Source organism: Eschrichtius robustus, chromosome 4, assembly GCF_028021215.1.
Source record: "Eschrichtius robustus isolate mEscRob2 chromosome 4, mEscRob2.pri, whole genome shotgun sequence".
NCBI lineage: Eukaryota > Metazoa > Chordata > Mammalia > Artiodactyla > Eschrichtiidae > Eschrichtius > Eschrichtius robustus.
In genome coordinates, this window is record NC_090827.1 from 124,456,571 (window position 1) to 124,700,363 (window position 243,793).

General features: G+C 38.3%; 3 protein-coding genes and 1 long non-coding RNA gene across 17 annotated transcripts; 2 read left to right on the forward strand and 2 right to left on the reverse strand.

Annotated features, from left to right (window-relative positions):
* Positions 1-47,819: 47,819 nt before the first annotated feature.
* Positions 47,820-59,161, reverse strand: LOC137764302 (uncharacterized). 2 transcript variants are annotated; one of them, XR_011073946.1, is made up of 3 exons: positions 59,086-59,161; positions 58,375-58,517; positions 47,820-48,044 (listed from the first exon to the last, which is right to left on the reverse strand). It is a non-coding gene; the product is annotated as an uncharacterized lncRNA (long non-coding RNA). The 2 variants fall into 2 exon arrangements; XR_011073945.1 differs by having other exon boundaries at positions 47,820-48,187.
* On the forward strand, positions 58,714-93,757 carry AP1AR (adaptor related protein complex 1 associated regulatory protein). Of its 3 annotated transcripts, XM_068543314.1 has the most exons (11): positions 58,714-59,188; positions 63,980-64,066; positions 77,766-77,814; positions 78,308-78,334; positions 81,263-81,288; positions 83,637-83,733; positions 84,921-85,019; positions 86,984-87,042; positions 87,869-87,942; positions 89,019-89,147; positions 91,960-93,757. In XM_068543314.1, the coding sequence occupies exons 1-11, from the start codon at positions 59,100-59,102 to the stop codon at positions 92,223-92,225; spliced, it is 1,002 nt and encodes a 333-aa protein (XP_068399415.1). In that variant the 5' UTR covers positions 58,714-59,099; the 3' UTR covers positions 92,226-93,757. The 3 variants fall into 3 exon arrangements, with proteins under 3 accessions (XP_068399415.1, XP_068399416.1, XP_068399417.1); XM_068543315.1 differs by lacking the exon at positions 63,980-64,066 and having other exon boundaries at positions 58,716-59,188; positions 91,960-93,756; XM_068543316.1 differs by lacking the exon at positions 63,980-64,066 and having other exon boundaries at positions 58,716-59,181; positions 77,765-77,814; positions 91,960-93,756.
* Positions 93,758-98,482: 4,725 nt separating this feature from the next.
* On the reverse strand, positions 98,483-104,967 carry TIFA (TRAF interacting protein with forkhead associated domain). Its single transcript, XM_068542318.1, has 3 exons — positions 104,645-104,967; positions 103,983-104,216; positions 98,483-99,937 (listed from the first exon to the last, which is right to left on the reverse strand). Exon 3 carries the CDS (start codon positions 99,911-99,913, stop codon positions 99,356-99,358), a length of 558 nt encoding a protein of 185 aa, XP_068398419.1. The 5' UTR covers positions 99,914-99,937; positions 103,983-104,216; positions 104,645-104,967; the 3' UTR covers positions 98,483-99,355.
* A 9,229-nt stretch (positions 104,968-114,196) lies between these two features.
* ALPK1 (alpha kinase 1) lies at positions 114,197-235,244 on the forward strand. 11 transcript variants are annotated; one of them, XM_068543319.1, is made up of 16 exons: positions 114,197-114,353; positions 126,651-126,702; positions 134,424-134,599; positions 174,874-175,053; positions 179,361-179,515; positions 213,195-213,393; positions 217,111-217,170; positions 219,272-219,358; positions 220,105-220,181; positions 221,045-221,140; positions 223,069-223,173; positions 223,863-225,996; positions 228,398-228,551; positions 231,785-231,947; positions 233,222-233,408; positions 234,578-235,244. In XM_068543319.1, the coding sequence occupies exons 4-16, from the start codon at positions 174,933-174,935 to the stop codon at positions 234,784-234,786; spliced, it is 3,747 nt and encodes a 1,248-aa protein (XP_068399420.1). In that variant the 5' UTR covers positions 114,197-114,353; positions 126,651-126,702; positions 134,424-134,599; positions 174,874-174,932; the 3' UTR covers positions 234,787-235,244. The 11 variants fall into 11 exon arrangements, 6 of the variants coding, with proteins under 6 accessions (XP_068399420.1, XP_068399419.1, XP_068399418.1 ...); XR_011073948.1 differs by lacking the exons at positions 134,424-134,599; positions 233,222-233,408; positions 234,578-235,244 and adding exons at positions 230,078-230,206; positions 231,190-231,387 and having other exon boundaries at positions 231,785-231,802; XM_068543318.1 differs by lacking the exon at positions 134,424-134,599 and having other exon boundaries at positions 174,822-175,053.
* Positions 235,245-243,793: the final 8,549 nt, after the last annotated feature.

Below are 243,793 nucleotides of genomic sequence, written 5' to 3' on the forward strand. Positions count from 1 at the left end.
ATATACTCCTATACTTGTAGATATTCCTTCTGGGTGTGGGGTGTGCCTCCAGAATGCCCTGGAAGTGGACACACTGTGAATGCAACAGAGAGTCTGCTGGCTCAGAGGTCCTGAAGAGCCTCACCACTGTTGAATGTTCTGACCTGCTCAGGACACACCAAACTGGAACGCCGTCTCCTTCCCCCCACCAACCCCCAAAGGAAAGTCTTAATCTCAGAGCCTACCCAGAAGAGAGTTCCTAGGCTGGAAATATCTTAAAAAGTCTTTCCAGGGCAGCCTCCAAGGTTCATATCGATATGCCCCTGTGGCCTTAAGGACCCTGGAGAGGAAGCATGCAAGGATGGGTCCTGCAGCCTGGCAACTTCGTTTTGCACTCATATCTGCATGTCACTAAGAGGCCTTCTCAGGGGAGAATAACAGGTGCTGGGTACTCTCTAATGGGTAAGGCTTTACAAGGTTTGATAACTGCTTCTGACAGCAACACCTGTTTTCTTCTCATTAAGCAATCTTGTGCTTTCTCAGCGTTTGAAACTATTTCTGCCTGAGTATCTTCAGTATATTCCCTATCATTTTTTGAAGGTCAGCGATTCTAACTACCCAATGGTGATTATGGAGACTATCTGTACATTGAACAGGTGACATAACAGAGAAAAAGGAATTTCACTTGCAATCTATTCTTCACTTCTGCCCTCGAAGAAGCAGGCTGTGCTCTGGTTTTCCTGTTTGTAAATGTCAATTTAATCTAACTCTCAAAGGGGTAAAACATTATCAGATAAGGTTTAAAAAACATCTTGACTTTGGTTAAATATTAAATTTAAATTATCGGGTTACAGTTATATATATATTTATTATGAATATTTATTATACTTATTTAATTTTTATATACATTTTCCAGAAGACATAGTAAGGTGTTAACAGTGGTGGACATGTTTTTATTTAATCATTTTTGCTTAATTTATTTTCTACAATGCAGTCCATGTACACTAGTAGCAAAAGGCTATTGTTTTTAGTCTATGCTAATTTATGCATTCAGTACATTAAATTTCTCTACCTTCTATCTGCTCCCTGCCTGGCAGAAAAGTGACTTTTTTAAGGATAATCTATTTAATGAAATGGAAAAGCTGCAAAAATACATACTAAGAACGTTAATAAACTGAGTTTTTATTCATAAATAAAATGTTTCTCGAAGTTTTCCATGAGGTATTGGCCTTCAAGATGGAAATTTCCAAACTGTTTTCACTTGCTACTATAAAAATTGCATGAGTGGTCAGGCCTGAACACAGATGGGGAAACTTGGTGATGCCTAGATGACAAAAAGGATAATAAGGCCCATATCCTGAGCTGTTTTCTTTACACTGCACCTGGTCTATGGGAGCCCAAAGTGCTCCACAGCTGATGTCATAATTGGTTGTTGGGAAAATGAGCTTAATGTCACAGAAAGGTCAATCGTAACACTGAAAACCATTTGAACTAACTTCTCATCACTGTACTTTGAACGTAATTTTTATACAGTTACTTTGTTCAACTGTTTGCATACCCAGGACAAATAATGAAAGTTTAAATTCTGGAATCCCTGAAAACATTTTTCAGGAAGTTCCTTACCTCTGCTGCTCTTCCACTCCCATCATAACAGAATGCTAGGAAGAGGGGAATAATTCCAAACAAGGCCAAGACAAGTTCCTTTTGAAGCTCACTTGGACCATCTGCTGGAGCAGTCCTGTTCTCTCCCTCAAGTTGGCAAAAATGTCTATTTTAATCTAACTAATCAAATAAACAGCAAGTCCAAAATTCTTATTTCTTAAATCTTAATTCTTCCCTTATACATAATCAAAGTGCCTTGCAGACCTGCTCAACCAGGCTTTGCCACATTCTGGATAGTCTGGGAGTTAGGTAGTAGCTGAAACTAAATAATACGGTCCAGCTCTCAAGTGATTTGCTCAAGTCTAAGGATAAGTGTCTATCTCCCAAACATTATGACTGCTTTCCTCATTTCCTTTCATGTAAAATTGTACAGAACTTATTTAAATATTGCAAAAGTAAAAAAAAAAAAAGTTCAGTGACAGATTTTTAGAAGATTTTCTTACTTTCTTCAATATTTTCTCAAAACAATGGGCAAAGTAAAAATTTCTCACCTATATGTTATCCAGACATTTGCAGGGAAGAGAACCCTTTGGAAAAGCAGTCTGAGCCTTCACTTGACATTTGCTTTCTGTACTGAGATTTTGGGGGTTTGTTTCATTTTGGTCTTTTGGAAAAATTTTGGAGGTCTGCTTTTTCTGTTGAATCACTCAATCTGCAAACACTTATTAAACACCTACAATCTGCAAAGCAATGCAGGCATTACATGCTATAAGAAATTCAAATTATATAGCCTGGTATTAACTGTTACAGAGTTTATAATCTAGCTGGAAGAAATCAGAAATAAATGTGAAAATTTTAATAGCAACAAGAGATTAAAATAGGTTATAGATCCAATTCTGTGGTTGAATATGATAAAGTTAGAATACTATTATATGGGAGAGTGACATCAGCAAAATCATGGCATAGGAATTTCTAGTGCTTGCCCCTGCCAAAAAAAAAAAAATACACATCAAATTGAACAATTATCCATGCATGAAAATATTTACCTTCACAGAGCCAAGGATTCCAGGCGAGGGATTACAGCACCTGGGTAAAGCATAGAAATAAGAAAAGATGCAGTGAGGAAGATAGGAAAGATAGATTCACATTATCCCCATCACTCCTCCCCCAAGCCCAGGCCCCCAAACATGGAGAGAGGACCCTCCCCGTGGAAGGAGAGTGAAGGGAGCAGCCGCCTTCACCTCAGACCCTAGCACCAGGATGACTCCCACGGCCCTAGGTGGCTCCCTGTGGGCTTCTGCGAAACCAGGCCCCGGGCTCACCCCAATGCCTACTGGCTCCAGCAGCCCCAGGTGACTCCTGAGGCCCCAGGCAGCTCTTGCAGCACCGGGATCCCAGCTCAAACCTGTGCAGGACAGCTCCCAAGCCCCAGGCTCCAAGTCAGCCCCCCCTCCTCCCCTGCAAACCCAGGTTCCCAACCAGGCCCAGGGCCAGGCCAATTACCACAGATGCAGGCTTTCAACCTACCCCAGCACCAGGCTGGCTCTCTCGGCCCCAGGCCCCCAGCCCTCTCCAGCACCAAGCTAGACTCTGCAGACCTAGACTCCAGATTATCTCCCTCCACTAGGAATTGCTCCTTTCCCTCCTTGGAGACACTAACCTTAGTTCCTTCCCCTAATGTTAGAAATTATAGTTTTAGCTGCTCTCCTATGCACTTCGGGAAACAAGAACCACTGCTTTCCTTGCTTGGACTGGAGATGCAGAACTCCTACATGTGGGTTTAGGTGAGCCCGGAATCACTCATATACAGAGAGCTGCATAAGTCAGGATAGAGCATGGACTCTAGAACAAAACAGACCTGGCTCTAAATCTCAGCTTCCCTACCTCCTAATTTCTGATCTCTCAATTTTCTCATCTGTACCTTGTTGAGATGTTCTGACAGCTAGGGGTAATGAGTCTGGCTTCTTATAAATACCCAACAGCACAGTTATTATTTTCTCAGTCCTTGACTTACCTGCTTAGGTCTCTATTAACAGAATTCGACTAGATGTGATGTTTGCTAGGTCCTTACAGCTCAGTAGGACCCAGTCTTGATTCCCTATCTACCAGTCCTGAACTGAGTCTGTCAGGGAGACAGATTAAGGGCAAATCCTTCCACTTCAGAGTCACAGGTAGACAGAAACCCAATGGGCAGTATTATTGAGCTACATGCTACTGAGGTAACAAAGGTAGGCAAAGAAATTATGATGAACTGGAATTTGTCTTCAGTGTTTGTCTGCCAGCCCCCTTCTTTAATTTCGTCTTTTGTTTCGCTTTGCCAGTAGTCATCCTGTCTCTCCCCTGGGATCTTTCTTTTTCACTCTACCAATTTTTTTGAACTAAAATCATGGCCTTACAAGTTGAGAGGGACACTGAATACTAAGTCCATCTGTGTTATTTTAGAAGTGAGAGAACTATGGCTCAGATTAGTAATTTGCCCAAGTGAACCCAGCTTCTTTGTTCCAGACCTAGGATAACCACCCAGGTCTCAAGGCTTCTGGTCACATGCTCATTCCATGCCTCCCTGCTGTCTTCATATTACAACTGAAGTAAAATCACCCAAGAAAAAAGTCTACAATTCAATGGTATGCTTTGGGAGTTCATTTAATTTTTTTTATTTCTTAATATACATAATAAAGATCAAGGATTCATTAAGTATGAGTGTCTTTATGCATTTTAATTAAGAGGATATTTTGTTAATAAGACAAGACAACCAATATGAAAGTTTTTAAATTGCAGTGAGTATGTAAATAATGTGGGAGTTTCTTAAGTCCAGAAAGTGAATATCTAGTAATTTACTCAAAAAATTACATTTTCTCCGACACCATCACAGATGATCAGATATTACAGAACTAAACTACAGGTAAGGGAAATGGTACCGTGAGAAAATTAATTTTATGTGTAAAATCCCTCCTCTTATGAAAGGAAGGATGAAATAGTCAATGGTGGAAGGAAGGAAGAATAAAAGAAAGAGTAGTAGAAAATGCTTATTTCAGAAAAGGTTTAACTCTGCTTCAGGAAGATTTCACAGCAAAGTATCAGCAACAAATTCCAGAAAGCCAAATTTATTATCAATTCAAAACCAGAAACATTCCCAGCTTCTCTGTATATTTGTAAGATACATGATACTGAGAGTGAAATAGTTAAACCTTATGCCCCTAGGAAGTATTAATAGTATTTCATAGTCAGGATAAAGATGCCCACGCTTCTGCCCAATGGAGAAATCCATTATTGGCTAAGGCTCAACCAAGAAATTACTTTTTCTGCCAAAAGGAGCAGAATTTAAAATGCCTTCTCCAATCCCTATAGAGGTATAAATTAGACCACTCAGAGCAAGTTTAAGGGAACTATGAAAGGTAAAACTTTTCTTTGTGTAACTACTAGAGATATTTTACAGAGCATATTGTAGAAGTATACTTTCTTAGGAATACCATTTATAAAAACTCAATACTTCAGGTGAATATGGAACATACACAAAGAGACTGGTAATTCTGCAAAATAATAGGCAAAGAATAGGATCAACAGAAGTGGAACAAACAAAAAGAAAAAGAAACCACATTAGACCAGAAAAGGGACCCATTGTCTTAAACCATCCATGATTTACAATTTTCACCGATAAATACTATAAAGAGGACTTTAAAACACGTGTGTGTGTGTGTGTGTGTGTTTGTGTGTGTCTGTATGTGTAACATCTCTGGAAGATTATACCAGACACTGGTAATAGACGTTGCTTCTGAGTAGGGAAACTGGGGCACAGGGGAGAGAGAGACTTAACATTTCACTGTGTTCCATGTGAATGTATTAACTAGTTTTTTAAAAAGTAAATAATCCTAAATGCATATATATAATATCCAAAAGGATTCATACCAGCATGTTAATAGTGGTTATCTCTGAAAAATAGAGACTGATTGTTTTTCTTTTCTCTTTTGTATTTTATAGTTGTCAAATTTTCTACAATGAGTGTGTATTAATCTTATAATCACAAAAATATGTACCATTAAATATCTTTAAAAACATAGACTAGTGAGTAACCAATGAATCAAAATAAATAAAATTAATAATATCAACATTCTTACTGTATAGTATTAGTAGTTGTTGCATATAATTTCACTTAAATCAACAGTATAGAAAACTAAATACAGTTGTCATTAAACAGTATTCACTTTCAACGAACTTCTTTTTTCTTCATTAATTTCACATCTTAAGGAACTCATCAGGTACAGATACCTGAACTAAGTGGTGCATACCCTGGTCCATTTGGGTACCTACCCTGGACACTTGGGTACCTAGGAAGTACAAAACTGGATAAGCAGCACTCCTAACATGCTCTACCATGGCTAACTTCCACATATCACGTGCTCAAGGCTGGACCTAGAGAAGCAGATGCAGCTGATATAAGAGTAATGTAAAAATTATAATTTCATACATAAAATATCTTTAAAACTTTTATACCTATATCTGTTAATGTCTTGGATAAATAGGTGACATGAGAAAGTTTTTTAAATTTTTCATTATATTTCACCAAAGAAAATATACAAATGGCCAATAAGTACCTGAAATGATACTCAACATCATTAGTCATTAGGAAATAAAAATGAAAATCACAAGATACTAATACACATTCACAAGGATGGCTATAATCAGTAACAGATAATAACACACGTGCAAGGATGTGGAGAAATTTGAACACTCATAGATTGCTGATGGGAATTTTAAATTGTGTAGCTGCTTTGGAAAACAGTTTGGTAGTTCCTCAAAAATTTAAACATAGAATTTCCATATGACCCAGAAGTTCCACTTCTACATATATGCCCAAGAGAAATAAAAACACACATCCACAAAAAAACCTGTACACAAATGTTCAAAGCAGTATTATTCATAATAACCAAGAAGTGGAAACAACATAAATGCCCATCAGCTGATGAATAACTAAACAAAATGTTGTATATCCACCCATACAATGGAATGTCATTCAGCCATAAAAAAGAATGAAGTACTAACACATGTTACAACATGGATGAACCTTGAAAACATTATGCTTAAGTTAGAGAAGCCAAAAACAGAAGACCATATGTTGTATGATAACATAGATATGAGATGTTCAAAGATAGAAAATAGATCAGTGGTTGCCAGGGGCTGAGAGGAAGCGAAAATGAGGAGTGACTGCTAATGGACACAGAGTTTCTTTTGGGGTGATGAAAGTGCTCTGGAATTAGATAGCGGTGATGATTGCACTGTCTTGTGAATATGCTAGAAACTACTGAATTGTACATTTTAAAGTGGTGAATTTTATGGTATGTGAATTATATCTCAATGATTTTTAAAAATTTCATTATGAGCTGTATGCCCAAGGTCAGGGTATCAACCTGGTCAAGTTGATTGACCCACGGGCATAAGGATCATGTGGACTGATTCTTTGGGAGACAATGGTGTTATTGTTACTTATTAAATAGAATATTAAAACTAATGCAATATAGACCATATTTAAAATCTCTTCAGGGATATGCTAGTTCTTAAATTTTACTTTGGAACTTATTACCAAAAGAAAAGTAATATGACACACAAACAAGAGCAAATATGCTTTTTCACAGACTTTCATTATAATAGCATAGGGGTTCTGGTTATTTTTAGAGTTCTTATCACCAATGACAGTGAAAATTGATAACAATGTGGCCTCAAATATTAATTTGACTCATTACAGCAAGTGTTTGGCAGTATACACGAATATGGCCATAGCCTGACTTCTAATATTCATCAATACATCTTGTATATTTTACACACAGATTATGCAGAATCTGCATTTTAATTACTGTAAACTAAACATTATTATGATTTTTTAATTAGAATCCTTTTTAATGTTGAGAGTATACTGCAGTTATTAAATTTCTATGTATTACTGACATATTTAAATGAAAACATCTAAATTCTCTTGTTTTTTCTCCTGAATTATTTGGTTAATATTTTGTTAATATAATATTGTAAGAGGACAATAAAATTAATGAATAACAGTTCTCCACCCCTCATTTCCCTCTTCCTTCCCTACACACATGAAGTACTCACAGTTTTATTTAAAAGTGTTAGTGCCAATTAAAATGTTTTTACTTAGCATTTCATTAGGGAATTCTTTATGCCAATAAAGTTGATTTTACCTTATAATATTGAATTAGTTATCTACTGCTACATAACAAATTACCCCAAATCATAGTGATTAAAAACAAAAACATTGGGCTTCCCTTGTGGCACAGTGGTTAAGAATCCGCCTGCCAATGCAGGTGACATGGGTTCGAGCCCTGGTCCAGGAAGATCCCACATGCCGCGGAGCAACTAAGCCCATGTGCCACAACTACACTGAGCCCGCGCACCTAGAGCCCGTGCTCTGCAACAAGAGAAGCCACCGCAATGAGAAGCCCGCGCACCGCAATGAAGAGTAGCCCCCGCTCGCCACAACTAGAGAAAGCCCTCATGCAGCAACGAAGACCCAACACAGCCAAAAATAAAATAAAATTAAAAAATTTTTTAATTAAAAAAAAAATTTATTATCTCACTGTTTTCATGGGTCTGGAGTTTCAGAGCTGGGTGGTCTGGCTCAGGAGTTCTCATGAGGTTGCTGGAGCTTCAGCTGAAGGCTTGACTGGGACTACAGAATCCATTTCTACACCAGTTCTGCTACATGGCTGTTGGCAGGAGGCCTCAGTTCCTCACTGTACATAGAGCTGTTTGGTATATTCCCCCAAAGCCAGTGACCCAAGAGAGAAAGCATGGAGGGAGCCATGATGCTTCTTATGATATAGTTTTAGAAGTCACACCCATCATAATATCCACCATATTTTATCATTAGAAGTGCATCTCTAAGTCCAGCCCACTCTTAGAAATTAGGTTCCACTTTTAGAAGAGAAGAATGGCAAAGAATTTGTAGACATATTTTTAAATCTCCACAAATCCCTTTGAAATCAATCAATCAGCATGAGTATATAGTTAATGCATTATATATAAATCTCATGTTGTACTAATTTGGCTCCAAATTTCACTTGACTAATTTTGGAAGTTCTTTTTTTTTTTTAATTAATTAATTTATTTTTTCAGTAGATTTGAAAGATTTCTTTATTTCAAATCAAGAGATCTAATAAGAGAATCACTTGTCAACAGGCATTCTGTGCATCTTATCACATGCAAATTTTATAGACTAATATTGCTGACCATAATCACTTTATGGAAATGTTTTGCTAATAGAAATAAAGACTAAATATATTTAACTATGTCATAGAATATATTTCAGAGTAGGCTTAGAGTCTGTTTTTTGTTTTTTTTTACACACACACACTGTATTTTATTTTCACAAGAGATAAATAAACTGACACCAAGCATTGTAAATGGATGACCACAACAAAAGCAACAATGATTGCAATTACCAAACACGAAACACACTCATACTATGTCACAATATTGACATTCAGTCCAGTAATCCTCCACTGTAACAGCTCCTTTACTTTGCAGTGAAAATTGATTTGTATATTTTTTGCCTCTGAGTCCTTATGGGATTTTTTTTTTTATTCAAACAGAAAGTCACAAAAATTATAATCATCCTCATCAGTTCACTCAGTCCCATGTAATTAATTTTTTTTCATCTTGATCTTTTGTAAGCACTTTTATGAATTCATCAGTTTTCCATTAGACTTCTGAAAATGTTTATTCATTCAGTTCAGCAGTATAGTCAGTTACCAGAAACCTGTACTTGTCAGAGTCTTTTCCATGAATTCCTTGAAGATGAAACCCTTTTATAGGAACATTTTTGCAAAAGCATCAGAGTACACCCAGAACTGTCTGTAAATGACAAAAGACTTAAAAATGACCACGGTTAAAGATTTGATGAAAGTACATAATAATGCAATTGACAAGGAAATTTAGTTATTTCTGAGATATACATTTCAAAGTAAAGGAAGTTCTATATTAGGATTCTAATTCTTTTGTTTGAAATTTTTTTTCTCTATTTCATATATCACTTTTCTGTAAAAAAAAAAAAAGTCAAGATTTAACAATAAAAGCAATGTGACAGAGACTATTAATTCTCATAAAATATACATGTGCTTCTGTATATGTCACAGCCTTCCCTACGGTTAGATTGGGGCCATACATCAAGTTCTAGCCAATAAATTGTAAACAGAAGTGATGAATGTCATATTCAAGCCGAGACAGTTAAAAGCTGAGTCGCCTTTTCAAGCCCTCTTTTCTCTCCCAAAGCAACTTTGAATAGTGCATGTTCCAGTTCTATAAGAAGACATCCCAATCATTATTGAACTATGTTGTGAATGAAAAGTAAACATTTATTTTGTTAGGCCACTAAAGTGTGAGGATTAATTTGTTAGCTAGCATAGCATAACAGAGCATAAAGTGACTAATTCATACTGCTAATACTTCAGTTAAATATTTAAAAGTACAATTTTTTATGTCCTAAACAAATGTTTTTATCCTTATTAGAAATTAAGATATTTCCTTTCAAGAACAAATAAAAGCAACTGACACTAGAATATTTAAATCCAGTCAATGGAGCATCATACTGTATCCCAGTTAATTATTACCTAATGGGTAGAATCAAAGAAAAATAGCCTCGAGAACAAAGAAGCTATGAGGAAAAATTAATGGCGGCAATTTAATCTCAGAAAAACCCAGACATTAAGAGAAATAGTAAAAGACGTTCATGACTGTATGTGAAATTCACTCTAAACTGATATTTCTTAAAGTTAAATCCAAGGCTTAAAAAATAATTCATGGAAGAAACAAGACAAAGAAACAGTTAAATTTGCACATTCCTAATCTTTGGAGGCTAAAATCTGAGATAAATAATGTTTTACACATGGCAAGACTTAGGGTTATGTACATACTAACTAATCGAAAATTAACTTCCTAAATCCAATCATTATTGTTTAGAAATCTTATCACATGTGTCTTTTGGTGTGGAAGATACTTGAATAGGGAGGTGAAGAGGATGATGTTGACAAAAGAACAAGTGAAAAAATGGGAATTAAAAAAACTAACAACAAAGGAAAATCAGGAAAGACTGGTAAATCATTGGAAGGGAGAGGGAGCAAGATTATTTTACTTTATTTTATTTACAGTAGGTCCTTGTTGATTATCTATTTTAAATATTGCAGTGTGTACATGTCAATCCCAAACTCCCACCCTATTATTTTAAATAAAGAAAAAATGAGTACTGATGATGAATTCAATCCCATTCAAAAAGAAAAAAGGCCCAGTGAATTGTTATTTTATTTTTTGCCTGCAGGTGGCAGCTCTAGTTAAATATTAACAGAGATATTCCCGAGTATTTCTGTACTATCCACACGTAGGTAATCCTGAGAATTAAACCTAGGCTTTCACTTTAAAAGGAAAAAAAAAAAGAAGAAGCCAAAATTGTATTTCTGTCACTTCTTAATACAGTACTAAAATGGGAATTTTTCAAAATTTTTCATGGTTTTTGTCACTTTGCTAAATAGCATATTTTTATTACAATTTCAATTGCTTGCTGTATTACATACAGAAATATGGCTGATTTTTGTATTTTGACCTTATGTCCTGAAATTCTGCTAAATTCACTTATTGACATTAGTATTTTTCTGTAGATTCATTGGGATTTTTTATCTACAGGTTCATGTCATCTTTGAATAAAGACAAGGAATGCCTATGGCCAATATGCATATATATTATTTCTCTCTCTCTCTCTCTCTCTCTCTCCATCTTTGTCTATTTCACTGTCTAGGACTTCCAGTTTAATAGAAATGGTGAAAGCCAACATGAAAGCCAACATCCTTGCCTGGTTCTTGATCTTAGCAAAAAAGTATTCATTCACTCTTTCACCATTAAGTGTGATTATAGCTGTAGGTATTTTATAGAGTTCCTTTATCAAGTTGAGAAAGTTCCCTTCTTTTCCTAGTTTGCTGAAAATTTTTATAATGCATGGATGTTAAATTTGGTGAAATACTTTTTTTGTTGTTGTTGGAGTAATGGCTTAAGTATTGATTTTCTGCTTTTAACTTTATTTTTAATTTTTTTTCACAAACACACACTGTATTTTATTTCTACAAGAGATAAATAGACTGACCCCAAGCATTGTAAATGGATGACCACAACAAAAGCAACAATGATTGCAATTACCAAACACGAAACACACTCATACTATGTCATAATATTGACATTCAGTCCAGTAATCCTCCACTGTAACAGCTCCTTTACTTAGCAGTGAAAATTGATTTGTATATTTTTTGCCTCTGAGTCCTTGTGGGATTTTTTTTTTTTATTCAAACAGAAAGTCACAAAAATTATAATCATCCTCATCAGTTCACTCAGTCCCATGTAATTAATTCTTTTTTTCATCTTGATCCTTTGTTAGCACTTTTATGAATTCATCAGTTTTCCATTAGAGTTCTGAAAATGTTTATTCATTCAGTTCAGCAGTATAGTCAGTTACCAGAAACCTGTACTTGTCAGAGTCTTTTCCATGTATTCCTTGAAGATGAAACCCTTTTATAGGAACATTTTTGCAAAAGCATCAGAGTACACCCAGAACTGTCTGTAAATGACAAAAGACTTAAAAATGACCACGGTTAAAGATTTGATGAAAGTACATAATAATGAAATTGACAAGGAAATTTAGTTATTTCTGAGACATACATTTTAAAGTAATAACTAGAATTATGCCTTATAACATTCTACCAGAACATATAAGATTTTTAGAAATTTCACGTAATGTCTGAAACATTTATATTAACATATTTCCATACAAATAACCCAAAGAAAGTTTAGTATTAGTTGTTTTTTTGTTTGTTTTTTTATACTGTAGGTTCTTATTAGTCATCAATATTATACACATCAGTGTATACATGCCAATCCCAATTGCCCAGTTGAGCACACCACCATCCCCACCCCACTGCGGTTTTCCCCCCTTGGCATCCATACGTTTGTTCTCTACATCTGTGTCTCAACTTCTGCCCTGCAAACCGGCTCATCTGTACCGTTTTTCTAGGTTCCACATACATGCATTAATATACGATATTTGTTTTTCTCTTTCTGACTTACTTCACTCTGTAGGACAGTCTCTAGATCCATCCACGTCTCAACAAATGACTCAATTTCGTTCCTTTTTATGGCTGAGAAATATTCCATTGTATATATGTACCACGTCTTTATCCATTCGTCTGTCGATGGGCATTTAGGTTGCTTCCATGACCTGGCTATTGTAAATAGTGCTGCAATGAACATTGGGGTGCGTGTGTCTTTTTGAATTATGGTTTTCTCTGGGCATATGCCCAGTAGTGGGATTGCTGGGTCATATGGTAATACTATTTTTAGTTTTTTAAGGAACCTCCATACTGTTTTCCATAGTGGCTGTATCAATTTACATTCCCACCAAAAGTGCAAGAGGGTTCCCTTTTCTCCAGCATTTGTTGTTTGTAGATTTTCTGATGATGCCCATTCTAACTGGTCTGAGGTGATACCTCATTGTAGTTTTGATTTGCATTTCTCTAATAATTAGTGATGTTGAGCAGCTTTTCATGTGCTTCTTGGCCATCTGTATGTCTTCTTTGGAGAAATGTCTATTTAGGTCTTCTGCCCATTTTTTGATTGGGTTGTTTGTTTCTTTAATATTGAGCTGAATGAGCTGTTTATATATTTTGGAGATTAATCCTTTGTCTGTTGATTCCTTTGCAAATATTTTCTCCCATTCTGAGGGTTGTCTTTTCGTCTTGTTTATGGTTTCCTTTGCTGTACAAAAGCTTTGAACTTCCATTAGGTGCCATTTGTTTATTTTTGTTTTTATTTCCATTACTCTAGGAGGTGGATCAAAAAAGATCTTGCTGTGATTTATGTCAAAGAGTGTTCTTCCTATGTTTGCCTCTAAGAGTTTTATAGTGTCCGGTCTTACATTTAGGTCTCAATGCATTTGGAGCTAATTTTTGTGCATGGTGTTAGGGAGTGTTCTAATTTCATTCTTTTACATGTAGCTGTCCAGTTTTCTCAGCACCACTTATTGAAGAGACTGTCTTTTCTCCATTGTATATCCTTGCCTCCTTTGTCATAGATTAGTTGATGATAGGTGCGTGGTTTTATCTCTGGGCTTTCTATCTTGTTCCATTGATCTATGTTTCTGTTTTTGTGCCAGTACCATATTGTCTTAATTACTGTAGCTTTGTAGTATAGTCTGAAGTCAGGGAGTCTGATTCCTCCAGCTCTATTTTTTTCCCTCAAGACTGCTTTGGCTATTCGGGGTCTTTTGTGTCTCCATACAAATTTTAAGATGATTCGTTCTAGTTCTGTAAAAAATGCCATTGGTAATCTGACAGGGATTGCATTGAATCTGTAGATTGCTTTGGGTAGTATAGTCATTTTCACAATATTGATTCTTCCAATCCAAGAACATGGTATATCTCTCCATCTGTTGGTATCATCTTTAATTTCTTTCATCGGTGCCTTACACTTTTCTGCATACAGGTCTTTTGTCTCCCTAGGTAGGATTATTCCTAGGTATTTTATTCTTTTTGTTGCAATGGTAAACGGGAGTGTTTCCATAATTTCTCTTCCACATTTTTCATCATTAGTGTATCAGAATGCAAGAGATTTCTGTGCATTAATTTTGTATCCTGCTACTTTACCAAATTCATTGATTAGCTCTAGTAGCTTTCTGGCAGCATTTTTAGGATTCTTTATGTATAGTATCATGTCATCTGCAAACAGTGACAGTTTTACTTCTTCTTTTCCAATTTGTATTCCTTTTATTTCTTTTTCTTCTCTAATTGCCATGGCTAGGACTTCCAAAACTATGTTGACTAATACTGGTGAGAGTGGACATCCTTGTCTTGTTCCTGATCTTAGAGGAAATGCTTTCAGTTTTTCACCATTGAGAATGATGTTTGCTGTGGGTTTTTCATATATGGCCTTTATTACTTTGAGGTAGGTTCCCTCTATGCCCACTTTCTGGAGAGTTTTTATCATAAATGGTGCTGAATTTTGTCAAAAGCTCTTTCTGCATCTATTGAGATGATCATATGGTTTTTCTTCTTCCATTTGTTAATATGGTGTATCACATTGATTGATTTGCATATATTGAAGAATCCTTGCATCCCTGGGATAAATCCCACTTGATCATGGTGTATGATCCTTTTATTGTGTTGTTGGATTATGTTTGCTAGTATTTTGTTGAGGGTATTTGCATCTATATTCATCAGTGATGTTGGTCTGTCATTTTCTTTTTTTGTAGTATCTTTGCCTGATTTTGGTATCAGGGTGATGGTGGCCTCATAGAACGAGTTTGGGAGTGTTCCTTCCTCTGCAATTTTTTGGAAGAGTTTGAGAAGGATAGGTGTTAGCTCTTCTCTAAATGTTTGATAGAATTCACCTGTGAAGCCATGTGGTCCTGGACTTTTGTTTGTTGGAAGATTTTTTTATCACAGTTTCAATTTCATTACTTCTGATTGGTCTGTTCATATTTTCTGTTTCTTCCTGGTTCAGTCTTGGAAGCTTTTACCTTTCTAAGAATTTGTCCATTTCTTCCAGGTTGTCCATTTTATTGGCATAGAGTTGCTTGTAGTAGTCTCTTAGGATGCTTTGTATTTCTGTGGTGTCTGTTGTAACTTCTCCTTTTTCATTTCTAATTTTACTGATTTGAGTCCTCTCCCTCTTTTTCTTGATGAGTCTGGCTAATGGCTTATCAATTCTGTTTATCTTTTCAAAGAACCAGCTTTTAGTTTTATTGATTTTTGCTATTGTTTTCTTTGTTTCTGTTTCATTTATTTCCGCTCTGATCTTTATGATTTCTTTCCTTCTGCTAATTTTGGGTTTTCTTTGTTCTTTTTCCTCTAGTTCCTTTAGGTGTAATATTAGATTGTTTACTTGAGATGTTTCTTGTTTCTTGAGGTAGGCTTGTATAACTATAAACTTCCCTCTTAGAACTGCTTTTGCTGCATCCCATAGGTTTTGGATCGTCGTGCTTTCATTGTCATTTGTCTCTAGGTATTCTTTTATTTCCTCTTTGATTTCTTCAGTGACCTCTTGGTTATTTAGTAACGTATTGTTTAGCCTCCATGTGTTTCTGTTTTTTACGCTTTTTTCCCTGTAATTCATTTCTAATCTCATAGCTTTGTGGTCAGAAAAGATGCTTGATATGATTTCAATTTTCTTAAATTTACTGAGGCTTGATTTGTGACCCAACATGTGATCTATCCTGGAGAATGTTCCGTGCACACTTGAGAAGAAAGTGTAATCTGCTGGTTTTGGATGGAATGTCCTACAAATATCAATTCAATCTATCTGGTCTTTGTGTCATTTAAAGCTTCTGTTTCCTTATTTATTTTCATTTTGGATGATCTGTCCATTGGTGTAAGTGAGGTGTTAAAGTCCCCCACTATTATTGTGTTACTGTTGATTTCTTTTATAGCTGTTAGCAGTTGCCTTATGTATTGAGGTGCTCCTATGCTGGGTGCATATATTTTTATAATTGTTATATCTTCTTCTTGGATTGATCCCGTGATCACTATGTAGTGTCCTTCCTTGTCTCTTGTAACATTCTTTATTTTTAAGTCTATTTTATCTGATATGAGTATTGCTACTCCAGCTTCCTTCTGATTTCTATTTGCATGGAATATCTTTTCCCATCCCATCACTTTCAGTCTGTATGTGTCCCTAGGTCTGAAGTGGGTCTCTTGTAGACAGCATATAGATGGGTCTTGTTTTTGTATCCATTCAGCAAGCCTGTGTCTTTTGGTTGGAGCATTTAATCCATTCACGTTTAAGGTAATTATCGATATGTATGTTCCTATGACCATTTTCTTAATTGTTTTGGGTTTGTTTTTGTAGGTCCTTTTCTTCTCTTGTGTTTCCCACTTAGAGAAGTTCCTTTAGCACTTGTTGTAGAGCTGCTTTGGTGGTGCTGAATTCTCTTAGCTTTTGCTTGTCTGTAAAGCTTTTGATTTCTCCATCGAATCTGAATGAGATCCTTGCCGAGTAGAGTAATCTTGGTTGTAGGTTCTTCCCTTTAATCACTTTAAGTATATCATGCCACTCCCTTCTGGCTTGTAGAGTTTCTGCTGAGAAATCAGCTGTTAACCTTATGGGAGTTCCCTTGTATATTACTTGTCGTTTTTCCCTTGCTGCTTTCAAGAATTTTTCTTTGTCTTTAATTTTTGCCAATTTGATGACTATGTGTCTCAGTGTGTTTCTCCTTGGGTTTATCCTGTATTGGACTCGCTGCGCTTCCTGGACTTGGGTGGCTATTTCCTTTCCCGTGTTAGGGAAGTTTTCGACTATAATCTCTTCAAATATTTTCTCTGGTCCTTTCTCTCTCTCTTCTCCTTCCGGGACCCCTATAATGCTAATGTTTTTGCATTTAATGTTGTCCCAGAGGTCTCTTAGGCTGTCTTCGTTTCTTTTCATTCTTTTTTTTTTTAGTCTGTTCTGCAGCAGTGAATTCCACCATTCTGTCTTCCAGGTCACTTAACCGATTTTCTGCCTCAGTTATTCTGCTATTGATTCCTTCTAGTGTAGTTTTCATTTCAGTTATTGTATTGTTCATCTCTGTTTGTTTGTTCTTTAATTCTTCTAGGTCTTTGTTAAACATTTCTTGCATCTTCTCGATCTTTGCCTCCATTCTTTTTCCGAGGTCCTGGATCATCTTCACTATCATTATTCTGAATTCCTTTTCTGGAAGGTTGCCTATCTCCACTTCATTTAGTTGTTTTTCTGGGGGTTTATCTTGTTCCTTCATCTGGTACATAGCCCTCTGCCTTTTCATCTTGTCTATCTTTCTGTGAATGTGGTGTGAAATACTTTTTTTTTTCTGCATCTATTGAGAAGATCATATGGTTTTTCCTTTTTAGTCTATTGATATGGTGAATTACACTGATTAGTGAACATGAACCATGCCTACAGTCCTGGGATAATCCAACTTAGTTATGATGTTTTATCCTTTTTATATATTTCTGGATTTTATTAGCTAATATTTTGCTGAAGATAGTTGCATCCATGTTTATGTGATATATTAGTCTTAAATTGTCTTTTCTTGAAATGTCTTTGATCTGGAATCAGAGTGAATGCTAGTCTCATAAAATGAGTTGGGAAGTATTCCTTTCTCTTCTATTTTCCAAAAACATTTGAGTAAAATCGGTATATTTCTTCCTTAAATGTTTGGTAGAATTTACCAGTGAAGCCATCTGAGCGTGGAGTTTTCTTTGTAGGGAGGGTTTTAATTACAAATTCAATTCAATCTAACAATGTCTGCCATCCAGTTGGGGTGTTTGAAGCATTTGTAGTTAATGTACTTATTTATATGATTGAATTTAAACCTACCACCTTGTTATTTTTTCCTTTTTCTCCAGCAGTGGACTGTCATTGTTTGTTACTTGATGGGTAGTTTATGGTGGGATGTAGAGGGTTCTTATTTCTCCTGCCCATCCTCAGCCTTAGGCAGGCCATGTGTACCCAGGTGCTTAGGTGTAGGCTTTCCCAGTTCTTCTGTCCCTCCCAGCTCTAGGAATCAAACTCTTGGGAGTCTTGGGCTGGAGAAGGTTTTCTGCCTCTCCTCCAGCAGCATACAGCTCTTCTTCCCAGTGCAAGACTCATGGTTGGGCAGAGGAGTTTCCTGTCCTTCTCACTGTGGCATATGGATTTTGCTTCTGTCCGTTCCTCAGCAGCACTGTACCTATGCCTGGGCCCTGGGAGTAAATGGTTTCCTGTCCATCCCCCAGAGGTTTACAGCTTTTACTTTGCATGTGAGAAAAGTCTAGAAAGTGGACAGATTTTCACCAAGGAGCATGCTCTCGGATCTCCTGGCCTGTACCCGAGACTGTACTCACAGTCTTTTTTGTGAACACCAGGTAGAGACCAATGGACAAGAATTGACAAATGAATGACTCCAAAGTTCCCAAATACCCTGTCAGGGTAGCCCCTACTCAGCTTTAAGGTTTTGTTAAAACTTTAACTGTTTTCTTTTTCCTGCTTTTATGACAACAACCACTTCTGTCTATGCTCTGCAAAAGGTGAAACAGGCTGTCTGTGCCATTTCTCCTTGGAGAGACTTGTCACCTTTTAGAATTTATCTGTTTGTCTTGCAACCTCAGTTCTCTGATGGGTTTGATAAGTTATTACCTGGCTTTTTTCTCATTGTTAGGATGCAAGTGACACTTTTTTTTTTTTTTTGGCCGTGGGAGATGTGCAAGGAGATAGATGAAACAAGACTGGCAAAATGAGTGATGGCAGATGGAGATTAATATTTTTTTTTCTAATTCTGTGTATGTTTGAAATTTTCCAGAATAAAAAGTTTTTGAATAATTGCCTGAAGATTGAAACACTTTAGAGATTAGGCTTCATATTCTAGAAACTGCTTTATAATTAATATTTACTCTAAAATAGAAGAGTCTTTGATAAACTGTATTTATACAGTAAAGGATTTCACCTCTGAAAGCAGAAGGATGTTAGAAAGAGTGGTGAGGAATTTGCCCTAATAATTAACTCAGAAGCTCTGATTATTGCATTTCCATCCCATGACCTCTGCAATCTTCTTGTTTGCCAATGTTGCTAACTTCACTCAGTGTAAAGAAGTTAATTTTCTTGTCAACTGAACTTTGAGTCTTTTTATTACCAGCTATTACAGATACTTGTGTAGATTTCAATCCTGGGAGAAAGGACCCCAATGATGAAGAAATTGTATTAAATACCCAGCCCTTAATAAAAAGATTCTATTTCTAATCTTATTTTTTTATTGAAGTATAGTTGATTTACGATGTTGTGTTAATTTCTGCTGTACAGCAAAGTGACTCAGTTATACACATATATACATTCTTTTTTGTGTGTTCTTTTCCATTATGGTTTATCCCAGGAGATTGGATATAGTTCCCTGTGCTATACAGTAGGACCTTGTTGTTTATCCAGTCTAAATGTAATAGTTTGAATCTACTAACCCCAAACTCCCAGTCCATCCTTCTCCCTCCCCCCTCCCCCTTGGCAACCACAAGGTTGTTCTCTATGCCTGTGAATCTGTTTCTGTTTTGTAGATAGGTTCATTTGTGCCATATTTTAGGTTCCACATATAAGTGATATCATGTTATTTGTCTTTCTCTTTCTGACTTACTTCACTTAGTATGATAACCTCTAGTTGCATCCATGTTGCTGCAAATGGCATTATTTCATTCTTTTTTATGACTGAGTAGTATTCCATTGTATATTTGTACCACATCTTCTTTACCCATTCATCTGTTGATTCATTTAGGTTGTTTCCATGTTTTTGCTATTGTAAATAGTGCTGCTATGAACATACGGGTGCATGTATCTTTTTGAATTATAGTTTTGGGAGGTATATGCCCAGGAGTGGGATTGCTGGATCATATGGTAAATCTATTTTTAGTTTTCGGAGGAACCTCCATACTGTTTTCCATTGTTGTCTGTACCAACTTACATTCCTACCAACAGTGTAGGAGGGTTCCCTTTTCTCCATACCCTCTCCAGCATTTGTTATTTGCAGACTTTTTAATGATGGCCATTCTGACCAGTGTGAGGTGGTACCTCACTGTGGTTTTGATTTGCATTTTTCTAATAATTAGCGATGTTGAGCATCTTTTCATGTTCCTACTGGCCATCTGTATGTCTCCTTTGGAGAAATGTCTATTAAGGTCTTCTGCCCATTTTTCAATTGGGTTGTTTGTTTTTTTCTTGTTGACTTGTATAAGCTGTTTGTATATTTTGGAGATTAAGCCCTTGTCAGTTGCATCATCTGCAAATATTTTCTCCCATTCCATAGGTTGCCTTTTTGTTTTTTAGTTTTAGTTTTAGTTTTTTATGGTTTCCTTTGCTGTGCAAAAGCTTGTAAGTTTGATTAGGTCCCATTTGTTTATTTTTGTTTTTATTTCTATTGCCTTGGGAGACTGACCTAAGAAAACACTGATACAACCTACGTCAGAGAATGTTTTGCCTATGCTATGCTTTCTTCTAGGAGTTTTATGGTATCATGTCTTATGTTCGTCTTTAAGCCATTTTGAGTTTATTTTTGCGCATGGTGTGAGGGTGTGTTCTAACTTCATTGATTTACATGCAGCTGTCCAACTTTCCCAGTACCATTTGCTGAAGAGACTGCCTTTTTCCCATTGTATAGTCTTGCCTCCTTTGTTGAAGATTAATTGACTGTAGGTGTATGGGTTTATTTCTGGACTCTTTATTCTGTTCCATTGATCTGTATGTCTGTTTTTGTACCAATACCACACTGTTTTAATTACTGTAGCTTTGTAGTATTGTCTGAAATCTGGGAGAGTTATGCCTCCTGCTTTTTTTTCCTCACGATTGCTTCGGCAATTCTGGGTCTTTTATGGTTCCATATAAATTTTTGGATTATTTGTTCTAGTTCTGTGAAAAATGTCATGGGTAATTTGATAGGGATCACACTAAGTCTGTAGATTGCTTTGGGTAGTATTGTCATTTTAACAATATTAATTCTCCCACTCCAAGAGCATGGGATATCTTTCCATTTCTCTGAATCCCCTTTAATTTCCTTTATTAATGTTTTATAGTTCTCAGTGTATAAGTCTTCCACCTCCTTGGCCAGGTTTATTCCTAGGTTTTTTTTTTTTTTGGTGCAATTTTAAAAGGTTTTTTTTTTTTACATTCCCTTTCTGATATTTCATTATTAGTGTAAAGAAATGCGACTGATTTCTGAATGTTAATCTTGTATCCTGCTACTTTGCTGAAGATTCTCCTATTTCTTAAACCACTCTCTCTGGCTTCTTTCTCTTTGCACAACCCCAATGCTCATTGACTGCCAGTCCACTCTATAGCACTGACCATATATAAGGTGCATAGTATGTGCCAGGCGCTGTGGCAGATACTTTTATACATATTACCTTCACATCACAGAGCCTCTCCTCCATTTCCACAGGTTCTCTTGTTGACCTCATCTGTTGCTCTGCCTCAAATCTCAATTCTAGCATCTCTAGGTCTGCCCTTTGTCCACAGGTCTAGGGCCACATTCCCAACCGATGGACTTCTTCATATTGTCCTCTCTTGCCCCTCAAACTTGATATGTCTGACATAGAAATACTTATGCCATTCCAGCTGCCATTTTATATCATGCCAGAAAATATGTGCTAAAAAATTACCACAGAAAATATTAACACATATTTCAAGTCACATTAAATATTGAAAAAATTCTATATACCTCAAACCCTATGAAGTTGTATTTTTTAATGATGTGACATTCCTTATCTATGTTATTGACCATGCTAAAAGGGGAATAACTCTTACCTTTTGGCAAAATAGCTGAAGAATTATCACAAAATATATTAAATACTCACTATAAGCTGAAAATATGAAAATGTAATTCCTAAAAAGGATGAACTCCCAAGAATTTGCGGGAAGAGCTTAATAAAAATCACTCTCTGAATTAACCTTCACAATGTTAGAGTGTTCCCCCATAAACTGCTCCTTAATTTTATCAAAGGGAATAAATATAAAGATAACTTTGGATATTTTTTATTGTTGTCTATAATGGTGTCATGCTATGTAACTGAAGAGTAATAATCATTATAGGGTCTAAAATAAGAGAGCCAAAGAGCAATGTTTGTCAATATTTATCAACTTTATTCATAGCAGAAGGTAACTTGATTGATTGACCAATTCAAGCATTTGAGTCAGATTCACTTTGTCTTTATATAATAGTAAGAAGCTCTTCTGGTTTGATGACAACTCTCCACAGGCCCACCCAGCTACTTTTCCTTTTTGCTGTACCAGATGGTCCTTCTTATTGGGAAGAAATGCAATCAAAAACCAACTCCAAGATAACTGAAAAATTGAATTCCTGTGTCTTAAAGCTAAGACCTGGGCCTTCAACCACAGGTGACTGATCCATTTATAACACAGCCCCTCCCTAGGGCTGAACAAGCAGAATCTAGTTTCCCCTTTCCCTGTCACATCTTACAGTCACCTTCATTTGTGTAAAATTCTGCTTGGTATGACCTAATGAAGTGTTCCAAGTTTTATTACAGGCCTAGAATTCTGCTCTTCATTCAAACAGTAAATACATTTGCATTTGCCTGAAATACTTGAATGGATTTTTTATAAAATTTATTTTAAGAAAAATTATCAATGTCTTGTTAAAATACTTGAATTTGTAAAAGGAGAGAAAAGTCCATAACTTTGTTATTTTAATACAGCTGTTATCATTTTTTTGTGTTCTGTTCTGGTCAAACTGCTTTGCAAAAGAGTGACAACAGTTGACAACTCAGGAATGTATGTATACAGTGGCAATTTTTTTCAGTAAAAGGCCAGACAGTAAATATTTCAGGCTTTGCAGGCCATACAGTCTGATGGAACTATTTGACTCTGCTTTTGTAGTACAAAAGCAACCATAGACAATACAGAAACAAGTGTGGCTCTGTTCTAATAAAACTATGAACAGTAAAATCTGAATTTCATATAATTTTCATGTGTCACAAAATATTACTCTTTCTTAATTTTCTCTCAGCATTTAAAAATGTAAAATACAGTCTTGACTTGTGGGCCATACAAAAGTGAGTAGCAGGTTGGCTATCCATGGGTCATAGATGGCCAGCCCTGTTTAAGACCTTATCTCTAGTTGTGAACCATGTCCTGAGCTCCACAGCCACAATTTCAGCTTTTTCCTGAACATCCCATCAGCACCTCAAACCAAAACCATTTCAAACCTAACTCAGAACATATGTCTCATGTAAACTGTTCACTTGTCTCAAATCTCCTATTTCTGTTCATGGAACACTGTCTCCCAGTCATCCAGATCTGAAGTTTAAAAATCATTCACTACCCTTGTCAAGTCCTGTCCTGTCTCAAATATGTCTCCAGTTTGCAATTCCCACACCCAGCATCCGAGTTCAGGCTTTCATTGTTTAGCCTGCATTGTTATTGTAGTACCATAATTGGTTTCCATGCTTCTAGCACTCCAATGTATCTAATATATTGTTGTCAGAGTAAGCTTCCTAAAGGGCTGCTCTAATCATGTCACTACGGAACACTATCTTAAAACTCTGTGTAACTCTATTGTTTGCCAAATTAAATACAAACTTTTCAACTAGCCTTCAAGACCATCCAAAACATCCCAAATATCTTTCTAGTCTTGCTTCACCCTAAATCTTTGTCCATTCATTCAACAAAAGTGAAGGAGCACCTATTAAGTACCAAGGCACTATGCTGGATACACAAGGGGATACAATGATGAGCAAAAACCACATGACCTCTGCCTTCATAGAGTTTACAGCATAGTTGTGGAAAAAGACATGAGTCAAATAATCACTTAAAAGATATAAGAAGCACATGAAGCAATATTTTCAAAGTACTAAAAGAAAAGAACTTCAAATCTAGGGCTTTACATAAAACTAAACTATTATCTAAGTGTGTGGCTGAAATAATGATTCTTTCATGCACATAAGTATCAGAACATTCATCACATAAAGACCACCTTTGAAAACATTTCTAGAAGTGCTCCAGCAATAAAAAAACAAAAACAAAAACCTCTGGAGGCTTTGAGATCTATGGGAAGTAGGTCTACTTTAAACTCTGATAGGCCTGATTGTGGTGATATTTTACAGCTGTATACATATGTCAAAGCTTATAAAATTGTACTTTAAATATGTGCAGTGTATGTATGTCAATTATACCTCAATAAAACTGGCAAATATTTGGTAGGAAAAAAATTTTAATGTTAATGTACAGTTTAAAGTAAAAGAATAAAAGGAAAAAGAGAATAAAAGAAACACCTAAGTTATTTTTTAAATCCATAAATAAATGTAAAATTATGACTGTGACTATAGAGAGAGCATAGATGCTCCACCCCTTTTCCCATATCTTGCCCTATTCATCTCTTCCATCTTAGGATGGCTGTTCCTAAGTTATAGCCGTTCATAATGAACCAGTGATCTAGTAAACAAAATGTTTCTCTGAGTTCTATGGGCCGCTTTGCAAATTAATCAACCGAAGGAAGAGTTCATGGGAACCTTCAATATACAGCCGGTTGGTCACAAGCACAGGTAACAACCTGGGCTTGCAGTTGGCATCTGGAGTAGGGAGGGATTAGGGAGTACTGTAGAACAGCACCCTCGACTTGTGGAATCTGATGCTGTCTCTGGGTAGATACGGTAGAATTGTATAATACTCAGCTGGTGTCAGAGCATTGCTTGTTAGAGGTGTGGGGACAAAATCTCCACCCCCATAACTTAGAATTGGGTGCTAAGAACTAAAAAGACCCCCCATTTTACAAATTAGGAAACTGAGGCACAGAAAAGCTAAGTGTCTTGCCTGAGGTCATAACGCCAGTGAGTAGTAGAACTGGGATTACAAACCAAAGTAATCTGGTTCAAGAGTCCACACTCTCAACTATGAAATTAATAGATGAAGAGGGAAGAGAAAGAATTTCAAGCTGATGAAACAATACATGAAAATACCCCATGTGCTTGGGGAGTATGGGGATTCAACGTAGGCCAGTGTGGCTAGGGCAGAGAGGCGAAAGAAACATGAAGACCTCTCTGAGAGGAAGTAGAGGCCTATTACGCAAAACCTTCTAAACCAGGTTGCAGAATGTTGTCTTTATTCTTAGAACAATGGATACCATTTAAGTCTTGTAAGTAGGGACTAATAGGAATTTTGAAGATATTATTTTGGTTTCAATGTGGAAAAGAGATTAGAGAGGGCTAGAGTGGATGTGAATAAACTCATTATTGCAGTTGTACACATGAGATATGTCGGTAGTTGAACTGTGATAAAAGTCAGCTTGAAGAAAGAAAGGCAAGCTGGAAATAAACATCTTACTGCATAACTCAGAAGTCTTTTCCTTCGTAGTAATTAGAGGCAGATTGATATTGGGAGGGAATGGATCTGCTCCGAAACTCTCAAGGTGATGGCAGACATAAAACTCAAGTTCTGGTACAGTGAAGCCTGGAGGAGACTGCTAGTGTCCTGCCCACTCTAAGCAGAATTTTTAAAAATAGGCTATCTTTGGAGAAGAGCAGATAGCCTTCTCCCACAGAGAGAGTATTAGAAGAACACAGAATATAGCCCCTAGTGAATAACTGTTGTGCAATGTGTGCCAAGTGAAATTTTATTATGTACCTGGTTTAAATACTATCCATAAGAACTCATCTCTAATCTTATAATGGAAGTCAAAGGGAAAATAAATTCCTACAACATTTAACTTGGAAGAGATATTTGATATTATATAGCCACATTCTTTTTACAAATGAGGAGCCTCATCCAAGCTGTGATGTTAATAATTTAATAAACAGTAAATTAACTTGAAAAGTACCTGGCAGAACATGACACATATTAGCCACTTAATAAGTAATATTTATTAGTATTATGCTTAACATCACTATTTTTGATAAATATTATGTTAACAATAAGAATTCAATAGATGTTTATTCAGTGAGTTCTATGTGTCAGATGTTGGTCAAGGCTTAGAATATAAAAATAACTAAAACACAATCCTTATTTTGAACTTGAGGTGTTCACATCCTACTGATGATTAAATAAAATACATAAAAGGCTAGATTACAACGTGGGGGATAACTGCAACATAGTAAGTATTAAAGCATTATTTTTAAAGCTTTGTGGGAATTCAAGCCTTATTACTCACAGACCCCGTGTTCTTCCCACTCAACCATTCTGTCTATTCATATAACCCAATACACACACAGATGTATACATACAAACTCAGAGTCAGGTTAAAAATAATGCACTCATGTTCCAAGTAGAGAAACACCGAATTGAAAGTGAAATTGGTTTTATCATAGGGATTTTCACAGCATGGACACTGTGAAAATCAGTATTCGAAGCTTGAAGCTTTTGTGGTTCAAAATTCAACAAAATGGCATATACCTCACAGGTTTTCCCTTTTATTTTAAGAACAATTTGTATCCCAAAGAGAAAATGTAACCAGATAATAGGCTATCAACCTAAACTTTATTTGGATTTTTATGTTTGACTGGGAGAATCCATGCTTATAAGGATTATTTTTGTTTAGATTAAGATCCTAGCATCCTCACACTTAGCATAGTGTTAAATATATTAAACTTGAGAAGGTTTTCTGATACATGTGGTAGAGGACATTTCTTTTCTGCTCAGCATCCTTTCCTTTGGATTAACATGGAATCTCATCCATTCCACATTAATAGTTTCAGTCCATGCAAATCAGGTAAGACTGTCATGACTCAAACAAAACCTATTAAAATATCTCCAGATCATCAGAGATTTCATATCTGGTAACTAGGAGGGAGTGTAATGTTCTATTTTTCTGGACAAATGACTTGTAAAATGAAGTAGATTTGGAGCAACACTAGGCATCTTTCCATTATGATATTCTCTGTCTGAGAATGAGGTCAGGCAAAGATGGATAATCTGAGTGATGGAAAGAAATAAAGAGTCCTAAGGATATCATTTCAACCATTGTATCTAGCTGTGCCCTAAAGCTCTAGCTCCTCCCACTGAAATTTCCACATATGTGAACCAAAAGAATATGTTTTCCACTTAAGCTTGTATGAGTTGAGTTTCTGTTGTCTGCAACCAAATGGTCCTGATGCCTACATGCTGGTAGTACATAACATTTATTGCTATTATTATTTCACAATTATTCAGCACCAGCAATACCTCATACAAAGTACTGTACAATATAATAGGTTTAGCATCACAATTCCTATCATCTAGGAACTTATTTAAATTCGGTCATGACACATATATACAATGGAATATTACACAGCCATAAAAAGAAACGAAACTGAGTCATTTGTAGTGAGGTGGATGGACCTAGAGTCTGTCATACAGAGTGAAGTAAGTCAGAAAGAGAAAAACAGATATCGTATATTAATGCATGTATGTGGAACCTAAAAAAATGGTACAGATGAACCGGTTTGCAGGGCAGAAGTTGAGACACAGATGTAGAGAACAAACATATGGACACCAAGGGGGGGAAGCCGTGGGGGGGGGGTGGGGATGGTGGTGTATTGAATTGGGCGATTGGGATTGACATGTATACACTGATGTGTATAAAATTGATGACTAATAAGAACCTGCTGTATAAAAAAATAAATAAAATTAAATTAAAAAATTAAAAAAAAACACTTATACTAAACTTTCTTTGGGTTATTTGTATGGAAATATGTTAATGTAAATGTTTCAGACATTACATGAAATTTCTAAAAATCTTATATGTTCTGGTATAATGTTATAAGGCATAATTCTAGTTATTACTTTAAAATGTATATCCCAGAAATAACTAAATTTCCTTGTCAATTGCATTACTATGAACTTACATCAAATCTTTAACCGTGGTCATTTTTAAGTCTTTTGTCATTTACAGACAGTCCTGGGTGTACTCTGATGCTTTTGCAAAAATGTTCCCATAAACGGGTTTCATCTTCAAGGAATTCATGGTAAAGACTCTGACAAGTACAGGTTTCTGGTAACTGACTATACTGCTGAAATGAATGAATAAGCATTTTCAGAACTCTAATGGAAAACTGATGAATTCATAAAAGTGCTAACAAAAGATCAAGATGAAAAAGAAATTAATTACATGGGGCTGAGTGAACTGATGAGGATGATTATAATTTTTGTGACTTTCTGTTTGAATAAAAAAAAAATGTGATGTAAATTTATGTAAAAAGAACTTAATATAAAACAATGCCACTCTTCTCACATATTTTCTCTGGTTTTGGAAAATATAGATATTTTCTGTTAAAAACGTGATTTATGCTGACACGTAATAGGTTGATTATTGTTACTATAAATGAATTAATAAATATTTTTAAGTTAAAAAAAAAAGACACAGACGTAGAGAATGGACTTGAGGACACGGGGAGGGGGGAGGGGAAGCTGGGACGAAGTGAGAGAGTAACATTGACATATATACGCTACCAAATGTAAAATAGATAGCTAGTGGGAAGCAGCCACATAGCACAAGGAGATCAGCTCAGTGCTTTGTGACCACCTAGAGGGGTGGAATAGGGAGGATGGGAGGGAGGCTGAAGAGGGAGGGGATATGGGGATATATGTATACATATAGCTGATTCACTTTGTTATACAGCAGAAACTAACACACCATTGTAAAGCAATTATACTCCAATAAAGATGTAAAAACGATTTAAATAAATAAATAAGGCCATGAAAATGAGAAGGATATTCATTTGTCAGGAAAGAAGGTGAGGTAAATAGAAAGAAAGATTGTGATACTACACTGATCTCTCTGATGTGCTTTTCCTTAGACGTTGCCCTTACCCATTCAGAGGACAATCTGCAGTAATTTTACTAGATTAAAGCAAGTATGAGAAGGTAGAATAACAACCAACAAGAGGATAACTCAATTGCCATATACTCATAAAACTAGAATACAACAGCAGTAAAATAAATGCACCACAGCTCCACACATCACATTGATGAATCTCAAACACAATGTAGAGTGACAAAGCAACTTCAGAATACTATGAAAACATAAACACTTAATGTACCACTAGAAATATATAAACATAGAGTAAAACTATAATGAAAATTGAGGAAATGATCAAATTAATATTCGGAATAGTAGCTACCCTTGGTAGGAAAGGAGAGGGATGTGACTGGAGAGGGGTAGACAGAGGCTCTCAAAGGCACGTTTAGCGTTCTATTGCTTACTCTGGGGTGAGAGCACAGAGGTGTACTGGTTCCTATTGCTGCTGTAACAAATTATTGCAAACTTAGTAGCTTTAAAACATTAAAATTTATTATCTTTCAGTTTTCAAGTTTAGAAGTCTGGAATGGGTCTTATGGGGCATAAATCAAAGTGTTGGCAGAGCTGAGAGCTTTCTGGAGGATCCAGAAGAGAATACATTTTTGGGCTCTTCCAGTATTTAGAGGCTGCTGCATTTCTTGATTTCTGGCCATACTGCTCCAACCTCTGCTTCTGTCATCACATGTCCTTCTCTGATTCTGACCTTCCTACCTCCCTATAATAAGGATCCTTGTGATTACACTGGCCCACACAGATAATCCAGGATAATCTCCCCATCTCAAGATCTTTAACGTAATCACATCTGCCAAGTCCCTTTTGCCATGTAAGGTATAATATTCATATGCTCCAAGGATTAGTACATGGACATCTTGGTGTGTATGGTGGGGAGGAGGGCAGGGATTACTCTTTCCAACACAGTGAGTGTTTGTTTTATTTCTTATGTCTTATTCATATGTTATATATATTCATAGTGGATGCTGTAGTGTACCACTCAAAATTCTGGTCAGGCCTAAAGCACTCATGCCTTCTGGGGAAACTGGCAGCTGACAGTGCCCTCTCTAGGAATTGCCCTTAACCAAAGAAAGGCACTTCACCCGATGTTTTCCCCTTCTCCAGAAGCAGCAGATATAGGCAGATATAGGAGTATAAAGGCCTGGCCTCCAGAGCTGCCCAACAACTCCCTCTGCCCAATCTTACTTCTTTTCCTCCCCTTATAGGCACTGATCTCAAGAACATGTCACAGTAGACTTCCTGAGCATAAATCTCCCTCTCAGAGTGTGTTTCCTGATCTACAATAATATCATTTTGTAAAGATAAAATATTTCATGATCATTTAAAAAAATTTAAGGACTACTTAGGGCACTAGTAGGGAGTAAATAAATTCAGAAACAAAAACAAGATGAATTGGAGTAAAAAGAAACTGGAAGCACTAAGTCCAATTTAAAATCCTATGGAAAAGGACACATGTACCCCAATGTTCATTGCAGCACTATTTACAACAGCCAGGACATGGCAACAACCTAAATGTCCAACGACAGATGAATGGATAAAGAAAATGTGGTACATATATACAATGGAATATTACTCAACCATAAAAAGGAACGAAATTGGGTCATTTGTAGAGATGTGGATGGACATAGAGTCTGTCATACAGAGTGAAGTAAGGCAGAAAGAGAAAAACAAATATCGCATATTAATGCATATATGTGGACTCTAGAAAAATGGTACAGATGAACCTATTTGTAGGGCAGGAATAGAGATGTAGACATAGAGAATGGACATGTGGACACAGTGGGGGAAGGGGAGGGTGGGACGAATTGGGAGATCAGGATTGATGTAAATACACTACCATGTGTAAAATAGATAACTAGTGGGAACCTGCTGTATAGCACAGGGAGCTCAGCTGGGTGCTCTGTGATGACCTAGATGGGGGTGAAGGGGGGGGAGAGAAGTCCAAGAGGGAGGGAATATAGGTATATGTATAGCTAATTCACTTCATTGTACAACAGTAACTAACACAACATTGTAAAGCAATTTTACTCCAATAAAAAATAAAATAAAATAAAAATAAATTTAAAAAATAAAATAAAATCCTATAGATATCTAGATACTTAGTACATGCTTTGATTGAGGAATTAGCAGTAGATTTCAAAAGAATTAGATAAATTCAACATTTCAAAATAACTTTCAATATGAATTAGCAACTGAACTGTTCAGGGAGGTCAGGGTTAACACTCTTAATTTGGACTTTTGGATTTAGTCCCAACTCTGTTTCTTAACTTCTGTGAGCTGTGGTTTTCTTACTATGAAATGAGATAATTGGCTGCTAATCTCTAGTCTAAATAGTTCTAAAAATCTTTTAATCCAACCACAAACATAGTATTTACACCAATTAAAAGATCTGAAAAATGAGAATAGACATAAACCAAATAATTTGCCTTTGAAAAAAATGCTGAATCTTTTGTTCTGCTAGCTATTAGGTACTCAACATGGTTCCTGTACTCTAAAAGAAAAAGCATGGAAAAGTCCAACCTCTCACAGAGGGTTAGTGATAATTCAAAATCTACATTTGAAAATATTTTCCTCCCTAGTGACAAAAGTCTGAATAGGTCCTGACTTTCTTTTTTTTTTTTTTTTAGTTGTTTTCTTTGTTTATACTGCAGTTTCTTATTAGTCATCACTTTTATACATATCAGTGTATACATGTCAATCCCAATCGCCCAATTCAGCACACCACCATCCCCACCCCACCACAGTTTTCCCCACTTGGTGTCCATATGTCAGTTCTCTACATCTGTGTCTCAACTTCTGCCCTGCAAACCGGCTCATCCGTAACATTTTTCTAGGTTCCACATACATGCGTTAATATACGATATTTATTTTTCTCTTTCTGACTTACTTCACTCTGTAGGACAGTCTCTAGATCCATCCACGTCTCAACAAATGACTCAATTACGTTCCTTTTTATGGCTGAGTAATATTCCGTTGTATATATGTACCACACTTCTTTATCCATTCATCTGTCGATGGGCATTTAGGTTGCTTCCATGACCTGGCTATTGTAAATAGTGCTGCAATGAACATTGGGGTGCATGTGTCTCTTTGAAATATGGTTTTCGCTGGGTATACGCCCAGTAGTGGGATTGCTGGATCATATGGCAGTTCTAGTTTTAGTTTTTTAAGGAACCTCCATACTGTTCTCCATAGTGGCTGTATCAATTTACATTCCTACCAACAGTGCAAGAGGGTTCCCTTTTCTCCACACCCTCTCCAGCATTTGTTGTTTGTAGACTTTCTGATGATGCCCATTCTAACTGGTCTGAGGTGATACCTCATTGTAGTTTTGATTTGCATTTCTCTAATAATTAGTGATGTTGAGCAGCTTTTCATGTGCTTCTTGGCCATCTGTATGTCTTCTTTGGAGAAATGTCTATTTAGGTCTTCTGCCCATTTTTGGATTGGGGTGTTTGTTTCTTTAATATTGAGCTGAATGAGCTGTTTATATATTTTGGAGATTAATCCTTTGTCCGTTGATTCCTTTGCAAATATTTTCTCCCATTCTGAGGGTTGTCTTTCGTCTTGTTAATGGTTTCCTTTGCTGTGCAAAAGCTTTGAAGTTTCATTAGGTCCCATTTGTTTATTTTTGTTTTTATTTCCATTACTCTAGGAGGTGGATCAAAAAAGATCTTGCTGTGATTTATGTCAAAGAGTGTTCTTCCTATGTTTGCCTCTAAGAGTTTTATAGTGTCCGGTCTTACATTTAGGTCTCAATGCATTTGGAGCTAATTTTTGTGCATGGTGTTAGGGAGTGTTCTAATTTCATTCTTTTACATGTAGCTGTCCAGTTTTCTCAGCACCACTTATTGAAGAGACTGTCTTTTCTCCATTGTATATCCTTGCCTCCTTTGTCATAGATTAGTTGATGATAGGTGCGTGGTTTTATCTCTGGGCTTTCTATCTTGTTCCATTGATCTATGTTTCTGTTTTTGTGCGAGTACCATATTGTCTTAATTACTGTAGCTTTGTAGTATAGTCTGAAGTCAGGGAGTCTGATTCCTCCAGCTCTATTTTTTTCCCTCAAGACTGCTTTGGCTATTCGGGGTCTTTTGTGTCTCCATACAAATTTTAAGATGATTCGTTCTAGTTCTGTAAAAAATGCCATTGGTAATCTGACAGGGATTGCATTGAATCTGTAGATTGCTTTGGGTAGTATAGTCATTTTCACAATATTGATTCTTCCAATCCAAGAACATGGTATATCTCTCCATCTGTTGGTGTCATCTTTAATTTCTTTCATCAGTGTCTTACAGTTTTCTGCATACAGATCTTTTGTCTCCCTAGATAGGTTTATTCCTAGGTGTTTTATTCTTTTTGTTGCAATGGTAAATGGGAGTGTTTCCTTAATTTCTCTTTCAGATTTTTCATCATTAGTGTATAGGAATGCAAGAGACTTCTGTGCATTCATTTTGTATCCTGCAACTTTACCAAATTCATTGATTAGCTCTAGTAGTTTTCTGGTGGCATTTTTAGGATTCTGTACATATAGTATCATGTCATCTGCAAACAGTGACAGTTTTACTTCTTCTATTCCAATTTGTATTCCTTTTATTTCTTTTTCTTCTCTGATTGCCGTGGCTAGGACTTCCAAAACGATGTTGAATAATAGGGGTGAGAGTGGACATCCTTGTCTCGTTCCTGATCTTAGAGGAAATGCTTTCAGTTTTTCACCATTGAGGATGATGTTTGCTATGGGCTTGTCGTATATGGCCTTTATTATGTTGAGGTAGGTTCCCTCTATGCCCACTTTCTGGAGAGTTTTTATCATAAATGGGTGTTGAATTTTGTCAAAAGCTTTTTCTGCATCAATTGAGATGATCATATGGTTTTTATTCTTCAATTTGTTAATATGGTGTATCACATTGATTGATTTGCGTATATTGAAGAATCCTTGCATCCCTGGGATAAATCCCACTTGATCATGGTGTATGATCCTTTTAATGTGTTGTTGGATTCTGTTTGCTAGTATTTTGTTGAGGATTTTTGCATCTATATTCATCAGTGATATTGGTCTGTCATTTTCTTTTTTTGTAGTATCTTTGTCTGGTTTTGGTATCAGGGTGATGGTGGCCTCATAGAATGAGTTTGGGAGTGTTCTTTCCTCTGCCATTTTTTGGAAGAGTTTGAGAATGGTGGGTGTTAGCTCTTCTCTAAATGTTTGATAGAATTCCCCTGTGAAGCCATCTGGTCCTGGACTTTTGTTTGTTGGAAGATTTTAAATCACAGTTTCAATTTCATTACTTGTGATTGGTCTGTTCATATTTTCTGTTTCTTCCTGGTTCAGTCTTGGAAGGTTATACCTTTCTAAGAATTTGTCCATTTCTTCCAGGTTGTCCATTTTATTGCCATAGCGTTGCCTGTAGTAGTCTCTTAGGATGCTTTGTATTTCTACGGTGTCTGTTGTAACTTCTCCTTTTTCATTTCTAATTTTACTGATTTGAGTCCTCTCCCTCTTTTTCTTGATGAGTCTGGCTAATGGCTTATCAATTTTGTTTATCTTCTCAAAGAACCAGCTTTTAGTTTTATTGATCTTTGCTATTGTTTTCTTTCTTTCTATTTCATTTATTTCCGCTCTGATCTTTATGATTTCTTTCCTTCTGCTAACTTTGGGTTTTGTTTGTTCTTCTTTCTTTAGTTTCTTTAGGTGTAACATTAGATTGTTTACTTGAGATTTTTCTTGTTTCTTGAGGTAGGCTTGTATAGCTATAAACTTCCCTCTTAGAACTGCTTTCACTGCATCCCATTGGTTTTGGAACGTCGTGTTTTCATTGTCATTTGTCTCTAGGTATTTTTTTATTTCCTCTTTGATTTCTTCAGTGATCTCTTGGTTATTTAGTAACGTATTGTTTAGCCTCCATGTTTGTCTTTTTTACGTTTTTTTCCCTGTAATTCATTTCTAATCTCATAGCGTTGTGGTCAGAAAAGATGCTTGATATGATTTCAATTTTCTTAAATTTACTGAGGCTTGATATGTGACCCAACATGTGATCTATCCTGGAGAATGTTCCATGCACACTTGAGAAGAATGTGTAATCTGCTGTTTTTGGATGGAATGTCCTATAAATATCAATTCAATCTATCTGGTCTATTGTGTCATTTAAAGCTTCTGTTTCCTTATTTATTTTCATTTTGGATGATCTGTCCATTGGTGTAAGTGAGGTGTTAAAGTCCCCCACTATTATTGTGTTACTTTCGATTTCCTCTTTTATAGCTGTTAGCAGTTGCCTTATGTACTGAGGTGCTCCTGTGTTGGGTGCATATATATTTATAATTGTTATATCTTCTTCTTGGACTGATCCCTTGATCATTATGTAATGTCCTTCCTTGTCTCTTGTAACATTCTTTATTTTAAAGTCTATTTTATCTGATATGAGTATAGCTACTCCAGCTTTCTTTGGATTTCCATTTGCATGGAATATCTTTTCCCATCCCCTCACTTTCAGTCTGTATGTGTCCCTAGGTCTGAAGCGGGTCTCTTGTAGACAGCATATATATGGGTCTTGTTTTTCTATCCATTCAGCAAGCCTGTGTCTTTTGGTTGGAGCATTTAATCCATTCACGTTTAAGGTAATTATCGATATGTATGTTCCTATGACCATTTTCTTAATTGTTTTGGGTTTGTTTTTGTAGGTCCTTTTCTTCTCTTGTGTTTCCCACTTAGAGAAGTTCCTTTAGCATTTGTTGTAGAGCTGGTTTGGTGGTGCTGAATTCTCTTAGCTTTTGCTTGTCTGTAAAGCTTTTGATTTCTCCATCGAATCTGAATGAGATCCTTGCCGGGTAGAGTAATCTTTGTTGTAGGTTCTTCCGTTTCATCACTTTAAGTATATCATGCCACTCCCTTCTGGCTTGTGGAGTTTCTACTGAGAAATCAGCTGTTAACCTTATGGGAGTTCCCTTCAGTGTTATTTGTCGTTTTTCCCTTGCTGCTTTCAGTAATTTTTCTTTGTCTTTAGTTTTTGCCAATTTGATTACTATGTGTCTCGGCGTGTTTCTCCTTGGGTTTATCCTGTATGGGACTCACTGCACTTCCTGGACTTGGGTGGCTATTTCCTTTCCCATGTTAGGGAAGTTTTCGACTATAATCTCTTCAAATATTTTCTCTGGTCCTTTCTCTCTCTATTCTCCTTCTGGGACCCCTATAATGTGAATGTTGTTGCATTTAATGTTGTCCCAGAGGTCTCTTAGGCTGTCTTCATTTCTTTTCATTCTCTTTTCTTTAGTCTGTTCTGCAGCAGTGAATTCCACCATTCTGTCTTCCAGGTCACTTACCCGTTCTTCTGCCTCAGTTATTCTGCTATTGATTCCTTCTAGTGTAGTTTTCATTTCGGTTATTGTACTGTTCATCTCTGTTTGTTTGTTCTTTAATTCTTCTAGGTCTTTGTTAAACATTTCTTGCATCTTCTCGATCTTTGCCTCCATTCTTATTCCGAGGTCCTGGATCACCTTCACTATCATTATTCTGAATTCTTTTTCTGGAAGGTTGCCTATCTCCACTTCATTTAGTTGTTGTTCTGGGGTTTTATCTTGTTCCTTCATCTGGTATATAGCCCTCTGCCTTTTCATCTTGTCTATCTTTCTGTGAATGTGGTTTTTGTTCCTGACTTTCATATTTTACATTGTGTACATTTCAAATACAACATAACTAAAGAAGATTAACTCAGTATATCTCCTTATCTACTACTTCACTTGGAATATTAATATTGAATGTGTATATTCACGCCATGACCTGTTTTAGAATAATACCTTTCATGCCTATTATGTCATTAGGAATAGTATATAAAATATTCTATATTGTATATAGCTATAGACTATCCACACAAGTGAGGATTTATATGGCTAGGGAAGATACATTATATGAACTGGTAAGCATAGACAGATGTTCCCTGCAATCACTGAGCCATGTGGTTTGGAGCAAGCCCTAGTAGCATAGATCTAAACCACCATGGGCTCACAGATTGGAGAAAAGTCCATTGTGGAGTAAACACTCATTTATCAGCAAGTTTGTGTAGTGCAGGATATGTGACAGACATTTTATCTGGAAATCTAGCCTTGGCCTAAAGCCCCAACACAATTTTAGAACTCACTAGGTACTCTGAACGGAAAATAACAAATCCAAAGCCTAAGAACCAATTAAAATACAAACCAAACAACCTACCTCCTAAGATTAGGAAAAGTACTGCTTTAGACTTGCTCTTTAGTTTCCCATGTCCAACTTGATATTAGCCTCCTAGAACCATAAAGAAAAAATGGTTTTGAAATTATATTTGGGCCTAAATCATAACTTTGCCACATTTTGGTTTTATGAATTTGGATGATACCTAATTATTTTAGGTTCAGCTTTCTCATTTGTAAATCTAACTTCCTCATTGAGAAAGAAAAATGAAATAACTAATTTAAACTACTTTAGGATTCTAAAAGGCTATGCAACTGTGTTTCTGTTCTTTTTTTTTTTTTTTTGAGGAAATGCTTTCAGTTTTTCACCATTGAGAATGATGTTTGCTGTGGGTTTGTCATATATGGCCTTTATTATGTTGAGGTAGGTTCCCTCTATGCCCACTTTCTGGAGAGTTTTTATCATAAATGGGTGTTGAATTTTGTCAATAGCTTTTTCTGCATCTATTGAGATGATCATATGGTTTTTATTCTTCAATTTGTTAATATGGTGTATCACATTGATTGATTTGCGTATATTGAAGAATCCTTGCATCCCTGGGATAAATCCCACTTGATCATGGTGTATGATCCTTTTAATGTGTTGTTGGATTCTGTTTGCTAGTATTTTGTTGAGGATTTTTGCATCTATATTCATCAGTGATATTGGTCTGTCATTTTCTTTTTTTGTAGTGTCTTTGTCTGGTTTTGGTATCAGGGTGATGGTGGCCTCATAGAACGAGTTTGGGAGTGTTCCTTCCTCTGCAATTTTTTGGAAGAGTTTGAGAAGGATAGGTGTTAGCTCTTCTCTAAATGTTTGATAGAATTCACCTGTGAAGCCATCTGGTCCTGGACTTTTGTTTGTTGGAAGATTTTTAATCACAGTTTCAATTTCATTACTTGTGATTGGTCTGTTCATATTTTCTGTTTCTTCCTGGTTCAGTCTTGGAAAGTTATACCTTTCTAAAAATTTGTCCATTTCTTCCAGGTTGTCCCTTTTATTGGCATAAAGTTGCTTGTAGTAGTCTCTTAGGATGCTTTGTATTTCTGCGGTGTCTGTTGTAACTTCTCCTTTTTCATTTCTGATTTTATTGATTTGAGTCCTCTCCCTATTTTTCTTGATGAGTCTGGCTAATGGCTTATCAATTAGGTTTATCTTCTCAAAAAACCAGCTTTTAGTTTTATTGATCTTTGCTATTGTTTTCTTTGTTTCTATTTCATTTATTTCTGCTCTGATCTTTATGATTTCTTTCCTTCTGCTAACTTTGGGTTTTGTTTGTTCTTCTTTCTCTAGTTTCTTTAGGTGTAAGGTTAGATTGTTTACTTGAGATTTTTCTTGTTTCTTGAGGTAGGCTTGTATAGCTATAAACTTCCCTCTTAGAACTGCTTTCACTGCATCCCATAGGCTTTGGGTCGTCGCGTTTTCATTGTCATTTGGCTCTAGGTATTTTTTTATTTCCTCTTTGATTTCTTCAGTGATCTCTTGGTTATTTAGTAACGTATTGTTTAGCCTCCATGTGTTTGTCTTTTTTACATTTTTTCCCCTGTAATTCATTTCTAATCTCCTAGCGTTGTGGTCAGAAAAGATGCTTGATATGATTTCAATTTTCTTAAATTTACTGAGGCTTGATTTGTGACCCAAGATGTGACCTATCCTGGAGAATGTTCCGTGCGCACTTGAGAAGAATGTGTAATCTGCTGTTTTTGGATGGAATGTCCTATATATATCAATTAAATCTATCTGGTCTATTGTGTCATTTAAAGCTTCTGTTTCCTTATTTATTTTCATTTTGGATGATCTGTCCATTGGTGTAAGTGAGGTGTTAAAGTCCCCCACTATTATTGTGTTACTGTCGATTTCCTCTTTTATAGCTGTTAGCAGTTGCCTTATGTACTGAGGTGCTCCTGTGTTGGGTGCATATATATTTATAATTGTTATATCTTCTTCTTGGAGTGATCCCTTGATCATTATGTAGTGTCCTTCCTTGTCTCTTGTAACATTCTTTATTTTAAAGTCTATTTTATCTGATATGAGTATAGCTACTCCAGCTTTCTTTGGATTTCCATTTGCATGGAATATCTTTTCCCATCCCCTCACTTTCAGTCTGTATGTGTCCCTAGGTCTGAAGCGGGTCTCTTGTAGACAGCATATATATGGGTCTTGTTTTTCTATCCATTCAGCAAGCCTGTGTCTTTTGGTTGGAGCATTTAATCCATTCACGTTTAAGGTAATTATCGATATGTATGTTCCTATGACCATTTTCTTAATTGTTTTGGGTTTGTTTTTGTAGGTCCTTTTCTTCTCTTGTGTTTCCCACTTAGAGAAGTTCCTTTAGCATTTGTTGTAGAGCTGGTTTGGTGGTGCTGAATTCTCTTAGCTTTTGCTTGTCTGTAAAGCTTTTGATTTCTCCATCGAATCTGAATGAGATCCTTGCCGGGTAGAGTAATCTTTGTTGTAGGTTCTTCCGTTTCATCACTTTAAGTATATCATGCCACTCCCTTCTGGCTTGTGGAGTTTCTACTGAGAAATCAGCTGTTAACCTTATGGGAGTTCCCTTGTATGTTATTTGTCGTTTTTCCCTTGCTGCTTTCAATAATTTTTCTTTGTCTTTAATTTTTGCCACTTTGATTACTATGTGTCTCGGCGTGTTTCTCCTTGGGTTTATCCTGTATGGGACTCTCTGTGCTTCCTGGACTTGCATAGCTATTTCCTTTCCCACGTTAGGGAAGTTTTCAACTATAATCTCTTCAAATATTTTCTCTGGTCCTTTCTCTCTCTCTTCTCCTTCTGGGACCCCTATAATTCGAATGTTGTTGCGTTTAATGTTGTCCCAGAGGTCTCTTAGGCTGTCTTCATTTCTTTTCATTCTTTTTTCTTTAGTCTGTTCCGCAGCAGTGAATTCCACCATTCTGTCTTCCAGGTCACTTATCCGTTCTTCTGCCTCAGTTATTCTGCTATTGATTCCTTCTAGTGTAGTTTTCATTTCAGTTATTGTATTGTTCATCTCTGTTTGTTTGTTCTTTAATTCTTCTAGGTCTTTGTTAATCATTTCTTGCGTCTTCTCAATCTTTGCCTCCATTCTTATTCCGAGGTCCTGGATCATCTTCACTATCATTATTCTGAATTCTTTCTCTGGAAGGTTGCCTATCTCCACTTCATTTAGTTGTTTTTCTGGGGTTTTTTCTTGTTCCTTCATCTGGTACATAGCCCTCTGCCTTTTCATCTTGTCTATCTTTCTGTAACTGTGGTTTTTGGTCCACAGGCTGCAGGATTGTAGTTTTTCTTGCTTCTGCTGTCTGCCCTCTGGTGGTTGAGGCTATCTAAGAGGCTTGATGGGAGGCTCTGGTGGTGGGTAGAGCTGACTGTTCTGTGTTTCTGTTCTTGATGAAGTTGGTTTTGATGGTGAGGGGTTGACAGGGTTACCACCTTATTCATAATCAATAGAATCAAGAGATTAGAAGAAAAAGAAAATGCTACAACAGCAGCATGAAAGAGGAGGCTGGTGGGGCAGGCTTTTTTTTCCATTCAATAAATGACTAACAAAGGCAATTACATTAGAAATAATATTAATATGGGATTTGTATACTAAATCAATCCACCTTCTAGGCAGCCATCCTAGTTAACAAGTGAACCTAGCCCTTCTTCCCAGATGTGTAATTCATAAAACATGTCAATCCCATAGGAAACAGTTAACCAAGCCATGTGCCCATTCTTGTATATGTCAAACAACAACAAAAAACACAAAATCACTAAATTGATGGTCTGAAGATTATGTTTCTAATAACTACAGAAAAATGCTAGCACAAGTTCAGCTCTTGTCAAGCCATTGGTTCAAAGGCATAACAGATTATATAAAAGGAGGAGAAAAGAGGCTAACTTAGAATATTATAAATGACACTAGACTAGCTGTCAGTAACCAGAATTCAAAGGCTAGCTCTTCCATGAATGAACTGTTTTACTTCGTATAAGCCACTTTGCTTGGCTGGGCTTCTGCAGTTACAAATGCATCCTCTGGTTTATTTATTCAACAAATGTTTCTTGATCACATACTAAGTACCAAGCACTGCTTTAGTTGCTAGTGATTCAATAGTGAGCAAATACAGATATAGTTCCTACCCTCATGGAGTTACTAAAACTTGTTTCACTTTGTAAATCAACTATACCTCAAGTAAAACAAAAACAAAAACCTGTTTCATTGGATTATTGTGAGAATGAAACAAGTTAATATACTTAAAATATTTTGTTGTAATGTACTACAGGTAAAATCCAAATGCCTCAGTGCCCACCACTCTCTAATTTATTTAGGTTTTGAAGCATTTAGAAAAGTATAGAGATAACATAAACCTTTATGTACCATCCTCCAGCTCTAGTCAATCTTGCCATTTTTGCCTCGTTTTGTTTCTTTGTTTGGTTTAGCTCTCCTCTCCGTCTACTGTTTCCCAATCTTATTTCCCTTCCTTCTTCCCTACACGTAGCTACTATCCTGAATGTTGTGTTTAACATTTCTATGTAGTTTTTAAAAAATAGTTACTACATAAATTAGTGCCTTATGGTAGCATTGTGTATTTTGGAATTCCATTTAAATTGTATTACACTGTACATATCATTCACCAGTTTATTTTTCATTAAAAATTTTATTGGAGATTTAAAAAAATATTATCATAGTATTAGTTCATTCATTTTCAGTGCTATAGACAAAGGACTGGCAAACTTTTTCCATAAAGGGCCAGATAGAAAATATTTTAGGCTTTTTGGGCCTTATTGGCTTTGCAGCAACTACTCTGTGTTTTGACACAAAAGTAGACATACACGACACATAACAAATGAGGATGGCCATGTTCCAATAAAACTTTATCTACCAAAATAGGCAGCTGTGGATGGTAGTTTGCCAACCTCAGCTGCTGAGCAGTAGTTCTCAACCTTGACAGTACATTAGTGTTACCTGGAGAGCCTTTTAAAAATACCCATGCTAGGTACTGAGACTAGATTGGTTAAATCAAATCTCTGAAGGTGGCCCCTGGCACTGCTGGCTCCCCCCCTCCCTTTTTCTCAAGAACTTCCAAGGTGCTATTAAAAATTTTTACAACTGATACGATAATCTAAATTACTATAGAAATCAATATATAGATTCAAATATTAAAAATGTATTTCACTTTTGTCCTCTATACTATAGAATTATGTAAAACTGCTTGTTAGTAATATAAATTATAATGTGTATCATTCATCAAATCATTCTAGTTATTTCCAAATCATTTACTGAATTTTACAAATTGCCATTACAATCTTTTATTTTACATAGGTGTCCCTTGCTGAATGATACCCCTCTCTTAGCCATGACTTGACACAGGAAACTATATCAAACTGTTTCAATAAACTCTGCACTAAATTGAGAGTAATTAGGCAAATTACAGTCTCAGAACATAAAGAAGTTCTCTTAATATTGCTACCAAGCAAGGGCTCGCTGCCAGACATGCATAGAAGTCAATACTATTGCACCGGCCTTTGAGAAAAGAAAGAGCTTTACTGCAAGGTCGACCGGCAAGACAGGAGGCAGGGCTCAACTTTTTTGAATTATGGAGGACAGACTGGTATGTACAACTGCTGGCAGGGCAGGTTTCCACTGGAGAGCTTTACACTTGGCCATAGATGGTAAGGTATGTAATGGTGGGTTTCAGCATCCGATCTCCCTGGACAACAGACCCCTTGTTTCTGAAAGGGTTCCAGTGTTCAGGTTCCAAGGGGAGGAGATGTAGGTTCTGAGTGTTATTTGAGGGGGGGCTTTCCTTCTCTGCACATGCCCAGGTTACATGACTTGCAGTTTTGGCTCTGCTGTATCTGCAGGACAACTAAACATCCTTTTTATCAACAGAGAAGGACCAGTTTGAGCTGGTCCTGCGGTTATAATATTAATAATTTTAATTGTCAAAATATTGACCTATATTAATTTTTTTTCCAATTCTCACATTACTGTCTAAGATTTTTACGTAGTTATTAACTCTATTATCTCTTACAGGATTATCATACTTAATTCGGTTAAACCTAATCCTACAATCCAGAAGAAAAGAAGCACAACATTGCAATGATTATGTCTGGCTCTGTGTCTAGGCTTCCTGGGTTCAAATACCAACCCTTCAACTTAAGTTTTGAATATCTTGTTTATGTTTTAGTATTACCATTTGTAAAATGAGAGTGATAGTGATAATTCTATGACCCAAGTGTGATTCTATGACCCAAATGTGTTAATATATGTTTATAGTGACGCCTGACACAGAGCAAGCAGTATATAATTTAGTTCTCATTTTTACTATAAAAACAAATGTTGTGTGCCTGTGATGGAGGGTGTAAAAATAGTTTTAACAAAGTCATCCTATTAAATAGAACTGAAAATAAATAGGGTAATAAAAAGGGCATCCTCTGGCTCCAAACCACCCATGTAGGTCTGCTTATCCTCTGTGGCCTTGTGTCTGTCATGGAATGTCTCCTATGCTGGAAGAACTTGCAGCACCTGAGCAGGGACAAAAGTGGCCTCCATTACTGCTATTAACTGATTTCTCTGTTTCTTCATAGCTTTCTCAAAGTCCTAAGGAGATTACAATTCCCACAAGTGACCATTCAAAGGTGAATCCAAAGGCGAGTCAGCCTGCAGCAGGTGGCCACAGCATTGGGGAGGGAGTCAGACCGGTGCTGAGCATTTGTCCCCAAGAATACAAGGGCTGCTCCAGTGGGACAGAAGTCCATTTTGGCCTGGAGAACATTGTATATTGGGTGTTAGCACATGGGAGCCATAGCAACCTGGCTTATAAACCTGTACGCTGGCAGGTACCTGCACATACTTCCAGTGGTACCCACGTTGACCTCCACCACAACAAGGACCAGGTGATAGGCTCAGGCAAAGAACAGGCCAGTCCTTTGGGGGTTCTCTGGGACATCCAATGGCAGTGCCTGGGAAGCAGGATTTGGCAGATGGGCAGGACCCAACTAATCAAAATAGACACCATTCACAGGGCTAGAAAAAGGTCCTGGAAGCCTCTCTCTGTGCCAGGAATTAACCTTTTAGTTGTTAGATTCTATAGAGATGGGAGGGAGGGTCCTAAGGGACACTCCAAGGGCTTGGAACAACAAGTATGTTGTTTACCAATCAGTATGAAAGTATCCCAGTATCTGAACAACAGTAAATGCCATAGTTGTGTAACTTTTTATATATTAGATACAACAGATACCTTTATTTGCTCTCACTGCTGAACAATGTTTGAGCTCAGTATTGGTTTATTTTCTCTCAGCACTTTGAGTATATTACTCCATGGTCTTCTGGTTTTTCTTGTTGCATTGAGAAGTCTTTTGAGGATCATCACTCCTATAAATGCAATATGTTTCTTTTTGGGGGTTCTTTTTAAGATCTTTATGACTTGGGTGTTTTTCAGTTTTCATATGATGTGTCTAGATATGGATTTATTTTCCTCAGGAATTGTATCTTCTGAATCTGAGGATTCATTTCTCATCAAGTATTGATGATACTTCAGATATTATCTCTTTGAGTATTTCCAAACCCTATTCTTTCTTGCTTCTCCTTCTGGAACTCCTATTATACCTGTCTATTCTATATACTACTCTATTAACCTCTTTTTCATATTTCCATCTTTATGTACTAGACCCTGGGCAACTCCCTCAGAATTTTTTACTAGTTCATAAGTTCTCTTTTTAAAAAATATTTATTTGTACCAAGGTAATAAAGTATCAAAGAGGCAACCACTTTAAATTTTTTTTACTGATTCCTTTAGTTATGACTTTCGTATCCCTAAATAACATGCTTTTATTGCTAGTTCTTGATTTTTCAGATTTAAGTATTGTATCTGTTATCTATTGCTGCATAACAAACCACCCCAAAATGCAGTGACTTAAAACAATTTATTATCTCTCACAATTCTGTAAGGTGACAGGGTGGTTCTTCTTCATATGATATCAACTAAGATACTGGACAACTAGAAGGCTTAGATGACCTTACTCAAGTAGCTGGCAATTTGTTCTGGCTGTCAGATGGAAGCTTAGCTGGAGCTGTGGGCAGAGCACTTCAGCTCTCCTTCACATGGTCTAACATGGCAGCTGAATTCTCAGACTCAATTATTAGGTACATGCACAAGTTAGGATTGTTATGTCTTCTTGATAATTCAACTTTATCATAATAAAACATCCCTCTTTACCACTGGTAATGTTCCTTGTATTGATGTCCAATTTGTCTCACATTAACATAATCATACCAACTCTATGATTTAGTGTTTGTATAGTTAACTTACTTTATCCTTATTTTTAATCTATTTATGTTTTCATATTAAAAGTGCATCTCTTGTGAACAACATATAGTGGGATCTTTTTTTTTAATCCAGTCTGCAAAAAAAATTCTTACCTTTGAATTGATGTGTTTAGCCCATTTACAGTAATTATTAATATGGTTGGTTCTACCATCTTGTCATTTGTCTTTCATTTGTCCCATCAATTCTTCCTTGTTTTTTTTCTTATTTACTGCACTCTTTTGGATTGAGTCCTTTGTCTGTTTATTTCCTTTCTTTTAATATTCCCTTTTACCTCTTTCATTGGCTTTACAGCTATAACTATTTGGGGGTGTGTGTGTATGTGTGTGTTTGTGTGTATTTCCTTCATTGTGTGTCTTCTAGTGATTGCCTTAGGGCAGCAGTTCTCAATAAGGGGCAATATTGTTTCCCAGGAGACACTGGCAATAACTGAAGAAATTTTGGTTGTCACACTGGGAAACATGGATACAACACATCTGGTGGCTAGAGGCCAATGATACTGCTAAGCATCCTGTACAGGTGGTACAGGACAGACCCCATGACAAAGAATTATCTGGTCCAATATGCCAATAATGCTGAGATTAAGAAATCCTGCTTTAGGAATTATTATATGAGTCTTTAATTTACCATAGAAATTGAAATTATATTAAACCACTTCTCTGCTAATAGAAGAATCTTACAACTGAGTATTTCCATTTAACCTCTCCATTCCTTTGTGCTACTGTTATATATTTTACTTGTACATGCTACGACTCCCACAATACATTGTTGTTCTTTTTGCTTTGTAAGGTCAATTTTCCTTTTAAAATTTTAAAGAAAAAAAAAAACCAGTGGCTTATATTTATCCACATTTCTAGCACTCTTCATTCTTTCTTATAAATCTGCATGTCCATCTGGTATCATTCTCATGCAGCCTGATGAACTTTCTTTAGCATTTTTTGTAATAAAAATCTGTTGCATTAAAAATTCTGTTTGTGTTTATCAGAAGATGTCTTTATTTTGCCTTCATTGTTGAAGGATATTTTCCCTAAATATAGACTTCTAAGTTGACAGTTGTTTTTTTCTTTCTTTCAGTCCTTTAAAGATATTCCGTTGTGGCTTGCATTTGTTCTGATAAGTCAGATGGAGTTCTTACTGTTACTCTCCTATAATGAGTCTTTTTTTCCCCAATGCTTTTTTTTTTTTTTTTGAGATTTTCTTTTTACCTTTAATTTTCAGCAATTTGACCAGGATATGCGTAGATGTGGATTCTTTGTATTTATCCTGTGTAGGGTTTGTTAAGTTCTTCTGGCTATGTGGTTTGATGTTTTTGATCAAGTGTAAATAATTTTTGCTATTATTTCTTCTTCATATACTTTTTGCTACCCAATTCTCCTTCCCCCGCTTTTGGAACTCAAGCACAAATAGGTTGAACCACCTGATATTATCTCATAGGCTGTTGACAATCTGACTTTTTTTCCAAATCTGTTTTTCTCTCTGGATTAATTTCTTTTTCACTATTTTCAAGTTCACTAATCCTTTCTCCTGCACTATCAAATCTGCTGTTAAGAGTAACTGATACTTTTAAAAATTTTTTCTGGTATTGTATTTTTCAATATAATTTTTAGTTCTAAAATTTATTTTCCTTTTGATGTTTTTCTTTCCTGAAATACTACATATCTTCACGTATTATATCCATGCTTTCTTGTATATGCTTTCATATATTTATAACAGTTGTGTTAAAGTTCCTGTCTGTAGAGTTGAATAGGTGGGTCATCTCTAAGTCTACTTTTATTGACTATTTTTCTTGATTATAGTCCCATTTTCCTGCTTATTTTCACGCCCATTAAAAAAATTTACAGATATTTATGTAAAACAGCAATGAAAACAAAAATGTAATTTGTTTCATTTTGATTATTCCCAGAGAGTGTAAGCCCTTTCCTCAGTTAGGGTGAGGGTGATTATTCAGATTATTCCAAAAGTTATGTTGAACAGAGTCAAGCCACACTTTTTTTTTTTCAGCTTTAATTCACCCATAATTAGCCCAACTCCGAACACATTAACTCTATGTCTTTTTTTTTTTTTTTTTAAGTATTTGAGTTGGGAGGAGGTTGGGTACTTTCAGATAATTTTGGCTCATTTTTAGATTCAACTCTGATAAGGCCCAGAACTCCAAACATTGTGAGGATGTAGAGGAGTATATTTTTTATATCTGTTTTCCAGGCTTTATTCCTTATTGCTGATTTCTTGGCAATATTTGGGTGTAAGTGGTATGTGGAGAGGGGAGAATTGTCAAGGTGGGTAATTTATTTTCAAATTTGGAGCTTATTCCAGTTATCTATTGCTCCATCACACATTACCCCAAATTTAGCAGTTTAAACATTTGAAACAAAGACATTTGAACTGAAATAAAACAATAAAATTTGAAATAAGATCATTTTATTATGTTCAGGGATCATGTGAATCAGGCTGGGAGTAACCTGCCTCCAGGGAGTAGGAATCTTCTAGAGGTGGCTCCAATCACATGCTTGTGGGTTGATCCCGACTGTTGGCTGCAAACTCAGCTTGGGATGATCCAGAACACCTCCACATGACCTTTCCTCACACCACAGCAGCTTTAGACTTCTTACATTGCAGTTGGGGTTGCAAAGTCATGCATCCCGAGAGGTCCAGCTAGAAGCTATAACACCTTTTATGACTTAGCCTCAGAATTCACATATCATTATTTTCATCATTGTCACAAACTTGACCAGATTCAAGGGAGGGACCATGAACACTACGACTCCGTGGAAGTAATGTCATTGTCACATTGTAGGAAAGATTCTGTAGGATGGAAGATACTGTTGAGGACATTTTTGGAAAACTCAATCTACTATAGTCTTCTTCCAAATTCCTGTGCATCCCACAAGCCCACATTACTGTCAAAATCTTGGTTGGTTTCTTCTCATCTCCATCTTTGACAAGCTAATTCTCCATCTGCCTGTATTTAGACCAGGTGCCTACTCCCAAGTGGGGAATTGCTGAGGCTTTCTGTTCATTTATGAATGCCTCATTTCCCTTTGAAAAGCAGTTCCTCAGGGTTTTCTTTCATTCTTCATTCCTCACTGACCTCACTGAAAAATATGATTTTAACTTTGTTGAGGTTTTTCTTGTTGTTACCATTTGTCTTTCAAGTACTTCTACATCTTAACTGAAAGCAGAAATCTCTCCTTAGTGTTTGATTTTAATATCTTCATTTTTCATTTCTATTAGTTGTTTTAATTAACTATTCTCTTGTATTTCCATGCTTTCTTTTTTATGACATTAACTATTTTAAACATACTTATTTTAGAGTATCTATCTGCTTGCTTTATTACATTTATTCTATAAAATGCATGGGATTTTTTTTCCTCTGCTATCCCTGTGTCATGCCTACGTCATGGTAGTTTGTAATATGTGATCGCAGGTTCATTTTCAGTGTGGTTTTATATCCACGGGAGTCCTGTGCAACCTAGATGGAAGTTATATCCCTCCCTCAGACCAAATATGTTTTTGCTTTGCAAAAAATCTCAAGGGCATCACTGCATCAAAAGCACTTTTATGTTAATTTCTTGGCCTGGCATTTCAAAACTCTGAGGTTACTGTAAATTCCAACTCCTTAAGTAGAAAGAAGACAGACCTTGGTTTTTTTTTTCCTAACCCAGATCACATCAATATTAAAAAGCTTCCTTTATATCTCCCACCTTTCTTTGCCCTGTTTTTTGATGCTACAACTCAATTGTGCAGACTACCTTTCTCCTTTGCTGGCAGGCTCTATGCTGGGATCTTCCAATAAGGGTGCTAGAGGGACACTGCAAGGCTGGAAGAAGCAATTCACGCTTTTTCTGCTGTTCTGTTCTCCATATGGTGGCAAGCAGATCAGCAGGAAGGAATTCTGGCAGTGATTACCACAGTGGCCACAGCCCTCTACTTCAGTGGTGAATGCCCCCTAGCCTACAGAACTGGGTTCACCAGCAGACAGCTTTCCATCTAGCTTCTCAGTTACCACCGTGATAGGCAGCATGTTTCTATGGCATCCACACTGTCTTCTCAGAGGTGTGAATGTCTAGTATGTAGGGCCTTCCTCTAAATGTCTAAATTTCTTCTCTCTTTACTTTTCCTCAGTCCCGGGCTGGTGGCAGCTCCCTGCAGTAGCTACATCTGTTAGACCTTCAAGTTTCTTCTAGCATTAACCACTACTTACCTACTTAATGATTCCTTGTGTTAAATTTTCCCTGCTCAAATTACTAGTACACAGTTTCTGAACAGGCAAGAGAGATCTGGGACAAACTCTACCCAGTGGAAGCACTTCACATTAATCACATAACTGTTATTAATCCCTCTCTTTGTGAAATGTAAATGTTGAATGAGCAAAGAAGGAAGGAAATCACTCAGTGTGCACTGTACTCAGTGGTACTGACCAACTAATGAAGCTCTTCACACACCCAAAAGTCAGAATAAACGGATCACTGGTGATTCAGCCAAGAGTTAAGTAATTTCCCCTTCTACTTTCCCTTTTATCTTTAAGCCCATCTTTGCATCCCTTTGTTCTTGGAAAATCACTTAAATGGTCCATTTAGCTATTTAGTTATGCAAATGTAAAGTAAAAGACCACTGCAGAAATAAAGTCATTTGAGAAGAGTGATTTTAAGGAGCTAAACCCCTCTGTAAGATAATGCAAAGGCTGTCTGCATTGTAGGCAGAGTTGCTTCACTTGGACTTTTTTTTGGAGAAATGTTTGTTTTTTAAGTATGAACTTAAGCTGTGACATGCCTGCAAAATGTTAGGACTCATTTTTATGGAAATATGCTCTTTTCAAGCCACTGTCGAGCATTCAGAAGCTGAAACTAGGTTCAGTGCACCTAAATTTTCACTTCATAATGAAGGTAAATATGTACAAAAGAACTAGGCAATGCTGGATTAAGTTAAACCTGGATTGGACTATTGGTCTTTTTACACAGTTAAGAATTAATAACAAGACTTTAGGAAACATAATGATACTGGATTATTGTGTTATGGTGAGATTGTGAGCTCCCAAGACAAACACTCCTAGCTGGTAGGGGATGAGGTCTCCCTGTAAGTCACTGGATATTCTGACTTTCAATCATGCTGGAAAGAGGCAGATCATGGGACAGATAAGGCCTGAGAGTTTGAGAACTCATTCCCACGTAGGCCACACTTGCTTAGAGCCTGATTTCAAGTAGTAATGTGGGGGTATGTCTGAATGCATGCCTAAGAAGTGCAATTTTGAAAAAGCTAAGTTTTGGCCTCCCATCAAGCCTCTTAGATAGCCTCAACCACCAGAGGGCAGACAGCAGAAGCAAGAAAAACTACAATCCTGCAGCCTGTGGACCAAAAACCACAGTTACAGAAAGATAGACAAGATGAAAAGGCAGAGGGCTATGTACCAGATGAAGGAACAAGAAAAAACCCCAGAAAAACAACTAAATGAAGTGGAGATAGGCAACCTTCCAGAGAAAGAATTCAGAATAATGATAGTGAAGATGATCCAGGACCTCGGAATAAGAATGGAGGCAAAGATTGAGAAGACACAAGAAATGATTAACAAAGACCTAGAAGAATTAAAGAACAAACAAACAGAGATGAACAATACAATAACTGAAATGAAAACTACACTAGAAGGAATCAATAGCAGAATAACTGAGGCAGAAGAACGGATAAGTGACCTGGAAGACAGAATGGTGGAATTCACTGCTGCGGAACAGACTAAAGAAAAAAGAATGAAAAGAAATGAAGACAGCCTAAGAGACCTCTGGGACAACATTAAACGCAACAACATTCGCATTATAGGGGTCCCAGAAGGAGAATAGAGAGAGAAAGGACCAGAGAAAATATTTGAAGAGATTATAGTCGAAAACTTCCCTAACATGGGAAAGGAAATAGCCACCCAGGTCCAGGAAGCGCAGAGAGTTCCATACAGAATAAACCCAAGGAGAAACACGCCGAGACACATAGTAATCAAAGTGGCAAAAATTAAAGACAAAGAAAAATTATTGAAAGCAGCAAGGGAAAAACGACAAATAACATACAAGGGAACTCCCATAAGGTTAACAGCTGATTTCTCAGCAGAAACTCTGCAAGCCAGAAGGGAGTGGCATGATATACTTAAAGTGATGAAAGGGAAGAACCTACAACCAAGATTACTCTACCCGGCAAGGATCTCATTTAGATTTGATGGAGAAATCAAAAGCTTTACAGACAAGCAAAAGCTAAGAGAATTCAGCACCACCAAACCAGCTCTACAACAAATGCTAAAGGAACTTCTCTAAGTGGGAAACACAAGAGAAGAAAAGGACCTACAAAAACAAACCCAAAACAATTAAGAAAATGGTCATAGGAACATACATATCGATAATTACCTTAAACGTGAATGGATTAAATGCCCCAACCAAAAGACATAGACTGGCTGAATGGATACAAAAACAAGACCCATATATATGCTGTCTACAAGAGACCCACTTCAGACCTAGGGACACATACAGACTGAAAGTGAGGGGATGGAAAAAGATATTCCACGCAAATGGAAATCCAAAGAAAGCTGGAGTAGCTATACTCATATCAGATAAAATAGACTTTAAAATAAAGAATGTTACAAGAGACAAGGAAGGACACTACATAATGATCCAGGGATCAATCCAAGAAGAAGATATAACAATTATAAATATATATGCACCCAACATAGGAGCACCTCAATACATAAGGCAACTGCTAACAGCTATAAAAGAGGAAATCGACAGTAACACAATAATAGTGGGGGACTTTAACACCTCACTTACACCAATGGACAGATCATCCAAAATGAAAATAAATAAGGAAACAGAAGCTTTAAATGACACAATAGACCAGATAGATTTAATTGATATATATAGGACATTCCATCCAAAAACAGCAGATTACACGTTCTTCTCAAGTGCGCACGGAACATTCTCCAGGATAGATCACATGTTGGGTCACAAATCAAGCCTCAGTAAATTTAAGAAAATTGAAATCATATCAAGCATCTTTTCTGACCACAACGCTATGAGATTAGAAATGAATTACAGGGAAAAAAACGTAAAAAAGACAAACACATGGAGGCTAAACAATACGTTACTAAATAACCAAGAGATCACTGAAGAAATCAAAGAGGAAATAAAAAAATACCTAGAGACAAATGACAATGAAAACACGACGACCCAAAACCTATGGGATGCAGCAAAAGCAGTTCTAAGAGGGAAGTTTATAGCTATACAAGCCTACCTAAAGAAACAAGAAAAATCTCAAGTAAACAATCTAACCTTACACCTAAAGAAACTAAAGAAAGAAGAACAAACAAAACCCAAAGTTAGCAGAAGGAAAGAAATCATAAAGATCAGAGCGGAAATAAATGAAATAGAAACAAAGAAAACAATAGCAAAGATCAATAAAACTAAAAGTTGGTTTTCTGAGAAGATAAACAAAATTGATAAGCCATTAGCCAGACTCATCAAGAAAAAGAGGGAGAGGACTCAAATCAATAAAATCAGAAATGAAAAAGGAGAAGTTACAACAGACACCGCAGAAATACAAAGCATCCTAAGAGACTACTACAAGCAACTTTATGCCAATAAAATGGACAACCTGGAAGAAATGGACAAATTCTTAGAAAGGTATAACCTTCCAAGACTGAACCAGGAAGAAACAGAAAATATGAACAGACCAATCACAAGTAATGAAATTGAAACTGTGATTAAAAATCTTCTGACAAACAAAAGTCCAGGACCAGATGGCTTCACAGGTGAATTCTATCAAACATTTAGAGAAGAGCTAACACCCATCCTTCTCAAACTCTTCCAAAAAATTGCAGAGGAAGGAACACTCCCAAACTCGTTCTATGAGGCCACCATCACCCTGATACCAAAACCAGACAAAGACACTACAAAAAAAGAAAATGACAGACCAATATCACTGATGAATATAGATGCAAAAATCCTCAACAAAATACTAGCAAACAGAATCCAACAACACATTAAAAGGATTATACACCATGATCAAGTGGGATTTATCCCAGGGATGCAAGGATTCTTCAATATACGCAAATCAATCAATGTGATACACCATATTAACAAATTGAAGAATAAAAACCATATGATCATCTCAATAGATGCAGAAAAAGCTTTTGACAAAATTCAACACCCATTTCTGATAAAAACTCTCCAGAAAGTGGGCATAGAGGGAACCTACCTCAACATAATAAAGGCCATATATGACAAACCCACAGCAAACATCTTTCTCAATGGTGAAAAATTGAAAGCATTTCCTCTAAGATCAGGAACGAGACAAGGATGTCCACTCTCACCACTATTATTCAACATAGTTCTGGAAGTCCTAGCCACAGCAATCAGAGAAGAAAAAGAAATAAAAGGAATACAAATTGGAAAAGAAGAAGTAAAACTGTCACTGTTTGCAGATGACATGATACTATACATAGAGAATCCTAAAACTGCCACCAGAAAACTGCTAGAGCTAATTAATGAATATGGTAAAGTTGCAGGATACAAAATTAATGCACAGAAATCTCTTGCATTCCTATACACTAATGATGAAAAATCTGAAAGAGAAATTATGGAAACACTCCCATTTACCATTGCAACAAAAAGAATAAAATACCTAGGAATAATCCTACCTAGGGAGACAAAAGACCTGTATGCAGAAAACTATAAGACACTGATGAAAGAAATTAAAGATGATACCAACAGATGGAGAGATATACCATGTTCTTGGATTGGAAGAATCAACATTGTGAAAATGAGTATACTACCCAAAGCAATCTACAGATTCAATGCAATCCCTATCAAATTACCAATGGCATTTTTTACGGAGCTAGAACAAATCATCTTAAAATTTTTATGGAGACACAAAAGACCCCGAATAGCCAAAGCAGTCTTGAGGCAAAAAAATGGAGCTGGAGGAATCAGACTCCCTGACTTCAGACTCTACTACAAAGCTACAGTAATCAAGACAATATGGTACTGGCACAAAAACAGAAACATAGATCAATGGAACAAGATAGAAAGCCCAGAGATTAACCCACGCACCTATGGTCAACTAATCTATGACAAAGGAGGCAAAGATATACAATGGAGAAAAGACAGTCTCTTCAATAAGTGGTGCTGGGAAAACTGGACAGCTACATGTAAAAGAATGAAATTAGAATACTCCCTAGCACCATACAGAAAAATAAACTCAAAATGGATTAGAGACCTAAATATAAGACTGGACACTATAAAACTCTTAGAGGAAAACATAGGAAGAACACTCTTTGACATAAATCACAGCAAGATCTTTTTTGATCCACCTCCTAGAGTAATGGAAATAAAAACAAAAATAAACAAATGGGACCTAATGAAACTTCAAAGCTTTTGCACAGCAAAGGAAACCATAAACAAGACGAAAAGACAACCCTCAGAATGGGAGAAAATATTTGCAAATGAATCAACGGACAAAGGATTAATCTCCAAAATATATAAACAGCTCATTCAGCTCAATATTAAAGAAACAAACACCCCAATCCAAAAATGGGCAGAAGACCTAAATAGACATTTCTCCAAAGAAGACATACAGACGGCCACGAAGCACATGAAAAGATGCTCAACATCACTAATTATTAGAGAAATGCAAATCAAAACTACAATGAGGTATCACCTCACTCCTGTTAGAATGGGCATCATCAGAAAATCTACAAACAACAAATGCTGGAGAGGGTGTGGAGAAAAGGGAACCCTCTTGCACTGTTGGTGGGAATGTAAATTGATACAGCCAGTATGGAGAACAGTATGGAGGTTCCTTAAAAAACTAAAAATAGAATTACCATATGACCCAGCAATCCCACTACTGGGCATATACCCAGAGAAAACCGTAATTCAAAAAGACACATGCACCCGAATGCTCATTGCAGCACTATTTACAATAGCCAGGTCATGGAAGCAACCTAAATGCCCATCAACAGACGAATGGATAAAGAAGTTGTGGTACATATATACAATGGAATATTACTCAGCCATAAAAAGGAATGAAATTGAGTCATTTGTTGAGACGTGGATGGATCTAGAGACTGTCATACAGAGTGAAGTAAGTCAGAAAGAGAAAAAGAAATATCGTGTATTAATGCATGTATGTGGAACCTAGAAAAATGGTACAGATGAGCCAGTTTGCAGGGCAGAAGTTGAGACACAGACGTAGAGAATGGACATATGGACACCAAGGGGGGAAAACTGCGGTGGGGTGGGGATGGTGGTGTGCTGAATTGGGCGATTGGGATTGACATGTATACACTGATGTGTATAAAATTGATGCCTAATAAGAACCTGCAGTATAAAAAAACAAACAAAACAACTAATACTAAACTTTCATTGGGTTATTTGTATGGAAATATGTTAATATAAATGTTTCAGACATTACATGAAATTTCTAAAAATCTTATATGTTCTGGTATAATGTTATAAGTAATAATCCTAGTTATTACTTTAAAATGTATATCTCAGAAATAACTAATTTTCTTGTCAACTGCATTATTATGAACTTTCATCAAATCTTTAACCGTGGACATTTTTAAGTCTTTTGACATTTACAGACAGTTCTGGGTGTACTCTGATGATTTTGCAAATATGTGCCTATAAAAGGGTTTCATCTTCAAGAAATTCATGGAAAAGACTCTGACAAGTACAGGTTTCTGGTAACTGACTGTACTGCTGAACTGAATGAATAAGCATTTTCAGAACTCTAATGAAAAACTGATGAACTCATAAAAGTGCTAACAAAAGATCAAGATGAAAAAAAAAATTAATTACATGGGACTGAGTGAACTGATGAGGATGAGTATAATTTTTGTGACTTTCTGTCTGAATTTTAAAAAAAAAAAATCCCACAAGGACTCAGAGGCAAAGAATATACAAATCAATTTTCACTGCAAAGTAAAGGAGCTGTTACAGTGGAGGATTACTGGACTGAATGTCAATATTATGACATAGTATGAGTGTGTTTCATGTTTGGTAATTGCAATCATTGTTGCTTTTGTTGTGGTCATCCATGTACAATGCTTGGTGTCAGTCTATTTATCTCTTGTAAAAATAAAATACAGTGTGTGTGTGTGAAAAAAAAAAAAAAAGAAAAAGCTAAGTTTTTTCATGGGATGCCAAGGATGTAGCTACAAAGGAAAGAATAACTTGTTGATGAAAATCTCCTTTGGTCTGTGGATAATAATAACAGCTAATATTTATATTACATTTATGGTATTACAGATAATTACAGCATAATATACAGAGTACACGATTGGAATTATATGTGTAATTATATTATTCTAAGCACTTACTTTTATATTACTAAGCATTTGATTAAATGCTTAATCATTTATAATGACAACAATCCCATAAGGTAAATTTCATTATTATCTCCATGTTGTAGTGGTCATATCTAGTATCCTGTGTAAATTTGGTAATTCAAACAATGCTCCAATGAATTAAAAGGATGCATTTACATCGATAAACTCAGTGGACCAGTGTGGCAATGGGGAGCACAGAATTCTTCCCCAGCAGGGAACCCCTAACCCCCAAAACTGCACGATGGTGGCAACCAATCTCAAAAGAACAAAAAGTGATTAATAGTCAATACAGAGGGAGTTCTGAGCAAAGAGAGATTCCAATTTGGAACCACTAATCCAAAAGACAGTTCAAGGTACAGACTGCATCCTGATTGACTCCAGAGCATCTATAAGAAAAACTCTTGCTTTGACTTCAGGATAAACTACGAGAGAGAAAGGAACTTTGAAAGGGATGGGGAAGACGGAGAAAGGTCCTATTACCTGGAAGGTGGGCACATGGGGTCTCTCTAGAAGGCTGACATTAAGTGCCCATCATTGTAAATAATCTATTTGTGTCTCTTACTGGTTAACTGAATATTCTGCCTGGGCAACTGCCATATAAATGAATTCTTTAGCTGTGATACACTTGTCTATTGTCTTTACTGATTTCATACCCATGCCCAAATGTAGGGTTGGGAAAGTGATACTGTATCCATTCAGTATAATTTCCTGCAGATTCATTTAAGGTGTGTGTATCACTAATATGTTCCCTTTTGTTGCTGACTAGTATTCCATAGAATAGAAATTCCAACTGGAATAGAAATTCCAGTTGCTTTAAACATGTAGAGTTAAAATTTAAAGACTATTTCACAAATATATTTGCTTGATTTCAGGGGCTGAAATGGGAAAAGAAAATACAGTCACTATTCAGGAAGTCATTCAGTCATTCCGTCAACATTCACTGATGGCAGACTATTGGGCCAAATATATCCCTATACACTTGATTACGAAAAAAGACTAAGACCAAAATAAAATCAAAATTAGTGAAGTAGCAGGGCTAAGGTTGAAACCCAGGTCGGAATAGAATTCAGGAAGCAAGAAAATGAGTAGGTCAAAGAATATGTTATCATTAATAACAATTTTCTAAAATGTAAAAATATTCCTAAAAATTGGCATGTCTGGTTAGTTAGTAATTAAAGTATCCTATCCACTAGACCAGGCGTTTACTAAACCATGACTTACACCCGATTTTAAGGCCAACCACAGAAAAAAACCTAGTTTTAAAGGAGCACTTGAGGAGGGTGCCACAAACCAAGTCGCATCAGAGTAGCTGTCTCTTCCCACCTACTACTGTTCTGGGAAGCACGCTTGGACTAGCAAGGCTGGTGTCCCTGAAAAACCTTAGCCCTCTAACATATTTCCTCTGGACCCCAACTGCTCCTCCGAAATTATTTGACAGTTTGATTCTAAACAGAACAAATAAGGCCAGTAGGGCACTGTTTATAAACTTCCCTACAATGTTGACAGTATGGAGACTGAAACGCAAACTAGAGACCAGAGAGAAAAAATTCTTAGTGCTTCAAAACAACCACAGTCAGTTCCCTGACTCTATTTGCCACTTATGGTGTAATACAAACAAAACCTAAGCACACACCTCACAGAGAAGTGCCCCCTTCACACCTGATGACTCCTGGCCCGGGGCTCTAGGTAAGCCGCTCACAAGGCTTTGGTACAAAGTTCGAAAACTGAGCCTTGATAGTGTGACACCGGAGACGCTCGGGACCCAGAGGCGGGAAACTGCAAGGAAAAAAGATTTCCTAGTCAGGTCAAGGTCCAACAAAACAAACACCCACACCCACGAACTGAGATGCGTACCCCGGAGCTGGCGGAAGTGACGTAAGGCCAGTCGCCGGAGGAGGCGGGGCAGCCGAAGTAACGGCCTATTGGGGCCCGGGAAAGCCCGGGGGTGTGGCGGCGACTGTGGCCAGGCGCCGGTCTGGGTGCGCCGGAGGGCGGGGCCTGGGCGCGCGACTCGCGGGGACTGGCCTCTTTCGGCGCCAGGAGGCGGTTACTGGATCTGAGCTTGGGGGTCTGAGGCGAGCGAGGGGCCATGAGGACAACGAGGGAGTCTAGAGCCCGCTGCCCGGCACTCCTCCCTCGCACAGCGGCGACTCGGCGGCCGCTGGAGTAACCGCTGCCTTTGTTCCGAGCGCCTGTCCCTCCCGTCGCCCTAGCCTCTCACTCCGCCGCGCTCCGGCCGGCCCGCCCTCGGTCCCCGAACCCCCATTCGGCTCGTGCCGCGCGGATGCGGCTGACGGGCCTGGGTTTGGGCTTTGAGCTGGAGGAGGAGGAGGAGCGGCGGCACCTGGGCGGCATGCAATGGGGAACTGCTGCTGGACGCAGTGCTTCGGGCTCCTCCGCAAGGAAGCTGGGCGGCTGCAGCGAGGAGGCGGAGGCGGAGGCGGAGGGTAAGCCCCCGGGGGGAGGGGCCCGGCGCCCGCTGGCTCCTCCTATTCGGCCCCTGGCGGGGAACCCCTTTCACTCCCCCAATGGCTTAGAGGAGGCTGGGAGCCCCGGTACCCTCACGGCTGAACAGGTGTCGAGCGGGTTGTCGTAGTGGAGGCCCTGGGAAAGAGGTAGAGAAGGGGGCGGGGTGTCGCTCTTGCCGCCTCCGAGCGAGATTCTCGCCGGGCGCGCTATCACGCGGGGAAAGAGTGACGGGAGGCATCATCTCTAGGAAGCACGGGGCACCCTCACACGAATGGTCAGTAGAACAGGATCCACGGCGACCCGAGCACTCCCTACGTTGAGCTTGGTTTATTGCTAAAGCTGGTAGTAGCTATGTGTTTGACTCTCTCTTTGGCTCTGACAGAGCAGGTGGAGAATCTCTTCCAAAAAGTTGATGTCTCTGAGAGATTTTTTAGTAGAAGTCATTTGGATGCTGGAGTAAAATAGGGTTTCAGACATTGAGCCGTTCTTTGATACTTGCGAATTGATGGGTTTCCACTGGGCATTCGGATTCTTAATGTTAATAACAAGAGGAGCAGTGTGTAGCTTTTTCATATTAATTTTTTTGAATTTCGAGGGGAATGCCATACCCTGATTGCTACCTACAAGCCCTGTAACACTAGGGAAATCACAGTCCTTCTGAAGTTCTCTTGTTTAAATCTGGGATATGCCTAGGTTTTTCTGCTCATCTACCATCCATAGAATAATAGAATTTTGTAATTATTCCATTTTTGTGTTTTTTATTTCATAAGGTAGTGAAAAACTTAAATTCCTTGGAAATTGCCTTTGTTGTTGTTGTTAAATATTTCCCAGGAATTCAAACTTAGAATTGAAAATCTGAACCACACCACTTTATGTAAGGAATAAGACATTAATTTTGCACTTTCTGGAACAGATTGCTAAGTTTTCACGATCTGTCCCATTTAACCAACATCATTAGGTAATAAGATGTTCAACATAGACACATACTGAAGCCAAGTGATTTATCATTTGGATCTTTTGGCGGTGTAGATCTTATATGAGTCACTCATTCGTTCATCAGGCATTGTGTCACCTCTCTGATGCAGAGTAGTTAGGGTTTTACACTGTGTCCCTTGAATGGAAAAGTAAGGACTTGAAGACTTTGTGCCTAGTTTTAGTATTTTGGTTTTCCTGACTTAAGGGTTATTACTGTTACAGGGGAACATGGCAGCTCTTTTATCTTGTCAGCAAAAGTCATCTAAGTTACTTCTAATTTTTATTCGTGGATACTCATAATAGTCAAGCTGCTTAAATAGGCTTGCCTAAGGACTAGGTGCCACAGAATCTTTGGCTTTGTTAATATTTTTATTTGTTCATTTGTAGTTGTGTTGTAGGATAACTAAAAATAGGATCTTATACTCAAATTAGGTAAGCAAAAATCATTTATATTTCACTTTGGAGTACATTGTTTGGTGTCTGTGGGATTTCGAGGTTTTGTTCTTTGATGGTGATTTTACAAACTGAAAATGTTTTCCTTAGAGTATAGCATTAAAATTACAGGTTTTACTCCCTGAGCACATGAACTTGACAGCATAGGGAAGGGTAAGGGGAAAATCAGTGAATCATTGTGAGTGTTAATTGTCTGTAGATGTGTCATAAAATCATAATAGTTGGATCTGTACTCTTCCGGCTGTGGGCAAAACTTGAACAAACAAGTTCTATTGCGGCAGTGAGAGTCTGTGGGTTGTGGACACTGTCATCTAAAACAATATAATAATGATATCCATCCTTTTGTTTTAATGCATAAATGTAGGTTTGGACAGTCCGTTACTTGAATCTTCTGATTAACTTATTGTTTTATATTCATTTTAACATTTTAGGAGCTTCTAATAAACATGCAGAGGAAGGTGGTTATAGTTAATTGTTGTTTACAGAATAAGGTTAAACTTTACCTCTCATGTTAGTAGTTGCTTTTTTTTTAATCACCTGGTAGTTCTGATTTTCTTTCAGTTATAGGTCTAGGTACTTAACTAGTAGTTCATCTAAGGGCAAAAAAGTTGAGGAGCAATCTCAAAAACTTGATTTATATTTTGTCAATGTAGTGACCATAGGTGGAAGAATCCTGGGCTTTCTTAGGCTGCTTTAAGCTGGGCCTCACAAGGGTGCGTTATAATCCAGGGCCTGATTTCTTAGCCTTGTAGATTTCCCAGGGGTAGCTCAGAGTCAGATCACTCACTTTTCACTATCCAATTTCAAAACCAGAATTACCTATTTTTAAATTTATAACATATTAGAGAATTCTAGTGTTTTATATTCTAGAATATGTCGACTAGTCAGAATATCAATATCAGTGTTAAGGTATGTCAGAAACCTTGCTACTAATAAAGTTATTTGATGGTTAAAGCAGAGGGAGTTAAATATCTTCAAGGAATAACATTTAGACATCCTAATGAGTCATCCTTTTTCACTCCAGGGAGTTTTGCCCACCACACATTCTAGAGGGCTCCATCTGCTGGTCAGCTCTCCTTTTTTTTTGGGTAGTACGAGAAATCTTTTGTATAGACACTTACCGTGTTCTTAATTTTGTCTTTCTCAAACTGAAGATCCAATTAAGTATTGTTGTGTTGTATTTTAATTCCTATTTTTATCTTACCATATAATTGCACATAGTGGTTCCGGTTAAGATGTACTGTGGTTTTATATGAAAGTATGTGCATGTTTTATATCTCTCTTGATATTTAACATTTGTTGGCCTTTTTGGCTCCAGCAACAAAGTTGCCTTCAGACGATAATTTACAGTGATTTGCTGTTTTCTTTCCTGGTAGAAATGATTTTAATAATAGCTGCCAACATATGATTACTTACTGTGTTCCAGGCACTGTTCTTAAGTATTTTACATTATCTCATTTATTCCTCACGACAATTCTGTGAGGAAGGTGAGTACTATTATATACACTGTAGGTTGAAAATTGAAGCTTAGAAAGTTTAACTTGCCCAAGATAGCAGAGCTGGGATTGCAGCCCAGGTCCCTCTGAATTGAGAGCCTTTACCCTTAACCACTAATATCTCATGGTTTTGTATTAAACATTATAAACATTTTATTAAACATAAATATTATAAACATTTAGTTGCTCTATCTCTCAGTGCATTATCTTGTACTTTGTCACTGGGAGATCTTATGCATATATCTCCACAACTTGGCTCTTTATTCTGTGTGATAAGCTGTCTTCCTTTTCTTGAAACTATGCACTTGACCTCTGCAACATTGCTTTTATCTTTTTATTTTCCTGTTCCTGTCCTGGCTATATTTACTCTATCTGCCCATTAAATATGGAATTTTTCTCTGTCTTTTCTCTTCTTTATTTAGTTCCCTTAATTTCATCCACTCCTATGGTTTCAACCACCACCACTTCCAAATCTCATGTCTTCTGAACAGACTTCTTTTCAGAGGTTCAGCACTGTATTTTCAGTTGCCTATTGAAGAGATATACTTAGATGTACCAAAGCTCCTCAAATCAACTTATCTAAAGTATCTAATATTTAATATTTGTGTCCCATTAAATATCTGAAATAGTGCATTTCCTTTCCCCCTAGATTTTTTCTTCCTCTGCTTCATGTATTCCCTAATCAGGGATTAGGGACTCCCTTAACAGCTCTGTTCACAGTCTCTATACCACGAACATTATAGTCCTCACTAATCAGCTATTCAATCTTTCCTTAATACATACTGAACCTGTTCCTTCCTCTGTGCTTCTTCCTTAAACTTTGTCTTTCAAATTGCTCTCCCTGTTGTATCTCTACACTTCATGCCATCTCCCCTTCCTATCAGTAGAGTTAAGCTTTCTAAAAACCACACTGGATCATGCCATTCCCTTGCTTAACAATTTCCATCTGCCAACTATTTCCTACAGCTAAGTTGCTCAACCTTTTTTTCCTTCTGTGACAGATGATGAGTTGCATGGCATTCAAACATGCAACATAATGTCCATCTGAATACTCAGGATTATATGCAGTTCTGCATTTGGGTAAAGAGTATGATCTCACTCTTTGTTCTCTCATTCAGAAAATCATGTCAGAATACACATCAGAATAACATTAAAAGGAAAACAATGACTTATTCTAATTTCAAAAACTTTAACTCATTCATAAACCTTAGTATTTTAACTTTTTTGATAAATGATAACCTTCCAATTCAGAGTAGTATGAAGTTCAGACTCCTGACAAGATAACTTAACCTTAATCTATTTTACTAGACTAACTGCATTAATTATATTTTCCTTAGAGCATAGCATTAAAATTGTAGATTTTACTCCTTGTGTACATAGCGTGGCAGCACAGGCGGGGGGAATTAGTGAAAGGATTCTCTGCCATTCTTTCACTTGGTACATCCCCAATGGCCTGTATACCAGTTGGACTATACCTGTTTCTGTTTTCCTAACATACAGTGTTCTCTCATCTTGTGCCTTTGTATGTGATAGTTTTCTTCTTTTCCTGTTCTTGGTGAGCTTTTACTTATCCTTAAATATTACCTTCCCTGTGAAACCTGCTCTAACCCCCTGAAACAATATTATCTCCCTGAGGCAGTAATATTTTCTACAGGCCTAAATCTGCTGTGTATTAGGGATTGAAAACTTTTTCTGTAAAGGGCCAAGTAATGCATATTTTAGGCTTTGCAGGCCATAAGGTCTCTGTTGCAGCTATTCACCGTTGCCCGTTTTAGCACAAAAGCAGCCATAGATAATATGTAAATAAGTGAATGTGACTGTGTTCCAATAAAACTTTCTTTACAGAAACAGGCATTGGGCCAGATTTGGCCTGTGGACCATAGTCTGCTGCCTCCTGGTATATACCATGGTATGGATTGAGAGCTTCTCAAGGTCGGGGACTATGTTTTATCTTTATCTTTCTTCATTTTTAGTATCTCATGTTTACTGAATGAATGAGTATTATTTATGAACTTGTAAAATCTAGGGAACAGTATTTTCTCCTTTTTTTTCCTCAAGATAATTCCCTAACTTTGGCATCACTCACATAGTTAAATATATATCCTACCAGTTTTATGTTGACTTACTTTTTAAAGAGACCGTATAGAGAATGAGAATGTTAAATATTTTATCATAATGTATATTGCTAAAATATACTAATCAGTAGTCATTATTGAACGATTCAGTTTGGTTTTCTGCATGTTTGTCAGCTTTGAGAAATATACAAGCATAAGATATTTCTCTTGAAATTTCAGAAGGTAGTAAGGCAAATAGTAGCAGACTTAAATGGATATGAATTTCCTGAACATTCTGTGTTGTACCTTGAAGACTCCCCAGGGCTGTGTTCTGAATCTCACTCTGTTCTTCCTTAATATATTTTCCTTCCTTAATGTACTTTCCCTGGGTGATGGCAGGAAAACACATGACCTTACCTACTACCTGCGTACTAATGAGCTCAATCATCTCAGTCTGAGCCCTGAATATCTTAATTGCCTACTATTTCCTCTTGGGTATCAACATAACCTCAAATTCGGTTTGTAAAGTTGAGCTCATCTTTCTTTCCTGCTCACAGTTCTTTACTCCTTTTCTTCATTTTTTTAAAGCCTCGACCATTTTTACTACTTTGTGTCCTACTTTGTGAGTAGTAAAATAATATACAGTTACCAAAGCCATGAACCTGCGAATCATAATAAACTCCTCCCTTTCACTCATCCTCCAAATCCACGTTGTCAAGTTCTGAATGTCCCCTACCATTTTCTTCAGTGGTTTACCATACTTCTAGGATAAAGACTGAAATATTTAATGTAGCTTTCAAGACCTCACATTATCTATTCCTTGCCTTTTTTTTTTTTTTTTTTTTTGCCTCATTTATGCCACACTCTTCCTTGAATCAGTTTCTTCCCTTTTTAGTTAGATAAATCCTACTCACTCATCTTCTAGATGTCAGCTCAAGGATTATTTCCCACAGAATTCTTCCTAATCTCTTTCCTACCCTTAGTGGATGAGTTCTCACACCATGATGGAACCATCTTCCTTATCCTCTCAGCACTTCCTCGGGTTATAATAATTATACCTGAAATAGTGTGATTATTTGGTTAATGTGTGTCTTCCACTCTCAGTGTAAAGGAACAAGTTCATGCCTGTTTTGCTTACCATTGAATACACAGCTCCAAGTTATGTGCATAGTATGTAGTAGATGTTTAGTAAATACTTGTTGGCAGAATTAATGTATGCAGTCTTGATCTTTTCATTCCCCTTTGCCTTTGGTAGCTGCTGCTCCCTGAAACATTCCTTTCCACTACTTGGGGGCCTGGCTAATTCCTTCTCCTTCAGCTGATTTTTGATGCTCTTCATCTGAACATATCCCTTTCAGAGCATGGTAGTTGTTAATTTACCTGTGTGGCTACCCCATTAGACTGTAAACCTCCTGGGTACGTGGGTCAATTTTTACTGACTTCTGTATTTTAAATATAAATACATAGCTATGTCTGTCATTCAGTTATCCAGGGAAGTAAGAAAAATTAGAACGTTCAAAATCATAGACACGTAAGTGGCAACAGTTTCTGAAAGAAGAAGGTGGTCAACAATTTCAGATGCTGCTCACAGACTGCAGAGGATGACCGAGAAAGAACTAAAAGACCTCTAAGATCCCTTCTAGTTGTTGGTCTCCTCTAAATCAGGCTCCTCTTAAAGGACAGTGACTTTTTTTTTAAACCCATGGTTTCCATCTTCAGCATGTTCAACAGGAAGATTTGTCTCTTCCAAGGAACACGATAAATTTTTTGAACATCCAGTCTTCCTAAATTTGCCTTCATTAGGGAGGGGCTTATTTAACAGTAAATATTATTACTTTATTATTACCACCTATGTTGATGCTGTTCTACCTGGAAAATCTGTTGATAGATCATCCCTTGAGATTTGAATGGTTAAATCTTCACTGATGTATCTGATACTAATTGAAAAACAATGTGTCCATCATCTTCAATGTAATAGTTTTTGCCAGGCTTCCATTTGTAACCTTTCCAATCTTTTGTCCAGGAAAGAGTAGACTTGGGAAGCTTTTAATTTTTAATAGACTGTGGAACAGTTTACCATAGTTCTTCATTATTTTTTAATAATGTCAAACAGAAAATATAAGGAAAGACTATTATTTTAACAGATACTATACAAGAGAATATGAAAAGAAGGAACAATAACAATGTAGGATTTATGAGAATTTTTTAGTTATCTTTTACTTAAGTCACTTTGATATGAGTATTTGCCTGCTTTCCATAATAACATGTAGAAGCATAAAAAACTGCATTTTCATTCTATTCTTGATGAGACTGATTTTATCCTTAATAAAAGATTGTCTTGATATCTGCCTTCACAACACTGACAAATAAATATATATGCAAGAATTGCCACTTTTGTACCTCTTTACTTTCAAGCTTTTCCAAATTCCTTTACATGCCACGATCATTCGGAGTATGATAGTCTATCTTTTCTACCCTTTTAATATCCTTTACATATTTGAGTCTACTTTCACATCATCAGCAATAGTAGAATGGTTATATAGAAACTTACATTACTTAGAGACAGCTCAGGGGCATAAGGATTGTGTATAAAGGAATGTCCATGGATGGCTTTGGAGTGCTCTAGACTGCTTTTAAAAAGAGGGAAAATAGATTTCTGTTTTCTTTAAATTATTGTTTTTGGAACCTTTTTCAGCAGCTCAACTTTCACCATAATTAATACACCTGAGTATACACACTCTTGAATACGATGGTGGATTGTTGCCCATCTTATTTCTCACCTCACCCTTCCCTCCAGGGCATATGACTGAATTCATGAAAGTTAAATGCACACATGATGGGACTTTAACCAGTTATTTCACAGCTCAGCTTTATTTTATGTGTATTCCTAGAGGGCCTTTCCAGCATCTTACATCACTTTGTCCTTTATCGTTTTCACTCCTGACATTTAGTTGCTGTGCGCTGGCTTTCTCTAGTTGCGGCAAGTAGGGGCTACTCTTCATTGCATGGGCTCTAGGCACGCGACTTCAGTAGTTGTGGCATGCGGGCTCAGTAGTTGTGGCTCGTGGGCTCTGGAGCACAGGCTCAGTAGTTGTGGCGCACGGGCTTAGCTGATCCGCAGCATGTGGGATCTTCCCAGACCAGGGATTGAACCCGTGTCCCCTGCATTGGCAGGCAGATTCTTAACCACTGCACCACCAGGGAAGTCCCTGTACCTCCATTCTTGACTGCTGCTTTTCTGTTACATCCCCATTGAGATTCTGATACTTCTCATCTCTGATTTTCCAGTCCATCTCCCATACCAGATGTTTTTTATCTTCTAAATATTTCTTTAAACTATTCATTTCTCTTACACCACTCTAGTCCAAGCTATCATCATTTCTTGCCTAGACTCAAATTTTAATTGCATAATTATTCATGCATTCCCTCACTCTCTGTACATTTATCCCCACTCATTTCTCTAGGATTCACATGGTTCCTAGCACTTGCAGCTTTTTATGAGGACCACGTTTTCTCTTCTTAATTTGAAGGAAGTAATGGTGTTTTCATTCCCCGATATAGTCACTTTAAATACAATAAACATTGATTGATTAAGTCTTTGATTTAGGGTAGTGATTCTTAACTGAAATATTCATTCAAAATTTCCATCTTAATACATGCAGCTCAGGTTCATTCATTTTTACTACTTTGTAGTGTTTCATTGAGTGAATAAGCCAATGCTTAAGTTGATAAGCATTTAGATTATTTCAAGACTCTTTTTTTTACTATTACAAACTACTTCAGTTAACATTCTTGTAAATGTTTCTTTGTACACATGTACAGGAGACTCTTTAGGCATACCCAGGAATTGAATTGCTGGGTCATAGCTCATGCACATCTTCAAATTTACTAGAACATATCAGACTTTTCAAAGCAATTATCTCAGTTTATACTTCTGCCAACAGTGGGTTTTCATTGTACCACTTCCTAACACTTGGTATTATCAGATATTGTTCCTGATCTATTAATGTGAAATGCTATCTATTAGTTGTATTAAAACTTTATTCCTGTATACCAGCAACAAACAGATAATGCATATTTTAAAAATTACTTTCTGTGTTAGCAATGAAAAATATAAAGAACTAGGGATAAATCAATAATAGATCTGTAAGACCAAAACAACATTTAAAACCAAAATAAATGGAGGACAATACCATGTTCATGAATAGAAAGATCTGAATTCAGTGCAATTCCAGCAGTTGCACTGAACTTGACAAGCTGATTCCAGCAATTTTTATGGCATAAGGAAGGCATGTCAAAAGCCAAGATAGGCTGAAAGCTAGGCCTCTTGTGCCAGTTAGCCAAGTTGTGAATGCGAAGGAAAAGTCCTTGAAGGAAATTAAAAGTGCTACTCCACTGAACACACAAATGATAAGTGAAACAGCCTCATTGCTGATATGCAGAAAGTTTTAGTGGTCTGGGTAGAAGTCAAACCAACCACAACATTCACTTAAGCCAAAGCCTAATCCAGAGCAAGGCTCTAACTCTGTTCAATTCTGTGAAGGCTGAGAGAGGTGAACTACAGCAGAGAAGTTTGAAGCTGGCAGAGGTTGGTTTATGAAGTTTAAGGAAAGAAGCCATCTTTATAAATGCAAGGGAAAGCAGCAAGTGCTGATATAGAAACTACAGCAAGTTATCCAGAAGATCTAGCTAAGATAATGAAGGTGGTTATACTAAACAGCAGGTTTTCAATGTAGATGAAGCAGCCTTCTATTGGAAGTAGATGCCATCTAGGACTTGCATAGCTAGAGAGGAGAATGCCTGGCTCCAAAGGACAGGCTGATTCTCTTGTTTGGGGCTAATGCAGCTGGTGACTGTAAGTTGAAGCCAGTGCTTATTTACCATTCAAAAAATCCTAGGGCCCTTAAGAATTATGCTAAATCTACTCTGTGCTCTATAAATGGAACAACAAAGCCTAATTGACTGCATATCTGTTTACAACATGGTTTACAGAATATTTTAAGCCCACTGTTGAAATCTACTGCTCAGAAAAAAAGTTTCCTTTCAAAATACAGCTGTTCATTGACAATGCACCTGGTCAGTCAAGAGCTCTGATGGAGATGTACAATGAGATTAATGTTGTTTTCATGCCTGCTAACACAGCCTCCATTCTGCAGCCCATGGATCAAGGAGTAATTTCAACTTTTAAGGCTTATATTTAAGAAATACATTTTGTAAGGCAATATCTGCCAAAGATAGTGATTCCTCAGATGGATCTGGGCAAGGTAAATTTAAAACCTTCTGGAAAGGATTCACCATTCTAGATGCCATTAAGAACATTCGTGATTCATTGGAAGAGGTCAAAATTTAAACATTAACAGGAGTTTTGAAGTTGATTCCAACCCTCATGGATGACCTTGAGGGGTTCAAGACTTCAGTGGAGGAAGTAACTGCAGATGTAGTGGAAATAACAAGAGAAGCAGAATTAGAAGTGGAGTTTGAAGATGTGACTGATTTGCTGCAATCTCATGATAGAACTTTAATGGATGAGGAGTTGCTTCTGATGGGTCAGCAAACAAAGTGGTTTCTCGAGATGGAATCTACTCCTGGTGAAAATGCTGTAAAGATGTTGAAATGACAACAAAGGATTTAGAATATTACATAAACTTAGTTGATAAAGCAGTGGCAGGGTTTGAAAGGATTGACTCCAATTTTGAAAGAAGCTCTACTGAGTAAAATGCTATCAAACAGTATTGCATGCTACAGAGAAACTATTTGTGAAAGGAAGAGCCAATCAAGCAGCAAACTTCTTTGTTGTCTTATTTTAAGAAATTGCCACAGACACCCGCCCCTCAGCCACCGCCACCCTCATCAGTCAGCAGCTCTCAACACCAAGGCAAGACCCTCACCAGCAAAAAGATTATGATCTCTCTGAAAGCTCAGTCAATGGTTAGCTTTTTTTAGCAAAAAAGTATTTTTTAATTAAGGTATGTACATTTTTTTTTTAGACATAATGCTATTGCGCACTTAATAGACTACAGTATAAAAAAAATAGACTACAGTATAGTGTAAACATAACTTTTTTTAAATTGAAGTATAGTTGATTTACAATATTATGTTTAAGGTGTACAGCATAGTGATTCAGTATTTTTGCAGATTATACTCCATTATAGGTTATTACAAGATAATAGGTATAATAAACATACCTTTTATATGCACTGGGAAACCAAAAAAATTCGTGTGACTTGCTTTATTACAGTAGTATTCACTTTATTGTAATGGTCTCGAATCAAACCCACACTATCTCTGAAGTATGCCTGTAAATGAAATTAATTTGATATTCAATAGCTTTAGTCAAATGTTACACATATGAAAGCAGAGAATATGGTTTTTAGCTTTGTATTTTTATTTTCAAGCAATCATGTTTGCATAATAGAAAAATCTTAAATTGTTGTATACTGTTTGATTTTATAATTTTTCTTAGTAAATTTAGGGAGCTTTGTCCAATATGACCCACTTAAATGCTAACAGTAGAGTCTGCAAAAGTAGGATGGCCATTCTCCTTTATTTTTTAGATTCTTAAGAAGTTAATGATGAAGATATTAGACCAGATTTTCTTTTAAATGTCACCAGATTTATCTACCCCCAATATTTAATGAAAAACTTTTTATGTATAATACAAACTTATTTTTTGTTCTAAGAGTGTACTAAAAGCACCTATTGTGAGCAGCATTACATGTAAAATCAGCATACTTTTTAGTTTACAAGTTGCACAAGTAGTATTCGAACATGAACATCAGTGTTTTTAACTGCAGAACTATGATCAGTTAAACTTGGAGGAGGATTAAGGAAACAACATAAAAGATATGTGTTTGATCATGGATATATGTTATAAAGAGCTTAGTTATTGGAGCTAGATATTTTATATTCTTTTTTTTTTTGTACTAAGTCTCCAAATTCCAGTTTGTATTTCAAATAACCTTCTCAATTCAGACTAGCCGCATGTCAAAGTGCTTGATAGCCACATGTGTGGCTGTCATATTAGACAGTGAAGATCCACTCAATAAGATTACAGTACCTTAGGATTATTGTGGGAAGGAATGTATGTAAAATACATATAAAAACTAAGCTCATACATACTTAACCAAACCTACCCATTGTAGGTACTCAGTAAATATAAGTCTCTCTTTGCTGTCCATTATAGAAATAGCCTGTTTGTTACACTTTAGTTTTGTAGCGTCATATATAGTCAGAAACTTCAAGTCAATAAAGTACTAATTTTTTTTCAAATTGAAGGAAGCAAAATGTTATTTCTCTAAATTAAATAACAGTAATCAAGAGTCAGGCCTTTGCAGTAAACATTGCTTTTACTCTGTTTTTTATCTTTCCTTCTAAGATTTAACTTTCGCTGAATGTTGTTGGAAATGTTCTTTAATTGGTTAGTACCAAATTTCTGGTTTTAGACTATGGTCCTATTTCTTTTTATCTCATTTTCTTTTGCTCTTTTTTTAAACAGTGCCTCCTTATACACAACTAAAACTTCATTGTTGAAGAAAATATTCCCAACCAGGAGCTATGTATTGTACTATAATGAAATATAAGTGCACAGTACTTGGGAGACCTGATTAAGCCCTGTGATTTTTCCTGTGGCTAGTTTTGTTGTCTCATTGATACATAGTAATTTTGTTTGAACAACCACATTGGTGATTTCACCTTGTCTCAGGCTCTTGCTCTCAGCCTTATTGGGTCAGATATTAAAAAAACAAAGGCAAATTTAGGAATTAAAAATGAAAAATATAACTGTCCAGGAACTATATAGTACTTGTATCTTGAGATAAGGACATTCTTTCATTATGAGTAAAGAATAATGAGGTGGAGGTGCTTAGTGAGAATAGATTCAGAAAAAGTTAATTATACAATTCAAATAACTCATTACCTTGGAGCATTACCTACCACCGGGGCCAGACAGCTCAGTTCCTTGAACCAGGGACCCTAGTACAGGTAGACTTTGGATGAACTCTGCTAACATTTGCTTCTCTTTGTTCTGGTCTTCCATTTTCTCTACTTATCATGTTCTTCTTTTAGATGTCATCTTATTACCTCTCCTTTAAGTCTTAAAACCCAGGAGCCATTCTGTTTCGTAAAGGTGAGCCAGCTTGTCAAGGTAACGGATCCATTCTGTATTGTTTTTGTAGTTTTAATTTTTGGTTCCTATATTTCTAACTTGTTCAGAGATAACTCATTCTTCCTCTCTGTCCCAGGAAAAAGCTATACTTATATTTTTCCATAGTGATTAGAAGTAAAATCCTTAAAAACCATAGACGTGTGTCTGTATTGGTGATAACATGAAGCATATGTATAGGAGGGGAAAGATTGCTGACATTGCATCTTTGTCTACAGCCAACATTCCTTAGGATAGGAAAAGAAAACAAGATTAATTTCCTAGGTTTGAAGCAAGAAAGAAAAGTATAGTGTTCTTACTGATCTGAGATTGAGAAGTAGCCCCAGGGTTAGTTATAGAAAGTACTCTCAAGGGGTGTTTGGACTGATGTTAATGTTCTAGGCTTGGAATTTGAATAGAGGACTCTCATCTAGACTCTTAACTGTGCGGACGTCAAGCTCAAGGCATCTAAAAACACAAACCTGCTCCTTTCCAAGACTTCTTTATCTCAGTAAATGGCAACTCCATTCTAGTTGTTCAGGCCAAAAACTTAGGAGCATCCTTGATTCTTCCTTTTAATATATACTCTTACAGCTAATATATTAGGAAATTCTATCAGCCTTTTCTTCAGAACTACTTCTCATTACTTCAATTTGGTGATCCAAGCTACCATCATTTCTCTGCTGTACTATTATGATAGCTTCCTAATTGGGCCTCTTAAAACTTATGGCAGATCATCTATTCTGGATTTTCCACTGAAGTTTTTATACCGCTAATAAATTCTTAAGGAATGTTAGTAATAAAAAATCATGATTTTTGTACCTTCTAATGAAATAATAGAGCTGAAATGATTTTATCAATGGATGCTAAAACCATTTGGTAAAAGGATGATGTGAAGCTTTGTAAGGGATGGATTAGACGGATAATACCTGAACCTACAGGTCATTCTTAGTGTCAGTAAAAGTGAAGCAGACAAAAATAAAGTTCCTCATAATTTGATTCAGTAGCAAGTACCACATATGAAGGGTTCTTGCCTAAAAAAATTGCACTCAATATAATCAAGGTTTTAAATAAAATTACCAGGAAATACAGAGGATAGAGGAAAAACTTTAATAATACCAAGAGGAAAAATATCAGCCAGATCTAGGAAGTGAGAAATTCTGTGGGGCAAATGACATGAAAAAAGGTGATGGTGCAGGAGGGAGGGCTGTTAAAGAGGCTTAAGAGGCCTAACAAGCAAATGCAGTGTGTGCACCTTGTTTAAAATCTGATTTGAACAAATCATGTATAAAAAGATAATTGGGGGAAAAGTAAATGCCAAAGACAAAAAAAACAAATTCTCTTTTGTGAATTCTCATCTAATTAAGAATAAAATCCAAAACCCTTCCCATGGCCTACAAAGGCCTATGGTGTGACCCTGGCTACTTCTCAGGCTTTATCTCCCTTTCTCCTCCACTCTAGCCATTCAGGCCCCCATTTTCTTAGAATATGCCAAGCACTATTTACAATAGCCAGGACATGGAAGCAACCTAAGTGTCCATCGACAGATAAATGGATAAAGAAGATGTGGCACATATATAGAATGGAATATTAGCCATAAAAAGAAATGAAATTGAGTTATTTGTAGTGAGGTGGATGGACCTAGAGTCTGTCATATAGAGTGAAGTAAATCAGAAAGAGAAAAACAAATACCATATGCGAACACATATATATGGAATCTAAAAAAAAAAAAAACAAGGTTCTGAAGAACCTAGGGGCAGGACAGGAATAAAGATGCAGATGTAGAGAATGGACTTGAGGACACGGGGAAGGGGAAGGATAAACTGGGAAGAAGTGAGAGAGTGGCATGGACTTATATACACTACCAAATGTAAAATCGATAGCTAGTCGGAAGCAGCCGCATAGCACAGGGAGATCAGCTCAGTGCTTTGTGACCACCTAGAGGGGTGGGATAGGGAGGGTGGGAGGGAGACACAAGAGGGAGGGGATATGGGGATATATGTATATGTATAGCTGATTCATTTTGTTGTAAAGCAGAAACTAACACACCGTTGTAAAGCAATTATACTCCAATAAAGATGTTAAAAAAATATTTTAAAAAGAGAACACAAAATATCAGGACAGTTTTTTTTTTTTTTACAATATATATCCCCATATCCCCTCCCTCTTGTGTCTCCCTCCCACCCTCCCTATCCCACCCCTCTAGGTGGTCACAAAGCACTGAGCTGATCTCCCTGTGCTATGCGGCTGCTTCCCACTAGCTATCGATTTTACATTTGGTAGTATATATAAGTCCATGCCACTCTCTCACTTCTTCCCAGCTTCCCCTTCCCCTTCCCCTTCCCCGTGTCCTCAAGTCCATTCTCTACGTCTGCATCTTTATTCCTGTCAGGACAGTTTATAATGGGAAATACTGAAAAAGTCACATTCAAAATGTGTTAGGCTTTTAAGCATCCAGTAATACAGAAAGATTTTAGTTTCAGTTTCTTTGATTTACTACTTAAGTAATGGAGAGCACTCTGAAATCTGAAAGGATACTTTCAAAAACTGCCTTTCTAATTACTTTTAAAATATGTATCACAAAGTTTCTCATCTTCTTTTCAGATAAATTCCAGGATAAAGCTCTTCTAATAAAAATGTTACCCCTGAGTTTGCCAAATTGCATATTACTTTAATCTATCAATATAATCTTAGCATTTATGGTAGTAGGAGTCAGTATGTGCCCTTTGTGAGTAATAAGGTCTCAATCTAATCTGTCCTAAAAGGAAAGCTTGAATTTTCTTCCAAACTTATTTTGCTTTTTTGTTTTCCTTCCATTAAAATTTTTTTTGCTATTTTTTTAATTTGCTCTTTTGCCATTCTGTCCCTTAGACTCTTGTTTACTTATTAGACAGGACTTTGGTTATGGAGACAGAAACCCAAATCAAACTATCATAGGCAAAAGGTAGAATTTCTTATAAGGATACTAGGTTTGTCAGGTACTAAGGAAACTATGGGCAGGGCAGGGCAGGGATGCAACTGGTCCTTAGGGATGACTTCAACACTGTCAGAACACTCTTTCAATTGATTTCATTCCTCTTTGCAGATTGTCAGAAGTATAACCCCTAGCAACTCCCTAGAGCTCTCAGGAGGGTATATCTCTGTCTGGTCAGTTTCTCTATAACCCTGAACCAATCAAATGAGGACTGGGGGATGGCTATGATCTAGGTTGGTCAGATAATCAGGGAGTCAGAGTCATGCAAGAGCATGATTGTCCTCATCATAGTTAGATGTGGAGAGAGGGAACAGAAAAGGTAGACATTTACAACAGCCAACACCTTGGGCTTCTACTGAAGTTAGCTATATATCTGTATAAAATTGGGACAGAACACAGTACTGTGCCATCTAATGTAAGTGTAGTGCAACAGTTACTTCCCCTGGTTTGTATTGAGACAGTCTTAGCTTCAGGCTTTGTTTCAGCAGTGAAGTCACACTGATGGCTTATACTGGGATACTTGGTATTACTAAACTTTATTTTACTATTCAGTTATATCATTCAGTAAGCCTGGAAGAGGAAATAGATTAATCAGAGGCAAACTCTTCATTCAGGGAAGAGAGTGATGGTTGCTGAGGGAGAGCGTATAGCACTTTATGCATGAATCCTAATGCCAGAACACAGTGCTACTGGAAGGCTCAACTCATGTCTGTTTTTATTTGAGAAATAGGGAAAATAAAAGAATGGGAGCACTAGATGCCTAGAGAATTGGGGTATTTTATTTATATTGGATATGTTCCATGAATTATTAGATCTATGGGATGACAATACCAAATGTTCCATTTTTACCAATGATCTCTTAATGGGCAATAAAACTACCTTGCATCTGTTAGCAAATAAAGATTGTACAGGAAAAATTGCTTTTTTTCTTCTTTATGGTAATAAAAACTTAGTCATGATAATATACCATTCTCTTTTACTAAACCCATCCACCACCTCTGCACACATAACACTCATAACACAAAGCATTCTGACCTGTCATAACCCCAGGATTCTTCCCATCTCTCAAAGGGGTGCTTTTTGTTCAAGAGTCCTGACACATTAGGAACCCATAGTGTGATTTTGGATCCCCATGGGAGGATGGGGGGTCTTCTGTGCCATCAATTTAGGCAGCAATAACAGGATCCACATTATAAGTGAAAGTCTTAAAATTTCCTGGTACTTCCAGTAGTAAAGGAGCTTGAGGGGCTCTGTCCTGTACCAGGTTTCATACTATAATAGTTAGAGGACATATAGTTAACAGAATGTGGTGATATCTTTGGAGCAGATATAACAAAGGAGATGCTTATTTGACTACATGTAAGTTTCACTAGTAGGAGCAGAAGATAATAACCAGAATTTTTAAATTTCAGCTTTACTGAGGTATAACTGACAAAATTGCAAGACATTTAAAGTATACATTGTGGTGATTTGATATATGTATACATTGTGAGGAGAAATTAAAATTAAAGTCAATATTTCATCCTAGTTGGAAAAATTAATGTAATGGATTATTTGGTTGATGTATATGTGATGTATATTGTTTTTCATTTTCTTTCTTTTATTTGTGCAGGCATGGGATGAGAATAAAAAGCACCTAAGCTTTTTTTTTTTTTTAATACAGAGTAGTATGTATATCTTTTTTTTTTTTTTAATTTATTTATTTTTGGCTGTGTTGGATCTTCGCTTCTGTGCGAGGGCTTTCTCTAGTTGTGGCGAGTGCGGGCCACTCTTCATCGCGGTGCGCGGGCCTCTCACTGTCGCGGCCTGTCTTGTTGCGGAGCACAGGCTCCAAACGTACAGGCTCAGTAGTTGTGGCTCACAGACCTAGTTGCTCTGTGGCATGTGGGATCTTCCCAGACCAGGGCTCGAACCCGTGTCCCCTGCATTGGCAGGCAGATTCTCAACCACTGCGCCACCAGGGAAACCCCAGCACCTAAGCTTTATATAAACATATATGATCCCACCATCTAGAGATAACTACTCTTCGCATATTGGCGTATATCTTTTTTAGATTTTTGTTGTTTTGCAAATGTTTAACAAAATTGGGAACATGCTCTTATACATTATTTAACACAGCAGTACTTTAACAAGATATTTTTCTTGATACAGTAAAAATAATGAGATAAAGTTTTAAATTTAATTGTATTCTGTTCTATGTAGTAAATATAGTAAATTAACTTATTATTACAGGTGTAGAAAATATTAGGACCAATAGAAAAATATTGGTTGACTAAACACTTCTAAACCCACAACTAAGTTTAAAAATCTGGAGTGTTTATATTCTTATGTAAGTTTAGTGGTTTCTTTTTGTAAATATAAGATACTATATATTGGAGAATTTAAAGTTGCTTTTGAGGAAATGTTTTTATGCCACAGGATTGATTGTAGTTTTTAAAGTTGTTTTCCTGTTTTTCTTCCCAGATCCAAGTATTTTAGAACATGCTCAAGAGGTGAGCACTTAACTATAGAGGTAAGTAGAGTCGTAAATCTGATTGAATAAAACTACCTTCGGAAGGGCAGGAGAGACACTTTTTTTTAAGTAAGGGGAAGGCTCTGTACCTAAATTTAGTATGGACTATTTATATTTCAATATTATTGATACTAGTGAATAGGGAGAGAATTGGAGTGGTGGGGGAAGCATGAATAGGGAGAACAAGTTTGCAAAAGATTAAGATCCCATTCTTCTAGTAGAATTGTTATTTCTACTTAAGAAATGGTGGGTTTTTTTGTTTATTTTTGTCTTTTTTCTGCCCTACACAACTGAGGGAGAGGGTACACTTCTATCAATTATAGTGGCTTATAGAAGCCAGTGATTCTAGAGACAGATCATTGGTCTGCCCTAGTAGAGGTGTGGCAGGATCAAAACAGCAAGTTGATTTTGAGCAACTCCGCCATATAATTTTTTGTGAGATATGTACCTTAGACAAATATTCATCCTAACACTCACTTTCTTGTTGTTTCAGTTTGAGAATCTAGTAGAAAGTGATGAAGTAAGTATTTTCACAGCAGTATAAAATCCAAATTTGTTCTCATTAGTCATAAGTTCTGACAATTATTTTTTTTAATTTTTATTATATTTTATTTTAGAATTTTTACTTCTTAGTTGTTATTTTTACTTTTTAGTCCCTTATCGTTTCCTTCTTTTCCTAATTTATATTAGCAAATTATTCAGAATTTTCTATTATTTAACATATGTGATACTATATATACTACATATATATTATATATAGTTTCATATATCAGTTATATATTATATGTGTGTGTGTGTATATGTATACATATATATAAAACAGGTTTTTAAAGTATTCTGTAGAACTTGAGGAACTTTAAAAAAAGATATTTCTAACATCTTGCCATCTCACCTAAGGTAAAATTCCTCAGCAATCCAGAGTAGACCCATTGTTTGACCATAGTTTTTATAGATTTCTGAGGGTAGAATTTATACATGTTTGTTCTACAATCACTTTCTGACTTTAGCCATTATCTTTTTTATAAGTTATTCTTTTTGTTGATTTTTGTATTTCACCTCATCTAAAAATCAATTTTAAGATGCATCCCAAGTACAGAAATGTTAAAATGGAAAAAAAAAAAAGTACATTTTAGAATTAGTGAAATATGGTATATATTTCTTATGCACTGGTATAGTTAGAAGAGTTTTAGTTTGTGTGTTAATTTCCAACTTTGCTAAACTAATTATATGAGTTTGTGTAAATTATTTAACCTGCCTTGGGCCTACTTTCCACATCTCTAAAGTGAATTTGACTAGAAGAACATTGCAAGTTATTTTTTTTCTTCATCATTTTTGTTTTCTAAGGAAAGAGAAAAATGTATTAAACCAAATTTAAATTATTCTTTAGCCCAGTATTTCCCAGAGTGTGTACAGAATACTAGTCTCAGAGTGTAAATTGGCATATTAAAGGTTCTGGGAAGAGCTATTAGAGAAATTGTTAAAGAACTGTTAAAGAAAATTATTTAAACTTGTCCAATTTAGCATTTCCCAAATTAATTTGGGTATAAATCCATTTTTAAAATAGTAATAATATTTATTATTATCTGGTAGAATATATTTGAGGACCTGTCTTAGCCTTTTGTTTCCCAGTAAAATTTCTCCCAAATATTTTAGTGTTTCATAGAATCTCATTTCTTTCCCTCTTCAGAAGTAGCATTAATTTTGTGTATTTTTTTTTTAATAAATTTTTATTTATTTATTTATTTATTTTTTGCTGCATTGGGTCTTCGTTGCTGCGTGCGGGCTTTCTCTAGTTGCGGCGAGGGCTACCCTTGGTTGTAGCGTGCAGGCTTCTCATTGCAGTGGCTTCTCTTGTTGTGGAGCACAGGCTCTAGGCTTGCGGGCTCTAGAGCACAGGCTCAGTAGTTGTGGCACATGGGCTTAGTTGCTCTGCGGCATGTGGGATCTTCCCGGACCAGGGCTCGAACCCGTGGCCCCTGCATTGGCAGGCGGATTCTTAACCACTGCGTCACCAGGGAAGCCCTGTGTATTTTTTTAAACAAACACTTAACATGATATTTTTAAAGTTTCTGACAAGTACTAAATGTAAGATTTCTGTTAACCTTCAATATAGTTCATCCCCCCATCATACAGCTTTTTAAAAGAATGTGTGATTCCAAGTGTTTTCCTAAGGTGCGTTTTGTTTGGTCTGAGTTTGTTTGTTTGTTTGTTTTGCTAACCAGTCTTTTCCTCTCTCACGTCATAGTTAGTGTTTGGTTTAGTTGAATGTCACATCCTGCTTTGTAGTGCTTTTTCCTAAGTTAATTTGGACCATTTGAAATTTTATTTCTGCTGTTACTTAGTCATATATTTTAATTGTGAGATGTGAATAGCACAAATGTGTAAGAAATGCATAAATCCAAATCAGTCTTGAAAGTAGTTACAGTTTGCTTTGGAGGAAAAAACTATAGGTAATTTCAGAATCCCACAAAAGAGAACAAAAGCAGTCTCGTTATTTGTGGTAGTTAGATTCTATGAAGTTGCCGTGAATACTGAATTAGTGGATACTGGAACATTACTCCTAGGGGAAATACAGAATTAGCTTCCTACAAGCTTCTGATCACAACATTTTCATCAACTGATCAATATACAACCTTGTTTTATGTTTCTGTTTGACGCCTTATTTTAATGTATATTATTGATTCATTAACTTTGAACTCACTACCAACAGCACTAATAATTCATGCCTGAATGAAGCTTATCTAACACATGTATGTGTAGGCACATGTAGGCATGTCACACCTTCTTATGATTAGGAACAATAGACAGCACTTCAGCACTACACATGGGGATCATTTTAAACAGCAAAATCAGGAACAAAAAAGCACAAAAATGCAAAAAGTGACACTGCATAGGCTGCAAAGAGGGCACAGTAAGAGTGCCGAAACAGGAAGGCAGAGCATCACCTTCTACTTCAACTGGGAATGTGTATGTCAGGCAACCAGATTTTTTGCTGCTCTGTGCATGCCCATGAATGACCATAAGAGTGAGGGGAGCATTGGTTTTGATGTTGGAAATAAATTTTAACTCATTGGTGAATTTGCAAATCCAGAATCTGCGAATAAAGAAGATCAATTGTAAATGATGAGAACATAGAGAATATGTTCTCTAGTACCATCTTGAACCCAGAAGGTCATTTGGTGTAGAGTAAATATTTGTTATAAAAAATTAGGAAATGTCCAACAATTGGTTGCTATATAATTAAGATAGTTATTAAACTAAATTTTGCCTTTGAGAAATAGTAAAATGTTAAAGCTTTTTGTTTAAAATACTTTTAATAATGAAATTTGTTACCAAGGTAAAATAGATAAGCAGAAAATATTTTGATTAAATAAAAATTTTATTGGCTTGCCTTAAATAGAATTCAGCTAGTGAAATTTGTATAATTGTTTAATTAATTCTTGCACAGGGGGAAAGCCCAGGAAGCAATCATAGGTAAGGCTTTTTTTTTTTTGTAAATAAAACAAACGACTTCTATGTGAACTATAAGAAGCTCTCTGAAAATCCAAGCTCTGTCATTTGCTTGCTTTGAGGCATTGAACAGTTTACATTTCAGGACCTTGGTTTTCTCTTTCTATAAGATTGAGGCAAATAATAACATATCTCAAAAGGTTGTTTTGAACATTAAAGAATTTAATCTACATAAGTGCCTAAGTGCTTTCCTACTGAACCTAAGTTGTTATGTGTATTTTAGTTTAAAAAACCTATTTAATATATTAATATTGATAAGTACATTTCTTTGAATTTGTAAAACTTTATCCCCCCCTTTTGCTTCCTTATGACATTCTAAAACTTGTTTTACTAATCATGTTTTTTACTTTATATAAGTAATACCTCAAAAAACAAACAAACAAAAAGCCCTAGGCACAAGTTAGGGCTAAAGGAACAAAAGTAGGAGGAGACATTACCTTATACATGGCTGGTTATAACCATGATAATTATCAAGACCTGAAGTTGGGGAAGGGGGAGGAAGTGGGGTGATTGGAGCAGGGAGAGAGAGCAGTTGGTCTGAAGACTGAATAGGCAGACACTAGAAGAGGATTCAGAAGATAGCCAAGAAGCAGTGGGCAAAAAGAACCAGGAGAGCATAGAAAGCCAAGGGAGGAGCTAGAGACAGACTGACAGATGGAACGGAGGGAATGGTCAGCATTGCCACATGGAACTGAAGAAATAATATAAGGACTTAAAGTGTCTCCTATTTGGCAACATAGAAGCCATTGATTACCTTTGTTAGAGTTAGTAGAGCGATGAAAGCAGAGGCAGACTGTTGTGAGCTGATGAGAGAATGGGAAGTAAGGACATAGAAGGGAAGAGAAACACAGTTGTTAGGAGCAAGGAGCTAGACTACCTGGGTTCAAATTCTAGCTTTGCCACATACTATATGACTTACTTGGACATAATCTGTCTTCATCTCATTTCCCTCATACGTATGATCTCCGTATCTACCTTACAGGGTTGTGTGGAGAATTAAAATTAGTCAATATATGTAAAGCGCATAGAAAAGAACCTGACACATAGTAAGTGCTAGATGTGCTATCAATAAACTTTTAATTTCAGACATTTTGGCTGACATGGGAAGGAGAGAGGGAGCGGTAGTTAGAGATAGGTATAGGTCAAATGAAAGTTTTTCCTTCTTCCTTTCTTCTTTCCTTCCTTTCTTCCAATCTTCACAAGGAAGAGAGGTGAAAACAGACAAAACGAGTAGACTCAAGAGAAGAGGTACTAATTGATGGGGCAACGTCCCACAGAATTCTCTGGAGTGAAGGTTGTGTGGGGTAGCATCAGTGATGAGTGAATCAAGTATAAGTGTGACAGGTGACCTGGAATATTTATTCAGGAATACCACCTCTTTAGAGGAAGGAGGGAAGAGTGGGGAGGATAGACTCAGGTAAGAGGAGGACTGGCAAGAAGTTGAGGGATTTGATGGTTGGAGACAGGCTCGTCATGTCTCAGAGTGGGGTGAAATTGACTTCTAAGAGAAAAGAGTTTGAATGAAGAACTTAAGGAGTGTGTTTGTGAAGATTTTGAAGTAGTTAGCATAGGATGTGAGAGGGAGTTGGCCATGTATAAGTAAAGGGTTATTGCTAGGGTCAGAGGGCCAAACAGATGTTGGATTTTCTCTCGCAGCCCTCAGCAGAAAGAGCTAATCATGGAAATGATCCAAGGTCAGAGAATGAGTAATCTGGGTGAATAAGGCATAATGACAGGTGTGCAGGAAGGCGAGTATGTGGGTGAGAAAGTACTTCAGATTTGCCGCAGAGTCCACACTGGTTATAAGTGAAGTAAAGCCAGGAGAGGATCAGGATCGATAAACCGAGAGAAAAGGGAGGATCAAGGGCCTGGGGTGGTTAGAGGGATTGAGCAGGATAAATAGAAGGGCGGTGGGTATGAGAGTTAAGAGTTCCAAAATGATATGAGGGCTGAGATCAGAGTATAGTATACTGAGGTTTATATTTTATGATGAACATTTTGGGATATAGTCAGATGGCTGAAGAGCCAAAGTAAAGGGAGTCCACATTTCTTTAAAGTTGATCATAGGGCTTAAAAAAGGTACTCTGATAGTATATCATCTTATTCAACTTATATGCCAAATTATAACAAGTATTAGAATGTATCATTTTTTACTCTGACAATTGAAATCATAGCATCAAATTGCTTTAATACATTTTTGACAGTAAAATTTCAGAATTTCACTGATTTTATGAGTATTTTATTTAACTTGGACTCGTCAGCACTTTTTTTTTTTCCTTTTCTTTCTTTTTCTGCCTTATTTTTCTCTGTAGGCCTCTTACTGAGGAAGAAATTGTTGACCTAAGAGAGAAGCATTATGATTCTATTGTTGAAAAACAGAAAGATCTTGATATGAAAATCCAAAAAGAGGTAAATAGTCTTACGTTGCTTAAGTATATATTATAATAAAGTCTCTGTTTATATGGGAAAAGTATCATTAAATAATATATTGCATGTGAACACTCATTGGACCTAAATTTAGATATATAGAGGTGAAAATGATTTAAAAGTTAAAAAATTATTCCAGCCTATAATAATTTGGTTTAGTTTGGTTCACTTTATCAGAAATCATATGCTGCCAATAAGTGAAGAGAATACATTCTTCTGAAAATAATTTCTGAATTCACAAGTAGGGACTCTGGCAAGATACATGCACCTTTGTGTTTAAAACTAACTTTAAAAATTACTCTGTTTCACAATAAGTGGTTTATTTTTTTAAATCTTTTTTTTGGTCTTGGATTTATTTATTCTTAGTAAGTGAACCAAGTACTTCTAACAGTCATAAACGTTATATTTACTTTAATATATTTACAGAGGTGGCCTGTAATTATAGTTTTGCATTCACTAAACTAAATGGAATTAGTCATATCCCATTATACATTTAAAAATAGTCTGTTTAATCACCAATTAGTGATTTCAACAGCATTAACTTAAGCTACACAATAGATGCTAATATTAGGCTAAAGAAAAATATTGTGTTGAAATTTGATTTTTAAATTTGATTTGACTTGCAGTAGATTATCATTAAAGCAATTCGTATGCTATTATGAATGGCAGGAACTTAAATTTGGAAGTAATTTTTTAATAACTTGATGGTAATAAAATACAGGACATGTGTATCCATGCACCATGAACTTTGTGAAAGCTTACTTCGCTTTGGTAGGCAGTGATATGATTGACCTTAGTTTTAAAGACCTTGGACTAAGGAGGGCCCAAACCATGAAACTAATCAGGGTGATCGGCATTGGAACGATTGTTGAGAATGAACATCACTGCATATTCTAAAGAAAGCAACAGTTTTGTATTTATGCAAACTAGATGCTCTACTTTATAATTCAACTTCTAAAGAATTCTGTAACATGTTTGATATCATTTGAATTATTTTGTAAATAGAGAAATTGAGAAATCACAGAAATTTTAATTCTATTATGCTTTGTAGAGCTCAGTTATTTTTTTTAATAATTTATTTTTTATTTTATAAATAGAAACATTTTATTTTTAGAGCAGTTAGACAGGTTCTGATTTTTGTTAATCCTTATTGTTTTGTTCATGTACAGTTAGCCTTACAAGAAGAGAAGTTAAGACTAGAAGAAGAAGCTTTATACGCTGCACAGCGTGAAGCAGCCAGGGCAGCAAAGCAGCGAAAGCTCTTGGAGGTGAGGGGAAAAGACCCCGACATATATTAGGGCTGCTTTTCTCCTGATTTTCTGTGACAAATCTTAGTTGGGACTTTTTTCCCCTAGAATCAAGGGCTTCTTGTTTAACAACAAATGTATTTATTCCTATACTCTTAGGAATTTTAAAGGCAAATTAGTTGGTCTTTAACAGCTAGAAATAACATCAAATTATATGCTTGATACTGAATGCTGTTTAACTTGAAATTACCAGAAGCTAATTCTTGTTTATCCCAAAAATGAACTTTATACTTTTCCAAAATTCAGCATTCTTTTGGAAAAATAAATATACTCTTAGATGAAACATTGCAAAACTAACCTTTAAATATCATTTCTGCAGCATTTTTTAGTTTATTTTTGTGAGTTTTTTTTTTTCAACAATTTCTTGAACTGCTAGACTTTCTTATACTTCCTAAAATTGGGTAAGCTGAGCAATTTTGCCCCATAGGAATACTCTGTATTTCTCATCTTTATACTTGTGTCTTTGGGAGATTGGGAGTTTGGGTCTTGGGAAATCTTTGATGTATTATCAGAAAAAACAACAGATTTATCATATCTTACCATGCTGCATTCAAACATGACATTGTCATAATGCCAGACAGCTATTAATAATAGACATTTATGGAGCCATGGCTAAGTGTCAGGAACTGTTCTGATTTGTTTACATGTTTTACCTTCTTAAATCGTCACAACAATCCTAGGAGAAAGGTAGTGTTCTTAATCCCCATTTTATAGGTGATGAAACCAAGGGACAGAGATGTTAAGTAACTTAAGATCCTACAGCTAATAAATGGCAGAGCCAGAATTCAAGCACTGCTTAGCCACTTTTCTATTTAGTATCTTCCTCCATCTTTTGCCTGTGTGAACTCTACTGCAGTGTTAACTGAAGTGTAGTACAAGGATTATGTCACATAATAATTACTGTAACTTAGATGAACTAAATAATCATGTATCATGTTTCTGTGATTTCTATGGGATCCGTGCTCTTCATCTCTCTCTCTCTCTCTTTTTTTTTTCCTTTTTTTTTTGGTGTTTCAGCAGATTAATTAGATTATGTGAGGGAGTATCTTTTTTATTTTTATTTTTTAGTAAGTTCTAAGTAATGGGAAAGTTTAAAAATTAACTCACCTTCTACTAAGAAAGGAAAGTATTTTTCTGGTTATAATTTAGACATCTCTTTTTGCTATAATAAATTCTCTGCTGCTCACCTTTTAAAGACTAAAATGATTCCATATGCAAAATCTGAGTTCTTGAGTTTTTTCTTCCTTGAATAAATATTGATATGGGAACACATAGCAGTCTGTACAACATATGTGACACACAAAGATATACAGATACATGCAAATTCATTTGATTTTAACAGTAGCCCTGTGAATTTGCTAGGACAGTATTATAGCCATCTGTAATTTACAGATGAAGAAACAGAAAATAAAGAACATGCCAGGGACATACAGTAATAACTGTCAGAGCCATAACTCTGACAGGTTTTCTAAATCCTTTGTTTTTATTATTTCTGAGTCAAGCCAGCCAGGTCTTTTAGATCTTTTTTTTAATTGCTACTTATTTCACCCAAAATAGAACTTCATATACCATTTTAACTATTACTTTCTTACCCCTCATCTTTCAAGTTATTAGAAGTTCTTAGGTGTAATAAGGAAGTCAGATACACCAATATATATTTTTAAAGTTATTTTTTAATAACAGTATGAATATTCTGACCACTTAAGGATTATACACTGAAAAATTGAGAGAAATTCTACCCATGAATAAGAGGACATAGAAGTGGGCAGTGATTAATTTAAGGGAAAAAAAACTTCAATAGAATAACTTTTAAAGTTTTTTTTTTCCCTGAAACTAGAATATAACACTTTTTGGCATTGCATGAATAGTGTTAAAAAACATAATTTTACAACAGAGTGATTTTGTGTTGCATTATGTTTCCAAAGCAAGAAAGACAGAGAGTTGTGCAGCAATACCATCCTTCAAACAATGGAGAATATCAAAGGTAAATAGTGAAATACACTTCTTCCCTTTGTGGTAGAAAATATTATTTCCAAAGAGAACACAGTTCACCTCTGGATGCTTATATACATATTCATGTGTATATGTTGCATAAAAAATGATTGCTTCTTGAAGACACTTGTAAGCATACTGAGAACATTTGCTTTCTTTATGTTGGAAAATGATCATCATTTATTTTAAATTGACTTTATTGCATTCTTAAGAGTGGTCACATCTTTCATACAGAATATGATGCAATAGCACACTGAATGCCTTTGGATAAATTGTTTATGCCTTGGTTGTTTGTGTTTTCCTTAGCTCCTCTCTTTTCTTATAATAAAGTTTATGTGTGATCTTTTTTTGTTGTTTTTGGCTGTGCCATGGGGCATGCGGGACCTTAGTTCCCTGATCAGGGATCAAACCTGTGCCCCCCTGCATTGGGAACAAGGAGTCTTAATCACTGAACCGCCAGGGAAGTCCCTGTGTGATCATTTTTTAGAAGATACATTTCAATGTCACATTTCCAGGAGTATTTCCTACTCGCTCAAATAAAATTGTTCATGTTTCATTATTGTAAATTACAAGTTAGACTTATGGCTAAGCTTTGGATTTTGACTTCAAGACTAACCAAAATCTTATTATTTTTCAATTTATTGCTAGCATTAGGAAAAGTAAGACCTGTTTTGACTAGGTTATTCTAATTGTACAGCAATTATGAATTTGTGTGGGATAGACCTTTTCAAACCAAAATGCCATCATTTAACTTAAGCATGAATTATGTTGTATCTACTATGAATATATTAAAAAAAATTATTTCACTTTTATTACAGTTCAGGACCAGAAGATGACTTTGAATCTTGTTTGAGAAATATAAAGTCACAGTATGAAGTTTTTCGAAGTAGTAGTAAGTCTTTTAAAATATCTGCGTTCATTTTAAGGTTACTTTATGCCACGTTAAACAGATAATTGAAGATCCTGGCTCTGTTTTTCGAGAAGAACTTCCTGCCCTTCAATTTGTGTTGCCCAAATAAGTCAATTAACTAGTCCTTAATGATACAATTTTATTTTTCCTCTTTAAAAAGGAGTTGGAGAAACAGGAACAGACTCACAGATACAGAGAACAGACTTATGGTTGCCGGTGGAGGGGGGAAGGGGGAGGGATTGATTGGGAGTTTGGGGTTAGCAGATGCAAACTATTATATATAGAATGGATAAACAACAAGGGCCTACTGTATAGCACAGGGAACTATATTCGATATAATAAACCATAATGGAAAAGAATATGAAAAAATATATACATATTAACTAAATCACTTTGCTGTACAGCAGAAATTAACACAACATTGTAAATCAACTATACTTCAATAATATAAATTTTAAAAATAAAAAAATAATAGGAGTTGGAGCAAAGAAAAACCTCAGGCTATTTCTGTAGATATGCATAGGGAATCAGGAATTCCTTTTTCCATTTCCACTCTGATCTCACCTCTCCTCCTCCCAGAAAAGGGAAGTAGGTACACAAAAGTGTATTTATTTTACTTACTACAAATTAATTTAGAAGATTAAACTTTTCTCCAAGTTTCAAAAGTCAAAACTCCTATGCTCCCCAGATACGGAAGCATAGTAGTGGTTCCTTTTGAAAATATAGGCTGCTTTTCATTTATCATTTTTATTTTTTCTTTTTTTTTTGCCCCCTTTTGTAATTGACTATTAAAAATACTGCGTAGAGTTCATCATATTTGAAAAATTTATAATTCATTTAAATTTGCATGTGTACTGTGCTATATGGCAAAAAAAAAAGTAAAAAGAAAGCGGGAAAAGCCCTTTATACTATTTCTAACAGAAACTTACCAATGTAATGATTTCAATAATTGTTTTTTATGATGTTATGATTTGAAGAGAGATAATTATTGCAAAATAAATGGTTGTAGTAAAAGAGTATAGCTCACCACATCTAATTGTATTTGGTGTATATTCTAGGACTCTCATCAGATGCCACAGTTTTGACACCAAATACAGAAAGCAGTTGTGATTTAATGACCAAAACTAAGTCAACTAGTGGAAATGATGACAGCACATCTTTAGATCTAGAATGGGAAGATGAAGAAGGTATTTTATATTTACAATTTTACCTGAATATTTTTATTTGTGTTAATTTATAGAAATCTACTTTATATTTTACTTTATTTAAACTGAAATGAATGCAAGGCCTTGAAAAATCAGTGTAAAAATTTCTTAGACTCTTATTAGTGATTATCATTTGTTGTAAATTGTTTAGAAAGTTTCTTAATTCTTTTTTTTTTTTTATTGTTTTTATTTTTGGCTGCATTGGTCGTTGTCGCTGCGCATGGGTTTTTCTCTAGTTGCGGCGAGCGGGGGCTACTCTTTGTTGCGGTACGTGGGCTTCTTATTGCAACGGCTTTTCTTGTTGCCGAGCATGGGCTCTAGGTGTGTGGGCTTCAATAGCTGTGGCACACGGGCTCTAGGGCACAGTCTCAGTAGTTGTGGCGCACGGGCTTAGTTGCTCGGCGGCATGTGGGATCTTCCCGGACCAGGGATCAAACCCGTGTCCCCTGCATTGACAGGTGGATTCTTAACCACTGTGCCACCAGGGAAGTCTGAAAGTTGCTTAGTTCTTAGTGTTTCTTGAGATTTAGAAAATAAATGTTGTTTCTCATTTTAAGGTTTTTGTAATCCAGCCCATTTTACTCTGTAGGAAGGAATTGCTGCCCGCTTGTGAGCAACCTAAAGCCAAAATTTAATTAACTTTTGGTTCATAATAAATAAGCAATTTGTTAGTTCTGTTGGTAGTACAAAAGCCATAACACAGACGTGAGTTTGAATTTTACCTGGTATGTCTTCCCAGCTGTGGTACTTTAGATAGGTTTCTTAATCTTTCTAAACTGCAGTTAGTTCATCATAAAAAGGGAATTATAAACCTACTTTCAAGAATGATAATTCACTATTATATACTGATGGTCTAAAAAAGCTTGGCTCATAATAGACAGTCAATAAATATTTGAACAAATTAAATCATGAATGTTAGGAGGATTAAATAAAATTTATATAAAACACCCAGAACATAGTGTGGCACATAGCAGGTACTCAAAATTATAGCTAAATGTGGACTTTTTTTTTTTTTAATTTTTTAAAAAATATTCAGCTATTTCACTGAATAAGGCCCAAGTCTTTATTTTCATTTTAAGAAATAGGTAATCCCAAAAGGAAGAATCAGTTACAGAATATGGAACTTTAACTTTAATTTTTTTTAATATTAAATATTAAATATTTCATAGAATTTTGAGATGGAATAGACCTTAGATATCCTCTAGTTGAGCCATTTGTTTTATCAATAAAGAAACTGAATAACTTTAGCAAAGATTGCATTAATTTACTTAAGCCTTCTCAGCTAAACACTGTTTCCCCAACCCTATACTTTTGTTATTGTGTATTTAGATCCCAATCTAGATTTTAAATTTATTTTTATTTTAGCATCTTGTTCAATTTGATCTAAAGCCTTTCAGGTCTTTTAATTCCTGATTTGTCATCCTCACTGTATGCTAATCAAATTTTTAGATAACATGACTTTCAAGTTTGTTATTCAAGTTATTATAACAGAATTATTCAACTAGACTAGGTAGAGGACAGAACCCCTGTAGAAACCTGATGATGTCTAATCCAGCTTCCTTTAGACATATTATTCAATTAAATACAAATCCACAAACTTATATTAGTCTCCAGCTCATATTTTTATTGTGTCTATAAGGATGATTTAGTTTGCTAGGTTGAGTGTGCGATTTTGGGGGAGTGACAGACAATAGTGATAGATTTTTTTTTTTTTTAATGTATTTATTTGGCTGCACTGGGTCTTAGTTGCGGTATGTGGGATCTTTAGTTGCAACATGCGAGATCTAGTTCCCTGACCAGGGATCGAACCCCAGCCCCCTACATTGAGAGCGTGGAGTCTTAACCACTGGACCACCAGGGAAGTCCCTAGATTTAAATGTTGTTTTATTATTGTAGGATCTGATTCTTTAAGCTCAGAAAACAAAATTATTGGGTGTGTCTAGAGATATTCTCTTATAATCTCTTTTCCTAGATTTTAATTCTATTAGCAGTGTTGATTCTGCACTCGCAAATTCAAATTTCTTTTCTGTCCTCCCTCTCTTCCTTCTGCCAAAATGATGTTTTTTTCTTCCACGATTTTTGACACTCACTTTACTGATCAATTTCTTTCTGTTCAGAATTAGATCTAGAACAGTTTCCCCTAGAAATGTCTCTACTTTGTTATACTAGAGTCAGACTAGCAAAAGAGCACAGACTTTGAAGCCAAACTGCATGAAATCTGTTTCTTGCCCCACCACTTCTATTGCTGTGTGACCTTGGGCAAATCACTTTCCTCTTTCTGCCCTAGTTTCCTCAGCTGCAGAATGGGGGATAATGATAGTACTGTACGTAACTTCATAGAGTTGTTGAGGATCAAATCAGTTAATATATGTCAAGTGCAAACAACGCTACCTGGAACCTAGTAAGTGCTGGAAATGTGTATATTGTTATCATTATCATTAGAGTTATTATTATCTCTGAGAAATGAAATTGTCATCTAGGTAGGAAAGAAGTTTTGCAGACACACTAATTTGGCCATATAAGACTAACAGCAATTGAAATCCTCCATGCATTCTGCTTAACTTATGGCTCTTCAGAAATTTCATCTTACTAGATTACCAGTGTTGCATCAAAACTGTCCTTTGTTGAGTATTAATGTTCACTGTAGGATTATACCCTAACATTTCCCTTAAGAAAAGCTTCCGTATGACTGGCTTTTTAAGTTAATGCACAAATCAAGTCTGATAGTTTAAGTCTTTTAATATAGCTCTTTAAATCGTTACTGAGATTTCTAATAACCCTGCCCATATAATAGGAATGAATCGAATGCTTCCAATGAGAGAACGTTCCAAAACAGAGGAAGACATTCTCCAGGCAGCACTTAAGTATAGCAGCAAGAAGACTGGAAGTAATCCTACATCAGCCTCTGATGATTCCAACGGGCTGGAGTGGGAGAATGATTTTGTTAGTGCCGAAATGGATGATAATGGCAATTCCGAGTATTCTGGATTTGTAAATCCTGTATTAGAACTGTCTGATTCTGGCCTAAAGCAATATGATGTGGATCAACAAAAACGATAGGGAAAGATTATGTGATCTTGTTTATCAGTTATGACCAAATGTTTAAAACCAACTAGAATGTATAAATGGTTGTGCTGAGCCTTTTGTAAGAGGGGAAGTAAGAAACATGTCATAAATGCTTATTAGAAAGGAATAGGAATGATAGGTTATATCTGAATTGCTTCAGAATTAAGTGCAATTTCATCATCTGCCTTCTGCTTTTCAAAAACAATTTAATGGTTCTGTCATGTTATTAATTAAATTTCTTTAACTCTTTTCTTCATAGCAATCCTGTTTACTGTTTGTAGATTTTCAGCTTTTAAAATAGTTTTATTAATTTCACCTTGAATGCTTTCTTAACTGTTTCAGTAGCTAACTACGAAAATATTAAGGCATTTTGTGTTAATTCTCAGCAGATGTGAAAGGAGCGTGGGGAGGGACTGCCAGATTCAGATTCAGAATAGTGTTCCCTTTTCCAGCATTATTTATTCCTATGACTTACTTAAATTTTATTATGTGATAGTAAGCACAATTAATTTGAGTAGATGACCCGAAAGAAAGGCCGAAGTATCAGTTTCTTTCTACACTTGTTGCATATCCTACTATAATAATGTTGACTCAATCTGAACAAAGTATATGATATGTTAAAATAATCTTTCAGAGTTTGGACACTTAAAGTGAGTAATCAAAAGATATTTAAGAAAATATATATACTTAGGTTTTTCACGTCCTTTTCTGTGCCACTATAAATGAACATTGACTTCAATTGATATAGTAAATTTCTAACTGTCATTTTTTTAAATTCTGTATTTCCAATGAATGGTCTTGAAAGATTTTACACAGAACATATTCTCTGTGCGTGATTTATTAAGAAAGGAAAACCTGAAAAAGGTAATATGGGTATTTCAAAGTAAATAAAATCCTTTCTGGTATGAAAGAATCCATTGATTTTATTAAGCTTTCCTTTGCCTTGTAATACAAGGTGCTTTAATGGGATGGAACTAAGTAAATCAATATATATAACTGAATTTTACGATATACAGTTAACTTTTCTTTTCTCTAAAGTTTACGTATCAATTTAAAAGGCCAAGGACATAAGACACTCCCTGATTGCTTGTCTTGATTTTGCTGAGGATTGAATATGACTTTAGTAAGCAAACTGTTTTTCAATTTTTCCTTAGTGTTTTTTTTTTCTTTTTCTTGCAACAATGACAGTGCATGTTCTCGAAAATATAGGAAGGTCCAGATATAAATAGTAACTTAAAGTTCTTGCTATACTTTAAAAATATCATGTGGCCCTTTCAATATTTGAACTGCTGGGCAATGACATCTATAGTTTTGTCACCTTTTTTTATCTCATAGAAATAAATATGACACTTTAAATATGTAAATATATTAGGTAATGCTGTTATTTATGTCTCAACATAATTTAAGTTGTAGCTATGTCATTGGAACTATTTTAAAGATAATCTATATTCACGTTGCCTGTGTTATGCTTTTTAAAGTTTGTATACATCAGATGTATATTTTTGGTTTGGCATAAGCTACTATTGTAATTTTTCTTGGCTTTTTGTTCATAAAGAATTTTTTGAAGGAATGGTAACTTCTCAAAGATTGTGAATAAACACATTTTTACATTTAAAAATAATAAATTATTTGATTATTACTAGTTTTACTCCATAAACATGGACAGTTTTGACTCCTGACTTGTAATTATTTTATTAAATCTGCTATGAAGACAAAAAGGAATGAATTGGTAAAGCAGGATGGAACTAAACTTGAAAATGTGTTTGAACTGCTAAGAAAAGGATATCAACTTTCTTGCTTTATATGTTTATAAAAAACACTAGAAATAACATTTATTCAGCAAATATTGGAGAATCTACTGTATCTGGTAGGATGTTAGGGAGAGTGAATTTTATTTGATGTAGAATAGGAAGCCAGTAACTTTTTGTAAGCCAGAGTGTACAGTGATCAGATTTGCATTTTCGGAAAATTCCTCTAGCTGCTATGTAGAGAATATGCTGTAGGAGGGCACAAGTGGATATATGTATGGTACTCCCAGTGGGACATGGTGTGGCTTGGATTGATAATTGCTATAGGAATGCAGAACAGATTACCTTTAGAGGTAGACCAGCAAGATTTTTTTTCAGTTTTATTGAGATATAATTGACACAGCACTGTATAAATTTAAGGTATACAGCATAATGATTTGACTTAACATACATCATGAAATGATTATCACAATAAATTTAGTAAACATCTATCATCTCATAGATACAAAATTAAAGAAACAGGAAAAAATTTGTTTTTCTTGTGATGAGAACTCTTGGGATTTACTCTCTTAACTTTCATATATAACCTACAGCAGTATTAATTATATTTATCATGTTGTACATTACATCCCTAGTACTTATTTATCTTATAACTGAAAGTTTGTACCTTTTGACTGCCTTCCTCCAAATTCCCTCTCCCCCTACCCTCCACCTCTGGTAACTACACATCTGATCTCTTTTTCTATTTGTCTATTTGTCTGTTTTTGAAGTATAATTGACCTACAACACTATGTTAGTTCCTGTTACACAACATAGTGATTTGGTATTTCTATACATTTCAAAATGATCACCACGATAAATCTAGTTACCATCTGTCACCATACAAAGATATTATTACATAGTTATTGACTATATTCCCCACACTGTACATTTCATACCCATTACTCATTTATTTTGCAACTGGAAGTTTTTACCACTTAATCTCTCACCTATTTCTTTCCTCTCCTTACCCACCTCCCCTTTGGGAACCACTTGTTCTCTGTCTTTAACTCTGTTTCTTTTTTGTTATGTTTGATCATTTGTTTTTTAGATTCCACATATAAGTGAAATCATACAGTATTTGTCTTTCTCTAACTTATTTCACTTAGCATTATACCCTGTAGGTCCACCCGTGTTGTCGCAAATGGCAGGATTTCATTTTTTTTTTATGGCTGAGTAATAGTCACACACACACACACACACACACACACCGTGTCTTCTTTATCCACTTATCTATTGATGGGCACTTTGGGTGCTTTCATATCTCTGCTATTGTAAGTAATGCTGCAATGAGCATTGGGGTGTATATATCTTTTCTAATTAGTGTTTTTGTTTTCTTCAGATAAATATCCAGGAGTGGAACTGCTGAATCATATGGTAGTTCTATTTTTAATTTTTTGAGGAATCTCCATACTGTTTTCCATAGTGGCTGCACCAATTTACATTTCTACCAACAGTGCACAAGGGTTCACTTTTCTATACATCCTTGCCAACACTTGTTATTTGCTGTCTTTTCAATAATAGCCATCCTGACAGATGTGAGGTGATACCTCATTGTGGTTTTGATTTGCATTTCCCTAATGATTAATGTTGAGCATCCTTTTATGGCCTGTTAGCCATCTGTATGTCTTCCTTGGAAAAACGTCTTCAGATCCTCTGCCCATAACTGTAGGGTAATGCATTCAGCATGGCGACCTTGCTCACTTTGCATATCTGCATAGCCAACACTCAACTATAGTCTGGCCCAAGTCTTGACAGAAACCCCTACGATCCGTCCTGGAACACGGTAAGACAGGCAGTCTTAGAGGAGCCATCGCAAGGCCATTTATCATCTGCCTCCCCAGCTTGCAGAAGGCTGCCATGAGGCAATTTCTCATCCCACTCCCTGGTTCCAGTGAGGCATGGGATTTCCACCTCACCCACATTCAGGTACAGATGTAGGCTAATAAGACTGCTTGGTTGGAGTTTAGAGTTGGCTCCTCAATAACAGAGCTACCCTCCACTTAAGGCATCTGTCATCTGGCCCCCCCACTTCAGTGTTAGCTCCGGATATCCCTAGCGACCAGGGATGTGGGACACTGACTCCTCACTGGTCCTGCTTTTGCTGTCTGTGTAAGTAATAAACTTTCTAAATCTATTCAGGTGCATTGCCTTTCTATTGGCCAAATCTATGGAAGTATGACAGCCAAACTAGCAGCTACGGCTACTCTTGATGATAACTTCTTGGTTTCTGACTTAATAAATGTAGTGGGAGGAACAGGTTTGGGAAATCGGAGGAAATTAAGAGCTCTGTTTTGGAAAGTTAAATTTGAGGTATTTATTAAAAAAAAAAAACCTGAATGAAGATGTCTGCCAAGTAGGTGATGGGATATATGTCTACAGCTCAGAGAAGAATAGGTACAAGTTTAGGAGTCAGTAGAAGGTAAATAGTAATTTAGGTAATTATTCCAGCTGAGATCCCCCTGAGGAAGCAGACAGGCAGAGAAGCCCAATTAAGTGTTGCCCTTCAGAAGTCGGGGGTAGAGAACAGGCCAAAAGAAGCAGATAGGGGAGGAGTTCGAGGAACCAAAGAAATGTGGTGTCACCAGAGCCAGAAAGAGAGGAGTCAATGATATCAAATGCTACTTGGGCACTGAGAGAAAGGGCAGGTGCATCAGCTGGGCTTGGGAACATGAATATTGCATGTTCCATTTTTTCAAATGAAGGGATGGAAACTGAGAAGTATCTTGTAAGGGGTGAAGAATAAAGAATGGCCAGTGTAGATAATTTATTTGAAAAGTTGCGGTCAGAGCAGAGAAATGGGGTAACTGGAGGGTATATGGAGTTGTGTGAGGGTTTTAAGATGCTAGAACTTTTTAAATGGTATAACCAGGAATTATGCCTGCTTTTATTTTATTTTTTTTCCAGTAATTGGAGTGCTGTGCAACTTGTGGGGATCTTAGTTCCCAGACCAGGGATTGAACCTGCGCCCTCGGCAGTGAAAGCGCGGAGTCCTAACCACAGGACCGCCAGGGAATTCCCATGTCACATCTTATTTTGACTGTCTATCCTCAGAAGTTTCCTGTTTTAAAATATTACTACCTTGATTTGGGTTTTTGAGAAATGATTCCACTAACAGTATTAAGAAAGCCGTTGTGTTCCCCTGCATCTCACGATGATCTCTTCTATGAAGATGCTAGTAAGCAATGCCAACCTGGCTCGTCTCTAGTCCTTCAGTGGCCTTCCACCAGCAACAAAATGTTGAAACCAGCATCAGCGCTAAAACCACTGCTTTCCTATTTTTTTCACCAGTGTCCCTGCCCTAAATGCATCGCTTAGAGAGATACCTGGCCAAATAAATATTTTCATGTGGGTTGAATAGTAGAATGATGAGTGATTGGACTTGGGTACAACTCATACCAACTAGAAGCCCAGTAAATTCCAATCACAATTTTCCAAGTGCTCATCCTCCGTCATCACCTGAAATGGAAGATCTAATTGTTTCAATCAGGCTCCAGAAAGTAAAATAGTAACCCTGTTAACAGATAACGATTACTGTAAGGAATTAAATAAGTGTTTCTTAGAGAACTGAAAATGTTAAAAGGGCCATGAGATAACATGGAATCAGCTACCAAATATATACACACGAAATGTGTGAACAACAGTTATCTCCTGGTAGTAAAGATTATAGCTAATTTTTCCACAAGGCATATTAAAACTAATACTACACTCATGTTAGAGCCTAAAAGTAATGCTTCTTCAAGTCAGTCAATGCAGTAGATAGTAGAGACAGAATCTTCTAGAATATGGTTATATAATCACATAGCGTATGAGATTTCACCATTGGAAAGCACCCCCTTGTCATCAAGTTGCAGGTTCAAGAAGAGACTGCCTATGACTGTAACACTGGCACCAATTAATACACCCCTTTACTGAAAGAGCCCAAGAAAAATCAGTTTCCTGGGACAAGTGAGTCCTTAAGAGGTGAACTGCGAGTCTCACAACTTACCTGCAGTGCCTAGTATCAAACACCAACATTTCTGTTTGCCCTCACCCACACCCCACTGTGGCCACTTTCTAAGAAAATGCTTTTCTCATCCACATGGTCACTGACAGGAGCAGCCATCATTTAACGTGACCTGAGGCAAGTTCATTGGTAGATGGGTGGGCACCTGACCCAAGCTGACCCTTCTCTTGGACTGGAATTGGGAGATAAGTTTCTCTTTGGGTGGGTGATCAGTAACATATAGCACTTGGGAGCTACTGGTGGCCATGTGCCTCCATGTGGGGTGAGGAACAAATAATGGAGCCAATATGCATTGAGGGGCACACCTGGATGTGTCTGAGTCCCCAGCCACAGCCTCTGCCTGCGGCCTACTGCAGTCCTCCCTTACAGCAGTCTAAAAACAGTTCCTCCCTTTCTTCAGAAAGAGTTTCAAAGAAAATGGTTAGAGAATTAAACTTTGACTTTATTATGTACACGGATGCTGTTAAAATTTTGAATTCATGGAATTTAAAACTCTGTAGTACATAAAAAACTATTTAAAATTTGGTAAGACAAATGAAAAATTGGGAATCCCTGGCAGTCCAGTGGTTAGGAGTCGGCGCTTCCACTGCCAGGGGCCGGGGTTCAATCCCTGGTCGGGGAACTAAGATCTCACAAGCCATGTGGTGCAGCCAAAAAAAAGGGAAAAGAAAAAGAATTCTAAACTTAACACAGTGGTTCGTTAAAATGTTTAAAACATTGGTTTTAGATACTGAATACAGACAAGGAAAACGGTATTCTTGGGAATAAACAGTATAAGTAAATCTATAGAGAAAAAAACAGAAAATCAAGGTATTATTGCTCAAATAAGTCTTCCCATATTAAAACCACAATGACACACTAAAAAACATCATGCTCTGTTCCAATACTCTGGTACTACAAGTACCAACAGGCTACAACACCCATAATAACTTGTTTGTAGCCCTGACCTTGAAAACAAATGACTACTGTGAAATAACATGACCAAACCAAAACGAAACAATATAAAACATAGGACCAAAATCAGGCATAAAAAAAAAGTAACATAACCATATTTTGAGAACACTATTCCTTCATCACAAAGGATACTATTTGTACATTAATGCTCACAGATATACACTTACAGTAATTCTTCACACATCCAGCAATGCAACAGGTGACTAAATCAATGACTAACACAAGTTACAGACTTCAAATGGTTAACACCAGATCTCAAGTTTGACAAAGTAATAGATGACAGTAATATACTACACTAAGAAACTCTTACTAAGTGGAATGTCTATAAAGTGTCTACAGAGTTCTTCATCCTTCATGATTCTCTTAGCCCTCTGCGTTTACCATTCATTCTCACCCATTTCTATAGGAGAATTGTTTTGGGTGGAACAGGATGAATATCTGCCACACTCAGGTATGGGCTTCTGTGGTAGCCAGTTGTTTTCTTGCAAGAGTGGTCCTGTAGACAAAGAAAATTGAATCTCAAAAAATTCTAATGACTCTCCATCTTCCTTCTCCATCAGGAACTGATAGTCCCCAAACCTAACCAGGCATTTGTGTGGCAGGTCCATTTTATTTAGGTAGCCCAGCTCCTTGTTGTCCACAATCAGATTGGTCTTCTTACTCATATTTTTAATTTCAAAAGAGAGAACTGAGCTATCAAACTTTTTAAATAGCTGCAAAGAAAACTGAACTCGGGACGCCTGTTTGTCCTGAAAGGTATAATGACAGGTGTTGGAATTTCGGCCAAATTTCACCACTTCGCTGGAGGGGAGTTTTTGTCGGTTAAAAAACCTTATTGATTGGAATATTCCATTTTGCTGGTGGCCAGGATGGTAAACAGTCATCTGGAGACAAGTTACTGTCTCTTCTGTGTCAGCATCTTCGAAATTGGACATGATGAACACCAGAATCTGACCCGCCTGCAACAATCAAGTCAGCACGTTAGTTCACTCCCATACATCAGGCATTGAGATCTTTGATTCTAATATTTTGATGAAAATCTTCTGATTTATTTAGACTTTAAGAAAACAATACATAGGCAGGATACTTTCAGTTAATGAGTAGATATGTGAAATCTTGTACCAAACCCCATATGAACTGGTGCATTACTTTTTCCTCTCTATTTTTCATTTCTAGTTTGACAGTAAGACCATACATATAATCTGGACATTAACAAGGAATGACTATTGATAAAGTAATTTGGGGGGAGCATAAAGAAACTTCCGTTCCTTTTTCATTTAAATAGAGTGACTTGATCCCAGACCAAACATGACAGCTGTACTTTAAACAGAAAATCAGGAATAAAGAAACGAGGATATACACATGAAGAAAACCTACAGTTTATTAACTGAATTAAAACTTAATGTATTATGAATTTTGTATTGTTTTGGGTGGAACAGGATGAATAACTACCACACTCAGGTATGGGCTTCTGTGACTTTTGAGGTATTATGTATTATCCTGATTAAAGACATGTAAAAGTTATATACAAATAACTGCAACATTTGTCCTTTATATCCTGACTTAGATTTCTAGTAGGTAAAGGGTTAAAAATAGTAAATGCTTTAAAAGTTTACTTTTTTCTATAATTTTTTAATTTAGACATTACACACTTTTTATTTAAAAAAAAAAATCTCCATGAGGTAGTTCTAAATATCATAGTCTGTACTTCTACTGGAATTATTTATTTTTGTCAATGGTTCCTAATGACTGGACAAACTGTCATTAGCCACAAGCAGCTCCATCTAACTGCTGTTAACCCATCCCTCTAGAGTGCATGGCCCCGTGGTGCCCTCCACCTCCAACTCACTATATGTACCTTCAATAACCAGTGGAGTAGTTTAAGCAGTAAAACAGAAGAATTAGTTATTAAAATCTATGAGAGGTTATTTTGACCCAAAACTGCCATTTTAAAACCAATTTATTTAAAAAGAATTACATGCACATGATTTAAAAATTCAAACACTTAAAAAGGATTTTTTTTAAGTATCTTCCCTCCACCCTAATCCTTTTTTTTATTCTTCTAGAGTCAACCACTATAAACGTTGCTTTTATCCTTACAGAAGTCTTCTTTACACCCCAAGCAAAACTCTGTGTGCACTCAAAGACACATAACACATTTCTACACAGAGAGAAAAAAATTTCTTACACAAATAGGAACATACTGTATTTAGTTCTAGACCTTGCATTTTTCAATTAACACAAATGGGTGATTTTTTTCCATATCTATTCATATAAATATACCTCAATCTTAAACAGCTGCATAGAATTCCTTTAATCTAGTGTGATAGTAAATTATACCAGTAGATAGAGTGATGCAGAATGCTCCCTGCATTCCTTAAATACTATACAGTATTTACAGTGGGGTTTGGGGAGCAATAGCCTTAAGCAAAGTTGATTTGTAGTTTTATTGGCTTTTGTTTGCCATCTATATTAGATATTGGTATCAAAATTATGCTGGTTAAAAAGAAAAAAACAATGTTTTCCTTTTCTTTCCATGCTGCTATTTACTTTTAAAATACAATCTTCTGTTTTGCAAAGCTGTGTTGCAAAAAATCAAACTCAATTTATTCAATTACTTAACAAATAACTAAGCAAAATTTCTTTATTGATTTAGAAACGTATTTTTAGTTTTAAATTTACTTTCATAATAGGTTCTTTTTGGACATTATTTTACCATATTGCCTTACCCAAGCAACAAATGTCCAGCTATAAGCAGAAAAAGAGAAAGGAATGCTCAGAATCTTGGGGCAAGGGTGGTAAAAATTACTATGAAACCAAAGGCAGCAAGAATTAACACACAGTGGGTAGAACTGGTTAATCACCATGATGTGAAAATACTTTAATTACAATAATAAAGTCGTTATTCAAGAAGCAGACAGCTTAAAAGAGAATAAATATAATAAATCATGAGATGATGCAATTAGTGGTTGACAAGAAAACCATTAGCTGATAACAAGTAAAAAGCCTAAAAAGAAAGAGCAAGAATCTGTCATGATTTCCGCCTTGTCTAGGATACACTGCCATCACTCTAATTCACTCTTGGACTTTGGACAATAACAGTTCCAAAAGGAGACCTGGATTTTAAAACATGGTATATTCTGGATACAGTCTTTTGGTAACACCCAAATTTGTGTTTTTGTGTTTTTATATAACCTAGTAGCTTAGAATTAATTCAGTCTTTTGAGAAAATCCACCATCAAGAAAATTTTGCCCAGTACAGGCTCTTATGCCGAGTACCCAGGGCAGATATATTAAAGGAAAAATTTGGCATTCTGGCTTGTAAATCAGTGGCCATAAGTGTCTTGGGGTGACTCAATTCTCAGCTTTGGATGAACTTCTGGGTTCACAATTGTAACCCGTGTTACTATCAAGTATTTGCTGCCCCTCACTATCAGGCCTATCTCTACTGGTTCTGCCCCTTTAGAAAGATGATACTTCCCACTCCAGTGACAACCATATCAATGAAATGTGAGTGGAAGTAACATGAAGCTTATTTCCAAGCACAGGTTTTAAAAACCACTGTGTAGATAGACCTGCCTCTCCTCTTTCCATATGCCACATCGGTGGTCCACAAAAGTTGCAGCTCAGCGTGGGGTCCCAGAGGGAAGGGCCAAAGACAGAGCCATAGAGACTCATAATATAAGCAAAAATTAACCCTTCTTGTAAGGTGTTACTGAGCCATAAGGTACCCTGACACATGCACTCACCTATCTTATGAATATATGAAACGATGACAAAGCCTGACAGTAACAAGGGCTGCTACTTACTGTATGCCTTTCATGTGCCAGGCACAGGGCTAGCCCTTTATACGTATTGTCTTACTTAATTTTCAAACTAACCCTATGAATCACCGCTTCACAGATGAGGGAGCTAAGTCTCAGAGGGTTTATCTAAGTAGCCCAGGTCACAAAGACAGTGTCAAAGGCAGGATTCACACAACGGAAATGCACCCTCTCTCTTGCCCACTACAAACATTACTCCCAAATACCAGTTACTTCACAAACTGTAGCAGCTAACGAGTAGAGAAGAGGGCCACGGAGGTGTCTGTCAGAACTAGCAGGACACCAACCTAGAAGCTAGTGTTGGGGAGGCAAACACACCGTTACTGGCTCCTCATAAGAGGAAGAGGCTGTGAAGCACCAGGTTACTTGAGTATCGGTTATCCTTAAGCCTGGGTGTATGGATGTTGGCAGGTCACTAGTAATTACGGCAGGTTGTTAGGGAGCTCCAAAGTTGAGTAAACCATGGTATCTGACCTCAAGGAACTCAGAAACTAACCTATTCATTAGTTTGCAGAGCTGCAAGTTCCCTCTACAAAGTGACCTGAATCTCTGACATTTCAGAGTGGTCAGTAGAAAAACAGAAAAGACAGAAACTAACAAAAAAAACTAAAATAATAAAATTGTTGAATTTTTTTATTTAAAAAGTCACTAGTGTGCAGGTGCTCAAAAGCAGCTTTTTCAAATCTGTTTGGCCTAAGTTATCAAAGAAACAGTAACAATGAGCTTATATAGTGGTATCAGTGGCTACCTCTGGAGAGGGAAACTGGGATTGATGGTGGAAAGGAGACTTGTCACTGCACACTCTGTACTTACGGAATTTTATACCATGTGCATCTAATATCTATTCAGACATATAAGAAATATTTTCTTTAGAAAGTCACAAACCATCTGATTTTTATGCAACTAAATGGAGTCGGAGATTATCATCAAAGCGGGTTTAAACCATGATCTCTGACATCAAAAAGCTGTAAAACACTGCAGTGATGCCTGACATACAGTAATATTTGTGTTAACAAATGAACTACAATAACTTTGCTGGCACTGAGCTAATAGGAAGGGAAGAGAAACTTGCAAGCACAACAAAAGACAACTATCCTGACCCCCCTCACCAGGTCATCACCCTGTAGTGTGGCTTTGAAGACATCCGTGAACGCTATTGTTCAGCAGAATCAATACTTACTTAAGCAACAGGTCTTGCTAAAGGAGTCGTGAAAACCAAAATCAACAGGAGGAAAACCTTAGTAAAGCTCAGTTTTTTCCAGAGACGATATCTTCTTTCTCCCACTGCCTGACTGGCCGGTAGCCAGCCAACATTGCAGAGTCCGGTTCTCCGTGGCTGCGGACTTCCGCTGCGAGGCTCAGGGTGTATTCTCGCTCCAGAAAATCTGGGAAATTCCTCCTTTCAATCTGAAAGCTGGGGAAAGTCCCAAGAAACAACGGATTACGTTATTTTCCTAACCAAACAGGATGAAACAAGGCAGGTCTACATGCAACCGCTCGGTGAGCTACGCTTCATAAATGGAATTCCTTTTTGTTTACTGATTAGGGGGGGAAAAAAACTTTGCAAGGCACAGGAAAGTACAAGGAAAACCCATCTCCAATATTTCCTTTCAGTGCTCCCTCGCTCCATTTATAAATACTCCTATAGTTTGTAAAGCTGGGATCACGCCGTAAATAATCGCTCGAGCGTCTGCCCGATGCCGAGTCCGCGGAAGGAGCAGGAGATGACTTTCTACGTACGCAACGCCCCAGAAGACCCCTCGACAAAGCTTCCCTCCCCAGGCGATAAACAGAAAAGACGCAGTCCCCACTTTACACCCCAGACCGCCCCTAGGCAGGTACCTTGGGGTCCCAGAGACCGTGAACTTCCCTTTGCTTTCCGGGCTCGGCACGAGGTTAATGGACGCGACCTGGCGGAGGCCCTGGATCGGGGGGTGGTCACCGCCCCCCGGCCACGCCGCCGCCACTGCGGTCTGGGGTGCGAGCAGGGGGAGCAGGTGTGAGCCGAAGCGGAGGGACAGGGCCGAGCTGGGAGAGAGGGACGCAGACGCACCCCAGCCGGGGCCGCGGGGGGCTGCGGCTTTCAAACGCGGCGGCGCGTACCGCGACTCCTTCCACCGGCCGGCCGAATGCGGACCCTCCGCTGAGCCCTTAAGACCGAAAGCGCGGAGGTTCCCAGACTCCGCCCGGCCCTCTGCCAGCCCCACCCCGCCCCCCGCCTTCTCCGTGTCAGACGCTGCCCTGTCAGACCAGAAAGCCCAGCCTCCAGGTCGGGTGGGGTGCGAGGTAAGCCGGCGAGGACGCCACCTCCCAAACGAGGGCCCCTCCGAAGAGGGTGTGGCTTGCGAGCCGGATTTTGAAAAGGGGACGGAATCACTTCAACATTAAAGGCGACTTCCCCACACACACTGCGAGTGTTGGCCTGGGACCGGCGTGGGGAGAGGCGAGGAGTTGAATTAACCATCAAGCAAGCCAGGTGCGGGGCGCACGTTATTCTTATGTAATTCTCACAGTCGGGAGAGTAGGTCCACTTTACAGATGAGTCAACTGAGGCCCAGAGAGTGATTAAGTTTCTGAGCGAGAAAGAGGCAGAACTTGCTCCAGAGCTCCTGATCAGCCTCCTGGTACCCATGGTGCCCTCACCTTACACCCGAGCGTCCAGGCGCTCCCTCTCTCCCCATCTACCTAAAGGCAGTCCTCACTCAACACAGAGGGTCTCGGGTTCCAAAAGTAAGGGCTAGTACTTGGTGCAACAGGAAACACTCAACCTCCCAGGAGTCCTTTATAGCTTAGAGTAAATAAGATGATACGATTTTCCTGCCTCAGGGAGAAGATCTGGGATGAACTAACGGTGGAGAGAGCCTAAAGACAATAGGTGTCTAGAGGGAGACAGGAGACTGTATGAAGAGAAATAGGGCTGAGAACAGCAGTGGGGGGACAAAGCTTCTGGTGACCGAGGTCATACTGGCTTACTTACTTCAAGGCTTGGGAAACCGCCCACCAACTCTGGTAAATGTCTGATGGAAGCCGCTCATTTGTCTGGGTTCTGTCCTTGACTTCAGGAGAGCGCTTGTTTAGGGGTCCGTTTCACTGGCAATAAAATAACAGTGATGCTTGCTGCTTCACCACTTGATAAAGAGGTTCTGAGGAGGGGTTAAGTGTTGAACTCTCAAAGTTACATGTAATCAAGAACCATAAGCATGAGGAAGGACCGGTGCATCTATAAGTGAGGTAGATTCCTGTAAGGCTGCAATTTTGTTCGTTAATCATCAACACTTACTGTTTCTCCCCTGAAAGAGTCACAGTATCTTTTTCCAGTCAAAGAACATTAGAGTAGGTGGAAGATAAGACATGCAATTTGACTACACCAATAAACTCACACAATGAAATAGTATTACTGGAATTGGAGTTTCTGATCTCTAACCTTTAAAATTAAATGAGATGTGAAAATGCTTTATAAACTGCAAAGGACTATTTAAGTAGGTGTTATCGATAACACTAATAGAGAAAATGCAACAACTGTTAAAATTCATGATGCTGAATATTATTCCATTTTTCTCTTTCCTTTAAGATGACTTATTTGATTTACTAAATGACCCAAAATAAAATTTGAATAAGCCTTCAATTCCAGATCAGTATCTAATCTCAGTAGTGGTTTTCACCCTCTGACAACTGGTTAAAAACAATGGGCCTTGAACCGAAAATGGCTTGTGCAAGTTGAGAAACAGCCAAGAGTGCACATATGAAAAGTTTCTGTTCCTTAAAGGTTTGAAGGGACAGTTGGTGGTGGCTACCTGCTCCTGGTTTCAAACTATACTACAAAGCTTTATAATCAAAACAGTATGGTACTGGCACAAAAACAGACACAGATCAATGGAACAGAATAGAGTCCAGAAATAAACCCACACACCTATGGTCAATTAATCTAGACAAAGGAGGCAAGAATATACAATGGGGGAAAGACAGTTTCTTCAATAAATTGTGTTGGGAAAACTGGATTGCTACATGCAAAAGAATAGAACTAGACCACTTTCTTACACCATATACAAAAATAAACTCAGGATGGATTAAAGACTTAAATGTAAGACCTGAAACCTAGAAGAAAACATAGGCAGTGCACTCTTTGACATTGGTCTTAGCAATATTTTGGGGGTGTCTGTCTCCTCAGGCAAGGGCAACAATAGCAAAAATAAACAAATGAAGGTACATCAAACTAAAAAGCTTTCGCTCAGTGATGGAAACCATCACAAAACAAAAAGGCAGCATACTCAATGGCAGAAGATATTTGCAAATGATATATCCGATAAGGAGTTTGTATTCAAAATATACAAAGAACTCATACAACATCAAAAAAACTAACATTAAAGAAAGGGTAGAAGACATGAATAGACATTCTTCCAAAGAAGACAATACAGATGGCCAACAGGCACATGAAAAGATGCTCAGCATCACTAATCATCAGGGAAATGCAAATCAAAACTACAATGAGATACCACCTCACGTCTGTCAGGATGGCTATTATCACAAATAAGTAAGTATTGGCAAGAATTTGGAGAAAAGGAAACCCTCCTGCACTGTTGGTAGGAATGTAAATTGGTGCAGCCACTATGGAAAACAGTATGGAGAGTCCACAAAAAATTAAAAATAAAACTACCATATGATTCAACAATTCCATTCTGGGGTATTGATCCAAAGGAAATGAAAACACGAATTTGAAATGGTATATGCACCCCAATGTTCATTGCAGCATTATTACAATAACCAAGATATAGAAACAACCTAAGTGTCCACCGATAGATGAATGGATAAAGAAGATATGGTAAATATATACAATGTTATATTAGCCATAAAAAGAATGAAATCTTGCCGTTTACGACACCATGAATGGACCTAGAGGGCATTATGCTACGTGGAATAAGTCAGACAGAGAAAGATCAATACTGTATGATTTCATTTATATGTGGAATCTAAAAAAAAAAGTGAACAAACAAAACAAAACAGAAACAGACTCATAGATACAGAAACCATACTGGTAGTTGTCAGGGGGGAGAGGTATGGGAAGGTGGACAAAATAGGGAAAGGGGATAAAGAGGTACAAACTTGCAGTTGTAAAATAAAGAAGTCACAGAGATGTAACATACAAGATAGGGAATACCGTCAACAATATTGTAATAACTTCGGTGAGAAATGGTAACTGGACTTATCATGGTGATCATTTCATAAAATATAACAATATCGAATCACTGTTGTACACCTGAAACTCATATACTAAGTCAACTGTACTTCAATTTAAAAAAAAAAGATTTTAAATCACTAATATGTAAATTAGGCAAAATACTCTGTAATAATTGCTTTATTTTGTTACTGTTTCTGTTTGTGTAAAACCACTAGAAACATTTTTAGTAGAAGAGATTATTTTACAGTTCTACTACAGATTTTACTTTTTTACTGTTATTCAAGATCGAAGTTTAAATAGAGTAACAGTAACATTTACAGAGAAACATGAACATCGTTCTTTGATAATGAAAATGTCTTTGCTGTTAAAGGAACACAATAGGACTTGATGTGATGAAAGTTTACTAGATATTACAGGAAGAGGTTTATAAAATATCTTCATCTCAGCCTATGATTTCTCTGAAAGCAAGAGAATTACTAAAAGCCTGTGTGAAAATACTTCAGCCAAAGTAACATCAGTCTGAAGAAATGTAAGGATTCCAGCATGTGCTACCATCACGCATGTGCTGATGAGAACATACCTACTGAAAAGCACTTTTCAGGGCCTCTTATTTGCAGATTTCCTTTTCGGAAAGGAGCAAAACAATTTTTGTTTTGGTTTCGATGCGGTTGTGTCATTTTGACAAACCCGTTCTTTGATTTTGAAGTTTCAAGAACTTTCTCTTGCACTCAGAACTGCTCATGAGCTTTCAACATCTTTTAAATTACACAGAATGTGGTTAAACTCCTTTCCTGTGAGTTTAATGAAGGAAGGCTTTGGATGGCTTTAAAGCTTGGTTAGCTTCACTTGACAACAGCCAAATGCTGTGAGTGTTGCCGGGGTTATATGGAGTAAGCTAAATGCTTTCCGGAGGGTTTAAGTATTCCTAGGCTACTAATTAGAGAGATTAAAAGGAACCCTTCAGAGAAATGGTACCTCAAAAGTCAGACCAGAATTGTTTATCAAAGCAAAACAGAAGAAACACTAGGCATCTATATTGTTGATACAAAAAAAAAAGAGGGATTTACTATATGAATTATTGATGAATCATTTAATCTGGAAATAACATAAAATGCCTACAATCCAATAAATTTCTATCTAGCTTTGAACAATTTGAAATTTCCAAATTGTATTAATGTTAAACAATAAAGTAAAATTTTGTCTCAGCTCTCATATTCAATTGATGATGTCCCCTTCAGTAACTGTTTCCCCTTCTATCACTACCACTCACCTCCATGATATGGGTTGCAACATAATTTCTAATTCAGTTACTTCCATGTTTGGAATTACAAAAATATTTGTCCATGGAAACAATCTAAAAAACTGTTTTTAGATACTTTCACTAGCCCATAATTAAGCTGATATACCTGAAAGCCTACTGTATTTCACTTAAAAATCAAAAATAGAAGAAGCTAATTTGTGGTAATACAATTGCACACTATAGAAAAAAATTAGAAAGTGTTGCTTTTTTGTGTTGCCTGGTGGCAACTGGGTTATATGATACTCGTCTTCTGCTCAGTGCACTCTAAGCACCTTGGATACAGACGCATCTAACTCTCCCTGGCCCAGCTAAGGTGTTCAGATTCAGAGTGACTCAGTTCAGGAGTGCCCCATCTCAGGGCTGATGCTCTCTGCCAACCTGTGAAAACATTCAGAATCAACTGAGATAACTCACTTAGCTCTTTTCCCATTATCCCCTAATGGGAGACAGGAGTACGCCCAAAGTATTGAGAATGAAGAGAAACTAGTCTGGACTTCACTTTCTCCCTATTTTGGGGTCAAGCATCTGCAGTTAAAACAACTTAGATCTATGTGGAAAGATCTGATGGATGCATCACTAAAGCAAAAAACCAAAGTGCAGAACAAAAATGCTGTATTTGTGGGGGGAAAAAATTTTCTGTAAATGCATGAACTATCTACAAAGAGATCCAAGAAATGGAACTGTAATACCTGTTAGTCTGAGGAAAAGAATTTGGGAGCCAGAGGGCAGAATGTGGAGGTGGGAGAGATTTTTCATTGTGCACTTTTTCAAACTGTCTGGATTTTAGTCTTATTTGCAAGCAATATGGTTCCATGCACACACAAAAAAGCTTTCTTAAGAAGAACCAAATGAAAGAAGTCTCCTGAGAGAAAGTTCTCACTTAATGCTTTGATGCCTCAATATCTTTCACATGAGGAGAACTGCAATAAAATTCAGGCTCTCAAGAGAGTGATCAGATGGTGAGGAGAAAATTGGAGCCCCCAGAGGTAGGACACCTGGAGGGTGGAGGGGGAGGAGGAGTCATGCTGTCTCTGGCCGTTTGTCCGGCCCCTCCTTGGGCAGTTATGGGGAACTTGTGTGGGAGGCAGAATTCTAAGACGGCCCCCAAGATTCCCACCCCTTGGTATACACACTTTGTAAAATCTCCTCGCCTTGAGTGTGGGCAGAATCCGTGAATATGATAGGATATCTTCCTGTGACCAGGTTTCTTATCAGTTGTCTTGGAATCCAAAGGGAGATTATCCGGTTGGGCCGGACCTAAACATGTGAATCCTTAAAAGGGCTCAGCCCTTCAGGAAATCAGAGATACATGCCCCTGCTGGCCTGGACGCAAACATCCATGTCAGGAACTGTCTACAGAGACCACACGGCAAGGAACTGTGGTTGACATCTAGGAGCTGAGAGTGGTCCCCAGCCAACAGCTACCAAGAAAATTGGCAACCTTGGTCCTATATATGGAATTCTGCCAACAACCTGAATGGGCCTTGAAGGAGTCCCCCTAGGCCTCACACGAGAACTGCAGTGTTCTCAGCTGTAACGTGCCCAGATTTCTGACTGACGAGACCTTGAAATAATAAATGGGTGCTGTTTTTTTTTGTTTTTGTATACCAAAGGACCTTTATTACTTTTCCTCTAAATTCCTAAATACTTATAAAATGCCCATGCTCTAGTTATAATATCATTTTATAGACATTTAAAGTGCATCTTCATTTATAAATATTTTACATTTAGTTCATAGAACAGATCATTTAATGGGTGCGGTTTTAAGCTGCTAAATTTGTAGTAATTTTTAGACAACAATAGAACAGTAATAAGGTTTTTTGGTTAGAGGAGCCCAGTGGATTATGAGAGTCTCCAGTGGATCCTGATCCTGGAATCCCCAGTCACTTATTATGAGAGCTATGTAAGCAGGAAAAGAAGGGCCAGTTTTGGGGGAGGGATGCATTATTTCTACCTGTCACATATCCTCCAAACCAAGTAACTTAATTTTGCCTTGTTAAATCTAAACTTTGTCATATAGTACTCCTTATTAGTGTAATTTTTAGTAAAAAAGAAAATAAAAACCCAAAACCTCCTCCTCTTTAATATTATATTTAAATATTTACATTTCATTTGTTAGTGCTTTTCCATTAATTTTTTTTTTTTTTTGGTTGCACTGGGTGTTAGTTGTGGCAGGCGGGCTCCTTAGTTGCGGCATGCAAACTCTTAGTTACGGAATGCATGTGGGATCTAGTTCCCTGACCAGGGATCAAACCCACGCCCCCTGCATTGAGAGCACAGAGTCTTATCCACTGCGCTACCAGGGAAGTTCCAGTGCTTTTCCATTAATTTTTAAAATCTAATGAATTACTAGCATCCTAACAAATAACAACTTTAGACTACTAATGAGGGATTAGACAATATGCATAATTTAATTTATAATACAATAATTTCATTTTCTTATAAAATAAAACAGAAAGTATTTCCCCAGAAAAATGCCATACCTAGAATAAGTTCTCTTTTTATCCTCCATCTCTGGTTCTTTCTTTATGCTTTTCATCATTGTGCTGACAACTAATTCTGAGAAGAAAGTTCCAGAATGACATATTATGAGCTAACTCCTATCTTTCCAGGTAATTTCTAGCCATATATCCACCTGTCCAGCCATATATCTATCTGTCGCTGTGATTGCATTAAGGGTATTTCTTACGTGGTCAGTCTGAATCCATGGCACCAATGTAACACTTGGCACAATATAAATGCTCTAAACATGTTATTTGAACAAATGAATGATATGTTATTAGTTTTCCATCTCAAAGAATTTTTATCTTTGAAATCTTTCTAAAGCTCAACATTGTGATCATAAATGAGACATTCTATCTTTGTGTTTCCATGGCTCTGGGAATTCTACTAGAAATCTCTATTGGAGACAGATTCAACTGTTGTCCAGATAGTAGGGAAGATAAATGCCTCATTGCATCCCTCAAATAAGGATGATAAAAGTATCAGTACCCTTTTCTCCCTTTCCATTCCCAAGTATCCAATGCCCTCTTTTAGGCTCTAGAATACTGAATTTCTAACATTTTTGCTCATTTACTCTCAAACAGAATTTTACAAAAACAACCCTCTCACACATTTTTAAGTTGATATTCATCTTTTATCATCACTTTAAATAGCTGCAAAGGATCTAAGTCAGATGTTTAATAACTCTTTTAGATGTACCCAATGGAAATTATATATGCTAGTAATTTGATGACCCCATCATCCATTTAAAAACACATGTACAAGTTCTTCTATGTGTACAAGTTTAACAACTGGAAAGTTTATATTATTCATCTCCTTTAACTTTTATTTCCATTCCACTTTCTCCATAGAATTTTCTCCTAATATTAGTAGTTTATGTGTTTGAAAGTTATTTTAATGATATTTCTTGGGAATTCCCTGGCGGTTCAGTGGTTAGGACTCCGCACTTTCACTGCTGAGGGCCTGGGTGGGGGAACTAAGATCCTGCAAGCCGAGCAGCCAAAAAAAAAAAAATCATATTTCTTTACAATAAAAACATGTGGATATTAAAATTAAACATTTTTAAATTTCATTTTTATTTCCTCTGGCTGTAGACTTTGTGTTAATTTTTTAAATACTGAGTTATACATTACAAGGATTATGAATTCATAATAGATTAGAAAGACAAAAATAAATGATATATTCTGATGAATAACTATTAAACAGAATAAGATTTTATGGAAAATGCATTTCTCAGTGAGATTTATAAGGTTTTTAAAAATTAGTTCATGGATGAATGTTACTGAAAGCTAGAATAAACCAGCATTCTACAAAAAAATGCATACAAAGAAAAGAGAAACTCTTTACATAAATAAAAGGAGATAGAAAGAGTTTTAATATACAATTCATTTGGTTATTTGAACTTCTTCTAAGGTCATATATTAAGAATTACATAGTGATCTATCATAAAAAATTTTTTTAAGTTGTCTAAATACTATTTAGTACTTAAAATACTTAGTAGCTGAATACTTAAGTAGTTTCTTTTTCTATTTTGTTGAGAAGCAGAGTTGGAAACCATCCAACTTGCCGAAGGATTTGTCACCCACTTATTCGTCATTCAGTTTCTCAATTTTGGGGAACTATATCAAAAAGGCTTTACTAAGACTTATCAAATTACTACTAATCTCTTACTCCTTCACTGGAGAGGACACTTCTTTAACCCAGCAGGCTCAGAAAGGACTGAGGAAATTAAAATATTGTTGACGTCAACAACTTTTCCAATAAAATGTTGTTAAACATTTAAAAATCTTTTCATGTACTTTTGATATTTTTTGTCAAAATTTGGAGCCGCAGATTTAGATTGAAGGACGATATCCCCTATATAACACGAGTTGACAGTCCTCACTGTTAAACCAATCAGCCCAATGAGATTTCCTATGAGATAAATTCCAACTTCATTTTTTTTTAAATTTTTTAATTTAACTTTATTTATTTTTTTATACAACAGGTTCTTATTAGTTATCAATTTTATACACATCAGTGTATACATGTCAATCCCAACTTCAATTTGCAATTCAAAAACCTTGGTAATATAGGTGTCCTTGTGACAATAAGCTCAATTCTGCACACTAATTCTAAAATAGATGGAGCACCGAATGGAGCTTTAACATGAATTTCTTTTGATAATAGATCAAAAACAATGTCATGTTCATTGTTTCTTACTAACCGTCTCTTTCCTCGGCTCTCAAGGGGACTGGCTCTCCATTCTGACTTAGTCCAAATAAGGAGTTTTCTTGTACTTTCTTTAGAAGGAGGAACTTTTCTGTAGTAATACAACTCCCAGAATACCTTTCACTAAAGCAATTCCTAAAGGGGCGTGTCTTATGGTGCAGAACTGCTGAAAGTCCCGGAGTTGAATTACACAATCAAACTCTGAGACAATAACAGGCTATGTTTTCTTTCAAATTCTTACTTCCTGAAACGGAGGCCGTTTATGAGAAACAGTATATTTCAGGGAGGTTGTGCTATAATAAACTTTTTTCAGAGTTAGATTTGCTAGTTTTATAGTGTATTTCCTCTTCTTCGAGATAAAGGTGAGTATCAGCCTTTTAATGACAAAAACTCAGTAGATGTGGGTATAAAAGATGACATAGTTTTTAAGGAAGTATTTTCTTAAATTGTGACCCTGTTTGCACCTGGTGGTCTTTTCTACATTGAAATAACTTTGGAGCTCCAAGAACATTTGCACTTCTGAAAACTCCCCAGAAAGGGAGGGGGAGGGGAGAAAGGACCACCTACAGCAGTAAAGTTAGGTTATCAGGAAGAGGAGAAAAGAAACCAGTTTCTTTTTTTTTTTTTTAATTTTTTATTTAGTTTTTTGGATGCGTTGAGTCATATTTGCTGCGCACGGGCTTCTCATTGCGGTGGCTTCTCTTGTTGTGGAGCACGGGCTCTAGGTGCATGGGCTTCAGGAAACAGGCTCAGTAGTTGTGGCGCACGGGCTTAGTTGCCCCACGGCACGTGGGATCTTCGCGGACTGGGGCTCGAACCCGTGTCCCCTGCATTGGCAGGTAGATTCTTAACCACTGTGCCACCAGGAAAGTCCTGAAACCAGTTTCTTTTAAAGGTTTAAATAATGGGGACTTCCCTGGCAGTCCAGTGGTTAAGACCGGGCTTCCACTGCAGGGGGCGCAGGTTCCATCTCTGGTCAGGGAACTAAGATCCCCCACGCAGCGCTGGGAGGCCAAAAAAGAAAAAAAAAAAAGGTTTAAATAATAAAGTCCTCAAGTCATGAGACTTGCTAGAGCTGCTGCTAGTGAACATCTGGCTTTATTTATCACTGAATTATGATGTTTGATTACAGGAATTGGGATTACTTATTTGAAAAATTAACCTTGGGACGTTTGCCTGGAGTACATAGGTAGTGGTAACAGAAACTGTCACTTTTTTGATGGCCTCAATAGTTTTGCCAGGAAACAGATAAGGCTGAAGAATTGCTCTTCTCATTTGGGATGAACCCCGAGGGGAATTCTGGATGTGGAGAAGCATTATGTAGAGAGAAAGTATGAAAAATTAAAGTCCTTCGTATTTCTATTCAAGAGTCCTTTCATTAACCAATTTTAGCATTTAAAATTAGGGGTCCAGATGACTTTGGAAAGCCACAGATTAAAACCTTTAGAATTGTTGGAATTTGCAGGTGGGTGGGGGCGCAAAGAGAGGCAGGATCAGAAGGGAGGGGACTTTATGGCACAACATAATGGCATCTCTGTTTGCTTCTATCTCCCTCTGCCTCTTCTTTTTACTTAGTGCAGCTAGTACTCTTATGAGAAACAATAATCGCTTTTGGTTGGCTGATACTTCATTGTTAAGAACATTTTTAATTCCTCACATGTAATCACTGTTGCTGTACAAGTTTATACATGATGCTTCATCATAGTCTCAAATTTCTGTTGTTTCTCCTCTTTCCTCCTTGACCTCAAATTCAAGTGAACCAAAAAGAGTATTAGTAATTGTACCACAGAAGCTGTGCACCCCTACGTCTGAGTGGTGTGTCAGCAGGTTACATGACTGTACGGTGTGCATTATTTTGGGTAAGGGTGGGTATAGGTTAATTTACCATTTGGATAACACAACAGATGTAAACAAAAGCCAAGTCAAGTCTTTATATCCACTGACCAAAATCACTTACTTCTCTCTTCCCACCTCCTTTGTCCAAATCCTGTCAACCTGCAGCCTCAAAAGAAACGAAACACTTTAAATTATTCTAGGAATAATTTACTCTCCACTTCAAATGTCTTTTTGAGTCTGAGATGAATTCTTCAAGTTCTTCCCCCAACAAGACTCCAGAATTTTACAGCATCCACTTGCATGAGTAGGGAGACAATAACTACTTTAAACTCTAAAAAATTATTTTTTGAAGTTAAAAAAAGCTGTATGTAAATTGTAATGGATATTATAAAATCTCACATAAAATAATACTGTGTAATGAGCATGCCTGATTTGTTAAGCTGTAACAATCCCCCCTTAAGTGTTATGTGATCTAAGTTTGGGTTTAGAACCTGGAATTTTCCTTAAGAATAAGTGTGTGCATTTCAAAATATTTCTGAAATTCCATGGCTTCTCCCATTCCAAAAGAATTTCGCTGACCCCTTTCCCAGAACACAGCACATGTACTACTTTTCCTGTCCCTTAATCTTTTGCAGAGAATGACAGCTTTTCAAAATAAAATGTTCATTGTAAATGCTTTTATTTCCTGATATTTTAAGTTCTATGGGTTGAAGAACTTTAACAGGAATGGACATTCAAACTTTTGTTGTAAACTCATTCCATATTTATGTTTATTGTATTTGTTGCCTCTCTATATCGGGGACTCTGTTTCTTGTTATTGACAGTGACATCTATTTTTTCAGGATGTTGTGATTTGCTCTGTTTACAGAGTTCAGTGAAATAGATGAATTTAAAAGTAAGAATATTATCTGATGCTATCATTCTTCTATGTCTGAAGAACAGAAAGAGATGATCATAGCTTAAATATCAGTTACATATTAATATCATTTGCCCAAAGTATGGTATACAAACTACTGATTTTAGGTGTCACATATCCAAACTTTGAAAATTTGAGTTGTGCTTAGTTTAATGTGCATTAAAAATATAATTAGCTTTTAAAATGTATGATTTCATGGATATTATTGCCCAGAAAGATGTTAAGTAAAAAGAAAGTGAGCCACTTTACTATTGATTTTAAGGAAATGATTAAATAGCTACTATTACAGATAATATGCAGATATGGTCAAGATTGTTAAGGTGGCATGTAAATGGCTAAAATTTTGGAAATACTGCTGTAATGTGTTTGAGAAGTGGGTATTTTCCGAACCAGTGCAATATCTTTGAACTTCACTGGTCCTTGGTGACAGAGCTCAACTGATAATACAATCTGTTGAAATTCCTAATTATAGATGTACAAAATATAGATAGAAAAAGAAATACTTTATCAAACTTTTATCAGACTTGCGGTCCTCATGAATTGCCATAGAATTGAAGAGATGCAGCATGTAGCTAATATTTTTTGAAATAAGAATCATAGAGAGGGTGAATTATCCCAGAGTAAGCATTATAACTCCATTTTGCTGGTTTCACTGAGACACCATTATCTCTGAAGTGGGGGTCAGTTTGGGGCTGAAGGGTGGGAGTTGGGGAGAGTATCATCTAAGTCCAGGGCCGTTAACATAACATGGTATGTGCCAGTGACCATTAAAATGGTCATATTGGCAATTTCTTTTTGGGAATTCATTCTAGGGAGGAAATAATTTTAAGTCCTGTGGAGACCATGTAGCTCCTATGCTAGCAGACCAGGCCGACACTGATCTTCAGTTACTTGCTGCTGAATTTTGAGAGGTAGAAATAGCATTACAGAATCATAGAGTTGGAAAGGACTTTAGAGACCTTAGCAACGCCCCCTAATTTTATTAAAAAAAATTTTTTTTCTTTTCTTAACATTAAAAAAATATTATTTTGTATTGGAGTGTAGTTGATTTACAGTATTTTGTTAGTTTCAGGTGTACAGCAAAGTGATTTAGTTATACATATACATATATCTATTCTTTTTCAGATACTTTTCCCATATAGGATATTACAGAGTATTGAGTAGAGTTCCCTGTGCTATACAGTAGGTCCTTGTTGATTATCTATTTTTTTTTTTTTAATTTTTGGCTGCATTGGGTGTTCATTGCTGCACACGGGCTTTCTCTAATTGTGGTGAGCAGGGGTCTACTCTTCATTGTGGTGCGTGGGCTTCTCATTGTGGTGGCTTCTCTTGTTGCAGAGCACAGGCTCTAGGCGCACAGGCTTCAGTAGTTGTGGCTCATGGGCTCTAGTGCACAGGCTCAGTAGTTGTGGCGCATGGGCTTAGTTGCTCCACGGCATGTGGGATCTTCCCGGACCAGGGCTCGAACCCGTGTCCCCTGCATTGGCAGGCAGATTCTTAACCACTGCGCCACCAGGGAAGTCCCCGATTATCTATTTTATATATAGTAGTGTATATATGTTAATCCCAACCTCCTAATTTATCCCTCCCCTCCACCTTTCCCCTTTGGTAACCATAAGTTTGTTTTCTAAGTCTGTGAGTCTGTTTCTGTTTTGTAAATAAGTTCATTTGTATAATTTTTTAGATTCCACATATAAGTGATATCATATGATATTTATCTTTCTCTGTCTGACTTACTTCATTTAGTATGATAATCTCCAAAACCCCCCTAATTTTAGAGGTGAGTAAATTGAGGTCTAGCAGGGAAAGGTGACTTGCCTAAATTCATACAACTGGTTTGTGACAGAGCCAGAATTAGAACCCAGGTATCCTAATGTGTGATGAATAGAAAGAGCCTGGGAGCAAGAGACTTACTGTGTGGTTGGGATCCAACATGAAGTGAACAGATCACAGAGTTCAGGGAATTCATGAACAGGCAGGATCTAAAAGTCTAAGAAGCCATGGAAGCAGGTCTCTCTCCTACTCACCATGAATGACAATCTGTTCACCAATGCTAACTAAAGATAGTTAATAATAAGTATCCATTATTCGTTAATGCATAGTTATTGAGCATATTCTGTACAGTAGTCCACCTTTATCTATGATTTTGCTTTCCGTGGTTTTAGTTACTCTCCATCCGGAAATATTAAATGAAAATGTTCAGAAGTAAACAATTCCTAAATTTTAAATTGCCCGCCCTTCTGAGTAGCGTGATGAAATCTCGCGCTGTCTGGCTGGGGCGTGAATAGCGTGGATCGTCTGTTTGCGGAGTGTAGCCGCCCATTAGTCACCTAGCGGCCATCTTGGTTATCGGGCCGCCTGTGGCGGTGTCTGATACGCAGGCCCTGCGTACAAGTCACCCTGACTTTACCGAACAGTGGCCCTAAAGAGCCCGAGTAGTGATACTGGCAATTCGGCCAAAGAGTAGCCGTAAAGTGCTTCCTCTAAGTGAAAAGGTGAAAGTTCTCGACTTAATAAGGAAAGGGAAAAAAATCGCATGCTGAACTTGCTAAGATCTACGGTAAGGACGAATCTTCTGTTCGTGAAATTGTAAAGAAAGAAAATGAAATTTGTACTAGTTTTGCTGTCACACCTCAAACTGCAACAGTTTTGGCCCTAGTGCATGATTCGTGCGTAGTTAAAAGAGAAAGGCGTTAAATTTGTACAGTAAGATATTTTGAGAAAGAAAGAGACAGAGGGAGACCACATTCACGTAACTTCTTTTACAGTATATTATTACAGTTCTATTTTATTATTAGTTATTGTTAATCTTTTACTGTGCCTAATTTATAAGTTAAACTTTGTCATAGATAATGTATGTAGGGTATATATAAGGTTCGGTACTGTCAACGAAAATTCACTTACCAAGTTAAGAAGAAAATGTTAGTGTCGAAGAAAGGGAAAAAAAAATTGACGTTTGCGGTTGAGCAGGCATTCCCACCTTTGGGGAGGTCTGGTTAATGTATAATGCAGATGAACACGGCACGCTAAAGGGGGAGGGAGGAGGCCCAAACGGACAGAGAGAATTTTGTGCTTAAATTTTCTTGTCCTGCTTTAAAATACAAATTTTATTTCATCAGTACTATTCACGGTTTCAGGCATCCATTGGGGTGTCTTAGAACCGATCCCCTGTGGATAAGGGGGGACTACTGTTATGTCAGTCTTACTGCTACAAGGTTTATATACATTATCTTATTTAATATGTACTACAGTTTCGTGAGTCAGGTACTATTATTTGTCGTATTTGTTTAATAAATGGTAATAATTATTATTTCCACCTCTTTGCTGTGCTGTTAGTGTGAGTCCATTACTCTACCTCATGCAATACACTTCCTCCACCTCTAATTGCAACCATTTGCCAGAACTCTGCCAGTCGTCTCTTCACATCCCTCCCAAGTGAGATGACATACCTGCCAGACCAGACTTTCCCCAGTACCTGCAGCTGTGTTTGTCCTTCAGGTGCCTTCCTGACTTGAACAGATAACTCCAAAGGAGGTTCTGGCCTTACTCCAGGCTCCTGCATCTTGCTATTAAGTGCACTGTGCCTGCCCTATACACGCTAGGAGAGACCTTTCCTTAGGAAAACTTTGATAAAGGTTAACACTCACTGATGAGGGTTGGGATTAGTCATCTGTGATAGGTGGGATGTAGGGGGCAGGCAGAGTGGTAAGGATGTCTAGTTGCAAAGTAAAGCTGAAAGAAGAACAGAAGATAACACATGCAGTAACCATCCCTAAGTTAACCATAGGACACAGTAAAAGGAAGTGCCACCAAAATATGTACAGTGTCACCATGTTTTGTTAAATCACTTCTGAATATATGTAGGCATCGTAATTGAGAGGCAAAAATCAGACTGCTTAATTATAGTCAAAGAATACTCAAATTTTGAAAACTTACACTTTTTAAAACTTCATTATAAGTATTATAACCATGCACAGAAACAATGATATCAAAATATTTATAGCGCTTATTTACTGGTGAGACCATAGGTAATTCTTATTTTCTTTTTTACCATATTTGTTCTCCAGATTTTCTACAATAACACTTTTTGCTCTCCTAATAATAAACTGTTTCAAAAATCTAAATTCTTAAATAATATATCAGAGATTACTGTGGCACAACCTTCAAGACTTTTGTAATTTAAATACTTCTTGATCAAGGCTACTGGGAAGCATCCAGTAGGCTGGTAATACCTCTCACTTGCAAGCTAGTAGCCACTGTGTGTGAAAAAGGAAGTCGGAGTGGAAGAAAAGAAAAGCATTACTTATTATGCAGCAGATTTCAGAAGTTCCACAGCATCTCAATGCCGTAATTCCCCCAAGTCATGGTTGTCAGAGGAAAAGCTTTTTAGACTGAAAGCTGCACACATACAAAGTGAAAGGCTGAGTGAACATGAGGGAACCAAGGAGTTCCCCTGGCCAAATTTTTCCGAAAATATGTATCCCTTCCAGTCACCCCATCTGCTCCTGCTCAGCCTCTTCTGAATGCACAGCTCTTCTAAGAGCTGGTCTTTCATTTCACTCTCCTGGAAGGGTGTAGGCATTAGCTGAGGCAGATCAGGAGTTCAATGTGGACATCTTGAAAGTGTGATGCTTATTGGATATCCAAGTGCACATATCAAATAAACAGTTGAAAGTATGTTTCTGAAAATTTCAAGAGAGAAGTTTCAACTGGAGATAGAAATTAGATGACTGTCAACCAATACGTGGTATTTAAAACCATGAACTGAATGAAATCACCAAGGAGTGGATTTAGATTGAGAAAGGAGGAGGGCCAGAGACTGAGCCTTTGCACATTCCAACATGGTGGGGTCTAGGAGAGGAGGGGCAACCAACCGAAAAGTCTGAGAAGGAGTCATCAGTGAGGTAGTAGGAAAACCAAGAGAGTGTGGTATCCCAGAGGGCAGTAGAGGAGGAAGGGACTGTGTCACATGCTGTTGGTAGGTCAACTAACATGAGGAGTGGGAACTGACCATTGGATTTAGGTATGTGGAGTTTATCAGTGACTTTGACCAGGGCAGCTTCAGTGGAGTGATGGAACAATAGTCTGACTGGAGTACATTTAAAAGAGAATGGGAAAAGTCAGGTTGAAAGCTCAAGTAGGAACAATTCTTTCAAGGAATGTTTGCTGCAAAGAGCAATAGGTACTGACGAAAGTGAAGTCAGGAGACTTTTCTCCTAAGGTGAAAGAAATAATGGCTTGTTTGTAAATTGATAAGAATGAGCCAGTGGAGAGCAAAAACTTGGTGATGTAAGAGGCAGAGAGAGGAGAGAGAAAACGTGCATCAATGTGCTTGAGTAGAGAGAGGAGTAGAATTATTGTGTGAATGGAATGATTGGTTTTAGATAAGAGAATGGATTATGGTTTTCTCTGGGTACATGCCCAGTAGTGGGATTGCTGGGTCGTATGGTAGTTCTATTTTTAGTTTTTTAAGGAGCCTCCATACTGTTCTCCATAGTGGCTGTATCAATTTACATTCCTACCAACAGTGCAAGAGGGTTCCGTTTTCTCCACACCCTCTGCAGCATTTGTTGTTTGTAGATTTTCTGATGATGCCCATTCTAACCGGTGTGAGGTGATACCTCATTGTAGTTTTGATGTGCATTTCTCTGATAATTAGTGATGTTGAACAGCTTTTTATGTGCCTCTTGGCCATCTGTATGTCTTCTTTGGAGAGATGTCTATTTAGGTCTTCTGCCCATTTTTGGATTGGGTTGTTTGTTTTTTTAATATTGAGCTGCATGAGCTGTTTATATATTTTGGAGATTAATCCTTTGTCCGTTGATTCGTTTGCAAATATTTTCTCCCATTCTGAGGGTTGTCTTTTCATCTTGTTTATAGTTTCCTTTGCTGTGCAAAAGCTTTTAAGTTTCATTAGGTCCCATTTGTTTTTGTTTTTTGTTTATTTCCATTACTCTAGGAGGTGGGTCAAAACAGATCTTGCTGTGATTTATGTCAAAGAGTGTTCTTCCTATGTTTTCCTCTAGGAGTTTTATAGTGTCCAGTCTCACATTTAGGTCTTTAATTCATTTTGAGTTTATTTTTGTGTATGATGTTAGGGAGTGTTCTAATTTCATTCTTTTACATGTAGCTGTCAGCGTTTCCCAGCACCACTTACTGAAGAGACTGTCTTCTCCACTGTATATCCTTGCCTCCTTTGTCATAGATTAGTTGACCATAGATGTGTGGCTTTATCTCTGGGTTTTCTATCCTGTTCCATTGATCTATGTTTCTGTTTTTGTGCCAGTACCATATTGTCTTGATTACTGTAGCTTTGTAGTATAGCCTGAAGTCAGGGAGTCTGATTCCTTCAGCTCCCTCAAGATTGCTTTGGCTATTCGGGGTCTTTGGTATCTCCATACAAATTTTAAGATTTTTTTGTTCTAGTTCTGTAAAAAATGCCATTGGTAATTTGATAGGGATTGCATTGAATCTGTGTGGCTTTGGGTAGTGTAGTCATTTTCACAGTATTGATTCTTCCCCAGTGTTCATTGCAGCACTGTTTACAATAGCCAGGTCATGGAAGCAACCTAAATGCCCATCGACAGGCAAATAGATAAAGAAGATGTGGTACATATATACAATGGAATATTACTCAGCCCTAAAAAGGAACAAAACTGGGTCATTTGTAGAGACGTGGATGGACCTAGAGACTGTCATATAGAGTGAAGTAAGTCAGAAAGAGAAAAACAAGTATCGTATATTAATGCATATATGTGGAATCTAGAAAAATGGTACAGATGAACCAGTTTGCAAGGCAGAAATAGAGACACAGATGTAGAGAACAAACATATGGACACCAAGGGGGGAAAGTGGCTGCGGGGGTGGTGGTGGTGGGATGAACTGGGAGATTGGAACTGACATATATACACTAATATGTATAAAATAGATAACTAATAAGAACCTGCTGTATAAAAAATAAAATAAAGTTTAAAAAATAAAATAGATAACAATGACCTACTGTTAAAAAAAATTAATTAATTAAAAAGAGTTGTTACAATGTACACTCTCACAAAGCAGTATAAGCGAGTGATTTTAGCCCTGTTTCATCCAGTGTGCTTTGTAATTTTGCAATTATCTGTTTTTATTAGTTTCACATTTCTCAGATTTATCTACCTCCGTGTGAATCAGATGGTCCAAACATGTTAGTGAGACCAACACTATCCATTTAATTGCTTCAGGAGGTAAGAGTTTTTTAATCACTAGTTAAGTAAACAAATCAAAGGGAATGTCCTACTGATAGTAAATCAAGACCGTCATTTCCATACACAAAAGACAGCATATTAAAGTTAATTTTTTTACTGACATAAACAGTTCCTTGATGTTTATCTCAAGCATTTAAAAATCTATTTTGTACTCTATGACATCTCAATAAACATTTGTTGATTTTCTTTTAAACATACACACAAAGAAAAAAAAAAGAGAATGGGTGATGCATCTCTGACAGCAGATGGGAAGGCAGGGTGTGGGTTGCAGCTGCTGTTAGATTGGTAGAGGGGGGTGGGAGTCTGTGGAAATCATCTTCTGATTGCTGAGAATGAGGGTAGAGGAGGGAGAGAAAGTGTGAAATAGGCAACTAAGAGATTGGAAGGTGAATGGACCCAAGAAGTGCAGTGTGATTGCAGCATTAGTTGCTGAAGTTCTGTTTTGCTGAAAGCCTGCTTTCGGTTTTAAGGTTCATTGGATTCACTGGCAAAATAGCCACTCGTTTCACATAAATAGCTTTAATCAATTCTTTAATGAAAGGTGATTCAACTCAATTTCAATATACAGTCATTAGAAGGAAAGAAACAAGAATATTAGGGAAACATAACAGGGTATACGTCACCGAATTGGGCTGACACCTACTTCCAGATCCAAATAGCAGCTTCGAAGTCTCGAGTGACAGCAATCTGGAGCCCCAATTGGGAAAGGTCCCAGGCCGTGCATCCACCCCACAGGTGAGACTTCCGATTGGAGTTCTGGGGGCTTCCGTTTATAATTCCAGGCTGCAAATTGATATCATCAGTTTGCGTGCAAAAATGCAGCTCTGGATTCGCTTTAAAAAATGCTGTTGATTTCACCATGTGAGTCACAAGATTTTCCAGACCCTGGGGGACTGGCCAGGTCCCCAGGGCTCAAGAAATTCCAAGACCCACTCCCTTTCTTATCATAAGTGCCGCTTGACTTGCTAGCAGCAGTTATTAGGTGTGCATGCAGGGGCGGCGCAGTCCGGGCAGGGTCACAGGTCTGGCAGAGGCCTGCTTCTGCCTCTGAAGCCTGAATAAGACTACTTTATTAATTTTCCCAACAGGTTCAGAGTCAGAAATTTAAAGTGAACAGGTGGCACAGTTATGTTTTTTGTCCCATCATTGCTCAGCTGTGTAAAAGTTGGATTTAACTAGAGTTGTGATTTTGACATGCAAATATTAAAAACGAGTCAAAGGTGTATGTGGATGGTGATTATCATGATTGACCATGGAAATTAAGCTGGTTAAAAAAGAGACAGGACCTCAAAGGGGGTGAGGGTCCATGGAAAGGTGATAGGATCAGTGGATTAGAAGTCCCAGTGGAACGTTAGGATTGTTGGATTTGGGAGACTCAAAAGGGACAAGATGTGTGGTAGTGGACAGAGAGTGGAATACATGAATTTGAAAGTATGGAAGAATAAATTTGGTCATAACAAAGTGTAGGCTGTATGACCTTGGGAACGAATACCTAAAGGTGGGTTAAGGACAAGATCTTTGAAGAAACAATTTCAAGGAACTGAGAACCCCTCATCACTATATAGTTGAATTCTCCAAGAGTAGGGGTGGTTTGGAGAGAATAGTAATGATCCAGGAATTAAATGCCCTGGGAGTTGGCAGTTGACAGCAACAATGAGGGGCAGTGGGTGATGACATGAAATTCAAAGCTGTTGGGGGAGGGGTGTGCAGCTTAAACAAGGAAGGAAAAAGCAAGGTCCAAAGTGGCAATAAAGCACAGGAGGCTGCTTATCCAGAACTGGTGGTTCCGGGGCGCTAGGAACCTAAGCTGCCCCTTGAGAGATTTTTCAAGGTGATTGAAAAATGTAAAGCGTTATGAAATGTAATGTATTGCCTTTTTTTTTTTTTTTCCCGGTCACTCTGCCCAGCAGGCATGTGGGATCTTAGTTCCCCGACCAGGGGTCAAACCCTTGCCCCCTTCAGTGGAAGTGCAGAGTCCTAACCACTAGACCACCAGGGAAGTCCTGTATTGCTGTTGTTAACATATGAAAAAGTAGTGATTATTATTGCAAACTCTTTTAGCAAAATGTTTGTATAAATAACCAGGGGAATTCCCTCTCTCTGGCAAGCCCCAAAAGTAATAAATAGATCTTTTAAAAAGTCGGTGAATGAAAGTTCAGAACTGCAAGAGACAAGATATCCAGTAGGGTTTTTTCTGCAAAGGCTCTCTATTTCCTGCCTAACAAAATTATCAGGTAGTACCACCCCTGATAGTTTAGACCTGCAATAGTGAGGTTTCTCTCCTTTATGGTTGAACTGCTTCAGAAGTCTAAGGAGAGATTTGAAACCTCCTCCTCTATTTAAGGGGATGGGGTAAGGGGGAGACCAAAAGAGATTTGTACCCCGTCAGGCACTCTGGACAGGATCTGGTCTTCCTTGATGTGATATTCCTCCTCCTCGTGTATCTAAAGTGAGGAACAGCGATGACCAACTGTAACTTCTCCACTCTCGCTGGGGACACAGGAACATGAGTTTCCTTTGTACTCTTACCCGGATGTTTCAGATAGCAAGCATGCAACAATGCCTATGACATAATGCAGGAAGTAAAGAGGAGATTATTTCCTACTGTGTTTATACTTTTATTATAAGAGAGGCCTCTGAGTTTAACTTTTTTTTTTAACTAGGAAGTTCTCCTAAATCAGAAGTGGATTGAAATCTAATAAACACGGATTTTGGGTAAGTTTTCATGTGAAACTTTTGAATTAAATTCTTTTTTCCTAATGATATAGCTATATATAGTCATTGTAGAAAATGTGAAAAGAAGAGGAAAATAATCAACAAATATTACGTAGAGGCAAAGACTAAATATTTTGGTGTATTTCCTTCTGATTATTTTTAAATTATTTTCTTAAATTGTGGTAAAATGCACATAAAGTTTACTTTTGTAACTATTTTTACGTGTACACATTTAGTGGTATTAACTTACATTCACGTTGTTGTGCTACCATCACTCCCATCCATCCACAGAATTCTGTTCATCTTGCAAAACTGAAACGCTGTACAATTAAACAAACACTTTTCATTCTCCCCTCTACCCGCCCGCTGGCCACCGCCATTCTACTTTCTGTCTCTCTGAATTTGACAACTCTAGGGACCTCATGTGAGTAGAATCATGCAATATTTGTCCTTTTGTGACTGGCTTATTTCACTTAGTACAATGTCCTCAAAGTTCATCCATGTTGTAGCAGTTGTCAGAATTTCCCTTTTAAGGCTGAATAACATTCCATTGTACGTATATACCACATTTTGCTTATCCATTTATCTGTTAATGGACACGTAGGTTGCTTCCATCTTTTTTTGGCTATTGTGAATAGTGCTGTTATGAATATGGTGTACAGATACCTCTTCAAGCCCCTGCTTTCAATTATTTTGAGTATGTACTCAGAAGTGGAATTCCTGGATCATATGATTATTCTATTTTTAATTTTTTGAGGAACCACCATACTGTTTTCCATAGCAGCTACACCATTTTATATTCCCACCAACAGCGTGCTAGGGTTCCACCTTCTCCACATCATGGCCAAAACTTTTTCTGTTCCTTTTTTTTTTTTTTCATAGTAGCCATCCTAGTGGGTGTAAGGTGGTATCTCATTGTGATTTTAATTGTCATTTCTTTAATGGTTAGTAATGTTGAGCTTCTTTTCATATGCTTATTGGCCATTTGTATATCTTCTTTGGAGAAACGTTCAAGTCCTTTGTTTTTTAGTTGGGTTTCTTGTGTTTTTTTTGTTTGGTGGTAGGAATTCTTTATATATTCTGGATATTAACTCCTTATCAGCTATATGATTTGCAAATATTTTCCCCATTCCATGGGTTTCCTTTTCACTCTCTTCATTATGTCCTTTGATGCACAGAAGTTTTTTAATTTTGATGTAGTCCAATTTATCTAAAAGTGGGATACCTCCAACTTTATTCTTCTTTTTAAAGATTGTTTTGATTATTTAGGGTCCCTTGAGATTTTATATGAATTTTAGGGTGGATTTTTGCTATTTCTGGAAAAAACATCATTGGTCTTCAGTGACTTTTTAAAATATAATTGCTATCATACTGTATGAACTATTTTATATTCTGCTTTTTCTTAACATTATAATATAGTTATCCCATTAAAAAATAAACATTAGTTCTTTTTTTTTTTTTTAATTTTATTTATTTATTTTTACTTATGGCTGTGTTGGGTCCCGGTCTCTGTGCGAGGGCCCTCTCTAGTTGCGGCAAGTGGGGGCCACTCTTCATCGCCGTGCGTGGGCCTTTCACTATCGCGGCCTCTCTTGTTGCGGAGCACAGGCTCCAGACGCGCAGGCTCAGCAACTGTGGCTCACGGGCCTAGTCGCTCCGCGGCATGTGGGATCCTCCCAGACCAGGGCTCGAACCCGTGTCCCCCACACCGGCAGGCAGACTCTCAACCACTGCGCCACCAGGGAAGCCCATTAGTTCTTTTTATTGAAACACTTCATAAACATACTTTACAGTGACTACATAAAGGAAAATATAAAATGGAAGTATAACTGAAAGATTAGAAAACATTTATGCCTCAGATTATGTGACATCTGTATACTTTTCAATACTATAATCATAAAAATGAGAAAAATTTGATTTGAGACATGTCAGAGTATTAGGATGCAATATTTATACTGTGAGTAGGAAGGAATGACAACCAATTGTATTAGTTTAAAAGACTGTTAAAATATATGCTTATATTACTTTTGATCAAATACAACTCTGGAATTCATTTATTTACTCAGCAAATATTACTGAGTCTCTGTAGTTTTTGAAGCCCTGGAAACCTAGATATACATTAGATATGGTCTTCACCCTCAGGGAAAGGGAATAAATACTAAAATTTCATGAAAGTCTAGTATGAGTCATGAGCCATGTGAGATCTTAGTTCCCGGCCCAGGGATGGAACCCGCGCCCCCTGCAGTGGAAGCGTGGAGCCTTAACCACTGGACTGCCACTGAATTCCCTCACTTTCTTTTTTAATCTTTGCATTAAACCTATGGGGAAGCAGTGTTAGCCCCATTTAGAGATGAGGAAAATAATGTTCATTTCATAAAAGCTGACCAAAAAAATAAAATAAAATAATTTGGGAATTGCCTGACGGTCCAGTGGTTAGGACTCTGCGCTTTCACTGCCGAGGGCGTGGGTTTGATCCCTGGTCAGGAGATAAGATCCCCCACAAGCTGCACGGTGCGGCCAAAAAAAATAAAATAATTTAACAGCAAGGTCCTGCTGTATAGCACAGGGAACTATATTCAATATCCTGTGATAAACCATAATGAAAAGAATATTAAAAAAACAATGTCTATATGTGTATAACTGAGTCACTTTGCTGTACAGCAGAGATTGGTACAACATTGTAAATCAACTGTACTACTTCAATAAAAAAAAATTAAACATCAAAAGAAAAGCTGAGCTACCTGTTGAAGGTGACACAGAGAATGAGTGGCAGAACTAGAATACAAGCTCAGGGCTGTCTGTTCCACAGCTCATGCCCTTTTCACTCTCCCAGGTTGCCTTTCAGCCATTATGACCTAGCACAGGAGACAGGAGTATATACAACTAACTGTAACATGAACAAAAAACCGTGATAGCAGTTAATTCTGCTAGATAAGAGTCAAGAAAGGCTTTAGAGGAATGGCATTATAATCTAAGACTCAAAAAGGGAGGATTTCATTAAAGATGGGGAGAGCAGCATTCATTCATTCGTTCACTCATTCATTCACTTATCTGTTCACAAACCTGCACTGAGCTTCTCCTGTGTGTTAGTTACACAGCTAGCTCCAGTTGTGTGCTGGAGATTCAAAAGAGAACCAGTGAGACACTGGCCACTCTCAGGAGTCACAGTCTCTTGGGAGACAGTTAAGTAACTGATGTATGACAGAGCCTCGGACCAAGCTCTGCTACAGAGTCAAAAACAAAGTGCTGGGGGATGCTATTCCAGGATACTAAGGGCAGGTGCTCAGTGGCAGAAACTATGCTGCACTGTGTGTAGTGCTGAGCATGGCAGGTTGGACTCTCCATGCCAAGATCAGAGGCTTGGACTTCATCCTATAGGCAACAACAAGCCAACAGACATTTTTAAGTAGAGAAGTGACACAGTTCTGTTGTTAAGAAGCTTTCTGGCAGTCCGTGAAGAGTAGAACGTGGAAATGGGGGAAGAGACAGGTAGCAGGAAAACCAGTATAGGGGCTAACAGTCTGAACTGGAGAGGACCCAGTTCAGGCAGCAACAGGAGAGACAGAGAGCGTGGAGACCACATTTATGAGAAGCTGGCAGACCTCATCGACTGTAGGATGTGTAGTGAGAATAAGGTAGGAGTCAAGAGAATAGTGTGAACAGAGGATTCAGGTGATAATGTATGTTCAGAACCACTGCATTATTTGAAAGTGAAGGACCTATGGAGCATTTCATAAATAGATAATACTCTTCTGAATTATCAGTATTTCTTTCATATATTTAGTCATTCTAAAATACTCTAATAGTTTAATAGATTTTTTTTCTCTCAAGCAGTTTAAACATGCCCTGCAGTGCTATTTACACTATTAATTTGGTTAGCAAACTCTTTCTCCATAGTACAAGTGTAATTTTTATTGTTGTTATATTAAAACATCATAGAGATAAAACAATGGATTAATTTTTTTTCTACAATGAAATTCAAAAATTAATGGATTTTTACTGAAATGGAGTTAAAAGAAGATTATTGGTTAGGTAAATATGTCACTATTTTAATGTTTCAAAAAAGTTTTCCATTTTCTTACATCATTACTCAGTCTTGTAATTTATTGGTATCTTTTTTGTTCTGTGGAGTACCGTATTTGTTTTCATTAATAAGTAAAAGTATACATCTAGTTAAAAGTTATCTCATGTGCCTGTGCTGTTATGTGCCACCAGAAGAGGGCGGCAGTGAGGCGTTAGAAAGAATAAATTAACAGGCTCTTCAATTGCAGAAAGGCAGTTAAGATCATGATGTGAATGACGAAAACATTTGTCCGGGCAGACATCCTAATTAACTGACTCATTTTCTGAGCCAGAGACTATGACATAAACATTGTCACAGAATTTTCAGAAAATCTGATGATGGTCTTATAGTGCAATACAGTAATAAATTTGTGGAAATTTCTGTTAATATTGGTGAGGACCGACACCAAGAGATACTCTGAAAATTTTACATCAGTTTGAAAGGAGATTGGAGGGTGAATTAAAAGTAAGCATGTTGTTTCTTGTCATTTCAACAGTGTAGACAGAGAATGTAATAGTTTGTAGAGACAATAAAAGGTATTATCTTCTTTGAACATTATAGATATTCCTGAAATAAAAAGAAATATTTTGAACTTATCAAACATGCAGTAAGCAATGCATAGGACAAATTGACTAAGAGAGGTTGCCCAGACTTATCCGGTATCGTCTTTTATAAATATTTAACAACCACAAATTTTTTTTATTGAAGTATAGTTGATTTACAATGTGTAAATGTTGTGTTCTGATGTACAGCAAAGTGATTCAGTTATACATATATATATACCTTCTTTTTTTAATACGTTCTTTTCCATTATGGTTTATCACAGGATATTGAATATAGTTCCCTGTGCTATACAGTAGGACCTTGTTTTCTTTTTTTTGATTGCTCATCTTTTATTATTATATAGCTTAGTAGTGGAAGAAATGATTGTGGTCAGTACATGTATGAAAATTATGAAGGTCATGTTTAGATAGTAGGACCTTGTTTTCTATCCATTCTATACATAATAGGTTGCATCTGCTAACCCCCAAACTCCCACTCCATCCCTCCCCCTTGGCAACCACATGTCAACAACAAATATTTCTGAATACCTCTTATGTGCTAGGAATTATTCCAGGTGCTGAATATTCCAGGATATAGAACAGAACAAAACAGGCACATTCCCTGCCCAGTTGGAATGTATATTATAGTGGGGAGGATAGACTTTACACAAAGCCTCACAATTAATTCATTAGTTACAGTTGAGAGAAAAAATGGAAAACAGTCTACCACAGAGCCCTAAATAAATTAGTTTGGGCTCAACCCCCAAATTGGAAATTAAGTGAAGTTTTAAAAAGGACTCAAGAACAACTTGTCTGAAGTTCTTAATACCCATTTATATTACTTATGTCTTTCACAATACATAAAATGGATCAGGTAAAATTTATAGAGTTGTGAAAATAACATTGTAAAAGAGTATTTGGGTAGTTGATATGCAGCAATAAAACACTTTGCCAATTTGAAGTGTTGTAAAATGCCCCGTGCCTCCTTAGACTTCTGTTTTGTTTCTTTGACCTCCATTTTATGCACTTCCCAGTCCTGGGTTGGCTCAGCTCTCTAAGCCAGAGCTGAGACGGTTCCCCAGCTGACTCTGAATGAGATCCATTAAGGTGAACCGTAGCTGGGTTCTCAAAGATGCTTATCGATTCTTTTATTCATCCTTAATTGATTGTCTTTCCAATTCTCCACAGCACCTGTTTCAATCCAGGATCTCTCTTTTCAAGCTGAACTCCCTCCTGCCAAATTTCCATCTATTTGACTTAGGTTACCGGGTTATCCACGGTGAACTCCCAGATTTTCTCGAAATCATTAGCCATTCATTTCTCCTTCCATTCTGCCTCAGAAAAGCAATGTTCTACCTTGTACCCAAGCCTACTCCTTCTATCTTCTTAAACCAACATTTTTTTACCTATTTTGTGATTTTTCTCATTATTCATAGTCCCTTTCTTTCATCTCTCTTTTTAAAAAATTTTGCCTTCTGACATCTTCTCCTTAGCCTACGCACATGTTCAAATCTAATGATTCTTATGAAATAGTCATTCCCCTTGAGACTATATTCTTTTTCCTTCCCTTAACAGCAGTGCTTCTCAGAATAGTTCTGTTAAACTTCCTTGTTTAACACTCATCCATCAACTTCTTCTGGTCTGTCCTCTTCTGAAATGTCTATTTACAAGATCAGTGAGAACATTCCAGGCACCCAATCTAGTTGCCTCTTCCTAGTTGTTATCCTGGGGCTTCCTGTAGAACTTGTTGCACAGTATCATGTCTCTACACTCTCCTGGTTCTCACATTTCCAGCTGCTTCTTCTGCAGGCCACTGTTTCACTATTTGGCTCCTGGTTAGAGGCATTCTCTAGAAGTCCATGTCTTCTTCATACCCAACCTTTGCCTCCTTTAATTTCATGTAATGGCTTCAATTATTGCCCCCGTGTGGATGATTCCCAGATTCGTCTCCTGTTCTAATCTCTCTCCTCAGTTTAACTAACATTTCCCACCTCTTGTAGAGAGCGCCATTTCTCTACAAGGTTTCATGGGCACTTCAAGCAGAAATGGCCTGAACTCATCATCTCTCAGTGGTGTCCGGGCACCCTGGACTACCTGCTGGTTCCTGTTATGATCTGCAAGATCCTTCTGCATCTTTGCTCTTGCTGTGTCCCCATCTCATGCCATCTGTCTGCAATGCATCTCTTCACACCATTTCCCTTGTTTCCTATACCCTGCCTCTCGCCCATTTTTCCTACTTGTTGGTGTCTCCATCCTTCAGTGTTTGGCTCATGTTTGGACTTCTGAATAAACAATAACTGAACTAAATCTCCTCTCCCCCATCCTTTACCCATTCTTTGCTTAGAATTCAACTATATCTGATCACACTCAGTCTTGTATTTGAGATACACATTTGTGTTTGCTGTCTCTATTAAACCCTGAGTCCTAAAAGTACTGGGACTATGTCTCATTCATCCTTATATCCCCTGCAGACCCTGGCACATAGCAGAAACCATGGAAATTTTGCTTAGTTTGCATTGTTGGAAGAAAAGTACCACAGATCTTAATTTTTAAGAATTGTTACTTTTGGGCTTCCCTGGTGGCGCAGTGGTTGAGAATCCGCCTGCCAATGCAGGGGACACGGGTTCAAGCCCTGGTCTGGGAAGATCCCACATGCCGCGGAGCAGCTGGGCCCGTGAGCCACAATTACTGAGCCTGCGCGTCTGGAGCCTGTGCTCCGCAATAAGAGAAGCCGCGATAGTGAGAGGCCCGCGCACCGCGATGAAGAGTGGCCCCCGCTTGCCACAACTAGAGAAAGCCCTCGCACAGAAACGAAGACCCAACACAGCCATAAATAAATAAATAAATAAAGGAAGAAACAACCCCTCTCAAAAAAAAAAAAAGAGAATTGTTACTTTTGCAGAGCGTGGAATTTGTAATATGCAGGCTGCAAATTTGGGAGAATGTAGAAAGTATAAAAACAAATTTATAATGAATAAAGTTGACATTTTTACCTTTGTCCTATTTTAGACAGACTTTCAGGGAATTTTACTCTGCAAGAGGCTTGTTTAAGGGTGATGAAATTCTTGGAAATTAAGATTGTTTCAGGGTTTGGGATTTTATTTTACTCTCCTTAGAGTTAGTAAGTTAGCCTGCTACTGTTCCATGGATGCTGGCAGAAGACATGAGACTCTTGGGTCAAAGGCAAAGGACTTCGCTACTCAGAGCACGGCAAGCAGCATGAGCATCACGTTGCCATCAGTCCTCATGTCCTCCTAGTCCAAAGGGGTGATACTGCGCGATCCAGCCGGAGGTTAGTGGGTTTCTGTTGCAGCCAAGGAACATTGAGCTTGGGGAATCCACTGCTTTTATAGCAAGGCTACTCTTTGGCCCAGAGTAAGACATTACCTCATCCCTCAAGGCTGAGGCAAATACAAACCTGATAGATAGCCCAGGCAAGGAGAGATTGGTCTGGCATTCTTAACATCCAGCAAGAACTTGCAGACATGCCCACAGCCCAGGGTGGATTGCCCCTCCCCAAATCGTGTGGTGAGAATAAGGATTGTGGTTATCCTGGCACATCAGAGGGGCTCAATAAATACTTGTTGAGTCAAATTAATTAATGAGAAGAAGGGGAACTGCTAAGGAACTGAAAAAAGGCAGAGTCCCCTGTTTAGGATGACCATCCCCTGAGAAAACAGTTCTAGATTTCAGATCTGATTAGGAGAAAAAAATCAGAGGGCTAATGAGAATAAGATATTGTAGGCCGCCTGGTTTCATAACAAATAAAATTTCTAAACACCTTACCTCATGGCAAGTGAGTCTATGACTCATATACAAGATAACTGCTAAGTCCAAACAACCTAAGGCAATGTCTGTAGCTTGCTAAGTTAGTATTACAGTAACTATATATAGTTCTTTACATCTGCAGCCTTTTGCCATATACTGAATTTCATTGCAAGTTTTAAAGAACTTTAGACACTATACTCATTTGGGAACTTTTACCAGACATGATTTTTACTTTCTCAAAATGGTAAATTGAACTACAAATCAAAGTAGAGTCTGCTAGTAAATCTGATCAGAGTTAAACACTTCCTTAGAAATTTGCAGTTGAACAAATGACATATCTTACCCTCTCAAGATTCTCTTGAAAGAAAGGAGTTAACCTGAAATATCTCGTCAGTGTATAGAAGTGAGGTACCTGAGACATTCAAGTTGGCAGTCCAGACTTCAGAGGGGAGTTTATTTTTACATTCATAATTATAATTCCTATTTCCAGGGACCACATTAGCCCTAATGACTGAAAAACTTAGGCAACTGTCACAAAAATTTTGTTATTGCATATTTCAGCTTTTAGCCACTCCACTCCCCATTTTTTGGGATGCTTTTCAGTCTTCGTAAGCTACTGCTGCATGTCACTGTTCTCCATCTGCTGCTCTTAAAATTGGAGATTGACTGCCTCCAGGGTTTACAAATGTTTCATCTTACCTTAGATAATTTGAACTTCTAAGCATCCACAAGTTTTTTTCAGACTTTTCAAGGAAGGCCTTGTTTTTAAGATCTGTAATTCCCCTGCTCTCTCCTCTCCGCTCGCAAGGAAAGTCACCCAGGTTCCCCTTATGCAGGGTTAGAGGGCTTTTGAGTAACCCGTTCTTCATTCAGAGCCTTCCACTCAGACTCAAACTTGTGTCCCCACATAGGCCATATGTCTGGGAACCCTTCCATACCTCATGGTGAATTTTCAGCCCTTCTGAGGCGCTTTCCTTTTCTTTTCTCAAGTTATGGAAACTTTCATCATTCTTTTTTTATCTTTGAAAATCTTTGCAGTAGAGATGAGATGATCATCATTTCCTTCACCGGTCATATCCTCCTTACCAACAACCCGTTTTCACACAATTTGCTCTCTTCTTCCCTGACTGCTGAGACTGTCCCATGCAACTCCCCCTCCGTCCCTACCAGAGTCATTGTTGCTATACCTGATTGCACCAGGGGTGGATAGCTGATGCCAGAGGTAACGAGCTGTGTGTTGTGCTAAGATTTTGTCTTTGAACTGAGGATGCTGAGACTGAGTCCGTTTCTGTTGAGGGCTTGAATCAGGAGGGCGTGTAAAACCAGGGTAAGTGGATCAGATAAGGATGGTCTACAGAGAGGAATGAAGCCGACCTTGTCTGTTCTGTTCACCTCTGCACTCTTACCACCTAGCATGGTGCCTGGCATAGTAGGCTTTGAGTACGTCTTGGTGGAATGAATGAAGCAGACTGTGGAGTGAGAGAGACAGAGAGAGATTATTTTTGCCTCCAACAGATTTCCATGTCCTGATTGTAATCCCTCATGAAGACTATCTTCATTTTCTGTCCTTACATCCATGAGATATCCCTGTGTCCACCCAAAAATTTCCCCTTTATGTTAAAGCTAGTTTGGGTATGTTCTGTTCCTTGCAGCTAAATTAAACCGAAGAATCTCCTAATTCAGTCTTTAAAGTCTTCTTGTCCCCAGGGTACTATGGTTTCTCACGCAAACTAGTTATTTCGGTGGCCTATCCAAAAATTACTGGATTCCAGAAGTGGGCATGCCTCCACTTTGCCCAAGTGAACCTCACCTTTGGGGACAGAAAAGAATAGAAACTCAAATTCAACTGAAAATAAAGAAAATACCTCCCAAAATAAATCTTCTTGATCTTCTAAAAAGGCAAACTCTGAAGAAAAATATGACAGAAACTGCAAATTGAGGATCCTTTAGGAGAGAGGGTTGGACCTTAGGCATTGTTGATTGAACACGACTTTATTTAAAGTCAGTGGAGAGGGTCAGATATGATCAGGACACACTTGCCAACCTAAGCTCCAGGAAGAGGAAGAAGAAGAGTGGGTCACAGCTTTACCCCGGACTTCTGGAATGCTACTGGACTAACTTGGTGATGCAAGAGACTGCTTCGCAGTTTCTGGTTGTACTCTTGGCTGTTGTACAGCACGTTGAGGAAAAAGGTTATTCTTTCCTGCTCCCTGCCTGGGAGGACACATATTTATATTTATATATTTACCTCAAAGGCAGGGGAGTAGTTGAAAAATATATAGGCAGTCATCATAGGCTTGAAACACAGAAAAATGAAATACTTGGGGGCAGTATGGTGGGTTTTTCAAGAGCATTGATTTGAAGTGAGACAGATCTCCAAAACCAACTCACTAACTAGCTCTATGTCCTTGGCTAAGCTGCTTAACCTCTTAGAACCTCAGATTTCTCATCTACAAAATGAGAATAAAAGTACTTCATAAATGTGCTGTTAAGTATTAAATTAGATAATGTTTATAAGTTCTTAGGCCAATGGTACCAAGCTAAGGGCTCAGTAGATGGTAGGGATAATTAGGATTATTAGTGCTTTGTAATACAGGCATTAATGAAAGTGTGTTATTTTTATGTTAACCAGAAGGAAGGCTGCATTTTTTTAAGTTAAGAAACATGACACTAAAACATGTATTTCATAGCTCCTCTTCACTGTTTCCTTTTTAACGTAAATCCCTGCGTGTAGACAAATGTAAAAGATGAGTCCAGGAAATATCTAACAAGACAGTAGTTATGCAGTAAGTAGCCATCAGTTGTGGTATCAATCAACAGCAGTATAAACTCCCCCAAAAGTAGGCACATGTGAATCCTCCCATGCAATCTTCTCAAAAGCATTTGTAAATTGTGTGACCTGCAGATGGCGAACTTGGATAGGGTGACTATTAAGCAATGACTACCTAGAAAAGAAAGCAGTGGTTTTTGTTTTGTTGAATGGAGGGCTAAGTAAAGTGGATACATTAATAAAGGCTGTACAAGCCAAAAGCATCCTTTGCTGACACACTGGGTTCCTTCTTCCAAGGGGACCATTAATCTGTCTGTCGAAGTGAGTCCACCCACAATCATATGTGCTGTGAGAGACAAGCCTGCATTTGCTTCTGGTAGAAATGTTTTGGTTGAGTATTCATGCTGGTTGCTAGTCACTGATACAAAGAAAAGGAGTATCAAGTAGGGAACATCAATAGATTTCTTGTAAGTCTCTTGAGGGGTACAGAAATGTTACCTTCTCAGAATATCCATATGTAACACTTTAATTATCTGAACCCATTGTACATGTCCGAAGAGTCCACATGTTTTGATGTGTATAAGTAATTATATCCTCCCTTGCTTGATTACGACGCCACTGTTGAGTATTTGTTCTGTACCCTCCCCAAGGCAATCCTTTAGGGACCAATTACCATCCTTTAGTGACATCATTTCACTGGCTGAAGGAAATTTCTAGAGTACCACACTGGGCATTCAGGACTCCTAAGGGAGCTCTGTAGTACTTTGTATAATCTATGTGCCCTACCCTCTGGAGAAACACATTTTTTTCCCTCAAAATTCTACTTTGGAGTACAGGTGTTACTATCGCAGATCACAACTACATGAGTTTGTGGGAAAATTAGTGTGACTTTCCAAAACTGCCTGCTCTTGCAGGGGCCTGAGATGTTTTGTTGGTTCTTTCAGTTGTGAAAAAGCTCAGCAACTCACCCAACATGATGGATTGATGACTTTTTGCTGCATTATAAAGCAGGGTCACTGTCCCCAAAGAGCCTCTCAGCTTGTGGGTCAGGTGAAGGGACATCTCTAGGCCTCTGTAGTGCCTCTGCCTTGTCATTTATCATGAGGCTGTAATTATTGTCTGCATATCGGCCTCCCCACAACTATGTACTTCCAGAGTCCAGAAACAGTACCATATTCATCTCTTTATCCTTAAACATTTTGTGTCTGGCACATAGTAGGTACTTACAAAAATGTTGGATGAATTAAAGAATAAATATATGTGCTTGGGTAGAACAAGCAGCCAGGAAGGAGGAAAGGTCACTTTAGGGGAAAAAAAGAGGAAGGTAGTCCACCTACCCATGAGGGATTGTACCTATATTGGACAAGTATTATTCCTAGAGAACAGAGAGAGAGGAAAGAGCAGTGGATTGTGTGCAGCCTAATCCTTTTATTTTTACTAACCAGACTCTCAAGAGACTGACTTATACACCACCATCCTGGTTGACTATTGCCAGTGGAGAACACATCTCTCCAGAGACTGCATTGTGTCCCAATTCCATGTATTTCACATCTTCATTCATTTCACAATGCAGACTACTATCCACTGTACGTTCACGGCATCTTCATTCATTTCAAAAGGAAGAAAGTCCCTAGCTCTCAGGATGAGGCAGTTCTGGTTTTCAGGTAGCTTCTAAAAGCTTCTAAATGTTATAGTTAATCTAAGCCATGGTAAATAGAGAAGTTATCAGAAAATTCAGAAATTATAAGATCTTATCTAAGAGTGGATTTGAGTCTAAAGGCACCCACTGGTGAAAGACAGAACCTAGAGGATGGGACTGAGGGACAGTCAGAAACAGACTCTGAAAGACAGTCCAAATAAGAGGAGCCACACGTCACGTAAGTGTTGCCCATGGAATTGACAATGGGCATCTGACATGAAATAATAGGGGTAGTCGAGGATATGAGGACCGTGCACAGAGATGAGGAGTAGCACTGTTGTGTCTGCACATGGTAAGCACTCAACAAATCCTCGTTGAATGAACAGGTCGTTCTGTGGCTCAGCTGCTGCTAAGGGAAGTCATGAACTGCTTTGCTAAAGGCAGGTTTATTTATGAATAGGAACCAAAGTGATATGCACCGTTAAAAATGGGTATAAACCAGTGCAGGAAAAGTTAAAGTGAAAAGCACTGATCAGAAACATTTAGAAGAAAGGAAGGAAGCAGTGTCTGGAAACCTGAAGTGAATGAATCATTACAATGGAGTTTATAGGAATCTCAGCTTCCAGACAACCAGTTTAAAAGAGAAACATGCTAGATTGTACTCTTCTCATGAGTCAGTAAAGTGTGTAAATTCATCTGGAAATGCAGACTCATTCTTAGAACTTAATCCTAGAAAGAATTTATTGTGTAGACAGTTAAATAAGAGAAAGAAGAGGACATTTGATAAGTTTTGTGAAAGCTACATATATATTATTCACGGACTAAACTATAAAGATCATCACCACCGACACAGCCTAGGTAAAATAATAGATGAAAAGAGATGGGGAAAAAACAAATAGGTTACTGTATGAACATATACACTACCATGAAAGCAAGAAAATATAAATATTGACCACAGCCCCCCTTTTTGCAACTATTATGAGGCTAGATTTATAGCTTCCTTAATGCACTCTCAGTAAGGGGAGGAAGCGTAGTATGAGAGGTTCTACTCCCACTTCTTCCCTATGATCCCTGGATCCATGTGATCTGTCCTTGGGTGAAACACACCATATATTGGTTATTGATTCGGAGCATACACCATTTTCTCTACGCCAGTACCTCAACTTCATAAGATGTCCTCCAGCTGGCTCTGTGAGTCTTTGTAACAGACTACTGCACTTCTCTACAAGGCCAGCTCCTCCTGGGTTATGGTAAAACCAGTGAATCCTGTGGGAATCCTATAGCACTCTTGGCCAGAAGTAATAGTATATGGATTACTGTGGGCTAAATAAGCTTTCAGTAAGTTCACAGAAAGTTTTGCTAATAGAAGCATAACAGGGAAGTAAAATCTATATGCATAACATATTTTAGTGAGAAAAATTGCTACAAAGTCCACAGTGAAAGAGGTTCAGTATCATCAGTCAACAGGAGGCTAGCCACGCCACCCTATTCCCCACATTTGGAGCTGTATGGAGGGCTCAGCATGGGTGTCTGCTGCTGGCATTTTAAGCGTTCAGTTGAGGTGGTAGCTGGATCTGCCTTGGTAACAAGTTCTCGTGGTTGAGCTCATGGATAACCTCCATCTCTGTCACCACGGCCACTTTGCTTTTGAACCTACTGAGGAATAGTCGTGTTTCTGGGGAAAAAGGATAGCTGACGTTTGCAGTACTGAGCTTCCTGCCCATCTGATTCTTGAGTCTCCTCTGTAGTGAGAGCCCTTTGCTGAGCATTCACATGAGGCACAGTATTCTCACAGCATGAACCTATTTTGAGAGGTGTATACATGTACCTCTACCCTAAACCTTCTTGTCATCCAATCTTGTTCCTTCCAACTTGCTCATCATTGAAACAAACCTTTAGGCTCTATGTATAAATCTTCACTATGATGATCTTTCTTTCTAGGTAAAATATACAATTAGATGTACTTCTCAAAGTTCTGCTTATTGTGAAGATTTATCTTCCTACTTGTCCTTCATGGCCAACAGTGTGGAAAACTCTAATGCTGCACCAATTTATTTATGGCCATTGCCAGTATATTATGCATAACCATTAGTAAATCAGTCTTGAACTGTTTCTTCCCTGTCCATAAGGCAGTCCCCTATATGTGTGGGTCCAGGAAGAGGTGGCATTACAGCAAGATTAGGGGCCACGAGAGTTGGAGCCATTTGCTCATGAAAGTTTCTTGTGCTTCTAGAACATGGTTGAGGGTGACCTTGTATGTGCCATTTCATCTTGATGGAGAGCTGCTCTGCCCATCCAAATTTAACAATAGGTCCATCAAACAGCATCTAATTTGGGAGAGACAGCACAGGTCTCATTATCAGTTCATTTCCCATGACCAGATATTCAGTCTTTACCAGAACCCAACAGAAAAAAACAGGAGAAGTTTCTTGAGGAAATTCGTTATTTGTCAAAGAGGTATGGCTTTGCTGTCAATTCTAGGGGCTGTACGATTATTGTGTTATTTGGGAATTCCATGGGCTCAATGACCTGCTACAGAACGTTGTACACATTAGATTTCCTGGGTCACAAGAGCTAAGTGGCAAGAGTGGCTTTTTCTTTAAACTGAACTGGCTGAAGAATATTTGTTTGCTTTGAGCCTTCCTTAAACATAGAAGCATGGCTTATTCAATAAGTAGGAAGGAGCAACACCAATGTAATATTATTTTGCCTCTCTTATACAAGAATCCCACCAAATGTGTGTGCCTCTTTCTTTGTGGAACTGGATACAAGGTGCAGCAAATTGTCTTTTAGTTTGGAGGGGATACCTCAGTGTACCCCAAATCTCTAGACTCCCAGAAACATCAGTGAATTAATAGATCTCTGAACTCTCATGGAATTTATCTCTTATCCTCAGTTACATGTGTGTCTTACCAAGGCGTCTTATGTATTTTCTACTTTCTAACCAAATTGTGATAACCAATCCCACCTAATGAAACAGCACAGTGAATCTAGAATCTCTGGTAAATGTACCCATGCTAATCATTTTGACCCAAGGCAGCTATGTTCCTTTTTCCTTCCTTAGTCTAGCATTTTAGAATTTATTTTCACACACATTCCCCTAGTTTCTGCTGATACCAATATAAGTCAGAAAAAAACATGCAATTTTTAATTTTAAAAGGTAAGACATTACAGCTTCATGATTTTTTTCCTTTCCCTTTCTTCCTCTCTTTCGCTCTCTCTTTCTTCTTTTGGAAACCAGAATAAATTGGCTTTATTTTTATTTATTTTATTGTTTAACTTAAGACACAGTAAAATTGACCTTTAGTTTGGTCTTTATTTTATAAGTTTAACACATATATAGATCTGCGTGACCAACATACAGTGGGGATAGATAGGGAAGTACCCTGCATAATGGAAAGTAGGTTCACTAATAGAGTGGGTAAAATGAGATTCAGATAGATGTCTTAAAGCATTCGATCAGGGGAGGACAGCAGACAGAAATTACCGTTTGAGGTATAGAATTCTGATGTGTAAAACAAAAAGCTTTAACAGCAAGCAAGTTACTTAATTTCCTTGAGCCTCATTTGCCTCTTTTGTAAATAGGGATAACCAAAAATTAATGAATGAAACTTATTAGCTAAATACAATTTTTAACATCTTTATTGAGATATAATTTGCACACCATAAAAGTTACTCATTTAACAGTACAATTAAATTCTTCTTAGTAGATTTACCAAGTTATGCAGGTATCACCAAAATCCAGTTTTAGCACATTTTAATCACCCAAATAAGATCCCTCATGCTCATTTACAGTTAATCCTTGTTCCTATCCCCAGCCCTCGTTCTACTCCATTAATCCTCTTTCTATATCTCTTGACTTGCCTTTTCTTAAAATTTCTTATAAATGGAATCACAAAATATGTGGTCTTTTTTTTTTTTTTAATTTTATTTATTTATTTATTTTTGGCTGTGTTGGGTCTTCGTTTCTGTGCGAGGGCTTTCTCTAGTTGCGGCAAGCGGGGGCCACTCCTCATCGCGGTGCGCGGGCCTCTCACTATCACGGCCTCTCTTGTTGCGGAGCGCAGGCTCCAGACGCGCAGGCTCAGTAGTTGTGGCTCACGGGCCCAGCTGCTCCGCGGCATGTGGGACCTTCCCAGGCCAGGGCTCGAACCTGTGTCCCCTGCATTGGCAGGCAGATTCTCAACCACTGCGCCACCAGGGAAGCCCAAATATGTGGTCTTTTGTGTCTGGCTTCTTTTACTTAGCATGTGTTTGAGGTTCATTTATGTTGTAGCAAGTTCCTTTTTACTGCTGAATAATATTCTGTTGTATGGGTATGCTACACTTTGTTTGTCATTTCATCAGCTGATGGACATTGGGGTTGTTTATTAAAAGTATAGATGATTTAGGAGAGGATGACATCTTTAAAATATTAAGGCTTTGAATCCATAAATATTATTTGGTTGTTTGTTCTTTTGTTCACCTCAGTAAGGCTTTCTTTCCTCTTATGGCTCAGATTCACCTCTTATTAAATTTACACTTGGCAGTTTATATTTTGGAGATATGGGTGGAAAACAACTGTGTCTACTATAGTTATCTTTAGTTATCTTTTTTTCATTGTCTTGGTCAGATATTAATAGTAGTGTTATGTCAGCCTCATAAAATGAACTGGAAATGTCTTTTACACTTTTCTGTCTTCTGTAATAATTTAAATATCCTGGAAATCACATAAATCTGAAAGATTTGGTGGAAATTGATTCTGATATCATCTGAACCTGACACCTTTCTTGAAAGTAAGAGAATTTTTTCACTTACTATTAGTCTTAGTTATATTCTAGATTTTTTTTCAGTTTTGATAGTAAATCAAAATTGTCCTAGAAAATATACACTTTATGCAAATGTTCACATTTTTAGGTGGATTTTTACATATAGTCTCTTAGACTTCTAAAGTTTGTACCATGTTTCTCGATCTGAAAATATTCTCTCTTCTTTTTTTCCATTAGATTTTCCTGAAAGCCAACTTATTGGCCTTTTCAAATAAATACCATTTTGATTTATTTACGACTTTATAAATAATTATTTTAAAACATTTTATGTTTATTCATCCCTCCCGTTTCCCTAAGACTGTTTGTTGCTCCCTTTCTTTAGGATGAAAGCACAGTTTGTACTTCATTTTTATTATAAAAGATTATCAAGCTATGTATTTTCTTTTGAGTATAGTTTTGGTTGCATCCCTGAAGTTTAAAAATGTATCGGAAAATAAGAGTGAGATGACTTGTGAGTGCTGTTGAAATTTCCAAGTGAGCCAATTATAAATTTAAATGTTGTGTTAATAATTTAGTGCTTTTATGAATTTTGGTCAAATATTTTTTCCTTTTGCTGATTTATGAAGTTTCTTTGGGTTCTACTGTATTATCCATTTTTATAACTGTTTAGCAGTAACACACATTTAAATATATATATTTGAATAACAGCTGAAGGGTTTGCATTCTTTAAATCATTTTGATTAACAAACCATTTTATGTCATTTTTTATTAAGTACATTCATACTTAGTGCTTTTTCCTAAGACGATAGTTTTTGAGTAAAATACCATGAACAATTTTACATATACCCAGTTCTCTACTTCTTTTCCTCCTTTGTTTAAATTAGAAGTGTGGGGGGAAAGTGATGCTAAACAGACGCTCAGGAAGAAGTGTAAGAGAGAATAGGAAAATCACCCAGAAAGAGGTGCCTTAACAGCTTTAAAGTGGTACAGACACAGAAGGAGGCACGCCACCTAGGAAAGGTATTTGCTAATGTCTGGATGACTGTAATAAAATCTTTCAGAGTATGTTTTACCTTGGAAATTACTGGAATATAAGAATAAGCAGAGAATTATACTACTTATAAATGAGGCTTTAGTCTGAACTTAGGTATTGCCAGGATTAAAGGGGTACAGCAAGAAAACTTACAGCAAAGTTTTCTTTGGTGTCTGGAAGTGCCAAAGTTGCCTACAGCAACAGAAATAATTGGTTGCCTGCCTCACGGCTCAGTCACCTCAGAAGAGCAGGCAAATAATTCCTGCCACATAGTAGGTGTACAGCAAATCCAGGCCTATTTTACTCCAAGCGCTGAGTTCTTTCCATTGTTCCAAAAAGACTTTCTGGCATATGCTTGTGAAGAAAATGGCCAAATGCAATAAGGAACACTATTGTGAATTGTATTTTAACTTGCACACACGTTCAAAAATATTTGAAATTACCTATAAAGAGACACATTCATATTTCTAGAACTACTAAGCCAATGGTAAAGAATGTGGACCAAGTAACAAAGGGTCTGGGTTAGAGGGTTTGTACAAGATTATCTAAGTGAAAGACAGCATGGAACTGATCACAAAATCTGAGTTTCCTGGGAGTAAAGGCGAAAAGGGACAATATGATGAGGTTTAGATTCTCATAGTCTAATAAAAAGAAATATTTCCATTTGGTATGAAAATCAAAGTGTCTCCTGTTTTAATCATAGGAGAATTTACCATGTGGCACTTTAAGTAAAATAACATTAAGCAGTATAATGGCATCTTCAATAGCAATTTTTACCAAATAATTATTTTCAAAATTACAATTTATAAACCACTTTTTACAATTTAATTATAATAAAATAAGAAAAAAACAAGATCAATTTTATTTATAGTACAATCTAAGCATTAGTAAGGGAATATCATCAGTAGAAGGATGTACTCACTTTTCTTTGTTTTTAACTAAAAAATTACATTTTCTGCAATGTTGTACAACTGTTAGTTTGTTATATTTTGTTGAAATTGGATACTGGATTATCTATCTGCTGCATAGATAATGATAGCTAAGTCATCTTTGTCTGCAGGGAAGAGAGCTACTACAAATTACTACATCTAAATGTTTAAATGTTATCCTATAAAAATAGGGTAAAGAAAAGAGGACCTGTGGCATCACTGGGTCTCTTTCCTCTGATTATCAAGGATCAGATTCCCTAGATGAAAGATGTGGTTAGCACTTGATGCTAATCAAAGGACCCAAAATACTTGGATATAGTTCATTTTAATCTTAGTTGAAAACATTGTGGATAGACACTTAGGAAAAAGTGAAATCAGCATAACATCTCCTCTTCAAGTACAATCCAGCTTTCAGAGTGGTAACGTGGATTTCAGCCTCCTCGTAATTCTCCTTGATGAAAACAGAAGGATTTCACAGCACAGAAAGCAGTGGTTTATGAGTCTGGGTACAGGGGACGCACAAGAGAACTCTGTTCATCGTCTTCAAAGTGATGCAACGATGGCACGGCTGCTGCTGTGGCTACATGTAATATAGCCTGTAGCTCTTTAAAGAGGATTAGCTTTAGTGCGGTGGGAGCATTCAATGCTGGATTTCACGTAGAGTAGAATATGCTAATGAAATGTAAATATCTATGGCAAACATGGCATAATATCGAAAGCCCTCAAAACTGAGCTTTGTCTCTTGCACAGTGGGAAACCAAACTTTATCATATCAGAAGAAAAACTAAAAGAGAAACAACCTTTTACTCTTCTGCCTATGCATCTGCTGCTATGAAAAGTGAATTTAAATATATACTCATATTTGAACTAAATTAAGTTGCCATGTCAGTAGAAAAACCAAAGTTCAGTCATTCAAAAGCATCCTACTAGATCTGTGTCCAGCGATGAATGTGAAATAATTCATCTTTGTAGAAAAGGATATACATACAATATGAATTTCAAAAAACATTTTAACACTTTTTAAAATACTATTTTAGGATTACAGAGGGCTTGCAGAGTGGGTCTTTTCTCCATTTCACCTTAAAATTTCTTGCTTGCAGTTTTTACTTTTTGCCTGCACAGTGTCTTTCTGCTCAATATTAGACAAATGCATCTTTATCATAATTTTCCATATAGTGTTTTTACTACTTTCATAGGAAGCCAATGTGAGATTTGATCGGTTTCTTAAAACTGCACGTATACTTAGTTAATAAGAAAATTATTTTCACATATTTAGAATTTCAGACCATATCTGGCATTGGGAAGGTGAATTCATTATAAGGTGTGTGCTTTGCAAACCATGTAACTGTGTGTAGCCTCTTGGAATCTATAGACGTGGTTCCCAAAGATTGAAAGCCCCCTAAAGATTTCATCTCAATTGCTGGGAAATAAAGATCCTGCAAACACATGGAACCGGGTGCCTGTGGCTCGATTTCCAATGCGTGATCTTTCATTAGTTACTAGCATTTCCCTACACTCAACCGAGTAGCTTAGGTTCTCTTGGTTTTTGTTGGTCGGTGGTGTGTGTGTGTGTGTTTTATATCTCCGTTTTGAAGGGTTTGTCTCTGTAGGCTTCGAGGGATGGTAATACATATTCATGAAAGAGCACTCTTTCCAGTCCTTGCCACCACTGACAAAGCCTTAGCTGTTTCACACAGCAAGCTGGCTGGGATTGTGTGTGGGGCTGCATGGCCAGATTAGTGCACACAGCAAGCCCACTCCTCTGCTTGTTAGGCCTTGCCTTCCTGACAGTTTCCCCAATTGTCGTTTGTGACAAGGCTGTCATTAGGTGATGGCTTCTTTTGGCCATTTTCAGATAAAGATAATTTCATTAACTTCCATTTTATTTGACAACAAGCCGTTTGGGAGAGAAAGGAAGTGCTTCAGTAGTTTATGGATTAGGGTTTTGTCACTTCAAAGGCATCTTTGATCTAAAAATATGTGCTGTACCAAATTCATTATGTCTTTCCTTAAAGAGCTTTTAAATTTATTGATCTTCTCCTCAATTATTCTCCTTTTACGTCCAGTAATGATGTGTGAGATGGTAGTGTTGGGAAAAGCCCAAGGAGGAGGGTGGGGAAAATGCAGCCAACTGGTCACTTCTGAGGCCATTACGCGAACGAAACAACAGGTGCTTTTGTTTAGTGTCAATTCTCTTCTGAATCTCTATGCAGACAAAGGCCCCTCTGCTGTCTGAAGGTCAACATGAAGATATCATACCAATAGAATAAGAGAAAATTATGTTTGGCATCACAGCCTAATGAAGATTTTGAAAACTTCACAATTTGTATAAAAATTGTGCCCACAACTGTCTTCATCCTCACTATTGAGTCCATGGGTTTTGAAAGCCAGCAAATAAGTAATGGAGAAAGAGCAAGCACTTCTTTGTGGACCAATAATTTGACTTCCCCTAGAAGCAGTCCTACATTTTGCTGAGGCTCAGCTTGCTCCAGTTTTTATAACTGGATCATTAGGAAGTCATACAGAGCAGAAAATAAGAGACTAAGAATCCATAAGTGAAAATTTACCTTAAAAACACAGCAAGAAGAGCATGTACAGCTAGTGGCTCTCTTGTTTAGAAGGTCCACTTACCCTTTTTGCCCTCCTTTTGTTGTTGTTGTTGTTCTAAACAATTGCTATATGGAATTAGTGTTATAAACAACGCCGTGGACAAAGAGGTAAATAGTTTATATCCAAACTATCACAGTTAACTATTGTCTTCTAAAACTTCACATATAATAACCTCAATTTACGACAGCACAAGCTACTCACTTCCATTTCTACAACTAGGAAAAGGGAGTTAAAACAAATGACTTAAATTTGGGGGGGGGTCTAAATATCTTATTAGCCTCTTGGCAGACTATTTTATATTTCAGAGATATTCAGATGCTATTGATAAGTTTATCTTAGCAAATCATAATTTCAAAATCTTACACTTTAAAGGAAATATGTGAAGTATGACCTTAAGTTCCTAAAAGTGATACAAATTGTTTCTTTTGAAAATCAGTTTTGTGAATTTCTAAAAAACTAGTGGAACATAATGCCTTTCATTTTGAAAAATTAGTTTAGAGGTTTGGGCCTCTAAACCAAGCCTAAGGAGGAGGGTGGGGAAAATGGGCCCTCAGTACTCCTGTACATAAACTCAGGATAGAAATAGCCCTCAAACAATGTCAGAAACATTTTCCACGTGTTAGGTTATTTTATCCTTATTAAGAGGTAGATACGATTATTAGCTTGATTTTACAGGTAAGGAAAGTGAGGCACGAAGAAGTTCAGTAACTTGCCCATCGTGTCATATCCAGGAAGTGGTGGAGCCAGATGTGGGTACTTTGGGTCCAAAGCCTCTGTTCTTAATGCTTGGGCCTGGGAGACACGGGACCTAAAATATCTAAATAGTCATCTCCTAATTCCTTACGGTGCTGAACAAGTAAATGTTAGTTCTCATCTCCCCTGCCATGTCTTTAGCTCCCCAATCCTGGTCGTTTGCTCCGTGCAGTCCAAGGAAATGAAACGAGAGAGTGCAAGGGGAATCTTATTCTCTGCTTAGGTTCATCCAGTTTTCCTTCTGCCTGCACGTTAAACACAGGGGGATTGGCCTGCCCAAATCTGATAAATTCAGACAGTAGGGTTCATGGTTCATTTTGCTGTCTTTTCAAGGAATCCTCCATCACTTCACTGAAGTTCTGTGATGTAATCTCTCTTGACTGTTTTAACCAGAAACCCTTGATTTTGACTTCCTTGTGAAATCAGTAAAAGCTACTTTGGAAGAGGAAAGAAATAGATTTTGAGGAAGGTTTTCGGGAGAGATTTCTGTTTTGTCTTAGAGTTCACCTGCTTTGTGACACGTGAATGCACCGCATAAACTGGCAGACAGCAGCACCATCAGCCTGCCTCAGAAGAGACAAAAATAAACACCCGTCTCAAAGAGATTGCGCTGAAATATGATATCAGCTGCAAGAGAAGGCCATCTCCTCCGGTCAAATGAGAAAAATCATATTATCCTCACTGTGGTATACAAATAGCTTGTAAGCCACATTCTCCGTTTGAAAGGTAACAATAAAGTGCTAACCTCGATGCTTCGGGCCAGCCTGATCCCATCTCCAAACACAAACACTCTGCCTCAGTTTTGGCTGCGGGCTGTGCAGTGGCCTCCCAACCCCACCCTTTCTTTCCCCCTGTTAATTGGCTGAGACCACCAGAATTTGGAGGACACAGATGTCACTGATAGTTTTCCTAGGGAGCACATTCATGCCCATCTGTTGCAGCCTAGAAGGCTGTTCGTATATCCACAAGGCCTTCATTTAATTCTTGTCAGAAAGTAATGTAAATCCAGTTTACCTCAGAGGTCGCAGCCGAGATTTATGCCAATGAGCCCCCTGCAATTTACACACACTGTAGTTGTATAGGATGAAAAGAAAGCCTTTCATGTTGGTGCATATTAACAAGAAAGCCTGCCTTCCGAGAGGGGCTTTTTGATTGAGGTTTTTCCTGATTTTAATACAGCCGATGCCAGTTGGTATACTTAGCTTTAGAAAAAGAAAAAAAATCTAATCTTTAAACTAAAGTTTCTTCTTTTATAAGAGGTAAAAGAGAAAGAGAGAAATCCTAGCAAGTGGCACGGCCATGTCTTTAATTATCTTTATGAGACAAAACTCCCCCAAACTTGGAGAAGATAGAGTGTGACAGGAGAGCGTGTTCTGGCCTGAGTTATTGCTGCTTGAAGTTTAGAGAGAATTCAGTTGTAAGCAGTTGTCTTTCCAATGTGAAAATAGTAGGAGTGACCAGCTGAATTAGTCTCTGACTTTTCAGCTGTCTCTCTCTAGTGTATTTAGAGGAAATTGTGGAATTTGATTAACTTTCTTTGGACCCGGCTGGGTAGAAATTGATTCATTAGTAAAATGGAAGCATACATATGTGATAAACACATATATATTTATAGAATTATTTTATTGGAAGTCTAATAAGAGTACCTAGAAGGACTTCTGTTAATCCTATCTTTCTATGTATTAATGCATTCTGAAATGTTCAGGACTATGTCAGTAAGCTGGAAGGCAAATGATTTTAAAAACACCCATGGGGTCAAAATCTTCTGGAAAGTTTGAATATGCCCCTTATTCCGTATGTGACCTTAAGGCAAATTACTTAACCTCCATGACCCTCAACTTTCTTATCTGTAAAGTGGGAATAATAAAGCCTACATCATAAGGGATTATGTCTGAGGTACACAGTACCTAAAGTATAGAAAGTATTCAGCCAATGAAAAATTCCCTCTCCACGCTGCCTTTTGATGACAGCAAACTATGGATTAAAAATATTAGTTAACTTAGTTCAAATACCCTAAACATTGAAATCATCAGACTACTTTTTCATATTTAAAAAATTTTTGAAGACAGATGAAGTTGGAGATTTTCCTTCCACAGTTTGGAATTTTCGTTCTGTTTAACTTTTTAATTCTGTGAAAAGTAGAAAAATAGGAGCATGTCACATAGTTTTGGTAAAAGCAGGCATGGCCTCTCTACTCTTTCACAGTCATAGCCTCTGATTTCCCAAGACAGTGTTAATAGGGGGTGTGCTTCTTGTGTTTTTATAGACAGAACTCATTTACCCGTGCTAATGGCTTTGAAGTATTTGGTATGATTATTTTTGCACCACATTTAACTTTTTGTTTATATTTTGCTTAAGATAATATTAAAATTCGGGTGTGATTTCGAAGCACAAACTAACAGGGAAATGCAACAGAGTACGCTAGAAATGTTATATGATGGGCGTATAGGTAGAATGGGGCCATGATAAAAAACACAACGTGTTGTTGGTAACTCGTTAGGCAGACACTCCAAATGTACATCATCACAGTCTGGGCTTAATTATAGAATTGGATGAAGCCGTAGCCTCACTTTATAGAGCCTTACTTCACATTAGGGAACTAAAGCCCAATTTTGTTGACTATCGAAAGCAGGGACTAGGCGGAATTAAAATAATTTCAGAAATGTCTTTTGCTGCTTCTCAGAGTTCATCAAAGCCATTCCTTTTTGCTTACAGTCCTCAAAACAGAGTCTTTTAAAATTTTTTTATTATGAAAGGTTTCAAATCTGTGCAGAAGTGGTGGGGGCAATACAAGAAATCTGATGTAATTTGATTCAGCCTCAACATTTAACGACCTATAGCCAATCTTGCCTTATTTACATTCTCACTTTCTCCCCGCTTCCATGCCCTGCATCTCAGACTTCATATAATTTCATCTGTAAATATTTCAGAGTGTTTCCTTAAAAGATATGAACTCCTATTTAACGTAACCACAGTACTGTTGTCTCACCTTGAAAATTAACACTGATTCCTTAATATTATTTATTGTGACTTAATATTATCAGTCAGAAAATGCCATTGCCCCCCCATCCTGCTTTTTAAAGGAACTTGATTACTTGGCTCTCATGTTCCAAATTAGTTGTTTTGCTTCCATGACACAATCGTTTCATGAATACTCTTTCATAATGACTTTCATTGTGGATGTATGTAGTTGGTATGTTTTGTGATATGTTGTAGTATCTTCCTAGAATGAGAATTTATCACCTAATTGAAAAATAAAAATTGAATCTTTATTCTAGTTCTGCACCACCTTCATTGATTCATTTGGATAACTGTTTTCCAAACTTATTAGCTTCAAATGAAATTACATGAGAAAGGCCACTGTAGAACCTGGATAAAAATGAAACTGCTCTGGGGCTACGCCGCTGACCACTCATTCAGCTCATTCTTTCCCTGTGTGAGGTCTCGCAGGTTTTGGTATGTGAGTGCTTTTTTAATAAATGTGTACCATTTTCCCATTCTGATTTCAGGGCAGACGAATTGCTGTGCAAAGCAATGTAAAGAATAAGAGAGGATTGCATGCATAGCCAGTATGACAAAAAAAGACAGTACAGTGCTTAATTTTTAAGTTTACTAACACTGAAAAGAATTTCACTTAAAGTAATTAAAAAGTTTATCGTAATCAGAAAAATCCACTGTGCTCATAATGACCCCACTTCTCAGTTGGCTATATTGAGGTCTCCTGGGAGGAGATGTTATTTGTTCCCTGTCAAGATTAATCTGTAAATGCAGTCACCAGTTAGACCTCATCAGTTCTTTCCGTCCTCTTCATTGGTCCCCCTGGAATTATATTACTGCTTGAATAAGGTCAAATTAGGATACTTTTCCCAAAGAAAAAACATAGCAGTTGTTATTTCAGTGCTTTAAAATTTGAGAATCAAGCCTGTTTTTTTAAACAGACCGGGTTATACATTTCTGTCACAGAATCAACAAACTACCAAAATAATACATACATTTTTTCAGTGTGTATATTGGTTTCTTCCCCCACAAAAGCCAGGACACAGAGTGGTCTCATGTAAAACCATAGTGGATTGGATATTTAATAGCTTGTGTCTAACTCCTGCAGATAATCCCAGTGAATTGCCACGGAACTTGGACAGATCACTAAACTTCTGACTTTACTTTCAAATTGGCACCATATTACTTGCTACCTTCCTCACTGTAATGTTATAAAAGTAAAATTATCAATCCAGTTCTTCTATTTCCTTTTGTCAAGGTGTAATATGAAATGCCTTTTCTTCTATAATAGTTGGAAGTATAGGATAAGTTCTCCAACTTGTCTAAATTTAAATAAACTCATCCTGTGGATCAGAATGTTGCTTTGGAATTTTTTGTAAGTTGAATTATATACTCATTTTACTTCCCCAATAAGGTTGTCTTTGAGGGTTGGAAATGTTTATTCTGTTTCTTGGTAACCTTTAAAAATTTGAAGTACAGTATATAATGGATACTCAATAAAGGCTTAACTACCATTCAGCAGTTTGCAAATACAGTCAGTATGTATTATTTTATATTTTAAACCTTTAAGTTAGCTATTAAAGCCAAGCGTGAAGGAAACAGTAGGAAACAAAACTTTTTTGCCAGTAATAGATTGTGTAAAAAGCTAGTGTGTTTCACTTGCCTTTTTTGATTTTCTCAGTTTTAAAAAATTTTCTGTATCACTGTTAATTCTGTACTGGCAAATATTCCTTCATTAGCTAAAAGTAAAGAATAGAATTAACACCAAGTCTCAGATCTCTATCCTCTTTATTAAAGAAAAGGGAAAATGAGAGTTCTTCCACTTGAGGAGCTACCAAAGAAAGTGAGTGGAGTGGCTCAAAAACAATCAAGTTATCCCCCAAATCAGGTGATTTAACACACAGAGCATTTGCTCCGTGACTGAGCGGCATTTTACTGAGTAGCAGAACTTTTATAGAAAGCATAGAATCCTGAAATTCTAAAACTGTACTCATTTTCCAAGTCAGCCTGATGAAGTGAGGGCCTTGGGGTTCTCCACAGGTACAGAGAACAGAGTAGGTCTGATTTTCTACTTGAGCCTTTTTGGCTAAGATGAGCCGTGTTGAGGACTCTGTGTGTTTGCATATGCGGTGGGATGCCTACCTCAAGAGGTAAATACCCCCCAAATTAAATGTACTATCTTTCCTTTTTAGACACTTCTTTTTCCTTTACCATCATACAGAAGTAGTAAAATTCTGCTGTAAACTCTTTGTCCTACAGAGCCCCTTGCCTCCAGGCTCTACTCGGTTGTCACCATGTTGAAGTAGTTTGGTGTGTGGATGTTTGCCCCACTGAACGATATTTTTGCTTGTGGGCCCTCAGAGTGTGTGGATATCTGAGTGGTTCTCCATCACAGTCACTTGCCACTGGAGGAAACACAAGTCCGTATTTGTTCCCAGACCAGAAGGAGGCTCCCTGCCAAGACCCATCGGTTGCTGGTGACATGCACACGCTGTGTGAATCACATGGCCCCATGGTGGACTTTTATTATGTCTGCCCAGGAGTGTGGTCTGCCAATCCCCAGTCCAGAGGCCCACCCCCAGGCGCCTTTGACATTTCAAGTATAAAATAAAGAGCTTTGCATGTGTCTCAGAGCAAAGAAGAAGATGAGGGGCTGGGGGTGTTTCTGTCTGATCTGTAATCCAGTGGACGCTCTTTCCCTTAGCCACCTCAGGACTCACTTTTCTGACACTTCAGACAGCTGATTAAACCAAGTTGGCTGGGTTTAAGGGTTTTTTTTTTTAAGCAAATAAAACTCACATCTTTCCTCCTGAAGATGTCTGACTGGTCATAATATTTCAGTTCTCTAACAGCATGTCTATTCATTAATTGAATGTGGACCTGGAGAATTATTTAGGTGATAATTCCATTATTACATGGCTTTATACTGGGAAAAATACCAAGAACCTGAAGGCTTTGCATAGCCAAGCAATTTTCTTTCTCAAAACCATAAACGCTAATGAAGCCAACAAGGAAACCAAATCCAAAAAAAAAAGGTAAACTAAGGAGAAACTGGGTGACCCTTTAAAAATAAAACTTTATTTCTTGAAAACTTTATTTATAACAGTAACTGATACCTACAAAGCACTTATTACATGCTAGGTAATGTTCTTCTTATTTTACAAATATTAATTGATCCTTTTAACACTCTGGGAGATTGGTCCTATTACTATCCCTTTTTTAGAGATGAGGAAACTGAGACATGATTTGCCTAAGGCTGCTCAGCTAGCAAGTAGCAGAACTGAAATTGAAACCCAAGAACCCTGACTGCAAAGAGCAAGTGCTTCACTTGGCTGCCTATCGATGACCTACACAGTGAAACTGCAGTTCTTTGTTTCAATACCTTCATTTTTCTGCTGCAGCAGTTCCAGAGCCCCCTCATCCCTTTTCTCCAATACAGACTGCTCCTTTGTGGGCTATCTCTAACTTCAAAATCTACATGGTTATTTGCAAAATAACTCTCTTGGCTGTGGGAATTATAGATAACAGATTTGAACATATTTTGTTGCAGAATTAACCTTAATCCTCGCATTTGCTGGCCTCATCAAAAGTATATAATGCTTCATAGCCCTGGCAATTTTATATCACAGTATGCTTCATGCCGTTTCCGTATACATACCACACCATCACCTGGACTTTCCTCCTGTTCCGTCCCTGGAGACTTCCAGCAGCTTTGCCATTCTGACTCTGTAGGAATAAACAGAGCATTTCAGGTGCTTCATCCACCACAGCACAGACTACTCCATTTCTTCTTTTAAAGAAATTTCTCTTTTAAAAGAAAACTGTTTCTCTTCTAGCAAATTACACTTGCTGAGTTTATCTCCAGAACTCTAATGTCTATTTAAAAGGGAGCAGGTGTGTTTTGAGGACAAGTCAGAACCCTGAATTCTTACCTGATCTTTGCTTGGGGCTTTGGGCAAGTTACTCGACCTCCTTCTGCCTCTTCACCCGCTCTTCATGGCTCAAATTCTTTACCTAGAATTTGGGTAGACAATATTTGCTTCCCAGAGGATATGCCTCAGATTGAAGGCCCTTCAAAGTTTATAAAAATCACTTTTCCAGGACATCCCTGGTGGTGCGGTGGTTAAGAATCCGCCTGCCAGCGCAGGGGACACGGCTTCAAGCCCTGGTCCGGGAAGATCCCACATGCCGGGGAGCAACTAAGCCCGTGTGCCACAACTACTGAGCCTGCACTCTAGAGCCCGCGAACCACAACTACATAGCCCACGTGCCACAGCTACTGAAGCCCGCACATCTAGAGCCCGTGCTCCGTAACAAGAGAAGCCACCGCGACGAGAGGCCCATGCACCACAACGAAGAGCAGCCCCTGCTCGCAGCAATGAAGACCCAATGCAGTCAAAAATAAAAATAAATGAATGAATTAATTAAAAAAAATTTTTTTTCCTACTCTGCAAATGGCTCCCAGTATCATGGCAGCTCTGGATTTGGGGACATAATGGAGTCAGTATATGGGAGTGCTCTTCTCTTCTTTGGGGTACAGAAATACAAAGAAAACTCTCCTAGAAGGACCATTTGGCACAGGTGCCCTGAGCAGGACCAGATGGCAGGCCTGACTCACCTTGACCTGAGATGTTGCTCTTCTAGCCATGGGGGCTAGGCTAATAGTTCATCAGATGTCACCATGGCTGATGAAGTAGGTAACTGTAGCCGGGGAGTATGAGCAACAGACCCTGCAACTGTGGCCTTTTCTTTTTCCTCTTCTTTCTTCCTGAGGCCGGCAGGTAACCCGTTTGTGACCCGGAACACTCTCATTGCACTTTCCTGTGCAGTCAAGTTTGATAAACACATTCAGCTGCAGGGAACTGGAGAGGGTGGGGCACAATAGCAAGAGAGAAAGAGGGAAGAGGCAGCTTTGGCCTCCAGTCTCCCATTTTAAAAAGGTGTGGCCCTCAGGCTGGAAATCTTGATATAAAAAAGCCATAGCAAAGAACTTCATTTTCACTTATAGAATTTTCTGAAATCTATTTCACTTTTTTTTTTTTTTTTTAAATCACAGCACACTCCGTTTTCTTTATAAATGGAATGAAAGATAAATTGAATTTCTGGGCAATCTAGTGTTTGTTAAACTAATGGTTCAAGCTGCCTGTCTCATTAATTACTTCAGTAGCCTATGCATACTCATGACTTCCCAACACAAGAGGAGGATCTCTTCCTTGAAGTCTCTGCTCATTTCATTCCCCAACTAGATTTCTTTCCTTATCTTCTCTTCAACTATTCCAAATCCTACCCTTGAAAAATCCCTGTGCAAGTGCCCCTCCCTGCTCTGAAATCCTGTCTTTTACTGTCTTTCAGTGGAATCACTGGCTCCAGCCCTATGGGTGGGAACTGACTTAACTATGCAATACTCCTAGACTTGGGTTTCCATTTTATTTTTAATTTTTTCATTAAATGTCAAATAGGTATCAAAAAATTGTAAAATAGGTGTAATATACACAGAACACGGTGAATACCCATAGATCAAACAACCAATTTAAGTAAAAGAACCTATCACTTTCTTTGAAATCTCCTACGTCCGTATACCTACCTCCCATTTTCTTCACTCTTCCCTCAGTAAATCCACTATTCTTTTTTTTTTTTTAAGTCCTTGTTGAATTTGTTACAATATTGCTTCTGTTTTATGTTTTGGTTTTTTGGGATCTTAGCTCCCAGATCAGGGATCGAACCTGCACCCCCAACCGGCATTGGAAGGCGAAGTCTCAACCACTGGACCACCAGGGAAGTCCCCACTATTCTTTTTTTTTTTTTTTTTTTCAGCTCCTACATTTTTTAAAATTAATTAATTAATTAATTAATTTATGGCTGTGTTGGGTCTTCGTTTCTGTGCGAGGGCTTTCTCTAGCTGTGGCAAGCGGGGGTCACTCTTCATCGCGATGCGCGGGCCTCTCACTATCGCGGCCCCTCCCGTTGCGGAGCACAGGCTCCAGACGTGCAGGCTCAGTAATTGTGGCTCACGGGCCCAGTTGCTCCGCGGCATGTGGGATCCTCCCAGATCAGGGCTCGAACCCGTGTCCCCTGCATTGGCAGGCAGATTCTCAACCACTGCGCCACCAGGGAAGCCCCCCCACTATTCTTAATTTTTAGTTTATCATTCCCTTTTATTTGTAATTTTACCTTATATATTTGTATCCTGTGTATGTTGTTTAGCTGTGAATGTTTATAAATTTTATGCATGTATTCATCTGTGACTTCCTTTCTTATTTCTAAGATTCATCTATGTTGTATGTAACTGTAATTCGTTCATTTGCTTATTCTATTCCAGTGTAGAACTGTACTTCAGTCTTCTAATTCATTCTCCTATTGATGGACATTCAGATTGTTTCCTTTTGTTTGTTTGCTATTACAAGCTGTCACTGTGGACATTCTTACACATGTCCTCTTGACACAGGTCCAGGAGCTTCCCTAGAGTATATGCCTAAGAGTGACACTGGGTCATAGTGTTTGTGCATCGTTGATTTTACTGGATAATACCAAACAGTGGTGGATGGGAGTAACTAATACTGACTGTTCTTGACAACTGTTATCCAACTTACATTTTTTTCCAATCAAGAAGTTGTGAATGTTTTTTCATTGTGGTTTGAATATATATATTCAAATTACTGATGAGGTTGGACACTTTTCATAAGTTGATTGACCATTCATGTTTCCTTGTGTGAAGTTTTGTTCAATTATTTTGCTCATTCTTTTTCTACTATGTGGTTAGTCCTTTTCTCATTGGTTTATAGGAATTCTTTACATATTCTGGATAGAAATCTTTTGTCAGTTACATATTTTACAAACACTTTCTCCCAGTTTGTGACTGCTCTTTTCACTTTCTTTTTTGATGACTTTTTACTAATCAGAAACTCATCTTTCCAGTTAATTAAATATATCAGTCTTTTCCATTATAATTTGCTTTATTTTGCAAGTGTTTAAGAAATTCTTTCCTAACCAAAACTCATAAACATATTCTCTTTTAGGTATTCTCTTTTAGAAGTTGCATGGTTTTGTCTTTCACTTTTTGCTCTTTGACTTGTATTGATTTTATTTTATTTTTTCAAGATATTTATTTATTTATTTTTGGCTGTGTTGGGTCTTCGTTGCTGCGTGCAGGCTTTCTCTAGTTGCGGCGAGCAGGGGCTACTCTTCGTTGCGGTGCGTGGGCCTCTCAGTGCAGTGTCTTCTCTTGCTGCGGAGCACGGGCTCTAAGAATGTGGGCTTCAATAGTTGTCGCACACGGGCTCCAGAGCACAGGCTCAGTAGTTGTGACGCACGGGCTCAGTTGCTCTGCAGCATGTGAGATCTTCTTGGACCAGGGCTCGAACCTGTGTCCCCTGCATTGGCAGGCGGATTCTTAACCACTGCGCCACCAGGGAAGTCCCTATATTGATTTTAGAAAAACAATTAGCTCAGTGTCATATATTGAGCTCTGTAATAAATCAAGTTTTCATATGTACGTGGGTCCTTTGCTGGACTCCTGATTTAATTTAGAAGATCCATTTGGTCTATCCTAGTGCCAGTAATTTTTGTATCATTTAACGTCATTTTGTATTAATTATTAACATCTGGTATGACACCCCTTCTCCTCCCTTGTTATTTTTCACTAGGAGTATCTTGATTATTCTTGAACTTTGTTCTCCCACATAAATTTTAGAACCATTTTGTGAGGTTGCACACAAAGACAGGCACACACAGAGCTGTTTGTTTTGATTGGAATTGCATTAATAATTTAGATTAACTTGGTGAAATTGATGTCTTGATAATATTGAATTTTCCATGCCACTAACATGGGGTATCTCCTCATGTATTTAGATTTTCATTAATATCTTCCAGTGAAGTAAGTTTTATAAGTTCTCTCTAAATGCCTTGCATATTTATTGTTAGAATTATTCTTAGGTACTTTATATATACACGTATATTGTTTTTATTATAACTTACATATTTTATGCCATTGTAAATGGTATATTTTTATTAAATTATATTTTCTAGCCATTTGTTGCTGATTTTAAAAATAATTTGCTTAAGATTGGATTTATTTGCCCAATCAAGTTTACCGGTAGTTTGTCAATTTCATTGGTCTTTTGAAAGAATTTTATTTTCTTGATCTTCCTATTATTTGTTTTTTTATTTCATTAATTTCTGCTCTTTATTTTCTTTCCTCTACTTTCTTTTAGTTTATTTTTTCTATTCATTTCCTTAGTTTTGGTTATATAAGCTTAACTCATTAATTTTCCATAATTCTTTCTTTCTCTATTATAAGTATTTGGGCTATAAATGTCCTTCTACATTGCACTTTGACCGAATTCCACACTTTTTTGATATGTAGTGTTTATCATTCCATTTTAATATTTTCTAATTTTCATGATGATAACTTCTTTGAACTGTGAGTTATTTAGAAGCATATTTCTTAATTTTCATCCATATAAGGGTTTTTATCTAGTCATCTTTTCATTATTGATTACCAACTTAATTGAATTTTGGCCATACAGTGTCATTGGTGATAGTTCTTTCTTTTAAATTTTATTTTATTTATATTTTTATACAGCAGGTTCTTATTAGGCATCAATTTTATACACATCAGTGTATACATGTCAATCCCAATGGCCCAATTCATCACACCACCACCACCACCCCCCAACAGCTTTCCCCCCTTGGTGTTCATACGTTTGTTCTCTACATCTGTGTCTCAATTCCTGCCCTGCAAACCAGTTCATCTGTACGACTTTTCTAGGTTCTACATATATGCGTTAATATACGATATTTGTTTTTCTCTTTCTGACTTACTTCACTCTGTATGACAGTCTCTAGATCCATCCACGTCTCAACAAATGACCCACTTTCGTTCCTTTTTATGGCTCAGTAATATTCCATGGTATGTATGTACCACATCTTCTTTATCCATTCGTCTGTCGATGGTCATTTAGGTTGCTTCCATGACCTGGCTATTGTAAATAGTGCTGCAATGAACATTGGGGTGCATGTGTCTTTTGAATTACGGTTTTCTCTGGGTATATGCCCAATAGTGGGATTTCGGGGTCATATGGTAATTCTATTTTGAGTTTTTTAAGGAACCTCCATACTATTCTCCATAGTGGCTGTATCAATTTACATTCCTACCAACAGTGCAAGAAGGTTCCCTTTTCTCCACACCCCTACAGCACTTGTTGTTTGTAGATTTTCTGATGATGCCCATTCTAACTGGTGTGAGGTGATACCTCATTGTAGTTTTGATTTGCATTTCTCTAATAATTAGTGATGTTGAGCAGCTTTTCATGTGCTTCTTGGCCATCTGTATGTCTTCTTTGGAGAAATGTCTATTTAGGTCTTCTGCCCATCTTTTGATTGGGTTCTTTGTTTCTTTACTATTAAGCTGCATGAACTGTTTATATATTTTGGAGATTAATCCTTTGTCCATTGATTCATTTGCAAATATTTTCTCCCATTCTGAGGGTTGTCTTTTCGTCTTGTTTATGGTTTCCTTTGCTGTGCAAAAGCTTTGAAGTTTCATTAGGTCCCATTTGTTTATTTTTGTTTTTATTTCCATTACTCTAGGAGGTGAATCAAAACAGATCTTGCTGTGATTTATGTCAAAGAGTGTTCTTCCTATGTTTTCCTCTAAGAGTTTTATAGTGTCCGGTCTTAACATTTAGGTCTCTTATCCATTTTGAGTTTATTTTTGTGTATGGTGTTAGGGAGTGTTCTAATTTCATTCTTTTACATGTAGCTGTCCAGTTTTCTCAGCACCACTTATTGAAGAGACTGTCTTTTCTCCATTGTATATCCTTGCCTCCTTTGTCATAGATTAGTTGACCGTAGGTGCATGGGTTTATCTCTGGGCTTTCTATCTTGTTCCATTGATCTATATTTCTGTTTTTGTGCCAGTACCATATTGTCTTGATTACTGTAGCTTTGTAGTATAGTCTGAAGTCAGGGAATCTGATTCCTCCAGCTCCGTTTTTTTTCCTCAAGACTGCTTTGGCTATTTGGGGTCTTTTGTGTCTCCATACAAATTTTAAGATTTTTTGTTCTAGTTCCATAAAAAATGCCATTGGTAATTTGATATGGATTGCATTGAATCTGTAGATTGCTTTGGGTGGTATAGTCATTTTCACAATATTGATTCTTCCAATCCAAGAACATGGTATATCTCTCCATCTGTTGATGTCATCTTTAATTTCTTTCATCAGTGTCTTACAGTTTTCTGCATACAGGTCTTTTGTCTCCCTAGGTAGGTTTATTCCTAGGTGTTTTAGTCTTTTTGTTGCAATGGTAAATGGGAGTGTTTCCTTAATTTCTCTTTCAGATTTTTCATCATTAGTGTATCAGAATGCAAGAGATTTCTGTGCATTAATTTTGTATCCTGCAACTTTACCATATTCATTGATTAGCTCTAGCAGTTTTCTGGTGGCAGTTTTAGGATCCTCTATGTAGAGTATCATGTCATCTGCAAACAGTGACAGTTTTACTTCTTCTTTTCCAATTTGTATTCCTTTTATTTCTTTTTCTTCTCTGATTGCCGTGGCTAGGACTTCCAAAATTATGTTGAATAACAGTGGTGAGAGTGGACATCCTTGTCTTGTTCCTGATCTTAGAGGAAATGCTTTCAGTTTTTCACCATTGAGAACGATGTTTGCTGTGGGTTTGTCGTATATGGCCTTTATTATGTTGAGGTAGCTTCCCTCTATGCCCACCTTATGGAGAATTTTTATCATAAATGGGTGTTGAGTTTTGTCACAAGCTTTTTCTGCGTCTATTGAGATGATCATATGGTTTTTATTGTTCCACTTGTTAAGATGGTGTATCACATTATTGATTTGCATATATTGAAGAATCCTTGCATCCCTGGGATAAATCCCACTTGATCGTGGTGTATGATCCTTTTAATGTGTTGTTGGATTCTGTTTGCTAGTATTTTGTTGAGGATTTTTGCATCTATATTCATCAGTGATATTGGTCTGTCATTTTCTTTTTTTGTAGTATCTTTGTCTGGTTTTGGTATCAGGGTGATGGTGGCCTCATAGAATGAGTTTGGGAGTGTTCCTTCCTCTGCCATTTTTTGGAAGAGTTTGAGAATGATGGGTGTTAGCTCTTCTCTAAATGTTTGATAGAATTCCCCTGTGAAGCCATCTGGTCCTGGACTTTTGTTTGTTGGAAGATTTTTCATCACAGGTTCAATTTCATTCCTTGTGATTGGTCTTTTCATATTTTCTATTTCTTCCTGGTTCAGTCTTGGAAGGTTATACCTTTCTAAGAATTTGTCCATTTCTTCCAGGTTGTCCATTTTATTGGCATAGAGTTGCTTGTAGTAGTCTCTTAGGATGCTTTGAATTTTTGCAGTGTCTGTTGTAACTGCTCCTTTTTCATTTCTAATTTTATTGATTTGAGTCCTCTCCCTCTTCTTCTTGATGAGTCTGGCTAATGGTTTATCAATTTTGTTTCTCTTCTCAAAGAACCAGCTTTTACTTTTATTGATCTTTGCTACTGTTTTCTTTGTTTCTATTTCATTTATTTCCGCTCTGATCTTTATGATTTCTTTCCTCCTGCTAACTTTGGGTTTTGTTTGTTCTTCTTTCTCTAGTTCCTTTAGGTGTAATGTTAGATTGTTTATTTGAGAATTTTCTTGTTTCTTGAGGTAGGCTTGTATAGCTATAAACTTTCCTCTTAGAACTGCTTTTGCTGCATCCATAGGTTTTGGATCATCTTGTTTTCATTGTCATTTGTCTCTAGGTATTTTTTGATTTCCTCTTTGATTTCTTCAGTGATCTCTTGGTTATTTAGTAACGTATTGTTTAGCCTCCATCTGTTTGTGTTTTTTACGTTTTTTTCCCTGTAATTCATTTCTAATCTCATAGCGTTGTGGTCAGAAAAGATGCTTGATATGGTTTCAATTTTCTTAAATTTACTGAGGCTTGATTTGTGACCCAAGATGTGATCTATCCTGGAGAATGTTCCGTGCGCACTTGAGAAGAAAGTGTAATCTGCTGTTTTTGGATGGAATGTCCTATAAATTTCAGTTCAATCTATCTGGTCTATTGTGTCAATTAAAGCTTGTGTTTCCTTATTAATTTTCTGTTTGGATGATCTGTGCATTGGCGTAAGTGAGGTGTTAAAGTCCCCCACTATTATTGTGTTACTGTCGATTTCCTGTATTAGAGCTGTTAGTAGTTGCCTTATGTATTGAGTTGCTCCTATGTTGGGTGCATATATATTTATAATTGCTATATCTTCTTCTTGGATTGATCCCCTGATCATTATGTAGTGTCCTTCCTTGTCTCTTGTAACATTCTTTATTTTGAAGTCCTTTTTTCCTGATATGAGTATTGCTACTCCAGCTTTCTTTTGATTTCCATTTGCATGGAATATCTTTTTCCATCCCCTCACTTTCAGTCTGTATGTGTCCCTAGGTCTGAAACGGGTCTCTTGTAGACAGCATATATATATGGGTCTTGTTTTTGTATCCATTCAGCAAGCCTGTGTCTTTTGGTTGGAGCATTTAATCCATTCATGTGTAAGGTAATTATCGATATGTATGTTCCTGTGACCTTTATCTTAATTGTTTTGGGTTTGTTTTTGTAGGACCTTTTCTTCTCAGTGTTTCCCACTTAGAGAAGTTCCTTTAGCATTTGTTGTAGAGCTGGTTTGGTGATGCTGAATTCTCTTAGCTTTTGCTTCTCTGTAAAGCTTTTGATTTCTCCATCGAATCTGAATGAGATCCTTGCCGGGTAGAGTAATCTTGGTTGTAGGTTCTTCCCTTTCATCACTTTAAGTATATCATGCCACTCCCTTCTGGCTTGCAGAGTTTCTGCTGAGAAATCAGCTGTTAACCTTATGGGAGTTCCCTTGTATATTATTTGTCGTTTTTCCCTTGCTGCTTTCAATAATTTTTCTTTGTCTTTAATTTTTGCCAATTTGATTACTATGTGTCTCGGCGTGTTTCTCCTTGGGTTTATCCTGTATGGGACTCGCTTTGCTTCCTGGACTTGGGTGGCTATTTCCTTTCCCATGTTAGGGAAGTTTTCGACTATAATCTCTTCAAATATTTTCTCAGGTCCTTTCTCCCTCTCTTCTTCTGGGACCCCTGTAATGTGAATGTTGTTGCATTTAATGTTGTCCCAGAGGTCTCTTAGGCTGTCTTCATTTCTTTTCATTCTTTTTTCTTTATTCTGTTCCTCAGCAGTGAATTCCACCATTCTGTCTTCCAGGTCACTTATCCATTCTTCTGCCTCAGTTATTCTGCTATTGATTCCTTCTAGTGTATTTTTCATTTTAGTTACTGTATTGTGCATCTCTGTTTGTTTTTTCTTTAATTCTTCTAGGTCTTTGTTAAACATTTCTTGCATCTTCTCGATCTTTGCCTCCATTCTTTTTCCGAGGTCCTGGATCATCTTCGCTATCATTTTTCTGAATTCTTTTTCTGGAAGGTTGCCTGTCTCCACTTCATTTAGTTGTTTTTCTGGGGTTTTATCTTGTTCCTTCATCTGGTACATAGCCCTCTGCCTTTTCATCTTGTCTGTCTTTCTGTGAATGTGGTTTTTGTTCCACAGGCTGCAGGATTGTAGCTCTTCTTGCTTCTGCTCTCTGCCCTCTGGTGGATGAGGCTATCTAAGAGGCTTGTGCAAGTTTCCTGATGGGAGGGACTGTTGGTGGGTAGAGCTGACTGTTGCTCTGGTGGGCAGAGCTCAGTAAAACTTCAATCTGCTTGACTGCTGATGGGTGGATGTGGGTTCCCTCCCTGTTGGTTGGTTGGCCTGAGGCAACCCAACACTGGAGCCTACCTGGGCTCTTTGGTGGGGCTAATGGCAGACTCCGGGAGGGCTCACGCCAAGGAGTATTTCCCAGAACTTCTGCTGCCAGTGTCCTTGTCCCCATGGTGAGCCACAGCCACCGCCCGCCTCTGCAGGAGACCCTCCAACACTAGCAGGTAGGTCTGGTTCAGTCTCCCCGGGGGTCACTGCTCCTTCCCCTGGGTCCCGATGTGCACACTATTTTGTGTGTGCCCTCCAAGAATGGAGTCTCTGTTTCCCCCAGTCCTGTCGAAGTCCTGCAGTCAAATCCCACTAGCCTTCAAAGTCTGATTCTCTAGGAATTCCTCCTCCCGTTGCCAGACCCCCAGGTTGGGAAGCCTGACGTGGGGCTCAGAACCTTCACTCCAGTGGGTGGACTTCTGTGGTATAAGTGTTCTCCAGTCTGTGAGTCACCCACCCAGCAGTTATGGGATTGGATTTTACTGTGATTGTGCCCCTCCTACCATCTCATTGTGGCTTCTCCTTTGTCTTTGGATGTGGGGTATCTTTTTTGGTGAGTTCCAGTGTCTTCCTGTTGATGATTGTCCAGCAGTTAGTTGTGATTCTGGTGTTCTCACAAGAGGGAGCCAGAGCACGTCCTTCTACTCTGCCATCTTGGTTCAGGGCCCTCCTCTCTTTTGTCATTTAGTTCATGTCATCTGTTTGATATTAATCCTTTGAAATTTATTGAGATTTCTTTTATGGCACAGCAGGTGTTAAATTCTTGTAAATGTTCCAGGTATGCTTCAAAATAATGTGTATTCTGCTACTGTTGAGTATGCTGTTTCATAAATATCTATTAGTTCTGTTTGTTAATTCTGTTGGTCGAATCAGTTATATCATTTCTGACTTTCATCTGCTTAATATGTTAGTTTCTAAGAGAGGTGTGTTAAATTTTCCCACTATTATTATTAAGTTGCATATTTTTCTGTATGATTCGTTCAATTTTTGTTTCGTATATATTGAAATTATGCTACTAGATATATGCAAGATTAGAATTGCTATACCTTTCTGGTAAGCTGAACTATGTATCACTGTGAAGTGACCTTTTTATCGGTACTAATGCTTTTTGCCTTAAAGTCTGTTTTATCTGATATTAATATAGCTACATCAGCTTTCCTTTAGTTAGTATTTTTCTATATCTTTTTTCATCTTACTACTTTTAACATTTCCATATTCTTATGCTTACCTAAATCCATGTAGCTATTTTTTAATCTAGTCTATCATTATCATTTTACTGTAGTATTTAATTCATGTATATTTATTGGAAGCATTGATATGTTTATGTTCCACTTTGACTGAATTCCATTTCAATATGTAGTATTTATCATTCCATTATAATATTTTCTAATTTCCATAATAGTGACTCCTTTGACCTGTGAGTCATTTAGAAGTATATTTCTTGATTTTCTTTTTTTCTTGCTTTCTTTTAGATTGTTTTTTTTTTCATTTTTTTTCCTTTTATTAGTTTCAAAGTTAATGTTTTATTTTAATTTTTTATGGATTATCTTAGACATTTTATCATAGTCTAAAGTTAATGTCTCCACTCCTCCTGACCAACTCAAGGATCTCAGAAAGCTTTAATGTCAATCACTTTCCTCCTGACATATATGCTGTTGGTGTTTGTATGTGTATTGTTCTATTTTTTTCACCCACAAGACAGACATTGTTTTTGTAGCGTTATACAATCAATGTTTGTTTATACTTAGCCAGTAACTTACCACTTTTATGATTATTACTTCTCCCTGAATCTCAGGCCTTTTATCTGTGACCACTTTCCTTTTATCTAAAGTACATACTACAGAGGTATGTTTGGAACTGTTGATGTTTATTTTTAAATATTTTTATTTTGCATGGTTTCCCCTCCTAGCATATTAAAGCTATCTTTTCACTGTCTTCTAGTTTCCACTCTTGCTTTTAGGTAGCTATCTATAAATTCATTGTTATTTCTTTGAAGGTAATCTGTCTTTTCTCTCTGGCCATTTTAAAGATCTTCTGTATGTCTTTTGTGGTACCTAGTTTTACTGTGATATTTCTAGGTATGAATTTTTATTAATTTATCCTGCTTGAGTATTATGGGAATTTTGATTACTGTCTTTCTCCTGGTCTAAAAGTTGTTAGTCATTATCTCTCCAAATTTCTTCTGCTTCCTCAGCTTCTTTCCATCTAGGACTCTGAATATATGTTAGAGGTTTTCCATCAGTCCTCTGTGTTTCTTAATCTCTCTTGTATTTTCCATACCTTTGTCTTTTTCTGTTGCATTCTAGGTGATGTGTTCTGATGTATTTTTCAGTTCAAAAATTCTGTCTTTAGCCAGAGCTAATATTTTATCAAATATATCCAATGCACTGAATTTAAAATTTTTATTATGTTTTTTGTTTCTTGAAATTGTATTTGATTCTTTTTCAATATGCTTGTACCTTTTTATAGTTTCTTGCTCTTTACTCATACACTCAACATTACTCTTCCAGTTCTTTAAACATTTTGTAGTATATATCTGATAATTCCATTACCTATAGGCTTTTGTAGGTCTAATTTTACTATCTGTTGTTTCTGCTTTCATTCATTGTTTCTTTTTATCTTACGCATTTTGTGAGCTTTGACCAGGAGCTCATATTTCTTGGTATTTTATAGGTGACAGTCTTTGAAACTTGGATTGAAATCAGATTCCTTTAGAGAAGATAATGTTTCATTCCACCAGTTGCCTGAGAAAACCACCAACCTGGGCTCATTTGTAAATAGTTTATTTAAAAATAATTATCAGCTAGATGGGGCTTCCCTGGTGGCGCAGTGGTTAAGAATCTGGCTGCCAATGCAGGGGACACGGGTTCAATTCCTGGTCCAGGAAGATCCCACATGCTGCAGAGCAACTAAGCCCATGCACCACAACTACTGAGCCTGTACTCTAGAGCCCACGAGCCACAACAACTACTGAAGCCCACGCGCCTAGAGCCCGTGCTCCACAGCAAGAGAAGCCACCACAATAAGAAGCCCATGCACCACAACAAAGAGCAGCCCCCACTTGCTGCAACTAGAGAAAGTTCACATGCAGCAACGAACACCCAACGCAGCCATAAATAAATAAATAAGCAAATAAAATCTATTAAAAAAGTAATACCAATTATCAGACAGAGGTTTTGCAGACCTGTGGCTTCAAATTTGCAAGGGAAAAATTTTTGTTCTCCTCCTTGAAGCAGCATGTTTTGCCACAGAAAATTTTCCTGGCAGGTAGGGGAAGAAGATGAGAATATATTTTTAGCTCACCCCTACACTAAAAGTGCAACCTTTTAGGATCTCAGTTTTATGCAGGGGGGAGTCTCCTCTTTTACTTCCCTCCTGGGTAAGCCTTTGGTTTTATTTCCTATCCTCGCATGTTCCAAAATAGTGAAAACCAGTTTCAACTCACAGTGTTTGGTAAATACACTCAAGGCAAACGCTAGCCTCTGTGTTAACTTTCTGGGTTCCAGCTTTTACTTGATTTTTGTCTTCTGAATAGTCCTTCCTTCTTTGCCATTTCATTGATATATTTTAGAGACTTTAACACGCTTTTCCAGCATTTTTAGTTGTTTTCAGCAGGAATGTTGGTCAGAGCATACAGTCTTCCATACTGCTAGAAAGAGAAGTCTACCCTTTAGGTTTTTGGTGGCTTAGAAGTTGCCTTCTCCTTCTCCCTTTTCATGCAGTTCTAAAATGCTAACAAATGGCTGTCACCCAAACGTATCTAACCAAGCTGCACAGTTGTATTACTCTCCAACCAGATTTCTTTTTCTCCTTTTATTTACCCATTTCGACCACCAATCAGTGCAAGAGGTAATATGGTCAGAGTTGATGTGTGGTGTTGCTCAGAAGAGGGTGAAATGGTGGGAAAGGCTGGATTGTCATTGCTGGGGCCTGATTAGAGAAACTTATTCTTGTTGTTCTATGTTGGGGACCAGAATATATTTTCTCCTAAAAACAATGTGGTACATAATTTTGAATGTAGATGAAAAAGTATTTTTAGTATAATTATTCATGTGCATATGAATTAAATGAGCTCTGTAAACTTGCTTATAAATTTAACCAACCATTAATTAAATTCCAACAAAGATAATTTAAATTGAGCATTTAGAATACAGTCGTGTGTGATATGCTTTGAATAGTTCATTTTTTATATATTTATGTCTTATTCCTCTAATTACGTTGTAAACTTCTTGACAGTAGGAGTCATCTCTTTTACCTCTTTATGCTTCCCCACATCTTCAAGCCTAAGGATTCTCACTAGTTGGCTGGTCATTTATTACAAAGGTGGCAGCCAGTAGACCATGGAATACCTTTGGAGTTCTTTTATTTTCCCTAATTTACCCCCTAATAAGTATACTGATTGTCCAGTGAAAAAAACTTAAACACAAATGCCAAAAGAAATGGGGCTTTGAATAATCCACTGACATGCTTCTTTCTAATGATGGCTGACTTGCCAATTATTCTATAAATCAGCTATTCAGCTAAATTCTTAGTCATTAATAGAACTAAAGTATTCATATGCCAAAATCAAACACAGAGTGTATGAACACATAACCATTTGGCTATGTGTGTGCATGTGTGCCTTAGAGTGTATGATTCTAACTTATTCTAGAGTTATCTGTTTGCATGTTTGATTGCTTTTTCTGGTCTCTTTCTATTTGATTTTTAAAGAAAAAATATATGGGGGACGTTAAAATAGAAAAAATAATTCATAGATAATAAAAAATATTGGGAAACATTCATTTTCCAATTTAGAAATAATGTATAGCTCACAGAGCATCACAGTCCAGGGGGGCAAAAATCAATATGTGTTAAAATTGAAAATGGTTCTTTTATAAATGAAGCTGACCAAAATTTTCAGCAGGACTGTTGCCTGAAGGAAAATTTCCTGGGCTCCAGCCTCTGTTATGCCTAACAATGAACCATACAAGTCTAGACAGATGGTTGGATTCCATAGTGTTTCTCATGTTACAATATTTTCTTCCTATTGTCTCTCCTGAATTCTACAGGGAAAGGGGGAAATGCTATAACTTACAAAAAGTATAAAGAGTATCTTTGGTATAGTTTGGGAAGTCACAAGTAATAAACATTCATTATCTTGGGAATCTCTTCTTCCTTTTTAGACATGCTTTCTTGGTTAAAATTTGATTGCTTATGTTGAACAGTATGATTTAGCTTCCTTACTGTCTTTATTGCTAGAAATAGAAGATGTATTTATGTCTTTTCTCGTCTATGTTCCCTGTCTCAAAGTACGCTAACATCATCTATTCAGTTTTGAGCTATGGTGAGGCAGAAATTTGGGACTCATCCTTAAGACTGTTCGTAGCCATCCAACGCCAATAGTGCATATACTCCCTAAACAGTTCTCAAATCTGTCCAATTTTCTATATCTCTGATATCATCACTCTGGTCCAAAGTCCTTGTATCTCTCACCTGGATTATTGCAATAAGTACCTAACTGATCTCCCTGCAGTCACCCTCTTCCATCCTCAGAGAAGCCCCCCTTGACCTGCCCTATCTTTACCCAAATGCTTAGGTCAAGTCCTGTTGTTTGCCCTCACAAAACCATGTATCTTATCTCTCTTTCACAGCACTTAGACAAAAGGAAGAGATTTATGATCCTGTGCATCAGGAATTAGGGTTTCAAGTGAGGAAACAAAAGCAAAGAAGAATATTTAGTAATCAGCGTCTAAGATTCAAGCCCATACTTCTAGCCCACAGAGAAAAGTATACATAAAAATATTATACTTAAGGGTTCTGAAAAGAGCCAGGAATTTTTTAGTAAATAAATATCAGATATTCTTTAGTCTGTCTGTTCTTTAGATAGACAACCTGGTCTATCTAAACTGCTGCTGAGCATGTAATTTAAGACCTGGAAACATTTTAACAATTGTTCCCAACCAATCCCCTCAAAATATAGATGAGAAAAGTGAATCTCAAAAGTGAAACTCAGAGGTCTCACAAATAGTTAATAGTAGAGAATGAAGTGGAATTAGTCGTTGAGCACTATTATGTATATTAGTTTTCCTATTTCTAGGTCTTCTTTTCTTTACTACATACTCTCTCTGCTTAAAATATTAACAGAAACAAAGCAGTTAAAATTTATAATGGAAGACTACTGTCTACCCTAAGAGGATGATACAGCACTAATAAAACATTACTATAAGCCTTTAGACAAAGGGGTGATATGCTATTAAAATTATATTATAGTGCAGTTTTATTTCTTTGTGCATGAGCTCTTTATATTTTCTTTTTATACCTCTCTTTCTATATGAAGTCCTAAAAAAAGGATCCTGGGAAAGTGAACTCCCTTCTTGATTTAATTTAGGACTCGAAGAAAAGTGAGAGTCCTACTCACCCGTAACTCATTCCAAGCAAAGTTTGTTCTTAACTTTCTCATCCACCAACTGCATTTCTCAATTTCCATACTAACCTTCCATTATAGCCACCATCTCCCTTTTTCAGGGAATGGTGGGAACAGGCCATCATTGCTACATGGCCTCTTGCTCACTCTAGTCTACTGATTAACTCTCTGACCAGCCCTTACTGTTTAGTTCTTTTCATAGAAAGGCAAGCTAATGGTCAGCTTGTACCACAAAACATTGACATAAACACTTGAGCTAAAAGGGACACTGAAAACCATTTAGTCCAACAACCCAATCCATGCAGGGATACTCTATGAAATATCTTAAACAAAAAAGAGATTAAATTTATATTTATGTTTAAATGCTTCCAGTAACTAATTTCATGACTTCACTTATGTGAATGCTCTTTCAAGTAACAAGACTGTTGTATGAAAACTCTGCTTGTGTTCTTCATCAACGAATACATGATTGTCTTCATGAAACAAGTCTGTTGCATCCTAAAACTTTGCTTTGGCACTTTTATCTGTGTGTGTGTGTGTGTGTGTGTGTGTGTGAATGAAAACCTAAAGCATAGCGAGGATAAAATTCAGGTTAGAATGAAAATTACAGAGTTTAGATTTCACAGCTCATCCTTCATTTTCTGTTCCTGTTAAGTCATAGAATAGAAAAAAGATAGAAAAATGCTTTCTTGCTATTTCAAATTCAAAACCAGTTTCTTAAAGTGAGGCCGTTGTGTAGCAGAGCACATTTTCCCCAACACCAACACAATAATTCACTGGTTTAATATTTTTAATGATTACTAAAACAGTAAAATATTGTGTTGCATGGATCCGCTAGATAACAGAGGGAGTAGATCATTCATATATCTGTTGTACTTGCTTCCCTTTCAGAGTCTCTTGCTTTGGTAACAAGATTCTACATGCCGTACAAGAGTGTCGCAACCAGACAGCAGCTCCACTGTCTATTCTGGCAAATTCAGAAAGAGAATAACTTCCTTTGTTTTGTTTACAATGTACATTCTTTAATAAAAGGAAAACAAGCAAAATGATTTGTTAAACTACTATGTAGAAAATAGATAAACAACAAGGACCTACTGTATAGCACAGGGAACTATACCCAATATATTGTAATAACCTATAAAGGAAAAGAATCTGAACAAGAACATATATATATATATATGTGTGTGTGTGTATGTATGTATATGTATATATATATATATATATATATATGAAATTGAATCACTTTGCTGTACACCAGAAACTAACACAACATTGTAAATCAACTATACTTCAATTAAAAAAAAGATTTGTTAATCAAGAGACTTTTCAGTATTTGTCAGGCATTTTTGTACAGCCAGTGGGTTATTTTGTTCCTGAAATTACTTTGACTGCAGTAGCTCATTACAGTATACTCATATTTATATAAGAAGTCTCTCAGCTGTATATGTGTTAAATGGGATATAAGTAGATCTATCCATATGATAGATCTAGGAAATTGGGTTTTCTGGGATTACATTTTTTTATTTTATTTGGCAATGTGCCTGGCAGTGAAGAGCTTTAAGTTTGGCATCTGTCATTGCCTATTTTGGTCCAAATTATATGATGCTAAATACCATAAAGAATACTGCACAGTGGAAACCAGCAGTGGGTTATGAGAGTGGTAAACTTCATATTACCATGTGCTTGTGTCTGAATATTAGAACTGTTAGCCAGATGCTTCCTGCAGACTTCCAGAGAGGCAGAAAGTGTGGTGCCACTGGGATCCAGAGGCACTGGTATGAGGTATTCAGAAGATACATGAATCATAGGGTATATTCATTTCATTTGGCTCCATGTGATTCCACTGACTTCACTGTGGGCAACCAGGTCTGCACCAGGACCCTTTCCCTTCTGCTCTCTGATGACTTCGAGGTGCTGCCCATCTAGACCAGGCCCTGCAGTAATTTCACACACTCCCCTAAGAAAGTCCTCAGGGGCTGTCATGTATTTTCATGTGTTTGCTCTATTATCCCTCCCTGCTTGAGTCTTACAGATAATTGATGATGCTTCAGTTAATCATCTTTCCCCCTCTTTTGTTCACCAGGTACCTCAGGCTTGAAGGGGCTCTTTTATTGAGAATCGATGTCTTCTCCTAGGTAATTGATCACCGTAGACCCAGGGACACTCGACTCATCATCGAGGGAGGGTAATCATCATGAATAATCAAAAAGCTGTAGCTGTGCTACTGCAAGAGTGCAAGCAAGTGCTGGACCAGCTCTTGTTGGAGGTGTCAGATGTGTTAGAGGAGGACAAGAGGGAGGACCAGCGGTGCAGAGGTGAGGTCCTGATGGGAGGTGCCGGGGGGAGTGGGGAGCAGCAGGTTTGCTCTCCTTTCCCCTGTCTGAACAACACATTCTCATCTCTGCCCTATTTTTCTTCTCTTGGCAGATGACCACAGAGAGATGAGTGGATTTCTAGGGCATGAATGGGACATGGGCTGTGGCTGGATGGGCAGGGGAGGAAGCCCACTTTGTTGCAGTGAATTGCTGTCAGTTCTAATTTTAAGCTTCAGTAAACATGAGGCCACAAGAAACAGTTTAGTTCAAGAAGAACAAAGGGTCCAAGTGGGCTGGTGCACGTAAATTTCAATTATTAAAAAATTGAAGCAACTTCTGAATGGTGGCACATACTTTTTTTTCAAACTAGGCTTTTGTGCCTCATCAGTTTCCATAGACTTCTACAGTTTCCACAAATATGTCATCTCATCAGTCCCATCTCTCTTTTTTGATCATCAGTACCATTTTCTCATCTTGTATTTACATGCCATTTGTAAAATAAATCCACTCATACTGATAAATACTTATTGCATCATTATCAGGGTTTAAGAATTTGGCTTTTTTGCTCATTCATAGTTTGTGCCATTCATAGTTTTAGATGAGTCATTGTTTGGGAAGTTTCAGTCACAAAGTCTAGAAAGTTAAAGCAGTTCTTCTTTAGCCAGTTTTGAAGAGGCAGCCTTCTTAGATTTCTTTTTAGCATTCAGATAAATTTCCCTTCACTTCTGTCAGTGTGTCCCTTTTATGTGCTTTTAATATTTTTCTTTGTATTTTTAGTCATTTGCTATTCCTTACAGAAATAAGATCCCCATATAAAATGCACACTCCCCATCTCTTTTGTTGTTGATTATATAATGGGAAAAGGTTCTAGGGGAGTCTTTTTCCCACATTCTTGTGTATAGGCACATGTATTTTTATAAGAGAACTTTTAGGTGCCTTTAGAAGTCTAATTTTTTGTAACCTGTCAGCCATGCTCTTTTCAAGATAACATGCCCTGTGTCCAGTTGTTTCACAGCCTTAATGTGTTCTTTCTTTACTAGCCAGATACATCAGTGTCTAACTTTGCTTGCTCCAGTGCTGGTCCTAGTTCTCCCCAGGGGCAGTGTGTTGTGTTCTGTTATTTCTCCTGAAGTTTTTCTCTTCTCCTTTTACTACATCATGTCCTTTGTCTCTTCAGCCCAAATTCCTTTAAGCTTTGTGTTCTCCTTAGTGAAGATGCTGAGCCCCCAATCGGGAAGGATTTTCATTTTCTTTTTCTTCCCAAGTGCCACAGAATAGGAGAAATAATCAGTTTAGTTCCAGATAAGGCAAATCACGACTGCAAAATCACTCAGTTAGCCATGGCCCTTCAGGTAAGCTGCTTGGGGAAGTAAGTGATCAGAGAGGCAGAGGAGGCTACTGCTCTGTCGGGGGCTGACTGCTGGGGTCGGCTGAATCCAGTACACCAGTGCGGGAGGGACCCTGTGCTGAGCCGTTGACAAGCTCAGCATTCGCCCATCGCCACTGCGCGTTGCGTGGTCCACCCGAGCGCCATCAGTGCGGTTGGATACAGTCTGGACACGGAGCCTGTCCCTCGGCAGGTGGTTTCTGAGCAGCTCTAGCTCACGGCTCGGGCTGCCACCGCCACTGATGTCATCACCCGCATGTGCTCCCAGAGAAAGGCATTAGTACAGGGTCACTTAAGGTGACAGGGCCAGCCGGTGGACTCGAACACGAACACTATGGGTTTTATTCTTTTCCCTCTTCCTCTCAACCCCATCCTTTTTCTTCAGAAATTGTCATAGTCAGCATGGGTGACTAGTCCTAGCAACTCTAACCCCCTGAGGTAGAGAAGGAACTGAAATCCAAAAAGAGATATATTTTTAAAACAGACTTCAGAGGCATCTTTTATTTCAGTATTTCCCAGTGGACTATCCATGTTCTGGCACGATCTGTACGGAAAGGGTGGTATGAGGAGGAAAAAAGGATTTGTAACAAATAGATCATCATGAAGAAATTTTGAAAATATTTAAAGCTATTCATTGCCAAAATATAGTGAAATTCTGTGAATCCCGAAATCACATTTCTGTTGTCATTTAACTAATCCTTTGACTCCTGAGCTTGACACCCATGGACAGAGTATCCAAATAATTTATCAGAATTGAAGTACTTTTGAGAGTGAAAAAGCACTATTAATAAGTACACTATGATTACATAGGACTGTCCTAAGCAAACAGAACTGAATAGTCATCCCATTCATGACTACTTAGAAATATCATTTAAGAAATGTTCTCTATATGTATATTGGAAACATTTTCAGAGATTAAAATTATGTCAGTGGTGGTAAGAGGAGATTGTGACCACATAGGTTTCCAGCCTCGTGGTTTTGCTTTCACTGGGGGAGTGCCATTGCACAGAGGCTGCTCAGTAGTTCTGGGTTACTGAATGGGGCAGGGGGTGGGGGGACAGTGGTTTCAGTGTGATACTTGTAAGTTATCCTTAGTAGTCAGTCCAGATCGATCATTCATTGACATAACCCATGCATTATCCCCTCAATGCCAAGCAGTCCTTCCCCTCAGGAGACTTCCTTACATTTGCCCAGCTGGTGGCAAGGACTCAAAAAGACATCATGAACCAAGGCAGAGTTAGCTTTTCTTCCTTCTCTTCTTTTTTTTTCCACTCTCTTTGTCATATCTCTTTTGTCTTATTTAGCATGTCTCATGTAAACATGAGACTAATCTTTCTTGTAACCATCATGGTGTGATTTACAAAAGTGATAAGATGTGATGCCAGTTTTCAGGGAGCTGACAGTCCACAGTTCAATGAAAGGATAGATGTGGCTAGAGAGCAGTGGGGTGAATGCTGAAAGGAGCATGCACCTGTGGGTTTGGGAGCACTCATGAGGGACATCTCAGTTCCACTGGGAGATCATGGCAGGGCTGATGAGAAGTGGCAGTGTTTGCATTGAATGCTGAATGAAGTCAGTGGGCCTGAGCTTGGTCATGAGGCAATTGAGGGAAGGCAATGCAAACAGTGAGGACAGGATGTGCAAAAGCATTGAAGAATTTTGTGCAGAGCAATGGCCTGGTCCATCTTGTTTTTAGCAAATGGGAATCAGCAGTGTGGAAGATGAAATGGATGGGGGGAGATAGAAAACAATGATTCAGGCAAGAATTACTGATAATTAAAAGGAAGAAATCGATTTTAATATCCACAGAATTTGATAACCAATTAGGTTCAAGGAGGAAGAGAGAACAAAAAGTCTAGACCGACTTCTGGGTTTCAGACTTGGGTGACTCAGTGAATGGTAGTAGCATTCATCAAAATAGAAAACAGAGAGGGAAATACAATATTTAGAAAAAAGGTGATGAGTTCAGTTTTAGATATGTTGAGTCTGAGATGTCTGCAAGACAAGCACCTGGAGATTTATAGCTGGCAGTCATATATCACAAGTCCGTGATACCTTATTCACAGCCCTGGGGGATCACATGTGCTGCGGAATTCAGAATTTTTTCAAATATTAGAAAGGGAAGTATGGTGTATATACCGTCTGTTATACTAACACTCCAGTAGAAGCTGGGGCAGCATATACAGTCAAACATTAAAATTTTCAGAACAAAATGTTGACTAATCTCACCGTAACAAGATTATAAATAGCCTCTAGTCAATTCAAGTCTGGTTCGGGTGCCAAACTTAAAAAAAAACCTTCTAGTTTGCAGAGCTTTTCGGGTTTCCCAAGTTTGGATAGGAGATTGTTGACTTATATAATTAACTAGGTTTGATGTCTATTAAGAGATTAACTATATCTCCTAATGTGAAACAAGGCCATTTCATAATAAATTGATACGGGTTTTTTGCATTCATTGTCTATATTCAAATGTAGTCCACAGGGAAAGTCTGAGGTGAGGTGAGGTCTTAGAGGAGAAAAAAGAGGTTGTACAGATTGATTCTCTGCATTACCCAGCTGCCACAAGCCCCAAATGCCATTCCATCTCAGTCCCGTTCTCATTTTACAGGAAAAATAATATTTCCTTCGTTCCTTTCTCTGATTCTTCATGCAGAGATAGTCACTGAAGTGCTTTACTTCCTGCTAAAACCTTTTTTAATGCCTGACTACCCCAATTTACCTGTAGGGCAAGGTAGACCAGGGCCACCCCTGACAAATAGCTTTTTGCTATTATTCTTTGAGTCAGAACCACCAGGTTAGGCCAGCCAGCAAGAGGTAGGAAAAAAATTTTTTTGCCACTGAGGTGCTTCATCATAACATTGGTAACTCAACAGCCTTTTCTTTGACTGCAATTTCCTTACCTGAACTCTGACCTTTTCAGCTTCACTCCCCAGCGAATTAAGAACCCTGATCCAGGAGGCAAAGGAAATGAAGTGGCCCTTCGTGCCTGAAAAGTGGCAGTACAAACAAGCTGTGGGCCCAGAGGACAAAACAAACCTGCAGGATGTGATTGGCGCCGGGTTGGAGCAGTTACTGGTAGGAAGAGCCACACCACCTGTTCCTCTGACACCCCCAAGTGAGGCATTTAGCCTCTAAGTGGTCTAATAGATTAAATTTCTTTGAAGCATAAAACAGCCCCTACCCTTATGGTCGGCTCTGCCAGATTGACTAATGTGTGTGGGGGGGAAGCTTTTTAAGAGGGTTTGCTTGCCCATAAGACCTTCTGTTGGAAAGGCAAATCAAGTACAAGTGAAGAAGGGTGGTCAGTGGGCCCAATGAGAACCTGTCATGCTGAAATATTTGCATGACTTAAAAATATATATATATATATATATTTTTAAGTCTTTGTTGAATTTGTTGCGATATTGCTTCTGCTTTTTATGTTTTGGTTTTTTGGCTGCGAGGCATGTGCGATCTTAGCTCCCCAACCAGGGATTGAATCCTCACCCCCTGCATTGGAAGGCGAAGTCTTAACCACTGGACTGCCAGGGAAGTCCCTATTTGCATATTCTTGGTGGGCCAGAAGCAGTAGTTTTGATTCCGCCATGCCTCATAGCATTTTTACTTTGAAATACTACTTTCTAAAGGTTGGGTAGGTTAAAAAAAATAAATTCACCATTATTTCATCCATGTGACTTGCTGTCTAAGCTATTGAGGTCTGGCATGTCCCTTCCCTGAGCCCTGCCTGGAATCCTGTTCACTCCCTTATCTCCTCATGATTCACACTGTTCAGGAAGTATCATGTCAAAGTCATTGGCATGCTTATTCCTCAACTCACTTATTGGAAACTAATCAAATGGGTACCTCTACCCCAGATATGAGAGAGCCTCAAGAATAATACATGAACTCAGATTTGAGCTCAGATTTCAGGCTTAGGTTCTGGGGATGTTACTAGGAGTGCCATTTTCCTTTCTGATAGTTTTTTTTTTTTCCTACATTCTCTTAGATGATTATCAAAGAAGAGACTCTATTAGCTTGTATTTTTTTTCTCACATAAAATATAGACGTTTCTCTGGAGACCAGGCATTACAAGCAATGACAATATTCCCAAAATTTTATTTTATTGGTTTACATGGGAATGTGTTTTGGGGTCAACCCAAAATAAATGTATAGATATAGACATTGTTTTTACCTATTAAAACAAAAATCCAGGGAAGAGCCCCTAATCTATGTACACATAACAGCATTGTTGGAGACAATGACTCCAACAGTCATTACTGTTGTCCAGTCATTACTGTTACTGGAGGAACAGTAACTGCCCCCCACAAAACTTTCCAGCCCTCCAAAAAACAAACACCCAAGGTGAAGCGGACTGAGGACCGTAGGCAAAGGAAAGTGAATACTTGGAACGAATTCAGTGGTGAACCAGGGGTTTTAAATAAGTGTGCTTGTTGTTAGTGGAGAAGTGGAATGGAACAAAAACTGTAGTGTGTATATCACTGTAGGGTTTACAAAATGCTTACACATGCATCATCTCATTTAATTCTCAAGGTAGCCCTCCAGCGATTATTACCATTATCAAGCCCATTTTGCAGATGAGGAAATTAAGGTGCAGGGAGATTAACTTGCCTAGGGGAACAGACCAGTGAGTGGTGGAGCTGTGACTTAGCCCCTTCATCCGTCCTGCTCCAGTTCTCCCTCTGGAAGCCTCAAGGAATGAACTTGAGAGCACAGGTAGGAGTCCTGAAACTTGTTTACTCTAATGCAAGCTGTAGAGTAGAACTTTCTGCAATGTTGGAAATGTTCTATATCTCTGTTGCCCAATACATTTAGCCCCTGGCCACATGTGGCTCTTGAGCACCTGAAATGTGGCTAGAATGACTGAAGAACTGAATTTTTAGTTTTATTTAATTTTTAAAATGAACTTCTATGTAAATAGCCACATGTGGCTAGGGCTACTGTTTAATCGGATAGTGCAGCTCTAAAGCAATGGTGCTTAAAGTTAGACCTCCCAACAACAGCACTAGCATCACGCAGAAACTGAGTCAGATTCCTGGGCCCTGCACTAGTCTTATCAAATCAAAAACTCTGGGTGTGAGGGTCTAGCAGTCAACATTAGACAAGCCCTTCAGATGATTCTGTTGCATGTTAGAGTTTAAGAATGACTGTTGCAAAAAATAGGGGGGCGATTGATTGGGCAGCTCTAAGAATCAGTCCATTAGGCTGCTTTAGCCCGTAATGTGTTTAACCTGGGAGCTCTTTGAACTCTGAGCATCATTTTCTTTAGATTTCCCAGCAAGCTATAAATTAAAGGCAGAGAGCCTGAACAGGAATGTGCATGGAGAAGGGCTTGGAAAGCCCTGTGTGATTCGGCCGGTGGCATATAAGAACTTTCTACGGCTTCCCCGGAAGGTAAGAGCAGGATAGCTTCACAGAGAGAGTGACTCCTGCTTTGACCTTTGGGGCTTAGAAAGTTCCTCTGAATTTCCAGCATAGACTGAGAAACTGAGATGCAGCACATCACTATAACCAGGGTTTTATTCCCTTTATTCCATGCACACTTACCAGATCCCCCTCGCTGTATTCAAAGCTGGTGGTGACGTTGGCTGAAAAACTGAAAATGGTGTTTTAAAAACTTCCAAGTCTCACTGCATTTGGGGTTAATGTGAATTGAGAGACAAACAGCTCATAGTTGTTTAGACTATTTGAGGAGTCCATTCATTATTCCTTCTACTTTCCCTCTATATATTGCACGGATGTCACAATTGGGGGGAAGTAAAGGCATAGAGAATTTAAGAAGTTTGTGCCCCGCTCACAAGATCACTCAGGCGCAGCTCTAAGAATCAGTCCATTAGGCTGCTTTAGCCCGTAATGTGTTTAACCTGGGAGCTTTTTGAACTCTGAGCATCATTTTCTTTCGCTTACCCAGCAAGCTATAAATTAAGCAACCACACCTCCTGAAGTCTCTCAGGATGCTTTCTCATTGTGTCAGACCCCAAGTGCACAATTGCTAAACCACTCTGTTTTGTAAATACGGAGAAGTATAGCACCCTGTGAACTCGGGCTACTTTCAATATCTTAGCTTGTCAAAAGTACCTCGAGGAAATTCCATGATCCATGATTTGTTTTTGTCCCGTTATCCACTGGTTTCAATATTACACTTTACTGAAGCTGGACGACCATGTTATAATATAATTGTGAGATTCTGTTCTTACATAAAAAATAGTTAAAGGCTGCTGAGTTTGTCTTTTCAGTTATCTCTTCTTACCGTTTTTTTTATACATCTAAATTTCTGTGATTTTTTTTTTACCTTGAAATGAATCCTTCCCATAAAAAGTTTCCCTTCCATTTTAAAACTTAGCATTACACTTGGAGTGTAAACACTGTCTTTAAGTTAATTCCACAAATAACAGGGCAAAGTTAAGCATAGAATTGTGCTGAGCGTCTGAGTTAGTAAAATTAAGGGTCATTTCTAATGTTCCTCTCTTAGGCTTAACTTAATCAAGAAAAATCGAATGTGTTTTGTGCTCTCCTTTCTGTTCTCCACGGCCTCCCCTGTTTCCTCCCTCTCCTATGTCCCCATCCCCCCAATCTTTTCTCCTTTGGTGTGTGGCCACAGACAGAAATTTATGGCAGGGGCCAACCTCCTTTACACTCCACACAAAGCTTGCTGACTTGAGAGAGTTTGTCTGCTCTCTCTCAGAAAAAACACCTGCAGCATGCTCCCCAAGAAACCTGGAGAGATGGGAGATTAATGCGGCTGTAATAGCTGGGCAGTGTTTTTGGTATTATGCCCTCTCCCCAGGTAGATGGGTCTTTTCCGAGATGATACCAATTATTTATTGCTGAAACATCTGTTTATAACTGCAGCTGCCCTTGCGAAACAAAGCATATCACGGGGTCACAGGCTATAGGGACCTAAAACCCTACCTCATGCTAGTTTTAGACTATTCAGCAACACCCTCAAGTCCATGGGTTACCGTCATCTTCAGTGTCTTATCGTGCCATAGAAAATACTTTGTAAACACTGCCCTGCCCTGCCCTACAAGCTTTGAAGTATTATTTCATCTTCATCGGTAATTTATATTCCAGTGCCATTGTACTGTGGGAAAAAGAGGGGGAACCTTTTTTGTTTTCCATTTAATTGTATATCGCCTGACACTTTGACCTGTATTATTAGTATTAGTCAGAAAAAGGATTTTCTCCCTCTCTTATTTAAAAATAAAATTTCAAGGGGAAGTAAGCGCTCCTTCAGCTCCTTTCACTCAAAACAATGTTTACACTCTGAGAGGGAAAGATGAAAAGCACAAGCAATTTTTTTCAGCTGTCAGAGAAGGGCATTTCAGTTTTTGAAAGAGAACAGTAAGGCCCTTATAAATATCATTCAGCAAAACCTTTGATGGATTTTTCAAAAAGTATTGAAGGCTTTTAGCGTTAGCTTCAGTTTAGCTTGGTTTTGGGAGGACACAGCAGAGTTCTAACTAGTAAAACTGTCCTTGCTTGTGAGACGCCAGGACACGAAGGCACTGGCCTCAACGTGATTGCCAACTTTCGTGATTTCTTCAGTGACTTTCACACTCCTGAAAAGGACAATTTCTACATGATTAAGAGAAAATATGAAAAGAAAACTTTTGAAAGGGAGATAAAGGGCCTGTTTGGATTTGCATGTCAGTGGCAGTTGGGAGCAGACAGGGCTGCAGGGCCAAGAATTGTTTCATAGACCAGGGTTTTGAGCATTCCCTGCAGATTTGGGGGTCCTGATGCAGGGACTGGCCTCTTCCCAACCCTGCTTCTGTGGGGGGAGGGAACCTGAATTTAGTGTGGTACCTCTGTAAAGAGACACACCGTAATCTTTATAGATTGGCTAACTACATACAGTACAAGGAGATGAAGCAGGCTCACAGTGAGGATATTTTTTCCATTTCCTTTTCAACTTCACAACCATGAGGATGGACAATCTGATAACCATTACTCAACAGACTTTTAGGGAAGTATCTGTGCTACCTTGCAGGGATTTGAAGAGAGACCAAGAAAATAATTGTTTTCTTATGCTCATATGGTTGAAAACATTTGTGAATGAATAGAGTTTGATAAATTTAGCTTTCAGAATATTGTTACTAATATGTCTCTTTAGATAATCTAGGTGCCTTTAAATTGTTGATATTTTTTTATTTTGAACTACTTAAAATATTAAAGCGTCAAGAATTAAAACATAAATAAATATGAATAAATGTAAGAATTGCTTATTACAAGACTGCAGGGAAATATTTTTAAATGTCTAGTGTGAGTAACCTGGAAGCAGAGAGGTAATAAAGAAGGGCCTTGGGGCTTCCCTGGTGGCGCAGTGGTTGAGAATCTGCCTGCCAATGCAGGGGACACGGGTTCGAGCCCTGGTCTGGGAGGATCCCACATGCCGCGGAGCAACTGGGCCCGTGAGCCACAATTGCTGAGCCCGCGCGTCTGGAGCCTGTGCTCCGGCAACAAGAGAGGCCGCGATAGTGAGAGGCCCGCGCACCGCGATGAAGAGTGGCCCCCGCTCGCCGCAACTAGAGAGAGCCCTCGCACAGAAACGAAGGCCCAACACAGCCATAAATTAAATAAATAAATAAAAATTTAAAAAAAAAATGTAAAAAAAAAAAAAAGAAGGGCCTTTAGCAAAAGATAACTTAAGTATGAATTTATTAGGAAATGAAATGTGAGGTCGAAGAAAGATACGGGTGTGAGGACAAAGTAAGGGGATGAGATGCTATCCATGGGAACAATAAAATTTCCTCCATGAATAAGCTCTGGCTTAAAAGGCGTTCTTAAAACTAATTTTAAGACCATTTATTTCAGGCACCAGTTTTCAGATTAATAATAGAGAACTCAGAACAGTAATAGGTGCTTTTGGGGTTATGGTTTTTGTTCAGCAACTGATTTTCTCAAATGAGGTTTTCATCTTTAACTATGCCCTTTGGGGCTTTAATAACTGAAATCTTTTTCATCGGGATGCTAAAAGCAAAGTGAATATGAACTGTATATTTATTCATTCATTCAGGAAAACTTTATTGGGTATTAACATGTGCCAGGCATTTGATACAGAGCACTGAGAGTAATGCAAGAGAGAGAGAGAAGACCTAAGTCATGTTCCAGAAAAACTACTGGAGTGAAGAGATAGGGCAACCCTTTGTCAAAGGCCTGCTTGTTGGAATGGTTCCTCCCATTTATTAACCACCAAATGTGTGGTGGGTAGTCAATACAAATTCTTCTGATTCCTACAGACTTCGCCACGTGACCTGTCCTACCAGTGAAAGGTGGTTAGAAGTGACAGAAGCTTTATAAGCCATTGCGTAGCTCAGCAATTGGAAGCTTTCCTTCGCCTCATGAGAAAGAGAAGCGCTGCTCCCTCAGCCTGGATCCTGGAAAGGGCAAGACACGTGGAGCAGAGTTTCCGAGTTGGAGCCAAAGTGCGCCCAATGTGAAATACGAACAAACACCAAAAACTTTGTTGTTAAAGGCACTGAAATTTGGGGGTTATCACAGTTTTACCGAGTGTTACGGGTTGATTTGTCCCCCATCAAGATACCCTGACGTCCTAACTGTCAGTGCCTCAGGATGTGACTTGACTTGAAAATAACGGCCATTGCAGATGGAATCAGTTAAGATGAGGTCATAGTGGAGTAGGGTGAGCCCGTAACCCAGTCTGACTGGTGTCCTTATAGGAAGACCGCCACGTGAAAACACAGAGACACAGAGAGAATGCCATGTGGCGATGGAGGCAGAGGTTGGAGTTATGCAGCTACAGGCCAAGGAATGCCACGGATTTCCGGCAACACCAGAAGCTAAGAGAAAGGCAAGGAACCTTAGAGAGAGCATGACCCTACTGACACTTTGATTTCAGTCTTGTGGCCTCCAGAACTTTGAAACAACACATCTTTATGTTTTAAGCCACCTCGCTTGTGGTACTTTGTTATGTCAGCCACAGGAAACAAGCACACCAAGTGAAAGCTGGCTTATGCACATGTAGCATATAATGAAACAAGAAAGCTCTCAAATGACTTCAAGATTCTTAGCATGTGGTCCTCTGCCTCCATAGGGAGGAAGGCAAAATAAACCACAGTCCTGTCAAGAACAGAATTTGTTCCAAAGAACATTTCAACAAAAATAGTTTCTACAAGGAAAAAAAAGTAGGTTCAGCAGTATCTGCTGTATTATTTCCTCCCTAAACATGACTGGAGAAAGTAGACTGGAGAAAACATATCACTCTTCCTACTTCATGCCACTTTGAGCTGTAATACAGCAGCCCACTAAACACCTCCATTTGGATGTCCCAGATAGCTCAAGTCCAACAGGTCGAAACCTGAACTCCTCATCTCCGAGCTCCTTCTCCCTCCACCAACCACATTTTATCCTCCTCCAGTGGTCACGTGCCATTAAATGGTACAGTGAACCACCCAGTCACTTCAGTCAAGCCCTAGGAATCTCCTTTAACTCTATCTCCCCCCCAACCCTTATTTCTTATTGGTTATCAAATCCTAATTTTCCTCTTAAGTATCTCCCAAATGCATCTTTTTCCAACCCTAGTGCAGCTATACTAGTTCAGCCCCTATTATCTCTTTCCTAGACCATATCCAACCCTCTCCCTATCTCTAGTCATGTCCCATGTGTCATAAGGATAGTAAGGTTATACTGCAGGAAAAAACGCAAACAACTCCAAAATCTTAGGGGTTTAAAGCAATAAAGATTTGTTCCTTCCTCTTGCTACATGTCCATCTGAGGGAGTGTTGGTGGGAGTTCAGCCTTATGTCACTCCCCCTCAGAGACAGCTTGATGGGATACCTGTCATTTAGAATATTGCTGGTTGCCATGGGAGAGGGGAAGGAGAAATTGTGACTTGCACAGTGGCTCTTAAATACTTCCATACAGAAGTGACCATTGGTCCAGATAAGCCACATAGTCACACCTCATTTCAAGGAGCCAGGGAAGCACAATTCTACCATGTGCTCAGAAGGAGGAGACCCAGAAATACATGGGCAGATAGTACCCATTATTGCCATGGCTCCCCAGCTTTTCTCCACACTGTAGCCAAAGCCATCTTTCTAAAAGAGCAATCTGACATTTTTTCTTAAATTTTTTAGGGTGAGGGTGGGGGAATCTCAGTTAATTTAGAAATAATAAATAAATAACATGTACATTTTACAAAAGCATCTAATACTAATCCTGAACAATAAAATCTAAATAAATTTGAATGAACATTTTTATTAAAGTGGTGGGATTACAAGTTACTTTTATTCTTTATATTTCTTTGATTCCATAATAGACATCTCTTACCGTTATAAAAAAAAAAAATGGAAGGGGATTGAGAGAAAGAGAAGAGCATCTGTTGTTCAGTTACCCTTAAATCTAACATAGGATCAAATGTTCAAAAACCTAAGTGAGGATAGCAGTTATGCTGCATCACTTCTCTAAGAGCATATAAAGTCAAATACTGAACTGCTCAGATTCCAGTGGAGAAGCTAATGTCGTGAATTAAGTGACATCGACAATGCATCTTTTCACTGATAAAGTGAAGATTCGAAATGCAGTGCTCTTGTTTCTGAATCTTTTCTTTTCCCATTTGATGGCCTGCTGTAAGCTAAGTATCATTATCCTCCTGTCAAGTTTTTGGAGATCATTTTTGCACACATGTGTGAACACACCTACACACACTTATGTAATATACACGTTATTATATATATATCTATGTAATTGATATTCATGAATACAAGTTACTTCTTTATCAAATGACAGAATACCAAAACTGGAGGGCAATTTAGAGGTCATCTATTTCAAGCCCATCATTTGATAACATGAGCAAACTGAAACCCAGAGAGAGTAAGAAGTGGCTTGCTGTAAGTTGCACAGCCCATCAGTGGGAGCAGCAGGACCACAGCACCCAGGTTTCCTAGCCTGAGCCTGGCGTGTCCTCCCTCAGTCTACACAATTCCATCCTTCACACAGGGCTGTTGCAGTACTGGGGCAGCCTTTCACTGCTGCATTCCTGTCGTCTCTGCTGCCCTGTAACCTGCCCTCTGCCCTCTCTGTTAATGCGATTTGACTTTTTTACTCAGAGCAGAATTAATTGAGACAGAAATTTTATAATTTCCAATTATCAACATTTAAAACTTTAGTTTCCTCTGCTGAACATTATAGTTCTTCTTTTGAAAAGAAGCCAGCCAAAAGGTTCAGATCCATCGGAAATGAATTTCATTTAATAAGTAAAAATCAGGCACCAAGAGAATGGAGCCCTCGGAGGATAAATACTAGCCCCAAGGCCTCTGTGTGTTCAGACTTCGAGACAGAGTATGATTAAAATCACCAAGTATTTAAAGCCTGCTCTACAACTGTGTCAAAAAACTGCCCCTTTTTATACGGTACTTTCAAGCTTCAATGGAGGATAAATGAAAATGGTGACTTGTCCTTAAAATTCAACCAGTGAAACTTTGGTTGCCACAGAATCAGGCATGCGAGTTATCCCTTTGATGAGGACTAACCCTGTGGCATGGATTTCATGTCTCTCCATAATGAGGCCCAAAAGCTGAGCCAAGTCTCGGAGGAGTTGATCAAACTAAGGCAAGTGGGCAGAGCAACCCAGCTCAAAATGCAGAAAATGAACAGATTTAAGTGTTGGGCAGAAAAAAGAAAGAGATAACCTCCAGAAAATGATCAGTCCTAGGGATGTGCTTATTCAGTCCTGTCAGCAAGGAAGAATAACATCACCTCCATAACGTATCTGATACCGTTTATATTAGTTGAACCACAGTGTTGTATGTCAACAAACACCAAATACTGGCAATTTCATGTGATTCGATACAATATTCTCTTCACAACATATAATATTGATAAAACCCTGCAAAATATTTAGAATTGATTATGTCCATTTTGCAGATGAGATGATTGGCTCAGAGAGCTTGAGAGATGTTCCCCATCCATACTACTAAGTGTGGTGAAGCTGGGATTTGACTCCAGACCTCCCCTCTGTGCCACCCCCATCTGCTTGCCACCATCCTTTGATGATACAGAATCGCCTGCCCTGCTTATTAAACCAACTTGCCTCAGAGGGCAGAAACCAAAAATGTTTAAGCTCAACAAATTCATAGATAAGTGGAATTACTTCTTTCTTTTTCGGATGTGTTTGTATAGAACAAAAGAAGATTTTCACTATCCCATTGATTAATTCGTTCTGAATCTGTTGTCTTTCGTATTTTTTTTTTTTTTGCTCCTCAGTAAAAAACTTTTGAGCAGGCACTCTGATACACATTTATTTATTTGTTTAATAAATTATATGCATGTGCTACGCATACTATGTTACACGTATTTCTTTAGGATAGAAATTTAAGAACAAAACAAAGATTAAATGAATATTTTAAAATAATTTTTTAAACTGCATTATTGGCACAAGAACCTTTTTGTTTGTGTTAAAATTGTAATTGAGTATGTTTAATTATTTTTTAAACTCGGCTTGGCATTTTCTTTTGAAGATATGGCTAGTACAGCTTATTTCAGTACTTAGTTCTGACTGTAGTAATTGAAAAATTGTCTCAAAGATATGTAGATCCAAATAAAAGAGATAGGCTGTGATTGCTAATCCATGCTGCTCGTATTTCAGTCCATCCACCAATTACGAAAAATCATTTGATAAAATTCAGCTGGCAAATTTCCACTTTCTTCAGTGTCAGTTGTGTGTTCCTGCAAGGTAATCAGAAGACATGTTTTAACAAACGATGTAAAAACTCATTCAGATTCTTCATTTGGGAGATTTTTAAACAGGTGGAAAGTTTCCCATTTGTGTGAGTGTTTTTTATATGGGATACTTTCTTTTTAGTATGGAAATCACAATGATGAAAACACTTCCAGCCTCATTATCTGAAAAATATTTTCAGAATACCTGTTGGATAACATACTATTGTCAGCTACTTGTCATCACAGAAAAGGTTGGCAAATTTGGAGCACTTGTCTGTTTCAATTAGCAATGATCGCACCTCGGATAAAATTTATTGGCTATGATACTGCCAAAGCACAAAGCTAGCACTTGTCTTTCTTTCATAGAAAGACTTCCAAACTCTTTACATTTGACTGTTCTTTAAAGTACTTTGCCTTGAGATTTTTTGCAGTCTTTCTCCCTCTCATTATGAATTAACGTATCTATGAGTTGTGATCATATAACCTGTAAATCTACTTAACCAGGTATAAATAAACTGCAATACAGTAAGCTGAAAACTGTCCAGTGGGTGAGTCCTCATCATCAGCTCCTCCAAGATGAGGAATTCCTTGTGTACCATCTGTGATGAGTCACCATCTGACATACAGGCAAAGTAAGGGGCTGGGGTCTACCCAGTTTTTAAAATGTTAGTAAAGCTTACTTACTTTCTCATTGGTAAACTTTGGAGGAAACTTTTTGAATTTCTTTATATTTTGAGATCGCAGGTACTGATTCCACAGATCTACCCTCAACCCACTCAAAATAATGTTATTATTTACTGAGCATCTACTAAGTGCAAGGCACTTTACATATATTTTTCTTTAATTTTCTCAGTAATCTCTGTGGTATTATTATCTTTATTTTATAAAGTATCTCCCTCTAGTAACTGATTAGACTTGCTTCCTCCTGAGAATAGTCTCAAACAAGTTGACTTCTTTTCCATACATATGTATAATCTGTCACATTTTGAAAGTATTACCAACTCAATTCTGCAACTTTTTATATTTCTTCACCATGTAAAGACCGGAAGCAAAATATGTTTCTTTCATGGTTACTGAAAACCTTCTATCATGTTAGGCATGAATTATTCCCACTGGCATTGTATAGGAAGTTAAAAATCTCTGGGCCTCTGGAGTCATTGTCAGGTAGAGTGTTAAAGGGGCATAGGGGTTGGACTCCTAACATTCTCTCTCAGTACCTCTCACATTTTATTACTTTGAACACAAGACTATGGCAGCTTCTCTTCACTCTTTGTGTAAGGCCAAATCTTTGCCTAATATGCTTAAAATGCACATGATTTAGACTTAACTTACGACTTTAATGATTTATGGTTGAGATTCTAAATGCTGCTCAGGGGGGTGACTGAATCAAGATCACCTGGTGTCTGTGTGTCTGTGTGTGCACGTGCATTAGTTGGGGAGGGAGAGGAAGAATGGGGAAAAGTATGGCTTTTTAAAAAATATATATTCCCAAGTCCTACTACCCAGAGATTGTGATTTATTGAATAATCATTCCTTAAGTTGACACTTCCTAGTTTAGTAGTCTGAGATTTTTTTAATGAGGTTTTATTAAAGCAAAGCTAACCCTTACTGTTAAAACATTTCTTTCTGCTTTGCTTATGTGATTCTCTTGGATAATAAGATTCTAAAGTGACAGATCAGTCTGTTTCTCTAATCATGCATAGCTCCTAAAACTGCAAAAGGCACAATTAAGCTCTCAGTCCTTTCAGTGATATTTATTACTTTAAGAACAAGTAAAAAGCCCTAGGGACAAGGAAGTTCAAACAGTTCTCTTTGTACTGTATATCTGCCACTATTCTAGTATATATGGTTTTGGTAACAATGCCACTATTCTAGTGTATATGGTTTTGGTAACAATGCCACTATTCTAGTATATATGGTTTTGGTAACAATGACAATGACAATCTTGATAAAATTAAGGTCATATAGGTAGAGATTAAGGAAGCTAACTTGGGAGCTAGACTGCCTGAGTTTGCATCCAAGTGCTGCCCCTTATTAGCTTTGTCATCTTGGGTACCTTACCTAAACTGTTGGCTTCCATTTTTCTACCTCTACAATGGTAGTAATAACAGTCTCTACTTCATAGATTGTTTGGAGTATTAAGTGAGTGGATAACGTAGAATGCTTAGAACAGTGCCTGGCACTCAATGAATGATAGCCCTTATTATTGTATAAGCTAATTGACAAAAGGACATGGCTCAGGGCCAGGTGGGATTATTATAGTTATGAGGCAAGACAGATAGAAGCTAAGATCAAATAGCGTAATCAAGCCTCTAACTCAATTTTGCTATCAGGACATCAAAAAGTGACTGTGATATGTTTTCAGAATAGTCCATTAACATGTATAGGCAACCTTTCAAACAATGCAAACAACTTAACATTCCAAATAATATGTTAGTGAATCTGACAGTTTGAACTTCTCCATAAGAGTCCCTCCCCAAATACCACCAGATACGCACTGCCACTATTTTTGTTTTTTTTTTTAAAAAGGAGGGAAGAGGTGATCAATGATGAAGTTGTGGGAGGACCTAGACAGCAAGACTCAGATTGTCATGCTAGCCACTTCCTCTGCAACTTCATTATTGATCACCTCTTCACTGAGTAAAGATAGAAGCTCCTTCTGTCTCAGTGACAGCCACTGAGATAGAAGAAGCTTCAGGTCGTGGTGACTCGGTATTATGGATTTCTCCCTGCAGTGCCTTTGGGGCAAAGCCTGAGACTTCTTAGCCTTAACCCTCGATGGAACACACTGGTCGTTAAAAGGGGTAATAGCCACATGGGGTAGACTTAGTTCCCAGGAAACAAAGGAACACCCCACCATAAGTTACAAGGGTCTTCCAATTCCATGTCAGTTAAAAAAGACTTTTACCTTTGACCTGACTTGATACTCTTCGGGGAGGAAGGGCATGTTCCCATAAGCCCAAATGGTTGGGCTATGGGAGAAGAATGCATCCTCTTCTTCATCAGATAACTCTTCCTCTCAGGACCCTTTTTTGAGGGACTTGCAGTTAATGCATTGACTCAAATTAGAATCCTAATTTGTAGTCTAAATATTAAGTTTTAATCTCCAACTCTGATGCTCATCTGTGCTATAGTTTCTATAAGCCACCCCACCCAGCCCATTTAGGTGGGAATTTTCATCTTCAGAATGTTTACGGATCAGATAACACCAGGTCTGTCTTTCACTGTTGTCTTTCCAGTGAATATCAGATGCATCTAGGAGATGCTTAATAAATATTTTGTTGAATAAATGAATAAATTTCCACTAAACCGTGTGCCAAGAATCGTTTGCTACATTATAAAGTTTCAGGTGCAAAATTTTCCCCTGTTAATGTAGTATGTTGCAATGATGAGTTCCCTCTCATTTTTTGAGATTAAGCTCATGGGCCCCAAATCTGTTAGTTCTGTCCACAGCAAAGTGTTATTTTGATTTTCATTTTTATTTTATGGTTATTTCTAGTGGAAAGGTCCTTTAAGAGAATGTGGTTTTACTGTGGTTTTATAGGCATTTTCATAGTTAGAAAAGAAAGAGAAAGGATCCCGATTTCTCAGGCTTCTCTAACATTTCTTTGTCACTGCACATAATCATGACATCGGTTTCACTAATAAATGTTTTCATAAAAATACGGACTTTATACCCAATGATAAAAGTCTATATTTTTAAAGCAAGCTAGCTTGGAAACTAAAATCCCTTTGTATTCCTCTTGTCTGTTTTGATCTTCTTTAATTATTTGGTGTTTTAGTCCCTGAAAAAGCTTTGATCTATCAATATTTTCACTCATGCCTCATATAACAAATAATCATGATCTAAAATCTGAAGTAGCACTAAGGCAGCTATGCATGCATGTGTGAAAACAAATGAATTGGGGAAACAACTAGAGAGCCATGAACTAATTCATTTATTCAACAACTACTTATCGAGCCACTTTTCAAGGCACTGAGGCTACAGCAGTAAACAAAACAAAGTGCCTGGGCACTGACATTCAGTGTAAACGAAAAGCTTATATTTTGGTGGGAAGAAAGGAAATAAACAGATAAACATTAAAAAATGTACAATTTAATGTTGGAGGTTAAGTGCTATGAAGACAAATAAAGCAGAGTCAAGGAAAGGATAGCAAGTGGATATAGATACTATAGTTTTAGAGAAATGGTCAGAGAAGGCTTCTTTGAAAGGGTAACTGGGGCCCAGATCTGAATGGGGGAGCCTTGCATATAACTGAGGGAAGAGCATTCCAGACAGAGGGAACAGTAAGTGTAAAGGCCCAAAGCACAAGCTTGACTTGGAGGGTGAGCAGGGAGGCTGCCGAACAGTGAGAAATAATGAGAATGAGAGGAAATAGTGAAGTAGCCAGAGGCACAATCATAGAGGGGCCTTGTTGGCCAAGACAACAGATTTAAATTTTATTTTGATTGTGATGGGAAGTCGTGTTGAAGTTGAGAGCAGAGAATCAAGATTATTATTGATTTACATTTTAAAGGGATCACTTCGGTTGCTGTGTGAGAAATGTGGGGAGAAGGGGGAGAGGACTTAGGTGGCAAAGGGAGGGATTCAAGTTAGAAAGCTGTTGCTTGTATCCAAGCAAGTTTATAATAATGGCTTGAACTAAAGTGGTTGCTCTAGAGGAGGTGAAAAGTGGTCAGATCTTGTGCATGGTTTTTTTTTTTTTTTTCAACATCTTTATTGGAGTATAATTGCTTAACAATGGTGTGTTAGTTTCTGCTTTATAACAAAGTGAATCAGTTATACATATACATATGTCCCCATATCTCTTCTCTCTTGCATCTCCTTCCCTCCCACCCTCCCTATCCCACCCCACTAGGTGGTCACAAAGCACCGAGCTGATAGCCCTGTGCTATGGGGCTGCTTCCCACCAGCTGTCTATTTTACGTTTGGTAGTGTATATATGTCCATGCCACTCTCTCACTTTGTCCCAGTTTACCCTTCCCCTCCCCGTATCCTCAAGTCCGTTCCGTGGTAGGTCTGCATCTTTATTCCCATCTTGCCCCTAGGTTCTTCATGACCTTTTTTTTTTTTTTTTTTTTTTTTTTTTTAGATTCCATATATATGTGTTAGCATACGGTATTTATTTTTCTTTTTCTGACTTACTTCACTCTGTTTGACCGACTCTAGGTCCATCCACCTCACTACAAGTAACTCAATTTTGCTTCTTTTTATTATGGCTGAGTAATATTCCATTGTATATATATGCCACATCTTCTTTATCCATTCATCTGCTGATGGACACTTAGGTTGCTTCCATGTCCTGGCTATTGTAAATAGAGCGGCAATGAACATTTTGGTACGTGACTCTTTTTGAATTATGGTTTTCTCAGGGTATATGCCCAGTAGTGGGATTGCTGGGTCATATGGTAGTACTATTTTTAGTTTTTTAAGGAACCTCCATACTGTTCTCCATAGTGGCTGTATCAACTTACATTCCCACCAACAGTGCAAGAGGGATCCCTTTTCTACACACCCTCTCCAACATTTATTGTTTGTAGATTTTTTGATGATGGCCATTCTGACCGGTGTGAGATGACAACTCATTGTAGTTTTGATTTGCATTTCTCTAATGATTAATGATGAGCATTCTTTCATGTGTTTGTTGGCAATCTGTATATCTTCTTTGGAGAAATGTCTATTTAGGTCTTCTGCCCATTTTTGGACTGGGTTGTTTGTTTTTTTGATATTGAGCTGCATGAGCTGCTTGTACATTTTGGAGATTAATCCTTTGTCAGTTGCTTCATTTGCAAATATTTTCTCCCATTCTGAGGGTTGTCTTTTCATCTTGTTTATGGTTTCCTTTGCTTTTGAGTTGCATTAGGTCCCATTTGTTTATTTTTGTTTTTATTTCCATTTCTCTAGGAGGTGGGTCAAAAAGGATCTTGCTGTGATTTATTTCATAGAGCGTTCTGCCTGTGTTTTCCTCTAATAGTTTGATAGTGTCTGGCCTTACATTTAGGTCTTTAATCCATTTTGAGTTTATTTTTGTGTATGGTGTTAGGGAGTGTTCTAATTTCATTCTTTTACATGTAGCTGTCCAGTTTTCCCAGCACCACTTATTGAAGAGGCTGCCTTTTCTCCACTGTATATTCTTGCCTCCTTTATCAAAGGTAAGATGACCATAATTGCATGGGTTTATCTCTGGGCTTTCTATCCTGTTCCATTGATCTATATTTCTGTTTTTGTGCCAGTACCAATACGGTCTTGATTACTGTAGCTTTGTAGTATAGTCTGAAGTCAGGGAGCCTGATTCCTCCAGCTCCGTTTTTCTTTCTCAAGATTGCTTTGGCTATTCAGGGGCTTTTGTGTTTCTGTACAAATTGTGAAATTTTTTGTTCTAGTTCTGTGGAAAATACCAGTGGTAGTTTGATAGGGATTGCAATGAATCTGTAGATTGCTTTTGGTAGTAGAGTCATTTTCACAGTGTTGATTCTTCCAATCCAAGAACATGGTATGTCTCTCCTTCTGTTTGTATCATCTTTAATTTCTTTCATCAGTGTCTTATTATTTTCTGCATACAGGTCTTTTGTCTCCTTAGGTAGGTTTATTCCTAGATACTTTATTCTTTTTGTTACAGTGGTAAATGGGAGCGTTTTCTTAATTTCACTTTCAGATTTTTCATCATTAGTGTATAGGAATGCAAGAGATTTCTGTGCATTAATTTTGTGTCCTGCTACTTTACCAAATTCCTTGATTAGCTCTAATAGTTTTCTGGTAGCATCTTTAGGATTCTCTACGTATAGTATCATGTCATCTGCAAACAGTCACAGCTTTACTTCTTCTTTTCCAATTTGGATTCCTTTTATTTCTTTGTCTTCTCTGATTGCTGTGGCTAAAACTTCCAAAACTATGTTGAATAATAGTGGTGAGAGTGGGCAACCTTGTCTTGTTCCTGATCTTAGTGGAAATGGTTTCAGTTTTTCTCCATTGAGGACGATGTTGGCTGTGGATTTGTCATATATGGCCTTTATTATGTTGAGGAAAGTTCCCTCTATGCCTACTTTCTGGTGGGTTTTTATCATAAATAGGTGTTGAATTTTGTCGAAAGCTTTCTCTGCATCTATTGAGATGACCATATGGTTTTTCTCCTTCAGTTTGTTAATATGGTGTATTGATGTTGATGTGTTGATGTGTTTTTCTCCTTCAGTTTGTTGATATGGTGTATCACGTTGATTGATTTGCGTATATTGAAGAATCCTTGCATTCCTGGGACAAACCCCACTTGATCGTGGTGTATGATCCTTTTAATGTGCTGTTGGATTCTGTTTGCTAGTATTTTGTTGAGGATTTTTGCTTCTATGTTCATCAGTGATATTGGCCTGTAGTTTTCTTTCTTTGTGACATCTTTGGTTTTGGTATCAGGGTGATGGTGGCCTCGTAGAATGAGTTTGGGAGTGTTCCTCCCTCTGCTATATTTTGGAAGAGTTTGAGAAGGATAGGTGTTAGCTCTTCTCTAAATGTTTGATAGAATTTGCCTGTGAAGCCATCTGGCCCTGGGCTTTTCCTTCTTGGAAGATTTCTAATTACAGTTTCAATTTCAGTGCTTGTGATTGGTCTGTTCATATTTTCTGTTTCTTCTTGGTTCAGTCTCGGAAGGTTGTGCATTTTCAAGAATTTGTCCATCTCTTCCAGGTTGTCCTTTTTATTGGCATATAGTTGCTGGTAGTAATCTCTCATGATCCTTTGTATTTCTGCAGTGTCAGTTGTTACTTCTCCTTTTTCATTTCTAATTCTATTGATGTCAGTCTTCTCCCTTTTTTTCTTGATAAGTCTGGCTAATGTTTTATCAATTTTGTTTATCTTCTCAAAGAACCAGCTCTTAGTTTTATTGATCTTTGCTATCCTTTCCTTCATTTCTTTTTCATTTATTTCTGATCTGATCTTTACGATTTCTTTCCTTCTTCCAGCTTTGGGGTTTTTTGTTCTTCTTTCTCTAATTGCTTTAGGTGTAAGGTTAGGTTGTTTATTTGAGATGTTTCTTGTTTCTTAAGGTAGGATTGTATTGCTACAGACTTCCCTCTTAGAACTGCTTTTGCTGCATCCCATAGGTTTTGGGTCATCGTGTTTTCATTGTCGTTTGTTTCTAGGTATTTTTTGATTTCCTCTTTGATTTCTTCGGTGATCATTAAGTAGTGTGTTCTTTAGCCTCCATGTGTTTGTATTTCTTACAGATTTTTTCCTGTAATTGATATCTAGTCTCATAGCGTTGTGGTCAGAAAAGATACTTGATACGATTTCAATTTTCTTAACTTTACCAAGGCTTGATTTGTGACCCAAGATATAATCTATCCTGGAGAATGTTCCATGAGCACTTGAGAAGAATGTGTATTCTGTTGTTTTTGGATGGAATGTCCTATAAATATCAATTAAATCCATCTTGTTTAATGTATCATTTAAAGCTTGTGTTTCCTTATTTATTTTCATTTTGGATGATCTGTCCATTGGTGAAAGTGGGGTGTTAAAGTCCCCTACTATGATTGTGTTACTGTCGATTTCCCCTTTTATGGCTGTTAGTATTTGCCTTATGTATTGAGGTGCTCCTATGTTGGGTGCATAAATATTTACAATTGTTGTATCTTCTTCTTGGATTGATCCCTTGATCATTATGTAGTGTCCTTCTTTGTCTCTTGTAATAGTCTTTGTTTTAAAGTCTATTTTGTCTGCTATGAGAATTGCTACTCCAGCTTTCTTTTGGTTTCCATTTGCATGGAATATCTTTTTCCATCCCCTCACTTTCAGTCTGTATGTGTCCCTAGGTCTGAAGTGGGTCTCTTGTAGACAGCATATATACGGGTCTTGTTTTTGTATCCATTCAGCCAGTCTGTGTCTTTTGGTTGGAGCATTTAATCCATTTACATATAAGGTAATTATCGATTTGTGTGTTCCTATTACCATTTTCTTAATTGTTTTGGGTTTATTATTGTAGGTCTTTTCCTTCTCTTGTGTTTCCTGTCTAGAGAAGTTCCTTTAGCTTTTGTTGTAAAGCTGGTTTGGTGGTGCTGAATTCTCTTAGCTTTTGCTTGTCTAATTTCTCCGTCAAATCTGAACGAGATCCTTGCTGGGTAGAGTAATCTTGGTTGTAGGTTTTCCTCCTTCATCACTTTAAATATGTCCTGCCACTCCCTTCAGGCTTGCAGAGTTTCTGCTGAAAGATGAGCTGTTAACCTTATGGGGATTCCCTTATGTGTTATTTGTTGTTTTTCCCTTGCTGCTTTTAATATTTGTTCTTTATATTTAATTTTTGATAGTTTGATTAATATGTGTCTTGGTGTGTTTCTCATTGGCTTTATCCTGTATGGGACTCTCTGTGCTTCCTGGGCTTAACTATTTCCTTTGCCATGTTAGGGAAGTTTTCAACTATAATCTCTTCAAATATTTTCTCAGTCCCTTTCTTTTTCTCTTCTTCTTCTGGGACCCCTATAATTCGAATGTTGGTGCGTTTAATGTTGTCCCAGAGGTCCCTGAGACTGTCCTCAATTCTTTTCATTCTTTTTTCTTTCTTCTGCTCTGCAGTAGTTATTTCCACTATTTTATCTTCCAGGTCACTTATCCGTTCTTCTGCCTCAGTTATTCTGCTATTGATCCCATCTAGAGAATTTTTAATTTCATTTGTTGTGTTGTTCATCACTGTTTTTTTGCTCTTTAGTTCTTCTAGGTCCTTGTTAAACGTTTCTTGTATTTTCTCCATTCTATTTCCAAGATTTTGGATCATCTTTACTATCATTATTCTGAATTCTTTTTCAGGTAGACTGCCTATTTCCTCTTCCTTTGTTAGGTCTGGTGTGTTTTGACCCTGCTACTTCACCTGCTGTGTGGTTTTTTTGTCTTCTCATTTTGCTTATCTTACTGTGTTTGGGGTCTCCTTTTCGCAGGCTGCAGGGTCGTAGTTTCCGTTGTTTTTGGTGTCTGTCCCCAGTGGCTAAGGTTGGTTCAGTGGGTTGTGTAGGCTTCCTGGTGGAGGGGACTAGTGCGTGTGTTCTGGTGGATGAGGTTGGATCTTGTCTTTCTGGTGGGCAGGTCCACGTCTGGTGGTGTGTTTTGGGGTGTCTGTGACCTTATTATGATTTTAGGCAGCCTCTGTGCTAATGGGTGGGGTTGTGTTCCTGTCTTGCTAGTTGTTTGGCATCGGGTGTCCAGCACTGTAGCTTGCTGGTCATTGAGTGGAGCTGGGTCTTGGCATTGGGATGGAGATCTCTGGGAGATTTTCGCTGTTTGATGTTACATGGAGCTGGGAGGTCTCGTGTGGACCAGTGTGCTGAACTTGGCTCTCCCACCTCAGTGGCACAGCCCTGATGCCTGGCTGGAGCACCAAGAGCCTGTCCTCCACATGACTCAGAATAAAAGGGAGAAAAAAAAGAAAGAAAGAAGATAAAATAAAATAAAGTAAAATAAAATAAAGTTATTAAAAAAATAAATATTATGAAAAAAAATTTTTAAGTAATAAAAAAAAACAAAAAACAAAATGGACAGACAGAACCCTAGGACAAATGGTAAAAGCAAAGCTATACAGACAAAATCACACACAGAAGCATACACATACACACTCACAAAAAGAGGGAAAGGGAAAAATGTATATCGTTGCTCCCAAAGCCCACCCCCTCAATTTGGAATGATTCGTTGTCTATTCAGGTATTCCACAGATACAGGGTACATCACGTTGATTGTGGAGCTTTCATCCGCTGCTCCTGAGGCTGCTGGGAGAGATTTCCCTTTCTCTTCTGTGTTCGCACAGCTCCCGGGGTTCCGCTTTGGATTTGGACCCGCCTCTGCATGTAGGTCGCCTCAGGGCATCTGTTCTTCGCTCAGACAGGACGGGGTTAAAGGAGCAGCTGCTTTGGGGGCTCTGGCTCACTCAGGCCGGGGGGAGGGAGGGGTACGGATGCGGGGCGAGCCTGCAGCGGCAGAGGCATCGTGACGTTGCACCAGCCTGATGCGCGCCGTGCCTTCTCCCGGGGAAGTTGTCCCTGGATCACGGGACCCTGGCAGTGGCGGGCTGCACAGGCTCCCGGGAGGGGCGGTGTGGAGAGTGACCTGGGCTCGCACACAGGCTTCTTGGTGGCGGCAGCAGCAACCTTAGCGTCTCATGCCCGTCTCTGGGGTCCGCGCTGATAGCCACGACTCGCGCCGTCTCTGGAGCTCGTTTAGGCGGCGCTCTTAATCCCCTCTCCTCGCGCACCAGGAAACAAAGAGGCAAGAAAAAGTCTCTTGCCTCTTCGGCAGCTCCAGACCTTTTCCCCGACTCCCTCCTGGCTAGCTGTGGTGCACTAACTCCTTCAGGCTGTGTTCACGCTGCCAACCCCAGTCCTCTCCCTGCGATCGACCAAAGCCCGAGCCTCAGCTCCCAGCCCCCGTCCGCCCCGGCGGGTGAGCAGACAAGCCTCTGGGGCTGGTGAGTGCTGGTCGGCACCGATCCTCTGTGCGGGGATCTCTCCGCTTTGCCCTCCGCACCCCTGTTGCTGCGCTCTCCTCCATGGCTCCAAAGCTTTCCCCCTCCGCCACCTGCAGTCTTCACCTGCGAAGGGGCTTCCTAGCGTGTGGAAACCTTTCCTCCTTCACAGCTCCCTCCCACTGGTGCAGGTCCCATCCCTATTCTTTTGTCTCTGTTTTTTTCTCTTGTCTTTTGCCCTACCCAGGTGTGTGGGGAGTTTCTTGCCCTTTGGGAGGTCTGAGGTCTTCTGCCAGTGTTCAGTAGGTGTTCTGTAGGAGTTGTTCCACGTGTAGATGTATTTCTGATGTATTTGTTGGGAGGAAGGTGATCTCCGCGTCTTACTCTTCCGCCATCTTGAAGCTCCTCCAGATCTTGTGCAATTTTTTTTTTTAACGCTTTTTTTTTTCAAATTTATTTATTTATTTATATTTATTTTTGGCTGTGTTGGGTCTTCGTTTCTGTGCGAGGGCTTTCTCTAGTTGCGGCCAGCAGGGGTCACCCTTCATTGCGGTGCGCGGGCCTCTCACTATCGCGGCCTCTCTTGTTGCGGAGCACAGGCTCCAGGCGCGCAGGCTCAGTAGTTGTGGCTCACGGGCCCCGTTGCTCCGCGGCATGTAGTATCCTCCCACACCAGGGCTCGAACCCGTGTCCCCTGCATTGGCAGGCAGACTCTCAACCACTGCTCCACCAGGGAAGCCCTCTTGTGCATGTTTTAAAGGTAGAGCCAACAGCATTTGCTGATGGATTAGATGTAGACTATGAGATAAGGAGAAGAGCCACAAACTTAGAATGAAACCGCTGAAGTTTTGTCCCTCAGCAAATGAATGGATGAGTTGTCATTACTGAGATGGAAAAGCAAGTATGGAAGAGAAAATAAAGAGTTTTGTTTTAAACATGTGAAGTTTGAGATACCTAACTGACATCCACATCGGGCTATTTATTGTCTAGGCAATTTCATACACTAGGCAGCGTTGCAGGAAAGAGGCTCAGGATGGTATTTAAATTTGGGGTTGTCAACAGAAGTGATATTTGAGGCCATGGGACAGTCTAAGTGAGTGTAGCTAGAGAAGGCAAACAGTCTTAGGACTGAATCCTCGGGCTTTAACATTCAGAGGCTGGAAAAGAAGGATGCTCCAGCAAAGTAGAGTGAGCAGCCAATGAGATAGGAAGAAAGCCAGGAGAGTGTGAAATGCCAGAAGTCACATGAATAAAAAAAGAGGGGTTGATTGTCACAGCCAGATGGTTCTAGGAGATTGAATAAGATGAGGATTAATAAATGGTCATTGGATTTGGAGGTTGTTGGCAACCTAGAAAAGAACGGGTTCAGTGTAGTGCTGGGGATGAAAGCTATAGATTTAAGAAAGAGTGGGAGGTGAGGAAGCAAAGACTGAGTTTAGACAACTCTTGAGATGGGCTGTAAAGAGGGACAGGGAAATGGGACAGGTGCTGGAGGCGGAATGCTGTGGACTGAATATTTGTATCCTTACCTCCCAAATTCATAGGTTGAAATCCTAACCCTCAAGGTGATGGTTTTGGAGGGGGTGCTTTGGGAGATGATTAGGCCTTGAGGACAGAGCCCTCATGAATGGGATTAGTGCCCTTATAAGAGAGGTCCCAGAGAGACACGGAGAAAAGATGCCATCTGTGAACCAGGAAGCAGGCCCTCACCAGGCATGGAATCTGCCGGTTCCTTGATCTTGGACTTCCCAATCCCCAGAACTGTGAGAAATAAATTACTGTTGTTTATAAACCACTCAGTTTATGGCATTTTTGTTATGGCAGCCTGAAAGGACTAAGACAGAGATATATGGTTAAGGGAGGACTTTTTAAGATGGAAGACATTGTAATGTTTGTATGCTGATGAGAATGGTCCAGTAGAGATGAGGAAGTTAATGATGCAGAAGTGAAAGAAAGTACTTACAAGCATAATGTCCTAGAGTAAAGACGGCAGGATAGAATTGAGTATTTAAGTGGGGGGTTGGCCTTAAACATGCCAATAGGAAAGTAGGGAGGACACATGGGTTACAATGCAAGAGGGTTGGCAGATTTGGGTAAGAGAATAAGGAAGATCTCATCTCACTGACTATTTTTTCTTAGTGAAATAAGAAGCCAGGTCATCAGCTGAGTGTGAGGAGGTTAAAGGGGCTGTGGCAGCTTGAGAGGAGAGCAAAAGTATAATAGTAGCTGGATTGTTAGGCCATGCTAAGGGCCAGCCTCAGGTTATGGTGATAAGTTTAAAGTGTTATGGTTGTGTGTTTTTCTCCAGCCACATTCACTTGCTTGGATAGAAGCTCAGATTAGGCAGAGAATTACATATAATTTGAAAATATTAAGTGACAATAAATAATATTCATCTTCCCCTCCTGTGTTCAGAACCAACTGAAAGATAGATGCAAAAGAGCAACCTTTATTATTCTAAAACAGATAGGAGAATGTAGCTTTAGGTTTTCAGACAAGTGGGTTGGAAAATTCTTCACTCCAGACACATCTTGTTGCTGGCAGGCCCCTTCCCTTACTGTAGAACAGGGAGGAAGACTTGAAGAGAGGAAAGAGGAAGGTCTGAACCAGGTATGCTACTCCCATCAGATAACTCACTCCACCCCCAGTAGGGAGGAAGAGTGAGGGGTGGGGTAAGAGGCTAAAGGTCAGGCTAGCTCCCCGGTTCTCAACTCTAGAATCATGGGAATCACCTGGGGATCATCAGTATCACCTGGGCATCGTTTAGAGAAACATGCCTGGGTACACTTCCAGAGATTCTGATTTAACAGGCCTGGGGTGCCATCTGGGCATCTGGATTTTTAAAAGCCTGCCTAGGGGATTCTAATACGAGGCCAGCATTTTTCCTTAACAATAAACATGGTCAGAATTGCCAGACAAATATGATAGAAGTTGAAAGCAGCAAAGGAGCGAAGAATGCCTATTAAAAAGTTGCTATGTTGATGCACCATGGAATTTAAAGAGGCAAGTGAGGACATGAGGGATTGATGGCATAGCACACACACACACACACAAAACCCCAGTAAGGTCAGCAGATAGTGTGGATGTCCCCAAAGGGTTGCAGAATTACTGGAGTTGGGCTATCCAGGAAGGGAGCTGGGAGAATAAGAGATAAAGATTAAAGAATCAAATGCTGGAGTTGAGATTCTGATTGTGATGCCACCAAAGTAGCAAGTTCTAAAGTGACTGACCATGAGAGTGACTAAGCTTAAGTGTAGAACAAGATCCTTGGAGACAAGGAGGCCATGGCGAGAGAGACCAGTGTGCTGGGTGAGTCGTCAGTGTGGATGCTGAAATCACCGTGGTGGCTGTAGCAACCTGGAGTCCAGAAGAAAGGTAAGGCACGCAGGTCCACAGTACCCAGGGGCTGTGAGGTTCACCAGGATCCTGGTTAGGTGGTCTCTGTTTTGATATTGCTTTCTTGTTCTTTTAGCAGACAGCCCAACTCCATTCACAGTAGATTTGAGAGAGGGAGGGTAAGAAAGCAGGGATAGATGATCCAAAATATTATCTTTAGGTATTGAGATTGAGAAAAAGGTTATAACTATTTCTGGAAAGTGCTTGAATCTGCATGCCCCACTGGTAAAATGAAGGAAAGATAGGTGAAATGTTAACAGGCCCTGAACATAAACTATAAGAAAGTTCAGGTTTTTTCCTCTCCTCGTCCTCCTCCTCCTCCTCCTCCTCACGTTTCGGTGGGTGGACAAACGTGGTGCATGCTGTGCTTGGTCTTCCCTTGACCTTGAGTCGTCCAGTTTGATCAGTTGACTCTTACTCTGCTTTATTGTTGATATATAACTATGCAGGCGTCAGTCACTTTTCATTTGTTTATTCTGCTGATTCCTCACCTCAGGACACTTCCCCCCTCCCTTTCCCCTGCCTTTTTCCTATCTCCCAATTTGCTATGCAGCAATAATTTCCCCTTACACTGCGCCTGCCAATTGCAATGCCAGATGGCTTCTGTTCTGAGTCCCCTCACCCAGCCCCCCTTGAGAACAGCTGCCATTGTCATTGCTGTGAACACATCGTGGCTTTGAACCCATAGCTGGGACCCAAACTTGATGCTCAGCGTTGGGAGGGGCTAGCACTAGTGCCAGGAGCCATGAAAACAGCACACACTTTTCCTGCTGCTGTTCAGAAAAAGCCCTTAGAAAAGGCTCTTTCGCATTTTTTCAATCATCTGCGTATTGAAATCTCATTGTGGAGTTTAATTCCTTTACCACCTGACTCAGCTTCCTCGCCATGAAGTTCCCTTTGTGCCATAAACTCAATTAGGACCCCATATTTCCCATCCTGAAAACAGATGTGAAAAAACTGTGGTGTGTGTGTGTGCACATTTGTGAGCCTGTCTCTTTAGAGCTCCAGCATACACACTCCCTTATCTGTATCCATATATTTTTATTTAAACAGGTTCATTCAGGAAGAAAAGCCACAATTTAGTGGCTATTGGGACAAGCTTCCTAAGTCAGCCTCTGAGGAAAGATAATAAAACAGAATTCCTTTTTTTTTTTTTTTTGTCTTGAGTTATCCTATGTTGGTTCCATCACTAAAATTCTGTTACTGTGACACCATCTTAAAAGATTATATTTTTGAGCCCTCTGTGATGGCAGCTCAGTTGTGGGTCTAAAAACCCAAACAAAAAGAATCCTGAATCAAATACCATGTAGACCAATATGCATTTCAAAGGCACTGCCACGTAGTCAGTGGGTTAGGGTTTTTGTGTCGTTTTCTTTCTTTTTGGGGGAGTGGGGGAGGGAAAGGGACTCTCTTTCATGTTAATCTAATTGTGCATAACCCAGGCACATTTTACCATGTAGGGAAACTTTCTCTTTAGCGTCCTTCCCTACCACACGCTCGGGCCTCCTTTCATTCCTCCCTTTCTGAAGTCAGAGTGCTCCCCCGGTGTACATTTGGGGGAGATTCCCAGGATGGTGATGTATTCTGCTTTGCTGCTGAGGAATTTACTATCCCCCCACTTGGCAACAAATGAAAGTGGGTATTAGTTTCTCAGAGTGCTGGTAGAAACACGAGAGAGGGGCTGCAAGAATGATACCCACCTAAATCTGTATGTAGTGCACAGCAGGCCACCGTTTCAAAAGAGGGAGAGAAAAGACAATGACAAGAAAGAAAAGATTCTCCTGAGTTGACTTCTCTGCATTTTGCGTCGTTAGGTTTTGGAGAGAGATGCGAGAGGTTCGGGGCCTGAACAGAGTCAAATTATGCAGCTGCGGGGATGCCAGGTCCTCCAGAATAGGATGCTTCGTTTAGATTTTCCACAATGCTATTGAAGTGCTTATTTTCCTCCTGAAGAGACACAAACAGATGCAAACTTCTGTAAACACTTTAGAAATGAATTCAGTGAGTTTGGCCTCTCAGCAGTGCTCAATAGCTGACAGAAAAATGTCTAATTAGTGCAAGTGGAAATAATAGGGCCACTTGGATTCCTTCCATCCTCCTCCAACTCTACTTTTCCAAGGAACTCAAAGGGCCTTTGTCTGGCAGGTCACCCTCTCTCAGGCTTTGTGCTCCAAACTATTAAGAGTAGAAGGGGGAAAAATAGATGAGGGAATGTTCTCTGCTCAAATATATGGCGTGTTCACGCAGGATGCAGAATGGGGTGTTTGTGGCATCCTTTACAGGTGCTCGGGAGGGATTCCTCCATTGGCGACAGCCAAAAGCAACTCACACGTGCATGCTAAGAAACCTCCCTTTCAAGAACCAGCTTTCCTTCACCAATTGCCATAGAGCCTGCTCATTTTCCTTTTTTTTTTTTTTTTTTTTCTCAGCTTCCAGTAACATCAGTCCTTAGACTTAGTGAAGAGAAGAAATTAAATGAGAGGTTTCACCATTTTCTGAGATAAACCTTAGAGATGTTATATGCATGATCTGTTATTTCCTTTTTACTCTGTTGAAAATTCCACTGACATTTCTTTTAGGAACCTGTCTTTGCTTGTTGTTATTTTGTCATACAGGAGAATGGGACCACGTGAACGGAATTCTTTTTTCCTATTTTTTTTCGTAGTATTCCTCTTCATTTATTAAGCACCCACAGTGTGCCAGGCTCTGTGCTGAACATTTGACCCACATTTCCTCTAATCCTAAAACAGCACTGAAAATAGGTACTATCCACATTTCACAGATGAGGAAATTGAGACTAGGAGAGGTTTAGTAACTGGCCATGGCAAGCAAATGGAGGACCTTGGACACAATCCAGATACCTGTGGTTTCATCTCAGATATTTTTTTATCTCTAGAAGTTTGATTTGGATCATTTTTTATATCTCCCATGTCCCTAATCCCACCTAATTTTTACCCTACCTTCTTGAACGTATAAAATACAGTTAAAACTGTCATTTGGGGTTCAATTTCTATTGATTTCTTTTTCTGTTTAGTGTAGGCTTCTTTCATACCTGGTAATTTTTGACTGGATGCCAAACATTATAAATTTTACCTTATAATATGGCAGATAATTTGGGTGCCTGTAAATATTCTTGAACCTTGTTCTGGAATTCAGTCAAGTTAGTAAATAGTTTGATCCATGCCATGCTTGCTTCTAAACTTTCAGAGTGGGCCAAGAGCCATCTTCCTCCGAGGTTAATTTTGTCTCCCTACTGAAGCAATACCCTTCTGAATATTCTACCCCCTGCCCTGTGAATGACATGATTTCCTACTATGGATGGTAGAAACACAAACTACGTGAGGCTTGGGGATTTGTCTCCTCTGCTCCTTTCAGGTGGTTCTTTCCCCGGCCTTGGGTGGTGTCTTTTCATACATGAGCTGATCAGTAGTGTTCTGCTGGAGACTCAGGGGGGACCCTCTGCAGATCTCTGGACTTCTTGCTTTGTGCAGCTCTCTCCTTCTGGTTCTCTGCTCTGTGAACTCTGGCCACCTTAGCCTCTACAGACTCGTAGAAGCTCCATCTCCTCAACTTGGGAAGGCCACCTCACTAGACTTGTAGAGCGTCCTTTCAGCTCTGTGTAAGAAATTCCCAGTTGGAGTAATCCCCAGCTAATCACCAAATTATCATTTGGTCTTGTGGTACCAACTTTCACTAGAAATTTCAAAATGCTGTAATTAAAAGGCCATCTCCTGGAAGGTTTTCTTTTCTTTCTCTTATTTTTAAACACGTAACAAGAACACTCTTTTCAACTGGGATTTGTTTTTATTTGTCCCTGGTTTTTTTTTTTCTTAGAATTTTTTTTATCATAATAAGGGATACAGGTTCCTTAGAACCACTGTTTGGACTCAGTGAGTGGTGAGTTCAGCCCTAGCTACAAAGACCCAGATTCCTGTGCCCAGATTAGGCCCTGCTCAAAATCACCTTCATCAGACACAGGTGGAAAGCAGAAGAAAAACTGACCCTTGAGAGACTTGGGTTCCTCAAGTATTAGCTGAGGATGTAAAGAAATCGAAACTCTGGGTACTGTTGGTGGTATTGTAAAATGGTGTAAACTCTATGGAAAACAGTATGGTGGTTCCTCAAAAAATTAAAAATATAACTACCATTTAATCCAGCAATCCTATTTCTAGGTATATATCTCAAAGAATTGAAAGCATGGCCTCAAAGAGATATTTGCACACCCATGTTCATAGCAGCACTGTTCACAATAGCTAAGCGGTGGAAGCAACCCAAATGTCCATTGACAGATGAATGGATGTAGATTCATCCATACAAAAATTGGTATATACATACAATGGAATATTATTCATCATTTAAAAGGAAGGAAATTTTGTCACATGCTACAACGCAGGTGAACCTTAAGGACTTTATGCTAAGTCAAGTAAGCCAGTCACAGAAAGACAAAAACTATATGATTCCACTTATATGAGGTACCTAGAATAGTCAAATTCGTAGAAACAGAAAGTAAAATTGTGGTTACCAGGGGCTAGGGAGAAGGGAGAAAGGGTTGTTGTATCAAGTTTCATACTTGCAAGATAAAAAAGTTCTGAAGATCTAATTCACAATAACGTGACTATACCTAACACTACTGAACGCCATTCTTAAAAAAAGCTGAGACGGCAAATTTTACGTTCTGTGCTTCTTACCACAATAGAAAAGAAAAGAAAAAAGATAGAGACGAGTTCCTTCCTGCCTCACCCTGACCCTTTTGACTTTGTAACTTTGGAAAGTCAACTTCTCAGCCGTGGTTTCCTTATCTTACTTAGATTTTGTAGTTACTGTAGATTTAAATGAGCTCATTGGTGTGAACGTTTTTCATAAACTAGATGGTACTACGAAGATGGAAACCATTATTATCAGGGAGGAAAGGGTGGAGAATCAGCCCTAGAGAATAGACCGGCCTCTAAACATTGCATCCCGTGTAGGTACTCAGTTACCCCAAAACTGAAGTGAGGCACCTGTGAGAATGGAGAGCAGAACTAAACATGAAGCATGCACCTCAAAGAGAGGGGACTCAACTGTGGCTTGCTGAGTACCCTCCACAGGGTACATAGTCATGAGCAGGGTGACAGGAATGGAGATGCTGTTTCAAAGAAAGGTTTAAGGGAGCCTGGCAGTGGCAGAAGCTGCAAGTTCTACAGATAGCAGCTGAGTTTGCAAACCAAAGGGCTATATTTATGTGTAGCTAGCGTAGAAAGGACTCTTGATCAGAGACTGTCCTCATTAAACAGAGCTGGGCATACATAAAATCATCAATTTCCTATTCCATCTTTAAGTTTACATTTCATGAATGTCAAATGACTGACATGTTCTCATTTTAAAACTTGTGTTTTTCAGATTGATAGTTTATTTGACAAACCTGAATTGCAGTTTTGAGCATTTCAGTTTTAGTTAGGCTTTTTTGGTTGGGTGAAACAGAGGCTCACACAAGCAAACTCATAAAATGGAGTGTACATTGTTATGAAGATACACGTGGAGCAATAAAGGAAACCTGTAACTCTTAGAACAGCACTTGCGAAAAGGTGGCTTTGGAGTCACATTCTTGGATCTTCACTCTGGTGTCGTCTATAAATGTAGCTTAGCTACACTCTACTCTCTGCTTCTGCCCATCCTGCAGCAACTGGAAAATTCTTTCTATCCTTCTTAGTTCAGATCAATAAGTTCATTTTTCAAGCCAGGCCACAGAGTCATGGGCCAGGTGTCAGGTGGGTACTCTTGGGTTAGCCTTGAGCTGGTGGTAAGATGGGGAGAGGGGATCAAGGTCAAGTAGCAAAATACATCGCTGCTTCAAAGGCAGTGGCTGTGGGCAGAGCAGTTTCCCTTAGAAAGGGTTACGGTGTGTCAGGCAGTGATTAATGTTGGGGTAACTAACACCTCTCTTCCCCTCCTGGAACAAACTAAGATATAAAACAAAAGAGTTAGGCAGACAAGAGATTAAATATTACCTTTAATTCTGGCAAAGGCTAAATTGAAAGGTATAGCTTGGTATTAGAACAAGGGGGTCTGCTAGATGAACCCCAGAATTATGTTGACTTCCCCATTCAGTCACAGAAATTACTGGGCCAAGCAGAACACCCCATGTAGGGTGGCTTTCTGATATAGAAGAGCGGAGAAGAATCCGTTTCCTTTAGACAACTCGTTCCCAAAAGAAAAAAGAGAGGAGCTAAGCCATGCACGCCCAGTTTCTTCTTCCCAAATTTTCTAATCAGTGTAGTCCACCTCTCCTGGGACAGAGTGGGTAAAGGAGTAGAGAGAGGCCAGGAGTGCTACAGTACTTGAGCTCCCTTCCCGTGGAAGGAAACATCAAAAGGAGAGAAGAGGTATTCCCCTAAAAGTTGGCATCACTATCACAGTTTCAGTAGTGATCAACTAAGAACAAAAGGATAAATACAAGAGCACATTATCACTTTTCAAACTTAAAAAACCCAGCGATAGGTTAAAACCCTTAACAAGTTAAGAAAGCATCAGTTTGAAAAGAGAAGGTTATTATACTGATTCTTGGTAGGCAAGGTATAAATGAAAAGAAATAGGGTTCTAGGAGTAAGAATGGGAGGAGTGATGCAATTGGATGATTAAAATATTGGTTTTGCCCTTTAAATAAATAGAACCTGCCTCTTAGGATTGTTGTGAGGATTGAATAAACTAATACATATAAAGCTTTTGGCACTGTGCCTGGCACCTGGTTTTGCCCAATAAGTGTTAGTACTTATGTGGTGAAGAAAGCAATGCTTGTATGATAAGATTGTGGTAGGAGAATGGGCAGTGCTTACAGTGCTTTTTTAGGCTTCATACGTGAGCTAACATGCCCAGAAAAACCTCTGCTTGATATAGTTTAGCAAATGGAGAAAGTACTAGTGGGTGGTAAACTCATTTATGCTAACAGCTGCATGACTTTCAGTGTCTTTTGTATAATACCTTAAGAGGCCAAAAGATGATTTTTTTCCATAAAAGTTTGCCTCATTTATCTCTACTTCTCACTCTTTATGTTATACTTTCATTTCATGTCTGTTTCTTTTCTTTTTTTTTTTTTTTAAAGATTTATTTTATTGATTAATTGATTGATTGATTGATTGCTATGTTGGGTCTTCGTTTCTGTGCTAGGGCTTTCTCCAGTTGCGGCAAGTGGGGGCCACTCTTCATCACGGTGCGCGGGCCTCTCACTATCGCAGCCTCTCTTGTTGCGGAACACAGGCTCCAGACGCGCAAGCTCAGTAGTTGTGGCTCACGGGCTCAGTCGCTCCGCGGCATGTGGGATCTTCCCAGACCAGGGCTCGAACCCGTGTCCCCTGCATTAGCAGGCAGATTCTCAACCACTGCGCCACCAGGGAAGCCCTGTTTCTTTTCTTATTTTATTCATTAACTAAACATAGTCATATAAAACAAATATAAAATATTGCCTAGAAGTCTATATTTCTTCTTAATTAAAATAGAGGCAGTAAATGAAACAGAATATTATGAACTGACATGGAAAGTTCTAGATGTTATGATGACCAAAAAAATCAAGTAGCAAAACAATATGTCTAGTGTAATGTCATTTAGGAAGGGAGGGAGGGAGGGAGGAAGGAAGGAAGGAAGGGGGAAGGAGGGATAGAGAGGAAGGAAGGAAGGGAGGGAGGAAAGAAAGAAAGGAAAAGAAAGAAAGGAAGGGAGGGAGGAAAGAAAGAAAGGAAAAGAAAGGGAGGGAGGGAGAAAGAAAGGACAAGAAAAGAAAAATAGAGGGAGAAAATGAGAAAGGAGAGAGAAAGAAGGCAAGGTAGCACAAAGAATCAATTAATGTCTAAATAAACAGAAAAGGGTAGAGGAAGTTCTGGAAGGATCTCTGGGAAACCACTATCAGGAAGAATGAGAATGAAATTTGTGGGAGGAAGGGAAAAAATAAGGAGTCAGAAAAAAAAAAGGGGGCACTTTTAATTTTCACTTGGTGTTTGAATTTTTTCATAACAAGAAATATGCATTTATTACGTGTATAATATTAGAAATGTAATAGGGAAAATGGAATGAAAGAAATATTATTTTATCCCACAAATGAATTGGGTTTTTCATTATCGTTATTATTATCATTATCATTATCTTCTTGTTCAGTAGCGTACTGTTTCCTCTCCTAGCTCTAGGTTTTGTTGTTGTTCTTGTTTTGATAGTAATACCTAGAAGACTACTGGTCCCAAGACTGCCTTCTTTTCTGCCCGATTTTATTTCTTTTCATTCAGGCGTCCCTGAAAGCCTCCATCCTCGCCCGGGAGTGTGCCACCGCCGCTGCCATTGTGTTCCTGAGCGACCGGTTCCTGTACGGGCTCGACGTCTCGGGCGAACTCCTGCAGGTCGCCAAAGGGCTGCACAAGCTGCAGCCAGCAACGCCGATTGCCCCGCAGGTGGTTATTCGCCAAGCCCGAATCTCGATGCACTCAGGTAGGCTCCCTTCTGCTGGCCCTCCCCGTCCCGGAGTCGTCCTGTCTGGGGCTCACCTTCCTCGGGGCTCCCTGACTTCCGCGGGGACGACGGGCACCGGGGCCCTCGGGCCTTCTTTTGCAGCCGCCGGCGCTCCCGCCAGCCCGCCGCCTCGCCCTTCCCCCTGCCTCTAGCCAGCACAAAGGCCCTGGCATAAAGGATTTCAGAGCCAAAAGCAATAGAGAAAATTGTGAAAGGGGGTGGAAAATACTAATTGGAGCTTTTGTCGTCTAACAAATCTGTCCTGCTGCTTTCAAACAGGGGTATCTGAATTGCTATACTTCTGACCAGCAGCCTTTAAAAAACAGATTAGAATTCTACTATTTTCTCTTAGCTCTCCAGTCTCCTTTCTGTAGGGCCACTTGACTATGCTAACAATAGACCTGACAAACCCACTGAAGTAATTTGAGATATTTTTCCATCACACGGAACACCGGTACAGTACTTGATTAGGCCTTAAAGTATCTTTTTTTTTTCCTTCTGTCACTTCGAATAAAATGAAAAATGAGGCTGACATTCTAACTTAGGCTGTAATGTAGAGGGGGACTGGAGGGGAGAGGGGCCTGCTATGTGTTACAGCAAAGTTCACTTCCGTAGAATTCTTGAATTATTTAAATTACTGATAACCATGAGGTTCAGAAACCTGTAGCCTGCTGTTCTCTTTTCCAAGAGTGAAAGGATAAAGGATGAAAATAGAATGCAAGTTGCCTCTCCCAGAAACAGGACTGGCTCATTTTTTAAATTGGGTTTAGCTATTGCTATTGTTTTAATAACTCTGGCCTTGAAGAAGTTAAAATATATTTTAACTACTTCATTTCCTTTGAAAAGGAACTGCACTAACTATACTGAATGGGACAGTTGCTGAGTACAGAGAGGGACAGAGATAAAAGGACATGAGAGGCATGGGCTTGTGGAGGTTAACTTTTCAAAAGCCCAAGTTCATTCACTCTCAAATTCTTGCAACTGTGCATAAATTGTACCCATATCTTATTATTTACTTTTCTAAAGTAATTGCATCAACAGAGTTGAACTTAGGAAAAAATTCTTACTTCAGATGTCCATGATTTGGGACATTTTATAATGTTTGGGGTTTATCATGTTGAGGGTATGAGAAAAACCTAACCACTAGTAAGCCTTCTGATGGCATCAGATGGAATAATGTGTAGGCAGAGCATTCTGTTAGGGGAACCGAAAGTTGAGGGCTGGGCGTGCGTGGGCAAACTAATGTTGGTTCTCATCAAATGGAACTTGGAGCAGTTACTGAGGCATGTTTCATGATACACAGATTTACAGATTTGCTATAGTGTGACGTGGAAATCAAGGTCAAGTGGTAAGTAGGCATGTTGATAGCTTTGCTTTACACAACCAAATAATCTTTTCACTTACTTGTTTGGTTGATTGTTCCTCTCATGCCTCTAACTAAGGTGGTATAGACTTTTTCTCCTGATGACAATTAAGCCTTGATACCATCATGAGCGGTACGCTCCTCTGCCCACACATCACATGTCTAAGGTAACAGTCCTAGATCTTATTCTGCAACAGTTGGGGTTGTCTTTTCCTCAAAGGTACTACCAGAAATGCCACAAGAAAACAGACACAGCCTCAGAGTTAAAGTGCTTATCTGTAAACTTCTTCCCCCAGACATCTCTTGAGGCCCTACCTACACTGGGTTCCTCAGACAGAAAGGGGGACTTAGAGCAGGGGTGGTGTCCTGGAAAGAGAGCAAGGTACAGTGAAAAGAGGTCTCAATCCCCAGCATTTGGGAATCCTGGGATAGAGAAAGGAGAGGTGTGTATGATGTTATGAGGGGTAAGGAAAAGGAATAAAGATAATATGAAGGGACAGCACAGTCTTCCTGTTTTCCCCTTTGACCCAGCCCATCCTGGTATCCACTCAAAACCCATTCCAAAGGTCCAAGCATTCAATGTTGTGGGATTTCAGAGGCAAGAGAGGATGCCCTGGGCCCGCCCAGCTCACTCCTGCCTGAAATTAGGAGACAAAACCTTTCAAGCCACAGTTAAAAATAAAGAGTCAGACTTCCAGTTCCGTCAGCGTGGAGGATTGAGCAAGTGCGGAATCTTCTCCCATTACATAAATACCATGAATTAAATATTTTTTAAGTGCCTGAAGCATAGAAGACATTCAAAATCAGAATAGTGGACTACTGCTCCTGACACTATAGCCAAAGAGATTTACACTTGGATATAGTCCTAGGGGAAGGGATTGCCACTTTAATTCCTGTGCAGGGACAAGAGACAGGGCCTTGGGCCTACGTGGAGTGAAATATTTGCATAAAGCTGGAATTCTTAAAGGTTTGCACAGCTATGAAATGGGACTGAACCGCTCTACCAGCCCACCCAGAGAGGTGATGAGGAAGCTTATTCTCTGCCCAAGCTCTGAGGTGGAGGCCAAAAAAAATCTCTGAAAAGAAATAAAAACCCCAAGTCTGTGCAAGATGCCTGCGTGGAGTCTGAGTTTACCCACAAGAGAGGGAATCACCCACCAAGTAATTAAGAAAAAACTAATTCAGGACTGAAATTTCTGGGACCTAGCAGATCAAGTACAAAATTATGCTGTAGAGAAACATCCACACTCCAGAGGCATCTCTTAATGTCCCGACCAGAAAGGTACACAGTGTCACTTCTGCCACATCGATTGGTCACAGCAGGTCACAGGGCCAGTTCAGGCTCAAGGAGAAGGAAAATAAATTCTAGATTCCACTTCCTGATGGAGGAATGGCAAGGTCACGTTGCAAGAGAGCATGTGGGATAGAAGATATTGTTGTGACCTCCTTTGGGTCACAATCTACCACAGTCAGGTATATGTCTGTATCTGCACTTTGAAATAGGGTGGTCAGGGAAGGCCTTATGAGACAGTGAAGTGACATTTGAGCAAAGACCTGAAGGAGAAGGGAGCAAGCCTTGGAGATATCTGGAATAAATGCATTCCAGACTAAAATAAGTACAAAAACCCTGACATGGGAACAAGCCTGGCAGATTCAAGGAACAGTCAGGAGGCCACTGTAACCAGAGTAGAAGGAGTGAGGATGGGGGAAAGAATGCTAAGAGAAGAGGTCAAAGAAGTCCCAGGGGGCCAGGTCATATGGGGCTTAGAGGCACCTGGGAGCAGAAGTGGATAAAAGGATGAATGATTGAGTTTCCTCCTTACAGAAAAACAGCCATCCATAGTTTAGGCCCCTCCTACGTGGTGTTAATGAAATAAATGAAAAGTTTACAAAGAACCTCTCTACCCACCCCCTAAAAAAATTTCTTCCTGATAATTCTGTAAATAGACCTATTCACGGGCAACTCTCCTCCACTTCTGGAGGCATAGTTTTCACAAAAAGGAGACACAGCCTTTGACAAAGGTTTGCCTTTACTTCTCAAGCCTTACTCTATATGAATGGATTATTCATTCATATGAGTGCATATGTGTGTATATATATATATGTATACGTATATGAATCTAATTGCAATTTCAGATACTGTACAACTCCCCACCTTACCAGTTCCTGAAAACTTCATCTTCTTTTTCACTTTTGTGTATGATGTAGTTACTGATTTTAAATTTTAAAATAGAATGTTTCCCTGTAACACCCCATAATGTGTTAACCTTAGAGCATGAACAGCAGTATTTAAAGCACATGTTCAGAACTAATTATGTGTTGCTTCTTTTCAGGGAAACTTTTAAAAGCAGAGTATATCCTGAGCAGTCTAATAAGCAACAATGGAGCAACAGGTAAGGTGCTCTCATATCCTCACAATGACCTTCACCCTCCGTCCCTACCAGAGTTCCAGTTTAAAAACAACATAATGGGGACTTCCCTGGTGGTCCAGTGGTTACGACTCCACGCTCCCAATGCAGTGGGCCAGGGTTCGATCCCTGGTCAGGGAACTAAGATCCCACATACCGCAACTGAGCCTGCACACCGCAACTAGAGAAGCCCGCACATTGCAACTAGAGAAGCCCGCACATTGCAACTAGAGAAGCCCGTGCGCTGCCATGAAGACCCAGCACAGCCTAAATAAATAAATAAATAAAAACAAATAAATAAATAAAACTTAATGACCTGGTAGTTACTATACACTAGACGTTCCCAGAACTACCTAGGACTGGCTCTGCTACTGATGAATGAAATGGCTTTGGTCAAGCAGGTTACTTCTCTATGTTTCCATTTTCTCTATTTAAAAACAAAAACAAAACAAAACAACCCAACCAAGTCTTCTAATATCGCCCTGCTTTATTGTAGAGTGTGTTATCTAATCAACATTCGCTGTGAAGGTAGGTAACTCCCTGGACCTCAGAAAGGGCTCAGCTACAGCTTTGAAAAGAATTGTGAATGGAAATTGAGCCTGTAAATTCAGGAGAATACACTTAACAGTTTTATGTATTTAAAGGGTCTGGAAAATAAATTTTATTTTGCTACAGAGGAGCTATAATAAAAACTTACTTTGAAATAGATTTCTTTTGATATTTAATCATACATGAAAGGAAGCAAGTCCTAAAAGTTGGGTAACAATTTAAGCCTCAGATACCTTGTCTGAATTTCTGGGCACTTAAGTCAACAAGTTTCCCATTACGTTGAACACAATTCCTAGTCGACTTTTAATCTCAATACGCTTGGATATAAGGTCCTGAGCTCCTTGAAACTTGTAGACATTTCCAGTGGGGAGGCAGTTTGAAATACAGATATTGACCACATACCCCCATTTGTGGCCACCATCAGTAACCTACAATATGCATACTTCCCATCTTCTACACCACACACACGCACACACACGCACACACGCACACACACACACACACACACACAGATTAAAAGCTAGGGAGAAAGTAAGGAGGGTGATGTGACACAGAATAATAAGAGCATGTAATAATGAGTCTGACTTTATTTTTGATGTTTGGCAACTGGCAGCTGTCAGGCCCCAGCTTCTTCCCTCTTTGCCCCACATCTGGACAGGCTGATTTTTTTAAAGCTCATTTATCAGTAAACCCTGGCCTAGGTGTGGGAACCTTTACCCCAGACCCACACCCTAATCACAATAAAAACAAAAGCCACTCACCACTCCTTTCACGTAAGTCAAACGGACCAGCTTGGGTGCCTTCCCTGCTCTCCTCAGAAAGGCTCATTATGTGAGCACTCAGTCTTTTCATACTCTTAGTGCGTGTGTAGAGTCATCAGTTGCAACATTCAAACCCATTTTGGGTGGATGGGATGGATCCCGCCCTGCATGAGGCAACCACAAGACAGTGGAGGTGACACTGTAGTTAATTAACCTGGCGAAGCCTCGAAGGCAATAGCATTGAGGATGAGCCCTGAAGTAGGAGCTAGAGGGGGCGGGATCCCTCCCTCTAGGTAGAGGGAATGGCAAGTGCAGATACCATGAAGCAGGAGACGGCTGCTATTATAAGGAACACAGTGAAGCTGCATGGCAGAGCCCAGTTGGTAACGGGGAGAGGTGGAGACCAGGCAGGATTCAGTTCCTGTGAAGCCCCATAGGTTGCAGCAAGAAGTATGGACCTAATTTTAAATACAAAGAAGAGATTGTCTCCCGAATTTATATCACATGTGTTCATTAAGGCTTCTATGAAAGTCATTTTATTTCACCAGGCTATTTCTTTAATAATTCAAGGCCAGGGACCTCCCTGGAGGTCCAGTGATTAAGACGCCACGCTCCCACTGCAGGGGGCACAGGTTCGATCCCTGGTCAGGGAACTAAGATCCCACATGCTTAGCAGTGCAGCCAAAATAAATAAATAAATAAACATTAATTTTTTTAAAATTTTTAAAAATAATTCAAGGCCAAAAATGCTTTTCTTTTTTTCCTCTTTATTGTAGGTACCTGGCTGTACAGAAATGAAAGCGACAAGGTCCTGGTGCAGTCGGTCTGCATACAGATCAGAGGGCAAATTCTGCAAAAGTTAGGTACAGTCATCCTCTCAAGGCTCATTTACCAAGTCTGGCTACAGGATTTTACTATGGACTTTTCTCATTGTATCTGGTTGATACAGTTCATCCCCACTTCCCTTGGTTTCCTTATGGAAGAGAGAATGACACTTAAGATGCCAGGAATGTTCTGAACATTAACAAAACAAAATATTTTTCTGTTGAGTTTTGTTAAAGAAATTTACAGTTGTATATTATGACTGTTAACCACAGGATTCTCGGTATTCTTTCTGGCATCTGGCTCTCAGCTCATTAGGACTCCGTTTGATATAGTGACGCCTTACTCTAAACCCACCCTGACAGCTTACCCATTCACTCCTGGGAAGGTATTCCTGAGTTTTACAAGCAAAGTTTATAGGACCCTAATTATACTTTAAAATGCAAACTAATGTGTTTGAAATTTAACAGAGGAAGGTAATTGTTATCTTGTAAATAATGGAGAAAATTATTTCTATATTAATGTATCTTATATGTACACATGTAATATATGATATTTCTTACTGTTTCCCTGTGAAAGGGAAAAATTATCTGTATTAAACCAACTGGAAAAACAGATTGCTGTTTTTCCAGCAGATTGCTATCTGCTGATTGCTGTCAATCTAATCTAGTCATATATTTTCTTAACAAAATCCAATGAATCTTCTTTCTGTATTAGTTTTTAAAGGTATTTTCTGACGCAGGAGCACAGATACTCGCAGTTTGTCCCATGTCCTCCTTTTTTGCAGGGATGTGGTGCGAAGCAGCAGAGTTAATATGGGCCTCGATCATAGGATATCTGACGCTTCCTCAGCCAGATAAAAAGGTTGTTTGTCTAGTGCTTATTTTCTCGTTTCCTATACTTGTCTTTGAAAGATTATCTCCTTGTGGCACAATTCAGTTTACCATTTATCAATTTTATTGGTCCTATTTTTATTGATTCTCCACAGGCATCGGACCAGGAACATTTGGTAACTTCCTTCTAGTGTCTTGCTCGTCCTCACTCACAGCTAGACGCCTGGCATATATTTAGTATTTCTATATATATTTGTAACTATTTATGCATTTATTTCTACCAATCCATTTATTTTTATTGATACCTATTTTATTATATATTTAGCCTTTACCTGATTCCATAGCAAAGTTGAGATGGTCAAGTTGCTTATATGCAAAATCATTTTCCTTGAGTTGAGTGGGAAAAGACTTCGATTAACTGTTTACGCAGCATCTTCATTCAAGAAATTGAGAAGCAACATTTGCTCTCCTACTTGATGTTTTCATTCTCTGTGACTCTGTGAGAATATTCTCCTTGGGTCACACATCTTCCCAAGCTGTGTCAGCAGCGCTGCTGCCGACAGCCCTCTTCACAGCACAAAGGTAATGGGGCGTGGGGACTCTGGCTTGGGCCAATTCATTATGCCTAGCAGTATGGACAAGTTAGTGCTGACAATCCAGTGAAGCCCAGCTAAGAAACAGCTGAGTTTACATTACTCCCATGTCCTCAGGATGTGATGGTCTTTCAAGCCCGGTGACATCCAGTTGAGAAGTATCCGCAGTGTCATAATAACAATAGCAATAATAATAAGCAATGGTTTATTTAGAAGGCTAATCATTGACTTTAGGCCTTGAGATGAGAGCAACAATTGACTGTGAATTCCTAATCTGTGTTTTGTTTGTATTTCCTTACAGGGCATTTCCACATCACTAGGTATACTGGCAGATATCTTTGTTTCCATGAGCAGGAAAGATTATGAAAAGTTTAAAAGCAATCCTGAAATTAACTTGGTAACTATCACTTGTCAAAACCATGGTGCAGAGTGGCATCACCTACAAAACTGTCAACATTATTCTTGGTGCTTGGTTAGTTCTGTCTCCTGGAGTCAGGGGGCACAGTGTCTCCCCTCTTCAAGTAATGTGAGCAATCCTGGAGACAGTTCCTGTGGTGTCCTGTTTGGCTGTATTATCCCAGCACCTAGCCCAGGACCAGACCTACAGAGGGCACTGGGGGAAGAAAAGACTGATGGATGAATGAATGAATGAAATCAAAGTGATAAATGCTTTGAACCCCATGATTTCCTTTCAAATTATCACAAAATTCAGTTTCCACACTTGGGCTATCTCAATGACAAAGGGGTAATAACTTTAAGACTTTAATTACCATCTGTTCAAATCAGAGCATCAGTCACTTGCTCAGGCTCTTATCTTTGATAATAATGATTACAAATATTTGTATATTGCTTTATAATTCAAAAAGTGTGTGTATATATGTATATGATCCACATACACCACATCTACCTATGAGGTAGGTAGAGCAAAATGTGTCACTCCCAGTTTAGAGAAAAATAAACTAAGGTCCAGAGAAACTAAGTGACCTCTGCAACTTGTACAATCAGTAAGAAAGAACTGGGAGCAGAGGCCAGGTCTCTAACCAGTTCGGAGCATCGCACAGACATTGACTTCTCTCCTGCACTGCACTGAAATTGAGATTTTTAACGGTATCATCAGTTACTGCCTTTTTAAAAATACCAAAGCGGGACTTCCCTTGTGGCCAGTAGTTAAGAATCCGCCTGCCAGTGCAGGGGACACCGGTTCGAGCCCTGGTCCGGGAAGATCCCACATGCCTCGGAGCAGCTAAGCCTGTGCGCCACAACTACTGAGCCTGCGCTCTAGAGTCCATGAGCCACAACTACTGAAGCCCGCACGCCTAGAGCCCGTGCTCCGCAAGAAGAGAAGCCACTGCAGTGAGAAGCCCGCACACTGCCACGAGGAGTAGCCCCCTCTCACCGCAGCTAGAGAAAGCCTGCGCGCAGCAACGAAGACCCAACGCGGCCAAAAATAAATAAATTAATTAAATAAGTACATTTATTAAAAAAAAACACCAAAACAGCAACAGTAACTGTACTCAGTACTAGTTAGTGTAGCATAAGAACACATACAGCTTGGTGCTAGCGATCTGAATCTTAGCAAAATGTTGCTTTTGCTGTCAGACAGACCAAAACACAGGAAAAGGGTTATGCCCCTTGTTCCGTGAAGTTGTCTCTGAGGACTGTTTAAAATTGCAAACTGCCCTTCTGCCTTGGACCTCCTCAACCTCTTCTCACTTTATTTTTCTTTGGAACACTTGCTGCCATCTCAAATACTATGCATTTTACTTATTTTGTGTATTGACTGATCCCCTCCCCTTAACAGAAAATAAGCTTATTGCAGGCTCACTGTCTGCTCCCTCCTTTGTGGCTAGAACAGTGCCTGGCACATGGAGGTACTCAATACATATTTCTGGAATAAATGATTGAATCTTTAATTGCTGTGAAATCGTACATTAAAGGGCTCTTTGCCAAGAACAATGCAGAAATCATCAGTGAATCTGACTGCAAAATGTGCAGAGTTCTGTGAACAAAGAGCTGCACGATCCTCCAAAGAAACTTGTCTGAACTACTTTGCGCAGGCAGGCAGCGTGAATGTTTGCACACGTGAGGCCTTCTCTGCGGTACGAGTTGGGGATGGATGATGTATGGGTGTGGGGGAAAGGACCGTCACTGTCCTGGGGTCTTTTGACCCACTTACTCTTTCTTGGCCCTGTTCTGAAATGGTTGTGATGAGGCGCAGGGCATGCCTCAGAATCTTGAAAGAAAAGCAAAGGAATTTTATAGCCTGTCTTTTGCTAATGGATCAATAATTGTCAACAGTACACTCGGCCTCCTGTTTTCTCACAGGGCTTGCTGAAGGAGTTTGACCACCATTTGCTGTCAGCCGCTGAGGCCTGCAAGCTGGCAGCTGCCTTCAGTCCCTACACGCCCCTCTTCGTGCTCACGGCTATGGTAAACAGTGCAGCCCTCACTGCTCCTCTCTCCGGTGACAGATGTAACTGGTGGGAGGGAAGGGTCTAACCTTAAAATAGGCTTTGTGTATATCATTAGATAATTGTGATCAGACCTCACATATGTAAAGGTTTTATCAGTCAGAGTAGTGACGTCCTGGTGGGAGCTAAGTTAATACAGCCGGAGGATTTGATGTTATCTGCTCTAGAACAATGGTTCCCACGCATGTCAGAATCACCTAAAAGCCCTTTCAAAATACATATTCTTGGGCTCTACCCTAAATCCACTAAATGTAAATCCCTGGGATTTGTACCCAGAAACCTTTCATTATGAAATACTGCCCAGGCGATTCAAATGCACAGAGGGGTTTGGAAGCCACTAATCTGTTGTTTCGACTATTATTAAACAAATGATGTGTTTGTATATAGCAAAATTATTATGTCCACATTCCACGTGTAGACTCTGTTTGCTAAAACTAACAATAGCAACAATAACAAATTTATCGTCTCTGATCAAAAAGCATCAGGGGTACAGGAGGATGGTAGCTGGTAGTTTCTGTATTTTTCCATGGCACATGTTTATTTTTTTATAATATTTCTAATGACTGTCCTCCAGGGCTGAAAAGTTTTCCCTGATTCACCTCCAGTTTCCAATTCAGTGTCTGATTTTGTATTTGGTATTTTCCTCAGAATATTCGCGGCACATGCCTGTTGTCATATAGCAGTTCTAGTGACTGTCCTCCAGGAGTGAAAAATTCATATCTGTGTGAAGCCAAAGAGGCCTTTGAAATTGGCCTCCTTACCAAGAAATGTGATGAACCAGTTACTGGAAAACAGGAGCTCCATAGTTTTCTCAAAGCTGCTTTCGGTCTCACCACCGTGCATCAGAGGCTCTATGGGGAGATGGAGACGGTCCACACAGCAAGTCAGCTCTGTAGTGAAGCTATGGGAAAGCTGTATACTTTCAGTGCTTCCTCCAGAAGTCAGGAGAGAGAAGCTATCTCTCAGGAAATCATGTCTGTTATCACCAGGGTGAAGGAACAGTTACAAGTTCAAAGCTTCTCAAATTTAGATGACAAGTCTTATGTTCCAGAGGGTTTCAAGTGTGGGTTGGAGAAACCCATCTTGCATGGGCAAGTGGATTTCCAAAAAATTCTTGAAACCTATTCACAGCACCACACTTCGGTGTGTGAAATATTTGAAAGCACTTGTGGAAACAACAAAAATAAACAGAAAGGTACAAAAACAGGAGTCTGTATCACTGATCTAAAAACAGAAACAAAAAACATAGATACTGTGAGTACTACTGAGGACAAACCACGTTTTGAAGAAGGCATGGTAATATCTTCCTCCCAAATGGCTAAGAATGGTTGGGAGAAACTCAGGAGGGTAGGAAGGAGAAACTGGGCCGGTTCTGATGCATTTCGAGTCTCCGTGGATGAAGATGTGGAGACCGAGGCTGAGTCAACAGACCATAGCAGTGGTGGGGGAGCTGTTTTGAACAAGTCTCTGAGCGACAGCCAGAGCTCCAGTTCTTGGAGCAAGTTATCAGGGTGTAGTTCTTCTACAAGCTGGGAGGAAGTGAATTACCATGTTGATGATATGTCAGCCAGAAGAGAGCCTAGCAAGGAAGAACATCACATGGACACTCGGTGTTCCACGGCCCCGGCAGAAGAACTGGAGATCGATGGGGAGAGCAGAGCTGTAGGTCCACTGTCTTCAGAGCTTCATGGTCTCTCTCTCCAGGTGTCCAGGGATGACAGTTTAGAGTCTTCTCAAAGTCAACTACACAAGCCCGTGCCCTTGACAACTTTCCCTCCTCATAACACAGCAGGCACTTTGTTGGCCTCAGGTGCAGGACTGTTAAAAGGAGCTCCAGAAGGTATGTGGGAAGCCGGAAATGTGAGGTCCAGAAATACTTCTACTCATTCCAGACCCTCATTTGGTTCTGCTTCTTGGTCTTCTGATTCTGGTTGGCCCAAAAACATGGCCACATATCCTTCGATCCAAGAAGAAGAAACCTTTGAAATAATTGGTAAGTTTCCAGGAATCAACTGTGACGCCAAAGACAGGCATGAAGAAGAGAAGAGAGAAGAAATCAAAGGAGACGCAGGTCCCACATTTAAAGATAGCCCCTGCTGGGTTGACCCAGAAGAAGAAACAGCAGAGAGAGCAGAAGATATGCCCGTAGACTTCCACATAGTTGTGGACGAGCCTCTGGGCAAAAGTTCCATGACAGCATGTAGCACTTTCACTCCTCCTTGGCTTGTTCAAAATCCTGACTCAGGGAAAAGTGGTGGCCCAGTCAAAGAGCAGGGCATTGACCCTGATGCCTCCACGGTGGATGAGGAGAGCCAACTGCTGGACAGCACAGATGTTCACGCCGCAAGCACGCATGGCCCTCACAGACCATGTGCTCTGAGGCAGCTGTGTGGTCAGGGAGCCCAGATCCCCAGTTCCTCGGTAAGTGGTAACACTTCCATCCCTGTCCTCAGCGAGGACTGCACTACCACAGAGGAAGCAAATGAACCTGGAAACCTGCTAAACTGCAGCCAGAGTTCCAGCTCGTCCTCGGCATGGTGGTTGGAATCATCCGGCATTTCCAGTGGTTCTTCTGAGGGAGAAAACCCATGGTCCTGTCTGAATTCCAGTGGAAGTTCTTTTGTTTCATTGCCAGGAATGGCAACGCAAAAGATCCTTAAGGCTCGCACCCTGCAGCCTGATGACTTTGAAAAACTCTTGGCAGGGGTGAGGCACGATTGGCTGTTCCAGAGACTGGAGAATACAGGAGTTTTTAAGTCCAGGCAACTGCATGGAGCACATAGTAAGTACAGCCTTTCAGGAGGCATCTCTGCATGTTCGGGGCCCCCTGAAACTCTTGTTATGTAGATCACTTAAAGCTCATGAAAGATATCGACCCCTGTTATGCTTTGTGAATATATAGAGAAATGTGTAGCTCAGGGACCTTCTTCCCTGCTATAAAGACACACAAGGCAGTAAGGGAGAATCTTACAGGACTCGGGAGCAGTCATCAGTCAGGGCTTAAAACAGCTCTGGATGCCATATACACTCAGCATTTGTCTCCTCCATGGATTCTCATTACCAACCAGCTGATTTTTCTGTATTTTTCCCATTCAAATCCTAGGGAGATGGGGTTTGACCTAGTTACACATCATCCTTCTAGTGGGCAGAGGCTTTCACACCTGTCCTAAGTGGTTTCTTGCCAGTCAGTGGATTGATCGGGTACAATTAGCAACTGCTTCCTGCTTAAGGGACAGCGCAAGGTCTCTTCCCCTAGCAGGAAGCCTTGGCTGCGGCCACCCAGCCATCAGCACGTCCAGCACAGCTTAGAAGTGGTGGAGAAGCTGGGAGAAGACAAAAGAAGGTTCTTCTCTTAGCCCAGAGGGTCACATTGTAATGCCCTCCAAGGTACTAAAGAATTATTTGAATGAGAAAAAAAAACTATTGTAAAATGCATTTCAGAGGAAATAAACTATGTAGATTGCTGAGCACTGGATACTAAAGTAGTTCTCAACACTGGTATGGCATGAGAATCTCCCAGGAGGCTTTTTTTTTTTTTTTAAAGGATGCTTTGGGTCTTCATTGCTGCACGAGGGCTTTCTCTAGTTGCGGCGAGCGAGGGCTACTCTTCGTTGTGGTGCGCAGGCTTCTCATTGTGGTGGCTTCTCTTGTTGTGGAGCACGGGCTGTAGAGGTGCGGACTTCAGTAGTTGTCGCAGGCTTAGTTGCTCTGCAGCATGTGGGATCTTCCCAGACCACGGCTCGAAACCGTGTCCCCTGCATTGGCAGGCGGATTCTTAACCACTGCGCCACCAGGGAAGTCCTGAGAATCTCCCAAGAGGCTTTTTTAAACTTCCAGTGCCTCACCCCAGAGATTCCAGTCTAATGGGTCTGTGATGTGATCCAGGCATCCTTATTTTTTAAGAGCTCCCCAGGGACTTTGTGTAAAGCCAATGTAAAGAACTTCTGTTTCAAAGTATTTCAGTGTTTTGCCTGCTACCTTGAAGTCAGACTAAAAGACAGATCAGGTTGTTGCCAAAAGAAGCAAAATTCTCAAATAGGGTTTCCCTGCTTACTGTGAGATTCTGCAGTTTCAAAATCACATTTCTGAGAGTTAGGTAGCTGCCTTATTGTTTTGTCTGTGTGCCAATTTATGGGTGAAAAAACACGTTGGAGGAAAGCAAGGCCCAAAGTTGAAAAAACTGAACAAGTTATGCATTCTCTCCTTGCTTCTTCCCTCAGTTCACTGCCCTTTCTATGTGTGTGTGCAAGCAGCTCACCTTCCATTTCCTTCCCCAGCTTCTCTGATTGAGTCACCCAACCACGATCACCATCTCCCCCAACCCCGTCATCTCCCTTCCCCGATCCCAGACCTGTGGGTTTATCTCACTTTAAGTGTTTTCTCTCCCGAGTCTCCTGTTCATTTACCCTTTATCACAACCTAGACACTGGAAGTCTTTGTTCACTTCACTTTAACTTGGATCCCAAAATGTTGCATTTCTTCCTTAGGGTTCATGTTGGTCTTCCCCCTTAAAGAGGTGTTTTCTTGCTAGCATTGGTCTTCCTTTCTTTAAGGTGGAAACAACCCTTACTTTTTCCTCTTATCTTCTTCTCCTTTTTCAGTTGAGTTTGCATCTTTGTACAGTAGCTATATTTTCTCAGTAGTTCCTGGACTTTCCCAACTTAAAATATGTAAAAGAAAACTAGGGTGCACTTTGATATGCAATCTAGGATTCCTGGAGTTGCCAGGAACCTTTGGGGTAGAATTATTCAATTTATTTCTATCTGCGTGATCTGGCATAGATAGCAGCCTCTATTATTTGAGGTCCCCAGATAATTAGAAGACAATGCACACACTTATCACTTGTTCCAAGATGGTCTCTGGGATTTTGCTGTTTAAAAAGCCCTTTTATTTTCCATTACTTTCATACAGAAGCTCTGACCTAAATACCTTGCCATAACAAACAAGAGATTTTGTGAACCAAAGGCTATTCTTCATTGTAATTTCTCAAGCTTTACCTTTTATTCATACTTCACTAGCTTTTTAGTAATAGTCGTAGAAGAGGATAAAGTTTGAGAAAATATATTAAACAGTTGAATATTTCAAATGAGCTGGACTGGAACCTGTGTTACTTCAGTTTTATCCATGAATTGTAAGATCTTTTTGAAAAATAAGATCCATATTAATCTTATCTTTTTTTCAAGATGCTCTTTTGTTAAAATATTCCAAGAAATCTGAACTGTGGACAGCCCAGGAAACTGTTGTGTATTTGGGGGACTACCTGAATGTGAAGAAGAAAGGCAGACAAAGGAATGCATTTTGGGTGCATCATCTTCATCAAGAAGAAACTCTGGGGAGGTATTGCTTAAAAGCACCTATATCACTAATGTAAAAAGGGCTAATTTTCCCCTTCTGTTAAGTAATTGTTTATGAGGCTTTGAAAGGGCTGAAAAAATGGCTAAAATGTATGTTTTCAGAATTCAACTCCTTTTTCCTCCTCCTCGTTAGTTAGTTAACAACAGTTATCATATATGGAGGACCCACGTTATGTCAGCCATTGGGCTGGATGTTTTATATACATGATTTCAAACCCATTAGGGAACATTAAACCCCATTGTACAGATAAGAAAAATAGTGTTCCTGGCTATATGACAGGCCACAGAGTCTTAAACACTGTCACTAAAAATGCTGGCAAGAAAGGCTAAACTATGCAAGCCATACTTCTAAGTAAATGGGTGAGCCTGCAAAAAAAGGCAGAAAAATCCTCTAAGGCCAGGGTTGAAGCATATCCAGGGATGTAAGTGAATACTGAATCCTTAAGACACCCTCCATAGAAGTTTTGGGCAGGGGAGGGATGAGAGAGCAGTTAGTGACAGAAGTTACACATGGAAGGGGATGAGTTTAGAGACCACGGATATATATATATATATATATATATATATATATATATATATTTTGGTTTTTTTCCCATTGGAGTATAGTTCCTTTACAATATTGTGTTAGTTTATACTGTGCAGCAAAGTGAATCAGCTATACGTATACATATATCCCCTCTTTTTTGGATTTCCTTCTCATTTAGGTCACTACAGGGCACTGAGTAGAGTTCCCTATGTTGTACAGTAGGTTCTCATTAGTTATCTATTTTAGACATAGTATCAATAGTGTATATATGTCAATCCCAATCTCCCAGTTCATCCCACCGCCCCCTCCTTGGTATCCATTCGTTTGTTCTCTGCGTCTGTGTCTCTGTTTCTGCTTTGTAAATAAGATCGTCTATACCAATTTTTTCGGATTCCACATATATGCGTTAATATACGATATTTGTTTTTCTCTTTCTGACTTCCTTCATTCCGTATGACAGTCTCTAGGTCCATCCATAGAGACCACCGATATAAAGCAGGGACGCAGGAATGGCTACATGCTCAAAAATAGGTTATTTAAAAATATGCCACCCCCACTGAGGCAAATAACCTGGAAAGTTTTTTGTTTGGCCTTAGTTCTTGATGACAACTTTAAGCAAAAACTCACCTGAAAATTAGTGATCACAGGTGGTACTCATTGGGTTTAAGGCCTAATTTTATACCATATGCGTATTTTAAAGGACCTATAGGCAAGACTTTTAATTTAATGTAGACCTTGATCTTTAGCCAAATCCAAAAAATGTAAGAAATAAATAGGAAGAGGAAAAAAGAGAGAAATTGGGTGACTCTTAAATAGTAGAAATACATTTCTTGAAAAGGTTGTTGATGATAATAATAATAGTAAACATGTACATTTCTTACTATGTCCCAAGCCCTGTTTTAAGTCATTGATATACTAATTTAATTAATCCTCAAAAAACCCTATGAGGTAGTTACTACTGTATTATTATCCCCATCTTACAGATGAGAGAACTGAGACACAGAGATGTTAAGAAACCTGCACCAATTCACACGTCAAAGTGGTGAAACCAGGTGTTACGGGTATAATTGTGTCCCTCCAACCCCAGATCCAAGTTGACATTATAACCTCAGGTACCTCAGACTGTGATCTTATTTGGAAATGGAGTCATTGCAGATGTAATTAGTTAAGATGAGTTCATACTGGAGTAGGATAGGCCCATCATCCACTACGACTGGTATCCTTATAAAAAGAGGAAATTTGGAGATAGACACACACAGGGAGAATGCATGTAAAAATTGTAGTTATGCTGCCACCAAGCAGGAACTATCAGAAGCCAGGAGAGAGGCCTGGAAAAGATCCTTCCCTAATGCCTTCAGAGGGAGCATGGCTCTGTTGACACCTTGATCTTAGACTTAGAGACTCTAGAACTGTGAGAAAGATCAGTTTCTGTTGTTTAAGCCACCCACATTGTGGCACTTTGTTACAGCAGTCCTAAGCAACTAACATACCAGGATACATGATAGGAGGATCTGAGATGGGAAATAAAAGAGAGAAGAAGAGACAGGGAAGATGGAGTGAAAGGGTCTAACATACATCTGACCAGAAAAAGATAACAGAGCAAATAGAAAAGAATTACTATTTTAATAGATGATTTCTGACAATTTTCCAGAACTGCCAAAACATACTAATCTTCAAATACAGGAATCACAATGAATCCCAAGTAGGATAAAAAGTGTTGTTTGTGCACATAACAGGTGATGATGGAAAACAGTATTTGTACAGATGAAGTAATTATAAAAGGAAAGGGTAGAGGAAGCCTTCAGATTGATTAGTTGACCTAATATAAGGTCATGCTGCAGGGAGTGAAAGATCTGCTTCCAGAGTCCATGCACTTTCCAGTACCCATGCTTTCTCCCTTGACTTACCAAAGAAGTCTGGTGAACTGCTACACTAAGTGGACACTTTCTCTTTAAAATCAGTATCATCTGGGGTCAATGTATTAGGATTCTCCAGAAACACAAAACCAGTAAGGTATGTGTGTGTGTGTGTGTGTGTGTGTGTGTGTGTGTGTGTGTATATAAAGAGATTTATTTTTAGGAATTGACTCCCATAGTTATGGAGGCTAGCAAGTCTCAGCATCTACAGTTGGCAAGATGGAGATCCAGGAGGGCTGATGATATGTAGTTCCAGTCCAAAGGCCAACAGGCTTGAGACCCAAGAGGGGATGATGTTTCAGTTCAAGTCCCAAAGCAGGAAAAGATCACTGTCCCAGCTCAGAAGCAGGCAAGAATTCTCTGTTACTCGAAAGAAGGTCAGCCTTTTGTTCCATTTGTCCCTTCAACTGGATGAGGCCCACTCACATTAGGGAGGGCAACCTACTTTACTCAGTCTATTGATTTAAATGTTAAACTCATCCAAAAACACCCTCACAGAAACACCCAGAATAATGTTTGACCAAATATTTGGGCATCCTGTGGACAAATCAAGTTGACACATAGACTTAACCATCAGTCAGCTAGTATGAATTATGTTCCACTGTTCAGGTGGCTCTTACAAAATTATTTGAGTCATGAGATAAGATAACATTAACAATCTAAGGCGGAGAAAGAGTAACATCTTTCAAGCATTTTTGCATATCTCTCTTGATCTTTCTTACTGTATAGTAGGATCACTTTGCATTTCTTTGTGTGGTTTTTCTCCATTCACAGATATGTTGGGAAAGAATATAAGGAGCAGAAGGGGCTCTGGCACCACTTCATCGATGTGGAGAGGCAGATGACTGCACAGCACTATGTGACAGAATTTAACAAGAGACTTTACGAACAAAAGATTCATACACAGATATTCTACATACCATCCTCAATATTACTGGTAAGATTAAAGAAGTCAAGAGTTTGATTAAGCGGGACTGTAAATATATATTAGGTTAGGTTTCTATTGCCAACCTACCATTCATCTACCTCCACCATCATTGTGGTAAAATTCAATAAACTCAGTTACCAGCTTCCTTCATCTACTTCATCTGCTTCAACTACTTGTAAGATATGTAAGAAATATGACCCTCTGTACCCTGATGCATCATTTGGATCCTTCAAGTCACATTTGAAGATCTGTTGATCCTGGTACCTGGTCCCTCATGGTCGAGTTAGCATTTTTAGTATACTTTTCCTTTGTGTTGTCTTTGTACTTTTAGAGAGAGAGAAAGGACCCTAAAGATCATATCTAATACAAATTATTCCCTCAACATGATGCATATATCCTGTTTCATATTCATTGACCCCCACCCCTTGCAATCAAGTGATAACTAAGCCATAGCTTAAACACCTTCAGTAAGAAAAAAATAATTCGTGTTTTTTTACTTTAAATAATTCCAGCTGTTAGGAAGTTGGCCCAGATCTGTCATCTTCTAATTTCTACCTGGATTGTAGCTCTTCCCTCTGGGGCCATTGAGACCAATCCCTCTTCACTATGATATCTGTTTAAATATGCAAAGGCACCCATCCCCACTGACATTTCTCTTCTTTGGATTAAGAATACCCTGCTTCCCCAAAGATGTTGGATCTTAGCACATTTACACCCTAAAGAATTTTTTTTTTTTACTTTGGCCAGAGATATTTTTAGACCCATATTTTGTTACTTATTTAATAATAGTTATTATCTATTTTGCAGTTTCTTTATGTGAAGCACTATGCTGGGCATTTAACAAACAAACATTAACTCTAACCTTTGAAACAAAATAGATCTACCGTCTACAAAATAGATCACATTGCACAAAAATGCTTGAGCTGATATTGCAACCCAGAGTCACAGTGCAGGATCTAGCTACATGCCCTGGCAAGCCAGCCCCCTAGGGTAGGTCACTTCATGGACTAATTTTTATTTGCACTTTTTAATAAAAGAATAATAAAAATTTTAGGTTCCATTATATGCCACATACATGTTAAGCACTTTACATGCATGGTCTCATATAATCCTTTTAATGGTCCTATCGCTATTATTACACCCACTTTACAAAAAAGGAAACCAAAATCTAGAGACGTAATAGTGCTCCTAAGTGGCAAAGCCTGGGTTCAAATTGAGATCTTCTGACCGCAAAGACCGTGGCCTTCACCACTGTTATACTGTCTCCCATTTCTACTTTTCAGATTTTAGAGGGCAAGACAATAAAAGGATGTGTCAGTGTGGAACCTTACATACTGGGAGAATTTGTAAAATTGTCAAATAACACGAAAGTGGTGAAAACAGAATACAAAGCCACAGAATATGGCTTGGCTTACGGCCACTTTGCTTATGAGTTTTCCAATCATAGAGATGTTGTGGTCGATTTACAAGGTATGTGAAACAGAATTATTTTTTTGTTTTTAGTATTATTTATATGTAAATGTGAGGTTTTGTAACTAGCTCTACTAATCATTATTTAATAAATAGATTGTTCAGTGCATAGGCTACTATTTGAAATTAAATTAATCAATTTTGCTGTGTGTAGCAAATGATGCCTAGAAAAAAATGTTTAAAGCTTTCTGCAAGTGTCTAAGGTGTCAAATAATCAGTGAGAAGATCTGGCTCACATTCTCTTGGGCTTCATTCTAGAGCAAATCCGTAACAGCATTTTTAAAAATTTCACTCACGTGGATTTGAGTGATGTAGGTTTCTTATGACTGCATGTTTTAATGTGTCAAAGTCTTTCCACACTTTCTTTCCTCTAGCTCTTTACCTTTATTACAGGTGTGGTACTGGGTTTCATAATTGGAATCATTATGGAACAGAAAGCTGTGTGTACTTGAATCTAACTTCCTTTAAAATCTTCATTAACATTTACATTTTGTTTCAGTTTGGTATTTTATTTATCAGAATTATTAGCCATTATTCTATACTTCATTTGAATGATAAATGAGTTTTATTATAATTATTTCTAGTAAAGATTCTATGACCATCCTCCAAGATCTTTTCTATCCCCCTTCCATAGCATTTATCATCACTCTGTTATATTACATATTTTACTTACTTATATTGTTTATTAATCTGTCCCCCTTCACAAGAATGTTACACCAATGAGTACAGAGATTTTTTACTAACTTGTTCACTGCTGTATCTCCAGCACCCCAAACAGTGTTTTATACAGTGTGTACACTCAATAAATATTTGTTAAACGAACAGAGGAATGTATGAATTAATGAGTGAAGCATTAAAGAAACTTCTGAATCATGAAAATATTGTGATTTAATAATTATACTAAGTGCATGTTATTGCTCTCTAATTCCTGGGTCTGGTATGTCATATTTGACAAATTTAATTACCCAATATTTAATTATTCTTCTTAAAGCAATAATTGGAATATGCAACACCAAATCCCTTAACAGAAATTTATTTATCATAAACCAGAGGATGACCAGGTTTTTAAAGTGTCTTGTATATATTACACATATATATTTTTTTTTCAGAAACACTTTACTGACACTTACAGAGGATTTAATTCTCAGACATATGTATTTCTCTTTTAGGTTGGGTGACTGGTAATGGAAAAGGGCTCATCTACCTCACAGATCCCCAGATTCACTCTGTTGATCAGAAAGATGTCACTACCAATTTTGGAAAGAGAGGAATTTTTTACTTCTTTAATAACCAGCATGTGGAATGTAATGAAATATGCCATCGACTTTCTTTGACAAGACCTTCAATTGAGAAACCAAATAATTCAGAGACCATCTAGAGTGATAATGACCACTTAGTGCTACTCACCAATGCCGGGCTCTCCCCTCCTTCCAGGGACACCAGTTATGGCACAGCCTGGTCCCTTGGGTTTAGGTGGGAACGTGGGACTGGTTCCGGCCAATGATCTGTGAGAGGAATTGATGAGTATCACTTTCAGGCCCATATTAAATTGCCAGGGCAACACCAGGGCAGAGTCTCTTTCCCTCTGCGCAGTTACCAAGAGTACACCAGGAGATAGCTGCTCATCAGCATAAGTCCTGCAATGAGGAAGTCACAGGAAAGAGCCCCACTGACCCACGATGGACAGAAAACACATATGAGAAATAAACTTCTCTGTCTTAAGCCATGGAAATTTTGGAGCTTTTGTCACTGTCCAACAAGACTGATACTATTGGTGTTTTTCTTATTGATTTAGGAGTTCTTTATATATATATTAAAGAATTCAGGCCTTTGTGATATGCGCTCCAATTTTTTTGTTTGTCTTTTGACTTTGTATGAAACTTTTTTCCATGCAGAATTTGTTTTATACACTTGAATTCATCAGTCTTTTATTTTATGGCTTCTAGGTTATATGTCTTCCGTAGATCTTCCCTACTCTGGGTTTTGTTATTTTTAATCCTCCCATATTTTCTTCTAGTGCATTTACACTTGTGAGAGGTCTGAGGGAAGACGGTGCGTTTTGATGGCCACCACAGTCTGCCCTTGCACCACACAGATCTGGTGCTTCACACAGGTTTGGGGATCAGCGCCTCCATGATCTCACCGAAAGAAGTTTACAGACAGAAGGTTGGTGAGATACTCCCTTACTGCAGTTAGTCTTCGGGGCTGCAACTGGTACACGCTCTCTCCCTCCTCCACTATTCATTCTAAATTTCCTTTAACTGTTACCTCAGCAAATCTGAGTGCCTTACCTAGTGATGTGACTCAGGCCTACATACGTGAAGGTTCTGAATTCTAAATAGTTATACCTTTCTCAGTTTGAGTTTACTGCACATGTCTTTTCATAATTGCAAATGGAGCAGGTGAGAACCACTCAGATCTCCTGATATGGGGAGTATAGTTGACTGACACCCCCAGCTTGCACCCCTCTCGATCCACCACTGTGTTCACAATTGAAGTCATGCTCCCCCAGTGTGCTCTCAGCTAGTGACTAAGTAAAGTAAGGATGCCAGGCTCTAAATACTTCTAATGGGTGACTGTGCACAAGGTCTTCCCATTGGCCTGACCAGAACCTTCTTAGAACTCTGTGCGGTCTCTGTTGAGACTCTTCCTGCCCAGTCCTCTGTTTGCCCTCTCCTTTCACAGTGCCAGACCTCCGTCATGGTCTCCCTGCATACTCTTGTTCCCTCCCATCGATCCTTTACAGTCTTTTCTCCCAATCAATACCTCATATGTCTAATCCCTTCTTGGCATTTGCTTCTTGAAAAACCCAAACTAACAAAAGTTTATTAAAGAAAAATTTTTAATTTATCTTATTAACAAAATAAAGGAGGAAAATCATATTATAATCTCGAAGATGTAGACAAATCAGTTTATGTTTAAAAAAAGCTCTTTGCGAACTAGGCATAAAGGAAAAGGTTCTGAATCAGATAAAGGGTATTTTAACTTTTTTTAAAAAAGGAATATCATAATTAATAGTGAAGCGCTTAAAGTCTTCCATTTGAGAAAGGGAATAAGCAAATTAGCTCACTATACCAAACTTATCCACCATTTGGAAAAATCAGAAAATATATATATTGTCTCTGTCCCTGGTTCCCGGCACAGAGCTGCTAAATCCCTTGGAATTTCCTGGTGAGAAGATTGTCTCTTGTTATAACGAGGTGACTCTACACCTCAATCAATCATCACTAAAAGTGGGACAGTAAATCGATAATAAAATAACATTTTGGGGACAATTAGGGATTTTTAATGTGTATTGAGTGTTAGATAAAATGAAGTGACGTCTTTTTTTTTTTTAAATTTTATTTATTTATTTATTTATTTATTTATTTATTTATGGCTGTGTTGGGTCTTCATTTCTGTGCGAGGGCTTTCTCTAGTTGCGGCAAGCAGGGGCCACTCTTCATTGCGGCGCACGGGCCTCTCACTATCGCGGCCTCTCTTGTCGCGGAGCACAGGCTCCAGACGCGCAGGCTCAGCAATTGTGGCTCACGGGCCTAGTCGCTCCGTGGCACGTGGGATCTTCCCAGACCAGGGCTCGAACCCGTGTCGCCTGCATTGGCAGGCAGATTCTCAACCACTGCGCCACCAAGGAAGCCCGAAGTGACGTCTTTTAAAAATACTAAAGCCAAAAAGAAGTGAAAGAAGCTTAGCTTTTTCTTGATAGTCTTGAAGCAAGGAGAAGGGTACATAAGAATTCATTACGCTAGTCTTTCGCCTTTTGTATATATTTTTAAATCTCCAAAAATTTTCTTTAAATGTAAGATCGTATAAAGAAAAAAATACCAAGAAAACTCCAAAGGACTGGATAGATAGATAGAGATGATGAAAACCAAGATTTACATCAAACAAACTAATAAGAAATGAATATAAGGAGTGTTCGACAATGTAAAAACCTGCAGAAAAATCAAGAAGAAATAGAATTATGTATTGGGTGAGAGACTGAGGACAGTGAAAAGAGATTGCTGGCAGCAAAAAGAAGCCATTAACTGACAGAGTGACCTTTTGGATGTTGTAGAACAGGGATCAGCAAACTGGCCCATGGGTCAAATCTTGCCGCCATCTGTTTTTTTTTTATTTATTTATTATTTATTTATTATTTTTATTTTTGGCTGTGTTGGGTCTTCGTTTCTGTGCGAGGGCTTTCTCCAGTTGCGGCAAGTGGGGGCCACTCTTCATCGCGGCGCGCGGACCTCTCACCATCACGGCCTCTCTTGTTGAGGAGCACAGGCTCCAGACGCGCAGGCTCAGTAGTTGTGGCTCACGGGCCTAGTTGCTCCGCGGCATGTGGGATCTTCCCAGACCAGGGCTCGAACCCGTGTCCCCTGCATTAGCAGGCAGATTCTCAACCACTGCGCCACCAGGGAAGCCCCCCGCCATCTGTTTTTGTAAATAAAGTTTTACTGCAGCACAGTCACACTCACCCAGTTATGTATTGTCTTCGGCTGATTTTATGTTACAGTGGCGGAGTGGAACAGTTGTGTCAGAGACTATTTGTCCCGCAAAGTCAAAAATATTTACTGTCTGGCCCTTTACCAAAAAACTTTGTCAACCCTCGTAGAAGATGAAAGCGGAAAAAAAAAAAGGTCGGGATGTTTACACAGTTTGTTACATATGGTTTGTTGGTAACATATTACAAAGAAATATTGATATCTCTACTAACATAAAAGAGAAAGGGGTAATAATGGGTGAAGAAACTGGAAATTGAAGGTAATAGAGAAAGAAGTTATTAGAAAGCATATGTCAGAACACATTTTTCTTTGTGAAGTGAAAAAGATAGGATACCTGCAAAGTGAGATGAGACTAGCAAAGTCAGGAATTTGAAAGGAATAAAGATTTTGAAACAATACATATCTCTGTATTTCAAAAGGCAGAAATAGAACTATTGAGAGGAATTTGCAGAAAATTACATTTAAAAAATCTCTTTAAATTGTTATTTATTTACACCAACACCCATATATCTGGCTTAAGAAATTAAATGTAATACTACTGTTGAATCCTTCAGTAGATCCATCCCTGATCTCTACCTCCTCCTCCCCACAAGAGGCAATCGCTGCCCAGAAACTGTTGATTCTCATTCCCCTTAATGTTGTTACTCATTTATTTAATGTGATACACTTATATTTTGTATAAAAGTAACAGTAAATATCCAGTATTAGTCTTCTGAAATACTTTTAAGCGTTGTATAAATACAGGAAAAGACCAGCTGGGTTTAAAGAGAGCCACAGACTTTCTCAAAAGTGAAAAATACAGTCACTGATATTTATAATTAAATAGAAAGGTTAAATAGCTGACTAGGCATAGTTCAAGTAAGCATTATTAAAATGGAAGGGAAATGTGAAGAAATTAACCAAAATGCAGCAGAAAGATAAAGGGATAGAAAATATAAAAGAGAGACTAAGAGATTTGGAGGAAAGAAGGAGAAGGTCTAACATCACTAGCTGGAGTTCTAAAAGGAGAAAAAGAGAATGAAGGAGAGGAAATCCTCTCAATCAGGTGAAGAAAATGAATCAAGGAGGGCATGATCAGTTGTGTCAGATGCTGCTGATAGATAAGATGAGGACTATGAACTACATTGTTGAAGTAAGCGATGTGGAGTTCCCTGCTGACCTGGATATGGGCAGTATAGTTTCATACTGGGGTTGAAAACTTGCATGGAAAGGTGTGTTAGTTTTCTATTGCTGCCTAATTAATTACCACACACTTAGCAGCTTAAAGCAACACTCATTTATCATGTCACCGTCACCATGGGTCAGAAGTCTGGGCACAGCTTAGCTGGTCCTCTGCTCGGTGTCTCCCTGGGCTGTGATCAAGGTGTTGGCCAGACTGTTCTCATCTGGAGGCTTGACAAGGGGAGAATGCACTGCCAAGCTCACCAGGTTGTTGCGGAATCATCTCCTCACAGTTGCAGGGCTGAGGCCCACATTTCTTTGTAGGCTGTTGGCAGAGGGCCACGCTCACCTCCCAGTGGCCATCTGCAGCTCCCTGCCAAGGGGCCCTTTCACAGCGCCTCTCGTCAGCTAAGATTCTTCAAGACCAGCAGGAGAGCATCTCTTTCCTTTCCAGTAGGTTAAGAGGGAGCTTTATGTAACATAACCTAATTAAGAGTCTATTCTGATGGATAGAAGCCACTCACAACTTACACCCACATTCAAGGGAAGGGAGTTATACAAGGTTGTGATTCGCTGGGGTTTACCTTAGAGTGTATCCACACAAAAGGGTTTAAGAGAGAAGAGAGGCAAAGAATTGGAGGAAGAGCAAATAGAACCCTCTGTGTGTTTTGCTGTAATAGGGAACAAAGGAATGGTGTGGTAGGTAGTGGGGAAAGTGGAATCAGGAGAGATACAGATTTTTTTTTTGGAAATGGGAGAAATTACAGCATATTGATGGGAGAGTTACAGAAGAGATTGAAGAAATGATGATACAGGAGAAACAGAATAAAGAATTGTTGGTGCAATGCCATTGAGTAGGTGAGAGGGATGGAATCATTATACAAATGGAGGGAATGGCTTTAGACCAAAGCACGGATAGTTTACCCATGGTAACAGGTGAGAAGGCAGAGCCCTGAGTGCAACAATGCACACGGGCGTGAATAGGCATGTAGGTAATAATGTGAGGAAACTCTCTGTGAGTCCTTCTCTAGCTCTTCTTGAATTCATTTCTTTCTCTGTCCCTGTGACCAGAACCTTAACTGAGGCCTGCATGATCTGTGACTCCAGTGTTGCCCCACATTATCCTCCAAGACACTGGTGATCTCTCTTAAATACAAGCCTTATCATGTCATTAAGTGGCTTTAAATCCTACCATAAAACACTAACAACAAGGAGGAGAAAATAGACAAAGAGTGTAAATAGTGAATTCACAAAAAAAGGAAATACTGTTTTCAGTCATCAAATCGTGAATGTGTTAAAAGGTAATAATTCTGGAAAGGTTGGAAGAAACTCTCTTATAACTGATGAAGGGAATATAAACTATGACAGCCTTTACAGAAGGAAATTTGACAATGTATAATGTCCATTCTTGGACCCAGTAATTGTACTTCTACAAATCTCTGATGAGGAAATAATCAGAAATGTGAACAAATGTTTATATACAAGCATGTCTGTTACAACTTTACTTATAATAGTAAAAAAATAATATTTCAAGAGCAGGGAAATAGTTATATATTATAATTTATCCATAGGCCTAAATATTATTCATCCATTGAAATTGTGTATTTTCAGAAATATTTAATGATATACAAACTTCAAAGTAAAAAAAAAAAGCAATCTATAAAATAGCATTTATAGTATTGATCACAATCTCAGTATATATATATATAAATAGAAAAAATAATATATATACAATATATGGAAATGTGCATTGTGTTTTTCCCGGGCTAGTGTACTGGTGGTAGGGAATTTTATTTTCTTCTTTATTATCTATATTTTCCAAGTTTTCTGCAATAAGCATGTATTACTTATACCAAAAAATAGTATTTAATAAGAAATTCAAACGGTTCTCTTTTTCAGTAGAAAGTCCACATTATTGGACGATCATATAGTGCTTTCTCCTTTAGCCCATTGCTACTCCCAGTCTTGTAACATACTCTCTAGGAACACCGAACTGCTTAGGGTGTCAGTTTGTAGTCCACCCTGCCTCCTTCCACCCCAGTACAAAGATGCTTTGTCACTTGGTGAGTGTTTTCATGCTTATACCTACAGGGACAATTACCCCCTATATCTTCTCATCCTTGAAGACTCACTTCAACCAACACCACCTTCAGAAAATCCTCCCTGATACCCTTCATTCTCATTCCCTCCCTTCCCACAACCTAGGTAAGTTACCCCTCCTTTGATCTCCCCGAATAACTCTGCAACGATCACTGCACAGTTACCATGGAAGCTAATATACCCTTGTGTCGTATTATCTACACTATAGGTGAATTATAATTATCTGTCGTATTATTTATGTATTGCTTCATGGCAAATGACCCCAAAATTCTAGAGTCTGAGAATAACAATTATCTACCATCTCAAAGTTACTACAGATCAGAAATTGGGGATTGGCTTTGCTGTGTAGTGCTGACTCAGAATCTCTCTTGAGGTTGCTGTCAAAATGTCAGTGGGACTGCAGTCATCTGAAAGCTTGACTAGGACTGAAGGTTCTGCTTCCAAGCTTTCTCATGTGACTGTTGGCAGGAGGCATCTTCCTTGATGACTGTTGGTCAGAGGCCTCAGTTCTTCACCACGTGGGCCTGTCCATATGACAACATGGCAGCTGGCCTCAACCAGAGCAAAAAATCTAAGGGCAAGAGAGACAGAAGTCACAACGTCTTTTATAACCTAGCTTCAGAAGTGACATACCATCACTTTTATATTCTGTTAGTCGCACAGACCAACCCTGGTACCGTGTGGGAGGAGATCAAAAGGGCATGAATAGCAAGAGGCAGGGATCACTCGGAGGCCAACTGGAAGGTGACTCTGTCTATCTCACTAGCCTAAACTGAGCCTTGGGCCCCTTTGTATCCCCCATCCCACACTTGCATATTATAGTGTCTGCTTAACAGTTGGTAATTAGTTCATTTTTGTTTAAGTGAGTAAATGAATGAGACATCAGTGGTAATTCTATGTATTTTATATGCTCAGTAAGTGCTTATTAGCTAACTACCTCTTGCTACAATACGGCAAGAGGCAATAATAGTTTATGTCTTAATTATAGAAGTAAAGAATGTCTGAGCTCTCCAGCCTTCAGAAAACCATTCTGCAATAAGGTGGGTTGTGGGTAGATAAGTGGATGGACAGAAGGATGGAGAAAGTTGGAAGGAAAGAAAAGCAAAATTCCCCTCAGCCCCACCTCTGTTTTTATAAGGAAAACTATTTTTGCTTCATTGTGTTTACTTTTTTCTAACTTCTTCCCCCTATTCTTTAATTTCTCATAGCAAAATTGATATTAGGAAATTTTCAAGTAATTTTTAGAAAAATTCCATTATCATTTTTCTAAATTGAACTAAATAATTAATTTATATTATAATCTTTTGTGTGTAGAGTTGTGAAATGACAGTATTTTAAAAGCTAAGTTAGAGGAGTTGAGTTCAACGTAAGGAGACAATTTCTGTCCCTTCAAACATCAAACATGTCAGGCTTTTGTTACTGTCTTTCAGCACTGCTGTTGTTTTGAGGACGATGCTTGTTCTGTGCAGTTTGGTTATACAGAGTCCTCTGCCTGAACAGTTCAGTAGAAACTAGGTGCAAAGTGTAAGAAGCAAGAGAGAGTGAGAGAAAAAAAAATAAATCTCTTTATTATGGTGCATAAACCTTCAGTGTGAGGGAGCTTTGCAGCTGCACAAGGAGAAAAATGCATTCAAAACTATAATGCCAGTGTGAATAATCCTTTCTCAAATGCTGCTTGCAGACTGCTCCAGCTTTGTCAGGTGAACTTGAACCGGGCCATCAGATTGGCCCCCATTCCCATTGCACACTCTGTCTATCACCCCAGGGCATTCACCATCTTGACTGTTGTTTAAAGAGAACAAGCAATCCATCATTGAACCAGGGAGTCACTTTCTCATAGAAAAGTAAAATCAGCATGTGACACTACTCAGCCCTAGTGTTTTGCAGATTAAAATGATACATGGCGACTCACGTGTTACTAGGAAGATTAAGTCAGTTATCTTGTTCTGCTGCCCAGACAAAAGAATTCCCCTCAAGCAGTAAGGGGAAGCTTTACAGAAACTGAAAAAGTTGGACTCAACTATACGGTGGTAAATCAGAGAATTTAACAAGAAGGCAGAAAAAGAATGTTACTTTACATCTAGGCACCTTCCCTGAAAAAATGGTACAAAGAAGAATCCATCCCGAAAGGAGGAGCTATTAAATCTTTGTACAAGCCTCTGCTGTTTGAGATGCCAATTTTATTACCAGAGATGGGCACGCAATTTGTTGTCTGACTGCCTTAGCAATTGATTTAAATATGGTGAAATAAATGAGCAGCCGCTGGCCCTGGGGCAGTTAGCTTCAGGAGAGTAGGTTGCAAATCCTGCAGCTACAGTATCTAGTTATTAACACTGTTATTCCATTGTGTGATCTACACAGTAATAAAATTTTTCATGACTCTCATACAGAAATGAGTTCACAATGGAAGTCTGGGATTACAGCCTTTAGCAAGCTGAGGTAAACATTTATCATATTACAGAAAATAGTATTTTTAAGTAATTGAATCTGTTAACTGTTATATTTGTTTTCAAAAGTAATTTTCAAAAGGAAGAAGACCCAAGTAAGTATCAAACTGTTTAAGATTAAATAAGTGCATTAATTAAAGTTAACATGAGAAAAATCCATTTCTCTCTAATTAAATTTTTTAACTTA

Bases quoted from the DNA above. Each gene is read 5' to 3' on its own strand.
- AP1AR (XM_068543314.1), top strand. From the start codon at position 59,100: ATGGGGAACTGCTGCTGGACGCAGTGCTTCGGGCTCCTCCGCAAGGAA. The intron at 77,815-78,307 runs GTAAGTAGAGTC...TTGTTGTTTCAG, and splicing joins GTGAGCACTTAACTATAGAG to TTTGAGAATCTAGTAGAAAG. The intron at 89,148-91,959 runs GTATTTTATATT...CCCATATAATAG, and splicing joins AGAATGGGAAGATGAAGAAG to GAATGAATCGAATGCTTCCA.
- TIFA (XM_068542318.1), bottom strand. From the start codon at position 99,913: ATGTCCAATTTCGAAGATGCTGACACAGAAGAGACAGTAACTTGTCTC.
- ALPK1 (XM_068543319.1), top strand. From the start codon at position 174,933: ATGAATAATCAAAAAGCTGTAGCTGTGCTACTGCAAGAGTGCAAGCAA. The intron at 217,171-219,271 runs GTAAGGTGCTCT...TCTTTATTGTAG, and splicing joins AAGCAACAATGGAGCAACAG to GTACCTGGCTGTACAGAAAT. The intron at 220,182-221,044 runs GTTGTTTGTCTA...ATTTCCTTACAG, and splicing joins TTCCTCAGCCAGATAAAAAG to GGCATTTCCACATCACTAGG.